Here is a 288,358-nt window from a genome sequence, read left to right as displayed (position 1 = left end):
TTATAGTTTTGAACATCAGCTTATAAAGGCTGTATCATAATTCTTAACCTGTTCTGATATTCATGTTGATTTGTCAAGTCCAACATTCATTTTGGAACTGGTTATGTTTATTGCTGTATCTATTCCTAAATTCCCTTAAATTCAGTTTTCAGATTTCAGATGGGTTAAAACAAACCATCAGTGCTTTGGTGCTCAGGTTGGACTTTATTTTGTTGTTTTATTTGAACACGTTGAGACGATAGGAATTACCTTTTTAGAATTCCCCAGAAAAATGTCAAAATCTAAATGTTTAACTCTAAAATGAATTAGGTTGGCTGCCAGATCCTTTCACATATTCAAATTATTTTTAAAATGGCAACATATTTGACTAAGATTAAAAGAATATACTGTCAGAATGTCATAACGTCGTCTGAAACTTGATCTGAAAAGTTAACTTTGTGCATAAGTGCTGATGCACTAAAGTATTGTTAATTTGAGACTTCGGCAGAAAATATTGTATCACATAACTTAAAAGGATCAAATTTAATATAAAATTCATGTTTTAAACAATACATTTCCTAATTTGATCTTTAATTCAATTTGTATTGTATACAGAGATTGTTTAATTCTCATGTACTTTTGAAACCTCTTCAGACTGTTATACCCTCTTGCGGTCTATCCGTTGGCTCTGTTAAAATTTTATGACTCAGAAAACTATCTGTGCTTTGATTATTTACACCAGGTATGCTGCATTTATAAATTTAACCTCTCTCAATTCACATACTGTTCCGGACACGAATTATACAATGGTGTTTGGAAGAATGGACTGGCTTGCTGTTGCACTGTACTGTAGGCTAAATAAGCTCTGGCCCACCAAGAGGGCCGAAGCAGTGGCGGTCCTGCTGGCCTTCCCACACTCCCTTTAGGACTTGATCCACAGCTCAGCACAGCAGCCTAGATTAGCCCCACACACCTTTGTGGAGGGAAAGATTATCCAGACCTCCCTGCATTCACTGACAGGGTTTAAGTCATTCTAGCGTGCCAGCAGCCACCCGTCACCTAATCACACTCTCCAACTCATTTTTTTGTAATTAAGCAGCTTTTCTCTGCTGCTCAGTGTTAGATGTTTATGCTGTGGTCTAGTCAGAGAAATGTTTATAGTTATTTATCAAATTTGGAATTTTTCTTAAACTTCAGGGTGACTTTCATCAATGCAGCTCTTCAGAAAAAAAGTTTATGCTTAACAACTGAAGTAAAACTATAAACGTGCCATACAGTGAAATATTTTCTTACAACCCCGGTTTAGCTCAGTTCTCTGTATGATCATCTGGACTGCCACAGAAATGCGATGTCTACTGATGATTTAGAACCTCACGGCTGTGGCTGTTGAAAGGTGTGCGCATATCTATTGACAGTGAATATTCTGGCAGTTAGGCCAGTTGAGCTCCCCACCACCCCACCTCCACCCCCCCCCCCCCCCCCCCCCCCCCCCGCTGTCCCCCTGCTGAGTGCCCAAAGGGCCTTTCTCCCTCTCTCTCTCCCTCCTGTCATGTGGAGCTCTGTGCCCACTCAGCAAGTGCAGGCATATCCCACTTCCATCTGCCTATGACCTCACAGCCCCAGTTTGTTTAACCCCCTCTCCAAAAACTAACCTAATTATAGCCCTGTAAAACATGGATTCAGCAGATCCCCAGTGGATTTTGCCACTGTGTGTCTATGCGCACCTACCGGTCTGCCCGGCATATGTGAGACTCTTGACTTGACAGCAGCAGTTCCATAGGCCATGTTTCTGTCAGTCCCGTTTTTCTGATGTCTCTCCCTATATTATGTCAGAACATGCCCTACCAGTTGCACGTCTTATAAAAGTATATAAATGAGTAATGTGGTAAAATCAATAGGAGTGTGCTTTACCCGTTTCTTTTTACGTCAGTGTGATGAGTGGAAAATCTGTTTGTGACATCATTAAGTTTCTTGTTTGACTGGCTGGGCAACTTCCAACAGGAACACACCTTCTGAGCACGCTCTCAAATCTTTACATAATCTCAGACTCAAATCTGAAGCCTCCTCTGATACGCAGATCAGACATCACCTAAGAATGCAGACTGAATGTAATGGATGAATGGATGAGTGCTATCCCCTGTACTATCCATGCATTTGCACCTATGACAGATTTGGACTGTATTGATTTGCTGTGGTTAGGCTTTCCAGTAGGGCCTTTTGATCTGAGCCTGAAGGGGTCTAGGGTGGCCTGTCCAGCTTGGGGAGGCCTGTCCGGAGTGGTGGGGACCTGTGTGAGGTAATGAGATTGACAGCAAAGTGGTGTGTGTAGAGGTGAAGGGGGTTGGGGATGGGGGTTAATCTCCCTGAACTGGGGCAGATGTTGTTAACGAGCTCCTCTCAGGTCGACTCCCTGCGTGGGAAAATGGCATCAAATCCTCCTGGGGTCAGGGCTTCTGGGTTGACCCACAGAGAGGCATCCCTCTCCACTGCACCGTCCTCTCCATTCGCTCACCCACTCAACTCGCACATTTGACTGCTCTTCACAGACACACTAGAAAGTCACATTTGACCATTTTTACCCCGCTCCTCTTTTTTTATGTAAGTTTGGGTCCTGACCTAAACCTATGTGAACACTGACAGACTAGTTGCGTGAGTGATGCAAATGTCACATTAATGATAGCTGTAGTTGGATCATCATGCATTACACAACCACAAGGAATGCTGAGTGGGAAATGCTTCAAAGACAAGCATGCCGCCACTCAAGAAACTGGACCCACCCGGCAGGGAGTTACCTGCGTTAAAGTCAGAGAAAGTATATTAGTACAATTAAGTACTTTATAGACTTTCAGGCACCAATGCTTCTATGTAGGTATGCAGATAAATATATACATCTAATAGTGTTTTCTAAACCTGTTTTGCTTTTATAGATTTCTAGAAACACCTGCGTAAAAAAGAATCTCGAAACACACACAAGTAAGTTTCTTTTTAGATAGTTTTGTTTATTGGTTGATTCCTTGAAAGTATAATCTTTTTCACATAACTGCAGTTAGGGAGAAGCGAAACTGCAAAGCCATGTTTTCATGATTGACCTATGTACAGACTGAATGCCCTGTAAACAAGTTAGCTGTGATGTGGCTGCTGCTCATCAGTCATCTCCAGAATGGGCATGTCTCTGTACAATATCATGTCAACATGCCTGCTTTAGGGTTTATCCGGACTTAGGTTTTAATGTGAGGGTCATCCATTAAGGTGTCTGACTCTGAAGGTGTGTTTACTTTGTCCCAGCAGGTGTGTGTGAATATGAAACTTGTCAAATATAATGCAGGATTACCGCCGCTTTTGTCCCAAACAAAACAAATACAAATCACGTGAACAGCTGAAATGGGAGGACTGTTTTTTGGTGGGGTTTTTTTTGTATGTTTGGACAGTTTTTCTGATGAGGACCCTTTGATATTTTGTTCAGCAAAGCACTACTGAGCTTTACTTGAACTTGTTTTTGCTTGTAATTGTGGTTGGATGAAAATGTGCAAAACCGCACACACACAAAGCACACAACCCAGAATGAAACAGGATTAAGAGGCTTCTTCCTGAATAACTTGTAATGACAATTACATACAAACGGCTGGTTCTAATGTGTGTTCAGGAAAGCTCAGGAAACCAAGAGAGTCACTGTAGTGTAAAAGTGTATCAGCTGCAGATGGTCTCTTTCTATAGGATGCTTTACTTTGTCTATGAACACTGGAGCATGTGGTGTTGCTTCTAATTTGCCAAACTGGAATCTGACCCCACTTGTGACCTGTCTTGGAAGAAGCCTGGAAAAATCGGGCCAAGTGTATGTGAGCTGCTGATGAATATAGTATGCCTAAGGACAGCAAAGTGAGTATGGGACTGTTGCAAGACAATACAGACTCAGGGGGATAAGGACTTCAGGGGGTGCAATATTAGGCTGCTCATCTAGGCCACCGATATTGATTAGTGTTTCTTGAGGACAGTGAGATGAAACACAGATTGACAGACACACAATAGTGATGTGGTGTCTCTGCTCCATCAGAAGCTCTCTGATCATATCACTAATGTCAGGAACTATGTTCACTCAGTAACCTGTACCCAGACATGCCCTCCACCAACATATGCAGGCATGGACAAAAACAAAACACCCCTGAGTGCTAAGGAAGTAATACACCCATAACACATGAAAACCTTTAGTTTCCTGGGAGAACTGACCAGGTTGTGAGCACTTTGTCTTTTAGTGTATGTGTGTGTGTGCGCGTGTGTGTGCGTGGTTTATGGGGGTATAAGCCTGGGAACTTGGGGGAGGTGGAACACACTCGGCTACGGGTCAGTCCTGACTGACTCTGTCACTTATTGATTAGTTGCCATGGAGAGTTAGTCAGGCCATCTCTCTTGGAGGTGTGTCCCTGAGGGCCAGTAGCAGTAGCACTGCCCAGATGAGCCTGTGAAGGCTTTGTCTGCAGGGGTTTTGGTGTGTGTGTGTGCGTGCGCGTACACATGCACATCTTGTGTACTCTGTGTCAGAACTTGTGACTTGCTAACTCTCACTCATATGTCCTTCATCTTCGCCCCTCCTCTTTTTGACCCCCTGTAGGCACTTTTACTTACACTTTTTTTCTCCACAGTGGACCAGCTCCCAACTAATATGCAAACCCTCTGAGAAACTGTATCACTATTTACATACACCTCCTCCCAAGGGACCTGCTAGAAAGGGAATTGTAAACAAATCGTTCAAACATACTGAGCTTTGAAATTCCCTTCTTATATGATCCCATAAATCTGTTTTTTGTGTTGTCATTTTTCCTATCAAAGGATAGGAAGGAAGAGTAATTGGAGTGAGTGCAGAAGAGAGATGGAGGGTCAGGACTTGGTGGTGCCAGAAGTGGCAAACGACTCCAGTAAACACCCAGCAGGGGACAGTGATCGTGCTGGACTTCACACGTCTTTGGAAATTATTGGTAGATTCAGGACTAAAGGAAGAGAGGAGGAAAACAATAGTAGAAGCAAAGTGGACGATGAGAGATAAAGAGGCACAAATATAAAACAACTACTTTACAGTATGATGAGTTCTACTATATGTTCTGCACCAGCTCTCATCATTCTAAAGGTGTTTTCACCAGCAGAAAGCAAATTAATGATGAAGTTGAATCAGACGTTTCAATGGTCTTCAGCCTGCAACTCCCTACTGAAATGTCTACAACCTAAACTACACTGAAGTAGTGAGAATGTGTCTGAGGCTGACTATATTCTGTTGTATGTTACATCTTATGTATGTTCATCATGAGTAAATTTGTGTGCAAAAATGGCATGAGATTAATTTTATCAAAAACAGTCAGTCTTAACCTTCAACAGCCCAAGTAAGGCCGACTATGACCCCATTCATGTAATTATAATATAAAGTTTTGACCATAAAATTTTCAGCTTCTCCTACATCTTCTCAGAGGGTTTTCTTTTAAACAGGAATAAACCCATTAGTGTAGCAAACATAATGGAAAGATTTCCAGTGTCATAAATAAAATATATGTATGTTTTTAAAATTATACACTTACATTTTATTATACATTTCCATTTCTAATCACTTTTTGTAGTGAACCATGTCTAGTGAACCTAGAGTTGCAAGATTTGCAGCTGTGGAAACCTTGATTTTGAGCGTTTTAATGATTAAACATCTGTTTTTTGTTTTTTTTTTATCAGAAGATGTATGTAAAGCACCCTGACTATGATGACTTTATTGTAATTTGCTGCTGATCAAAGAATTACAGAGTAGCCATCTGTATTTTTGGTGTTTAAATTATACTTGCATAACGTGATGCATAATTAACGTAATTATTCTTCAAGTTTTAAAATGAATTTTTCAGAAGTAGAACAAGGATTATGAGTAAGTAATTTTGTCCAAATATTTTAAAATATTTGTCATACAAGGGTTAGGGTTAGCCTAACTGTATACAAGGAAACAGTGCAACTATGATAAACACAGAGCTATTAATTATTATCTTCCTGTATAAAATATAATGGGATCCTATTGAACCCACTTGGATCTTTTAATTAATGTCCTTGCTTTGGACATTTTATTTTTGCTAATAGTTATAAAATTGTATTCACCTATGTAATTGCTGAGATTGGAAATTACTGAAATGTGTAGTTAAAGCGTCAAACAATCATACAAGTTCTGCAACTTTTAGCTACCCCAAACTTTTTCCAAACTTATTTCAAATGAAAGACAAAAATAAATAATAGCACCAAAAATTCCTAAATTTTAACTACACTTTTAACATTATTCCCTGCACATGCAAACCTTTTTTTTTTTTTTTTTAAAGTTTTTGGAGGCAATCTTGGTGACGTTTGTGATTAAATTTCTCTCTGAATAGTAAGACTGTTGGTTTATTTACAGCTTGTCTACTATGTAAGTCAGACTACAGAGTCTTAGTATTTACTTTTGTGAGTGCAGTCTTATCTATCATATATGATGAGAATGATTGCCACAAACTGAAAATAAAATTTAAATGATTCAAAACTGGTTTTATCAGTTAATCCTTGACGTTTCCAGGCCAGCTTTTGAAAAGAAAAGGTGATCTGTAAACTTGTCTTTTTAAGGATATGCGCACAAACTTCCCAGCATGAAACTTGACAACGGGCCTTGACTATTCCTGCCTAATATCACACCTTGGATGCATAAACATGCCTGTGCTCCACACATCACCCCACACCAGGGGGTTTGCATGGCTTTAGTGCAGCACTGTGACACCAATCAGGGGAGATGGCGGGCTCCTTTGTCATGCAAACACCACTTGCTTCTTGTCTTATTCAAATGTCTGCCCTCTCTCTTTCTCTTCTCCCTCAGTTTCTCTCAACCCCTAGCCTGCTTCGCCCCCTATCTGCACCCCTCTTCCCCTCCACCCCCGACTTCAGCCCTCTCTCTGTCTCTCGCTCCTTCTCAAGTCCAAGTAAATCCATGCTGAGAGAAGAGGGAGCCTCCAGGCCCGTAGCTTCTGAGGCAGGCCTCTCTCCTGGGGGTCAGCCTGTGTCTCAGCGCATGGAGCTGTTTCCACGCCCAACCAAGTCCATTTCATATTCAAATGTTACAATCAGGCCTCTGACCCACAGGGGGCTCTTTATGGTTGCGGCCCCAGGTCGCAGGGTCAAGATGGTGATTTAATAGCTCAGGCAGAGGAAAAGAGTGGGGGAGCAAAGTGATTTAGGGGATGAATGAGTAATAAAAAAGCATTTTTGCTAAGTTGTCATGTAAATTTCAATCCTTATTCAATACGAGGCTCCCTTCAAACTAGAGATCTTCGTCAATGGCTTTCTAGTGGACTTTGGCCATTCAAAATTAAGAAAGTCCATTTTCTGCTTTTACTCTTGACTTGTGGTTGGTGTAAACAGTAGCGGATGGTGAGCCAGCTGAGGCTTAGGGATGAAGATAAGGAGACGTTAAAGAGTCCTCACGCTTGTATGGTGCCACTGTGTCTCCAATGTCCTCGTGCTCTGGAGTGGCCTGTTATTCCTGTCCCTGAGGGTGTGTTCCCAGCACAGCGACTCCTGTAACATAGGCAGTTTGGAGTGCTTATATGTATGAATATGTGATAAAGATCAAGCTAGAGTGAATGTGGGCTTGTATATTATATGTGTAGAGAGTAATTCATATAGATTTCTGTCAAACTAAGCTGGGCTTGTAGATGATTTCATTCATTATCACTTGGATTTTCTTTACTGGCACCAGACCAATTTTTCTGTTACTCATGTGGCGTGTCCTGTTCAGTCTTCCCATTGAACTGACTCATTAAACCACAAACAAGATGTCAAAGTCTGCTTGACAATGAAGTTGGTTTTTATTTTTTTTAATTGTTTTTCTTGCAGCATTTTTATTTGACTCTACCACTACTGTTTATATTATTCGTGTCACATTAAAGGAATGCTGGGCAAATACATTTCACTGCATTGTACTGTGTAGAACTGTGCATGTGACAAATAAACCTTATCTTATCTGGATATTTATTTTAAAATAAACAGGTCTATAGGATACGGATTTAATAAAAGGAGATAAGTCAGTTGAAGTACCTAGTAGTGAGTTGATATCTACTCTAATAAGTCAACTTTTGCTAGTAGTCTTAAAACAGAAAAATGTAAGGATTGTGTTTTTGTCTGGATGGGCAAAATTTTAAACTGTTGGAAATGATGACACTCCCAGACAGGGTCTTACAAAGTCCTCCTTCGCACTAGCTTTTCCTGGCAGTGAATAAAGGTGACTTTGAGATTACTTACCACAAGCAGATGTTTCACCAAAAGTTCCACCCAGTCATTGATTTAGTTTAAAAAAAAAGAAGGAAAAAAAAAGCCTTTGGCCTGTTTATTGTCTCAGTGTGTCATGTTATATGTTGGTAAAGATGGAGATTATTTCTGAAAATGTGCTAAAGTGTTTGCTTAGGAGTTCATTTTTATTTTCAAAACACTATTTTAAAATGACTGTAATCTGAATCGGAGAAATGAGCAAACTGAATGAGTGAATGAATCCAATCTGTTGTTTTGTTTTACCAAATAGATCACACGTCCTCTAAGGATTATAAAACACCATCCGGTTAACAGTGACAGTAATGAGCATGTGGCTACACGCAGGCTCAATAAAGAGAATTTGAAATTGCTGCGGGTGACGTAAAAAAAAGAGCCTATAAGTATAGAAATATTAGGCCTTAACTGATTTCCACAGTGTTTTATGTTACCAGTTACCAGTTGTGCTAAAAAGAAAAATATACCAGCTGAAATAATACCATGGACTCCTCGAAAAATGTAACTGGAAATATATAAACAATCCAGTGGTAAGTCAAACACATGCCCTTTAAATATTCCATTATCTCAATAAATGTGTTTTCTTTAAGTATTTATGCTATTGCGTTTGTTTTGGGTTTCATCTCATTCATCACTAACCCATGGATAGGATTACCTGAGCTCCCTTTTAAGTGATGTGGCACAGCATTTTTATTTCTTGTCCGTCTGTCCCACATCTTGAGACAATGTCCTACATTTTGACAGGCTCTGCACTTTTTAAAATCTGGCTTTTACCCAGTGCATGTGAAGGAAAGGCTTTTTAATATAGTCAAATGAGGGAAGCTACAAGTAAACAAAAAGTCACAAGCTTAAAATTTGCTAAAATTGTGAAATATGGCTCAAAAAAAAAAATGCCAGTCTATGGATGCATCCCTACTGAAACCCAGAGACTGTTATTTCAGACAGAACAGCAGCTGAAATAACAGAGAATACAGGAGTATATAAAGACTATCGCATGAGACCATAAGAACTTCAGTTTCCTTTTATTCTTATTGTATTTAATTAGCAAGAGAGTCAGAAAAATTACATTCAAATATAATATATTTGACTACCTTCTAGCACTGTCAGCTTGTCCCAGCTTGTCCCACACAAACACTGCTTGTTGGGATCTGGTCACCATACCCGTGGGACATAGACCAGAGTTTAGCTCCTCTGAAAAATTCATTGGCGCGTACTTTGACATTTTAACTTTCACCAGCATCAGCAGTCACTGAGGGACCACTGCAGGACAAGGTAAGTCGAGCCTCAGTAGGCACAGCTGTAGCCCATAGCCATTACTGCTCCTCTGCTGGTTTAGAAGAAAAGGGCCGCTCCCACCACATGGCCAGTCTGCCACGCCTGCCCCCTGTCCCCTGTCCCCTGCCGCACATACCCAGGAAGGCCTGGTAGCGCCAGGCGGCACCACTCACAGTTTGCACTCTTCTCACGTGCGGCAAGGCAGCGGACCAAAACTGAGAGGTGTTGCAGGGTAGAAGGCCCACTAGGATGGAAGCAGGGGTGAAGGAAAAGATGTGTGGTTTTAGAGGTTAAACCAGGGTAGGGGGTTCTGTTCCTTTTCCTCTTATCTCCCGACTGACCATTCTCTTTCCCATCCCATCCCATCCCATCCCTCCCTCCACCCTTGCACCCCCCCCCCCCCCCCCCCCCCCCCCCCTTCTTCCTTTTGTGGCCTGTGCACCTGCAGCCCTTGAGTCTGGGCAATAAAGCTGAAGGATTTGTCTGCTGGAGGTTGGAGGAAAAGTGGGGGGATCATTAGACAGCATGGAACTAACAAAAGCCACAGGTCCAAACTGCATTTTTTTTTTTTTTTGGATATGGTGCTATGCCATATACCAGAGTGATGGGATTGATGTAATGCAGTTTGACATAGAAAGAGCGAGTTTAATCAGATTTGAGTCAGAGTTATACCCTGTTTGGGTTAGTGTCATTATGAATCAGTTTGATCATGATCAGCTTTCAGCACTGGGCCCTTCCATTCAGGAGCCTCGTGTATGCAAATGAACAAGAAGTAGATGGAACTTCTCAACTCACAAAGAGACACCTGATTGTTTGGCACATCTAAAAAAGAAAAAGAAGAATCAATCACTGATTTTGAGTTGTACCTTTTGTTAAAAACATTTAAAGTTAAGAGCAGTCACAACTAAGTACAAATATTCAGGCCTTATTTTGCATGTAAAAATATTTGTCCATAATCTGTTCACAAAATCTCAATAAGGCTTTTGTTTTTTCTTGAATCTATCACTCTCACACACAAGAAAAGCAGCATTTGTATTTTGTACTAATTGCAAATTATAAACTCAAGGTCTGGCCTGCTTTCATTGAAACCTTTGTTCACGTTTTCTGTTGCATCTCCCTGGGTTTCAATTTCTTAGACATTTCTGACTTTTTGCCACCCAAAACCCTTATCTCTCTCTTAACTGTTCAATAAAGTTTTTTTTTTTTTTTTAAACTTTTACTTCAGGAGTTCAGCAGCCATACCGGAGCACATGCAGGTAAACAAAAACAAAATGGGCATTGTGTGCATTTGAGCAACAACTGGGAACCCTGGTTTAACCTCTAAACCCACACATCTTTCCCCTCACCCCTGCTTCCATCCTAGTGGGCCTTCTACCATGCAACACCTCTCACGCATGCACAGAAAGCTCCTGATATTCTCTCTCATTTCTCTTACTGCCAACAAATCAACAATGTGCCACAAGCAAAACAGGAAAGGCAGAAAAGGATGTTTGGATTAGATTTTTTTCAGACAATAAGAAAAAATATCACTATTTATTCCTTAAGCAGTACCTCTTAATGCCTACTTTAATTATATGTAAATTAATCCAATTAATAAATTAATCCAAATAAATTAATCACTTGTTTTATTGTACTTTAATGTACTTTATTGTACTTTAATGTACTAGTGTAAAGATTCATAAAAAGCTGGTTATATAACCACAAACACACATGAAAGTAAATGCCCCCCCCCCCCCAAAAAAAAGTTAGACCAAACTGAAATAGTAGTTCAATTTAATAAGGTAAAGGTGAAGATAAAATTGTTCTCAGTCATGTTCTGCAGAGTCTCTGTTCAATTCCCCACCTGTTGTAATGTTATGTTCAGTCATGTAGAACTTTTCTCTCACCAGTTGCATGCCAGACCCCCCACATTGTAAATCGTCGCGAAGGGAAAAAGATTCAGCTCTTTCAGAAAGCGACCATGAAGGCAGAGGAAATCACTCTAAACGGTCTTAATTCTGCCATTAGATGAGAGGGAGCACTGTGGGGATTGGCTGGCCTTATGCTCCATATTCACAGAAGCAGGATGAGGCTTGGGAAGCCCGCTGAGAAAATGGTGTCGTAATCAGGAGCCAGCAGTTCTGCCTGATCAGGTACACTAGCCCCCTCTTCTCGTTCCCTCCTCCTCACCCCCTCCCCTCATTTCTCTTCCCTTCCTCTGCACCGTAAGGAGATCCTAATAAGAGTTTGGACGTACTGAGCTCCTCTTATGTGAAGACCTGGCAGGAGGGAACAGAGATGAGGCCTGAGGTGGGGGTTGAAGCTGGAGGTATGGAGTTGTGGCGGTGGGATGGTGGGGGGGCTTGTTTTTTTGTTCCCACATTTGATTATTCAGGTTGGCTGAACTAAATTCTAAACCCATAAAATTCGTATCCCCTCTGGGGGACCATTTGCATATATTTCAGTGCCCCCTCCCTCACATCCCAATTCCCCTTTTTTCTCAGAAAGTGAAAGAGAGGGCGAAGCAACCAGGCCTGTCTAGGCTTTAAGATGTCACCGTGGTGTGAAATATGGGCGAACAAGCAGGGTCTTTGAAACTCAAACTAACCCCCCACCAGCCTCTGAGCTTCTGCCACACACACACACACAGGACCAGTCCACTGGTTGCTTTCCTTAAACAGGAATTACATTTCAAGCCAGTGGGTAGATGCTCTGCAACTTTATTCTCAGCTCTGTGCACCTGAGATACTTTCAGGTGACATGAATACAGCAATCTGTGAGAGTTTGAGAGAGGAGAGTCATATCTGTACAGATTACAAAAGAAACTGCTGTTGTTACACTAGAGCTTCTTAATGTTCATATATTTGGAGATTATTACTTCCAGTCACACACAGATATGTTGGGTTATCTGTTTGTGATGTGCCTTTATGCAGGCATTTAAAAAAAAATGGCACAAGACAAACTCTGCCATTCTATCTATGGGCAAACTACTGGGGACCAAGAAGACTTCCAAAACTTTGATAAACATGTCAAAGCAGTAAAGCCTGGACTTGTAATTGTGCCAATTTTACCCTTACCATTGTCGGTGTAGGGGATTAATTTTCAGACAAAAATGTTCTGAAGGTCTTAAAATTCCGTTTAGGATGTGTGCCCAGCAGTGTAGAAAGATGAAGGGAACACAGGGCAAGCGCATGAAGGCAGGGCTCCATATCGCCAGTCAGCCATAAGAGACACCTGTTCGTTTGTTTGGCTTGTGGGGCTGAGGTTTTGTTTTTCAGGGTGCCAACCAGGCACACTGGCACTAATTTTACTGCCCATCTGCATGGATGGGTGAAGTTAGACGATGGTCTTTGGAGAAGAAAAAAAAAGGAAAGGGGGGTGGAGGGTGGGATGAGGGGGATACTTGATGGCATTTTGGTCACATGGGGCGAGTTGCTGTCATCCCTTTACCCTCCCCCGGAGCCCTTTCCCTCCCCCGTCCATGCCCACTCCCTGGTGCACAGGCAGAATGCAGTGTCAGGAGGGTGAGCACTGAGCGCCCATTGTGTGTGCTAACCAAAGCGGAATGCCCGGGTGACAAAAGGGGGAGGAGTGGGCTCAGGGCACACAAAGCCAGGGGGAGGAGAAGGGTGGCAGAGGAGGAGGGGAGGGAAGGAGAGGGGGCAATCGGCTGGGGGCTAAATAGATCCACTGAGTCCCCAAAACTCTAGGCACCCAAGAAAAAAACTAAAAACTTCTCTCACCTCCCCCCTTTGCCTTTTCACCCGCACCAGGCCCCCCTCTCTCAGCTCTGGGGTGTACAGTGCACAGAATACTGGAAGTTTATAATTTGTTCCCAGGAACATGAAAGAAGAGAAGCTACAACAACATTCAAACTATTAACAGTTGGTTTTGGTGTAATGAGTCATGCCCCTAAGGTCTAAAACAGGATGTATTTGCCAACCGTAGTCATGGTTTCCAGGCTTGTCATCAGAGCTGTCCTGTAAGCCCGATGTATCACTGTTAGATATTTACAAAACAGGTTGGGAAATCTTTGCTACCAGCCCTCCACATAAAACTCACATGCAAAGACTTCAGGAAAAATTACACCAAGTATGATGAACATTTTTCTCTGCTCATATCAAATTTCCACCTGCTGTAGCTGCTAACAACGTGCCAGATCACCATATGACCTGTTACGTTGTACCTGTGTTTGTGTCTAAGTGTGTGCATGGGGGGCACTTGTGCATGTAGTCACCTGCCTATTCTAGAAGCTGAGAGCGATCTTGTCTGTGCAGTATCGCACGGCAGATCCAACTTCTCAACTCCCACGCAGGACCTGGGGCAAGAGTGCGGCCACTTTAAAACACACAAGACAAATCCTGAATTAACTCCTTCTTAATGCCCTTACCTGCTCCACATACAAGTGGGAGCAGATCCATTTTAACAAGTACCTTGCATCGCAGGATTATGATACTTTTAATGACAGTCCTGTTTGTGTTAGTCAGAACTGTGCATAAATCTCTTTTTAAAACAGTGGAAGTATTTGCATCGATGATGTTCCAGTGAATGACCAAACACTGAATGGGATAGCATTATATTTACATAATAAGCAATCAGTTGTGTTTCAGCTTCAATTCCAGGCTTTAACTTTGACTTTAAAAGAGTCATTTATATTCAAATTTTTTAGTTAAGAATGTACTTGTATCGATTGATCAGTTAAATTAAATTTGCTATCATTTTTTTCCACTTCGGAAAGACCTTTTATCCTTTGTCTTTCCTCTTTTCTGAAATGATGACCAAGCAGATCAAAGGAGATGCTCCAAAGAAAACTTTATGGTGACCCCCCCCGACCCCTTCCAAATCCCTGCCCCTATCTCTCCCTCTCCCCCATACACACTTAACATCTGAACTAACTCCTTCTTTTATTCAACTCCTTTTCCATTGTATTTACATATTCCACTGCAGGGCAATGGCAGCTTCTCATTTTATCTGTGCTGGGGTCCTAGGAAGTAGCTTGCTGAGTTGTTTTGGCTTGTGTGTTGTTAAAAATGCAGAGGGTCAAATGCGAGCCTCAGGGCCAGGCTCAGGTCACAGAGTAAACCCTGCAAGGTCGATCCCCGCTACCTCTGTGACTACCAGTGTGAACGTTTTAAAGGCTGCATTGATGTGTGCGTATGTGTGTGTGTGTGCGCGCACCTTGCACATGTGCTCATGCATGTATGCACATGAGCGTATGAATGTCAGGTGAGTTTGAACTGTCTGCTGGTACAGTCAGCGCCTCTCCATCAGTGCTGACCCAGGCAGCCATCATTGTTCTCGAGCTGTAAATCACCCTGCCGCAATCAGGGCCCTGATCTAGGCTTCTCTGAGCCCTCTCCACTCCAGATGATTCCCCTCCTGATTGGCCTAACTGGACTCCTGTCTGTGGTGGCAGATTAGCATGGATTGTTTTTTCTCTGTGGCATACAGATTGAGCCACGTTAGCATTCACACCTCCCAGCGTCCCATGGCTCGCTATTGACTCCAAAATGCAGTGGAAAACCTTCTCTCATAGCATTTATAACTTTCAGGAGAGGAGAAGAAGCACAGGTGGTGGACAGAATAATAGGGACACTGGTCAAAATAATAAATTCCTATAACACACAAGCAAGAACCTTGATATTGAGAGAAATATAGAGAGGTATGGATATAACTAAATTGTTAATAATATTGCCCTTGGACATTAAGATATTTCCTTTAACTTGGTCACATCATATGAAAATATATTTAGATTTGAGTGGGTATACTGAATGCTTAAGGAATATGCTACTGCTTTTTGAGACAGTAGTGTCTTTAAAAGTGTGAAATCATTTAACATCATTTCTAACTGAGGGTTGTAGTTGCAGAGTAATTTGCTTTATTTCACCAGGATAATCCACTATCATACTTGCTTTACATTGAGTCCTGGGTGTATCATGTGCTGCAGCAGCCTGGGTTATGTTCTGCAAAGGACTCCCTGTCTGTCTCTTGTAAGCTGTGTCTACAACAACAACAACAAAGGCAAAACAGCTCAAAATAAACCCTTAAAAGAGGACAATCAAAATACAATCAAGGAATCCTTCATTGGACAGTTTGCATTGACACTCTCAGTGCGTTTGATATAATTTTCCCCCAAAGATTCAATTCTACTTCATGGTCCCATTCCTCTAAAAATGTATAGGGCTCACTTTTTAATTTTTTTTTTTTTAACTTGCTCAGTTCTCCCCTTTCACAATAATACCAGCACATTCATGAACTTATCAGGTAAGATTTCATGTACATGACCACCCACTGCAATTTATGTAGTTTCAACTCATGGGGTCTTTTGTTCTCCCAGTGGGGGACCATTAGCCTGATCACCTTGTCAACAGTAATCAGGGAGTGACCAACGACTGGGGAGGCCAGAGGTGTTGCCTCCCATGAAGCCAGACTTGATAATCTATTAGCACCTATGCAGTCGCTATGGGGAGGCCGGTGGTCTGTGGTATGACACCTTGTGTAGCGTGGATGTATGGTCATGGAGAAGATCTCAGTTTTACGTCAGTACAAAGTAAACTTTCTTTTTGCAGGTCAGGGTTTTGGGGTCTCTATTTTTGTCTTACATACAGCTGTGTATTTATCACTTTTCAAGACATTACATTGATTGAAGGTCTCAGAAAGCATTTTCAAAGGTCAGATGCTTTTTTGGGGAAGTTACTTTGAACATTATCAAAAAAAACTATAATTTCAGTGGTAACTGGGACATAAAAACTGATTATAAAGCCAAACCTGATGGGGGAAAAAACTCCCAGTGCCTAAAGTTTGCTGTCTTTATCCCCCTAGAAGTTATACAACAGATATTATACATAAAGGAGACATTGTGCTCAAAGAATCCTGAATTAAAATCTATGGGAGAATTTCACAAAGCATTCTGATATAAATCAGATGTGAATGCTGATTTTATCCACGCAGTTTTAACTGAAATTAAAGTTGATTTAAGGTACTGGTTCAAAAACAACTATTCAAACCAAGATGGCTGCTGAGTGGCCACTCTTGCTTCTAGAAGGACTTGTAGTGGTACTTCTATGGCTGTCTTTGCTGTTCTGGAATTCTCCAATAAATAATGCAAATGCAAAAACATTCTAACCCATAGCTGGCTATGAGTTAGGCATGTTGTCATGGAGAAGGTTATTGTGTGGGCCTCGTGGAATTCTGATGACATCACAGTGATTCCAGGCTGTGTGTGTTCAGGGTGCTTGTGTTCACAAGGCCTGAAGTCTGGCACCTTGCCCAGGCCGGTAGTAGCTATACGTGCAGTGGGTCACTCATCTCTTGAAACACTCATTCAAGTTTACCCACTGCCCACTTTGTCTTCTAGTTGTGGTCAAGAAACCAACAAATTCTCATTCCAAGGGCATCAAATATCATCACATCAAGACAAGTCACTTTATTCATATATCACATTTAACACAACAGGTGCTGACCAAAGTGCTACACAGCAAGTAAAACTACCAACAAACAAAACAATAAAACACACACATAGAACAATAAAAATTGTATAATTAAACAATGACAATAAAAGAAACACCAGGGAAATGACAGCAAGTTTAAACTAGTCTGAGGCTGAAAAACCTTTTGATATGTTTTCAAATGGGATTTGAGTGCTGTTAGGGAGGTAGATGACCAAATCTGAAGATGGAGATGATACCAGAGTCTTTGAGATGTAACTGAGAATGTCCGGTCAACTGTAAAAGCAAGTCGAGAATCTGGTATAACTAAAAGCTCAACGGGCCTAAGAGAGCAGCTTCGTACCTAGGATTGTAAAAGATGTGATAAATAACCTGGAGCAAGCCCATATAAGCAGTTATACACGAGCAACAATATTTCAGAACTGATCCAATATGTTACAGGAAGCCAGTGTAACGATTTAAGAATAGGTGAAACATTATCAAGCTTCCATGCACCGGTCAGGAGTCTAGCAGCAGCATTTTGAACCAAGTGCAGTTGTGATATTATTGTTTTGTTCATCCACTCTGGGTGTGATTTAAAAAAAAAAACATGAATAACCTTGTCAGCGAAATTAATATAAAGAAACTGTTTAACTTCAGATAAAAATCTTGAAATCTTGAAAAATGCTGGCTCACAGACGACTTCCTGCCCCTGGTGGAGGAGTTTAAGTATCTTGGGGTCTTGTTCGGGAGTGACGGGAGAAGGGAACAGGAGATCAATAGACGGATCGGGGCTGCGTCAGCAGTGATGCGGATGCTGCACTGGTCTGTCGTGGTGAAGAGGGAGCTGAGTGTAAAAACAAAGCTGTTGATTTACTCGTCGGTCTACGTCCCTACCCTCACCTTTGGTCATGAGCTTTGGGTAGTGACCAAAAGAATAACATCATGAATACAAGCGGAAGAAATGAGCTTCCTCTGAAGTGTGGCCTCTCCCTTAGAGCCAGTTGAGGTGGCTCGGGCATCTGACTAGGATGCCTCCTGGGGGCCTCTTGTGTAAGGTGTTCCATGCATGTCCTACCGGGAGGAGGCCCCAGGGCAGACCCAGGACACGCTGGAGAGATTATATCTGTCAGCTGCCCTGGGAATGCCTTGGGGTCCCTCTGGATGAGTTGGTGGAGGTGGCTGAGGAGAGGGAAATCTGGGCTTCTCTGCTTAGGATGCTGCCCCTGCGACCCGCCCGGGAGAAGATGGATGGATGGATGGAAAAAAGCTGGCTTTAACAACTGATTTGATTTGGAAAGCAAATTTAATAAAGGAATAAAAAACAATCAAGTTTCTTTACCTGAGGTTTAACATATGGTGCCAGAGAACCACTGCCTGCTGATTAGTGGAATGTATTACTAATATTTCAGTTTTATTTTAATTTAGGTTAGACAGTTGTGTGAGAGCCACAATTTAACCTCAGGTAAACACGTTAAGGAATTTGCAAAGGAGCTGGTGTCTGGTTTAAGTGGCATATAAGTCTGGGTATCATCAGTAAATAGGTGGTTTGATCTTTTGTCTTATGGCATCTGTGCTATGACAAGTCAGCTGCAGCACTAGTCAGACTTGTCTGTCCCATCAGATCACACAAGAACTGTTTTTCAGGACCACTTGATTTAAATACACTGCATTCATAAGTATGCAGGCTTTATGTTTTGAAGGAGCACATTTTAGCCAAAGTTACAAACTTTTCCTAAAGCTAGCCAAATAATTTTTGTGACTGCTCCAAATCATGTAGCCAGTTAAAATGAAAGTAAAGAGCAAATGAAAGCATACTCAGACAAAATGCAAACATTAATGCTCACAAATGCTACCCAGACCTCTTTTCTGACAAGCTATTGAACTCTCAGCAATGAATATTCCCACTGCACAGACATCATCAAAAACCTTGTGCATATGTCTGTACCACCAGCTGCTTTTCACAAAACAGCAGTATTTTACACCCTCTGATGAATAGAAACTGAAGAAACACAGAGTTCTGATATGTAGTAGAACCTTCTGCTACACTGCTGGCTTGTGCATGGTCTAATAGGGAATAATCACGCAAACACATAATCTGTTCTAACTCTTCTGTGCCATGGAACAAATGATGTTTTTCGGGTTTGTTTAACTTGAGTTAAATTTCAGCTATTTCACCTATTGTGTACAGAAAAGTGATCTTATAGAAGAGTTAGAGCCAGGATTAGGCCTTGAGCTGGAAACTCAAATTACTTAACCTACTTCTCAAACCTATGAGGCCAAATTAATACAGCAAGTTAAAACTAGACCTGCCCTTTGCAGTGGAATGTCTACGAAGTGACAGAGTCACAGAGAAAGAAAAAGTTTTGAATTGTGTATGTGTGTGAATAATATTCTGAAGTACAGCAGCAGTAGTAGTAGAGTTTCTTGCACAAACTCACCTCCTGAAAGGCAGTGGCACAATGAAAATACACTATATTGCCAAAAGTATTTACTCACCAATCTAAATCATTGAATTCAGTTGTTCCAATCACTTCCATGGCCACAGGTGTATAAAATCACGCACCTAGGCATGCAGACTGCTTCTACAAACATGTTTGTAAGAATGGGCCAGTCTCAGGAGCTCAGTAAATTCCAACCTGGTACCATGATAGGATGTCACCTGCAACAAGTCCAGTCATGAAATTTCTTAACTACTAAATATTCCACAGTTAATTGTTAGTATTATAACAAAGTGGAAGCGATTGGGAATGACAGCAACTCAGTCACGAATCGGTAGTCCATGTAAAATCACAGAGAATGGCTCAGGGAATGCGCATTGTAAACAGAGGTCATGAACGTTCTGCAGTCAATCACTACAGACCTCCAAACTCCAAACAAAGTGGAGTGACAAATCATGCTTCTCAATCTGGAAATTTGGTGGACAAGTCTGGGTTTGGTGGTTGCCAGGAGAACAGTGCTTGTCTGACTGTAAAGTTTGGTGGAGGGGGGATTATGGTGTGGGGTTGCCTTTCAGGAGTTTGGGCTCTGCCCCTTAACTCCAGTGAAAGGAACTCTTAATATTTCAGTATACCAAGACATTTTGGACAACTCCATGCCCCCAACTTTGTGGGAACAGTTTGGGGATTGCCCTTTCCTGTTCCAACATGACTGTGCACCATTGCACAAAGCAAGGTCCATAAAGACATGGATGAGGGAGTTTGGTGTGGAAGAACTTGGCTGGCCTGCTTTGAGTCCTGACCTCAACCCAGTAGAACCTTTGGGATGAATTAGAGCGGAGACTATGAACCAGGCCTTCTCATCCAACATCAGTGTCTCACTTCACAAATATGCTTGTGGAAGAATGGTCAAAAATTCCCATAAACACACTCCTAAACCTTATGGCAAGCCTTCGCAGAAATGTTGAAGCTGTTATGGCTGCAAAGGGTGGGCCAACATCATTAAGAATGGGATGCCACTCAAGTTCATATGCGTGTGAAGGCAGACGAGCACATACTTTTGGTGAGATAGTGTATGATAACCCTATTAGCATGAACAACTGACAGCTGTCAGGCTGATAAGTTTTAATTTGTCAACCCTGATGAAGACATCATGCATAAATAATGGTAAGAGGCTGTGATGGTATCATATATGACAAGGTGTTGCAAGTGTGGTACAGTGCACAAATGACACACTGGAATAGATAATATGGTTTTCTTTTTACTATATCTTAATTTTTGGATCTTTTTTTAAATACTGTTCTTTTATTTTAAACCTATTAAAGATATAAGCATAGAGAAATTAAAATAATAGTAGTAAGAAATAGGTCCTTCCTAGCTGAATACAAATTGAAGATGGTGCATTATTCTTAACACCTTAACCCTTGGGTCACATGGTGAGCTCCTTAAGATCTGCTAAACATTAGCCAAGAGCATTATTTACACAGTTTTTAAGGAAATAAAATGTCTTATATGACTTGTATGTTTCATTTTTTCAGCTTTATGTCTGTACTAAACTCTTACAAACAAAACCTTTCCATGAACTACACCACTTGGTCTCTCTCAGTCCACATAGAAAAAACAAAACAAATGCAGTTTTCATACTTGCACTGAACCCTCTTTGGTTGCGTGTGTCATGTGAGAAAGAACAACTTCAGACATGTAAAATTGGCTTGAGTCGTTAACGATGTTAACAGCTTTACTTAGCTACCCATTATGTTCTCCAGTGAAAATTCATGCATTCACCAAAATCATACAGTCATCTTTTAGGTATCATATCTCCACAAAACTGAATGTCTGTCTAGTCCAGTAGCTGTCAAAATAAACATTATGGACAAAAGTATCAGGCCACACCTTTTAATCTTTGATTTCAGGTGTTTTCAGTCCCATTGTCATAGGTGTATAAAAATCAAGCACCTAGCCAGGCAGTCTGCCTTTACAAACATTTGTTTGTGGTGTGGTACTGTAATAGGATGCCACCATTGCAACAACAGTTCATGAAATTTCTTCACTTCTAGATATTCCACAGTTAACTGTAAGTATCATTGCAAAACAGAAGCCATTAGGAATCACACCAATTCATGAAGTGGCAGACCACGAAAGGTTACAGAGTGAGGTCGCCAAGTGATGAGGCACATAGTGCATAAAAGTTGCCAACGTTCTGCTGACTCAATAACTGCAGAGCTCCAAACCTCCTCTGGCATCAACATCAGCACCTAAACTGTGCACTGGTAGCATCCATGGCAAGCAGCTCCTGTAGGTGTAATGGTTAGATAACCCAGTACATATAGTGTTTTTTCATTGAAGCCAGAAATGTCAGCCTGCTAGTGAAGGAGGAAAAGACGGGTAATCTCTAAAGTCACTCGGGCTCATCTTGTGTTGAACATGCCTATTGCAGCCACTCGCATGACCAAATCTCCATCATCAGAATCAGAAGGTTTTATTGCCATATGGGTGAACAGGTTCACAGCATTAGGAAATTGCTGCGGAACTCAATCATGCTAATTGAGTTCTCATAGCATTATTTTCTTAAATCATACAGGTCATGCCATATGTTATTTTAGTGCTAACTAAAGGTTTAGGCTTCTGAAAGCTTCTTGAAAGTACTTTTAAGAATCTGTTGAAGCTGGGCTGTAAAACTTTACATGTACATTATAGTATATATAAAGTATAGAATGTAAAATAGCGGTAGCAGGAAAGGAACTTGAACACAGATGTCACCTAACAGGAAAATGACAGAGGGTGCTGAAAAGTAACATTTCACTGACTAAGATTCAGACAAAGATCCTCCTGAAGAATTGTACAGGAGGGAAAAGACAGGGAGGAAAGGAAATTGCCTCTGGTGTACATATCCTGATGTCTGATAATACCGCCTCCTATGTCTAAGCTAGACTTTCTTGACATGGGCGTAATGGTAATTATGGTGATTTACAACTCGTTCCTCTGGTTGCAGCTTGTGTTTTTTTATTTTTTCAAGGCAAGGCACTTAGAGTATCATTGTGTGATTTAAAAAAAAGGATCATTTATACTTTATTTGTCCACTTGCTTGGAGTAGTTTTGCATGCGTTGCTTTAGATTCTGATTGCACAGTGAAGTCGGGTCTCAGGCTCACTGTTTGCCTAATTCGCTCATGTGTGTTGACTGATGATATATGTGTTGCATGTATGTGTTTACCTTTGTAAGGTGGAGTGAGGGGTTCAAGGTAGATAGGGTAGGTGGGGTGGGGGTGGCCTCATCTCCTCATGGTATTCCAGAAACCTGAGCTCCAGCCTGTAAAGACAATGAGGGGGAACACGTGAGGCGCTGGCACATGGTGACTAGGGTTACCTACTCGCTTTGCCTCGTTCTGAACTTTTGGCCCCGGGAGCTAAACCTCTCCACCCTGATGACTCTTGTACTGCTCCACCTGCCTACCTGCTCTCTGCCCTCTCGTTACGGTCCCTCCCTCTTTCTTGCATGCTTCCGTGCATCTTTCTAGAATTGCTTGTTTCTCGCAGGTTTGTATTCTTTACGTTTCAACAGCTCAGTATTTAATTGCTTATATCATTGTGTCTCTTTCCTCAATCTTTCAATATGCTACAGGCCATTATGACTAATGATATTTTGAGTTTCTCTATTTCACTGTGTTTGCTGTCTGTCTCTCTAGACAAAAGGCTGGCTGGGTCCTTGCCATCAGACCTCCATCCATCTGCAGTCCACAGGTGAACTCCTTCCACCAGCCGGGCAAACCTGACTTTCAAGTCTCCCACCCACACCTATTGGACTGCAGTCCTCTCACCTGTGCAAATATGAAAGCGAGAGAGAGATGTAGAGAGGGAGGGTGGAGAAGAGCTTTACCAGCCTTGGGTTACTGGGTGGGGCACAGAAAAGAATACCGCACAGCTGAGCAAACCTCCATAGCCATGGGACTTCACCTGTACACTATCCACTTTTCTACTCTCTGTTGTCTCTCTTAATCCATTCTCTCTTTCTGTAACCGGCCCCACAGTGATAGTTGGTTAAGGTTTTCTTTTATGGCCACTGAAAAGAGATTTCCTTTGAGGTTATGGAGTTGATACACTCTCTAACGTCACTTTTGTGCTGTGGTCACAATGTACAGTGATTTACTGACTGCCGTAGGGGACATATACTCTCTTTAGAAGTGTTCTTATGTAGGTGGAGGTATTATCTGGATATTATTCAGGAAATCCTTTTATCTAACGATATCCGAAGGAGAGTTTTTACTTAATTCAAAATGGAACCTTTAATCCTGATCACTCTGTGCTAAAAACCAAGTTGACGATTGAGGAACTTGACACCCAGATTCGTGGCACTTACATGAAACTGAATCTCAAGAGGCTGAAATTAAAATAAAAGCTAAGCTTTATGAAAAACTATAGGGGAACCTAACTAGAAGAGCACCGCAAATAGATTTTGAACACATTCCTGAAATGCGTGGCTACCGAAATACAATACATTAATCAACACCCTTACGCCTGGCTGCAATCTCAAAGCAAAACAAGGATGCCCCACATGCCTGCTTATTGCTTGTGGGTTAAAAACAAATCTTGATTTAAATAAAAACCCAAACAAAGAGAAGAAAAGAAAATCACGTGTGTCAAGTTGAGACTGTTACCACCCCAGTTAGACGCAAACAACAGGTAGATAAGTACAGGTCAATGACTTTTGAGTATGTGGTTGTAAATAAATTCAATGCTTTTTTTGCTTCCCTGCTCTTCAGTCCACTAATGACTGAATCCCACTTTGTAAACAGGACACAGTATTAGGCTAACCTGCCAGGTCACAGTGCCAGGAGGTTTTAATGATGGTGAGGAATAAGTGAAGCATATCACATGAAAACAGGCAGACTCTCACACCTATTTGCTTTCGGCCTCCCTTCTCTTGCTCTCTCTCTCTGTCTCTCTCCTCTGCAGGTTTGGGCCTGAAAGACGTGCCAGACCTGCTGCCAAAGCATCGGCCTCCACCTCACCCTGCAGACATGGCTGAACACACACGCATGCATACAGACACACTTGCACACACACGCGCACGCACACACACACACACACACACACACACACACACACACACACACACACACACACACACACACACACACACGCACACACACACACACACACACGCACGCACGCACACGCACGCACACACACATATTCACCCTAAAAAATCTCTCATATCTTTTAATTGCATTTCCACACGTGTAAGAATACTTTACTTCCTCATATTTCCACGGAACTGCCTCTTTATATGCCTTTAGCCTTTTCTGTATCCTCATGCAAAAAAATATACATTCTTACCCCTGTCTGCCTTTGATGATGGAGTCTTTGCATCACATGTCAGACTTAGACAAGATCGAGCTCCATTCACACGGTCTAACTCGACACAAACATAAACACACGCATGAGCTAGATTTGTCAGTTGTCTCTCAGGTATTCCCTATTTTTAAAACTGTAAGCACACCTACACACATTCTCCCATGCTCGGGCACACCTACTGCAGCCCATGTCATGCAGCTAGTCTGTCCACATATCGCAGGAGGCCCTACACGGTTGTAAGAGAAATTTACTTGGGCAAAGTGAGTCTTGACACCTGACACTGGTGGCCTGTCTTTAAGTTGTTTTCACCACCGCCCCCATACTTAATGGTACAGCACCTACTGATTATTGCATGCTCTGAGCTACTCTGGTAATTACACAGTACATACCTGTATAGGGTGTAAGCCCATCCGCTGAACATGGGGCCCCTCTGTTAGATGTCTCACTATATTGTCGTAACTGAGAGAAGAAGCCTCTCATCTGTCATTCAGTATCAGCCACTGCTGGACTGCATACCCACTCTGTGATGCATGTGTCAATACATAGAGAGGTGGTGGTTACCATGTATACAGATGTGTCGAGGTTTATGAGAGGTCTGTGTCAAATAACCAGTAACACTAGTTATAGTTGACACCGAGCAGGAGAATTACCCCTTCAAAACTTTAGTCATGATGGTTTTCAGCAGTCATTTGGCATGTGAGTAAGCATGCAGCTCTTAATCCTGTGGTTGTTTTCATGACATTTGAATGAGTCAGACTCTGTATGCATTTGTTTGTTTGATGTTCAACTATGTGGTAGTACATTATCTAGTCTGTAACCACAAAAGTATTGCCAATACGGTATAGGAGCATTATTTGTTGTTACTGGTTTGTTTTGTCCCCATGAAATTTTATCAATAGCTCATTTTGGCTCCTTCTGTTCATCAAACTGCTATACACAAACAATTCTTACATTATACAACACATGCTTGTGTAGTTGACAACTTTTTAGATTTGGACTTTTATATACCTATTATATTTTTACTAAGAAGCTTTTAGCTAGTCTGGTTGACCGTGAATTTACCTTAATGAGGAAGTGTAAAGAAAGGAGAATCATTTATCAGTATTGCTGGAGAACTGGCTATGAACGGATAAGAAAGTAGAAGTAGCTGAAAACCCACAGAGATTAAGCTGTCTAACATGGCGAAAACTGGAATGAGGAGTGGCCAAAGAATTCACAACAACACTTTTACAGATACTGAGTGCGCTTAAGGTAAATTCAGCAAATGAGGGTTTGGAAAGTGCAGTCTATTAAAATGCAGGTTCATTTAATTAGCCTGTTATTATCCTAGTGTATTCATTTAGCTTTTTTAATTTCTATTTGGTGCCCATTTGTTTTTTCAATTTCACGGCTCTTGGAACAAGCAGGAAACTAAGGAAAGATCACACAGAAATGTTTTGTTTTTTTTTATAAACTTCATATCTTCCCCTCTTTTATTCTTATCTGGTGAAAGAAAAAAAGTTTTTTTCTTTGCTTGAATGATTTTTGAATTGAGTTTCTAGTTTTAGTTTTTCTCACTTGCATTTGAAAAAGAAAAAAAAAATTCACAGTGGCACAGTAACTTGGAAGTAGTAACGAAAATGTGCAGTGATAGTCACAGTCACATATTGACCAGTTTTTGTTTTTTTTTTAGTGATGGTGCATTAGTGTCATCTGTGGAAACTAGAGGTGATACACCTGTACGGTAAAAAATAGTCCAGGCTCACACATGTGCTTTTAATAGACCGCTGAGAGGTTTGCGTGTATGACAGACTGACACATTAAGATTGATTTAAAGCTGCTTTTTACATGAGTAGCATTTCCACTAACCCCTCTTTTACAAATCTTCTCTTAGTTGTGAGATGTTGATGCGTTGGCTGGATGGTGACTGTTGTTGTTATTGATAGCCAGAGGACTGTGGCTCTTACAGGGTGACACTAACGGGAGTTAAGACCTCCTTCCTACCCTCTAATCCCTCATTGCCTCACGGCAGGTTGTCTCAGGAGAGCTTTAGTTGGCCTGCAGGGCTGCATCAGTACAGAAGAGTGCTTTTCCGAGTATGTGTTAACCTATGTGGTGAGTGTTGGACCACAGGGAAGGACTCTGGCTTTAGGGCAGGTGCATGACCACTGACCACAAGCATGTAACGCCATATGGAGTTTCCATCCTTGGCTGGTTGTGTGTGGTTTCGTGCTCCAGGTGGAAACATGCTGCACTCTAACTTTTTTTGACAATCTAAAATTAATTTAACTTAATGGTTAAATATCTTTTAATCTCACTTCTCTACTCACTTCTGTCACCGCTCAGTCGTTCATGGCAAGTGTCAGTTTTTATCCACTCTGTTTATTCTGGCGAAATGTTTACAGACTAATGAAAGGACTGGATTTTCTCATCCACTCAGTGCAGTTCTCAGCCTACAACAGTGTAACCTAACACTGAGCCTCTTCAGACTCATCTGTTTAACTACCTGGCTGTTTGTGTCTTAACCTGTGTCTTTAAACAATCCTATAAAATCACTGCTGCTTCCCAACACTGTTCAAACATGCACTTTTTTTCTGAGACAGAGCCTACAGGGGATCCTTAGAACTGCGTGTCACCTGTTTACTAGCTCCCACTAGTGGTAAAAAAGTTGTACCATCACAGTTAAGCTCAATGGTGAGTAGCATTGAGTTAAAGCATTTAATATTAAATAAGAGAGATTTCTCTGTTACTGGGATTAGTTCAAGTAGACACAAGCAAGTTATTTTTAGCAACATAAACCAGAATTACCCGTTTGACTTCTACAAAGCAATTAATAAGATTATCTCAAGACACATTTACAATATTATTTCAGCATAAACTACATTCCCTACCTTGTATTATGCAGGAAGAATGCACTGGAAGTGGGTGTAATGACTTTTTCAATTCTTCACAACTTTGCAAATGCATGTTGTTGTGGTGGCATTGTGTCTCCTGCTATAGTGTTTACTGATAATTGAGTAATTACCTGTAAAAGATAGCACTCCTGTTGTTCTGTTCAGCTGTAATCTTCCCATCTGTGTCCACTGCAGATCAAGTTTTAACTTGGAGAGAAGCTAAATACAACAGTTTAGCAATACACTGTGTCTAAATATGTATGTGTGTGTGTGTGTGTGTGTGTATTGCATATTGTGTAGGCTTCACATATTCATGCTTATGATATCTCTAAACGGGTCTCAGTAATCACAGGAACACGAAAGTGTTTTTAAAAAAAATCTTTACCAACTCTGACAAGATGATGGTTGGTCATTCAAAATTGCACAAAATCACAGGACGATAATTTGGCTTTCCTTTGTGAGTTTCACAATCCCACTATGAATGCAAAGTTGTAACAGGCACTTTAAGCGTACACTAGTGGCCTCACCCACAATGGCATTTGAAAGACAAACAACAGTGCGTGCTGCTGGCCAGAGCTCCACAGCAGTGAAAGTGTTCATTCTTTTTTGACTTACGGCAGCCAAAGTTCAGCATAATGCCCGTGTCATTACAGTGTAAAGAAACCTTTGTAAGTCAGCCCTGTCCATTTCCTGGTTTTCCTGGGTGATTCTTTTTGTCTTACAGTTTTTGAACTCTCTTCTCTTCTCTTCTCTTCTCTTCTCTTCTCTTCTCTTCTCTTCTCTTCTCTTCTCTTCTCTTCTCTTCTCTTCTCTTCTCATCTATCTTTCTTGCTTTCTTTCATTTCATTTCACAGTTTTTTTAACATTTTTTTTTACTTTTTAAAAAGGACACTGTAACTTTAGACTTTAACATCTGTCTACCTCAGACTGCTAAGGTCTGATTGTTTCAGATAGCATTTTTTAGTACACATCTCAGTGGAATGCAGACTGTAGCTTTTGTCCTAAATCACAGTGGAAGCGCATCAGCAACTGATTTTTTTTCATAGCATAGCACAACCGGGAGGGAGGATTACAGCAGTCACAACTGTTTCAGTGTTCACAGAGACACCTGCCTGTTTTACGATATGCTCTAAGCTGCTCATCATACTCTTTTCACTTCTAGTATGAGGTGCCAGCACCACAGGAAACCTTACATATTCTGTTTTTTTACATGCACACGCACACGCGCGCACACACACACACACACACACACACATGCAATCTACTTTCTTTTTCTCAGTCTTCAGTTTTTTTTTGTACGACGACTACCAGCTCCAAACTGGGCCTCAAACCAGAAATGAGTGGTACAGGCTGGAATATTCAGTTACGGATGCATTTCCATTTGATTGTCCTAAAAGGGGACAAGAAGAAGTAAGCGATATCACTTAAGGGGATCATATTAATGTAACACACACACACAATAGTCCCGTGGGACTTCCTTTCCATTCCCATTAGAAACCACACCCAGGACGACAGGTAACACGAGAACACCTTTCACAGGGTCAGATTGGAAGAGGTGGGAAAAACAGGCAAGGTTACTATCTAATTATTTATAGGATTAAATCGCTTTGTTTGTTTTTTTTCTTCATATTTATCTTTGCCACTCTCAACCAGGCAAGTTTCTGATCAGTTTTATCAGTGGTAATGATTAATAATTTGAAGTGGCACATCAGTTTGCTATATATGCAAACTGATCAGCCAGTCACTTTTTCCCCCTCTGGCGTTTGCATGAGGGTTGGTGCTCTCAAAAAGACGGTAATATGCTCTGATGTAATATGTGAGATAGGGATCTTTTGTGGGTTTGTTATAAATTGTACCATAATGTGGGTGTGCAGAGAACTGGGTTGGGGTAGGAGTGGAGGGTACTGAGAGGAGGGGCGGGTGGATCAAGCAGTGTCACTGGAATCCACAGTGTTGTGAGAGCCCCATACCTTTCAGCTTCATTAAACCAATTTCACGCCGAGGTGAGCTAAGAGAGGAAGCTCTGAATCTCAGCAGCGGCAACAATGGTGCATTGAAGGGATGAGGCGAAAATAAATTAGGTACCACTTCACAGACAGCAAATTAAAATCTGAAAGTTGGATAGGAAAAGTTGAGGGTAGATGATTATGTCTTTATTGTGCCCTCTCTCCTCAATCTAGAAAACCCTCCCTTCCTTTTAGCAACCACCTTTGCCCCCCTCTACATCCCCACAACGCAATCCTCAAAGAAAAAATAATGATCTATTTCTTGTCTGGTAATTGGTTTCTAAGATGCTACCACTCAAAGACCTGATCTCAAATACCAAGCTGCTTATGGCCCTCCTTTCAGTCACTTAATTTGCTTGAACTTATCAGTAAGATTTCATATCTAGAAAAATCATATAAATTAAACATTAATGTAGGGCTTATTTCTGTGCAATCACTGACCTCCAATAGCCATTGAGCTGCTTTATCAGGCTTGGGACTTGGTGTTTGTCAGTCAACCTGATATGAAGCCTTCAGCACAGACTGCAGCCTAACATTTGAGAAGCACTGCCTAAGATATTATTGGATATACGGTATGCTGTTAAACAAGCCACGATATCCCTTGTCTTTAGACTTTTGCTCTTTTAGATAACATTATTCAGTGATTTCAAAAGAAGAATAAGCTTTAATTCCTACTTTTGTCCTCAGCTCAGAGTCACAGATTCTTTAGCAATGTACTGCAACTATGAAGTGGTTGTATGAAATTTAAATTCACAATGTAAAATAGATAATGCAACATTTAAATCCCCCCAAAAGTACACAATCCTTCACTCACTTCATTTATTCATTTTATTCACTGATACACACATCACTAAAACATATAAAAGCCTGAAAGCACTCACATTGTTGCTGTATGCTGTATTATAGAATTATTTTGTCACAAGTGATGCCTTTTAACATATAAGCAGCATATTAATGTTTTAGCTGATCAAGGTGAAGTGTAATTAAATTCTTTATATGTACCAGTTTATGAGATGATTACGCAACATGTCAAACTTTTATCTAAATTCATAAAGTGTCTTGGTGTGAAAGGGCGGCTATTACCCTGGAAATGTGCTGATGTAAAAGTCTAAACTGGCATGTCCAGAAGATTGTTCATGTGCAGCTATCTGAAATCTGAACTAAGTATTGCATATTTAGGAGTACACTGTAAGCATGTGCGTCATTTGCGGTGGGCACTAAAATGAGCTCTGCCTGCGACTGGTGGGGTCACTCTGGGAGCCATGGGGGGCCCCACACAATGCCCTAGCAGCAGTGTGGCTTTTACTAGGCTGCGAGCTGCTGGCTTTACGAGAGCCAGACAGACGGATCCCCTTCATGCCATAAAGCCATCAACAAGTGAACAAAGAGGGCAGGTGTTGAGGGCTGCATTGAGAGCTCACCTGCACCCAGCAGGAGAACATACTGTGTCCAGCCAAGCCAAGAGGCCCTCCACATTCACATCCCCACTCACCAGGCACTAACGGGCTCGCTGGGTTTGCCAGAGATAAATAATTTCTCTTTCCAATCCTCACTTCATCGCCTAAATGATAACAGTACGCGTGTATGCTGCGGAAATGATTTTGTTCAGTGAATGCTAGCTTCTGTAAGACTCAAAACAGGCTAGAACAGGTTGCTGCTAGACTGTGTAGCTGTCAGCATTTGACTGGTAGTGAGATTGAGGGCTTTGGGAGCCAGCCAATTAGGACTGGCATCCCAAATTTTTTTATTTTTATTTTTTCTAAGAGGTAATTTAACAGGAGGATATGACATATCAGGTGTGCGCATTAGTGTGGATTCACACTATAAGACAAGTGAAATAGAAGGATCAAATTTAAGGTAAGGAATTAGAGCATTGGTTCTGTGGAGCGCTATGGAGGGTTCACAGAAGGTTCATTGGTGGGGAATAGAGCCACTGAGGGTGGGGTGTGTGATGACCAGCTGGGGTGAAACTAACTTGATGAAAACTGTGAAAAAAAAAAAAAATAAGATGACATCGTAGCACTGGAGAAAAGGCAGATTCCACCTTACATTGTGTCATATTTGTCAGTACCTATTCCTTTTTGTTTTCTTTTTAATAATTGATAAAACTCACAGAATGTGGTTCTAGAGTTTTTTTGCCTTTTGACATGACGAATGGTAGGAAAAGCTTAAGATCCACTGACTTAGGGGAACTTGTAGGGATTCAGGCAGAAGAGGCATATGGTAATCCTCAGCAGCAGACCAGACCCCAGCCACAGGTAGGCATGGCATCAGGCAGGCTGGCCGGCAGGCAGGAAGGCAGGAAGGCAGGCAGTCAGCGGGGGCAGACTATGAGCTGCCGCCCCAGTTTGAAGTGACAGATGTGTAGTGAATCTTTAACTTTGCTTATTCCCCCACTGTCACTGCATCTGTCCCTGCTCTTCGCAAGTTTGGCTCAGCCCCCTCCTGTGTGAATGAGAAGACTAAAAAGAGAGCCATCACTGGACTTATTGATTAGTCCAGGCTGCCCTGGCTGGCTTCATTTAATGACCTCTGGGAGTCATTATTGAAAAGCTATTGTCTTTGTGATTACTTCACACTTTCCCCCACCATATGGGAATCCTCCTGTTGCAACTGCAATGGTGAAATTTGTCAGAGTAGAACAAAAGTGTGCTTGTTGACTAATTGAAAATAAATCCAAGCACATATGATTTTTGCTTGTCTATATTCAGTATAATCTTTTTTTTTAATGAGGTCACAATGAGACAATGTTTGGTAACAACAAAAAATAAGAGGCCAGTGTATGGTCTCAACTGAAACAACTCCTTTTATTGTCTCCTTTTAAATCCTGCTATAGAAAAACATATCACTGACAGTATAAATGATACATCCCACTTTATTCTCATTTACGCATTCTGTCTAATCTCCTCAGAGGGCCCAAGTGGCAGGGACAGTGTCCCTCTCTTTCCCTACTCAGCCATGGCACTGGCAAAAGATGGTTTATTTTAATTGAAAATTAGCAAAACAAAACAAGGGCAAGAGGATCCCTGAATGGGGCCCCTTTCTCCGGGAGCTCCTGTGCCGTTGAATAATGCATATGGGAGAAAGTAAACAGCAGCCGCGGGCCTTGCTGGGTGAACAATAGGCCGCACACAGCCCAACCAGGGCGCCTATTTTATTACTGGCCTGTCAATCCCCCCAGCCTGGGAACTGTGGGACCTAGGCCAGGCAGCAGCTGCTGACCGCTCTACACTGACCCAACACTCCCAACAACCTGCAGGATAAAACCTTCACACCTCTGCATACCTCCACTGATTGCACTGTCCACTCCTAAGCTGTCCATCCACTCTCTCAGCATGTGGGAAGTGAATCAGTTTCCTGTTGGACTGTGTTATCCAATCAGTTTTGTTTATCTGAATTCAACTTCAGTTCACTTTAAAGAAAAAAAAAAAAACTGATGTGGAAAATTGTGGACAGATAACATTTAACTCTACCTGTGCTCTGAAATTGAATTGGCAGTTTTTTTTATTAAGATAGAATTTTTCAGCACAAAATACAATTTTGATTTGACATGTTGGGTTTTAGATCAACTCCATCCCATCTCCAAGGCACTGGTCTGGGGTCACTGTGGCCACTTTTAAACTTTTTCCTTCCACTAGAACATCCTTTGTGTGTGTGTTCCCTCTGGGCATTGAGATTCTGGTCTTGCTTCTGGCTTCAGCCAAGTCCCGGTTGCCATGCCGACTGGCAACTGGTCTCCCAGGATGAGTAATGATGTGATGTGGCTGTGCTCTAAAGTCCCAACAAAGACCTTATTACCGCTGCTGCACCTCATAACACGCTATTGTTGTCAAGTGCTCCTGATATTAACCTGCCTGCACCGGGGCTTCCTCCCTTCACACATGAGATGTGTGTGTAACTGAGTGTGTGTGTGTGTGAGTGCAATCGTGTAAGCATTTTGAGGGCTAGTACTGATGAAAGTTGGCCAGAAAGGGCCACATTAAAAATTGTATTCTAGTTGAAGTTTATAAGTTTTATGTAGTGACAAAAGGCAGAAATATAATTTTTTTTTGCCAGTTTTTGCAACTCAGGTTTAAAGTCATACTTTTTCTGAGTCAGAGGCTTTGTTAAGGACTTTGTGTTCCTATGTGGCTACTTATTTTTTATCATGAAACCTATCTATCTAGAAAAGCTGAAAAAAAAAGAACAGCAACCAAACTGGCATAATTTTAAAATAAAATATCCTCCTCTGGCAGGTATCTCTGTTGTAAGACACTTCAGTATCTTGCTGCTCAACAGCCATCATGTGAACACCTCAGTGACACCTCAACGTTAATTTAAATGTATGTATAGAATAAAAAAGAAACTTTAAAAAAGTTTTGATGACTTTGACAAAAAATAAGGTTTAAAAACATTTTTCTCTGGGATCTATATTTCTGTGCAATTACGTGACACAACAGCCTTATTAATGGCTCGTTTTTCCTTCCCACTGTCACCAAGTGCTTGCTCATAGGGCGTCGTTTTGACTGTTGGATTTTCCCTGTAATCACTGTATGGTCTTTACTTTACAATATAAGGCCCCTGAGGTGCCCGTTTGTTGTGATTTGGTGCTCTATGAATTGAATTGAATTGAATTGACCTTCTACTGCACACCTGCAACAGTGTAAGAACTTGACTGGTTAATATGTTTCCCATTTAGGCTGTTGATTGGGTCTTTGGTGGCAGGGACAACTGGCATCTCTCCCCTGCCATGCCTTTAATATTGTCCTATAATGCACCAGACACAGATGAGTATATACATGTGCTTCATATTTAAAAATTAAATCTGTGATACATTCTGGCATTGGGCAGGATTCAAACCTCTGCTCACCCAGGTTTTGCTCTGTTTTGTTCTGCTCACCTAATCTGGTCCTAAAATAGTCTTGTGACAGCCAAGTGTCCCATCATGAGCTAGACTTTCTAAATATTAAAAAAGAAATCCCAGAGGAGATGAAGAATTATAACTCTTGCTCATTTGGTTGTCCAATGACATATGAAAGCTTTTTTTTTTTTTCTTTTCAATTTAGGCTTATATAATTATGACTGTCCGATATTTTGTATCTTCCAAAAGAAATCTGGCATCCCTTCACCTAAGCAGACAGTATCACAGGGCCTGTGAACCATCCACATGGACGAGGCCCCAGACAAGTGCGAATTGCCATCAAAGAGGGGTGTGTAAATGTGTGCTTGTGTGAGATGCCACAGGATGTTTGAGTGTTTGACCTGGTTTAACAACATCCTCTGACAGAGACACCACAGGCTCCAGATGAAGCAAGAGATAAAAAGCAACTGTGTTCCAGGCCTTCACCCCGGCCATTGTTACTGCTTATCTCTAATGTAGCGCTTCTGCTAATAATGAGGAGGACAGAGGAGGAGATAAATGGAGGCGCTGTCACTGATAAGGAACAAAAACACAATTTATTGTTAATTAAGGTGTAGTTTAAGAAATGTCACCTACCTATAATGTGTACTACAGTTCTATACCAGCAGGAAATTTACACAACTTGACAACCTTCTCAGAAACATTCATTTGGTTGCATCAATATATGCACATTTATACACATGAATAAATATTCATTATCATCATCATCACAGTCACAAAGCTCCAAAGTTTGTTATTTTGATGACTGCAGATGGCCTCAGAATGGATTCTTCTTTGTTTCAGCTTCATGAAGCATACGCTCAGGTGCGTCACAGTGAATGACTTGTCCTCTTTAGTTTCCGTCACCCCAGCCAACACTTTGTGCACCAAGGAGGTTATCGGCACAAAATCACCACTCCAGCTCCGGCCTTAGCTGGTGGGGGAGGGGCTTATAGCCCTGCATACATCACTGTCACTGTGGGAAACCGCATCCATCAAATAAAGTCAAGCATTTACCTGTGTGGCTCAGGTGACGGTGGAGAAGGAGTGGGGGATTGGGAGAGATGGAGGTTGCCCAGGGGTGTGAGAATAACCCTGACCCTGTGGTGGTAGTGGAGCAGTGGTTTTCTTAGACTAAGAGGGCCAGGCTGGCAGTGCCCTATGCCCTGGAGGCAGACAGGAGAAGGCCAGGCCATCCCTGGTCTCTTGTGATAGAATCAACCTTCATATTCCCAGCAATGCCAGCACTATGAGTGGTATATCAACCTGCACCTATGCTTGTATGCATATTTACTTATGTCTATTCATTGGTGCAGTAGTGTATGAACATACATATGTGTCATCAGTAAAATGAGCAGGGTGTGGCATTTGCTTCACCATTATGACTGGCTATGTCATAATTCATAGAAAAGCTCCTATTTCAAAATTCTTAAGGAAGTAATTAAATATAAATCACCACCCACACATTTATTAGAAAATCTGTTATAGATACAGTTGAAGAATTAATTACACTCCAAAGTCATTAAAAGTAGACTCCATTTTAATTACAATCATTCTTTAATGCGATCACTTTGAAAGTTCATCAAATTTCTCATACTCTAATGAAGCCAACTTCCATCACAAATACAGCTATTCCTTTGACATGTGACATAGTATTTAATTCAGTCCCCCCCGCCTCCTCAACAAAATAAATCACTCCTGTGACAATGCAAAACAGAGCTGAAGACACCTTGGTTGATAAGAGGGATATTTGGTTACACCTGGTGATATGTAGATAAGATTAAATTTGAGACAGAGGGATGAGGGGATGGGGGAAGAGTTGGGGTGGAGGGCTAAAGGTTTTCCTCACCCGTGCATGAAGAACATCATCTAAGGAGGTTGAGGCATGGGTTAAAGGGTTGTCAGAAGACCTGGTCTGACCACAGTGCTAAATGCAGTTTTTAGGCTCTGAGCCTGGAGTTGAGGTAGAGGTAATCCTTGGATTAAGACTGAGACAGGCTCCAGGACAGGGACATCGGCTACTGACAGTGGGGGCAGAGTGGATGTTCCAGAGGTCGAAAGGTCGTGTTTACCTGCAGCAGGTATTTCCTCTGGGAACTGATAAGACTTAGGGAGGGGAAGTGCTCTGTTCCAGGTGAGTGCAGAGGGGCCCGCAAAATGACACCATGCACAGGCCTTAGCTAAACCCTCTTCCCTTACAGGCTCCGCCCGTACATACACAAACAGGCGACCTTTTATGCCTCATACACTGACCTGCTTTTTTGTTTGTTTTTAAATAACGTGGCCACTGAAGGCATATGATTTATTTTAAACATCCCAGATGCATTTCTTTTTTTCACATCTGATGGCTGCTTATTACTCTGACTTTTCTGGTTACTGCCTTTACCTCATTGGACATCATGTGCTGCTTTTATGATGCCCCCCACCCCCCTTTTTAAAAATCTGAATAAAATATATTTTGATTGAATATAGCTAGAACATGGGCTCAAAGTTTCTTCATTGGAGCAGGCAGCTGTGATATAACTAAGGTGTCAACTTGTTTGTTTTCCTTTCTTCTTCTTCCTCACCTGGCTCAGCTCTCAGTCCCTAGCCTCAGGTGCTGAGAGGAGTCAGTGAGCTAGAACATGTTAACAAGAACAGCCTTAACCACTGCACTGAAAGACACCTGATGCACACGGTACTGGGTGGTAACTGGGTGGAGTGGGAAAAGCTCAATAGTGGTATGCAGTCAAATTTTTTTCTAATAAAAATATAGTTTACACAAAGTTTGAGTATGTGTTTGTGAGACCTTGACATTTTTATTAACTTTTTGTGGGTTTTGTGCAGGATTTGAAATATGTATCTTGCCAAAATTATCCCCTTTTGCCTACCTATTTTCATTGTATTCAAAAAACGCATAAAACATGTACAAAAATTGTTTATAGTCACATCGGTCACCCCCAACAAAAGCTTAAACAGCTACAGAAAGCAGGTCCTTTGGTAGTTGTGTGAGTCTTGACACCTGTTTGTGTCTGCATGTGTGTTCTCTGTGTATTGTAGAAGATCCTTGGTGTGTGTCTTCAAGAGCTAGCCTAGCTGTCATCAGCAGAGGAGGTGAGAGTGGTGTGTGAGGTAGGTGTGTAGTGGTGTACTCCTACTCTCTTCTCCTCATGCCCTCTTCTCTTCTCTTCCATCTCTGCAGAAAGCCTCATTAGTACCAAGGAGCTGCTGAGGTAGCACACGGCTGCCATTGTGGCCAATCCAAACATCAGGTCCTCTCCATCGAAGCCCCCCACTTCAGAACCCCCGACCAAATCCCATTTTCAGGCTCTGCAGCTGCCCTGCTCTGCCAGAGCACTTAGCCGTGTCATTCTATCCGGCTCTCCAGGCCTCTGAGGAAACAGGCCTGTTTTGTGCTTGGCCGTCTCTGATATGACTCCAGAAATGGAAATGAAGCCATGGATCTTCATTAGGAGAGGCAGGTGTCCAGAGAGATTCAGCCCAGGTGAAGGAGCCGGGAGGGGGTAGCTAGTGAGGGTGAAGCTGGGTGAGGGGAAATTGGATTGGTAGGGGCTTCAATCCTTAAAACCCAAATGATGGGCCTGTTACCATCCACACACACACACACACACACACACACACACACACACACACACACACACACACACACACACACACACACACACACACTTCTTTGCCATCACCCCCTTACCCCATCCCGCTCCTCTACCCCAGCACTTAATTGCCCATGTAATGAGCTGCAGTGAATGGGATTACTTGTGTGGAGGTACTTGAGGACCCTGTGCATCGGGGGCACCTCCTGCAGGCCCTCATCTCCAGGGAATACATTTAGGATGATGTTTTCTATGAAACACAGGGGCAAAAACCTCAGCTCTCCTCACTGCATCTGGTCTAGTTACATTAAGCCCTCCACAGCTCACCCCTCCTTCCCTACTCTCACCCCCTCTGGGCCTTTTGTTTCCCTAATTATTCATTACAGAGAGGTGGCCTTCGCTTTGAAACCTGTGGAGGTGGATGAGGCTTGGAGCAGACCATGAAGCATCAGAGCATCCTGGAGCCTGAGATGTCTTTGTGACAGGACACCTGTTATTTCTCCATCCTCTATCAACTTTGCCCCCTCTCCTCTTACCACACATTAATGAATCAGAGGGGAAAATAATACTTGCACATCTATGTTAATCTATACCAACAGTTCATTTTATTTGACACATAGTAGGATGTTTTGTTTTCATTTAAGTGAAGGAACAATGAGATGAATTTTAATGTTAACTTTTTAATGCGGTCTAAAGTAGTGGAGACAAGCAGAGCAGTGTGATCAATATCATGTAAATCAGTGACATGCTCAGAAAGCGTCTACTTTGGAGGCTATGCAAATGTTATTTTGTTAGTTCCATTAAGCAAAACAGACTGTACATTCCTCTTAATCTGTGTGTAAAGTGTGAAGGAGCACTCCCCATGGTGCCCTGAGCTGCTTCTCTTCTCACGCTGTTTTCAGTAAAATATTAGCCCCCACAGCCCTGTGCTGGGCGGCTGACAAATAGAGGGCTGTCGTCCCCCTTCTCTCACAGGGCTGAGGGTTAATGATCCCAGTTTCAGGGGTTAAAGCTTGCCAGTAGGCCTTTCTCCTGCACCCCAACAGATGTTGCTAGGACTTTAATGTGGTTATCAAATCAGAGTGCCCTCTAAGCCCCAGGAGCTCATTGTGTGTTGGTGCATTCCAGGCCCTTGCCGTGGTGACAAGGCATCCTGGGGGCCAAGCTGGGCTCCCGCTGAGCCTTCCAGCAGCCCCTGAGAGCTGACAGCTTGGGCAGCCCCTCTCCCCATACCACCTCCGCCTCCACCAAGCCGTCTCTGTTCCTGCCTCCGATCCTATGCCCTCTGTGTCATAAAGTCATCCTCCGTTTCCCCCTCTGTCCCACAGTGGCCCTCTCTGCTGTGCTGCTCACACAAATAGGCCCACTCACCCACTTTCACTAGCCCACTCACATTCTTGGTCACACACATTCATCCAGCTTAGACACGCATATGCCCACCATGGTGGCATTTATTTAAATATGTGTGCAAAACTGGGGAAAAAAACAAAACAAAAAAAAAAAAACCTGCAGATGTGTGTGAATCCTCAGTATATTTAGGTACATTATAAGTCAGTTTGGCAAACTCAGTCTGTGCAACTAAACACTGAACTCAAAGAATTCTCATTTAAACTCAAAATCACATCTTCCAAAGACATAAATGTGATGCTGAATTTCTGTGAAATGGATAAACAATGATGCACAGTGCATCCACAGTATTTCTAGTTGACACAGTGTTAGCTTAGAAAACATGGAGTTAGACTATTTCATGGTGTGTAAACATAACTTTAAAGGGCTGGAACAAGCTGAATGAAAAATATTACTTATGTTGGCTGCTAAATGGGAAAGGTTTGTTCCCATCTTTAAAGGTATCTAAGAATAAAAGTGATAAAGGTTTTATGTTTAGGGTTTTAAGAAGGAGCAGCAGATTACAGTGGTTATATGACTGTAACATATTTCTTAAAGAAGTGCCAAATTACACTTATGTGAACAGAATACTTTGGGCAACACTTAAAAAGAAAAAAAAAACCTGAAAACTTCTTTTTCTAGCCTACATTTCTATATTCCATTACAGTTCTGTTTCCTGCAGCAGAAAGATGGCGATTGTGGTTTATGGATGGGTTAAAAATATCCCCATAGTGTGGTGTGGTTCTGTTTAGAACAGGACATTCGGGATGAACTGTAAAGAAGTGATACTTTAGAAATAAAGATGCAATTTAAAAATGAATCATCCTTTAGTAGGCACATAATAATTTCTGTTGCTACCATTTTCCATGATGATGTAACGTTTAAACAATGCTGTATATATCCACAAATACCAGGCACTATGATAGACTGTGCATGGCAACTCATTTGAAATTGTAAACAGGCTGAGTTTTCATAGGTGTCACAAATGGCTCCTAAATAAATAGATTATGGCGATAGTAGAGACCTGGGGTCAATCTGTGCCTTTTTGCATGTACAGTATCAATGGCAGCAGCTGTGAGACTGTTTGTACACAGATGCAGGGGTGCTTGATGATAATTGCCTTGCAGCTGCACTCCGGGGATTGAATTGGGTGGTTTTTTTTTTTACCCTCGGTGGCTCATATTGTGTGTGTAAACCATTAAGAGCAGGAATGTGGGAAACAGTTGTAATTAAAGTATTCTGTAACTCAATTAAGGACTCTTCCCCCACAGTTTCCCCCTGAGCCTTTACTGCCATCCTACACCTATTCCCTTTTACAGGGGATCAAAGTGTGTTTATAGGCTGTGGCCTCTGCATCGTCACTCACCTGGCCTAGAGCCTTAACTGTTTAACTAATCTCTGCGCTGGTTCCATTGAGAAAGAGGAATTTGCTAAGTGAAAAATTGAAGGCAAGATGGTATATGAGGTGGAGTTAAGACAGTGAAGTGGAATAAATGGGGAATTGGTGTTTCGTGGAGGGCTGTGAACTTGGTCACCACTGAAAGGTGAGGCATTCATTACAGCCATGACTCATTTTTCATAAGCTGTTATCAACTCACTGTGCACAGAAGATGGATGGATGACAATTACACTGATGGAAACCTCACATACGCTTTTTTGGCAGGAATGGAGCACTTAACAGATCATCCTATCATTATTTTTGCATAAATTTTTTTTTAAAACAAAAAGAATTTGTGAGACCAATAATGATCCTTTTTTTTCTTCTTTGAAATGCATTTTTTAAATTTGCATTTATTATTACTTTTATGTATACCGTATAGGTTTTATTGCAACAAAATTAAATCCTTTTGTTCTAATTCCCCCCAAACTGACGCAGGCTGGTTGCTCAGTAATGTATCCAAGTACTCTGAGCAATGACAGGCAACAATCAAGGTGCTCAATTAACTGTATAACGATTAAGACATCAATTACCAATTTGATTGATGAGGCCAAATGATCCGATTCATTTTCTTCATCCAGCGTAAAAAACTGGAAGCAGCAGTATGAGAAAATTTGTTGATTAATGGTATGCATGTACAGAAAGCCCATCTCTGTGATAATATGTGCAATTTGATATTATGGAAACTCACAGTAAACACTGAAAATATCTTTTGCTTCTGATATCATTAATAGGATTATAACCTATAATAGGAATTACACATTACAGAGAGAACAAACAGACTTGTGCTTAGAAGTTATTAAAAAAAGATAGAAAGAGCAGCCATAAATATATATTTTAATTTTTCCTCAGTTAATCTTTAAGTGTTTAATGTATCAGATGAATGCATTTCTTTTCTCTGTTGCTATTGATGCCGATGATGTTCCTCTACCCCTCTAACAAAGGGCAAAACAATGTTTGAAGAGCGCCTTGAGACCAGCTTGGACTAAGGCTTTAGTTTTTATTCTGTTCATGTTGTCAATGTGTAGAGGGATAATTGAGGCGATCTTTGACTATGGGATCTATTTATACAGGGCATAATTCCCTCCGTATTCAGGCATTATCATGGTGTCAGAACATGCACAATGGCACAATAAGGTCAATATAATGAAACTCCAAAACAATATGGTGTCATTCGTATAATAAAATGTGAGCCACTCTTGGTTTGTTTAGTATTGCAACAGTGATTGTCTTGTACTGAACTTATTGTAAAATTATAATTTGCAAATAAAAATATTTTTTGTGGCAACCTCTGACTAATAAATATATATACTAATAATATATATAATAAATATGACTAAGGGTTTTAAGTTATTATGAAATTTAATTATTTTAAAAAATAAAGTGAGTAAAAGGGGGAAAATGAATTTTTATAACTTTTATATTTGATAAAAAAAATTTTTAGATTCTTTATTATATTCTAAAAAAATTTAATATTTACTATTGTGCAATAGTAATAGTATTAGTCCTTTTTATTGTATTATCTTAAATCGATTTAAATGACTGTTTTATTACCCGTTGTAAACAATATTTGTGCCGCTAAGACTTTATTTCTATTTTTTCAGTATTCTGTTATACTTAATAGCATTTGGACCCAAAATTACATCAGTTATCCACTTTCTCGCATTAGCAATTTGACAAATACTCCCTTTATAACAGCCCCATATCATTCTGCTTGACTTTCCCCTGAGTCTGAATTCAGTTATTGATTGCCTGTTCAGTTTCACTTGGAAAAGGTTGATAAAAGGAGGTTTTCACTTTCTCAATTCAATGTGACAGCTCCCTAACAAGAATAATGGAAAGCGCCCATTCACAGGCAATCAAGCTAATCCAGCGTGCCCCTCCAGTCTCAATGGAGAAGTCACAGTCCTTCCCGGCCCATTCCATCACAAGCCTCTCTCTTCAGAAACCTTCAAAGTTAGCCCAACTCCTCCAAAAGACAACATCGCTCTTTGTATACCCCTCTCACTCAACATCAAATGGATAAATCGGTCAATAAATGTATACAAAGTCAGAGGGAAACAAAACTGAAGCATATAATTTGTTTTGTTTTATGTGTAATCTGATTTTACTGAATCTCACTCTCCATTTTGTTTGCTCCCATGGGCTGATGGATAGATATTATAAGAACTGTTGGTGTAAAGGCACATTACTAAATGTGGCCTCTACATTAATAAAACAGATTTTAAAGGCAAGGCACTAACAATATTTCTATCACTTATACTGAGTATTTTGGTGTGGTTACAGCAGTATGTCTCTGGTAAATTCCTCTCCTGCAGTTTAGGGAGTTAGAGTTAGAAATGAAGTACCAAGCAAAGGCTCAGTCATAAAGATTGAGTAAGCATGTGCAACATATGACTTATGCGGGTATGTGCTTTCATAAATATTGGTAGTGTCTCTGATGCAACACAAACACTGAAAGGTGCAAGTAGCATTTATATCATCCAGAGCACTTCACTTCTTAGGTTTATTGATAACATGCAACACATCTAACAGCAAACTCGGTGTAAACGTTTGTGGTGCACTTATTTACATTTTTAAAGAATGTTTCTGTTTTGGGTCAAGAGATTACAGATGTCTGATTCGCATTTGACTGAGAATGACTTTGTAAGACTTTAGTTAGACCATTAAAGTGCCACAGGTTCACTGCCATTCTGCTTTTAGATGAGAGAAAAGGGAGATTAACATGATTTTGCTTTATCCACCACATACAAGCCTCAAAACCATAAACACAACCCAAAGGCATCCCCGTCTTGCGGTGAATGTGCACTTGTTACTGCTCTCAATTCGGCTTTCAGACCCTCTAAAGAGACAAGGCCCAATCACAATATTGTCAAGGCTCTGTTGGTTTTCTGGTTCAAATCCTTGTTCACGCTGTTTGCTGAGTACTCATCTGCTTGTGACAGCCTTCAGACAAACAGTGAGTCCTGAAAGAGGTCTCCCACAACCAGATCTTTCCTGCTGGGCAGCGGCTGAAACGCTCCTTTCTCTCTCCATCAAGTGGAACCCAGGCTATTGAGTTGGCCCCTGGGATCCCTCCATTGAGGTGGGCTATGGGCCAGTGCTTCGCCCCTCCTCGCCCCGGGCCACCCCTCATTCTCCCAGGACACCTGTACCCTAAACCCCATCGTTGGGAACCTTCTTGCTGCCTCTGCCCACCTGAGCTGCTTACTGTGCCAGCTGGGCACATCTGACAACACCATTGGGAGCAAAAGCATACAGAGACCAAAGAGAGTCACAGCGTGCCAACTTGATTGAGCTCTTAGAACTTTTTACTGGCAAACTGTTGTTCTCTTTGAAGGCAGAAAGATTAAGGAATCTCCACAGAACTTATGAATCAAACTTGTGTCAGTTTGTGATCTATAGCGACCATTTAAGATTTGCATATCTGAAAAATACACTCACAAAAACACATTTCCAGTCTCAGATCGCAGCCCTCCCGGCTTACACATAACCTCCCTCATGCCCCCTACCCTCTAAATCTCCATGGCACACTGCAAAAAAATGGCATCAATTAATCAACATTCATGAACCGTTTACTTGAGCTCTCTTTTGTGTGCTGCAGGCCTAATCCAGACAGAGACCAGGGCTGTTCTGCAGCAGTGCAGAATGCGTCACTCCACCCTTTGTGGAGAAACCCATCAACTGGTGTTTCAGGAAATGTCTCCCCCCACTGCGAGCCTAACCTTCCCCCTCTCTCCCCTTCTTCCTCTTGTGCCTCTTACTCAGTACTCAGGGCAGGAGCTCATCTCTTAGACGACGAGGCCATCCATCTTATCCTCCCTCTTCCAATCCAATTCACAGCCGCTCGACATGTATGAAGACATCTGTCCATATTATGATCAGATATTCCATTTTGCTGCAAAATGATCTCACCCTCCATCCCCACCCATGAAGGAGGCATCTATTTAGATCTGCTGATACTTTCCGGCATTAATAACCTGCCAATTCTTGCCTTGCAGAAGAAGCAAGTTAATTGCGGCCGTGCATTAGAGCTCTTCTACAATTACACAATTACAGCGGAGATGCATTTCTGCACGTTGTGATGTTTGCCCCAATTTACTGCACTTTTCATACAGTTTAACTCTGGTTCTCTTTTCAGAGGATGCAAATTGGCTCATTTGGCTTCAAATGAAGCATAATTGCTCATATTGAAATCCACACCTTTCTAGAAGAGGTTCCTGCCAGTAGTTCTCATTAACCTAAGGAGAACAAAAATTCCGCACACATTCAGCACACATGCCATCTGTATCATCTTGTGTTAAAAGCAAGGAAATTGGAGACAAAATGGATGCTGAGTGCATGGATGGAAAACTTAAAAATCAGTTTGTTCAAGTTAGTCAGTGCAGAATAGCCCCCCCCCCCCCACGTGATGCCTGTTTTCTAAATTTCCCCCCAAGTAGTGTGAATTAGAAATTTAGCAGGGATGTTTTAATGGAAAAAAAAACTGAGGGACATGGCTGATTGAAATTAAAGCTATTTTCATTGTTTTCAAATACAGAATGTGTTTGCTGTATGCAGTCTGAAAAAGCATTCAATTAAGTGCCGTCTAATTAGGTTGAATGGCATGTATGACTGGCCTCTCTACATTCAAAAAAGCAGAATGGTGTGTCAGCCTCAACATGTGATCACCATCAAACTGTTTTCCGCTCCTTCCCCTTCTTTTATATAACTGTCTTAAAAGTTATAGAGGAAAAAAACACCTCTTTTTTTTCTAAAAGGCTCTCTGATTCTGAAGTGGTGGCCCGAGCCCACTCCAAACAATACCTTACTAGATACTGTTTAAATTCATATCCGCTCGTCCTTTCTTACAGGGGACAACACAACAAAACCGCTGACCCAGTGATACACAATTAGAAGTGATGCGGCAGTTAAGGCTACAAGCAACTTTGTTTAACAGTCTGTCTTTGACCCTCTACCACTGAATAAATATAATGCCTCCAATGAGAGTAAGACACTGAAATAGAGTGAAAAGGGAGCTGGGGAAGATTTTAAGCCACAGATAAGTAGTTAAAGACCTTTATAGAGTATAACGCCATTATCCCTGCTGAATAAAATAGGATTTAGTGTTTTTTCCACTTAATTTAAATCAAAGAGTCCCCACCTTACATATTGCACTGGTAATGTAATGGAGAGAGACCCACAAAAAAGGCTTTGTGGCTCTGACACCTCCTATAGTGGGACTGTGTTGTCCTGTGAGCAAAAGGGAGAGAAAGGTTTTTCTTCCCTGCATTGCTATCTCCTAACACATTCTAATTGATGCTACTGCATTCCTCCACTGGATGCATTCAGTGAATAACGAGCCTTGGACTGAATACCCATGAATTGGTCCCCACCAAGCAAAGCAGTAAAGCCTTTGGCCCCCCATCTCTTAGCCTCCCCACACCGCCACCATCGCAACCACTACCGAGCACCACCTCCCTTCGAAACCTTCCCCAAAGTTCTACTCTAGCTTTACCGCCCATTAAAGCACGACCATTGTGCAGAGATGCAGTCCACAAAAGCTGTCAATCTCTCTGGGTCCTCCAAAGCTTGGACTCACACAGACTAGAGTGACAGACCTCCCCCTTCACCCCAACCCACCCCTGTTCCCCCTAAAATCCTCTCCCTGAAAACTTCTCAGCTAACTATCCCCCCCCCCCCACTCCCTTCTCTCTAACTCTCTCTCTCTCTTGCGCTCTCTCTAACTCTCTCACTCTCTCCAGCCTCAGTGCACAAAGCATCAATCTGTCTTCAGCCCCAGCACCCTTGGCCCTTTGTCCCATCTGCAGGTGCCTCTGAAAGCACCCACGGTCGCCCCAGCCTCTGCGCACGCCACGCCTAGTCCAGGGACAGGAACTGCTGACAAAGACCCAGTGTGGGAATGAGGGATGTGTGGAGGGAGGGAAGGGGGTGTGGAAGGGGGGATGCTCTAAGACAGATGGCTAGGGAAGTCTCCCGACTCCTCTAAAGGGGCTGTCAGTTTAAATTCAGAGCTACGAATGAGACACACAGGGGCAGAACCACTACAGGAATGCCCACTTTATTCAGCAGATACTGTACACTTCATACAGGATCAGAACGCAGAACCAGCAGCACTCTCTAGATATCAAATAAAGTTGCATTATATAACTGATCATTTAACAAGGCTTTTACTTCACAAACATTTAACATGATGTAAAAAATAGAAACTATGTACGGAATGCTTCAATAAATATTTAAATAGTCAGACCAAAACAACTTACTACAAAAAAACTATATATTTTTCATGTTATCCTTTGAACTTTCACTTTGAGATAAAATGTTCTTGCAGATGCATCAACACATAGCTGGTTGTATCTCAGATGCTTTCTTCATATAGCACATTCATGATTTTCTTTTCTTTCTTTTTTTTTTTTTTTTTTAGCGTTCCGGAATCAGTGTTTATCACATGGTGCTTTCTGGTTTTCTCACTTCCTGCAGGCACTTGAGAGTAGAAATGCTTATGCCTTGCAAAACACAACCAATGAAACACCTTCAGATATACTTACACGTATGTAGACGTTTGCAGTGTTAAAATAATACTAACGGTTAAGTAGTCCTGTTGGAAAAACACGTCAAAATTTTTATAACGATGAACTTTAAGCAGCAGCTATGATCTTTCCGTGAAGCAACAGGTTTGTAACAGCCTATTAATGTTACTGGGCTGCCACCATGTGGACATGCATTGTATTGCAGCAACAAACGTTTGCTCCACTGATGTGCATGTCAAATCAAAGAGTAGCAATAAATAAATAAAAAGTATACACACACACACAAACACGCAGACAAGGTTTTCGTTTTTTTTATAATACAACCCTTGACTCTATCCTTTTCAGCTTCCTGTTGCTACAGTGTTGTGACCCTGTAGCCACTTCAAGGTTACAGTCGTTTTATTGGTGGACTCTGCACAGTAACGAGTAAAAATCTTTATTTATCCTTCTGGTTTCTATTCCTCTAAGGCAGTGGTGGGGAACATTTCTTTTCAGAGGGCCATAATGACTATGATAACATAAGTGAGGAGCCATATATTGGACAGCTGAATTATGCTAAACTGTGAATTTTGTTAGACATAACAGGCAGACCTGGGTCCTTCTTTCAAAACGCAAGAATTGTTATGCGAGAAAATGTTGACTTTTATTGTTCTTTTGTGGCTTCAGTTTATCTTTTAGGAAACAGAGGGCCCAACTGAGATGGTCCACTAGCCCAATCTGGCCGTTGGGCCACATTCTGTGATCTCTGAGCCCAGAGGCCAACTTTGTTCTGATTGCTAGCACATATGCTGACTTCATTATTTAGAACTTTGACTGCATGAACATCCAACACTGCAACACTAAATACACAATAGAAAATAGGTAAAAGCATAACAGATCCAAGTTTAAAACAGTTGTTTAATTTTGTGATCTGTAGTTTCACAGGTATGAATCCAATCCCTCTGACAAAGGTAACAGCTTCACTTAGTCCTTGAGACATCTTGCCAAGTCACAACTAATTTAATATTCAAAAAACAAAACAGAAAAGCATCAACAAAGACATACAGTTGCACCACAATGCCCATTTAGTATCAGCTTTTGAGCATTCACTTGCATCAAGCAATCTTCCTCTGTAAGGTAGTAGACAAAAGCTGTCAAAGAGCATCTTGTAACTGCATCTAAAGCTCCAGATCAGGTATTAAAATTGTGATAGCAGTTAAATGATTTCAGCATCTTTAATTTTCTTACACTCAAGAAAGTTTTAGTCTGCCACTTTTTAACAAACTCATTGAATTTGGTTGCGTTTTAAGTGATAATGAGGCTGCAGTTTGTAATTTGTCCTGAGTCACTGTTTTAGATTTCCTACCTCAAATGAACTCAAGTCGTCAGAAAGGAAAAGAAGACGGGAATTCTCAAGATTCAACATACAGTATAGGATAGAAGAAAATATAATCAGCCATTTCTTAATTTTGCCACATGGTGGAGATAGAGCCCAACTTACAGTTCTGTAGCTGTTCATTAGAAAAGAAGTGATGTGACACATCACAGACCTACACTTCCCCCTTACACAGTTGCTGAAACTGCATTTTGTTGGCTTTTGAATGCGCTTAATAAGTTTAAGACAAAAACAAACAAACAAAACAACAACAAGAAGAGACTTTAATAATGAAGTGACTTCTGATTTGAAAGTTTGGTTATCTCTTATAATATGTAATCTCATTTAAGATATGATCACTCTGACAGGAATCTGCTTTCAGCAGGTTCTTAGACAGAAACCAAGCTTATTACTGCCTCATGGCTATGTTAAAGTAAGTAGAGTAGTATTCAAGTTTTGCATGTCTTGATTTGATATCTCTATGCATTAAATAACAGCTAATACCAGACACTAATACTAAAAAAAGAAAAAAAACAGTCCTTCAAATGTTGAGCAAAAAATCTAAAGAGTTGCCCTTTGTGGCTTCACTTGTAGCTTAAATAAGCCTGTGTTTATCACTGTCAAGGCTAGCGCCTTCCACAGTCTGCATGCACCATGTGACCACCACAGTGTCAGTGGTTTATGTTTTCGATCACTTTTTCACAACCACACTCACGCACATTTCTCGGAGTGAGCTCCTGTCCTGATTCAGACAACATGTGAACAATTTAAAAAAAAAATTCAATTCATCTGTTTTCGCACTGGAACCCCAGCTCCCTTTTCAATATAACCACATTTCATTTAAAGTAGGGGAGTGACCAAAGCAAAAATGCAAATATTATGCCATATGCAAAAAAAAAAAAACTGCTGAGTCCACTCACGCTATGACTAACACAAATACAAGCTTGTGACTATAAGAGGATAGCTTGTGACTGATACCCTACAGCATCTAGCTCGAACATGATGAGTGTATGGCTTTTGAGGTTAAAGATTCAGACACAATCGTTTTATGGAAGGATTTTTTTTTCCCCTCGTGTTTTCAGAATGCAACTGAACAGTACTGGTTTCCTAACGCTGAACACCGTGGCACAGCATTCCCACAGTAACACAATAACAGATGGCTTCCTCTTATTTTGTAAAAACAAAGTGATTAGATAACTAACCACTGATTCCGAAAGCAGTTAAGAAACCCTGAGCATGTAATTTTTGGCCGGCTAAAACGGGATCTGATGGGACATTTGATTGTAAAGATCATGAATCTGGATGATGCTTTTGCTCTTTCTGAAATATCTCATATGCATAAATTACAAAATATGTTCAGCACTGTTTTTAAGATTAACTTCTATGCAGATGGACTGCTGGCCTTATGGTTTATTTTTTGTGTGTAATTTCAAGTATAATTTTCAGATTCCCCTATTTCCAAATTTGAAAGATCATCCAGCTCATGTAGTCATGCCAAGAGATGCTTCGAAAACAAGATGCATAAAAAGGATTTCTGCAAAGGAAACTTTAAAACAGATTTGCTAGTTTCTTGCTAAGTAATAATACTCCCACAGGGTTGCCTCATTTAGGCACGCCCTGTTGGACAGTCAAATTAGTTCTGACTTGTTGGGGAATGGAGGCGGGACCTCCAGGGGAGTCCTGTGCTCTCTGGCATTGGGACTTTAGGAATAAACTCCCTGGGACCTGTAGGTTGTGGACTAGGGTCTGCATTGCCAGAGCTTGTTCCAGCATGTCTGGGGAGCTAGTATGCTGAGTGGTGTCCCTGGCTTTTGAGTATCTAGAGCTGAAGAGCTACAGGTGTTTTAAGGTGCACTGTTGAGGAGTGCCATTGCCATGGCTGCGTGGTCTGCAGCAACGTTCAGGTAGATGCTGTTTAAAATAAAATGGACAAGAATGCAGGACCCAAAGCTTCCTACTTCACCTGCCAGTATAGGGTCATCATTTATGTGATGACTGCACAGCATTTATAGGCTATCTCAGAACAGCGACTGATGTCATAGTTACTGGAATAGAAAGAGAACAGATGAGGGTAAGAAGACTATAGAGCAAAACCATAAAGATTTGGCCTACTTAGTGAGGGAATTAGGTGTCTGATTGATGCTGAACCTGTAACTTGTATAGTTTGTGTTTATTTGTTAGGCCACATATCTCACCTTTTAGGATTGGTGCTTGTTTTATCTGGTCATCCTGCCTGTCAGTGCCTTTAATGTTGCTGTACATTAACTAAGATGATTTTATTGCTTGTGGCCCAATGTGCTTTACATTTAAGTTATCTGGTGTATAAAATATTGCCTAATGCATACATTTATGGAAACATACACATGATGGTTGAGCTGAGATAAATGTGTAAAATTAATCTAAAGCACATTAGTTATCCTTAGAAACTCGTCAGCGACGGCTATCTAGGGACGGGCTTAACTCGATACCCCTGACCTTTGGTGCCATGCTCTCCCCCCCCTAGAACGCCAATTCAGACCACATTACCCATAATGCAATGCAAGCCGCACCTTCGCCGGGTGGAGCTTGAGAACGTGAGAACGTTAGTGGGCTGCCGCTGTTGCTGCTGGAGTGAAAATTGTTTGACAGGGAGGTGAGGCGACCTGTGCACGAGCACTCGTAGGAGAAGTTAGTTTTTACCGTGGTGGTAGCCAGTTTTTTTGAGTCAGCGGGAAGGCGAGACTTGAGCGCGACAAATGGTTCGGTCGAGTGTAAGCAACAGGGCACAGAGCGAAATGTCAGGGACTGTTTCAGCCTTGAGCAGCGGGAAGCGCGACTAGTACACCGCAACGCGGAAAATATTCAGAGGGGAGAGAGAATGCGAATGGTGCGAAGATACCGAAATCAAAGAAAATGGAAACGATGTAGCGTCGCTGCGGCATTTCATATAGCTAGAACTAACGTTAGAGTAGAGAATAGATAGCTAAGGAGCTAGCACGTTAACTAACATACATGTAAAGTTATTCCCCGAAGAAACTGAAGCAGAGCCCGGAGGCGTCTGTTGAATCTGAAGAGTTCATCAGCATTGTGAAATAAAAAGAAAAAAAAAATGCTACGGAGAAGACTGAACCGTTGGGTATGTGTTCCTGGCATCCACACCACACACACACACCCACACATTGTTAGCTTATGACATCCAGCTGCCAGTGCTAACGTTTAACTGCTGTGGTCCCCCTACCTCCCCGACACCACCAAAAAAAAAAAAAAAAAAAAAATTGAAGCGCTGAGCGGGCACTTGTGTGATCTAATTCCTCTATGCTGTCTTCTCTGTAATTGCGTTTCAAACCACACACATTACAACAAACTGCTTTCCTCATACTGCCAGATAACACGAACCAGCTGTTGTCTCACTTCATGGCTCTCGTTAGTCGGTAAGCTGGCTGTTAGGTAAGTTCTTACCAGCCAGGAAGTCACGACAGATGCAAGTTGGCATTAACGCACTTTTAGATCACATTGTGGGAGTTTTATGCTGATGCAGGGAGTACAGTTATTACAGGCTGCTCTTAACATCATTATCATAAACAATAATGTTAATGAATAATATATTAATAATAATGTAAATATTTTACGAAGTACTAAAATTATGACAAAAATGCAAAATTAAAAAGTGGAACATAAATAATAATGATAAATAATAGCAGTAATAACACTAAAAGCAATAAAAATAAAACCAAAAACACCTGGCAACTACAGCTCAAGATGATACCTACCTGTGTCCAGAGAAATCGGTTACTATTCCCTGGGCTCCAGAATGCTAAAAATGTGCACTCACTTATAAGTCATAAAGAAATTCATCAAACCAGGTGTGCTTTCTCATCTTGCTAAGTATGCCACTTGATCCAGGTTCTTACATAGCCTTTTAAATAGAAAATAAGTGATTTTACACATGCAGTAGACAGTTTATAATGGTAGTTTTGTTGTAAGTTAAACAACTCATCTATTAGTTGAAATCAAATGAACCAATACTGATGATAATCGTTATTTGTTCCTCCTCAGGTTTTTAACTGCACCACAGTCCCTGGTATGTGGTTGTCCACTAGAATCTTTTCAGTAGTGGAAGTTGGTGTTTTGCCAACGTCAATCGCTTAGGCATCATATTTCACAATTGGTCAATTTAATGCTTACCCCTTTAAAGTTCATCCACTGGTTTCATTGCCCTTCTCATAGGTTCATCATGAGTGGGCTAGCTAGAAAGTGGAGTATCTGCATTTATAAACGTGAAACTGCCTTTACTGCCTCTTTATCCACTTCTTATGCACCAATAACCTGTTGTCACCACTGAGCCGAATCCCCCACACGCTGTGTGAGCAGTATAGATACCGAGAGTGAATAGGGAGAAGCAATATAATAATTATAGTTCCTGACCCTCCTCCTGGCCTCTCTCTCTAAGTGTTGCCAGGTCAGCTGGTTTTCCTGCTTGAGGAGAGGATTGCTGCTGTTAATTTCTCTTCAGTGTGAGCGGTAAATAATATTTTGTGCAGGGCAGCCAGCCACACTATCATTGATGCACGCAGTGCTGGTATCTGAGGCTCTGGCGCTCTGCCTCCTGATTTTTCTCTGCCACCCTCCCCTTGCCCACGGGAGGTACACGTGCATCATGGAGAGGAAGAAAGATGGAGAGGAGGAGAGAGTGACTGTTCATACCAAAAAGGCACAGTGGAAGCCTACTGTGTTACTTGACTCTCACACTATCATGCTCTGTGCCACTAAACCCTGAGTGTTTAGAAAATCATTAAAGATGGCTGTGGGAACGAGGGGGCTTTTCATGAGGAGGGAAGCTCCAGAGGTTGTAATGCTCTTGACAGGAATGCAAAATCACACAGTTGCCTTTGATGTTCGTTCAAGCCCTTGAAGGCAGCAGTGTGATCTGTGTGAGGTGGAGCCTGGCAGAAATGTGATAGTATTATTGTGGAAGCCCTGCCTTGTGTGCAACGAGAACAGTGCAGGCACATGAAAACACCATCACCCATACAGCATCTCAGATTCTTTTTTTTCTTCTTTTTTTTTTTTTTTTGGCACCATGGTAACTACTGAATCTCTTCCTACTCAGTAGCGCAGTTAAAAACCACATATGTGAAGTTTCAGCCTTATATTTGGACTCTGTTACAGTGCTGTAGCAAATATTCCTTCTGCTCAGTGGAGAAGTACACTGAGGCCCATGTGACATAGTCACCAGTTAAGGGAATGGAAGCTGTGCTATGCACAAAGGCAGGAAGTAACCACATGGACAAAAACAAGGCTGACTTGTTTTTGGATTCCATGATCAGACACCTTGTGCGAAAAATAATTTTCCATTTAATTAAATAAAAAAAATACCAAACAAACGTTTAAGTCAGCTGTTTAAATCCTATTTTAGGAAAAATACAATACATTCTCCAGTTCCAGCTTGCTGCTTTTGTCTTTGGACTTCATTTCTGTATACAAATTGATAAGGGAAGAAAAGATTAATTGACAATAAAATTTCCATCAGATTCTGAGAGGGAGGTTTTCAGGAGCTTTCTAAAGCAGCAATGGTCATGCGATATTTACATGATTTAAAGTCGTGGTCAGAAGTTTACATACACTCATCATGGACATGAGTGTCAGGGTAATTTGGAGCTTTTAATGATTTCTTTACATAAGCACAAGTTATACGTATGTGTCACTACTTTCCCCAGTTCTGGAAGAAGACCCAGACTGTCACCCTCAGATGAAAGGAAATTGTGGAAAATTAGACTAAAGATGTTTCTGAACAATTCAGAAACCACCAAGGCTAAAATCTGTCTGGAAACTGCTGGAACACCAGTGTCACTGTCCACAGTGATGTGAATTTTACATCACCATGGACTGAGATGGTACCTTCTTAAAGCCTCAACCTCAACCATATTGAAAATTTGTGGTCTAAGCTTTAAAGCCAGCTCTATTCCAAGAAACCAACCAATTTAAATGAACTCTACCTATTCTGTCAAGAAGAGTATTCAGATATCCAGCCAGAATTATGGCAGAAGGTTCTTGATGGCCATCAGATGTGTCTGGTTGAGGTGCAACTTGGACATTTAACCAAATACTAGTGGTAGTGTATGCATATATCTGAGCCTGTATGTGTATTTTTGACCCTGTGTATATTTTTTGGCCCTGTGTGGATCAGAGAAAATCAAACTTGTGCACCCAATTCTTGTTTTTATAAAGTCATTAAAAGACATTCTGTACAATTATTCCACCCTTGACAAAGAACAATTCAAAGAAATCATTAAAGTAGACATGAAACACTACATGTGTTAAGGCTAATTTACACCACGGGGTCATGATTTAAAAAACTTGCACAGATTTAACAGTGTCTGTGAAGCTGGATTTAAGAAACAAGTGTTTAAAAAAATTACAGTTTTTAGAGCATTTGTAGTTGCCATCTTGTGCAAGTATAGAATGTGATGTCACTAGGTTGGTTGCTGCTAATAGACTTACTGAACATTAGTTTATGTTAGCCAACTAGAGTCAGACCCAATAACTCAGTGGAAAACAATAAAATTGAAACTGAAAAAGCAGTCTAAGCGGGTCACTTTTGTACTGCCCCTGACTTTATCAATGAGTCTTATGTTAAAACCAAGGGTATACTTTCTCTTTCACTCTGTGCATCTTAAGCAGAAAGTGGTTTTTCATTGTTGGCTAGCTACACTGTAATGGGAAAATCCACCTGCTAGCCATAAATCCTCGGGTTTGTAGAGCACTTTATAAATTAGGACTGTGTTGAGGACAGCCTGTTTGAGTCAGGTGCACTGGTGGTTCACCGGACCGACAAGCTGAAGTCGGTGCTGTCCCCTCCGAGTTTGATTTTTCCATGTTGGGTTGGGTGTACTGACGGAGGGGCACAATCAGCTAGTAGAGCAGATGTGCACAAGATGTGATCAGTACCATTTTACGCTATAAAATTGTTTTTTTTTTTCCCAAGCACATCCAACCAGTACATCATAACAGGTTGCTACATGTTCAGCACACCACAAACATAACTAAGTTTCTCACTGAAGATATCCATTGTTATGTCTATAGGGAAAATGGATTGATGTATGTGATAGACCAGACCAAAAACAAAACAAAACACAGGAGCCTCAGAGGAAGAGATCTCATTCTTTTTATAAACCTTATTTCCTTGTTTTGGTTTAGAAATTCTTGTTTCACATTATTTCAATGAGTTTTGATTACTCCATACTAGAAATGAGGAAAAGCAAAGCCCAAATGTAATTAGACTAGAGTGTAACCTGGAATTTTTTGTTTCCCCTTCAGACATGCTGATTGATAATAGAATTCCTCAAATTTAAACTTAGTTATGGTTGTGGTATGATGCACATGTAGTAACCTCTTATGCTGTAAACTGGTCGGATGTGGACAGCCTCAGGTTTGAAGGTTTACATGTCAAATGCTTTGGAAATTCCCACATTTCTGCAAACCTGTTTTTCAAGTCACTCAGAAGCATTGGCAGGTTTGAAATGTACACAGATCTTTCACTAAAAATATAAACATGCACACCTATGACACATATCTGCACTGTTAGGAATTTTTTTTTAATTGAAACATTACTGCTGACACTCAAGTGTAGAGTTGCCATGATACTAGAATTTCAAACTCAATACCAATAGCCATAGTCGATACCATGGGGGAAAAATTACAAAATGAAGAGTTAAAAAAGAAAAATAGAGAGACTGATCTGTGCAAATGGGTTCACTTGCTGTACTGTTTATTTCTTGCATTTTTGCTAACTTGGCGCTTTGTTTCTTGGCTCATCAGCTGGTAAGATAGCCTGCCACTGTTTCTGTGTAGTTGCTGGTAATAGTTTTTCTGTTTCAGTACAATACTACTTAGAATTATGTTATCTTGTTAAATTAACAATGTCTATTAATGTTACAGACAGGCAGGACTGATAACGTTAATGTTATCGTTTTATTGCCTTAATACCTTAATGATAACTTAACAGACAGCTAATGTGGCTGTAAGGTAATTGCTGATAGTTCCATGGATAACGATAACGTGTGCACCGGACGGGTTAACATTTCTGATAACTGTACTTAGATGCTGTTGAAATGGTGGCAATGCTTATTAAGATGCATTGCCACATTTGTTTTGCTGCTGTTTGAGTGGTCAGCTGTTAATGTGTGTGTAAAGTTGTATGTCGACTGGAGGAGGTGAAAATCGCACTTTTTGTGTTAATACTGTTGCAAATGATACTAATCCATAGTAAGTTTTACTATTAAGTAATACGATCAGTATATTATTATATATATTCTTTTATTTTTCTCTTTTTGACAACCCTACTTAGTACATGAGCTGCCTATGGTACCAAGGGTACTTAAAAAAACAAAACAAAGTATTGAGGTGTTTTCAGAATTTTGGTATCAAAAGGCTCTGGTGAACTATATTATAAACTTTTCAGACTTTATATAATGTATCCCCTTTTCTCAGTGGAAACTGTTTTTTTTTTTTTTTTTGTTTTTTTTTTCCAGCAGTAAAAGGAAATGTTTTTGCTTGCTGCTGTGCAATGAGCAAAAATAGTATTTGCTTATGATCTGCAAGTATTTAGGTGTACTCTTAATATGCAGCATTACAAGCACTGAGCAATGCCAAGTCATTACAGTATTTTGGTTTGCTGCATTATTTGGTCTTCAGTATGCTTTAAATGTGTTTTTGTATACTGATCTTTGCTTTGACATGCTGACATCTGCTAGCAGCTAGTAGCACCTGTTTGAAACATATTAAGGGCTTTCAGTAACTGATGGGATGCAGGAATTCCCAGTGCATCTGAGGGCCCCAGACCATACAAGGCATGTAGAGTCATCTGATTTATTAGGCCTGTTTTGATTAGGGGAGATGCGTATTGATTATGTGTGCCACCATTAGTCTCTGCGCTACGTGAACTGGCTGTTGTACAGAATTGCTTACTCTGATTTCTCTTATGCTTCCTTCTCTCCGTCTGGCCTCTTGTACTTTGCCCAGTAATAGAAACACAGCCAAAGGAGCTCATCTGCAACACACAGCGGGATAATAAATATATTTAGTGTGGGGAGAGAGGTAGGGTGAAGGAATAAACAGCCCACTGTGAGATAGTGGGCTGATGAAATATAGTGGTGGAGACCGGAAAGACCTGCGTGACTCAAACCTGAGAAGCTGTAGTGAATCCGGGGGTTAGCCTCTTTGCACCTTTCCGTTTCCTTCCGAAAGGATAGATTTTTTTTTTTTTTTTTTTTTTGAGCCTTCCTGTAGTGGAGTGGGCGGTTTAGGCTCAATGCAAGGGGACCATGGTTGGCTTTTTGTGGCAATTTTCCACTTCCTTTTAAAACCTAGATTGAATTCTCAGTTTGTACCTCTAAATAATTCAGGTTGCTTCATTTATTTTGAATTCTCCTCACACTGCTCCTCCCGTTCCTGATCCCCACCTATCCTCGCCAGGCTAGTGGCACTCAAAATGCATCCTCATCATCCATATATGTATAAAGGCTCATCCGGAGATTTTCCATGCTATGCCTCAGTGCTAGCATTACTCAGAGAGCGTTTGCAGTGAGATGTGAAGAGAATGCTTAGATGTGTGTGTTCTGGGTGTGTTTGTGTTTTTTTTTTTTTTTGGTCCATGTCTATATCTCCTTCTGTGTGTCTGCGCATGGAGGAAGGGGGGTAGACGTCAGCATCTGTGCTGTTTCATCATCCCAGTTTTTCATCGTCACCCAAAATGATAGGGTACTCGCTGACACAGAGAAAGAGGAACAGCATGGGGATTTAACGAGTGCTGGAAGAAAGATGAACATGTCCCCTCCTACACGCTCAACACTTAGGTAAAGCAACAGCCTACAGTGATTATCTTCACGGCAAACTCCTGGCTAGGAAGGAAGCAATGCTCATTCATAGGGAGAAAGATTTGTCTTTTTAATGTGGCCACAGTTCAGAGGGAAGAAATGCTTAGTGGCAAAGCAGACTCTACCATGCCATCTAAGCAGTGGAAGCAGGGGAAGGAAAGGGCCATCATTGATTTTTGTCATTAGTCTTGTTGCTCTCCTATGCAATGTCTTAGGATAATTAACTGAATAGTAATTACAGCCTGTGAACCTTGGTGCATTATTAAAGATAATGTCATCAATGGGGCTGAAGCTGAGATTGAGTATTTTTTTTTTTTTTTTTTAAAGCTGGTCAGCATTAGGATGTACTGTAAATGCCCTTTTTGTTGGTGTTGCATGGCTCTCTGCCAGTGTTGTGTGGGGGAGATACCATTGTAGTGTTGTGCAGTTGAGCTAGGCAAAAACCCATGCTCTGCATGGAGAAAAAGCAGCTGCATCAAGAACTTTTGTCTAAGTACCTGAATCTAGTGATTTGTCACGCATACAAACAGTACAGAGAGTGTGCACTTAGCTGGAAAAACCATACCCCACTTAAGGCTAAACTACTATATAATTAAAGAGAAATTTAAGTGTGACTAGTTTAAAATGTGTTCATTTTTGCAGGCTTTAAAATGTGAACTGTGGAAGTTGGCTCCCTGAGAACCCTGGAAAATAATTCACTTTTCTCATTCTCCACACCACTTTGAGTTAACTGAGAGGAAAGTGGCTAGGTGAACAAAGTTCACACCCCCAATGGTGAAGTTACATCTTAAAAGTTATGTTAGTAAATGAATGCTTAAAGACTATAAATCAGTTAAAAAATAACTTGCTGACTGAGTGTAGCACCTGTTGAGTGAGTATAACAAAACACTTCAGTTTTATTTTGAGATGAATAGGCTACACTCGTGTCTTCTGTGTCTTCAGTCCTTTGTCAGCAGTGTGACACTTCACATGCATTTCCTGTTTTAATATTATTGGCCACTTGTTGTGTTCCTTAAAAGTCTTAAAAGATCGTTTTTGCTGGTGTTACATTTTGCCCTGGCAGAAAATATTTCTCCAGCTTGGGGAAAACCTTTAAAATCCTCTCATGAGTTACCTACTCACAATGACTTTTAGACGTTTTACAAGTTGATACTATACCATAAGAACTGCAGTATGCGTCTGTGGTTTTGAGGTGACCAAAATGTTTGAGGAAGTTGTTCCCGGTGCAAGGTCATGATGAGTTTCCCTCCTCCTTGTTGTCGAGGGATGAAAGTGTAATATAGGCCAGTACCAGCCAATGGTACACTACACTCTGTGTCTAGTACAGCTGCAGGCATGCTAGTGGAACAATGAGCCTTTGCCTGTCCACAACAGCTCCTTAGGATCAGCCCTCAGTTCAAGTTGGGCTGCTATTACTCTGTAGGCTATTCATCACTATATGCAAACAGTGGACAGAGGAGAGAGTACCCTCTGATGTGGGGCCTTAATTCAATGCCATAGGCCAAGTGTTGGTGAATCCATAATGGAGGTAACTCCTGTTATAGTATTATTATGGAGTAATGTCTCCACTTTTCATTGATTTTGTAAGCTTCTGTCTGAAACTGTTGTTTGCTGTTATTAATGTGCTTTTTGTTTGCTTGGAGAGAGAGAGAGCTTTATTAACTAAATTGCAGTAAATTCAGGTCTGTTGCATTGTGTCCAAATCTGCTCAAGTGTTGCTTAAGAGACAAATGCTCTTTTAAGCTTTTTTGAAACTTTGTGTGATTGCTTTATTATGTTCTGAACCACCTTGAACCACTTTTGTATGACAGTAATGGTGCTATACAAAGACAAATTGATTTGATGTAACACAGTACAGGAACTGAAGCAATAGTAAAGTAATTCAGTCTTGTAAGGAGTAAACTTCCATTAAACTTTTAACTTGGTTTCATCTGATCTTGGCCAAAAACAGCAAAATTATTTTTGGTCTAGTTGTTCCAAGAATGAGTCTTTGAATGCTAATAGAAAACAAATACAATAAGTCTACAAACTAGGGTTTATCTGTTCATTTTTTCCCCCAAACAGCCAGCATCAGCCAAAAAAAATAAAAATAAATAAAAAATAAATAAGTAAATAATAGTTATAAAAAACAGTGATTGCCAATATATGTGTAGATTTTTACAATTATTTTTCTTTTAAAACTGGACAAAGCTGGTCAGCCTAAATGGACCTAAATGAAAATGCACAGTACCTTGCAGCCTTTGAATGATCAAACAGGTGACAAATACATATGCTATTAAGTAATCTGTATGTGCATTCTGTAATGTCTGGTGGTGTCTGAAAAATTATCAACATGTTTCTAGTTTACCTAGCATAGACTGTGGAATAGCTCAAAAGGCCTTTGGGAGCAGGAAAGGCGATTTCAACTCCGGAAGTCTCTTTGTATTTAAAGTATTGAATGTCAGTTGCACTTAAAAATAATTTTAGGACTTTATGCTGAAATTAGACTAGCTAGCCCACAAAAGAGAGCTTGATTTAGAACTTGTTTGCAGCACAGAAAACAACAAAGAGGTGAGTACTTCTCAAAGTCATTGCAGTAATAAAGCTTTCGTTTTGCATCTTTGTGCTATATTTTCCTCAAAGGAAAATGTAGCCACTCTAAATTCTCTTGGTATGGGCAATGAGCACTTGGATATGTAATCAAAATTGAGAGTTACAATTAGTGAGACAGAGTGAGCGTGCTGGAATAGGACAGGCAAGTGGGCTGACAAGAAAAAGTGAGAGAATGAAATTGAAGAATGTGCCAGAGAGAGAGCGCTGCGGGGATGAACAGCACTAACTCAGCCCATGCATCTTTCCTCTTCCATTCAGTCATCACTCAGCTTTTTTTTTTTTTTTTTTTGAGCCTGTCATATTTACAACTTCAAGTTTCTGTTGGACCATTTTTCACTGTTGTCATTAACAGTTTTTAAAACTGCTTACTAGAAGTGAGGCATTTGTTTCTGGCAATCATTCCACTTCCATCAGAATACTTTTGGTGTTTAGGTATATATTTGTGTCATAGATTCTGTCTCATTCATACTTTGTCCTTTATGCGGGGAAAATGGAAAACAAAAATCGAGTTCAGTGACATTCTCAGTGTTGTGCAAACTGTACACATGCAGCATGAACAAGTACAAACATTAGTCCCTAGTGCTCTCTCTTCTTTGCACAGCTCTCTCACACACCTCATTAAATGTATTTAAGTAGCTTTTCTGAGTGCATTTTTTGAAGCTTAATGGCACAGCTCCTGCATTCTGTACTGGAAGAGCTTAGTGTTTTTGTCCCCTCTACACAAGGTTATAAAACCACCAAAGCAGACTGTACAGAACAAAGCTGAACCTACTGTATTCTTTTGGGCTTACATTTTCAAATTGCTTCGGCAGTTTTGTCAGAAAGTTACAGTATTGATTTTGTTTGACCACAAAATCTATTTGTGCACGGAAAAATAACACTTGCTGTACCATTGTCACACTTTCTATCAGTACATTTTTTTTTTTTTCTCTGTACAGCACTGTGCTATCTTTACTCCTTATTGCGAGGCATGCACATGTAAGCTGCTGGAGACACAGTTCAGTTAAACCTTGACAGAAAGCTTAACAGCTATAGATCATAAAACATGTTACTGTCCAGAGCAGCTGTGAGAACCAAAACCACTTCTGTTATTCTCTGCAACAGACTTGCTGGCCATAAATGGTAACACATTTGTGTCAGCGAAGCACTGTATCAAAGAACTGGATTTCTTCTCTCATTCTTGTGTCATTTATACCTGAGGGTCATCTGAGGATTTTGCATTTCCACCATGGGAGAAGTTTCTTTTAAAAGTGCGTTTAAACTTTGTTTTGAAGGAGAAAAAAGGAAAAAAAAAAAGCTTTGCAGATGAGTAGTTCAGTTTGAAATCTGCCATTTTCTCAAAGCCTATGCATTTATTTTGACGACAGAAATCATTTGCAGAAAGAACGTACACGAGCGCAGCCACACAGTAATCAGTGTATGTTAATTGTGTGGTACAACTTTACTTTTGATTTGTTCATGTACAGTTGTGGTCAGAAGTTTACATAGAAAAGAATTAATCATTCACACACTGCAGAACTCCAGTTTCCATATTTATTGCATCTAGTAGTGTATGACATTTCAAGCACACCCGCTCTTCATCAGACAGTGAAACACAGGGCAGCACCATCTTAAACCAAAAGGACAATGATCCCAAACACATCACAACTGGTTCTGGAATGGCTAAAACAGGCTAACATTAAGCTTCTGGAATGACCTTTCCAGAGCCCCGACCTAAACCCTATTGAAATTTTTTTGGACGAAGCTTAAAAGCTGGGACTGTGCCAGGAAACCAACCAATTTAAATGAACTGTATCAATTGTGCCAAGAAGAGTGGCCAAATATCCGGCCAGAATTATACTAGAATCTTGTTGATGGCGATCAAAAGCATCTGGTCTAGATACAACTTGCTAAGGGACATTTAATTAAATATTAGTGGGAGTATGTATATATATTTGAGTCTGTATGTATACTTTTCACAATGTGTGGATTAGAGAAAATCCAAAATTCTCATGACATTCTTACTAATGGGTATGTAAACTTTACAACTGTAAATGTTTAAACCACCCCTCTGCAACCAAGCTTGTTGATTCTGATTGAGATGTTTGTACAGAGCATTTTTAATCTGCATGGGTTTTTAAACTGATATAATAGATATATACTGATGTAATATTGAGGACAGCATGGTGGTGTGGTGGCTAACGCCATTACCTCAAGATGGTTAGCCCCATCACGTCACAGCAAGAAGGTCCTGGGTTTGAATCTACTGTCCTACTGGGGTCTTTCTGTGTGGAGTTTATATGTTCCCATGTCTGGGTACACTGGCTTACTCCCAGAGTCTAAAGCAGGGGTAGGGAACTCCAGGCCTCGAGAGCCGGTGTCCTGCAGGTTTTAGATGTGTCCCTGATCCAGCACACCGGACTCAAATGACTGAATTACCTCCTCAGTCTGCAGTCAAGTTCTCCAGAGTCCTGCTAATGACTTCTATATGTGATTCAGGTGTGCTGGATCAGGGACACATCTAAAACCTGCAGGACACCGGCTCTCGAGGCCTGGAGTTCCCTACCCCTGGTCTAAAGACATGAGTGTTAGGTTAATTGGTGATTCTAAATTGGTTGAACTGTGAATATAAGTGTGAAGGACTGTCCGACTGTGTTAGCCCTGTGGTAGATTGGCTACCTTTCCAGGGTGTACCCTGTTTATCTGTGCCAGTTGGGATAAATTCCAGCTCAACCACAAGCCTAAATTGGATAAGTGGAAGAAGATGGATGGATGTAATATTGAGAATATTAAGCGCTATGTCTATGTAGCCATAGTCATCTTCCTTTTTCAGTAGAATTCTAACATGCTCTATGTATGTTAATTAGTATTTGTGAATATCAGTTGATACATCTATCCTATATAAGATTTTTATTCTCCCGTAAAACTGGTCAACATCTGCCTTTGAAATCCAGTATTAGGTGCTACTGTGAATGTGAGTGGTTGTCAACATTGTCTTAAGTTAGTGATCTGTCAAGGGTCTACCTTGGACAGGATTTGTTGGCTGGTTTTTTGCGTGTTTTGTGTCGTACGACATGAATAATGTAAGTATTGCTCACAGGAAACACAGCATGTTCTCTTACGGAGCCACATCTGACCTACTTTTGACTTGGTTGTATCATTTTTCAAGCAGAAATAATTATTAGATACATCAAGTTAGTTGGAGTTTAGGTTTATATATATATATATATATATATATATATATATATATATATATATATATATATATATATATATATATATATATATAAATATATATATTAATATAATGCAGTCAGATACAATACTGCAGACTGCTGCACAAGAAAAATGACCAGAGTGGTATCAACATCTCAATGATGCAGTGCCAAAGGCATTAAAAATACATAAAATAATTCGAAAAGCTGTGCTGTCAGAGAGTTATGGTTGTGATGGATTGTAATACAACAAACAGGCCTTGTAATTTTCTGGGTACTCAGTTCTGCTTACAACATGCAGATTGTGACAAAACAAGATAGTCACTGAATTGTGAGATGGTGTGACAGGGCGCAGTGTCATCAGACCAGTCATCATTGGTGTTTGGCACTAGCTGAATGCAGTCTTACATTCCCCCCCCCTGCTCTCAGTGGAGCACCTACCCCCCCAAACCCACGTTCCACCCTGTGCTCATTTCACAATGTGTGCATGATTTAATTTAGGGCATATTTTAATGTAAAGTTTAATCCCCACTCAATTCTCTAATGCACCATTTATTTTTGACTGAGCAGTTACATCTCAGCTTGATTGAGCATTGGATGTTTGCTTTATTGATTTCCGTTCACTTTTGGTAGCTGGTGCTTTATCATCAAGGATGAATACAGTTTCATATTGGCATACTGGCACTTGACTCTGCTTTACTTACTAAGATCACTGGCATCAGATGCTTTGTTTGACCTTTGACAGTGAGGCAAAGATAATGCAATAAGTTCTATTTTTTTCCCTTACATTAGCATTTCTTCTATGGCTTTTAGCTCACTTTTTGGGAGATGAGCATTGCAATCACGTACTGCTCAAAAATGAAGTGGCCCCCACAGTCTGACCCTCATTATATTTTACAGTGACTCCACCACTAAATCAATGGCCATTCAATAGTTCTTTTCTTATCTTTAGTACCCTAGGGCATGGACTGTTTCCTCATTTAATACAGAATAATTTTTCTAATTTCGCCACGAGTTATGTTTCTGTAGGTGCCATCTCTTTTTGAGAACCCTCATTGAGGAGACAGGGCTTACTTGTGTGTTTTGATTTACAGCTTTTGAGCACCATTGTTGGCTTCATCTGGATTACAGCTAGCATGTGTTTCTGACTGATCTGTGACCTTAAAACTACGGGAAAGCCAGTAATCTACTATTGTTGGTTGTCTGATATATAAACCTGTAAAGTAAAAGCCAGAGCCCTTGAATACTTTGACTTATAGGCTATTTTAGTTGTAGAAGGTGTATTTACTTTTATATTTTGGTAGACCAGCCCTTTGTAAATGTTTGCATTTTACTGGTGTTCTGTTATTAACTACTCATTACATTTGCTGTTACAGTTTTTTGAGTGCGCAGATTAAGGATAAATTTCACAGTTACTGCTTCTGAACAAACACTGGCAGTGGAGATATCCTTGGCTTACTGCTCCTGGGGGCAGGATGTTGTTTTGATATAGGGGAAAAAAGTGGATATGCATCAATTCTTGGATCTTAGTGTGCTTCCTTCCTCTCACACTCTTCTTCCCCCCACGGTTCTGTCCCGTCCTGATGGAGTGTCACTGTGTGCTCATCAGGTAGGGGATGGTAAATTCGACTTCCACACTGAGGTGTGAATGTAGCTGCTCATGCATAAGGGAGCGTTATGTAAACCCATTGGCTTCCTTTTCTAATCTGGACTGCAGGAAAGACGCGGTATTTGAGATTAACATTAAAAATTTGGCCTTTAGTTTTTTTTACCATTAATGACAAGCAAATGGCTGCATAAACTCATTATGAATGCCTTTTTTTCTTCTTCTTCTTTTTTTTTTTTTTGTCCCTACATGCATGAATTAGGCTTCTAAGTGTTTAAGGTTTTTCTTTGATCTAACCTCTGTCTGAAACAGACTTTGGGAAGCTTGCTATCCAGGTGGCCATAATTCACGTGTTCCCCGGCACTTGTCCAAGATCAGATGTTCATGGTAATTTGTCCCCTCAGCCCATGTTACTGGCCTTTATATTAGAAAAAAGCAGCTCCCCTGTCAGCACAACCTTAATAATTTACAGTCACAGTAATAGCAGACTTATGCTTAAGCTTGAAGAGAAAACATAGCTATATGTTATGAAATGTGCCTAGTTGGATAATGAGATAAAATGACTACAAGCTTATTTTCTTACGCACTGTGTGTGTGTCTTCTTTGTATCAGTGTCTGATCTTATTTACGTATTCAATCACCATTTGAAATTAGGCATTCATTGTTATTTTTTTTGTTTTAAAATAAAATGTCTTGAGAAGATTCATAATATACATAAATATAGAAATTAAGTACTTGTTCACAATATCAGGAGCTTGTGATTAATTCCAGAGATGGATGTATGTATGTATGTATGTGTGTGTGTGTGTGTATATATATATATATATATATATATATATATATATATATATATATATATATATATATATATATATATATATATATATATATATATATATATATTAATATATATATATATATAACTTCTTAATTTTATGCATGAATTTTATACATGAATTGTTTTTGTCCTGTGACAATAGAATATATTTATGACTCTGCATTATTTTATCTATATTATAATTCAATTCAATAATAACCCTACAATAATTACAATCAATCCAGTCCTTTTTGGCTGCTCTTTATAGAACTGTAATGTTATATTTGTTGCAATTTTTGCAGCTCTCTTTGACAGATCTCTTGGGGGAAAAAAAGACATTTTTAATGTCAATTATATTTTTTTACCCTCATTAATAAAGAATATATAAAAGTCACTTTGTCAAGAAGTGATTGCAGCTTCTACCTTGTGACAGGAGTGTTGTTTCTTGCTCAAAATGATGTAATATCATTCACGAAAGTTATGTTTGACATGTTTTACAGAGTTTAGGCCAAAAATTAATCTACAGCAATTTAAATACACCCAATCTTTTTTTTTTTTCTTCCAAATACTGGAAATCACTTTTTTGGCAGACGATCGCTTTTTGGCACAACACTGGCATATCTCCAAAAGTCCCTGATAACACCGGAAAAAGTCGCAAAATTTGTGGCTAGTCAATTTTTGGGGAACAAAAAGTCCTAGCGCTAAAGTTGTTAAGTTGGCAACACTGGCCGCCGGTGTTGCCAAAAACTGATTGCAGGTTCTACCATATGACAGGAATGTTCTTTGTGACTCAAAATGAATTGATATCATTCATGAGAGATAATGTTTGAGAGATGCTTGATTGATTATAGGTCCACAAGTAATTTACAACAATATAAATACCAGCAATAATTTTTTTTGGCAAATACCAGAAATCACTTTTTGGCACAAGACCAGCTGTTCAGATGACAAATTGCTCCATTGCCACTGTGTACAGTGTGGCGGCATATACATTTTGCGTACATGCAGTGCAATACAATGTTTTAATATAGGAAAGACTATATTTGATACCAAGATTTCCAGAATTTTTCAACACCAGGATGTGTTTTTAATACTTCCTATTACATTAAAATACCAAAGAACCAGGTGAAATTAAATGCCATGAAAAAAGATCAACATTTTCTTTGTATACTTTTGGAGAGGGGGAGGGGGGTCTGAGTGTACTCTTTGTACACTTTGGAAAATGTTGATAATTATGAATGACCCCTTAATGTGCTGGAAAACCTTGAAAATGGACATTGGAAGTGCTTAAAAAGTACTTGAATTTGATTCTGGAAAAGATGTACGAACCCTTTAATTAACTAATAACTGCCTGGGGGTGTTTCCAAGATGGTTTCTGACATGTTCTGCTAGAAGAATTTTGATCAACTCACTTTTGGACCCAGTCTCAACTGGCCATTTGAAAAAAATTAAGTTAAATAAAGTGAAAGCTACTCTGCTTTCACTTTATTTTTAAAGCCCTTGAGGTTTGCTGCTTGGTCTGTTTTGGAATGTTCCTTTTTTTTTTTTTTTTTAAATGTATTTTTTTCTACTACTCATTAGGGCTGCAACTAACGACTATTTGATAGTCGATTAGTCATCGACTATTGAAACGATTAGTCGACTAGTCGGATTATGAATTGCATAATTATGAAATGGCACTTATTTAGCTATCAGCTTTTACATTTAGCATTAGGTTATTTAAAATGTGGTAGTAACACATACTTCATTCAAAACCTTTAATCAGGTTTGCTGCTGATATGACTAACGGTCCATTTTTCCAACCATAAAAAAAATATAAAGTACTTTTTTGTCCCTGTAAAACAAAGTTTGCACAGTTTTACCAGTACCCCCCATCACTAAACGTGCGGCTGAATGCTATCCGATCTTTAACTCTGATGTCGTTTTTGGGTCCAAATGATTCTAAATAAACAGCAACGGTATAACCCAGGGGTCGGCAACCTGCGACTCCGGAGCCGTATGCGGCTCATCCAGACTTAATGTGCGGCTCTGCGGGTCGTGGAAGTAAATTATCAGTATCCAGTTGAAGTGCATTTTGTTTTTCTCAGTTCGGTTTTTGTTGTAGTTTTAAATTGGAACATTAGTGTGATCTTGAAATATTAAAATAAAATCATTTTACTTATTTATTTTAGTTTTTCAATATATGCGTCACTCGCGTAACCTATACCGGCTTCCGGTAGCGGCTACCGGCTTCCGCTATTATTTGCGGCTTTTCCGTGTAAACCGGGTTCAAATGGCTCTTTCCGGATTACGGGTTGCCGACCCCTGGTATAACCAATGACTGGTCACTATTAAAGATGATTCTAACATACCTTATCAACTGCAGCTATTTCCGCTTCTCTTTTATCATCAGTAAAATCACACCTGAGTGTGTTTTTTTCGAGTTATAGCAACCAGGGACACAGCATTGCGGCAACTTGATCACATGACAGTTTGGACCAGGAAATGGAATTCTACGTCATCACTTAACAGCCGGATTGCGCATGTGTGAAGCTTGCCAGAGAAAGACGGACAGGAAGATGTCTCACTACGTAAAAAAAAAAAATCACCAGTAATAATAAACGACTATTGTCGACAATTAAATTCGTCGTCGACTATTTTTTGTCGACTATGTCGACTAATCGTTGCAGCCCTACTACTCATGAAAGACGATGTGAGACAGACAAAATTAAGTTGTAGTCTTCACACTATTTTGGCCCTTTGACCCTTATCAAATTTTTATTTGGCCCTTCTGCAAATTACTGTCCAGTGCTCACCAGAGCGCTTTTCAAGTCTTAATTTTCTGCAGTTGAAACTATAATCTCCTAATTATATGGGTGCGATTTAGACATAATCAGACTGGACATTTATTTTATGGCTGCAACTCATTCTAAGATTTTTAGATTTGCACATGAAATAACAAGGCATCTCTTTTGTTCTTATTGATGAATCTGCACCCTCAGTGCATCAATTTAAAATTTTGGCTTTTTTTTTTTTTCTTCTTCAAGTAATTGTTGTTTCATGTATAGTGCACAGTTGGCTTTGTTAGAAATGCCTGAGTTTGTTCAGTGTCTAGCATCTATTTAAATGAAAAGAAGAACCTCAGCTTACTAACGTCCTCTCCCGACCCCTCTTCTCTAGCTTGGTGGAGATGACAGAAGAGTAGACAGTAGGACTATCTATGTTGGCCATCGGCCGTGTCCTGCCAATGAGGTTTTCATCCCACCCAAGTTCTGCGATAACAGGATTGTGTCCTCCAAGGTAAGAATCAAATTCCCATGGTTTTGCCAAGGCTCTAGTCTGGCAGTGCACCAAGATGTTTGTTTGTTACTCTGTGTGTTATGTTTCACCTTCATACAGGTAGTTCTAGTTTCTTATTTAGCACTTGCAAAATGAACTCTTGAACTGTCCTCAGCATTCCAGTATCTGTATTTCTTTATTTCCCCTCCTACTGTCTCTCCTCATACTTGTCTTGGCTCCCAATGGAAGGCGATTATTTGTCTGCCAGTGGAGCACAGACTGTGGCAAAGAAATACATGGCTGCTATTAATGTACTGGAACGGTGGGCAATTCGGTTGTTTCCCCTGGGCTCTGACTGCAGCCCCCCCACCACCAACTAAGTCTTATTTTACCCATTAGTCCTGTGTCAACAGCAAGCTCGGGCAAGTACTGACTGGCTGGCTTGTGGATCTGTAAGGTGAAAGTGATCAGGGGAAGCAAGTGAGGTGATAGTAAAATGGCTCCGGGATTTATAATGGTGCAGAGCATCCCTGCAAGGAAGGGTCAATCTATTAGTTTCTGTCAGTTTGTCAGGGTAAGGAATCTTTAATTACCCCATCTGTAGTGTTTATTCTCCCTCATGCCTCTGTTCTTCCTGTTGCTTCCCTGCAGTGTCCAACCCCCACCTCTCCTCTCTTGTTCTCATTGTTCCTGCACTCCCCACCCTTTCTTTCTTGCTACTTTCACACTTTTTCTCTTTAGCAAAATAAGATGGGCCACTCTCCTGCTGCGGCATTTCAACACTATCCCCATGCATTTCATAACCAGGGCTTCATTGTTGTTTCTGTGCAAGATTCTGCAGATGTGAGTTTGTATTTGTGTGTGCGTGTGTTTTTTTTGGGAGTTTATTTTGGTGCTTTGTTATTTGGCGTAAGGTTACCAGCAGAGTATTGTTAAGATGTGTCTCTGGGAGTTTGGTAGACATGTGTTGCTTCGGACCCGATGGTATCAGCAGTCATGGCCACTTAAAAAAAATAAAGCACACATAAACAGTCTACCACTTCATAAATTCATAGGCTCTACATTCAAGGATAGCCAAATAAAGGAGATAAACCTCTAATCTGAATCAGTGGAATACCTGTGATCCCCCAAGGGCTGTCTTCCTAGTTGGTGCAAAGTACAGAGACTCTCAGCTATTGAAGTTGCCTTCCTATTTTCTTTCCCCAGCACAAACATAATACACAAATGCAAGACTGTGAATATTGAATGTCTCTAATCTCTCTTCCCTTGCCAAGCCTTTGTTTAACCTCCCTAAGTTTGATTGCAAAACATCATGGTAAAATGGGAAAGTCAGAGAGCACAGAGCAACAAAGACAAGTCCACATGCAGTAATTTCTATTTTATTTCCCTTTGTCATGTATGTTTCTTCTTTTCTCTCCTACAGTATACAGTATGGAACTTTCTACCAAAGAACCTGTTTGAACAGTTTAGAAGAATTGCCAATTTCTACTTCCTTATCATCTTCCTGGTGCAGGTAAGAACAAGCTCTGTCTGCATGCTAACTGAAACAGTGATAAGTTTGTTTATCATTTTTAAATAATGACTTTGTGGGTGCCTGTTGTTTATGTGACTGTCTTAATTTGTAGTCAGGTCCTGTGTTTGAAGGTCTGGTTTCAGGCAGATTATGAAGTAGATGCAATGTTGTTTTTATTAAGCCTGAATGGGTCAATGTACCAGTGTATACAGTCTACGCGAACTACATACTGGCTGTGTTGCCTGCATAAAAAGGGGCGTGAGAACGTGTGTCCATGTGCATGCAGCCATAGCAGATGTGCAACAGTAACAGGAAAAGTGTGTGTGCAGTTATATCAGGCGTGAAACTGCTCTACTGCATTTCCTTACTGGGCCTACTTATCTGGGCCTTGTTTTTAACTGAACTACAGAAGGTCATAAAGCTCTATTTGAAGCAAGGTAGAATTAAAGATAGGCTTTTATTTCTGATTTCCTCAGTTTGATCAGTATAATTGGTCATGTTTAAATGCCTTGCTTCTATCTGCTCTCATTTGCCCTGCTCAGGTTACTTCATTATGCAGAGTCCAGCATTTAATCTTGTTTACAACTGTTTCAAAGAACTGAAAAATTCAGCGTCACACCAAATCTTCAGCAGGTTAATTCAGCTAACACATTGATCCACATACTGAGAACAGGATCTCATCTCTTCCATTGTTTTAGAGTAATACTGAAAGAGAACCAACATCTAGGAATAAAGTCAGTGAAAAAAGTGAATCAAATGAAAATTAAATAAATATAAATAAATAAATATATGGCCCCCAACTTGGTTCAAGTTGAAAATATTTTTTTTGTGTAATTTTATAAATTTGAGTTACAGTAAGGAGTTACATAGCTAATCTATAAGCATCTGTTTTGAGGGTTCAAGAAAGCTCTGTACATTCTAATCTTTGTCTCTCTTGCTCCAGTGTTAGTTCGTAAATTATTGGCTGTTTCATGGGGCATTGCAACCATGATTATGTGTGGAAAGAATTGATCTTTTTTTTTTTTTTTTTTTTTTTTTTAAATCATAACAGTATAGAATTAAAATACAAGGTTCAACCTGTAAATCTGTATTTTTTTTTTATCTTCCTTTAATTCTTGAAATTGTGAAACATGTCTAGAATTGCAGATCATTTCTATAGTAACTGCTTCTGACTTTGTCTGAAAGTCCCATTTTAACAGATTTGTTAGTCTCATGGCAATCTCAGATTTTCTTTTTGTGTCACTGCCTTGGCTTGCTTTGCCTGTGCTGCCTTGGCTTTATTACTGGAAACTGTATTGGGTGAGAATGCTGACTAAAAGACATTGACTGGCAACCCTATTTTTGTACACTTAAGTGACTCCTCTCCTCTCCTCTCCTCTCCTCTCCTCTCCTCTCCTCTCCTCTCCTCTCCTCTCCTCTCCTCTCCTCTCCCTCCTCTCCTCTCCTCTCCTCTCCTCTCCTCTCCTCTCCTCTCCTCTCCTCTCCTCTCCTCTCCTCTCCTATGATTTGTTTATACATCTGCTTTTCCTCTTCCATCACCTTTTCCTAACTATCTCTTTTTGTGTTCTATGGAAATGGAAACTAACTGGTCTCCTTTTAGCGATAACCTAAACTATCTCAGCAAAGAGCCCTCTAGTGTAAACAGGTGCTGGCTTTAGAACCTGTCAAGAGGGATGTGCTTTCTCTAGTCACTTACTCACTCTGAGCTTCTGTTCCCAGAAACCCTGTGTTTCGGTGTCACAAATTATATTAATCTCAAACAATTTCATATCAGCTGCAGTGTTTCTAAGTTGCCTGGCTTAATTCTAGTGCTAATGTGTATAAATGCTGGAATTTTAATTTGCTAATTTATGAAAATGTATGAAATTATCATGAGGAAAATGTAGTACATGTATGTGGACGTAAACCACAAATCATTCTTGCATCACTCATACAAACTGCATCTTGTCGTATGTGAATGCAAGGAATTTCTACCTGTCGTGTGATTTTTGTGTGTGTGTGTGTGCACACGCGCTTGCGCATGTTATGTATGAGTCAGTGGGTGTCCTGGGTGTTTACCCGAGCTGCAGTATGGTTGGCATTTCTCCACTAATCCAGCTTCTCTTGAGGGGGCTCCTTATCCTAACCACTCAGTCTTTCCCATGCAGCTTGCTATTATATTAGAGTGTGAGAAACAGGTACACAGATGTGCACTCATTTTGCACTTGCATCTTATAGATAGAAATAAATCTTCTCATTCCCCAGAGAGGCTTGATGGAAATTCTCCACCAACAACCAAATGTCATTCATTCCCAAAGTCTATTCTACCCTCCTTTTGTCTCGCATTGTCATTTGGTGTCTTTCTTTCTGTCTCACATAACCTCCAATTCGCTGCAGCGCTGCACTGTTGACGTCAGCAGCCAGGAAGCCCTCTGTACATCTAAGTGCCACAAATAGACACAGGCTGATAAAAAAGCACCACTCTCCTATAAATAGCTCTGTATGTCTTTGCTTGAATTTGATTGAATGGGAATAGAGCACTATGAGAGAATGAGAAAAACGGCGTTGAGAAGGCGAGAGAAAAGGAACGACAGAGGAAAAAAAATGAGAGGGCGAAGGGGTAGGAGGATGCGAGGACCCACTGTGCTGCTCTGGGACCCTGGGGACCAGCTGCCTGTCGCTCACTCTGACACACTTCCCGGCTCAGATGAAGGGCTTTGTGCTGCCCCGTTCTGCTGCTGTGATATCACACCAGCACATCAGCAGCAGTACATTAGTTCACGCTTGCTGCTGTGATTTCTTTTGGTTTTGCATTTGGTGCAATGAAGGAAAGGTATTTATTTTTCCCCATCATGTGGAAGTTTGGTGGTGATTGTTAATCAGTGCAGTGGAACACAAACTCTTAGATTAGTTTGTTGTTTAGAAGAAGCAGAGAACATCAAGGTTTTGTGTAGGTTTTAGTATCCTTAGGAGTTTGATGTTGCAGTGTGTGAATAGTGATGATCTGCTGTACTTAAATTACCACTGAACCATTGCTATTGTAAAAGTGTAGGCACATGTACTTTCTAAAAGTGTTCTAATAATTTGTCCATGATGTTCCTGGAAATGCTGAGCAAGCTCAAACTGCATGCATGATCACAAAAGACCTGGGGCTACACAACTGCAAGCCATCTAAACACAGAAGCACCAGTTGGTAGTTCGTGGATTAAACGGAATAGTATTTTTAATTATGACTAAATAACTGAAATAGTTTCAGTAGGTATAGAGTCAATATGTTAAATTTCAGTGACAACTCTTCTGTTCCAAAAATGGAGGCTGTCCTAGATACAGCCATGTCTTTGAAGTCTGTCAAGTGATTTTAAATTGTATTATAGTGTGGGATTAAGGTTGTTTTGTGTGGGTTTTGATGATGAACAGATAAAATGCCACCATCAGCACTTTCTTTTTTTAGTCCTCTATTGAACAGTAGCTAAGGATAAATCAAAATCAAACTCTTAGGCTGAAAGTTGGCTTTGTAAAGCATTTTCTTTGTACTGTGGTAAACTGTAGTTGGGTTTTGCCATCTGGCTGCAGCATCAGAGAAATGCTAGTTGCTGTTATACTTTCTGTGATTACACAAATCTAAATCTAGTTATGTGAACAAGAGGTGTTGGAAATTAAAGGGGACCTAACTCTGTATTTTTAATATTGCTCTCTACTAGAATAGCTTTGCATGATTCACGGTTTAAAATAACCAGTTTTTATCTTACTGGGCATTGGTGCAAATCCTTGTGTAATCCACTGTGTCACACAAGCTGATTAAGCTCATTTGCCTTTAGGGGGCACCTTTTCTTTAGTCCAGCTTCCTTCTCATTGGATGCTCCTCACAGTTGCTGAGCAGCTCCCTGCTCACAGCCAGTGCTCTTTGAGATGACCATGTTAACAATATTCTGTCTATATCATATCAAAATCTATCTATCTATTTCTCTAGCTCTCTCTGCTCAGAAAATTAAAGAAACACTTTGAAAACACATCAGATCTCAATGGGGAAAAAGTAAGCTCAGAATGGTACTCAGTAGTTTGTATGCATGCTTGACGATGTTGGGGTGTTTCCTAATAAGACGATGGATGGTGTCCTGGGGGATTTCCACTCAGATCTGAACCAGAGCATCACTGAGCTCCTGGACAGCCTGAGAGACGGACAACCATTCACTCACATTCACACCTACAAGCAATTTAAAATCACCAATTAACCTAACCGCACTAACTGCATGTCTTTGGATTGTGGGAGGAAGCCGGAGTACCTGGAGAGAACCCACGCAGACATAGGGAGAACATGCAGACTCCACAAAGAAATGACCCGGCCACATGGTGGATTCAAACCTGCTTGCTATGAAGCAACAGTGCTAACTACTCTGCTACCACGCATCCCTCCATGGAGATGTAGGGATGCAAAATCTCATCTTGATATCTTTCTGCATTGAGATTGCCTCCAATGATGACAAGCCTGATTGTCATCACCTGAGGTACTAGAAGCTCAAAACAAGACTCAGTAGCAACTGTCAGTCTGTTATCACAGTGGTTTTATCAGTGTTTAGGAAAGGGATCTTCTTGGTTGTGCCATCAGTGGATTGCTAACATGAACAGGGCAAACCTAGCTTTCATCAAGAGGCTGCTTCATACAGCAGTAGATACATAGCCTAAGATCTAAAGAATCTTTAACATATACCCCCAAATACTCTTGAATGCTCACTGCTCCTTTAAACCATTGAGCACTCTCATCTTATAACACATCAGGCTACTGCGGCAATATTAATACTTTGGTTTTTGTGTTACTGGAAGAGCTACAAATATAATACAGACTCATACAATACAGACTCATATAATACAGACTCATACAAACTACAAGAAGCAACTACAAGAAAAAAGTTGTTTGCTGCCTGCAACAACTTGAAAAGGAAAAAGCCATTGACCGCCCCACTTACTACCGCCTGTACCCTGGAGAAGCCACTCCATGCATTTATGGACTCCCAAAGATCCACAAAGAAGGAGTCCCACTTCGACCCATTATCAGCAGTATAAACTCGGTCACCTACAACATTTCCAAACACCTCGCCACCATCTTATCACCGCTTGTTGGCATCACACCCCACCACATTGAAAACTCTACAGTATTTACTAACAAGGTCCAGAATCTTGTACTGGATCCAGATGAAACCATGGTGTCCTTTGATGTGGTTTCACTTTTCACTTGCATACCCACAACTGAGGCAGTGGAGACCGTCAGAAGACGACTACAGGAAGACGACTCCTTACAGAACAGAACCAGCTTCACCCCAGATCAGATTTGTGCACTTTTAGACCTCTGCCTTACCACAACATATTTTAAATACAATGATGGATTCTACAGACAGAAGCATGGATGTGCCATGGGCTCCCCAGTGTCTCCCATTGTAGCCAACCTTTACATGGAGGAAGTGGAAAGTAAAGCTCTTGGTTCTTTCAAAGGGATGGCACCTAGCCACTGGTACAGATATGTAGATGACACCTGGGTCAAAATCAAAACCCAAGAAGTAGAAGCCTTCACTCGTCACATTAACTCAGTGGATAAATACATACGTTTTACCAGGGAGGACACCAGAGATAACAAGTTACCATTCCTGGACTGTGCGGTGCTTATCGAGGAAGATGGAAGCCTCAACATTGAAGTTTACCGGAAGCCCACACACACAGACCAGTATCTCCTCTTTGACTCCCACCACCCTCTGGAACACAAACTTGGGGTGATCAGGACCCTACAACACCGTGCGGAAAGTGTTCCCTCTAAGGCAGAAGGGAAGCATAAGGAACACACACACATTAAGAAAGCCCTCAAAACATGCGGTTACCCCAACTGGGCCTTCATCAAATCAGCTAAGATGCACAGGAATGAAGGCCAAACACAAACTACAGAGAATAGGAAGGACAAGAGGAACAACATTGTCATCCCATATGTGTCAGGCTTGTCAGAGAAACTCAGAAGAATTTTCTCCAAGCATGACATCTCAGTATACTTCAAACCAAGTCACACCCTAAGACAAAAACTGGTTCATCCCAAGGACAAACCCGCCAAACACAAGATCAGTGATGTAGTGTATGCTGTTCAGTGCAGTGAAGAGTGCTCGGACCTCTACATTGGTGAAACCAAACAGCCTCTTCACAAACGAATGGCACAACATAGAAGAGCCACCTCGACAGGACAAGATTCAGCAGTACATCTGCATCTGAAGGAAAAAGGGCACTCTTTTGAGGATGCCAATGTCCATTTTGGACAGGGAAAACAGATGGTTTGAAAGAGGAGTGAAAGAAGCCATCTATGTCCACTGTGAACAACCATCATTGAACAGAGGAGGTGGATTACGTCACCAACTTTCCCCCGCTTACAGTGCTGTCCTGAGCTCCCTTCCCAGATGTCTCAACCCCCATTCACACCTTTGTTCCAGTGACCTCAATAGGCCACAGGAAACAATGGAGCGGAGTCCTAAATTGGTTTCAACTGAAACCACTGATTAAATATGACCCACGCCCCCTTCACACCTGGGCACATGTGTTCACACACATGATCAATAGAGGGTCATAACCACCTCCAGGGGACTACGCCCACAGGGGTTTAAATACCTGGGTCTCTCCACCATTTGGTTGAGAACTGAAGAAGCCTTTCGGATGAGAGGTGAAACGTCTTCAAGAAACAAAAAGAAGTCCAGTCGCCTTTTTCAAGCTCCAGAGAATAATACAGACTCCACTCTTATCCTCCAAATAGTAGAGGTGTACTAGTCCGTCTCTGCTTTGTAATTGATTTGTCCTTAATTTAACTGTAATCACACTAAAGTTTTGACTTCTAGTACAGTGCCCTTGTACTTTCATGAGTGTTTGTTTTGAATGGGTTAAGTGTGTGGATCTGTGCTTGTGTCTGACTGTTCTTACGAAGTTTGCTGTCATTTTATTTCATTTTCAGTTCAAGCACAGGTGAGGAAAACACTGGAGACTGCATCAAAACATATCCTAGTTGAGCTGATGTCTATCTGACACTTTGCAATGCTCCTGGTCAGAATTTCAATGAGCTGGATGTGGTGTGTCTGTGCGTGCTGTAATATTCTCCTCTGGCTCTTGGGGGAGCCCAACCTGCATTCTGCATGATCAGAAATGCAAGGGTAAATTCTTATGATGGTTCTAGGTGACCACAAAGACAATGGAGTGTTTGTGTACTGTGATTTTTAGCTGGGAGCCATGTGAGGTGCTGCTCTTAAGCTGGATGTTTACCTGATCCTTGCATTCTTATTACATACATGACTGAAAATGCAAACTCCAACACTATTAATACTCTTCATTAAGATTTCCCCACACAACCTCAGGCAGGTAGGTGAGTTGTCAAAGCTTTCTGCTGGCCCTCTTCCATGGCCTTGGCAGAGAGACAGCAGTGTTGGAATGCCTGCAGATTAAGCACTCTGTCCCTGGCTCACTTGATTAAAAGTTCTGTGGTCCAGAACCTCCTTCTCTCCCCTCCAAAAGGTAAATGTCTCCCTTGTGTTCCCTACTGATGAACAAATATGGGAAGTAGTAGAAAGGGACTACACCCGGCATTTAGAGGGCCAGCCCCATCTTGTGATCCGTTACCATGCATTTCTTCTGCAACCACAGCAGCCAACATGCTGCAGGAGTACTCTGTAGTGAAGAATTCTTGAATGTCATATGTTTGTTACTGAGTCTTAATGTTCCATTGTTTGTTCCATTAGGTGATAGTGGATACCCCCACCAGCCCAGTCACCAGTGGCCTACCCTTATTTTTTGTGATTATCAGTAACTGCTATCAAGCAGGTAAGAAAGTCCCTAATGGCGCGGAGTGTGTGTGTTGGGATGGCACGCACACGCACGCGCACACACAACAAGCCGAAACGCACAGAACACACACACACACAACATATTATATATATATATATATATATATATATTATATATATATTATATATATATATATAGATATAATATATATTTATTTTGCAATGTCCTTATTCTCACATATTGTCTTTCATCACACGAAATGCTTTCTACTTTCTCTATATAACATAGGCCCCTCACCCCTTCCCCCCGAAAATCTTCATACACTGCCTGGCGTGTGATTTTTGTATAAAGTAAGTGGCTAATGCTCTCTTGGGTTTTGTATTTAATGTTGCTCTGCTGGTGAATCTGATTGGGGTGAAGACGAAATAGCCTCTTAGGGGAGTGTTAGCAAATGAAGAGAGAGAGTCTATTTCAGAGATACAATTATCAAGGGGAGTATCTGTTTTCCTTGACTATTGCTTCCATGTCCCAGCTTTAGATGTATTGTTTTCGGAGTGGCTTTGTAAGTTAGTCTACTGCTGGGACTTTGAAATGTACAACATGGGTGGATTTCCTTACGATAATATAGGGATCCTCTGATAACATGTGTCCACTTTCATCCATGCTGATGCCGTAGTATTTTTTTTTTTCCCACCCTGGTTAGACGGGATCTGAGTTCTGTGAACAAGGCTGAGACAGTTCCTCTCACACACAGATCCTGTTAATACAAATTATTGATATGTTGACTGTTTTTAAGAGCAGTGGCAGCAAAAAGTGACAATACACTTTACCTGAAATATAAGAGGTAGCCGGTTAAGGAGTAAATGACTCTATAACCCATGTAAAAAGTTGAGAGTGAAATTTTTGTTAACAAGGCCAAGATCCATGTTTTGGTTGTGTAAGGTTATTTTTTCATAACAAATGTTTCATATTCTTGTGTTCGTGACTGAATATAATATGGATAAGAATAATTATAAAAAAAAAATTATTTCTGCATCACTGAACCAGACTTTGTCCTCCTATCAGCCTATAATCCCGCTTTTTGGCTCAAAACTCAGCCTGGCACACATTCTGGTTTACCCCTCTATCCTCATCTCCTCCATCTCCATTACTATCTTAGAGTCTTTATAAAGTCCACACTTGGTTTGTGGCTTGTGCTGCTGCAGCCCTGGAAATTATCTTCTACCTGACTCAGTATTATTTCATTTTATACTGTTACTGTGCACTGCTGAACAATCACCATCTCATTCTGCTGCTGCGTGCACTTCTCCAAGTAATGATGAAATACCGAATGTGGATATTTAATTGTATGCACGGACATTCATGGGAATTTATACTCTTCCTTGGGATTGACAGCTCCTGCTTATCCTTTACTGAAACTTCTATCATTAAGAAGCCATAAAACATTCAGAGCACACCCCTCAGTTTGACAGCTACTGCTGTACTGTGTGTCATTTGTACTGACCATCAGTTATAAACTGTCAGTGTCCCCATAGGTACAGATGCCACAGAAAAGGTTTCTACTTTTTGTTGTACTAAGCAATGCTATTCTGATTTTGATATATTGCCACAGGGATATGAGGACTGGCTACGGCACAAGGCTGACAATGAGGTGAATAAGTACCGAGTGACAGTGCTAGAAGACGGCCGGAGGATACGGAAAGAGAGTGAGAAGATCAAAGTACGTTACAAAACAGACGCATCTTAACTGAAATCAAATGGAATAAATACATCCTTCAATATCTGACCAGAGAAAAGCTGCTGGCAGCTAGAAATGACTGGGAAATATGCACAAGGGAGAACATACTAGTCTGCTGAGCTAATTAATGGTCAGATGTGTGTGAGGGCAACTTATTTATCCAATGTGTTCTGTTTTTAAAGACTTATAGTAGCCTGGCTCACTTTAGTTTTCAGGATTTAAAAGGAAAAAAATTTGTATTTTGGTCATCTTTATTTATTTCTTTGACAGCTGGATGCTGAGTGGTGTCAGCTGTATTACTGACACCACTCAGCATCCAGCTGTCAAAAAACCAAAGCTTTGTGTTGTTTATGCATTGCATAAAACAGCTGTTCCTGCACAGGAACCATATAAGTTACTGTAAGCTACCTCCTTTTGCTAAAATAACATTCAAAATCCAGGCAGGATTTTGTCACTACTTGGCAGACCAAACTAGAGATTAAAGATGATTATGGATTGTTCCTGTTCCTCTTTTAGTATCCAAGTGTTTACACACTAATCACAACAACTTTAAGAGGGATCTGACAGTCGTATTTATTTGGAGTCCTCTTAGTGATTAAAGTGACTCAATGTGTTTCAACTTCTGCTGCTCATCCTCTGCTGGGTTCTTTGGAAAAGAGGGAGAAAGCATACTCTGTCTTCACAATGTTTTTGGTTATGTTTCTCCAGGTGGGAGATGTTTTGGAGGTGGAGAAAACGAGACCTTTCCCTGTGATTTAATACTGCTGCAGTCTAGCCGAGATGATGGCACATGTTTTGTTACCACAGCAAGTCTGGATGGAGAGTCTAGACCATAAAGTAAGATTGGTGGACTACTTTTCTACTTTTTTTTTTTTGCTCAGAAAATTTAACTTAAAAGTAGCTTCCATTTAAAACAGGTGAAGTTTATAGTTAATGTGCATTAGTTAATTAGTTAATAAGAGAAGAGTAGTGGATGTAGAAAAACATTAGTCTTTTCAATATTAAGGCATTTTCTAAAATGGCACTTACACACTACTTGTGTAGTTATAATTTATAGGAATCATAATTTTTTTCTTTGATTGCTGGCCTTGCTTTAAAGAGGTGTCTCTCGTGTGTAGTTACTCAGAAATATGTGTTCATGCCTGTTTGTGCTCAAGTGTGTTGGTATCTTTTTCTTAATTTTTCCGTATTTGTTTGTGTGAGTATGTGAGAAGCAGTGGAAGCTAAAGTGATCACTTGACCTAAGTTGGTCACAGCTCTTTCTCTCCTCTCTCTCCTCCTCTCTCCCCCCCCCCACTTGTCCCAGACACACTACACAGTGCCAGACACGGAGAGTGATGTGGAATCTCTCAACGCCACCATTGAGTGTGAACAGCCACAGCCTGACCTTTACAAGTAGGCAATCATCATGTGGTCCCAGTGGATTTACACTACAAGCATGTGGTGACTGTGGTCTGTTTGAGGGAATGGAAATATCTGTAATGGCTCTGATATTAACATGCAGGTTGTTAAAAGAAGTTTTGGCAAGTCATAATGCATTTATGGGACAACGAAAGTGATCCTGCTTTGATCTTTGCACCACAAGCTTCATTCTCATTTACTTGTAGCAATTTCAGCATTGACGATAGATGGGTCCTCCTTGGGGCAAGTAAGTGAGACTATTATAATTTAGGTCAGATATCAGATGAGGGTGAGCGTGTGAATATTCAGTCAGTAAAAAATGGCAGCATTTTGATGGCTAACCACCAATAATAAGCAGGCCTCTAAACTTTTTGATTTTAGGTCAGTGGGTAGTCAGTTTTGAATAATTAATAAACTCTGAAACGATCTGGATACCTTGAGTTCAAATCCCTTCTAGTATTAACACATAACATTTACTCACAAATGAGTTACAAGCTGTATGAGCGTATGCTATTTTGTTCCAGGTTTGTTGGTCGTATGCACATCTACAAATACAATGAAGAGCCTGTGCTGAGGTGAGAGGATTCGTGCCCAACCAACTCGGCACACGTTATAAGTGAAAGCAAATCAAACCACAGTTTGTGCATTGTTTCCCTTTACATCACTAACAAATCATTATTTCATTGATCCTTTATAGCAGACAAGCATTAAAATAAAAACAGACCTGGCAGGGCTTAGCCACTGCTTCCAAAGCACTCCCACAGGAATTTATCATTGACTGCTTTGTAATGACCATATAAACAAATGCCAGTGTCCTTCTCAAGAACACTGGAACTGGTGTGAGCCCAGACTGCAGGCATACTGTGTACTGTCACTGCGTATATTAGAGTAGATGCCAGCTTGCCTGCCAGATTTCCATTTAGAGGATAGAGGAGTGTGGATTGCACAGCAACTATATGACTAAACAGGTTGATATACTGATGTGATTGTGCAGGTCTCTGGGCCCAGAAAACCTCCTGCTGAAAGGAGCAACTTTAAAGAACACTCAAAGGATCTGTGGTACGTCAGTATTGGCTTTCTTCTAACAATAGCATATTGGAGATGGCTCGATGTCTAAAAGACTGATGTTTTTTTCTTATTTTCTTTCTTAAGGTGTTGCAGTTTACACCGGTATGGAGACAAAGATGGCCCTTAACTACCAAGGAAAATCTCAGAAACGCTCTGTTGTGGAAAAGTAAGTTTAGAGGAATAAAGTTTTAACAAGTCTAACAACCTACCTTTGGTACTCATTAATTTGAGTTCTTGTGTCTTCAGGTCTATCAATGCCTTCCTTCTGGTTTACCTTTGCATACTTGGTGAGCAAAGCCTTAGTGTGTACTGCACTTAAGTATGTATGGCAGAGCAAGCCCGGACAGGATGAGCCGTGGTACAACGAAAAAAACTAAAAAAGAAAAGGAAACTAATCTGGTGAGTTCACATTTTAGAAAACTAATGAAACCAAACCTGAATTAAAAAAAAAAAAAAAATATGGCTAATATGGCTTGTTAGAAGAGTGAGTATATGGTGTTATTGTGTACTACATAGCAGAGGCCTCTGTTAATACAATACGTACTTATAGTTATCCTTAGAGGATTGTAGTTAATGCTGTTGAGGGAATTACATCCATAGTGTTAAAGCATTTTACAAGCTCTTATAAAACTAGCAAAAATGGCCACTGTGGACCTTCGTTGTGACACGGTCCGTTTCATGTTAGCTGTAAACCTCTGCTCTAGCCCTTATTGAACTGTGAACCTTGTGGCTGCCACATTTTGTTCCAAGCATAAACCCATGACTAAGACTACAGCGTGGTTGCTTATAACTGCCATGATTTATTTATTTTTTTAAATAATTGGCCTGCATCCTTTTTAACCAACAGTACCTTAACATGTTCACACGACTTCCTGTCCTTCATGGTGCTCTTCAACTTCATCATTCCAGTGTCCATGTATGTGACGGTTGAAATGCAAAAGTTTTTGGGATCCTTTTTCATCTCATGGGATAAAGATTTCTTTGACTCTGAAATTAAGGAGGGGGGCACTGGTCAACACTTCGGACCTCAATGAGGAGCTGGGACAGGTCAGATGGTCCAAATTTAATGTAACAATGAAGTGGCAAGAAATATCTGTGACTTATGCTTAGCTTTCTGTAAACTCTGCAAAAACAGCTTAACTAGCTAAACTAAATTGCTCTAGTATTATTAAATTTATTTATTAAAATTATAGTCATCTCTGAACATTTCATGTACGTGCCTACAGATAATGTCCATATCTATGTATAGAACAATCACCAGCACTATGGAAAATTCAGTGTGAAATAACAGAAAAGCATCTGTTTGTTTCAAAATGTATGTAATTTTCCATCCATTCATAAAACAAGTTTGTTTTATTATGAAACTAACAAAAAAAAACCCCCAAAACAAAAACTTGTGAGACCAACCTAAGTGCTGCTGTAAAATGAATTCTCCTTGCTTCATTTTTATAATTGCACTTCTGACTTAAACTGTGCTGCCATAGATCAGTCACACTTGGTTTTCCAGATGATTATTTGAGTTAAAGGTGATGCTCCGTTAAACTGATTAATGCAGTGCAATTTCCTCCTGGAAGTAATTGCCTAATATTATTGTTCAAGGCTTTTAAACGAGAAGCTGAATTTTTTATGGTTTTGGAAGTGTGTGTCATTTTTATTTTCATATTGCCTGTAGGTGGAGTATGTCTTCACGGACAAGACGGGCACCCTAACTCAGAATAACATGGAGTTCATAGAGTGCTGCATTGATGGCCATCAGTACAAGTACAGGATGCGAGCTCGGAAGTGGACGGATTCTGCGTTACAGATGGACCTGTGAACAGACTACAGCAGAAAGCTGGCAGGGTGGGTGTTGTGGTCTCCTGCCATCTGTTGTAAAAGTCATACAAGGATTAACATATGGCCATTACATAGCTCGTTGCCCAGAAAGACCCTTCGTTGTTCATCCTCATACATTCTCCTTGACGTGTCAACATATGCAGTTAACATAGTGGGGGGAAGTGGCTGCATGTTCCTGACATGAGTACTTGATAAGACTTTACAGACTGTTGCGCTTAATTATGTGTGCTGGTAAGAGGGTCAATTTGGTTGAAATTCTGGGCTTTATCCAAAGTTCAGCTACTGTATATGGCTCCACGTGTGGCTGTTAATTAAGTAGAAGTTTATTTAGGATTGTCTACAAATAAATTTCTACTTATAAGCACTTCGTGTTGCTTATTTACCATAATAAGACATTTTTATGTTGTCTTCACAGGAAAGGGAAGAGCTATTTCTGCGTGCCCTGTGCCTGTGCCACACAGTCCAGGTGAAGGAATCTACAGAGCAGGGTCAAAGTCAAGAGGATGGACAGATAGACCAGGTGGATGGATTAATGGTAGATGGAGAGGTGGTCCCTCCACCGGAGGAGCAGAGAGGCTTTATAGCCTCCTCACCTGATGAGATTGCTTTGGTCAAGGGTGCAATGAGGTAAGAGATGGGCTGTTATGACTCAGTGAGTTCAACTGGCATTTTGACAAGCACACAGTTGGAATTATGCATCTCACGGCATGTAATTAATATGTACCTGGTATAATTTCTTTATAATATTTATTGAGCACTTAAATAGCATTTGCGTGGTGATTGTCTCCAACTCCAGGTATGGCTTCACATTTCTTGGTCTCGAAAGTAAGACTATGAAACTTCTCACAGGAACAATGATGTTGAAATGTAAGTCAGTAATTATGTAGACAAACCCTTTTGTTGTTAGTTACATTTTTTATTTGCATTTTCACTACATGTTATATTTCCACTTTGCACTTCCTATAGATATGAATTGCTTCATGTGTTGAACTTTGACCCAGTGAGAAGGCGAATGAGTGTAATAGTCAGATCCAAATCAGGTGAGCTTGAGATTACTGTCAACTTTATTGCAATGCTTGTGATGTAGTGTTGGCCCTCACCTGTCACCTTGCAGGGTCTCTGTATAATGGTGTGTTTTTTGTGCATAGGTGACACCCTGCTTTTCTGTAAGGGAGCTGACTCTTCCATCTTCCCCCGAGTCAGACAAGAGGAAGTTGAAAGGATACGCATGCATGTGGAGCGTAATGCAAAAGTGTGTTTCAGAAAGCATCTCGTCTTCCCAAATTTCCAATTCATTTTAATGATTTCACAACATAATATTTTGGTTTTTATAACATCAGTTGCTACTTTACTGTTTAGGAGGGCTACCGAACACTCTGTGTGGCCTACAAATATCTAGCGAAGAGGAATATGTCCAGGTAGATTCAGGATGAGGGAAGCTAGACTGGCTCTGCAGGACAGAGAGCAGAAGCTTATGGCTGTTTACAACCAAGTGGAGACTGGAATGAATCTAATTGGAGCTACTGCTGTAGAAGATCGGTGGGTACTCACACAAAATAACTGTACAGCTCTGTACACCAGTGAAACTGGTGATGTTGAAAGCTGCTGAATGTGATCCTTACATCTACATGCATCTGCTGTCCTTCCCCCTCAACAAACATCGGTGCCCAAAAGTTTAGTGAAATCCTCAACATAGAGAAATCTCGGAATACACACAAAATGAATATGGAGGGCAAAAGAGTGCAGAAGTCCTGTAATAAATATGCCACAAAGTTCTTATCTTGACTTGCTCTTTTTCATAAATTGGCATCATCCCTATTTATAGATTTCTACTTTGTTGTGTTGCTGTAAGGAATTAATTCCTCCTTCTGCAGATGTTTAGGTGTTAACTAAATGTCACCTTTTTGTCACATGACTTTACTTTTCTATTTTCATCTGACTAGTTGGACTCAACCAAAAGTCCCTTTTCAGAGCTTTTAATGTAAGCTTACACTGCCATCTTGTGGTTAAATTGTGTTTTACAGTCGAAGATTGGGGGTTCAATCATGACTTTTCAACAGTTTAAATTCTAAAATACATATAGTGAATATAGCAATAAAGCAAGTAAACACATTACTGAATCACCATGCACCAATGCATTAAATCTGAAATATGTAATAAAATTTACACAAGTGGTTGTTTATTTAATGTACCAGGACTCGTATATAATTTTAGGTTGTTTTTGTAGGTGTTCTTTGTGATAATAGTAATAATGAGAATTAGTAATGTTTAGATTCTTTTCTTTTATCCACAGTCTTCAAGAGGAGGCGGCTGCGACTATGGAAGCTCTTCAGGGAGCAGGCATGAAGATTTGGGTCTTAACGGGGGACAAGATGGAGACAGCCAAGTCCACCTGCCTATGCTTGCAGATTGTTCCAGAGGAACACAGAGCTGTTGGAGCTAACAGTGCGCACTCTAGAGTTTATAGGGAAGAGGCGTGAGGACCAACTGCATGACCTCTTGCTGGAGTACCACAAGAAAGCTGTACAGGATGCACCACCAGCAAAGGCTCGTGTCAACAGGTTGGTACCTTTAAATTATACAATCCTAGTCTGTGTGCTGACAGTATTCTGTTATTTTCAATACTAGTCTTTTATTGATGGGAGATATTTTAATCAAATTAATGTTAGTGATGAATAAACTTAGACCAATTTGTCTTCTCTGTATTGTAGGAGTTGGTCCACCCAGGATTATGGTTTTAAATCGTAGATGGAGCCACTCTTTCAATGGTACTCAATTCATCACAGAAAAACAACACAAATAACTATAAGAACCTGTTCCTGCAGATTTGTCAAAACTGCACAACTGTGCTTTGCTGCCCGCATGGCTCCCCTACAAAAGGCACAGGTCAGAACAATCATTTGAAAAATGGAAACTTAAAATAGCTGAACCGATTTCTTTCACAGTGAAAGCTTCACAGTGGACCTCTGTATTCATCTATCTATAGATAGTTAAAATGGTGAAGAACTCTAAAGGCAGCCCGATCACCCTTTCTGTTGGAGATGGAGCCAATGATGTCAGAATGATTTTGGAAGCTCATGTTGGCATTGGTAAGAATGTCATGCTGAAGCTGATTTAGGGATCTTTAATTATGCTTCTATCTATAGTGGACTGCAGTAGTGTGTAATATTTTTGGCCTTGGTGTTTCAGGCATTAAGGGGAAAGAGGGTCGGCAGGCAGTTAGGAACAGTGATTATGCCATCCCCAAACTCAAGCACCTCAAGAGACTTTTGTTGGCACATGGGCATCTCTACTATGTTCGCATTGCACACCTGGTGCAGTATTTCTTTTATAAGGTAAGTAGACATTCATTCTGTGTTAAGGCAACCAGAAGTACCCACCAGTCTGATGATATATCAGTGGACTGATATTATTTGCGGATATATTGATTTTAGCATTTCAAATGGCTTATCAATGAAATTTTAAAAAGTAATTATAGATAGATTATAGATAGTAATTATAGATAGGAATCACCCTCCAACTATGCTATGAGTGTTGATGTTGTGTAGTTTGTGTACCAGTTGCATTCTGCAATTTTGCCGTTGGGAGCACATGTCTTTGGAACGCTACAAACTCGACAATCAGGGTACAAGACAACAAGCTTAGTTTTAAACTGCATTGCTATACTGTCTTAGTAAGGACTCATAAATAATTACAGATAACACAAGTTTGGGAAATCTGTTGACATTGTTGAAGGTCCTGGGTTCAAATCCACAGACCGGCTAGAGCCTTTGTGTCTGGAGTTTGCATGTTCGCCTCCAAGTTTGCGTGGCTTCCTCCCACAGTTTAAAGACATTCATGGATTAGGTTAATTAGTGATTCTAAATTGGCAGTAGGTGTAAATATGAGCATGAGTGGTTGTCTCTCTCTGTGTTAGCTTTGTGATAGATTGGCGATCTCACCCTATGACAGCTGGGATAGGTTTCCATAAGCAGAGGAAAATGGATGGATGGACATACAGTATATGAGAGAGATTTGGCAGAATTAATCTTAACAGGTTAGGCAGATTTTTGAGTTGAACTCAGTGTGAACCTATTTTCTTTCTCTGTTTGCCTGCAGAATCTTTGCTTCATCTTACCACAGTTTTTGTACCAGTTCTTCTGTGGCTATTCCCAGCAAGTAAGTATATCTAATTGAGCTTCAAAGATATTCTGAACATGAAAGGAAGTAGTGTTCCCTAAAACCATACCTCTGTGCGCTCCTGAATGCCCAGCTCTTTTCCTCAAAATCCCTTTCCTCACTGTCCCTGGGATGTATGAGCTTTTCTGCCTTTATTCAGTAAAGTAGGCAAATAACTCACACTGGCCATATTCTGCCACCACGATACAATATGGATATTATGTAATCCTGTTGGCATGTGTTTTGTTGTCCCACTCTTATGAAACATTATTTAAAAATACATGAAAATATTATGGAAATAATTTAGAGCACATTAATTCATTTAATTATTTAAAAATTTGATCTCTCTATCTCTCACTATATATATATCTAGAGATGTATCATCCTTTAAGATCATTGAGTAATGTTTTTGTATGCCTGTTTGTTAACGGTGAGGGTGAATTTTGTCCCCCCATCATACCACTGGTCCCTAATATAGATCTTTCAAAACCACATGAAAGATGTAATTAAGCTTGCTCAGGTTATGGTGGTGTGTATGAGTTTTGTCCTCTCCGTGATATTAACCCCTCCTCCTCCTTACCAACCCATCTCCCGTCAAACCATTCCTCCTGCTCCCATCCTCCCAGCCCCTGTATGATGCGGCCTATCTGACGATGTACAACATCTGCTTCACCTCTATGCCCATCCTGGCTTACAGCCTGCTCGAGCAGCACATTTCCATTGAGATTCTCCTGGACAATGCTACCCTCTACAGGTAAACCTGGGGAATCGGTGGACTGTAGCAGTAGATCCGTTATGTTCTGTCCTTTTATCTTTCCTTTTATCAGAAAGGGCCCACATTAATAGAAACTAGGATGATATTATTTTTTTTTTTAATGTTTTAGATCTAGTCTTGGATCACTGTTTTGAGAAGCAGTAACACTGTCAGGAGACCAATATGTTTACTTAAAATTTAGCTAAAAGTGGACTTGGACTGTTACTAAATAAAGTCCTGATTCATGGTGAGGCATATTTTATTACTTTCTGGCTATAGATTATTACAATAAAAATAAACACTTAATGAACAGATTACAAAGTCCCTCTGTTGAAGTTTATTTGACTCATTCTGATTCTCAAAAATGAAATCAGTGGGATGTTGCGTGGCCGCTAATTTGATAGTATTTGCACAATAACTTTTTTGGCCACTGTTAACATGATGTGGAGTGTTGTTGTCGTCTTGTGCAATAAACAGGAAATTATGTACAAAGAAACATGAAATCAAAATTTTTTTCATCTTCTTTCATAACCTTTCTTCAGAGAGATTGGTAAGAATGCCATGTTACGGTGGGGACCATTCCTCTACTGGACATTACTGGGAGTTTTCCATGGCTTGGTCTTCTTCTTTGGTGTTTGGTTTTTGTTCAGTAACCCAGCTCTACAGGATAATGGCCAGGTTTGATTTAAATCCCCTTCTAAATAGGTTTCATATCTACTGACGTCATTAAGGACAGTCTCCTAAATACAACTGCTAACTTTTGTTTTCTGATTCCAGGTATTTGGGAACTGGTCATATGGAACGATTGTATTCACCATCCTTGTTTTCACTGTAACGCTAAAGGTAAGCTCCTCCCCTGTTTATTTATTTTATAAAAGTTATATCATTAGAGCAGATAGGTGAGTTTGAATACATTTTATAAAAGTGCTTTCTCTTTGTTTTCTCTAACATTCTAGCTGGCTCTGGATACACGGCATTGGACATGGATCAACCACTTTGTAATCTGGGGTTCCCTGGCTTTCTATGTGTTTTTCAGCTTCTTCTGGGGAGGAGTAATATGGTTAGAACTCAACAGAGGATTTAAAAATAATAATAATAATAATAATAAAAGCTTATTGTAGTCATTTCAGTTGACCTTATTTTTCATTTTTATTCAAACCACGTAGCTCCTCCAGACAATATAACCTGAAGTGGCGTCTCTTCTCCAGGCCTTTCATGAGTCAGCAGCGCTTATACTTTGTGTTTGCCAACATGCTGAGTTCGGTGTCAGCCTGGCTGGTCATCATCATGCTCATCCTGCTCAGCCTATTGCCAGAGATCCTGTATGTGGTGCTCCGCAAGCCCCGTGCTCCTCACGCTCGACAGGTAGAGCTATAACACACACACACAACACACACACACACACACACACACACACACACACACACACACTCTCACTCTCTCTCTCTCTCTCTCTCTCTCTCTCCTAATGTTATGCTGAATACATTTATTTTTGTTAATGGGAGCATATCTTTAATATATTTGAGATTAGACTGCTAAGCTTGATGAAGTACTGTTCTGAGAAGGATTTAAATCAGAATTTTAATGTGATTGGCTAATTGTAACATTTGCATGGCTTTGCTAACATAGAGCGATTCAGATCTGTACAGAGCTGTTTACATCTCTTCACACCTCCCTCGCTGTGGTCTAGGCAGAGGATGGGGAGAATAAATTACACCTCACATTATTCACAAATGGAAAAAAGGCTTTTGACAGCTAACACTCAAGCACAAATATCTGATCATTACAGCTCTCTACTGGCTACTCTAAAACATGATGTAACATGATGCAGATTTATATAATGTTTAGGTTAGCTTCATGTACATTACCACAAGCTGAGAGTTTGAAGAGAGAAGAAAGGGAATCAAAAAGGAACCTCAAAAACAAACAAAAAATCCCTCCGTATTTGGTGTACCAAGAGATAATCAAACACAGAATTAACATTTATTTTTGTTTTCTTAATTTGTTTCTTCAAAATGATTTCTGTTGTTTAACTGTATCATTTCAGTTGGGTGGTTTTATTTAACTTCCACCACAAGTCTTTCAAAGGCATATTTATGATTTCAGTGGGCTTTCTGATGTGTTTGCAAGCAGCTGGAAATGTTTGGTGGTATTCATGTTTTTTGAGTGTATACCACTATGTTTTTCTTATTGTGTCCACACTTGATTTTTTTTTTTGCGGATTGGTGAAGTAATAAACTAAACCAAAAGTTTTATTCATATTGAGTAGAGCCACATAGCTTGCAGATTAAAAAAAAAAAAAAAAAAAAAAAAAAAAAAAAAAAAAAAAATATATATATATATATATATATATATATATATATATATATATATATATATATATATATATATATATTAGGGCTGCATAAAACGATTATTTTAGTAATCGAGTATTCTATCGATTATTCCAGCGATTAATCGAGTAATCGGATAAGAAATACTTTTTTTATTAACAGTTTATCTGCATATTTTAACTTCCGTAATGCAGTTTCTCGCCATGTGAAGAAACAGCGGTGAATGGAGCAGCTACAAAGTTCTCTTTTCTTCACCTTAACACTTGCTGATCAGGTGCTTGATGAAGGACCTCCAGCTGTTTCACAGATTTAATGATTGTTACTAAAAGAAAAAGCTGCTGTTTTGGACGCTGGAAAAACGTTTCCTTTTCACTACTTGAGCTCACCGTCACAGCTTCGCCTCTTTGCGCTTGAGCAGTTAAAACCGCTGCCTGCTAGGAGTTTTTGAAAACTAGTGGCTGCGGGAGCCATGGCGCATGTGTGAGTAATGGTGTAATGCTTTGTATTCACAAGCATTCTCGAAAATACGTTTCTACTGCAGGTCTATATTTAGTCACTGATAAGGGATTAAAGTATAAAAAATATTTTGAAGGAGCCCCTCGGTCCTGGGGGGCGGGCCTTCCGGTACCGAACCATCGCTAGTGCTAATGGCCCGCGCTCGCTAGCAAACTAGTTCTGGTAGCTACAGCTGAAGTAAAGACAAAAATAGCAGCTGAAATTCTCAGCGAGCACAACACACACAGACACAACAGAGAGCAGTGGAGGCGTGGAAATGCATGTCAGCGACAGTTGCCACCCGTCCCGTAAAGTACGGAACACGGCATGTTACGGAGCCGTATTCCACGGAGTCCCGTAACATACGGGGTTCTGTATTTACGAGACAGGTGGCAACTCTAGTGATGATCCACTCTGTGTTAAATGAAATCCATCGCAGCGACGGAGAGCTTTTTAGAATGTGTGCTTGTGTATACGTGAGTGATTCACACTCCAGTCCAGTAGGTGGCGGTAATACAGTTCTATGTTGGTTTGCCAGCCCCCAATAAACCCACAAAAAAACGTCAGCACTAATGCTGCTAATGCTAGTGAGGAGCGCCGCTTACACCGAGACAGCTGAGCGCTGCAGAGTTTAAACGAAGCATCGACACAGTAAATTTGTGTCGATAAATTTTTAGAATCGATTTAATCGAGTTAATCGATGAATCGTTGCAGCCCTAATATATATATATATATATATATATATATATATATATATATATATATATATATATATTATATATATATATATATATATATATATATATATATATATATATGCTCATTTTCCACCTTTACTGCTGGTGCTAATGCTTTGCACTATAACGCATTCTCTATCTTACCCTCTTATTTTCTTCTCTCTTCCTTCTCTGGACTGTCATCAATCTGGGAAGATGAAAACATCGCCTTCCTTCCTCGGGGACATCCACTATCTTCATGTTGTCACAGACCGCTAGCACTCACAGCTTCTCATGGAGTGACTGAGGTCTCTTTTTTCTTTCTGTCAGCCTTTATACCAAAGTCTCTTGCTTCAGAATTTCTGTGTCAACCACACTTGCCTGTTTTCTACTTTTGTGTCCTTCCTCTCCCACTGTTAGACTCCTTCCTTAACTTATAAAGTAACTCGTGCTGCTGTTTTATAGATTTTCATAGTCCTATTTGCTTGAACAGATTAGGTCAGACATTTCAAATTTCTGACGAACTATTATATCAGGAATGCTATCCTTGGAAGGCCTCATTTTAAACCTTGACTTGAATGATTTTTCTTTTTATGAAACTGGGAAGAATGGCGTGTGGCCACCTCTTCCAGCAGTGTGGAGTAGGACAGGTTGTCCATGCTGAAAGCGTGCAATTAGTCTGCCATACTTGTCTGCTCAGTTGTACCAGTCAGTGTCTCCTCCCAGCTTCCTTTGCTGCTCCAATGCTTGCTGCCCTCGCATGTCCAGTCAGGTGGCTGCAGCACGTCACAGCACCCAAACTTACCTGCATGAGGCTCAAGTTCACGACCTCATCTTGGATCCTCAAACCTGTGTGTGTGTGTGTGTTTGTGTATGTTTTAAGTCATACTTATTTTTACTTAAATTTGCAAGGATAGTAACCCTGTATTATCTGGACCTATTAAAAAGTCAACTAAAAGGCTTCTAAAATGTATTATTGCTAGAAGAGTTGTCTAAAAAGGCGCCTGGATTGATTTCATTGTCCACCTGTCTACCTTTGAAATCTTTCTGAATGTATTTAATTGTTCTTTGTGTATATATATTTATTTATGTCTGTGTGCAAGAGAGAGCACAAGATGGTGAGAGAGACAAGAATGTATGTGATTGTCAGCGTAGTGTTGTCACCGGTGTCTCTTGCCTCACCCTTCTAGAAGAAGCTGGTTCAGTCAAGCGCAGGGGGCCTCCAGTCTCCTCGGTCTTCAGCCAGGCCCCTGCTCATGAGAACCTTTTCAGATGAGTCCAATACTGTCATTTAAACAGGTACCAGCCCCTTTGTCAGGGCATTTAAGCCAATCAATGATTTGCTCCCCGAGTCAACCTGTCCAGCAGTTCTCGTCTATTACTTTGAGTTTTAACAAGGAAATCAAATAGCATAAAGGCCACATTTAATAAGACCCTTTGTGTTCTTGTGTTGTGTTGAGCTTATATTGGCTGGCTGAAGAGATGCAGTTTGTCCACATCACATTTTTTAAACTGGTCAAATGTGTATTCACTTAATATGTGAAAGCATCCCTTGGCCACATGTTTCAAACCTAAAAAAAAAAAAAAAGTTTTTGTAGAGACTCATGCTCCTTTCAGCCTTCCTTTGGATGCCCAGCTTGTATTACCTTCTGCATGTGCAGATGTGCTTTTGAATCCAAATTTCTATTTTCAGCCTTTCTCATTTTTGGATTTTGGATGAGTGTCTGAGAGTGAGTGGTCTGTGGTATTTTCTTACCTGACAGTGTGAAACAATAGGGCTGGTCTACTGTTTTGGCTCTCTTTTCTGAAATACTACTGTTTATAACAATGTGGTTTGATCGTTTGTCATGGTCACTGTCTTCTGTGTCTATAACCAAACCCTAGTTGGTTGTTGCTGTCTGCTTACTGATTTATTTGTGAGTGCATTGCATGACTCAGTGCATGATATGATCTTGGCATAAGCTCAGTCCAAATGCTACTTCATAACAGGGGATAGACAAAAAAAAAAAAAAATGAATGCAAATAAATTTAAACACCAACCCAAAGTATTTAGAAAATGTTTAGCCTTTGAATATGGTAAAATCAGCTATTAAATCACGGTGGACTAAATACAAGCTACACAAGGTAAGATATGTGGATCATGAATTACAACCCAGTTCTGAAAATGTTGGGATGCTCTATAAAATGTAAAGTAAAAACAGAATGCAATGATTTTCAAATCTCATAAACCCATATGTTATTCATAGAACATAAAAAAAACCCATAAATGTTTAAACTGAGGCCCCTAAGATTATATAGTATTGATTATATTGATTTAAAAAAACATTTTTTTTCTCTTCAGCCTTGTCTCTTACGCACAGAGATTCCTACAGATTCCCAGATTGATGATGAGATATTCAAAGTCTTCAGTTTTTCATTGAGGAACATTATTCTAAAATTGTTCCACATACAGTTGTTTGCGGAACCTCTGCACATCAAACTCTGCTTCTATAAGATGCCGACCTGTTGCCAGTTAACCTCATTTGTTCCAAATTGTTCCTCCAGACGTTTTTTTAGTACCTCTTACATTTGCAGGCTTTTGTTGCTCGTTCTCAACTTTTTAGAGTCATGTTGCTGCCATCAAATTCAAAATGAGCACATTTTTTTTTTCAAATGGTACATTTTCTCAGTTTAAAACATTTGATATATATTTGCTCTGTTCTATTGTGAATAAAATATGGATTTATGAGATTTGCAAATCATTGCATTCTGTTTTTATTTACATTTTACGCAGCATCCCAACATTTTCAGAACTGGGTTTGTATAGATTTAGAAATATTGCAATAAATAAAAATATTTCAATGATACGAACTCCACTGATAACATGTGGTGTTGGGTACAACAAACCCCGTCCTTAGACATTTGAGCTGATTTGTCCTTCATTATCCATGTTACAAACATGTCACTCTTCAAATATTGAATCACCAAGATAACGCAGGTTCTATTTTCCATGCTCATAATTTTCCAGGGTTTAAGAAGTTGAACTAAAATAACTTTCATTGTATAAATGTAAATGGATTTTACAAGTAGCCTGCAAATCCAGAATTTGGATTGGGTCGGTTTCACTTTTAAACTAAATTTAAACATGAAGAGATGCTTTCAATGACTGAACCAAAAAAAACAAAAAAAAACAGGTGCATCCCACCCTGAAGTCTTTTATTAAGTAACGTGACATATTAATGCCCTATCTCTGCATGTCACAAGTAACTGACCTCTTAAGACATATTCAGTGAAACGAAGAACTGGGCAGCTTCGCTCCACAGGCTTTGCATCTCTTTTCACCTACTTGCTAGAAAGAGTGAAGCAAGGAGATATCTTAGCATAATGAGAAGCAACCATTGTGTTGTGTTGTTGTGTTGAGGTGTTTAAATTCATTATTTTTTTGTCCACCCCCTGGAAGTAGGACTGAATGTCGCACCTGTCCATCATTATTGACCAGGGTCACCGATTGCCCAACTCTAACAAGAAACTTTACGACAGCTTGCAAAGGTTAACTCACATTTCTATTCTTCCTGTAGCCGTCATTGGAAGGCCTCCTACAAACATCCAGGTAAACAAAGAGTCAGCCCTAACCTTCTGTATTTGTTAAATGTCTGCTGTGCTTCAACAATTCAGTGGACTTGGATGAAATCAGGATCATTTCCTTCATTAATTTCTGTTTTAATCTGGTGGAGGGAAGGGTGATATTATAGTGACTTTCATGTGACTAATCACTGCTTATACTGCTTATAATTTAGATTTGGGGTGATTTCAAGGTGTCTGATCATCCTCTTGTTGGTACAAGGTCATGATGAAAACATTAGGTAACACCTGTGTGCTTGTGCCTTTTCAGATTCCAGCCGTCACGCCACTGTCCTACAAGCATCTAAAGGAGCACGAGTAAAAGGCGTTAAGGACTCACAACAGTGGCATGGGCCTCAGTCAGGGTCCTGTTCTGGTAAAGGTCATCTGAAAGGAGGTGCAGAAGATGAGGAAAAAAAAATCAGAAACACGTGCTGTCTGGGGGCGGGTGAAAAGTTATTTAAGTCTTTTGACTTGTGTGTCTCTTCTCCGTCCTTCTCTATCCGACCTCAAAAAAACGCCCACCTCCCACGCATGTTTGCAGAGCAGTGCTCTGCATTATTTTATACAATGTCTACTTAGATTCCAGGCATGAGTTTTCCTTTTTCTTTTTTAAATCTTACTATAGAAATGAATGCATACATGGCTGCCTTGTCAGTAGCTCTATTCAGCTGCTGTTTCAACAAGCAGCTGTAATATCCACTCCAAGAATGCTACATGTGCATGAAAGAAAGCTCAAAAGAACACACAACTCCACCACTGTTCAGTTAGTGCATTCTGCAAGCTTTTTACTATATTCAGAGCAGTTTCAGAGGTTATTCTACTTTATTATTACACTTTTAAACAGTTATTTAAATTGTTAATGCACATGTTTAAAGAAAATACACTCATCTATAGATCCAAATCATTTGGGATAGAAAAGTTACTGAATATGATTTCAGCTCAGCTCAGATCATCAAAAAGACTGTTAGAAGAGTTTTCTGGTTTGTAGATGTTTATTTGTTTCTAGTAATAAAGTTTATATTGAATACTAAGATATAAGGGGTTGGTGGAGGTCATATCAACCCTCAGTCCAAAAAGTGTGTGCGTTTGTGTAAAACTGAGTAATAGATTAGAGAGATTAAGCGTATTTTGGCAATGAGAGAGCTTGGAGCATGTCCTCCAATCTTCCAACCTCAGAGGTAATTTAAGAGTCAAATTTGAATGAGAAAATTAATACATGTGCAATTCTGTACATAGTTTGGAGATATATTGTTAGCATCTGCTTCAAGCCAAAAACATGAATGCAATGTGATCAGATTCTGTCCGCACTCACGTGCCCTAAAAGTGACGTTTTGGTTTATGTGTGTTACACAACTGCAGGGCAAATGCACTGGATGAGAATAGCCACAAATGCCTGTGTGTAATGGAAACCAGGATTACTTGAACCTTATTGATGTAGTTCTGTTAGACATTTTCTGCACTATTAAGGAAACTGGTTTCTGCATTGTGTAGATGAACACCAAGGTACATGAATATATGTCTGAGCTCACTCACGCACATATCAGAAAAGAACATTACACGAACAATAACAATGTCACATATAGTCACATGTGTACTAGAGCCTAAATGAGGTATTTTTATTCTTACCCATTCTCAAGTTTGCATATTTTATCTCAGTCAGGCTGAAGTTGGGGTTCTAAGAGAACCAGCTCCAGGTCTGCGGAATCTGAATAGTTAATGCCACTGTGAGACTCTACTCTCCGGAGTGGACTGTTTGGTCCTTTGTTCCTTCCTTTAACTTCTTGTGTGTAGTGCTTCATACATTCCATGTAAACATGATTTCAAACACTTTTGATATGGCTTTAGTCTGTTTCTTTTTCTTTCTTTTTTTTTTCTCTTTTCCACAAATGTATATTGTGTACTTTGCATATTTATTAAGTAAATGTAATTTGACTCACAAATATATTTTTATTACTTTGTTTTAAATTGTGGAGCGTGTTCTGCTTTGTGTCACTTCAGTTAGCCTGTTTTACTAGAGCTCTTTCAGGAGCCTGTGCAAGCTTCATTTAATAGTTCATTTTATCTACACAAAGACAGGCAGCCCCCAATGAAGATACTCAACATCCCCAAATTAGCCTCTGAATCAATGGCACTACTTGGTCTGATGGTTTTACTTGTGGTTGAAGTTGAAACTGATCAGCGCCTGTCACTGATGATTCATGTTTAGATGCCAATCTGTGTAGAATCTCTCTTCATGGTTTTTATGGTGATTTTTTTTTTTTTAATTAAATTTTTTTTTTAATTTAAATACTACTTCAGTGATCCCTGCTCTAACACACTGTGTATTAAACCCCCCCGACTGTAAAGTGACACAGCTGCTAGTGTATCTGCAGAACAGTAAATGCAGCTGCAAGGCCTAATGAGCTTTAATGGTTTATATGGAAAGCAGGATTTTTGTTTTGTTTGGTCACCTAAAGACTGCTGTGCCAGAGATAACTGGATGTAAGATGATCCACAGAGGGGCTGCCTGCTTTGTTACCAGATATAAACCTTTAAGTTACATATGAAATGCTATTTTCTGAGCTTAAAATATGTTTGAATCTAATTTTGCCTGTTTAAATGAAAAGTTAAAAAGAATGGATTGTATTTTTAATGCAACCTTTTTCCAGCCACTTTTTTAAAAAGAAAAACTAAATGTTCCAAAAAAAGGAAAAAAAAAAAAAAAAAAAGCACGACAGAGGCTTTGTGGTTGCGGACCCTGTCTGTGAGGGGTGGAGGTGGACACATTCAGCAGTTGTGCGTTACACAGCAGGGACATCTTGCCACCTCCAGCCTTTTGGGTCTCCAGCTTCAACACTCTAAACCTCCAAGCTGAATGTACCTCTTTGGGAAAAAAAATTATATTAAAAATCAGAAGTTGTTCTTTAATAAAGCAGAATGTTTTGAAGATATACAAACTGCCTCGTGCTTTGTTGCACCATGTGTTGTGTCAGCAGATTTGGTCTGATGGAAGATACGTGTGGGTGTGTGTGTGTGGGGGGGGGTGCTGGAGTGGGTGTGTCTGTGTGCCTTTAACCACACTGAGTAGACGCTGTGCAGTAATGACATGACTGGGAAGCTAAGCTGGATCAGCTGAGTGGCTGCTCTCCCACTGCCCCATGCGTGGTCTGAGATAAAAAAAAAATCAGATGCTGAGAGTCACTGTATAATTTTACAGTGATTTACATACATTCATATTTACATGTTTTCTCCACTTTGCAGTTGATCTATTCAGAGGAGTTGTGGGCTGAGGAGAGAGAGACTGAGCAGCAGTATGTACACAATGCCACTCTTTCATATTTGTTCTTCGGTTTGAATGTGATTGTTGTGTATTAAAGGCTGTTTCACAGGGGTCAAACTTGTTGGCTGAGGGTGTGGTAGATTTTAATTCATCAATGGCGCTATTCTCCTCAGCGTGTGCGCCTATAATATAGTGACACTGGAGAAACGGGGGATATGAACATGATAGGCAGGCAGCCTAACAGTTCAGTGTACTGTTGCACAGTCAGTGACATACTGAAGAATGATTACAAAAAAGGCTTAGTGTGTGAAGTGAGCGGAAAAGTTGGGAGGGAGTTGGCACTGTGTCAGGACCAGACTCTTGAGCCCTGCGATGCAGAGCTGACGCATTAATGTTCAGAGAGTGGAGGGGAGAGGGAGGCAGCAGCGTCCAGATGGAGCTCTGTTTGTTTTGAAGTAGCGGACTGCTGCTGAGAGCAGGACAGGGTGGGGGAAAACATTGCACTCGCTCGGGGCGACAACTAGAAAACATACTACTGTTTTGTTTGCCTGTGTGGACAGTTCTTCTGTTGTAGCTGTGCTACTCAGTGTGGAGGCACTCTATGAAGCTCAAGGTCAGGAACAGCAAGCGGCAGCCTCGGGGAATTGTCCCATCTGGGTCTTGGGACCCGCAGAGGCAGGTGGGCAAACTTTCCGTGTTCTCGCTTCTTATATAAATAAATGGCGATGGAGGGCTATTGGACTGTGAAGAGGATGTGAGGCCCGGGCCACTGTCACTACCTCCCAAAGCAGCGTCAGTTCTCCCTGGCTGATCTTGTGTCCGAGACGAAGGGAAATGGGCCCAGCCTCACTGCAGGAGGACAGAGAGCTGAGGAAAGAGTCCAAGGAGGAGATGGAGAGCTACCGCTGCCTTCTGCAGGCAGGCTCCCAGCTAGAGAGCACACTGCAGCGTGAGTACACGTGATGCTGATAGCCCAGTTTAAAGTTATGGTAGCCACTATGAGGCTTTTGAATGTAATCGTGTATCTGCTCGAAACTAAATTCCTATAATTGCATTTCATATTGGTGCTTTCTGACCACTGCAACGAGCTAAAGGGTATGTTTGGTTTGATTTACAGTGTTCATTTGTAACTTTTGAGAACCGTGAAGGGAGGTAATTGGAGATCTGCACTCTCTTGGGTTAGTCAGTATTATCGATGTGCCATTTCCTGTAGCTCCTCTCTCAACAGTGGGCTAGCAGGGATTATGCTTGCTATTTTAAGCCATCACAGATGGATATTCTTCCATAGTAATGATTGTAGCCTCAATATGTGAGGACTGTGGGTTTTAGATCAGTGTAGGACAGTGCTGCAAGCAAAAACAAGCTATTACTGTCAACTAAATCAAACATGACATTAATGGATTGCTTGCAAAGTACATAATGCAGCTTGTAGTATTTCGTGGATGTTTTGTTATATATTGAACTGCCCCTTAGTGTGGATATAAAATATGTTGCAGTCTTAACTCAATTTTAATAGCTACATCTGGTGTAGGAAAATGCTATGATTTTCATTTTAATACAAAAATGAATGAAGATTGTTTGTTTTTTATTAAAAAAAAAAAAAATCTCCAAAACAATGTTATCCTAATGTATTTGCCAGTCATCATTTTGAAGTTGCTTTGCAGATGTCAACTGACAAAAGCAGGTAAAATGAACATAAATGGCACCTGATGTGACCGGAGCAGCATTCTCCAGAGGATCCTGTGATTATTTTGGGATCTTGGCAGTCTTGAGTTATATGCTTAATTGATGGGCCTTTGCCTCCTTATGTCTGCTGTGGGTTAAATGAACCTTTTCTGGACTGTGGAAATAATAGGTGGCATAGAAAAAACTATTCCAAGTTCTGTTTAAGTCAAGCGAAAATGGGTTTCTCTTACATAAAACCTAAATTTTGCTCTCTGGGATTATGCTAATCTTAGTACAGACATATACAACAGGTACACAGTTCTTAAATAGTACTTGATAAAGTTCATTTTCCTTTATTATTTCCCCGTGCATTCCATAAGTGGGTTTGTCTTGCAGCCCTTCATCTTCCACGATACTCTTGACACCAAACTTCATGACTCTGGTGCCCCCCCCCCCCCCCCCCCCCCCCCCCCAAACAAACAAACAAACAAACAAAAAAACCAAGTCTGCACTCCCCTGGCAATACAATCTAAAATTTTTGTTTCTGAAATTTTAAACATTCACCATCTTGTGCTCTTCCACTGAATGTTTAGAGGCTTTTAGTGCTTAAGTACTGACTGACATTTCTGACGTTTTGCTTCAATTTCAGCGAACACTCAACACTTTTTTATGGTTTCAACTTCAACTGACACTTGAGCTGGTTTAAGTGCCTCGATTTGGACTGTCTCTCCCACACAACGTCACGCATACATTTATAATCTTATGGCATTTGTACCTGCAGAGTCAGATTTGCCTGTGTCGTAGATGCCACAGATTAATAAAATATGTAAGGATGACTCAGGATAACTAAACACCACAAAGTCCAACTGCACATAGCACAGGATAAGCAAATATATTTATGCATTCACAGCATGCAGAAAATAGTTCATATAACACACACTACTTTATGAACAAGATGGAAATAAATACAGTTACAGTATAACAGATTTTATTAATAAAATCCTTGAAGGTATTTGTTGCAGGTCACAGATTCTGAGAAGTGAATATTAAAAGAACTGGGACTTCCTATCCAAAGCCTTGCACTGTGATTGTACAGGGTTTACAATTCAGGTCTTTCTAGTTTAAAACCAATCTAGTTTGCTTGTATCCCAGTGGGTAATTTTCTTCTACCCTTTTCTATCAGAATGCAGTCACCCACCAGTCTAATCCCCTTAGCATTTAAAGCTTCATTTAGCAAAATATCTCATGACCTAAAAGCAGTATGAGGCCGGGCCTCTGTGTGCTGTGAAGCTGTTTGCATGTTTAAGAGGGGATTTCTTGCTCTGAAAGGGATTACATGTGTCTGCATTTTGGGACTCTATAGTATCAGACTACAATATCATCCATGGGGAGCGTACATTCTGCGTTTAACTAGCCTTTTTATAGGTCACTAAGAATTGATGTTCTGTGTGAGTAAGGTGTGGTTCCATATCATTAACTGGGCGATATGGGCAGTTATTTTGCTTTTGACCTAAGGAACTTATGAAAACACCAGTGGTACATTTTTTTTTCTATACAGAACACTTTAGTAAGTCTCTAAACAGCTTCAGATTTAGTATTTTGTCAACATATTGAAGGGTGTGTTCTTTACGCACCCCTCAGTTTGTAGAAATTTGTTTTCATTCTGACATTTTCTTCTAATAATCATTGCCTAAAAATGTGTGATTCACCATTATAAAAGAATAAAACATGGAAAAAAACAGTGGTGGTGACTGCTTCATTTAGGAGCATTGATGGGTATCATCTGTTTAGACAATAGAAATAAGCTCCCCAACTTCATCTCAGTAAGCAGACTCAGAGGATTGGTTTGAGTTTAGATCTCTTGACTGGCAGCAAATCTCTGTTTCCCTGCACACTGGCAAACATTCCCCTTTCTCTGTGGCTAAGAACAGAAGAGCAAACAGAGGGTATTTGACTTTCACCCGAATGTCACCTGCAAAGGTCATGACGCAAGCTGAAAGAGAACCAGTGTTTCTTTAGAAAAACTGCATTTGACACAAGCACACAGGGGTTTACCTATTCATGCAATTTCAGTATTGTAATATGCATGTGAAGTTGTTATACTACATGCTAATTAGTGCTGTATATTTTCCATATTTTCTTAAGTGGTGTGCAGTGAGGCATGAGGAGTGATTGAAGGACTGCAGGGCATTTTATTTGGCAGTGTTCTTAAATGGTTTCAGTCACGAGACAGGCTGGTAATCTTGCAGGGTGAAGGGGGAGTGCAGTGTTTCCACAGTCTGGAAAGTTTATTAAACACACTGCAGTTTGCTGCCCAGGCTACATCTCCTTCGATCAAATACAGCTTAGGTCTTACCCTAACAGCTTAGGTCTGCGGTGTGTGCAGTTCTATACTTTGGATGTAGAGTGACAATGAAATTGCTTATAGTTTGCTAATTTATAATTGCTTACATTATACTTTTTTACACATTTGCATCATTTAACCCAACAAATCATGCACTGCTCCACATTTTTCCTGCTCACACAGTTTTATATCCCATACACTGCAGTTAACCTGGTGGAAAATGTGCTTTATCATGACTCTACATTACATCTGTTCATTTAAGACCTATCCTAACCTCCAGAATGTGGTGTAGCATTGTGTATAGGTGATTATATAACTATTGCAGTGTGACAGTAATTTTATCCCGAATCTATGTATGCACAGTCCAATTGCTGGTCTTGCTGGGGCCAGCTTGGCTCAGCTCTTCTCTGTTACAGATACACATCAAATATTCAGCAGGTACCAGTAGAGCTCATTACTTGCTCCCTGACAGCCTGACGGGCACTATTACTGCAGTCGACTCATGGAAAATAACACCTTCTTTACTCTTCCTCTCTTTGGTTTGCCTTCTTTCATCTTTTTCTGGATGGATTTTTCTCACTCTCTGCTTCAATTAATTTTTAATGTCTCTGTCCACTGTAGATGAGGACACAGTGACCTTTAGTTTTGCTTTAATAAATGCTACCTTCTTTAGTGTGTGTAATATTGCTAGATACTCTTTTGTTATGGCTTGGAGTGAAAGCTAGGATACTTTCCCATTAAGCTTCACTTTAAATGAGATCATTCACTACATACATTGGCTTTACTGTAAAGGAAAAGTGATGTTAGCAGTCACAACACAACAGTGACTCAATGCCTGTGTGTCTGTGTGCTGCACATATGGCTGACTAGGACACTAATGGCACTAAGCATCAAATATGCAGGCAGTCTTAAAAGTACCCCAACATCACTTCCCTGCTGTACAGTAACTGAGTCAATCCTTTTTAATAGTGAAATTTCACCTCATGAGACAGCACCAGATACAGGCTTTACATCTAATGCAGCTATTAAAAGATCAAGACCATGGATTGTATGCACGGATGTTTAATAATACAACAGCAATGAAAATCCTAAATAGACTCATGCTGGTGAAGTTTCAATGAGCGATTTTCTTTTCTTTGAGGTAAAGGTGATTGTGTTAGTTACTGCCTCTAAAGGTGAATATTTATTTCTTTTTTATCTAAAATAAAATGATTCCTGTTGCTGCTGTGATTAGGTCCATAATTTGTTGGACAAAGACAGAATTTTTGTAATTTTGCCTCATTATTATTATTATTATTATTATTAGCCTTTATTTTTTTTGCAATGCTACTGAAGTAAGCTTCTATACTACACCGCCACAGTGGAGTTTAAATCAAACAGCCCACATGTGATTGAAGTGCAAGCTTTAAGCTTTAATTCAAGGAGTTTTTACAAAAACATTACATGGCATGACATTGATGGCTGCAGCCGCAGACACTTATCTCCCCTGTTTGTTTTGATTTGTCTGTCCTCTTGGATGAGTGTTCTGGAATGTAATCTCATTGTATGTCTTGATGTATAATGACAATAAATTCTTTTGATTGATTGATTGATTACAAATTGAAACCATCTGTATATGCAGCCCTCCTTTTTCAGAAGTGCAAAAGTAATTGGACAAAGTTACATGGCAAGTTGAGTTTCCTCATTATTTTATGACAAATGAAGCAAACATAATATATGAGCCTGATTCAGTGTATTGAGTTTGTATTTTGTAGCTTTTCACTGGAATATTAAACATGAGGCCAAAGAGACGTCAGTGCTTGCATGATGACAGAATTATTTCCATGGTTAAGAAAAATAACTTCACAACATCTAACCAAGTCAAGAACACTCTTGAGAAGGCAGGCATATCATTACCAAAGTCTACAATCGAGAGACACTTTCATGAATGGAAATGCAGAAAGTTTGTAACAAGGTGTGGAACTAAGCCCACTACCATTTACTGATGATGTGTATAGGGCTATACTCTGCTCAGATTTAGCCAAATACTGAAATACTGTTTGGACAGTGCTTCAGAGTGCAAATGAATAATGGCCCAAAGCACACTGCAAGAGCAATCCCAAAGTTTCTTAAGGTAAAGAAATGGGGTATTCTTCAATGGTGAGGTCAGTCACCTGATCTCAGCCCTACAGATTAAGTACAAAACTGAAGGTAGAGACCCACAATCAATCATCAATGCAAGGTGGCTGCAGTAAAGGCATAGCAGAGCATCTCAAGGGAAGAAACACAGCATTTGTGATGTCCATTGGTTCTAGACTTCAGGCAGTCATTGACTGCAAAGGAATTTTATCCTAGTATTAAAAACAATCCTTATATTTAAAATTGTTAGTTTGTCCAGTTAATTTTGAGCCTTAACTTCATACAAATGTTTTGTAATACTTTAATTAAAGCCAAAAGTCTGCATGCCACTCACATCTGGATTGTTTGACTGAAAAGGGACTGTTCTGCTGTACAGAGACAAACATACAAAACAGGTACACAGTTCTTAAAAAGCAACAAAAATCTAACAAACAAACAAAAAAAGGACCCCCCCCCCCCTCAAGACATTTATATTTAAATACATGGATTTTATTTACATTACTCATATTGTTTATACTACTTTCCTTCCAGAGGTGACTGTCCCCGTGAGCATGAAGGAAGTGGGAGGCTATATAGAGAAACAGGTGGCATACTTGTCAGGTGAGAATTTTTCTTGTTTTGTTTCTAGCCATTTCCTCACTGTTATGCACCTTCTGTTTTTGATAGCTAGTGATTGCTTATATGCATTTTCTCAGGGGGCCGCGGGGAAGACTCCAGCGTCATCATCACGCTCCCAGAATGCTCAGCTTTCAGTGACATTCCAGAGGAAGCTCTAGCCAAAGTTTTTAACTACCTCACTCTCATCCCTCGGTGTGTCCTCCATCATGTTTTTTTTTTTTTTTTGGTCTTTCTGACTCTCCCTCACTGCAGTGCACCAAAAGCTCAGTTGCTTGTATTCTGAGCACAGCTAAACTGGCCTTCTGTGCTCCTCATCCCAGGGTCAAATGCCCTCCTGATGCCCTCTATCCAAGCCTCATTCTCTCAAGAGATTAGGGAAGTTTAAATCGGATTATTGGTCTTTCCCCCCACACATGATGAATTTATATTGGTGTAAAATACTTATAAATAATATGGAGTTATAAAACCAATTATGTGTTTGTTTATAGTTGCTCATTTTGTGTCTATATCCTTTGAATCAATAAATCCACAATCACTGCACAAACTTAATAGAAATGCCTATTATTGTTTGCAGAACGAGGCAACCTGGAGTCAAATTTATCGTTATTTTAGACCGAAGGTTGGACACCTGGGCCTCTATCAAAACGGCACTTGCCAGGATAGCAGTAAGTTCTGTATATCTTTTTCATAAAGACTGTTTCTAATTGAATCAATGTTGTATGTGAAGGACAAATACATTATTTATCATCGCTTTTAAGCTGCAGCGTATCTGTGCCCAGAGGCCACTGTTTAATTCATGAGTTGCTGTCCATGGTGCTGAAAACCTGAACAATACCTGAAGAGCACAATTGTTTCATAATATTTAAGTTTTTTTCCCCGACTTATGACGTGGTTGCAAATGGTGCACAGTTTGCAGAGGACCCCAAACGTCCTGTCTGTATCGAGTGCCCCGTCGCATTGTGCTGCAAATCTATGAGTAAGCAAAAAGTGAGTGATGACGCGGGATCCTAAGGGGAAGAAAGGATAAGGAAGACGCGCGGGAGGGGAAACATTGCAGTGTGCTGCCACCCTCTGCTGTCTGAGGCAGCAGCAGCAGCAGCGCTGCGGCTGTGGTCAGACAGCCGGAGGGAGCGGCATACCTCAGCTTGGCACAGATTGTCATTGGTCGGGCGGAAATTTGTATTTTGCCGTGATGGCTTCTAACACCATGGCTGATTGCTTGTACCGGCGACGAATGCCGAAGATCCGGAGGAGCCCGGTAATGAACTATTGGTTTGTTTAATCCGTCGTGTGAAGAGTTATGGTGAAGTTATTGAGCGGGCAGGGCGAATGCAGCAGGGGCATCGGCGCTGGATCCTGGCGAGTGTAGCCCTGTGGTGCAGAGCGCGCTTGTGCTTAGTCATGCGGTTGTTTGTGTGCGACACCCGAGCGACCCCTGTGTAGTTTTGGTGACTTTTTTAATGCATGTATCCTGAAGGTAGGAGGTCGATCCAGTAAATGTCACAGTAAAATGCAAACAATAAAAGGAATAGGAGGGGGGTGTGATCTATGCTTAATAAATCCTGCTGCAGATCTGGATTTTGCACCACTTGGACCTGCATGATCTTAATGATGTAAAGTGCTTTCCAACTTTACATCATTTGCAAATATAAACATAACTATTTATTTATATGCCCTTTGGGTTACAATACAATATGCTTTAGTTACTTGCCGTTTTCAGCACAGCTTAAATTAGGCTTGACTAGAGATGCAATATGCTGTTGAAATGCAACCCTTAGGTCTGAGGAATAATGCAGATGCTGTGCAGAAATTCTGTCTGGCAATGACCTCAAACAGCCTGATGATGAAATCCAGATGTGTGTGAATAGTAGGCTTGACTGACTGAACCTGAAATCCATCAGTAATCGCTTGAGTGTGTCACTCAAGTGATTGCGTCTGCCTTTTCTCTCCTTCCTCTGCCTGTATGCATACACAAGTTAGGTTTATGTTGCACTGTGTTAACATGCAGATGCTAGAATAGCTGATATGTTTGCTTTTATACACCACAGTGAGGTTAGATATGCCCTGCCATTAATTATACACTAAGCCTGTCTTTTCCCTCATCTAGGCTTCCTTTCCTGGGAACCTCCACCTGGTCTTGGTACTCCGACCCACCAGCTTCTTCCACCGTACTGTTACTGATATAGGCTTCCGCTTCAGCCAGGAGGACTTCATGCTCAAAATGCCAGTAAGGCAGCTCCTCCTCAGTTACCAAACATGTGTCCCATCAAAACGAGGTACACCTCATTCTTGTTACAACCTTGAGATCCATAAATCAAATGTTTTTTGGTGAACACGACCAAAAACCGAGAACCGATTTCATTTTGAACTTCTGAAGAAATTATTATTAAATGGCAAAGTATCTGTAATATTTTAATTTGAAAATTTCAGTGTTAACAATTGACTGTTCAGTCTCCAGAGAGCTACCTCTTGTGCATGATTCTAATGACCCCGTTATTCAGATGACAGATTGGTCAGTAGTTGATCATACCACCAGTATTGCACAGACTTGCGTGCACATTTTCTTTTCACTTATAAAAATAAATAATCTATGATGTCTTGTAAATATAGGTAATGATCTACAAAGTAAGTGTCTGTCAGGTCTCAGTTTCTGTCTGTACATTTAGGTGGTGATGCTGAGTTCTGTCACAGACCTGCTGCGCTACATTGATGAGAACCAGCTGACATCAGAGTTTGGAGGCACTCTGGACTACTGTCACAGTGACTGGATTGTTTTACGGACAGTAAGCTGCAGATTCTATAACACACTGCAGTCAAACGACAAAATGTATCATCCTTCATTCCCTCCCGGTTATTTTATTTCTATAACAGAGCTGACATTTTAAAATAATTTTACTAAAGGTGGCACTAGCTATTCAGAATGCATTATTTCACCTATTCTTCCAAAGGTATTCTTGAGTTTTCAAGCCTATCCGGAGTGGCATTAACATGCTCTCAGAGTGGTTGTGTTGTGTCTCACTCCTTTTCATATGTCACATCATGGCGCTTTTTTACTTTCAGGACTCTGTATATTAAGGATAATGAGCCAAAGATTCACAACAAATAAGCTCTTTGCTGCAGTCTAAAAAATTGTTTATGCACTTGTATTACATTGTTTCCACATTTGTATTTTTGTGTGCTTTTACTTTCAACACAGGCCATTGAAAGTTTCGCTGTAACAGTCAAAGACATTGCACAGATGCTACAGGGCTTTGGGACTGAGCTAGCAGAGACGGAGCTGCCTGATGAGGCAAAAGCCATTGAGTGTCTTCTTGAATTGCACACTGACAAGTACAGAAAACTCAAAGTGAGGTCACTTGTGTTTTCAATTAAGATGCATTTAGTAATATTACAACTCTGACATTAATCTGTCATTATACACTGCAATTTTTCCGTTGTTTTTAAAGGATGCAATCAGGTCGGTATCAAAGGAGGGTCGTCATCTTCTCTCCAGCCTGGAGACTACTGTGAAGGAGGATGACTCCCAGTGGGACGTGAAACTGGACTGGGAGACAGTGCAAAGGTAAACTATCTTCAAGTAGCATTTTCTGTCTTGTAATTCTTTTAAATATAGTTCTTAAAAAGTGTGTTTGAAAGTAAAATTTTACTCTGCACTGCCTTTCTTATAGTCGAAGTGTAAAACTCTTAATGCTTACTGAGCAGTAGGTTTATAGGGGAAACAAATGAAATCAAAGGGAATGCTCGTCTTGTTTTAAGGCTTCTCGCTCAGCTCAGAGACATGGAGTCTGCCTTTGATGGCTTTTTTGAGAAGCATCATCTAAAACTTCACCAGTACTTCCAGTTGCTCAGATATGAGCAAAGCTTTCAGGAGGTAAGGATGTCATCTACCTGTCATGCAGATGTTCAGTTTGTGCTTTTGCACATAATGCCTCTGGAAGCTACCAGAGGGCTGCTTTACAGTTAGTCTTTTCTTTTCTGTTTAGATGGAGTTATGTCTAGAGCATCTTACAGCTCAGGAGAGGGAACTGTCCATATCTGTGAACACTCTGGGTGAAACAGAACAGGCTCTCAAAAGGCTGGACGGTCTGGAATCCAATGCACGGGTCAGTGTTTCTCCAACAGATGTTAAAATGTGCCTTTTGTCAACTTGAGATGGGACTGTTACTATTTAATTTCATTAGGTATTTTTAGTGTGTATTTACAATGGCAAAGTTTAACTCAAATTTTCTTAAAATAATTAAACTGTATAATATGTGCATAGGTACCAAATCTTTGCATACATCTGTATATATGTATAGTAGGGGTCAAAGGGTTTCAACTTTGATAATATGCCCAGTAAAACTGACTCCTTCCTTCCCTGTTGATCAGGAGGTGACTGCTCGTGCCCAGATAATCATTCTTCACGGACACCAGCTATCGGCCGGTCACCATTATGCCATGGCTCTCATTATGCAACGCTGCAATGAGCTTCGTCACTACTGTGATACACTCACTGCTGCTCTCAAGACCAAACGCTCTCTTCTTCTGCAATCACACCAGCTGCTGCTAAGTCTTGGGCAGGTAATTAGAGATGCACATATATTAACAAACATGCAAGGACACTCATACCTCCTGTATGACACTCATGTGCCCGCTGTCTTCAGGCCCAAACGTGGTGTGATGATGCAGCATATCTATTGGCCAATCAGCTAGTAGATAAGTTTCAGTCTAAGGAGGGGGCCCAGGCTGCTCTGAGGGAAATTGAGAAGCTCTTGGAGGGGGCTCCGTCTATACTGAACTCAGGACTTGACATTGTAACCACTGAATACAAGGGTGTTATTACACATCAGCTTCAGGTAAACTATCATGCCCTAATATTTGAAAAGAACGTTTTGTGATTTTTCAAACTTGTGATTTTAAAGAAATTATGATATAATTTAAGTGAGCAGCAGTAATAGCATTGGATTTTACATTAAAATTCAAGCTCCTTGCCTTACATCTCTTCTTTTTCTCCCTTTATTTTTGGCTCCCTGTTAGGCCCAGATTGTGAAAATGTTTGAGAAGCATGCAGCAGTACAGCAGATGATCCAGAACCGACAGGCTTGTCTAAGGAAGCTGGCTGATAAACACGTACGACCGGTCCAACTGGTGGCCCCCAGGCCTGAAAACCCACCACGCTCCAAGTCCCCGCTCTTCTCTCCAAAGCATGGTACAGTAAAGGCACACAGATTTAAACTAGCCTATTTCAAAGGAAGAATCATTGTTGAAATACAGAATTTATCACCTAATTTATAAACACAATTGAATGTTGTTTTTGTTTTTTTTACACTGGATAAAATAGCACTTCTCCTCCATTAGATACCCAGATTTGCAGTGTATGGTGCAAACTCACCCTCCTCTTTTTTCTAGAGGACACTGTTCCCTCTCCTCCTTATATCTTTCTCTTAGACACCATGGTTTATTGAACGCATCATGTGTAACATTATCAGATACACTCACTGTCTAGTAACAAGGTTTTCCTCAATGGCCTTCAGGTTTAGCACGCCTCTGTTACAAATGAGCTAGACCAGGGGCAGAAGGTATAATCAGTCCAATGGGAAAAGCCTGACTTGCTATTAGTCATGATAGTTGCTATACAACCATATGTGTTTCATATACATTAAAGAACTTTTCATCTCCCTCTATGTCTTAAGGGAGGCTGCACAAAGCTAACAATATGCAGCAGTATCCAATTATTATAGCATGCGCTATCTGGTGTGTGTGTGTTTGTCTGTGTTTACACACACTGATTTCTAAGAATATGTAACTGTAAAGAGATTATTCGCCATTCATGCCTTTAAGGTTTTCTTGTCCATAGCAGGAAGCCATACTAATGAGAGAAAGAGTGGGAGTGATTATGAGCCCCCTAGAGGCTTTTTTGAGACTTTGGTACAACCGGTCATTTATGAAAAGAGATAAAAGGGGACGAGGGATTTGATTTGATCTGGTACAAGCTTACTTACACACATTTCATCCGCATGCATGCATATACCCACACGACTCATGATAACACTCAGCTGAGCTTAGACTATCATGGAAGGATTCTGCCTCAGCTAGGATCAGACGTACACCGACAGGCCTGCCAAACACTGCTTTAGATCTGTGCATTCTGCTTTCACATCACACCTCCAGAGAAAGCGGTCATAGGTGGATCACAAATCACTTGTGTATGATTTAGCGTTGGCTCTTTAATTAGTCATTTCCTCTGAGCATATGGAAATAGAGCATGTTTGAATCCCCCTCCTTGATGAGCTGCTACTGATCTTGTGTTCATAGGTGATGGTTTGAAGTTCACATTCGACCTTTCTCTGCCTGGGAAAAGAGCGTCTCGAAAGAACCCCAACCCTAGAAAAGTAAGTGATAAAAATTTTAAAGTATTTATTTTTGCTTATAGTTATAATTCTATTTTGACCTCTTCTCCAAACTTCACAAATATGTAAATACTTGTCATTTTGTTATGTACCTTTTTCTATTTGGCCCAACAAATTGTTGAGTGCATGTACATTTACTCTAAAGCCAAATGGAAGAGTCAGTGCTGTCCATCTGTGATGTGTTCAGATAGAGGTGATGCATGACTACCAGGAGAGCCGGAGCTGCGTGTCGTACAGTCTGGATGGAGACGACAGCCCAGAGCTCTTGAAGCGGTGAGGAGGAAGCATCCGTCCACCCATCTGTCTGTCTGCCAGTGCTGCTGTTTACTTAGTGATTCTCTTTGTTCAGTGCTAATGATGGTCTCTGGCTCTGTCGCTTTCTACTTTTGCATGCTTGTATGTGTTTGTGTCACAGTCATGTGATGAAGGAACTCATAGAAACTGAAAGAATCTATGTGGAAGAGCTGCTGTCAGTGTTACTGGTAAGAAAACATTCTTTTAATAATTTTTATATGTGACTGGAAGAGAATGAATGGATGGACAAAAGGAAATGTAAAGTGTTTATTGTTAAATATGACTAAATATGCATTTATTGTCATTAAAATTTTTGCTGAGTGTTTCCATCTAATTAATAAGTAATTCCGTTTTTATGAACCATATATTTCCTCTACTCTGTTCCTATAAATAATGCAGGGTTACAGGGCTGAAATGGACAACCCAGCTCTGTCGGGGCTTCTGCCACCAATACTTCGCAGTAAGAGAGACGTTCTTTTTGGGAACTTGCCAGAGATCTACAATTTTCATAGCAGGCAAGTAATTAATGACTCCTGTCATATTTAGACTTGGTAAAACATAAAAAAAAAATAAAGAAATGTAATATTTAATAGTGAGGTCCACACCTATTTTTGTTTATTTTGCAAGCCAAATAAATTATCCTAGCAATCTGTTAGTCAATCTGTTGTAAGTTAGTTATAACTACACTGCAGTGTGATCTCATGTTCCAGTTATTGTATAAAGGCTGATGTATAGGGGGGTGGGGTATGGGTTAAGATGTTGTTTCTTCAAGCACTTTGTTTGGCCTTTGACTTTTATGGGAATTCAGGGTTTTCCTTCAGGACCTGGAAGCATGCCTGGAGGCTCCTGAAGGTGTGGGGGTGTGTTTTCTGGAGCGGGTGAGATGACGAGTCTTTGTATTGTGTAGCTTCTTTATATGCTGATCATTTGTGCACCATTTATAGCCATATTTTAGAACAGGTTCTTTTTTCCTATCTCTCCAGAAAGAAACCTTCCAAATGTATGAAAGCTACTGTCAGAACAAGCCACGCTCCGAGGCACTGTGGAGACAGTTCTCAGACTGCGGTTTCTTTCTGGTCAGTTCACTTTACATCAGCAAATTTGTCTGGTTCTTACATTATTTTGATGGCATGAAAAATTGCTTTAAATGGGCATTTTAAAAAATATTTTCATACAAGCATGCAATTTAGACCTCTACAGTTCTAAACAGTTCTAAATGGCACGATGTGTCACTGACAAACATTGCGCTTATTTATGTCGTTTGTTATCCTTTTGAAGGAGTGTCAAAAAAAGCTGGAGCACAAACTGGGCCTGGATTCCTACCTGTTGAAACCTATTCAGCGCCTCACAAAATACCAGCTGCTGCTGAAGGTTAGAACACTAAGTTATATTACGCACATACACAGAATGTTACTATATATATGTTTCAGAGTTATTTAGAAGTCATTCTGCACCTGAGATGGTATATTTTATTTTCCATGAGACTGGTCTTAAATGTGTTCTTCAGATGACCCAACTTTATGTCAGCTGACGCAGACCTGGCATGGAGGATTATCTTAAACGTGCACTTCTATAGCCCAGCATGGAAATGCATCAAACAGCATCTTAAGAGTACTCCTTATAATTCATTTTCTGTTTTGGTATTTGTATAAAAAAATATCAGACAAAATACTAGCTGCCCCAAATGTGCCAATTTGCTGGCATACATTAAGTCTGAGCACAGAATCTGTTGAATAGGCTCTGGCCCAACACCACTGACAGTCTTTACCACCCAAATTCACAGTTGGAGCTGCCATATTTGTGTGTGGGTCTGCGTGCATTTGTGTGTATATGTATTTACCTACATGTGCTGTGTTTATGTATTTTCAGGAACTGATAAAATACAGTACAGACTGTGAGGGCACCTCTGAACTGCAGGGGGCACTAACAGCCATGCTGGACCTGCTCAAATCAGTCAATGACTCCATGCACCAGATTGCCATCACAGGATATGAGGTGAACTACATTTGACTAATAAGTGCCAAAATCTATGAATCCTACAATGTAATTAATTTGTGATAAAGTACTGTAACATAAACAGAATATATTTGCAACAAAGGCTTCTGCATACATTCCTCCTTCTTCTATACGCAGGGTGACATTTCTGAGCTGGGCCGAGTGCTCATGCAGGGATCCTTCAGTGTGTGGATCAGCCACAAGAAGGGCCCCACTCGCATGAAGGAGATGGCTCGCTTCAAGCCAATGCAGAGACACCTCTTCTTGTATGAGAGAGCTTTGCTTTTATGCAAGCGAAGGGAGGAGCATGGAGACGGCTGCGACAAGACCCCTTCATACAGCTTCAAACATTGTCTCAAGGTTTGCCTTTTTTTTGTTTGTTTTTTTAAAAGCAATCTGAGTAACCACTATTTCTGAAGGTCTTTCAAAAGTATTTCTTTGGACATTGGCTGCTTTTTCACTCATTTTCGATCACCATCTTCAAAGGAATGTTTTTTGTTTAAGCTACCTAACGCTGACCTATGAATCCTTCAAGCACAAAAAAAGGCACCTAAGTCAAGGAACCAGTGCTATGTTTTCACATAGCAGACAACTTTAATTTGTATCTTTAGGCACTTTTGTTACTAGCAGCCTGTCACAAAAAACACAATTTGTTCCCATTTCTTTAGTTGAATCTACAAAAAAGCCAAAGATACCACAGTTTGACAGACATAATGTAGCATTTTTTCACAAAAATGATTCCCAAAGAACTCGGTATATCTTGGCGTGGTGTGTGGTGGATAAGTGGAGGACAAAAGAATTGTCAGGCCTAAAAAACTATCAGCAGCAAATTAACAGTGTATGAAAGTCAAACAGGAAAAATGCAGCAAAGACCTGACACAGTAACTGAGAGATTCATCTGACCCTTCAGTTGATCCATTTACTGTTCACTGAAGCCATCAGAAAAGGTCTCAGTGGAGGGAAAGTTGTCAAGAAACCATTCTTAAGTAAGGGAAACAGGGAGAGAGGGCTTACTGTAGGCATGACAAATTACACAGGAACTGGACTGAAAATCAGTGGCAACAGGTCTGATGGAGTGATGAAGCCAAATCCAAATATATAGAGAGAAGGTTAGGACAGAATTTCAATTCGTCTGACCACAGAACAGTTTTCCACTTTGCCTCAGTCCATCTACTAAAAATCTCGGACGAGGTAGAATCTCGGAGACCTTGACCTGAAAGCAAAGGTCAGAGGTCAAGTTTTCTGAAAATCTTGTGAACGCAGTAACTCGAGAACGATCTCACCCAGAACGTTCAAATTCACACCATAGATGCAAACTGTTCAAGCTAGACCCACCAAACTTCACACACTTGTTCACTGACTCTGTTAAAGCAGCACTTTGATGCTCCTTTTATACCCAATCATGCCTGTTAACCAGTTAACCTGATTAGCTGCAAAATGTTCCTCCAGCTGTTTCTTTTTAGTATCACTTAATTTTCAACCCTTTTGTTGCCCTCTTCCAGCATTTTTTGAGACATGTTGCTTCCATCAAATTCAAAATGAGCTAATATTTTTCATAAAATGGTACATGTTCTCATTTAAAAAAATTGACATATTTTCTAGTTTCTATTGTGAATAAAATATGGGCTCATGAGAATTGCAAATTGTTGCATTCTGTTTTTATTTAATTTTACACAGATTCCCAAATTTTACACAGATTCCTAAATTTCTCCAAATTAGAGTTGATGCTGTCGTCTGTATTGTGATCTTCCAACACGTGGCGCTCACAGAACGTGTGTATTACAATAACACTTCTGTTTTGTGTGTTGATTTGCCGAGGCTGTCGCAGTTGGTGTCACACCAACAGCTGCAGCTCTTGATTTATTATTGAGGGTGTGGGAAGGAAGAAGTCACACAGCGGAGGGGTGTGTGTGGCTGTTTGTGTTACGATGGGACAGATGTGTTGACATGATGTAACGCTGATGTACGACGTGCTGCCAGTCCTAACGCCGGTGTAAACGGTGTATGTCTCTTGGCAGATGACTGCTGTGGGGATCACAGAAAATGTCAAGGGAGATGTGAAGAAGTTTGAGATCTGGTACAGTGGCAGGGAGGAAGTGTATGTGGTTCAGGTAAGGAGACTAAGAAAGGTAGCATTTTTAGTAAGTAAAAAATAAATGCTTTGAGTGTATTATTTGTGTTGAGTGTATTATTTTTTAAAGCATTTCAACTAATATTGTAATAGAATATTTGTCGCTAGAGAGAAACACTTTCAGAATTTTATAATCCTAAAACATCTTGTTTAATGTTTCTGTTGTTCCTCAGGCTCCTACAGTGGAGGTGAAGATGGCCTGGCTCAATGAGCTCCGTAGAATCCTGACTAACCAGCAGAAGCTGCTTAGAGGTCTGAGAGCAACTTAAGTTAATATGAAGAAAAAAAAAATTCTGAGCACAAAAGTCCCCTTCAACCTTCAGAGCTTTGAACTGATTCTCATAGCCTTCAGAGAGCAAGAGTTCAGATTCAGAGCTCCACAGCTGGTGTGTTAGCCTTTGTGCTCAGAGTTTCTTCACTCTGTACATTTCTTAAAAGAAAGAAATTGAGTTAATATTCAACTCAGACTCAGCTCGTCTCTCCTTATATGCCTATAGATAATGCCTTCTCTTTGCAGATGAAGCATATCAACACGGCCACATGGTTGAACACATGCAGCTTTCTCCTCCACTCTCTGAGAGGTCAGTGCCTACAGCTGATTACAGACAGTATTTACAGTGTGTTTGGTGCATGACTGTAGGCAGTAGTTGCACAAACACGCAAACCTATGCAAAACACATACATATGTAGTCTGTGCTAAAACATTTGCGTTTGCTGAGTTTTCATAAGTGGTCAAAGCTTGAGTGAATTGGAGTATGATTTCACATGGCCCTGGTATGAGGCTTTGTGTGTTGCGGTGTGTGAAAATGGGCACAGGCCCCACTGTGTTCACTGCTGTCTAGTTGCCTATCCCCACTCCTCCCGTCCCATACCTGCAGGGGCATGCGGCCGTCCAGAGGGGTTCCCAGGGGCTGTCTGCCGGGGCTGGACTTTGTATCGCTGTCAGCTGACGTGTTTCTGTGCCTGAGGTCCCGGAGCCCCCGTCCCCGAAGCCCCCGGCAACGCCCCCGGCCACGCCCCCGTCACTACCCCCAGCGCCACTGACCTGCTGTAACCCTCAGTGGTAAACAGCCTGGCCCAGCCTGGCTCAACTCACCCTGGCATGACCCATCTGGCCCAGCTTAGGGAATAAAAAAAAACCCAGGCTGCTGTGTTTGTGAACTAATTGTCAGCTGAACCCACTTTTTATAACCCTCATTCCAGTTCATAATTGATGCCCATGCTCCCCTGCTGTGTTGTGGGAGGCCAGTGTCTTGGCAACTCCATCATGGCTTTTTAACATGGCTCAAAAAGAATTATTCTTATTTCTTGCACCTCAGATTTTCTATTTTGCATGTAATCCTAAGGACAAACAAAAAGAAGAGTTTAAGTTTCATTCCATTAATTTCTTAATTTCCTCATGACAGCTTCTTAAGATGGGCCTCGTTTTTTGAGATCTGATCAAGCATCAGGGAAATTTGCTCTGCAGAAACCTTCTTATTCAGCATCTAATAATAAAGTGACTAAATCTCTACATTTGGATCTTAATAAATCGAGACCAGATCTTCCCTTGTGTTGACACATGCAAAACCCGAGTGAACATTGTGTCAGTGGTCTGTAAGTGCCCACCCTTTACAAAGAGGCTTGTAAATGGCTGCTGTTTTCTGTGTTGTCTGGCCGGTGCCTAAGTGGTCATTGCCGTGTGAGAAACAACAGGAAAGAGTTGTTCTTGACGCTCATCTGGGGCCACATTTACTCTTTCCGCATATGAGTCATATTCTGGAAGCTGACCCCAGAGTGCATGGTTGAGGATAACGCCTGTCCTGAGTGTTTCTGACTCTGCACCATTTAGTCTCATGTTGTTTTGTGTTATTTTCCCAGCAAACAGCAGAGGGCATCAGTGAGTTCAGAGGAGACAGAGTCAGGGAGGAGCAGCCCAGACCCCCAGCCCCACTCTCCAAAACACCAGCACAATCGTAGGAGTGAGTAAAATATAATCTCTACACAGTTATGTTATAATCAAGTAGATACTTAGTAACTAAATTAGTACAAAAATTAAGGGGATCAGTGCAAATTATAGCTGCATTGCACACTGCTGCGTCGCTGTTGCTGACTTTCTTAAAAATCGTAAAACTAATATAGATATTTGACCCCCCTCAGCAGTTCAGGTCTTCTATGACCTGAAGAACCAGGTACATCAAGGATTACGGGGGAAAAAGGTCCATCTAGCTTTTGATTCTACCTTCCTGTTAATTTCCCAGTAAGTGACAAAGGGGTCATTATGATGTTAACATAGTTACTAAGTATCTACAAGGCGCCTTTTAAGGTGTAGTGTTTTGAAGAATGTGTTTACTGACATTTTTAACAGAAAAAAATTCATGTATGTGCCTCAGGTTGGCCAGGAGCTCATCACTCAGTAGACATCTGCGAGGGTCTGGAGGAGTGGCCTGGAGGTCGGGATGCCTTCCACCCATCTGACACAGAGGAGGAGGTTTTAGTGCAGCTGGTGAGACCGAGTGCAATCACATCAGATGCATTAAACAGAAACATTCTCCCAGCTTTTGTCTAATAACTCAGTATTAAGCTGTATTATTATTTCCTCTTTTATATTTTCTTCTTCATTGTGCCTTTTTAAGTCACACGTTGCAACATTTGCTGTATAAATAAATCTGGTTGACAGTTCCCTTCCCTGTTAGTCTCCAGGCAGGTACAAGGTTTTGGCTGACTGTCTCCAAAATGGACCAGACAGCATCATCATCAAACAAGGAGACATCATCCATCTACAGTGTAAAGACAACAGGGGGCGCTGGTGAGTTTTCAGCCACGTGATTTTCAGCAAACCCTATCAAGGGGGCTTAGTGATCAGCCGAACTATCCACGTGTGAATGGATGCAGTAATTTTCCTTCCCTCCTGTAAACACTTTCCTCACAATTCTTCATCCTGGTGGAAAGGCTGGTGAAAAATCTGACTCTGCAACAAGAGGGCTTCATATCAGCTGCCTCCCTGCAGCTGATTATAGGAGGCAGTGGCCGAGAAAGCTCCTCCAGACTAGGGGGTAAAGACAAGACCTAGACTTCCATCACACAATAATGTTGAACATTTCTTAAATTTGATTCTCTTTTTAAAAAATCTTTGTATTTTCTTGTAGACCCAGGAAAACTGAAGGTGCGAAAGCTCAGCTCCCCGTAGAGAAGAAAGCACAGAATGTGATAATATTTACCTTTGGGTGATAATGAACATGACAGAAAACACACTGAGCCATATCTGTCTCCTAACTGATCCTCCAATGCCGTCTTCTTTCATCAAGTTCAGTCATCGAAAAGACAAACATGGAAATATACAAAACAGTCCCCCCCCCCCCCCCCCCCCCCCCATGGCTTTAACTGACAATCTCCTGAACCGGTGTTTTCTGTCAGTGAAGAAGTGCAGAGGTACCAGCACAAAGGCACTGGAGCTGTTTAAACCACTATGGACAATCAACAAGCTTCCCCTGGATCCTGTTTGGTCTTCCTCTTTTCTGATTGGTGTTAAATATCTTGTCCCTCTGGTACTCACTTTGCAGCACATGCAATCAGGATGCGAGTTTGCCTGTTCAGCAGTGGGTCATTTCACAATCTGTGGACTCTTCAATCCTAATACTTGAGGTTACAGTATCTTTGTGGGTTTGTTTGTGTGTGTGTGTGTGCGCGCTCCTGTCTCAGTGTATGAAGGATGGATGCTAACCCAGGATTTGCCTGAAACCTTTCTTAAAACATGTACATGCCACCGCATGTGGTGTCATTTTTAACATTTACTGTATGTCAACGTTTCATCTTGTCATTGCAGTTTTCTTAGATTTTGCTCCTTAAGGCACCCTCTTCTGTACAGTATGGGAGTTAAAATGCCAAATTGTGCCATGCCATAATGCCTTTTTTATTCTTGCTCTTTTAGAGTCTCTTGTATACTGTTAGCAAAATCAAATCTGTCCTTGCTTTAAACTGACCTCACAAATATTCAATGGGCACTTTAATATGGTGGAAGAACAACAGAAACTAAAAATCCACCGATTGTTTACTGAATGTGTTCGTTGCTTGCTGCTTTACCTCTCTTACTGTGCATTTCCTATTATTCTAGATCTTATTTTCTTTGTTTATTCTTCTATGATGTATGATGAATGTATGATGTGTGAGGGAGGCAGGGGAGACATGCCTCCTGCATGCAGGCAGCGGTTGACATGCGGTTGATAGTAATGTAAGGCACAAGCAAATATGATGAAGATTGATGGCAGTGTATTCCTCTGTGTGTGCCGAAGACAAGTGGGAGGCACATGCCACAGAGCCCTCAAATACTGTCATTTTCATCAGGATCTGTTGGGAGCCGTCTGTCAGTCACAGCAAAGAAAAAGAAGGAATGAGGCAGAATGAGAGAGAATGATATGCTCTGTGTACTCGGCCATCACAGAGGCAAATTGTTTCTACGCCAGCATTACAGCTCAGTTAATCTTGGTTTCCCCATTAAAAGAGATCATACAGCCAACATGAAATATACCCTCTGTATTGAACACTTAATTAAATATTGATTGCAGACTTATATGAATTTACCACATCAAATCGAGCCCCCAGTCGGAGGGCTGGCTTTGATACACTGCATTTGATATGGAAATGAATCTAGAAAGCAGCATGGGCCACTGCGCAACATTTCCTATGTTGTTAATTTATTTATTTTACTGTCAAGTCCCAAATAAAACTACATCTCCATATTTTTACAGGAGCTATGCTTGATTCTAGTACAACAGACCCTTTATTTCCTCTGTTAGCTTATACAAGAAAATAATTTCTTTTTTTTTTGTCATTTCAATCCAAAATGCTGCAGAATTTGCACAGATTTCCAGCTTGGAAAGTAAAAATAATGCTTGAGATATTACGTCTTTTGATGAGCCATATACCCTATGCTTGTTGCTACACATTTCTTTTGATAAAAATGCATGGCAACCAAAAAATGAGCTGGTTTGTATTATTAGTCACTGCTCTACACTGGCATCTTTTGTACAGCTTTGCTTCTGTAAAGATAGCCAAATGCAAAGGTATTTACTGCAATAATATGTTTTTTTAAAGTGATAAAATATGATGATATTGACATGGCTATATGGTGGAATAATTAAGCCTAGTCTTTGTCATACACCCTGATTTAATCTATTATTTCTCTCTCGTTTCAGTAGGAGCTGGCTTAAATAATAAAAGTGCAGAATTTTCTGTTTTTGTTGAGCTTTTGGTCAAATTTAATTACATGTTTTGCTTTGCAAATGTTCTTTCTTTTTAATGTTTTTCTTATCAACTACATTAACATAACGTACAAGTCATGTTCTGATGTAATTGTGCAGGCAGTGCATTGTATCTATGACCTAAATCTGGTATTTTCTTATTTATATTTACATAGCAATATGAAAGGGCATAGTAAATCACAAATCTCAACACTATTTAAACATACCGATATATCCTCCTTTTATGCATGCATCTTTACAGCATATCTTGTTTCTGTTAACTTTGACACCCTAATTTTTGTAGTCTAATATTTTTCACCTTTTTTAAACATATGTCTTCACAACATCATCTACAAAAGCTGTACTCATATTCATGCCAAATTCTTACTGTTGAAAAGCAGTTTTTCAACATGAACCGTGTGTGATATTCAATGCATTTTTTTTCTTTATGGGTCAGGGTTTTCGTAATCAGACGCTATCCTGTGTTTCGTTATCCCCATAACATGATTTATCCAGCTGTAATAAAGAGACACCCGGGTGTACACACCAAATTTCCCTTGTTTTGCACATTCTTCCCCCCAACTTACAATACCTGTCAGGAACCATGTGTCATGAATAATGTTTGTGTGAGGGCCTCCACTGTCACCCTGACAGGCATCTTTGGCCTCATTATAGTATCCTGCGCAAAACATGACAGAAGTGATCTTTTGATTGCTGCTCTGCTTACACGCTGTGCGATCTGTGAAAGGAACATTGATTTTTTGCAGCGTGTTAGCCGTGGCTCCAAGGAAGCGTGTTCTGCCCCAGCCGCTGACTGTAGCCGGGGAGGAGTCCTTCACTAAGGCCTCAGTGAAAGTCATGGGCCCTATGCAGATGGGTCGCACTGCCGTGGACAAGGTGATGGAGCTTTTGAGATGGAGCAGGGCAATGTCATGATTGTATAAGCTTAGAGTGGCATTGTAGCGTGGGTGTATGTATTTCTCCTCCACATCATGATCCTGCTCTGTGCCTTCCTTGATGTAGATGTTATGCTCCCCTGTAATAAAGATATGTCACAGAATAACTTTATGAATTTACTCCACAAAATGTATGACATTGAAGTTCAAAATACATGAACTTCCTTTTCCAGTGTAAGAACTTAAGTTCTTTCAGAGATACACCATGGCTGCCATAATTATGTTCTATTATATATGTAGACAGCAATTTAGATAATAAGGTAATGTTCTGACCATCAGTCTAAAATTCAAAGTTGTTCAGGCTGCTATTACAAAAGACAAAGGATAAAATCTTGTAACTTTGCAACTAGAAACAGAGTGCTCATTATCAAGTTTTCTAGTAGCTGATAGTGGATTAAATGCTGTAATACTCTACTGTAAATAGAGCTACTTAATTGTATGTCAGTCTTACCCACTCTGACGAAAAAGGAGCTTTGTGCCTCTATCAGGCAATGGGCAGCAGTGATGACCCAGCGTACGCTGAGAATGGATCCCCCGCAGAATAAATGACCACTGGGACGTGCTACCAAGGCTGCCTGAATAAGAGAGGAGTAACGAGCTGAGAATAGCTTCAGAAAGTAAAACCCCTTACAGCTGTTTCTTTTCCCTCATGCACTCCGTGTATTTCTGCTTCCTTACACTACCTGCCATGGGATCTCTCCTCGAGTGACCGCTTCACCACCAACAATACGTTTAAATGGCCTATGTGGCTTCTGAGTGGGGGCCTCTGTGTCATTGTATACCCACAGGGGCAGTTTCTTTCGAGTGTTAGTTCTGGCCGACAAAGACACTGTGGCAGAGTCTGGAGTTGAGGGAGGGTATGCAGTAGTGGTCACGTTGGTCAGTGAAGTGGTGCTTGCATTTTCATAGTGGAACAGATATCTTTTATATGCACTTCCTCCAGTCAGGGCAGTTTTGCCACATGGGAATTCAACTGGTGACGTGAGAAAAGAGGATTCACATTAAGAGTCATTAATATGATATTGAATATAGTGGGAATAAGTTGATACCTTCTGCTTCGCAGCTGACACCATCCCGCATCAGTCTGTATCCTATCGCACAGGAGCATTTTGCTCCGAAGCTTCCCAGTGAGTCACAGAAGTGCATACAGTGCCCATTGTTCACGTCACATCTTTTTGCTACAACTGAGGAGGAAAAAAAATTAATTCAAACCTATCCTCTCAGTGAATATAAAAATAAGCTGCTGCATGTTTTGTATCACAATAATAGGCCAATGTAAAAACAGAAACACGTTTTGTATGTTGTTTTCATTCCACTTAATACTAAATTTTAAAGAATCGCTTTCTAAATGTGCCACATTCTGCGCAGATATGTGTTTAAAGCAGAAATGAAGATTCAGGTTTCTGATTACAGGCTTTTTAGTTTAATAAATATTCCCCCTGAGTTAAGTTTTGACTCATGGTGGAGGGATTATAGGCATCTGGACATTCACTGTATTTTTTCTTCAGAAACATCTTAGAATGTATTTTAATACAGACCAGATAAGTATTCAAAGAGCCGCATGGCTATTTTAAGACAAACTTAAAAAATGTGAACCCATCTGTTAAGGACAAATACAATAAAATTCAGATAAATGCAGCACTGTTCACAGAGAGGACATTTGAGCTGCTGTTTTTAGAATATCTAAAATAAACGATCTAATTTTAAAACCAGAGTGATGCTGAATATGAGACACTGATTTAATTTAGAACCAAGAAGAAACATAAAATGCATCTGGTATCATTTGAGACTTTGATCTGTTCACTGCTGTTATCAAATTCTCATGGAATTTTGGTAATATGACAAAAAGAAATCTGATTTTATTTGATCACGGTTTTTGATCCATTCACATGTCCCTCACCGATCTCACAGTTCCTCCCAGTGAAGCCAGATGTACATGTGCAGGTGTAGTAGTCGAGGTGGTCTTTGCATGACCCCTGGTTCAGACACGGGCTTGACTTACACTGATTACCATCTGAGGAAATCCAAACACAGAACTTGAACTTACATTCATCTGATAACTTTGTAAAGTACATTTTAAAGAGACAATTGAATGGTGATAATACCAAGAAAAGAGATTCACAATGCTGTGAAAAAGTATTTGCTCTCCCAAACCTTCTAAAAGGTTCAACTTTTGTCTCTTTTCCAAAAAGTCTTTGGGATCATCAAGATGTTTTGTGGCAGACGAGTCTTTGTGTTCTTTTTGGTCAGCAGTGGTTTTCTCCTTGGAACTCTCCCATGAATGCTATTCTTGCCCAGTCTCTTTCTTGTTGTTGAATCATGAACACTGACCTTAAGTGAGGCAAATGAGGCCTGCAGTTTAGATGCATTTAGATGTTGTTCTGGGTTCTTTTGTGACCTCCTGGATGAGCTGTTGATGAACTCTTAGAGTAATTCTGGCAGGCCAGCCACTCCTGGGAAGGTTCATTACCGTTCCAAGTTTTCCTGTTTGTGGATAATGGCCCTCACTGTACATCACCAGAGTCACAAAGCCTTAGAAATGGCTTTGCAACCCTTTCCAGATTGATTGATGTCAGTGACCTTGTTTCTCAGCTGTTTCTTTAGACTGTGATGCTCTGCTTTTTGAGATCTTTTAGCCTACTTTGCTTTGCCAGACAGGTTCTATTTAAGGAATTTCTTTATTCAGCAGCTCTGGCAGTAATCTGGCCTTGAATCTGGCTAATGAAATTGGCATGACTAGTGAAACAGTATATTATAATATTGTTTGATCACCTGAAACATCTAAATGGGACAAATACTTTCTCACGGCACTGTATTCACACAAAAGCATACCTGAAGAAATACATGGTAATATTACAAGATGAAGGCAAAATCTTAACTACTTAAATTTTAATGGGTAATAATTAGTAATATAATAGCACAAAAAGGTTCAAAAGTCATCAAACACAGTCTTACCTATATATCCAACCCAAAATTCCATCTGCAATACAGAGCAAAGTCAGTCAGTGATTTGTGCAGCCAGCAAAGACAAATTAAAACCAAAATAATCAGATACTCACTGTCCTTTCATCATCCTCAAATATCTCTCTAGCCTCTTCCATATTGCATACTTCCTCCATACACTCTCTCTCCTGGTTTCCCTGTAAAAACTCCTCAAACATACCGGTGTTATAACGTTTGTGTCTGCTCAAAATGCTGTCAGCTGACTGGCCAGAGAGAAACACTGCACCCGCAGGTGGAGCAGGTGCTGGAGTAAACACAGGAACAGAAAAGAGAGTCTGTGTTTAAGCCACTAGTTCATTTCATAGGTCAAAAACAACAGCTTAATGAAGTTTAGGAATACTGTTTTTCTCCACCTGTCACAATGCTGCTAAGATGTCTGCAAAGCTAAAATGTATCTGAACTTAGTGAGCAACTATTTATGAGCAGCACTAAAAATATTACAATACCTCCAGAGCCCAGCGGAATATTCAAAAGCAGAAAATACAACAGAGGCACAGAAATGAGTGCCATTCCAAATTTCTCAGACATCCTGACAGACGCACTCTGGGCCATCACTCCAAAGTACAATCTGTGTTTGCACATGTGTACCAACAATTAGTTGTGTGTTTGTTTACAGAAAAACATTCAGGCTGTTTGGAAAAACTGGAGTGTCAACGTCCACTGGCACTAAAAGACTGGGAGTTCCTCCTGATTACAAGAACACTCATTTGTAAATGAACAAATGGTGGGAAATGTAACTGAGGCTTTTAGCGATTAGACAGACCTGTGAAAATGAAGGAAACAAGAGTTCTGAAAACAGTACACGTAAACCAATCAGTAACGATGACTTATACCCTGCTTTTTAACCTTTGGTCCAAGGACAATTTTCCGGCTCCACCTCTGCCTGAGTTAATATTACCTTTGGACAAAGCCATTACACGGTGTTGTATGATAATTATGGCATCATCGTTGATTTGCTCATCAGTCCATTTAAATGTGATGTAATTTAAATTTATTAAATTTTAAAACATGTCTTATTAATACGTACATTAATATATTGTTGTACATTTAATACAATACTCAACAACATTAAAAAGGGATGTTAATACACTGAGCTAATTAAGCATTCAGCTTGATATTTGTCCCATTAAGTAACGATTCTGATTAGTTTGTTCACTGTTTTTCTTTTTTTTTCCACCTTTTTGACATGAAAGTTTGTTCCAGTTGGCTGTATCATTTAAACTGGCAGTCCTCTTCATTACGAATCAGTGTGGTTTGTGCCTTAATCTCAGGTCTGTCTTTATAGTAATGCATAAACACTTATTTAATTTAATTAACAGAAATGAACTAATATTAGTCTAATTCAGTCTCTCGTGGACTTGATGGAGCCAGACGGAAGAAATTAATTTACTAAATGTACTTAAGATTTTGCGCCACAAGATGGCGTACATATACCTCAATACAAGAGACAGTAGAGGAGGTAAGTGACAGGATTCTGATTATGTTTGATTGCAGAAGAGAGAAAAGCCTGGGACCTAAGAAATAACACAATTCTACACACACCCACACACACACACACACACACTTTGTTGAGCATATATAATGTTAGACTATGTTTTCTCATCCACGTGCACACTAGGAAACGTAAAGGCATGGCATTGCTATAGCAATGAAATCATGATATGACACTTTAATATCATGAAAAAATTTAGACCAGTTTAATTGTGACGATATTGATATTCACGCAATACAGTTTGGGAAGCACCTGATTGGCAACGGCTTCATTTGTGCTTCATGATCGCAAATACACTGCCCCAGAGCGCAACATTATTGAAGCAGTGTGGGATCATGTCGACAAAGAATGACACAAAAGGCAGACAAACATCCAAAGAAGGGCTTGGAGAACTATTCCTGAAGACTACTTAACGAAATCAGAAGAAAGCTGCCTAAGAAAGTTCAGGCTGTGTTGAAGCATAAAGGTGGTCATATCAAATATTGATGTTCAAACTCATTAGAACTGTACAAACTTTATTTGGGCCTTATGTACTGTGTTTCCATATATGTTTGTACATGTTTCAATGAATTGTTGGACCTCTTTCCCATTTTCCTAGCAAAATGCAAAGAAATTAGGTGGCTCAAGATTTTTGCACAGTACTGAGCATATACAACTCCCACTTGGAGAGTAGTCGGGAAAGCTGTTTTAGTGAAAACTCTGTAAATCTATGGATAATAACAGTCAAAACAAACAAACTCTTTATTCTGTTACTTTGGATTTCATCATGTTTCTAATGATCAAAAACATTTCCATTTTGTTTTTACTGTCTCACCTATGTGTTTACATTTCCTGCATGTTCAAATATAATAATTAAAATTACACGGTTTTATGATTTTTCAGCTTCAAATACTCAAAATCATGATTAATTTCAGATTATGAGGTTTCACTCACAGGTATAAAAATTGATGTCTTATCTTTGTGATCTATTTTCATCTTCAGTTGTTGCTGTCTGTTTGCGCCTCTTAGTTTACAATGGAATATATACTGAATGTATTCCAGGTGCATTTCAATATTTTAATTTTTTTTAAATGAGGTGGAACAGGTGAACCAACAGCGATGCAAGAAAGTCAAAGGGAATCTGAATATTTGATCAGAAATGAATACAATGTAGAATATATCTGATTCAGGAGGGGCCGGTGCCACCCCATGAACCCCTATGGACATGCCTCTTGTACACAGCTCAGAAAAAAACTCCTCCAGGATGGCACATCAATGCCTGCCATTGCCAGAAGGTTTGCTGTGTCTCCCAGCACAGTCTCAAGAACATGAAGGAGATTCCAGGAGACAGGCAGTTACTCTAGGAGAGCTGGACAGGGCTTTAGAAGTTCCTTAACCCATCAGCAGGACCGGAATCTGCTCCTTCTTGCAAGGAAGAACAGGATAAGCACTGACAGACCCTATAAAATGACCTCCAGCAGGCCACTGGTGTGAATGTCACTGACCAAACAATCAGAAACAGACTTCATGAAGGTGGCCTGAGGGCCTGACGTCCTCTAGCAGGCCCTGTGCTCACTGCCCAGCACCATGTAGTCCAACTGGCTTTTGCCATAGAATGCCAGAATTGGCAGGTCCACCACTGGTACCCTGTGCTTTTCACAGATGAGAGTAGGTTCAACACTGCCAGGTTGCACCTCAGACTGTCCAGGAGCTCAGTGTTGTACAGTCAGATTCCAGTATTAAAGTCTGCTAAAACATAAATGAGTGAAAAATGTGGCCACAATCTGGTGTTAACTTCTTCCACTGCTTTTTCTGTGTTAATATGCAAAACTGTGACACATTCATATCTCTTGCTGTATTTCAGTAATTGGCAACCTTTTCTATCATGGGAGCCATTTTGAGCAATATTTGAAAAAAACAGACCAACTTAAAAAAAAAAAAAATCTGTTAGATCCATAAAATACACAAAACATATTTAAACCTTATAATGAAGGTAGCACAGCCTATTTAGTATAAATGAGCCTGTCAGCATTACTAATGAGGTTACATAATTAAAATCTTCACATATCTGCAGAAGGATGTAGTTGCATTTTATCACAATAATAGCATTGAATCTATGAAATTGTTGAACTAATAAAACTGTTTATTTTATTCATTAGCAACAGAAATGAACAAGAAAAGTATCTATTAGCCTGATTAAGGCCAGTTTGAGTCCTGTTCATGTTTGTGCAAATGAATAAAATTAAAAGCAGCCTTTGATAATAAATTAGACATAGCAGCCTAACAATAGTAGTAACAATAATAAGCCAGTCACTAAAGTTCATCCGCAGATCAGCCTGCTGAAAACAAAAATCGTTCCATGCGCTAATGAAATGATGAACAAAAATATGTACCCCCCCCCCCCCCCCCCCCCCCCCCCCAAAAAAAAAGACCATTGTTTTTCACCATGTTACATATTCATCTAGTTTTTTTTTTTTTAAAGCCCCACTGAGCTGCATACAGCTCCGGAAGTGTAGATTCAAGACCCCCTGATCTAGCGGATAAAAACGGAGGATCTGCTCTTTAAATACCTGCTACTACTGATGGTTAATTTTAGTATTTGAACTTGAATCAGTGATGATTTTTTCAAATCCCCAAATATGCACTCAACTCAAAGAGAACACGCACGTTCTGGAAAATCACTCAAAGTGTCCTATTTCAGTGTTAGTCAAAAGTTTGTTTGTTTTCTCGGTTAGGCTCCTCACATAAGAACTGATAAAATGAAATATTTTGTTCCGTTTAATGACTATTTTCTTTTATACACTTTTGCTTGTGTAATGTCTATGGATCCTATCGTTGTTTTATATTGGAAAGAGAGACAGACAAAAAGCATACTGAACATTTAAAAAAATAACAACAGGTTGAAAATCTAGTTTAGATTATTTAACACTTGCACTCATACCTTTCAGAATTATTATTATTATTATTTTCTTTTTTTTTTTTTAAGATATTTTTTGGCCTTAGATAGTTCACAGTGAAGAGAGACAGGAAAGTTGAGAGAGATATTGGGAAAGGCATGCAAAAAGGGTCACAGGTGAGACACAAACTTGGGCCGCCTTCACCAGAGACACGTGGCATACATGGGCGCCTGCTCGTCCACCGTGCCACCCTGTCACCCCTGAATTATTCAGTATTTTCAATGAATAATCAAGATAATGTAGTCAGTGGCATGCAGTCAAGGGTGCTGATTCAACGTGCCAGCAGAAGTTTTAACTCTAGTGTCATTTTGTGGTCTGGCATAAAAGATTCAAACTATCACTGGCACTGGAATCCCCCCCATAGGGAGTCCACAGTCTTCTCAAGTGTTTGCAACTATTGACTGAGAGCATTTATATTTCACAGAATCGTTGAGCGGATGAATAATTGATGCTTGAGTAATTAACACTGTCTGCTCAATACAAGAGCTTCTCGTTTTTTTCACGAGGAGGGTTATGTGAGTAAAGTGCTTCAATCATAACATCTACTCCAGTCTTTGACCGCTTGGAGTAACAGTCACCAGAGTTTTCCTGAGTGAATGTTCCGGATAGGTATTCCAACTTCAGTCCAAAAACATCATCAACCTGAAATTCCCCCACTGAGTCACGCGTCTAAATGGGAGCCTGTTGCTGAGCTTTGTGAACAGTCTGTGGGCATGATATCCCCAATGGCATTCTTTCCACATAGTGTCTCAGTCTAGTGCAATAGCAGAACAGATACAGACAATTGACAAGGCTTACTATAGTATGAGAAGGAGAAAATAGAAACAATGGTTTTAACTGTTATAACTGAGGTGATGACTTGTGAGTAGAGCAGGCTAACAAGACTGTTTTTAGATGGACGTAGTGGATGTCTGAATGGATAGGAGTAAATAAAATTGTCTGTGACTGACTATTGATTTATGAAGATCTTCCTGACATCTCTGTCTTCTCTTATGCTTTGGCAGCACCACACAGCTGGGGGAGTCTGTGTCGGCTCCAATTAGATTAGTCACTATGGTGGGGGATCGAGTCAGGGCCTCGCAGATAATAAAAACTCTGATGCTTGCTCAGTGCTATTGATTGTTTCTGTACTATATCTCCTGGGCTGCACAGGAGCTCAGGCAGCTTAGACCGCAGTCTTTCACCAGGGAGAGGCTGTCATTTGCTGAGGGCTTATGTTTTGCTTTGGTAAAACCTTCCTCTGTTGTTGTGAACCTGAATGTTTGTGCGGTTCAAACAAAAGCAGCAGGATTTTGGAAGATCTGTACGATAAATATGCAGTGGTGACTGAATCAGTTTTTTGAATATAAATCAAAAGGATAACCACATTACCAAAAGATTTTTGAAAAATCCAACCTAAACTTTTTGAACAGTACTTTTTAATACTTTACTTTTTATAATGTAAAAATAAAAACTGACATTGTGTGGGCATTTTGGATGATGACTGTATGAAAACCTCCCAAAAAGGTGGGTTTCTTCATCAACATACTGACTGTGTTAATCAGGCCTTACTGTTTCTGCAGAAACTCACCCTCCCCGTGACCTTGCTTCTACTCATTAGACTGTTTTTTACTGGTTGCTGTTGGTGAAACATTATGTGCAAAATTAAATTGTTGGTACAGCGTGACATTTAAGTGATGCAATGTTAATGAGATCAAAATTCCTTGGGGCACAACAGAAGGAGTTATGTTTTATTTAAATCGCTCATTTCTTCCAGTTGTTACAGTGAGGCAACATGAGCTCAGGGCTTCTTCAGGACACCATATGAATGTTAAAGTTATTCTCATGTGAGCTTATATTTAAAAGAAATTTAAAAAAAATCCCACTTCAAATTCATTCCAATAGCAAATTAAATGCTTATGTTTTACATAAGACTTACTGAACATTTCTTATCTTATATCTCTTACAGCCCTGCCTTTCACCCTATGACAGCTGGGATGGTAAGACACCCCCCCCCCCCCCCCCCCCCCCCAACCCTGAACAGGATAAGTGGAAGAGAATGGATGAATGGATGGATATCACTTACGATGGTTTACTCATGAAAATGGTCCCTAATTATGTTGCACGAGAAACCAATGTTGGATATATCCAACAATGGCTTCTCATGCAACATAATTTTCATGAGTAAACCATCTATCTATCTATCTATCTATCTATCTATCTATCTATCTATCTATCTATCTATCTATCTATCTATAGATAGATATATATCTATATCTATATCTATATACCTATATATCTATATATATATATATATATATATATATACATAAAAGATGTGAGGAAGAAGGGTGGGTCTGACTGTGAAACTGCATGCTCATTGGCTGATGACTTATGACTGACAGCTCGTTAGCCATTGTAATCCTCGATTTTGAAACATGGTGAGACCAAGATTTACAAAACAATATGACCCAAAACAAGTGACTGAGAACATAAACTCAACAGAAAAGTGTTTTCAGAGGTCAAGTCAGAAAGCCATTTTCCCATGTACTTTGCAACTACAGCTATCGCCATCTGGTGGTCTTCATATAGAATGCATGTTTTTAGGCACTTCTGTTTTGGCTTTATTTGACCAGCCTGAAAGCTACATCCATGCTTCATACTCTTCAAAATTTTAAAGCAGCTCCGGATCATTTATCTGCTTCATTTGTTATGTCAGCTGACCACTAACCAGCTCGTCATTCTATGTCCAATTACTTCTGAGACTGAAAATGTGGTGCATATATAAAAATGGCGGTAATTTCTAGATAGTTCATGTAAAATATTTATAAACCCCCTTGAATTGAAGCTGAAAGTCTGCACTTTAATCAGATGTTGACTGTTTGATTAAAAATTCACAGTGGTGGTGTACAGAGGCAAAACTATAGAACTGTGCCATTCTCCAAATATTTAAGGAACTAAATGCTTCAACAATTTTCAGAAAGCAGACAAAATTTCTTCTTGGTGATTTCTGATATGATGACTTATTACGGATAATGCTGAATCTTTGGAGCTGTATTGTCCTGTTAGAGATACATTTAACACATACGTCATGAAATGCTCAAGGACTGAAAGGAGAATTTTGTTACAGGGCATTTCACACAGCGCTCCAATCTTGTTAGTGTTTACAGTAACATCAACAGGGAACTGTACAAAGAAGCCCAGTGGCCCTCAAAGCACAATCCCCCCACCCCATAAACCCCTCCTCTTGATTAACTCATTGACATTATTGTGATATTTCAGAGTGCCTCGCTCTGTTAATCATTTCTGTAATTTAAAAGCCTAATGTTTCATAGCCATTATCCCATGTGCCTGCATGCATAGGACTACTACCCACCAAACCAAACACACTGACATTTTAACTGGTTTTTTATTCACAGGGTTTACAGGCTTATAACACCACTCTCAGTGTAACACCACTCGCAGTGTAGTCTTAAACTGTTGGAAGGCTTTCAGATGAAATCTTCCCCAGTAAAATACAAAATACATACATAAAAACTAGGAGTGCACTCAATTTTCTATGTGCCAATCTATTGAAGAATAGATACTACCCAAAGTTGTCATTGGTGTTGTCATCCTCAATCATAAATAATTTTCAGCATTCAGGATCATTAGATCATGAACAAAGTCTGTTATATGACAGAACTTATGGTCGTATTGCACCCTAATTCTTTTTAGAGGATTCTGACTCATCCTCATAAGATTAGATGTAAATATGCGATTATTGTCCCTATCTCACAATGGTAAAGAATCATTTTACAAAATCCTGTACTGGGATTATTTACCATCAAATTTAAACAATTGTTCCTTGTCCCACCCTCAATAACTCTGGAAACTTTCATCGAAATCTGCTCATAATTGTCTGAGTAATCCTCAAATATGTGAATATTGTCCCTATCTCACAATCAATTACTCCTTGTACAACCACCAACAACTCCAGAAAATGTTACCAAAATACATTCATAATTCTTCAAGTTAACAGACACACAGACAGACAAACGCGACTGAAAACATACCTACAGCTCTACCAAAGGTTGCCATGAGAACATTTATTCAACCACAGATCATTCTTGCCAGCAGTGGCCCAGAAACACTCTACTATTGTGAGTTCCTCAGAAATTAGAACTCAAATCTACTGCTGCGATGCAGCCAAGCTGACAAACGCTCCTGGCTCAGGGATGTTCAGCCGCTGTTACTAAAAGTGAAGCGCCCATCCCTCCCGGTCAGAAAGCGCCCATGAAGATGATGGCTTTCCTGATGAATGTCAAGAAAAGAATTTGCAAAAAGCTAAACTGCACTGAGCCAATGAGGCAGAAGTGGGTCAAACTGAGACTAGATTGCATCAGTTATTCATTTGTTGTCTGTTTTTAATAGCAAAATAAGATTCAAGGGATAATTAGTCACCTGCAAATACAGACATGAAGACTCTATGTGTGTCAGCTGCACCAATTCCATGTAGGTCACATGTCCAACAGCTAAAATATACTGTGACTCTGTGACATGGGAGATATACTAGAAAAATGTAATCTGGGGCGTGTCTAAGTCAATTATGTAGTGTGTAATGTGGAAAATGTAAAAGAAATATGACATTATTTCTCTTTTTTTTTTTGATTCTGACTGTTTTGATTTTGAAATAACTTGCTCACCCCATCCTGACCTTTGAACTGAGGTCAGTGTGCTTCAGCTCTTTGAGAGTCAGAGATAAATGAGCATGTGCAACAGTCCTATAATGAAATCCATCACTTTTATGTGCAAACCTTATGGCCACATACACACAAATGGACAAGCACTATTATCACCTTTATTTTCATTTTCAGTCCTTGAGGTTTATTATCCCACATTTGCTTCTGTGCTGCATTACTATTCATTGAAAATCAAAATATGAGCACTAAACTTGTTTTCCTTGATGCACAAATGACACTGACCTCTGCTGCACTGCACGGTCTGTTCTAGTAAATGAAATCTCTTTTTAGAACTCCCCTGTCCCCTTAAATTAACTACCTGCAATTCTCTGATATCTGAGTACATATAACAAGGTGTACAGATCTGTGTAAGTTTGGCCATATTTGGACTGTTAGAACTTAGTTTTTGATAAATCCCATTTATATTACACAACACTGTCACCAGCACCCCTGTTACAGCACCAGCCTGATTACCTTATCAGCCACACTCAGCTTGAATCAGGCTAACACCTACAATCAGGAGAAGATGACTAACCCAGCTGCACAATACTGGAGCATTAATCACCCTACACCTCACTGCCTGTCCCAAAGAATGATCTTTTGGGACTGATCCTTATAACACCTGCACTGACTCCTCCACAAATATAACCTTGGGTGATGTTAAGTATAGGTGAGCAGCAAATCAAGCAGCTCATTCACTGTTGGTTGGGGATGGAGCTGATTTATAAGCCAGCTCAGAGTCCAGATGGGTTGTTTGGCTGTACCATGTAATTGGAAATTGATTTTGCTTGCCATGACTAACACACACATTGAGCAAAGAACTGGACTGTGTCTCCCAAAACCTTAAAAGTAAAATATGTAATAATGAGCAATTGCATCAGAGATGCAAGATACAATACAAGACAAGAAATGCAGGTAGCAGTAGTAGTAGTATGATACCAGCCTCGTTTATAACCTCACACTCATTAATCTTGGTCACTGGTCATTAGCAAAGTCCTACTGTTACATCCTTATATTAGTTTGCAAGAGAATCGAGTACTATGTCTACGCTACACCAAAGTGCCAAAGTCTTGAGTCAACCCTCATTTCTTTATATTTTGCTTCCAAAGGGCCAGACTTTATTAAAGTGGTCTTCAGCAATAGTTCTCCAGGCTTTCTGGAGGTGTTTCCAAGTTTTTCTTTGGACATTGGAAGCTTTTACTTATTTTCAGCAGATGAACAGTATCTGAATGTAATGTCCTTAAGAAACAGGAAATCATCCAACAAAGACCTGACACCTGACAGCATCTGGCCCATCAGTTGATCCATCTACTGTTCGCTGAAACCTCATCAGAAATGGCCCCAGTGGAAGGGCGGCTGTCCAGAAGCCATTCGTGAGGAAGGCAAACATGCTGAGGTATGCCAAATTACTGAATTGAAAATCAGTTTGGCAACAGGTCTTATGGAGAGATGAATCCAAATGAGAAATATTTGGTTTAAATCATCACTATGTATGGAGAAGGTCACGAGAAAGGTACAACAGTGAGTGTCTGCAGTCATCTGTGAAGCTCTGTTATAGTTTGGGGCTGAATTTCAGCCAGTGGTGTTGGAGATCTTATCAGAACTGCTGGAATTAAAAAAGCAGAAAAGTACAGTCATATTTTGATCCATCTGGAAATTATATGATTGGCAACGGCTTCATTTTTCAGCATCACAATAATCCCAAACACACTGCCAATGCAGTAAAAGCATGCCTGGATAGAAAAAACACACAATGGAACCTCATCAGTCATGGACTGAGCTCCCCAGAGCCCCATCCTCAACATTATCAAAGCGATGTCAGATCATCCTGACAGAGAACAGAACAAAAAGCCGCCAAACATCTGAAGAAGAGCTTTGAATGTCCTTCAAGAAGCCTGGAGAACTATTCCTGAAGACTGCTTAAAGAAATTAGAAGAAAGCTGCCTAAAAGTGTTCAGGCTGTGTTGAATAAAAATGGTCACACTAAATATTGACTTTCAAGTTCATTAGAACTGTACAAATGCTGACTTGCCTTGTGTACTGTGTTTCATGTAGGTTTGCACGTTTCAATATATTGCTGCACCCATTTCCCATTATCTTAATAAAATATAAAGAAATGAGGGATTTCTCAAGACTTTTATGCAGCACTGTATCACCTCACTGCTAGCATAAGAAATCAAACTAGTTGCTGTAAAAAAAAAAAAAAAAAAATCCCCCTATCACAAATCTAAGTGATACCCCAAATGTTGTATTCCACAAATATTGGAAGAAGTCACCTTAAGGAAGCACAGTCAAACTAAAGCAGAACATACAATCTCTTCACCAAAACCCATTGTGCTGCTTTGAATGATTTGTTGTTCCCTGGAATACCAAGTCATCTTATTAGCTTACATAACATTTATAGAAATAACAATTAACCCACCTAATATCACAAGAGTAGCTACACACAATCCAGCCCACACTAAGCCTTCCTCTGCTGAATAATCTGCACTGGCATACTGCAGTATACTGTAGTCCTGTGGGCAAAGAGGATAAGGATCGAGTTGGTGTGTGTCTGTGTTACTTGTGTTAAGTTTTAGGAACAATAACTGTTTTCCTTTTACTTGCAAAGTAAATTTCATGCAAATTAGCAATCACCAGATACAGATGTGACAAATTAAAGAAAACAGCTTTGTAATTGAGTGGAGAACCAGAATGATTGTAGTAGCTTCCGCAGATGCCCTCCATGGTACAACTAAGCAGTTAAAGTGCAATTATGCCCTGTGCCAAGCATAAAAATGCTGAGCAGGCTGATTTGATTTGGATTTCGCATTAGGATGGCAAGAGAAAAAGACTTACTCTTTCACTTGAAAGAGGGTTTATTGTTGGGACATAGATAGCAGGAGCTTCAGTCACAACTACTGCTCAAATGGCTACCATTTTAATAAAAACTCTGATTGAAGTGACGAGGGTTTTGATCAGAGAGACTTCAAGAAACAGAGTGAAAAACTGTGACAGACAGCTCATGTTTGAAGATGGTGATGCTTATGTGTTAGTCTGGCATGTAAAGTAAAAGAAAAGAGCAAGTCTTCCTCAGATTACTGAGTGTCAGTGCAGGGTGTGAACAGACCGCAACAGCAGAAAAATCTGTCAAAAATGACATAGGAATAGATATTGAAGTAAGGTTGCAATGCATAAGCCACTCATTACAAAGAAAATACAGTTGTGTTCAGTCATGCAAAGTCATGCATGTGTGGTATAGAGCAAAAGTCCTTACACTAAAGGGATCCAGTGGTTCTTATGTTGTGGGGAGAAATTTGCTTGTGTTTCCCTTTGGGTGAGTGATCACCTTTATCCCTTGATCAAACCTTTCTATTCATGTAGGGGAGCTCTCCAGGATGACGATCCTGATTGAGACCCCTCCACCCAGGATCCCGGGGATAGTTCAATCTTTCAAAGCATTACCGCTAATTTAATATTTTAAAACTGCAGTATTGCTACTTTTACTTTTAAATGAAAGATCTCAAGACATCCCCAGTGACTGAAATCAATCAGCTTGCTGAATGTTCATGCGTGAGTGTGACGTCAGAGGTTACAGAGAGTGAGTCAGGAGTTTGTTCGCACCATATTGAACGGACTCCCTGGCTTTGCTTTAAACAGACTGGGGATGAACGGAGTACTACAGTGTAACGCCCTGCTGGAAAGGTCAAAGGGGGCCACAGGCCATGGACACAGTGGGAACACAAGCCACTGACATTTATACTCTCTCTAACTATCACTCTCTATACCCCACTACTGTGTCCAGCTGGTGAGTCAGTGCTCTAACTTCTACCCTTTCCTTTGTAACATTTTCAATACTTTGGTATATTACTCTACAAACCAACATTCAGTTACTCACCTTCCAGTACTGTTCCATCATGACATTAATAAATGACTGAATGACTTGTGGTAAATCTTTTGAATTAACCTTTTGAAACAATGTTAATTAACAGATGCATTATGCAAATCATCCAAATTTTACATTGCCAAAGCAGAGTCACATTCATCAGTGACTCTGCTTTGGCAGACATTATTTTTATATAAAATTCTACAAATGAGCTTCTTAAATGAGCTCACTGCTCATTTAATGCTTGTCAGGCATTTATGACTTGTGTGTTTGTCATGTGAAAAAATACTAGTTTTTAGTAGGTTTAGTGAGTGATCATTTTAGATGAAGACCCCTCCCCTCTCCCAGTATATTCCTCCTGGCCCCTCAGTTTCTGAATGTAGAGCTCCTATTGATTTACTTATTCTTCATTCTGAGACAGCTGATATAATAAATAACATTTTCATTGCCAATACATGTAACTGAACAGTTACATTTGATTTGAGAAAAATTAATATTTATATTTTCCCATAACTTCATAGGCAAGGATTCCGCAGCCTCTATCAAGAAATTATAGAAATAGTTACGGATAATATTAAAGACAATCTAAAAGAAATAGTTGTGAACAGTTACAAAAATGGCCACAGATAAAAATGAAAACAACAGGGGAAGACTGTCAGTTGTCAGTGCAATCCAAAGATATAAAAGCAGAATAAAGACACTTATTTGATAACAGTTAGGTCCACGGATTTTTGGACAATGGCACAGTTTTTGTAGTTTTGCCTCCGGATAGTGTCACAGTGATTTTAAATCAATCAAGATGGGATTGAAGTGCAGACTTTCAGCTTTAATTTGAGGGTTTTTAATAAAAGGTTTGCTTTATTCTTTAGGCTTTACAGCCATGTTTATGCAAAGTCCCCCAATTTCAGAGGCTCAAAAGTAATTGGACAATTGACTGATAAACCATTTTATAGCTAGGTGAGATTATTCAATGACAAATTACAAAAACAACAACAACAAAAAAATCAGAAAGTCATTAAAAACATTGAGACATCAGTGAAATTATTATTATTATTTTTTTTACCATTCAATGTTCTACTGAGAAACTTTGGGTTCTGCAAACAAGCTTCAAAAACTGCTCTGGAACAGCTCAAAGGAGACAACAAAGAGATTAATGCACTAGCCTAGTCTCCAACCCCCCCCCCCCCCAGTCTAATTGATCAATTGATCTAATTGAAATTCATTGGTTACAAATGCATGGAGGCCCCATCCCATAATCCACAAGAATCAAAAGGATCCACAGCCAGTGCTAGACACCACAGGACACCCCCAACATCCTGTGCCCATATCCTGACAGGTCAGAGCTGTTTTTGCAGCACAAGGTGAACCTACACAACATGTTGTGGCTGACTAATCCATATTATGTTTTAATAACCCTCCTATGTCCTAAAAGTGTTAAAAAAAAAAAAGACTGGTGTGTTTATGATGTAGCTTAACAGGAGTTCAGTTTCCTCAAACCCTGGGTAACAAATATAACTGAACTCAACTCAGTGTAAATTCACTTCTAAAAACTGCAGTTTGACTGTTTGAGGCAAAGCCATTCACTGAAACAGGTCCAGGTTTGTCTTAAATGTCTCAGCAAGATTTGGGAATGTGAAGAAAGTTGGAAAGGGGTCCAGTTTCTTCTAAAAATAGCAACCATATAGATCTTGTAACCCTCAACCCCTCAGGTCTTTTCCATCTACTGCCACTGCACGCTACAGCGCTGCATGACCAGGAGCTGTGACATAAAGCCTGAAAAAGCGGAGAGACTTTCTGAACAGAGGCTAAAATATAGAACTCCTAACTAAAAATATTGTAGTGTCCTTAAAAATAGATTAAGAGGTCTGAAATCAATGTGGATTTTTGCTGTTGATGTGGCTCAGTTGAAACTGGACAGTTTAATGTGAGTTCAAGTGAAGCTTTTAAGCTTCATCTTTACAGGTTTGACAAGGTAAGGACACTTACATAACATATTACTTCAGAATGACTTTATTCATTAGTCTGATTGTCTGTGGGCACTTATAAAATAGTTATTATAGCTAAATCTTTATTGCATATATTTTACTGTGGGTGCACTGAAATTCAGGTACTCTTCACTCACACACAATCAATTTTTCATGACGCCCAGGGAATGACATCACACTCAATCACGTTAGTCATGTTTGCTATTTGTTTAATCCACATTTACACTCTACTGCATGTTTCTTTCTTCTTTTTTTATTTGTAAATTTGTAAACATTTCTCAAATCATTCTCGTTTGTTTTTTTCAGGATCAGTTAGCTTGTAAAAACCAGTGGGGAATGGGGACTAAAACATATTTTAAAAAATGGTGGGAACATCACATTAGCTGATCAGAATGCTGTTCAGAAGTGGAAAAGACTTAATGTGGTTGTTGCTGTCTGAATCCTGCTGTAGAACCTTTAAAAACTTTCAAGGACCTGAAAAGTGTTCATAAAACTAAGAGAAACTGAGTTGTTGTTGTTTATTTTCTCAGTTATGAGTCTGATCTATCGGAGCTTGTTTTACATAACAACAGTGGCATTAGTCATATGCAATAAATATCTTATTAACTAATGAGGTTATGTAAACTGTAAAATGAGAAAGCTATAAAAAAGCCTCATAGGAATTAGGCTACGGTTTTTATTTTTAATTAAGTCAAAGGAAACACCTCCGATTATATATTTAGAAAATGCGCATCCTGGATGTGAATGGGATAAGGCATAGCTCTGCAAAGGCAACTGAATGAGAGCAACAGCAAGATGGTGCGCGCCATGCAGCACAACCTCCTGCTTTAATTCTTCAGCGCATCGACAGCACAGTTCACATACTGACTGCATTCATGGATGGAGAAGCTCGTTTTCATCACAGCCGTCACACGGAGGTCAAAAAACAATTGTCCACTGTGTGAACAGGCGCCGTAACGGGTAGCGCGCTCTCACGTTGTGTATCCTGTTGATTCTATCTGCCGAGCGTTTAGAGGAGCAGAGCTCGTCCGTAAAAGCCTCAGACAAGAAAACCTGGTCGCAAAAGCCACACTGGATGGGATTACTCTCGGGGTTTGTTAGATACTACAGCTCAGTGTGTTCACTTCAATTTTTTTTTGACTGAAGACCTTTAGGGAGCAAAACTGCGCTCCATTTCGCAGCTTTTTGCTCTTTTCCCTTTTCACAATAGAGTAGGTCGTCATTTTTCGTATGCAACATAAGGGGATTCATGGTGGGGACGTTTCCTTTCATCAATGTGCATTGATGTAGCAGAAAACGTGGAGGAGATAAGGTAGGTTAAAGCGCGGACTTGAATCACTGGAAAGACTGTGCAAAGATAGGCATGCACATGGCTGGTTCTTTGTGTTTATTAACTACCTGAGGTCTTTGTCGTGTGTCGCGTGAGTGTGTCTATCAATAGTTGAATGTTTTCATTGATACCTAATTGAGAAACACCTTGCAGCACGAGTAGCTCCCATGGTCCATTGTTACGTTCTTTGGCCCTGCTGTAATACCAGATGCAGCTGTTTGTGTTATGAAAGAAAATGCAATTTTGATGAATATTTCTCCTTACAGAACCCTTATCTCAGCACTTGGAATCTCCGGTCAGGATTTCATTGAGGACTGTCAGCAATTAAGGGGATTTCGATTTTTATCTAAATCGGGAATTACACATCCAAACTGGGATCTATGAGTGGAAAAGTGGCGAAGCCTAAAGAAGACAAGGATGCTTCCAAGGGTAAGAGGAGAGCCTTGCCTTGCACAGATTGCTTTATCCCAAATCACAGGGTTTTAACGCGACCACGCGCCCATTCATTCCCTGCATGGTGCTCAAATCACCCCTTTGAGGTTTGACTGAAAACAATAGCAACCACTGGATGGCTCACCATTCCCAGCACGATGCATGTGGATATTGCTGTTTGGAATTTGCTACTGTAGGCCTATATGCTGCACGATGTGTTGGTTTGAGATCACATGCATTTCTTGCATTGGCTTGGTGATCGCCAAAAACGCAGATGATTTAGCAAAGGCAATATGTTACAGACTAGGTGTCACAGGGTGTTAATAAGGTAACCAGTATAACCAGTGAAATGATAGTGGTGGGATCCTATTGTGTCACTGACATCCTGTTGAAAGGTTCCTTTGTGTTTCTCGCTCGCACACTTAGCGAGAAACACACTCTCATCACATCTGCACTGCCTTGAAGCGCGGCGCCTTCTCGGTCTCGTAGCCTGAGTTTATGACCCGTGGCGTAACAAAGAGGTCCCGTATCTCTGGGAAAAAAAGAAGTAAACTGCCTTGGCATTGCCATGGAGACAGAACGGAGACAGGGTAGCCAAAGAAACCTAGCGGGACTAATCTCAAACGTTCCATTCTGATGTGCGCGGCACCTTACGCACCGTCACACACGTTGCTGCGTCTTTGTCCTCGCGCTTGGTTTTCTATCAAACAACTGGAAAATAAATAAACACACCGTATAGGAAAGCAGTTTTATTGCGTCATTAAATTTCTCCTTTAATTAGACCCTTCATTAGAAACAGGATTAGTGGCTCTTTCCCAGGTTAAGTGAAGGAATAAACGCGGTTTCCTGAGTGTAATATAACAACCAGCACTCACACGATGGCAGCGTGCCCGTAACAGCCCTCTTGTTTACTTACAGTGTAGAAATGCAACTGAATCTACCTATTACCATGTCCCGACTCTGCTTGAGGTGCTTAAAACAAATCAATGAGCTTATTGGCTTATTTTGGCAGCACTGCTGCAAGTGATGACCTCGCTTTTGGTGTTGCTCTATATTGTACATATGTATCCTAATGAGGATCCAGCGGACACCTACAGTACACTAAGATAACCTGTGTGCACAAAGTTTTTTTTTTTTTTTTTTAATTTTATTTCTCTTAACATTTAATTACTGGCTATTGAGCTATTGAGCATGTTTTACCTCATAACAAGCTGCTCTCCTGGACTACAAACTTGCACTCATCAGAGCGCAGAATGAAATTTTTGCAGTTTTGTGATGTATTTTGTTGTTAAAGCATTCTGCTACTCCATCTCTGTGATTAATTTCTCAACGGATTATAACAGCTTTGATAAAAAAAGAAAAAATACTGATTAATAGATATTCTTTTGAATACATATAGCAGAGCTTAATTTGATGTTCAGATTACATAACAGGCTTCAATATTATATGCATATATTTGTTTTTGATAGATGGTTTTGAAGATGTATACATTGCGCATTGCCAACTGTGATCAGAAAATGCTTTTCTAAAATTAATTCCTCTAGGAATGAAGCACTGGTGGTTAAATGAGGTACAGAGCTTCTATTTTCAGTATATGAGTTTAATGTTTAAGACACTTGACAACTAACTTCTGCAACTAAAACAAAACACCAGTCAGAGGAGCTTATGTTTTGCTGACAATGCAGTGAGTAAAACATAGTTAAAGAAATTGATTTCAAGATTAACCTCCATGGGAGCATTTGTTCTCATCTCCCACTGGAAATCAATGCCACGCTCCATGGGAGGACCATTGCCAAAACTCCCAGATCAGAGTCAGACACCTTCGGCTTAACTAGTATTCAGCAAGGATTGTCTAGTTTATAAATTCACAGCTACATGCCACAATGTGATGTAGCTCACGTGCTTTCCTATTTGAGGAAAAAAGAATAAGGGGGAAAAAAATACCCCCCCCCCCAAAATCAGTAGCCTTTCAGAATCGCCTAGAGGGTCATTTGGTGCCAGCTGCCCTCCATCAGAGACTTGAATTGCACAAGAGCCGAGAACCACATGGGGAAAATCACTACTGACCCTGCCAATGTTGGCAACCACCTGTCCCACAAATTATTTCAGGGGAACAGTCCATTAAAGCCGGAACCACCTGCCATCTCCACAGCTACCCCCCCCCCCCCCCCCCCCCCCCACAAGCTGTTGGACTGCAGAAGCTTCTCGCTGCCTACTTTTTCTGAACAGAGTGATACCCCCTTTTCCTTTTATCTTGCAAAAAATGTTCTCACTTGCCAGGCTGCTTAAATTACCTATGACGGTGTATTTTCATCTTTTTTTAGTATTGTGTCAACTTTTGCAGTTGTAGTGCTCTGAACATTTTCAAAGACTGAAGCTGATTAACCACTATTCAGCTGTAGTAGAAGGATCGGGGATGAGCTCCTCATTTTGCCTGTACAGACAGATTTACATCCTGAAAAGGACAAGCAAAATATAAACTGGAAAAAACTCAGTTTTTCTTTCCCTCCAACCAAAAACAGTATTGAAGTAATGCATTTTCTCTGTGGTGGTCCTAGTAGTAATCATATCACAAAGACATGCCATTCAAACTGTCACTCAGTGACAAAGTCTCTTTTTGTTAAAGGGTATTTTCTTGGTGACTCAGTTTTGTAACAGAATGCTGTTTGCTCTCTCTGACTCCCTCAGAGAGTTATTTTGTAGCAATGCATGTGAAAACAGGACGCATGCAGAGACAGAAAGAGAGAAACATGGTTGGGTAGAAGGAGGTTCTGTGTATCAGAGCTCCAATATCAACACCAGTGAATCATGCTGTGTTAGTTTCCCCCTGTCCTTGTGAAGCTTAGTTGTGTGGACAAAGTGATGTGTCAAAGCATGACGTATACACTCTCTCAGCTTTATAACTTTCCAGGGCTTGAAGCCTCTCTTAGATAACTCTCGTATGTATGCATTAACAGAGGTGCAATGAGGAACTCTACATCAATTATGCAAACATTTAAAGTTCAATTTATTGTCTAGTCTTCTGATGACCTTTTATTTATTATCATTTTGCTGATTTGTTACAGTCAGTTAATACATTACATATTTCTAAAGAACTCTGCACTTCTGTTATTTTCCCTAGACTTCATCCTAGTGCAGTGCATTGATAGACTCCACTCTTGGGCTGTGAGTGTCAGACAGTCGATTCATGTCTGCCTCAGACTGCACGACTAAGTGCAGAAGAAGACATAAGTCTTGCATATTTGCAGGCAGATTAATTCAGCTCAAGGCCAGCCATGGAAATGAATCAATAGATATGCAGAGAGGAGTTTGGAGCTGTTTCATTAATCTACAATGCAGGCAGCTCTTTCCTCCACAACACTGACACCTGGTCTGTACTCATCAGCAAAACCAAATACTGTCTACAGTGTCATGAACATCATTTAATCTAATGCTCCTTCAAGAATCTCCTTTGAACAATCTGTGGCGAATGGAGGATCCACCAAGACTATTAAATACTGTCAGTACTGTTGTAAACTCTCACAAGATATTTTAACAAATAGAAGGTACAGCATGCATTGACAGGACCGGTGTGTGTGTTTGTGTGTGAGATCAACTGGTAGCGAAAGAGTTCATGATGCAGAGGTCCTCAAAACATCATGCCAGAGTGAAAAATCACTCCAAATAAATTTTCAAAATTGTAAAGTCGCAGGATTTTCTCACATTTGTCAGGCTCAGCTTCGTATAGATTTTTGAGCATACTGTCCCAACACAAAATTTGTACTTCCCCTAATTTATGTCCTTAGTGAATGTACAACCAAAATGGGGAACTTTACACAGTGCAACATCCCCTTGATTCTGAAATGTTCAGATATACTAATCTTGTCACAGTATGTCAGGATTTCTATTAGGAATGGTAACATAAATTAAAAGATGATATACTGTCTCTCCTTTTTAAGCCAATCAAAACAATTCTTCATTGCACTGCAAATTAGCACTATATTCCCTTCATAGTTCATGTAAACTTTGAATTTAGTGACAACATTTTAATGTGTGAAATATTTGCAGTGGGTGGTTCTTCTCTGTCAGGTGCTTTGCCTGCACTGACGCAGATCCGGCTACAGTGCCTGGAGGAAACTGGCTCACCTGCTGAGTGGAGTCTAATGCCACTCAGATCTTTGAGTGGCATCAGTGATCTGCCACTTTCCATTGCTGACTTGTGTGCTGATTGCTGTTTGAGAATGTTGAAGGCCCGTCTCTTCAGTTCCTCTGTAAGCTTGGGTTTCTGAGTGACTCATGGTGCCCTGTGATTGGTGCACTGGATTCGGGTGTGTGATTTATTAAAGTTTCTAGGAATATAACTTTTTTTTCCCACATGAAAGGTGTGTTTTGGTTCAGCATTGTTAGAAGTGATTATTGATCCATTAGCAGTGAAATACATCTGAATGTACATGTTCAGGAAGAAGACATTTTAATCTTATTAATTTTTCAACTTTGAAATGGAAACATGCTATGTTTTACGTCATCGCTGCCAGAAATATTCTGGCCCTAAAATCTCTAAATGCTTTGCTGTGGGTGCATTAGTCTGCTTGCTGCTGGTAATCCCCAGAGATGCATGTCTTCTGAGGTGAGGCTTTGTGAGAGGCTGTCCTCCCTCAGAAAACAAACTCACAGGTCGTTTGTGCAAGCTGTGTAAGCTGACCTAGTGCTACATTTTAAAGTTAAGTGACCACTACCAGCCGCGGGAATGAGCTCATGTGAATAAGGTCATGTAAAAAGCTTGCGGGGTGGAACATAGTATCTGAAATAATATTTGTTTTTATACAATGAGTGAAAAATGGTCCCAGATGAGAATTACACTGCCTCCTGTTCTGTCTGCCTCTTATTTTGGACCTTTAGCCATTTCAGAAAAGCTCACATTAAGTATTTTCAGACTAGGAACAAATGACCAGCTACCCCAATAGCAAAATGCCTGGTTGTTAATTTACAGATGTCATTTGGCTTCCTCCCCAAATATTGTCAGTCAGAGGGACTAAAGACATTTAATCCTTATTATTTAAAAAAAAAAAAAAGACCATGAACGTTAAAACACTTAGCTCTTTCTAGCTCTATCAGTGCCATTTAACAAGCATGCAATAATGTGTTAATCTAGCCTAAAAAAATAAAACAATAAAAATATTTTTCTTGTGTTTTAGTGACATTTTATTTGTAAGGGACAAGTGAGCGTTTTGACGTGCACATTCAGACCAACACAAAACTTTTCTATCTTGATGGCTGAACAGTCAGAATCCTTTATTGTTTTCATATTAAAACAAGAATCCCAAATTTGAAAATGAAAAGTCTATTGTGTGTTATTTGTTAATATAGCCAAATAATAAAAAAAGACCACTTATTATTATTTTAGATTGTATACTCAAGTAATAAATAGGAAAAGAAAAACAAGGGCCCTGGACTAAATTAGATTTTAACTTGATCTGTTGAATTTGTGTGACCGAGAAGCTAATGACTTCTTTGTGTATTGCACTCCAATGGCAGTATACTCCACTGCAACTCAACTCCACTCCAACAATGCTTCTGTGAGCAGTAAAGTGGGCCTTGTTTCTTTCTTCTTTTTTTTTTATCAATTACAATAATAAAAATTTTGGAAAATTCTGCTTTCTGAATCAGCTTCCTATTTGTGCTGCTAAAATCTACTGTACATAATCTTGCAATTAAAATTGTCCCATATTCAGGATCAGAAGTAAGCACGTGTCCATATCTCCAAATTCAGTCTGTTTACTTACAACCAAACCATGGAAAGATACGGGATGGAAAACAAGGCTCACTATGCAGTGCACAGTCTAGCTTATGGTATGCATGTATAGGTAGATGAAATGGCATGCTTAAGAATCTGTATAAGAAGCCTGGTTTTTAAGGTTTCTAATAATGCTCAAGGTAATGTTTATTACCATAAACCAGGAAATGCCATTGCACCAACACATTTGCTGAAACTTTACCAAATGCATCACACAAAAACTAATCATTGCCTTCCTTGTTGCATAAATCGGACAGATTAAATATCAAAATCCTATCCTATTCTTGACTTGAGCACATTCTTCTCCAAGACCCACTTCAGTTTTGATTGTGGCTTGCTAATGTTAAATATGGCTTGTGATAGTAATCTAATTGCTACACTTGAATCATTTCATCAAAATAATCGCGTGGACCAAAAGTCTGACAAATAGGTATGGATTATCCACTACCTGTGGATTTTGGATTACTGCAGTTTTACTTTCAGAAATGCACTCTGTGCTACAGTAGTTAATCTCATCTAAAGATAATCCTCCATAATTGTGGTTATGTGTGTCAAACTGGCTGATAACAAAAAAAATAATCTCTCTCAACAAGGAGAGAACAGTAATATTTCAGAGTGGGGTTGCTGTGTTTTGAATACTTAAACGTATGACATAAACCACTTTACATCAGTGTCAGCTACAGATTATGGGACCTACTTACCATTTCCTAAAACTGCTAATGTCACTAAGCCAAGTTGAGGTTAGACATCTTCGTGTTGACTCAGGGATTTAATGAGGGAAGAAGTGGAGGACATGACATTTTTCCCAGTGGTCTTTTATCTGCTAAATTTAACAAAGATGACATCAGCAGAAAATGGCTCTAAAGAAAGCACGTTTAAATGGCATTGTGCAGTTTCCTTTTTTATACTCATCATATGGAGATGACAAATGGCAAATAGAATCACATAATACTGTTGCCAGGTGTGTGAAAATCCAGCTCTGATTGTTAATTGACTCAATGCAGATCTAGTGCTTTTAGCCCAGCTGAGATGAGGTTCATCTGTTCAACTGAGCATGTGGCAGCAGTGACTCATTTATCTGGAAAATCTTCATGCCACCTTGGGCTCACTTACAGATTGTGTACAGTATGCAACACGTGCAGTTCTGCAGAAGCTAAAACCCACAGATGTCCCTTTCAATTATCTCCAAACATAAAGAACCAAGTGGATTTATTTGCTGAACTATGTGTGATTCTAAGTATAGATCGTGTTAAGTCCATCAAGTACATTTTAAAATACTGTACTCACTACTACAGACAATGAATGACACTGTGAGGAGCTATTGGAGGTTTTGAGGGCATGAAGAGGTCACAGAAGTAATTACAGCATTCCAAGGTTACCATAGAAGCCATGTGTCGTCGTCATCATCCACAAAGCCTAGCGGGACGGGAACAGTGTCACATAAAATTATTGTGAGATAAAGATTGAAAAGGGGGCATTTTCTGTTCAGAGTGACAGCAGCGCAATATTTCTGTTACTGTCTTAACATCATGTCGTGTTCAAAGGTTTCATGGCCTTCTTTTGGTTTCTTTATTTGAAATGATGCTCTGGATTAATAGTTGCTCTGGACATTTACTAATTAAACTTGGTGATAATTATAAAGGGGATTAAGTCGAGGTAAGAAAGGTAAGGCTGCACCAGTGGTAATAAACAGGATTTACAGGCTGAGCAGGTCTGGGAAACAGCATCTAACTGGCGCGCAGTGCTGATGGTAAGGGCAAATGATTGCCTCAGGTTTGATCAGAATGCAGATCAGTGACTGACAGTTTCTTATTGCTCGACAAGGCTGTTGTCTCTGTAGAGTAAATTCACCAGGAAGACTCCAGAGCAGCAGACCACCATCTCCTCTGCAAACGTGTAGAGAATAGTTAAAAGGATTACCAGCTTCTTGCTCTCCTCCAATCCTGCAGCTGTTTCACTAGCAAGTTACAGGCAGGGCCACACTTCAGCTTGCATCAGTGATCTACATTAGCAGTTCACTGCCTATGAGAAGACAGGAAAAAAAAGCATCAGTGTTGGGAACAGAAGGGAAATACTTAACTGACCTGATGGATTGTTAGATTGGGAGAGATAAAAGTATTTTTTTTACAAGGATTTGAAGGATGGTCAAAACTGTTGTGTTTTCTACTTCAAGATCATGCCTGTTTTTAATGTAGTGCCGCTTAAGGGCTTGAAGAAAGTCATGTGGGCCATGTTTAAGCTGAGCAAAACACTTATATTTGTTTTTCTTGGGCTGGAATATGACCCTTTGAGGTTGGGACATGACAGTAATGATATATGGCAGAGGAAGGAAGGATAATACATTCTGAGGAAACTATTCAACAGAAAGAAGTTTCAAGCATTTAGAAACACAACATGTTAAGCCTTGAAGTAGCAGTCACAACTGAAATCTGGTAATGTGCCTTTTTGTGCATTTCTAGTAATATTTTAGTACTCACTGTGTGAAAAAGATGACACAAGTGTTAAATGTGAGTGGGCCTTCTTTTTCAAAGATGTGAGAAAGAATGAAGAAAAAAGACATTGTTAAGATGACTGCTAAATATAGCAGTGCTCCTTCACTGGTCCCTGAAGCCAATTTTACACAGTCTGGAGCAGTGCGCATCACGGCTGCGCCTGCCTCCTTTTCATCAGGGAGACATCATTTACATAATGAGACGCTGCCACGGCAACAAAGCCCCAATAAGCATGGAAGTCGTCAGTCATGGATGGAGGATACCAAGGTGGCTTGCTTACATGTACTGAATGCAGTACTGCTAACAGCATAATACGTTCTGATATATTGCATGATCTGAGCCAGTCAAAGAAAAAAATGTGTGATGATACACAGCTTGTTATAAAATGAAGGGGCACAGAAAACAGTAAATGAGTGAACCCCTCTTACTTAAGTATTTCTAATTTGGACAACATTTTATTTGTACTTCTAACAATTCAAAAATACATATCAGACTTTCCTCAACTACATGTATGTCTAACGTTTAGCTCCCTTCTTCTTCACAGACGTCATTGCTCAGGAATATATAGTAAAAAATATTTACAACTAGCCCAACTCTGACCAAGTAGAGCAGTAAAATACCCTCTTCATATCATTATAATAACCTAATAACATCATATAGCATAAGTGGGAAAACTGTACAGTTTAATGGGCATGTTTTACTTTTGATTGTGAATCACAACATTTTCACCAGTACTTAGCAGAAAAAAGTGACCTGAATGTGAAGCCACAGCAACATCTTCTAATAAACCGCCCTCCAGTTAGCCTGGCCATTGAGACAAAAATGCAAAATATTTTGCATCATCTTAGTTAAGTTGCAATTCCCCAGGGGGGTTTATAAAAGGCACAGCACACAATTCCTCTGGATGCTATTGGAAAGACCTACTACTAATCAGAGCAATGAAAATGATGTCATGTTGTACCACTGAGTAACAGAAGAATGACAGCCGTCTGCAGCATGCAGAGATGTTAGTCGTCATATCAAACCACAGAAAAGGCAGGATGGAAATTTGAAAGGGAGGGTTACCATATCCATTCTGTAAGAGAGCCATGAGCTCTGACTACTGGGCTACCTGGAGGTTCTAGTTTTAACACAAGGTCTGAGCAATAAACATCTTCATATTCATTTCCAGACGTGCCTGATACAAACTATAGGACTTAAAATATTAGCCTGCTGGAAAAATTTGTACAGCTGCATTAGGAATAAATACTTGATATTGGAGAAATGGTTAAAGCTGCTTGAAAGCAAACACTGTGATGCTACAGTTTCACCACCCTTAACCTCACAGTCAATAGACATTTAGCCAGGCTGCAGTGTGATTCAGTTTCCTACCTTAAAACTTTTTTCTTTGTTTTGCCAGATGTCATTAGAGATTCTCTGTACTGAATGATCACATCATTTTCAATGTAATTAGAGGAGACAAGTCTCTGCCTACACTGCAGCACTGAGATAGAGGAAGACAAAAGAGATGGAGAGTTAAGGGATACAGAGAGAGACAGAGGGAGAGAGGGAGAGAGATGGCAGTCAGTGATCTAACAGTAATACATAACAGCAGAACTGGCCACCATAAAGAAGATGAACAGTGCTGTAGGCGAGATGAAAAGGTTACATGCAATAAAGCCAAAATATTTCAGCTTTGCTTAAAGGTTACAGTGGAAATTTAGGACAAAGACAATGTTAAATTGCTTCAATTCCATCAGTTGCTGTGCATCCTCGTCCAATAGCTTATAGTAGCAGTATCACCTCTGATTCCAGTTTAATTTTATTTTTCTAATCAATAATAGGCATCTATTATTTCAGAAAAGCAGATGATAACACCAAGAGGTACTGCACAATACTCAGCAGTTGTGTACACACTCCATGTGTTCCTGACCTTTATGTCACGTCCCAGTGTTTGCTGTGCTGTGTAATCAAGTGGTCACTTGTTCTCACCGGTCTTATAGAACAAAGACCTTACTCTCACACCAACATTTAGAATATGTCTGACAGAGCAGGAAATAAACTGAAATCCCCAAGCAGCAGAGTCAGAAATAGCTTTTGTTTTCACATGGTACAAGTGTGTGCGTGCATGTGTGTGTGTGTGTGTCAGTGTTCATGCTTTATATGTGTAGTTTGCCACAGTTATCTTAGGATTTTGTAGGGCTTTCTGTTTGGCTATACTCTGTAAATCAAAATTGACAGCATCTGGCATTGGTTTATGGTGTAGATTTGATTTTCTTTTCCTTCATGTTTGTATTGTGATAGTCTTCTGTGTATTGTATTGTGCACACACAGATCAATATACAGCCTGTGTAGAAGACTGTTGGGTTTTCAGGAATATTTGAGGAAGTATACACTTTAAAACGCTACCTGAAAAAGCAACGCAAAATTGATCACAATTTCAATAAGAGAAAAGGCAATTTTCATGGTAAAGTAAGAGAGTAAGAGTCTTATTTAAATCCGCTGTTGAATTGTGTGGTTTCATCATGTCAAGATCTAAGCAGCTCCCCAAGGTCTTCAGAAAAAGGTGGTAGATGCCAGTGAGTCTGAGAAGGAATCTTTTAAAGATTATTTGAAATCAAAATTTTCTAAGAAACAATCATCGACTAGTGTTTCAAATGACAGACATTTTGATGCAAAAAAGAAGTCTCCCAAACTCAAAAATTTCATCACAGAGTCTGCAGGCAGTTGTCACAACTGAAGGTGTCAAATGGCATGCATGTCTAATTATAAAGAGGTTGCACAAGCTCAACATGAAAAAGCCTTCAGAACAGATGAATCAGTGATAGTGTTGTTTTGTAACAGTAACAGTGACATATTTGTTTCTGACCAAAGACAGAAGAATCTAACTGTAAAGCACTGTGATAGAAATATTAGTGTTCAGAGTTGCTTTGCTGACTTGGGGACTGGGCAACTTCGTGCGATTTAACGATGAATTTCACATCATTAAAAAATGCTTAAACTGTAAGTAAACCTTTGATCTCAAGCCCACTCGTGAATCCACCAAGGGACGGCTCAAGAAGGAGAAATGAAGAGTTATGGAATGAGTTGTCAAAGATCTGAATCCTGTTAAAATGTCGGAGATTTGAAAGGGAGCAGCAGAAACATACAGCTTTGATGATCTTGCAACTGAAATCATTTTGCAAGGAAGGAAGGAGGTGCAAACATTTTCAAAAAGACCATATCAGGTGGACTCTTACTGTACACAAATACCAGCTAGAAGTTATTCCTGCCAGACAGGGGCTACACTGGCTTCTGAAGCCAAGCTTCCAAAACCTACTGTCACTTATGCTGAATAAATGTGCATTTAAAAAAAAAAAAAAAGAACATTAGCTTCTCAATCACCAATAAAAAATAATAAATAAAATCCATTCCAGACCATGAAAATGCCCATATTCTCTTTGGCCACTTCATTAGATATACCTATTAAACCGCACATTAACACAAGTGACTTTAAACTGACTGAATGGGACATTACACGACTGCTTGGGCATGGTTGTTGGTGCCAGATGGGCTGCTCTGAGTATCTCAAACTGCTGATCTACTGGGAATTTCCCACGCAACCATCTCTAGGGAGAATTGTCCAAAAAAGAGAAAATATCCAGTGAGCTGCAATTCTCTAGGCAAAAATGCCTTGTTGATGTCAGAGATCAAAGAAGAATGGCCAGACTGCTTCACAATTTATAGGCAACAGCAACCCAAATAACCACTGGTTACAACAACCTGGTGTCCAGAAGAGCATCTCTAATGTGCAACATGGTGAACATCAGTTCAATTCAATTAATTCGCAAATCAACTGAAATACAAGTTCAAATAATAATACATTAAAGATATTTGTGAAATGGACTCCTCTTGGGATTTGTTGGGAGATTATCAGATGATTATCTCCTAACATACAATATCCTACTTACCTAGATCAATAAAATATCCTAAAATTACCCTAAGGAGCCTAGCATATAAATCAAATACATCTAGAGGGTGGCACATGATGATAGGAGTATGATTTTTTTTAAAGTATGAACTTCAAATACAATGCTGTTGCAGTTTTTGAAAGATGGTTACCATGCAGGATTCAGAATCAAAATATTTTTGTATCAACTGTTCTATTAAACTCAGTTTAAAGACAGAAAAAGTTGTTAACATTTTTATAGTGCTTTCAAGCTAATTCCAGATCTGTGGACTGCTACAGGTCACACTAAAACAGCTACATTATGTTTATGTTTCTTTCCCCTCAGAAAATGGTTTTTCCTCATATTGTGTGTGTGTGAGAGGAAGAGTATATTGGATATGCTGACAAAGTCTGTCGCTGACTCTGGATACTATATTATACACACCACAGGCACTATGAAAAATGTTACATTCAGTTAACGTCAGAAGTTTGTAAGCATGAAAACTATGCCTCGTTTAACTTTCTTTTGTGAAATCTGCAAACTCTCAAGATAAATGGAATAAGTATTGCACCATATAACATTACATAATTTAAGTGACGCTCAGACAGAGATTGGTACAAGGTAAGTCAAACTTTGTGTGGGAGGAAATGTCTCACCTTAAAGAATAAATCAAAGTATTTAGATAATTTCTTCATTAATTTGTCACTATGCTGCTTAAAATTCATCAAAGCCTCCCAAATTTTGTAAACCCGAATCCATCCTGCCTTATATCAATGGTTCATGCTTGTAGTGGTGGTGTAATGGTGTGGGTGGGTTTCTTGGCACACTTTGGACCCTTTAGTACCAACTATTGTTGAGTATGGTTGCAGTCACTAGATCTCAATCCAGTAGAGCTTTAATATGTCATATAACAGGAGATTGACATAATGGATGTACAGCAGACAAATCTGCAGCCACTGCATGATGATATCATGTCAACGTGGACCAACATCTCTGAGGAATGTTTTCAGCACCTCGTTGAATCTATGCAGTGAAGAATTAAAGCAGTAGTGAAGGCAAAAGGGGGTCCCACCTGGTAGTAGGAAGGTGTACCAGCTGAAATGTCTAGTGAGTGTATACAGTATAGTGTTTGTAATGGCATATAGTATAGCCAGTGGACTTCTCCTACAGAAACTTCTCCCCTGTTACTTCTTCCTGTCTGTCAGAGTTAAACTTTCATTGACCAGAAAGAACTGAGCTGGAAGGACGCCATACACTTGGTTTTCTGCAGAGTATTCTATGTGTATACATCAAAAAAACCCCAAAAAACAAAAACAACCCCCCACATGTAACACTTTCAAGGTCTACCATGGATGATTTAGGAAACACGCAAGTTCTACACAATGACATCTTAAGCTCGTGTCACTGGTAAAAACAAGCACATTAATATTTCATTCTGCTTCTTGAACCGCTTCGATGAGAACAATAAATATGATTGTCTCCCATGCTTCTGATTTGATGTATTGTGTATATTCTTGTGTCTGTTCAGAGACTGTACTTGAACCCCGTGGGCTTATATGGTAGGAGGAACAGAATGTGTTGTTAACACTGTGTGGAGGCAGTCCTCACACTTTCTCTAAAATCATCACACCCATTAAAAAAAGCACTTGCATGGCTCCTTAGCTGTGAGACACTGGAAAGCAAAAAAGAATACAAAAGTAATATTTTTGTCTGTCAGGTCACTAAACATTATTGTCTGTTTTCTTGCTTTCGTCTTTAATGTTAAAAACAAACAAACTAACAAAAAAAACCCTTAAGTATTGGCAGTTATATTTGAATGAGATCTTTCCATTTCATCATGAACATTCCCCTCCCACCTAGGTATTTTCTGTCAATGCACTGCAATGTTTTTTGGTACAGATGTATAGGGCTGTAATGCATCAACAAAGTGAATGTTTAACTTCAGTAGCAGGCCGTAAGAGCGGTTTTCAAATGAATCCATTCATTCTTTTGTTTATTCATCGGTCTTAAGCTGTGATTTCGTTCAAAGAGAGAATTATAACCAACTCTCACGAATGGGGAAGTGTTTAAGCATGATGCATGCAATATGCTTTACAAATGCACAATTTCTGTCAGAGGAATGTGTTGTGTAATTTGGCATAGTATAGATATGTATAGATTATGAATGTGCTTGTGTGAGTGGGTGGGATAGTGCTCAACACGCCACGCTGTAAAGGTCGGAGGCACAGATGGCTGCTCAGTCTCGTGAGTTGCTCTACCGCTCTCGTCTTTGGCTCTGGGTTGCCATCCTGTCTTGGCCTTGGCATCACAATAGTACCCACCCACCCACCCACCCACACACACACACACACACACACACACACACACACACATTTGGTATGTGGGTTTTACCCTGCAGGCTAATCAAGCTGCCTACTCTGTAATAACCATTAACCCTGCTGCATCAAGTGACCTGACCCGTGCCAGAGTCCAATCCAACATGCTAATCGCTGTGACAGGCAACTTAGGTCAGCATTTTCTTTTTTCATTAAACTGGATAGAACCATGTTGTTTTGTAAAGTTGTGTACAGTATACAGCCATAACTGCATGTAAACAACAGTAAAAGAGGTTTAATTTGAAATTGTCCATGACACAAGTTACCTCCATAATACAAGTTGCATTAAACAATTACAGCAGGGAAACTTCAGGTTTTTTTTTCTTGGAATAAATATGATTTTATCAGATGTTTATTTGTTTGCTTTTGAACTATAACTTTTATAAAGGCTTTTGAACCTTTGTAATCTTTGTTATTTCTCTTCTCAGTTTGCTGTTCTAGGATAAATTCACACAACTGAACTGCAATGTTGGAAGGCAGTCTCAGTCCCTTATTGAGTAATTAGCCATTACCTTAATAATCAGGCACTAATTACCCGCAGATTGCAAGTGCAAATTGAATGAAAGAAGCAGTGCAAATTTGCCCTGCCAAAACCTAGCCCTAGTGATCCACAGTTTACAGTGTAGAGAGAGTTGAATGATGAATTTATCATTGTGCATTTGATGACTGCTGCTCCGGCACGTCTCATCCTGCTCTGAATAAGACTAAAAACTCTAGTGGGATGCGTATATATTTGCAAGTGCGAGCAGGTGTGTAGTGGTGCAGAAGTGTTTTATTTAATCATCTCTCTATTTGCTCTCCTTTGTTGCGCATTTTTAGAGAGATAAAAAGCTGAGAGTATACAGAAGGCAAAGCACAATTCTTTCAATGCTCCTTACAGATGGAACGTGAACACACACAGAAGTACACGTGCATGCATATCCTACACAGTGGCCTGACATGCAACAACTGATAGGTCCACTTTGTAGTATTGTGCAGTGTGAATACAATATATATTATTAATTAACCCAAGGCTAATGTCTCTATAATGGGCTGCAATTGTATTTAGTTTGCTGATAATGCTAATGCAATAGCAAGTGTTCTTCCAATGTAGAGTATGTTGTTTTCTCATTTTCCTGCTCCGGACAATCTGTGCATAGACTCAGTCTGTTCTAAATTCTCTTTTTCCTGAATTTCAGTTGTTCATTATTTATTAACTGAAATTCCAACAGTTCAGTTTCACTCTTGATGGCAGAGCAATGCAGACAAACCAGCACACAAGTATAATGCAGTGCAAACAATAGCATTGACCACTACGTTTTAGGATTTCGTGCTGCACATTCACAATGCACCTATCACAAGGTATGTTGATAGGTTCCTTAACATACAAAGGTTTTTTTCTGTGTACATGCCCAGAGAGATGACTGTCACATAACTTAAAGCTCACTAACACTGAGTTCTTATAATATTCACATTTGTCGACTTCACATTCAGGAGAATACCAACAATCCAGTGAAAGCTCCAGAAACACAGTAATTGTGACCACCCCTATAAATTGGGAATCAAAATCTAGCACAGACATAATTACAGTGCTGGTTTCTCACCAGTTTTTCCAAACTATTTTGAGCTGAACTTATTAAAGCTGTGCTGCCACTAATTAAGTTGTTTGTCTTCGCAAAATGATCTCCGCCTGCCCACTGCTGCTTACTAATAAGTAGTTGTGTCATGGCACCCTGTCTACTGATTGAAGGGGCGATGAAAACAGAAAAGTGGAAGAAAAATGACCCGATGGCGGCACGCATTCTGTATTGCACGTGGCGCTGAGTGTATCAAGTTTGGGCTTGTGTTATGGGTGCTCTGAAGGTTCTTGTGTCGGTTACAGTATGTAGAGCAGAGACTTCTTTCACATAAAAAGCATTGAGGTTTTAGGAGAAACTAAGATATGTAGTTTCACGTCATCTGTATCCAGATGTGCCTTACAAGATTAAAATAGTTTAGACTGTTTTCACTGCACTGCGGAAATTTTTCTTGTCATGTTTTTATTTTTCACTTTTAACTACTGTAACAAAGGAATTTTTCAAATAATAAACAAAGTTGATCTTTTATCTTTTATCCCTCATCCTAAAAGGATCAGAACAATATGAGAGGTTAATTAAATTGCTCATAACAATCTTGCATAATTTCTTTACTGTCCATTTACATAGTGAGTTTTTTCAGAAATGGTGACGGTTAGTTAAGCAATATCACACAAGTGAATGTATTTCTAACCTTTTCATAACATACTGTGCACAAAGGTGGACAGTGGAAAAGTATATTTTGCTACATAAATTATTTTAATATACTTTGTCATATATTTTTACACCTTTAAACTCCAGTGCGAACTTTGAATGTAATAAACTGAATCCTTGCCAACTACATCTGCAGTTTTTCATAAAGGAGAAACAACATGCAGCCCAATTTTTCAAGTCTACAGGGAGCTGATCATGGCCAGATATATTTAATTTTTGTCTGTTTTTGTTATATCTTATTGGCTTGTGTGCATGCCACTTTTGTGTCCTATATTTGGGGATTTAAACCTGATGAGGAGTGGAAACACTTACCTAAAGACTTATGGGATTGTAAGCAAAAAGGCATCTTACGCCTGTTGTCCACATGTGGTGAGTCTGACAAGTGAAAACTGAGGTTCTAGCTTTTATTTTGAAGGCTTAGACACTTTACTTCAGAGTAGGTAAAAACAAACTCTTAGAGGCAGGGGTTGTGTAAGCTAGTATACAAATAACTTCTCCATCTGCTGTGTATAAGCAGTGTTGAGGCTTTTGAGGGGTCTTGTGCTCTTTCATGTCATCTAATACACAACTTGGAGCAAGACAAGGAATTTAAGCTGGGTCTGCAGATATTAAAGGATATGATGCATGACAGTGTGCATGTCAGAGTCCATAATCATATGAAGAGATTCTGTCTGTGTCTGTATGCATATTATATAAATGCATGTTATATAGTGTGAATATTTTAGCATCAATTAAGTGACAGTGTGTAAACATGCAAAATAATCTAGGCACAGCATAATTTCTCAATTTCCCATGAATGAAAGCTGACAGTGGAATACAGAATTTCCAAGTTGAATAATGCATAGTATCAGTAATTTATAGATTCCATATTCAAATATGTTGTCACACCCAATACTAATCAAATTACTTAAAGGCAGTAAATCATAAACAAAGCTATAAAATAATGCAGATGAAAACCAACATAAGGCAGGTATTTTTTCCTGCAAGATAAAATGAAGAAATGTTTGCATCTGAGAAACACCATATGGTGCTTTACCCTTCAGTACAAGCTGTGTGATTGCTAATATAAATATGTTCAAAGTTTGCATGATAGAGGGACATGCATGCGGTCTTGTGAGGTTACTTCATGTGACTCCTCTGGCTGGAGGGTTCTGTCTCTCCTGCTTTGAAGCATGCTGTGGTGTAGGATGCTGTCTGCACCAGCAGCAGTCTGAATGCTGATGAATGTCTGGACAGATAATCTGTGACTGATCTTGCCATCTATCTGCCCTCCAATTTAACCCTTTGTAGCCAGGCAAGTTAACAAAAAAAGGAAATGCATTTTTACTTATAACATTCACAGGCTGATCAGGATTAGCAGCAAAAGCATGTCTTTTTTTGAGTTTTGAGTAGGGGTCTTGCCTTATTTACTTGTACTCTAATGATAGTCTTCTGATTTATCACTTATGTCGGGCTCTCAAAGAAGATCACATTAAAATTAGACATTGTAACTAAAAAGAGGTAATTAGAAACTGACCTGTTACTTTCTGCAGTTGAGGTAAAAAAAAAAAAAGGCATCAGCCACTAAAGCGATGCACTTGTGCATTGCTTTGTAGCTGATGGCGTATCCTTAAAATCACATGTAAGTCAACCTCCAATATGTATATATACAATCTGTTTAATGTAAAAAAGAATAAGTCATTTATACTAAGACTACATTTGCTTGATCTACATATTAATCAGAAGGATATTTATCAGTGTATTTTTCTGATGAACACTCTAGTAAGAAGCCCTCTTCTGGAACCCTAAAAAACTCTTGACTTTTTGTACTCATCACACCACTTCTTTTTCATCACTCCAAACTACTTCTAGTAGCATGTGAGTGCTCCCTTTTGCAGAAATAGTTCTAATCCTTTTGCCTGTCTCTTTTCCCTTCTGTCACTAACACTCCAACTTACTCTGTTAACACTGGACTCTGTATAACATTCTGTTTAACTCCTCTTCCTTCCTCGGCAACACTTACACCGCATGCCATCAAATTTTATGTCACTCTCCTGGCCAATGAGCTTGTAATATCCTGGGCCAGAAGTTTAATGGTGACCTGTCTGTGCCGTTTGCATTAGAGCTGCATGTTTGAATGCAGGGTGAGCAATAATAGCTGCGGAGGACTGTGCCAGGCATGTAGGCATTATGCCTGCTGTTAAAATATCAGCTTGCATTATGAAGCAGGACTGTACTGACAGTTCACGGCCTGAACCCTGTTAACCTATTATCTCCACTCTGCATAGCACATTGGATATTAAAAAGATTTGCAGATCCTTTTTCCCCAAACAAGAACAAAGCTGCTGTATAAAACTCATCAAGAGAACTTCCATACAAATAAAATCACTGTTAAACTAATCTCTATTGTGGAGTTATTACTAGTCAAAATAAACCATGTCAGGACGATGTAAACTTGTGTATTTTCTATGGATGTTTGTTCTGTTTTGTCAAAATTTGTTTTGACATTTTTCCCAACATAAGAAAATAAATCTTGCACATAAGATTACCTGATCTTATCAGTCAGACTAAGGCACCAATGAACATCCAATAAGAAATTTTCATTAATAAGATAAAATAAATTGATTAAAATAAATAATTCACAGTAAACACTGGACATCTGCTGGGATTTCATGGGAAAAAAACCCCTCCTTAATCACAGATAATCTGAGCTCTCGTTCATTGATAAGTTCTGTTTGATACCCATGTCTGCCATCCTCAAACTTTGCTAACTTGTTCTTATGTTTTCCATAATGACTGGTCTCCCAACATGTTTCTCTGTGACATCATTCTTTATCATTTTTAACAGGATTTTTCCCTGTGTAACTGTTAGGACTTGAATGGTTTCTGCTTGGGAATGCAACACAGTGCCTCTTCACATACACGCAATGCTTGTGGAGCAACAGTAAGAGTAGCAACACAAGAGTGTAGATCCCAGGGTGCATTGGGAGTGCTTGAGGAAATGTAAGCAGCTTAAGCAGTCCATGATGTTGTCATCTCTTCTCAGCTGAGCTCCCAAAATAACAGGCCCTCTGGGTACAGACTGGCAGAGCTGAGCAGGGGACAGTCAACAGACAGACCCAGAACAACCCGGCCCAGATTACACCAGATCAGACCATCCCAGCTACTCAGGCCATTTAAGCTCACACTGGTCATTTTAACTTTACAAAGAAAAAGTTATTCCAGAGGACTTTGCCTTTACATTTTATGACAGTTATCACCCCCTCTGCTTAGAAATTTGCACAGCTCAGCCCATTTCATAAAAAAGCTGAGTGTAGCAGGCACTTTCCTGTGAAGTCCTTCATTTTGTCAAATCACCGGTTCACGTGTTAGGCAGTTAACTTTAATGAATATGTTTTTGGCCTGTGCCTTGTTTGACTGGTAAGGTAATCTTGATGCCGGTGACAGCTGAAGAGGGATTAACATACCTCTCTCTGACACCCAGATAATCAAACTAATTTTAATATTAGACAGAGTTCAAGTGCTCTTGAGTTTCATGGTACGAACTAATGGCCGGACGTTCTCCTTAAGGATTGTCTGGTACAGAACAGAATTCATGATTCTGACAATTATGACAAGTCATCGAGGTCCTGAATCAGCAAAACAGCCCCCACCACCGTGTTTGACTGTTGGTATGATGTTCTTTTAACAAAAAACTTTTTATTGTCACATACACGTAATGACATTCAGTCTCTGCATTTAACTCATCACAACATGCACAGCAGGGGGCAGCTGGAAAGCGCCCAGGGAGCTACTGGGGGGTGGTTAAGGGCCTTGTAACAGGATGCAACTCTTGTCTCTTCCCAAAAGTCTTTGGGATCATCAAGATGTCTCACATTTGCCAAAAAACATCTTGATGATCCCAAAGACTTTTGGGATCATCAAGATGTTTTTTGGCAAATGTGAGACAAGTCTTTGTCTTCTTTTTGGTCAGCAGTGGTTTTTGCCTTGGAACTCTCCCGTGAATGCCATTCTGCAATTCTTTAGATATTGTTCTGGGTTCTTTTGTGACTTCTTGAATGAGTTGCCAGCACAATCTTGGAGTGATTTTGGTAGTTGGCCACTCCTGGGAAGGTTCACCACGGTTCCAAGTTTTCTCCATTTGTGGGTAATGACTCTCAACATGGTTCACTGAAGTTTCGTTAGATTGCGACACAATGAGTTGCTTTTTGAGATCTTTTAGTCTGCATACCTGCTTCACTTTGTCAAACAGACTCATTTAAGTGATTTCTTGATTCAACAAGTCTGGTAGTAATCATGCCTGGGTGTGGCTAATGAAATTGAACTCAGCTTTCCAAAAAAATTTGATTAATTCATGATTTAACAAGGGGGACAACGGCTTTTTCACACAGGGCCAGGTAGGTCTGGATATCTTTTTTCCAATAAAAAAATGAAATCATCAAAAAAAAAACTGTGTTTTGCATTTACTCTGGTTATCTTTGTCTAATATTAAAATTTGTATGCTGATCTGAAAGATATAATGTGTGACAAATATGGAAAAAAAGAAGAAATCACAAAGGGGTAAAAAGGGGACACTGCACCTACAGTACTAGGCCCCATTATGTGTCTAAGTGTGTCGGAGAAGAAGAATTCTACACTTCCACTGAGACAGCAGACAGAGAAAAGTGTTTAAGTCTTCTTGCTGCCCCTCTTTCTCCCATCTAGGTCACAATATAGGCTATAGGCTCCTCTAAGTATGGTAACACAACATACTTGTCTGTAAATAGGTGATCGGCATCGAGTGGGCCACTCTCTCTGTGTCACACACGTACAGTATGTGATGCAGCGCATGTGCTCTCATTCACACCAGTAAATACTTTGCTCTATTTTTCATACATGACAGCATTATACTATGGGACCAGTCTCAAAACAAACTGGGCCATTCCCAAATGCATTCCCCTGATCTTTTTAGCCCATGGGGCTGTGTGCGTTCATTGGTTACAGTTGTTACCAAAGACAGAGAAAAGTAATATTTTAATTACCCCAAAAGTTGGGAAATTACTGAAAAATCAACACTTATATCTACTGCTACATTACAGTAAGTTTAAAAATGTTAATTAATTTTTTAATAGTTTGCAATAACTAAAATTAAAAATATTTATTTTATTAATGGCTTATTTATTTTATTAATGGCTTTTAGGACCCCAGGTGGTACGGCAGTGAAAACTCTCACTCTGCTGAGTTATTTTGGCCAGGCATTTGCAGTTGTTAGTGTCTGCAGATAGGAATCTACTGATGGATGAACAAATCCATCTTATTTGTTATACTTATTTGTTTCTTTCTGTAAGCACGAAGTACCGCAGCAATTTCCTAATGCTGTGAACCTGTTCACCCATATGGCAATAAAAACCTTCTGATTCTGATTCTGATTCTGATATTTGCCCATATATGTCACAAGACACACCCTACACTGATATTCCCAAGTATTTACAAACAGTGATTAAAATACAATTAAGTTTGAAAGTATCATGTCTTGTTGCAACTTTACCTTCAGCACCCTGCACAGAATATTATAGATTATCTTTTCTTCATTAGCATTTTCCCAAGCTCAGAATTCTAACTGCAACAATGCCATCAGTCCACCATGTGCTTTAGTTGTCAAACTGAAGGTTGTGATCAGTTGCTGCACTGAAAAAACTGGAGTTATTTTTAAAGCACTGACTGGTTGCTAAGCTGTTGTCATGCTTTCAACTTTTGAGTGCCATGTTCACAGCTTTGCTCCTACAGCCTGTCACCACACCTGTTTATGGCACAGGTCAGGGGGCAGATCACTGAGTAGGTTGAAGGCATGCCGAGGATGAAGAGAATGATTGTGGATGCAAGGATATGGTGCTGATTACTGCTGAAGTAGTTTAAGTATAAGAATTTGTGACTGAGCACCAAAGGTGCTGATATGTGACAGGTACTGGGGTATAGAAGCGGGTTTTATAAACTATCAAGAAAGTAGTTAATTCACTGAGTTCACAAAATCTGCTATTCTCTATATATATTTTTTATATTTCCAAAGGTTGCTTTAAGAAACTTCAAAATTTTAAGTAGGCTCTTCGAATCTGAATCTACTGTTGATATTTAGATTGAAAAATAATACTGTAAGGTAAATATGGTACATGCGATCAAACTACATTTTTTTTCTCCAAGAGAGCGATGTCTATTTGTCTTTTTATAGTTTTTATACATCTTACCATGTAGTGCCTATTCTACTGTAGGTCTCGCTGTCTCTTCCAATCCAGAATGCCTCTATCCTGAAAGACGCCTTCCATCATCTCTTGACTCTTTTACACACAATCCTCTGTGGACAGTGAAAAGCAAGGCTAGCAACAGGAAAAAGCACTGCTGCTTACTTTGGTGGTTAGAATTCCTAACAATTATTAAATTTTGCTGCTAAGTTTACTCTGCTTTACATGTTATACATATAATTTTAGTTCAAATTAAATTTAGTTCTTTTTTTTTATTTAAAGAAAAAGTGCTTACAAGACAGAATGAGAACTATACTAAAAGCTCAGTATGTGCAAAGGCTATTTGACCCTAATGGCTTTTTGACGTGTCAAGGTAATGAGAGTAACATGGAAAAGTTCAATTAAGGGAATTGTGGTGGAGCAAAGGTGCTTTATGTACTGAACTATGGTCCCTCTTGGTTTTATGGTGTCAGGCCATAATGGATTGTTTGTGGTTAGGTCATATGAAGGACAAAGGCTTATCCAGTCCGCATTAGATTTAAACCTGATAGACCGTGGGGAAAGCATCAGTTGTAAGTCTGTGAGAATGATGTGTATAGTTGTAAGCTCCTCCGTACTGATGCCAGCAGTAGCATGTTCATGTTTGCTGGATTAGGTCTGCTGCTCTGACATTAATAAGGGCTGTGACTTTATGTCACAGCCCTTATTAATGTCAGAGAGGAAACAGCAGGATACAGCAGTTTAACAACAACCTGTACTTAAAAGAATCTGATGGATCTATGACCCCAGATTGCTTGCAGACACCTATTGTATTAAAAAGTGTCATCTGGTCTTTTTTCTCTTATTAAAAAATTCTATTGTTAAGTTGTGAAATCTAAAAATAAATAAATAAATAAAGTGATGTTCTGCTGAGCTGTGACTGTGTGTGTAACACACTTTACTGCCAAAAGTATTTGCTTAATCTGCCTTCACACGCATATGAACTTGAGTGACATCCCATTCTTACTCCATAGGATTTAATATGATGTCGGCCCACCCTTTGCAGCTATAACAGCTTCAGCTCTTCTGGAAATGCTTTCCAAAAGGTTTATGAGTGTGTTTATGGGAATTTTTGATCATTCTTCCAGAAGCGCATTTGTGAGGTCAGACACTGATGTTGGACGTAAAGGCCTGCCTCACAGTCTCCGCTCTAATTCATCCCAAAGGTGTACTTTCGGGTTGAGATCAGGACTCGGGTTGAGATCAGGCCAGTCAAGTTATTCCACACCAAACTTGCTCATTCATGTCTTTATGGTCCTTGCTCTGTGCTCTGGTGTGCAGCCATGTTTGAACAGGAAGGGGCCATCCCCAAACTGTTCCCACAAAGTTGAGAGCATGAAGTTGTGTCTTGGTATGTGAAGCATTACAAGTTCCTTTCACTGGAACTAAGGGCCGAACCCAACTCCTGATAAACAACCCCACACCATAATCCCCCTCCACCAAACTTTACACTTGGCACAATGCAGTCAGACATGTACTGTTCTCCTGGCAGCCGTCAAACTCATACTAATCATCATATTAATGTAGAGTACAACATGCCATGTCTTCCTGTGTCTTAGCAAGAGTTTTAAAACTCCAAATATTTAATTTAGTAGTATATAAAATCAGAATTGTATACCTGAGAACAAAAAATATACCTCTATCATCGCAGCTACATTGGAAATACAATATATGATCATTGCAAAGCCTCATTAAGTATATTTCAGCTAAATGAGGTGTGACTGGCACTTTTTCAGTTTTTATCAAAAGAATCACAATTACTTTCTCACAATACATAATTTACATCATTTGGTTACTGCTTTTAAGATCAGGCTTCTTAACAATTATAAAGCATAATAAAAGAAATCAAAATCTTTTATTTCACAATACCCTTTTATGCTATCATGAAGTCTGAGCCGGAAGTTTTTAGAAAGACAGGCAAAGAATAATAATGCAGGAGCTGGAATTGATAATGACTTTCACTGATCTGCACAATGTATCATGGATGAGGTCAAATTTTGGGTGTGATTCAAAACAAGATCTGTGGCTTTACTGATCGCTTTACTGATCACCGTGATAGTGAGCTGTGCTGCATGATTTTTCGAATCCTGCACTCCTGATGTGCTTTTTTTTGCACGCTGTAAAATTAAGAAGCACTGAGCATATTGGGTTTATTCTTAGTATCTCTTCATCTCAGCTGAATAGGACATCTGGCCCTGTAGCAATACAACTATAATAACATGAGGGAATGGATGCTGTATCAAGAATCCTTCTCAGTGCCATTTTCATTGGTCTAGTGAAGCACTGTGGCATTTGTTTCTAGTGTTTTACTTGGCTTTCCGTTACAACTTAATGGCAGCACTGTTAGTACAAATTGACCTATCAAACTGTTGAGGATGCTCATTATTGCCATCACATGACCAGATATGTGATTTCATAGAAAATGCATTTCTTTATGACAGGGCAGCAGTTCCCAGTATTTTTAAACAGGAAAGCAGTTTATCTAGACAACACTTTAGGAACAAGTTTACTTAAAATTAAATTTAAATAATTTAAATCAAAAATATAGTATGTTGTAACTAAAATAAGAAACTGAATCAAAGGATACCATGACTGATGCAAAACAGCCTTGGCTGTAGAAATATAACAATCACATACTTATTATTGCACTGTAATTGGTAAAGATTTCTACATCTCAGGCAAATCTCAAGTTAACAGTATAGACAAGAGCATATGCACTTTGCTCCTGTCAACAGTATTTGATTACAGTTTAATGATATGTGACAACATTTTGAAAAGAATCAACGATGTCATTAATTGGCAGATGAATCTCACTAACAAACTACCCAAGTATGTAGTCATAAGAGTGGATAGCTATAATGGAGCAATTACTGCCTAATTGATACAACAGTTCCTGATTAAACAAGTATTGACCATAATGTAGCCCATATCCCATGGGAATAAACTGCTTCATTTGATCGATTTATATAACAGTGCAAACATTTGCAGTGTTTCTATTCCAGCCGCTCTTTGGCTTTTCCACTGTAAAACTGTGGATGTTGTCATAGCAATTATCTGCAACACTGTGAGCAGGTTTACTGTTTTGTGGCCTTGGTGTCTGCTCATCAGTGCTGGCTGCTTAAATACACAAATATTCAAACAGCTGTGGGACTGTTAATGAGGGAAGAACACAGTAATCTCCCTTTACAGGAGGAAGAGGATGCAAGCATGGGCCAGGTACTTTATTTGATTCATTTCAGCAATCCATTCAGGCAACAGTAATCTATCAATGGGTGAATATCTGAATGAAATGAATGGAGGCATATAAAAAATGAAGCTGGAGCATTTTGCTCTGGCTCACCGGTTACTCCTCAAGCCCTGCAGTGTAGAATGTTCTGGAAAAGCGTGGCAGGGTAACAAGTGGTTTTCAGTTACAGAAGCACTTTCACATGGCGATCATCAACAACTGGTGCTTTCTTTCCCCTCCCTGGAGCTGACATTCAGTATCACATGATATCACTGAATATTTTGGCAGCTTTTGTGCTGTGTTAAAAATAGTTGCTGGATAACTGCTATGATTTCGTTTTTCATTCTGTCAGACTGGAGAAAAACTTCCTCAATTTTGAGGCAGATCAGAGTAAAACTGGTGTGTTTGATTTTCTGGAGAGTTGTTGAGCTGAACCACATTTATTAGAAACAAAACTATCACATTTTAAATGGATCAACAGAAAGTTCTTTAATCTTTAGGCTGAATTGATGTATTTTAGAAAATGGTATTTAGGTAGGCTACATGGCCTTCAATCATTTAATGAGAAAGGTTAAGATAGAGCTTACCTTATCCAACCCAGGTAGCTTCTGCACAGTCATTGTGATGATTCAGCTTAGGCTACTTCTGTGTTCACTTACAATACCAAGAAATCAAGGAAATTATCCCACTTTTCCAGAACATTCTACACTGCAGGGCTTGGTTTTGCGCTACTGTACAATACTAGTACAGTAGTGCAAAACCATTTACGGTGGAAAACATCTGATCACCTTGTTTGTGGTCTCTCTTAACATAAATAAAAGAAAGAAACAGCTATCGCATGGCAGATGCAGAACCATAAAATCAAACCCTCAGGGTTTGGGTCCCCTTAGCTCGCTGTATAACTATGCAGTATTCAGTTATATACTGTATATGCATAATGGATGTTTTTGTTATATTGCTTTGTCATGCCACTATTAGTGCCTAAAGTTGAACATTTACAGGAAATTGTAATAGGGCAATATGACATACAGTATTTTCAGATGCTGTTTGATTTGCCTGTTGCTGGAAATGTCTGGATGACAGTAATCCCTGGAGAAATGTAGTCAATAAATCTACCAGCACCCCGGATACTCACCTGTTGCTTTTTAAAGTGCTTGTAAATACCAGGAAGGGTGCACATTTCCATTTACCACTTGTGTGTGTTGTTAGGTGTCAGTGTATGGTGAGTGTGGGTGGTTTGATGCCACTGAGTAAAGCAGCTGTCTTAAGCAGTTCCTGTGTAATTCTAATCCCTCTGATCGGGCTCTCTAACTGTTAACACCAGATAGTAAACCTAGCCTGGAGCTTGACTCAGCATTGAGCTTTCACTTACACTTACTACTACTGCTAGTACAAATACACCTGGACTTAAAGAATAAAAATAAAGAAAACTGGCCATTTACAGTGTTTCTGATTGGTCACTATCCGCAGGACTCAGCACGATGATCTCCTCATCTGAAATTTGCACATGTGGTGCCATTTGCCCTATTTATGCTTATGACTGAATGCAATTCCTGTAAAATGCTTTCTTCGGATCAAACTGCGAGAGTGGGAGAACTCTACTCAAGTGGTCCCCAACATTTTTTGAGCCACGGACCGGCCTTTAAGGTGTGGCAGATAAATACGTCAAAATAAATTATATGACCATAATCAAAAGTGTGATAATAATAAACGTGAATCCACTGTGTATTTGTATGCAACTATTAGCAGTGTCCTCCTAACATCGTGCCACAGCATGAATAACATCCTCTGCCCACGACGCTCTCTGGCCGCCACAGTAACGTTTAAACATACCTTCAAAATAAGATACGCAAATACAGTAGAAATCGCCTCAGTCGGATTCAAATGGCCCATGGAATTTCATCTGACTTGTAAAAAATCCGTCTCACGTGTAATTCAGATAAAATTCTTAAAAATACCAGACAGTTTGGGGACTAATATTCAATGTTGCTGCAATTGCTATTGCAATTGCTCATTTTTGCTAGTTTGTGAGTTGGTTGGGTTCAGCCTCACTAAAGCCGCATTTCCATACGGGACGAGTCAGCACGGGTCGCCTCGACTCGCAGCGGTTTAACGGCATTTCCATTAGTAACTGGTACAAGTTTGCCGGTCCTTTTTCGTACCCACTCACCCAAGGTTCTGAGCGATACGAGGCGATACAAAAATGTGATGCGGAGGACAGCATGCCACTGATTGGCCAGGGAGTGTCGTCACTATCTGAGGCATGAGAGCACTCCTTCACCACAATCAAGCGTGCCATTTTTAAAACCGACAGCAAGAAACTGGAGGCACGCAAAGCACCGGTTGAATCCCCAGACCGACAGTTTGCAGCAGTAGTTTTGCAACATGAGAGCCATCTGAAATGCTCACACAGCATACATATTATAACCCTATACTGCTAGGCAAAGAGCCTGAGGCGGCTGATCAAAGACCATTTGTCCTATCGAAAAAATTCAAACAGTTTATGAAAGCTGAGATACTGCACTTCACAACCAATATAGGGTATTACTGTGGTGTTATTACAGTAATTGTTGCCTTAAGTCCGCGAATGGCGGCTCTTTTGAAGTACAATGATCCGATTATGTTCGGGGATATAGGGTTATACTTAACAATGATAACCTTCATCCATTAACACATTGTACGGGGACTTATGCATGATGATTATATTAAACTGGCATTAGCTGTTAGCTTGCCTCTATCTCATCTATTGTTGTGTTGTGTTTTGAGCTGCGCACGAGTCACGTCATGAGACTACTGCCCGCGCTGCTATATCAACTCCACCCACACTGCGGTGGTCCTCAGTTGCAATGGAAACACAACACGACCGTACCGAGTTGTGTTGACCGAGTCGACCCGCGCCGAGTCGTCCGGTATGGAAATGTGGCATAAGTATCAGCCGGCACACACCAATACAAGCTTTGATTTCACATGGAGTGTGGCTGCAGAGCCTGGAGAGTGTCATCTTGACTTGGCTGGGTCCGCCTCACTGCTGTCCCTGGTGTTGCTAAATATAGATGGTAAATGGACTAGTTCTTATATAGTGCTTTTCTACTCCTGTTCATCACTCAAATATTTAAACGACGTTATGTAGGTCACCCAACCTATTTCGTTAGACAGACATGGGAACCAGTGAAGCTTGTGGGTTTAATTTTAGCGGTGACGTATCACGTGGAGACAAGCGTCTTGACACATCAAAAGGGAGTCATAGACGGATGTAATGGAGCCGCCTATTTTTCAAAATAAAACATCGTTCGGCCTCAGATAAATAAAACGGAAATAATGGAAGTTGTTTATTCTTTAAGTGCGGCTCAGTACCAAATGACCTGCGGCCCGGGGGGTTGGAGACCTCTGCTCTTAAATCCTTCAAGTGCAGTGGCCACATATGATGGATGGAATGATTTTTTTTTCCTGCACTGTTCTAAGATGATAGCTTTTCTCAGAGGTTGTGTCAAAAGTTACTGCTGACCCCCCCCAATTTTACATCTTCCACTCTCTGTTTCTGGCTTAACGTGTGGCACTGAGTGGTGAGAGGAAATGTTAGCTAAACTTGCTTTGCCTCTGTAAGGCATTCATAAAAGATACACAACTACAAGTCTGGATGGCCCGAATGCATAATTTATGTCTTGGTGTGAAGCTAAATCCTACATTCATCCCTCTTTCTCTTTTTCTCTTTGCTGTACTCTTCAACTTTGTAATGGCTTCTGTGTAGTCATAAAATGCTGGTACTCTTGCGTCACCTAATGCCCATCCTATCCTTTCCAAACATGCTCACACACGCACAAACACAGACTCCAACCTGGTAAGAAGTCAGAACCAGAACTGCACTCAACTGCAGCACTTTGTCGACATACTTTATTTATCACACTCTTTCATTCCAAACATTTGCTTGCTTTTTAAGGTTTTAGATTCAACCATCCTCCTTGTAAATCAAGACATTCTGATAAATTAGAGGGACATTGTCATACTTGCTTGGAAGCCAAAAAAACCTAAAAGTTCTGTCTACAGTTGAACTGGCAATCTATAAACATATTTAGGTTTAGGGTAAGCATTATTTAGGTTTGTGGAAAACAGGGTTTTCAAGCTGTTCGATAAAGTTAACTTGATGCGCCAGGTAGCCTGTTTTACAGAACATCTTGGAAGTTGCCTTGGAAACTGAAAAGAAGACAGGCACTTTTAAAAAACCTGTGACTGTATGAAACATTTGTCTATTATCATCTAATATGCGACAACTTCAAATGACAGGATCAACCAACCACGTAGAGAGTGCCAAAGAGAAAGAACAACTTGCAGTCTGGGGAGCCTTCAAAGCAAGCTGGTTGTTAAACGTCACATGAAAGGCCCTAGCAGCCACAGAAAGTCACTTTCAAAAAATACTTTGCGGGGTGAATGGATGAACTGCATACCCAACCAGAACAGCAACCTTACTGGCCAGCAGTTCTTCATTGGAATGATTTGTATGAATCAAGTGTGGTTTAGCTTCAAGCGCATAGCATTGCAAAGCAAATAAACAAACAAACAAACAAAAACAGTCTATGATACACCAAATCTCTGTCCATGTGTTTGTTTCTTTATCCGTGAACTCCTTCTACATCATCAGGATTTGAGCAACCAAAAAAACCTGCATTTTTGAGCAAATGCACATACATCTTAGACCCCTGAAGGTTCTTATCTAGCCAACACCTAGCAATGGGCTAAAAATGACTTGTTTATGGCAATTGCATTAGCAATGGCAATTTTATTTAAACTTGATGTGTTTAACACAAAAGATTAAAAAAATATAGGTCTGCCTTAAGGCATTGTATACCAATAAGAACAGGCCAAATAATACTGTAACATGGGCATGTATTAGTTAGTTAATATATTTATATTTGAATAACTTTGTTGGCATAATGCATTCCCTAGCCTCCTAACCATCACAACGAAATATCAGAGGTCTTTACCCCTTTACTCTAACCCTTACCTGCCTTACCTAACTCTGTATTCATTCTCAAATGGGCTTTTGATGGTCCAAACTTAGGAATAGCAGAATTGTCCTCACTTCCCATAACTGTCCTCACTCATCAAGGTAAAACATAGATAAAGAATACACACACATGCCCCTAGGCCCCTTTGGCAGATGGACTTCCCAGATAATTCCTCCTGTGCAAACTGCAGTGGAGGCTTTTTCAATGCACACAGTCACATGTGCATTTGAGTCAGTCTGTTGTGAGAAACACGAAAGGCAAGATGAGACCATGAGGCAATGAGCTCAGTATAAACAGAGGGAATGAAATCGTCAGCGCTGTCGTGCTGTGACGTGGGTGTTACGTGCTACAGCTCCAGTTTGATTTGTGACAGAAGTGACAGAACTCACAGAGCAGGTAGTTTTTTTTTTTCCATTGTACTGGCAGACTGTCTTCAGAGGTTGTGTAGGATTTGGACAGGATGACAAAGTGAGGCAGTCACAGTCTTATTGACATCTTCTACTGGGGACTAAAAGACCTGGTATAGAACAGCTGAACAGAAATAAAAATTGGTGGATTTGTGTTTTACTTTAAACATTTACTTAACGAGTTAAAACAACAAACAAAAACTAAGATTATGGTGATTCTGCTACTCAGGGGATTGTTACAAACTGCCAGAAAAGAGAAATGCTTTTTCTGTGATGAATATGGCTTTTACTCTTTGTCTCTTGTAATGCATTCTCATCTAGGTTGGTGCTGAGCATCACATGAATTATCTTGCCAATACTATGACGGATGACCACTACCAGCACCTCCATTATGTCCTATTTTGTACTGGTTGACCTTTTCAGTATGTAGCTGGGTGTAGCTGGGTGTGTTTGGGAGAGTATGTTGAGCACATGATAGTTTAGCAGCTGTGATGTTGGCTGATGTAGTAGGAAATGTTGAGGGTGTGTAACAGCTGCGAGTGAACAGGATCTGCCCATTGTCACAACAACTGTAATATGTTGTTCAATTCATATTCTAATACTATAATGAGAAATTGATGGATTGAGACAAAGGAATTCTCCAAATACATGATCTAGTTTCTATTTAGGACTAACTTCCTAAAGTGGTGCCATATTACAGAAAATTACATTTTGAAAAATGTATGCAGAATTAACATCTTCATTTATGAAAACATTCTTTTGCATAGCAGTGTGCGGGGTAATACAATTTAAAATGTGTGAAAATTATCGAATCATTGAGTAAATACACATGCAAGGAATGGAAGCCAGTGGATAAAGTTTGTCTGATTGTTGAGGTCTCCTGTCACTGCCACCTCCACCAATGAGTAGTGTTCTGGAATAACCCAATTTGTTCCAGTTCAGCTCATCAGACAGTTGAGATGGAAGGACAGAATTTCATCTGTGCTTCTTTTCTTTTTTTTTTGAACAGTCTCCTGCTTTAGTTCCCATCATAAAGCATAACGAATATCTCTATTTTCTTTCTTTCTTTTTTTCAAATATGACAAATTAAACAACTAAGAAATCTCTCAAAACACACCATGAGAAAACTGAGCCACCAAACATCAATCACATATATTTCATGATTCAGATTTTGGGATTAGCTGTTCCTCAATCTCTTCTCTCTGAATGCCTGGATTTGGATCCTTTATGTAATACTACATCAAGGCCAAGCTTGCTCGGACTCTTGGGTCAGTTTAGAATTGACAGTGTGCTAATCACTTGTTAGTGTAGCAGAAGGGTTAGCTGCATTACCTGATATTGTACTGCAAGAAGCTATTAATTGATCCCCTTGGTTTTGCTTTTATTTTATTTTGGGCTAGTTGTCTTGCTTCCCATCTTTTCCAAATTTTACCCAGTTTTATTTACCCTTCATACTGACATGTATGATATGTTTACTTATAAATCTATAATATTATGCATACATAATTAAAGCTTCTGCAAAGAATAATTTCAAACATAAATTTAAAAAGTATGGGTTGCAGTATAACTCCAGATCTCACCAGAGGCTCATAACTTTTTGAGTTTTGTTTCCTCATAAACTCCCTCTCAGTACCCACACATTATTAACACACACTGCAGTATTTTTATAGAACATATTAATTGAAGAAGCCATATGGAACAGTGTTTACTGTAACTCTTAACAACACAGTCATAACACAATAAGGTTAACAAAAACACATTTTCTACAATTTCACTAAACTAAAACAAGTGAGTTTCACAGCATTTCAACATTTAGTTCTGTAGCGAATGATTTCTAAGATGTTTGTTAATTATTTAAAGTGTTTAGGAGCCACAGTTGTGATAATTTGACAGTCAGTGCTTTATTTATAATTTAGTAAACAGTAAAAAATAAATAAATAAAAATGCACGCTTCACCAAGAGAAGATTGTTTTACAAAAAATGGTAATTCCTATACAGTATTCAGTAGTTTCATTCTATTCAAAATCAATAATTCATATTATTAACATAAAAAGAAAAATCACAGTAAAGGAACCAGATCAGTCTTTGCAAATTAGCAGCTAAGCTAATATGCTATGGATGGGAAACATTTCTCATTTCCTTCCCTGGTGCTGTTTTTTTGTAGAATACTGATCTGTCATTAAAGACTTGAAGACTTTAAAGCATTTGTGTTTGCTGCAGAAATTCAGTAAATACTCACACTAATAAGGTCACTCTGATGTTCTCTTCTCCACCTCGTACTCCTGTTCTTTAATACTGGGCAAATGCCTCCACTCCTCCACTTTCCTTCTCCACCCCCTCTCCCTCTGCTACCTTTCTTCCTGTAACAACAGGAAAGGCTGTAAATGTGCATTAATAAACTAAAGTACGAGTGGTTTTGATGCCCATCTGGGATCTGATCTGGTTGGCAGAAGGCACAGGAAGATGCTGCCCTCCATATCTGCTCTGCCAGAGACTGTGTTCTTGGCGGAAAGGCTTGGATCAAGGACTATTTCGGTGAAGTAATTAATAAAGAGTCTTGTCGCAACCTGTGAAGGCTTAGTGGTGATATGATTATATGGTACTCGCATCCAATTACGCAACTTCTCAAAAAATTTGCTTTCATTTTAGTGATGTAGTGTTTGGAAGTGCTCAGGCTTTTGTCTGCTTTGCTCTTTACCTCTGTTTAGTATGAGGGCATCAGTCTCTTTTTTTAATGATACCTGGAAGTAGACAATGCAAAGAGAAAAGCCTCATGGTAAATGTTTAAAGTAAAAATAGATCATTCCAGTTTTTACTGTCTAACAGAACAGTGTTTACTAAACAGTGACCCAAGACCTGATGACCCCATCCTAAGTTATAGTAATAGATGGATATGAAATGGATATCTGTACTTAGTCAGCCATGCACGCAGACATCAGTTAGTGCACTGACAGTTTTTTTTTTTTTTTGAAAGAACACAGTTATGGAATAATGAATGCTGTTCCTGCTATATAGAAGGCAAGTGCACTGCATGCCATTATATAATACTATTGGACTAGAAGAAATGACACATTTAGTGGGTTAAAATAATCAATTATGTCAAATACTGATGCTAGTTCATAGCTTGTGGATTTTAGAAATGATTGCTTTCTTGTCAGATTAAATTGACTGACTATAGAAGATTTATAACTAATATGCTGCAGACAGTGATGCTTGGCTTCAGGAGCCAGCAGCACGGACTTGCCGTTTCTCTTGCTCTCAGCTGCAGGTCTCACACTGAGATTACCTCCTGTTACGCAACTCACTAGACGACAGTGCTCTGTTGGCAAGCATTTTCTCCCTTTTTTGCGTGTGTGTGTATTGAGCATCTGAGGTCACAAATACACTAGACCTCTAAAGGACTCATTTGTGGCTTTTGCGAACTTTAAAGTGGTTCACACACTACTTTAATGAAAGTTATTTTTCTTTTCCTTTGCTCTCTGTATGCCATATGGTCCAGTCTGCTTTTGTAAAGGTATTGCCCAGTTTAATTAAGTACATAGATCCCTTAATATGAGTAGTATCATTCTACTCTAATACTGTTTCCAAAATTCATCCATTTGTTTTACTCTACATCGCCTAATAGTTTTATTAAAGTCTACAGCTTATTGCTGTGCATATAACTTTTTTTTCCCAGCAAAAAGTAACAAACGTTCTACTTGGAGCCAAGAGCAGTCAAACAGCTGCTACAGACTTCTGCAGACCTTTAATGCACTTATCATGTGATATGAAACCAACTGTTTGACTTTCTTTTTTCTTCTTTTTAGGCTTATGGAATCCACAACTGTTTATGTCAAAGGAGAGGAAATTCTTTTTTTGTTTATTGAAATGATAAGGTTGAAAACTGCCAATGAATTATATGTCAATTAAAAACATCATAGGCAGCTAATCAAAAATGTCACAAAAATACCTTTTTTTTAAATTGTCCAAAATCTTGACACATGATTAATATTATATTTAAAAATAACCAGAATCTTTTTTTTTGGAATTGATTATAAAGATTTTGTGAATATTATTAATATCCACTCTTACTGTGTCAAAGCTTTGTTAATCTTCGCAAATGCAAGGGCATTTGGAGGAGATAGTCGACCCTGTGCTAATCGTCTTATGCTTAAAAGACAGATGTTTCTGATTAAAATCCTTGACGGAAGAAAAACGTGCATCAAAAAATATGCTTTTAAACACAGGCAAGTTGTATAGCATGATGGACAAGCTACACGTTTTTCTGTCATTGTAACTTTATTTGTAATGTTCTACAGCGAGCATAGAGTTGACATGAAAAGAAAGTATAAATCACATGTGACTTTGAAGCGGATTTCACATAAGATATATCATAAGCTACTTGGTGTCACTTACTGCTCAAGCTTTGCTGATCCTATTACACTTCAGCCACCTCCCACAATGTTTCAGTCATCTCAAAGTCAAAGACCTAATGATCAGCAGGAAGTGGTATGTGCTTTACAAGCCTATTTGCTCTTGTCAGCTGTTAATTGTGGTGAAATGGATCTTTAACATTAATCTCCCTCAGCATGAGTGCATTTGAATGCATGATGGGGAGGGAGATGGTGTGCCAAAGAATGTTATAGGTTCATTTGTGCGTGTGCATACATGCTCACTTGGTATTGTCCTTTATCAGCATTTAATTCTGCCACTGAAGCCATCTATTGACTAAAGAAATGTTCATGGATATTTTTTTACCTGTGCAATATTTGAGAAGTCTCAAAGCATGTCTTTCACTGTGTCATGTTTTTTCTCCATTCTGCAGAGGCTGCCATGCTGCTATTAAGACTCAAAATATCATATTAAAGCCAAAGGTCAGAAAAAAGTGAAATCCTATGCGTGTGGGTGCCAAATAATTCTTCCAGTTCACTTCAGTTTTATATATTAGTCCAAAATTAGATCATCTCAGAAAGTCATCTCAGGCAGTGTTTGATCATTAGATAAAGAATTAGCAAACGCTTATGATAACATTGATTTTTCTAGACTTGTCACAAACATCTATTATTTTATTTTTTGTTTTTTTTGGGTTTTTTTGGAGAAAAAAACACTTCTTTTTCTGAATATTCAGGTGGAGATCACAGAATTATTCATAGTAAATTATTTTATCTGTGTTAGTGTTTCACATCCGAATACAAAACACAACAGATGTAATGTTTTTAAGATATCAATTTGAAGACAGATACAAACAGTGCCTTTTATTAATATTGCAGTAGACTTGTCTCAGTGTCAGTTATTTACTATAAAATAATTTACAATAAATATATCATTGCAATTGTGTATTGTGTCTTTTTTGGCCAGTGGGATTAAAGTTGACCTCTAACACTGCAGGGTTAACTTGTTTTAAATGTGGATAGAGTGTCTTACACTCAGCTGTCATTTCGTCTGATGTTATTTTGAACAGCAGTAGTGGTCACATGCTTTTGAACTAAAGGGCTAGTTAGCTAGCTACTTATTCTTCCTTGTTCAATTTTATGGCAGGTGGTAATATAGTAGGTGCAGTACTGCCACCTACAACGTTTGAGTGCCAGCCAGATAACTGCTGGTGCTACTGGTGCTGGTGCTATTACATATATTATACTGTACATAAGTGTAGTATCACAGACACCAGTACTTTAATTTTTAAATACAACTGTTATGATCTACAGTATACCTGTTTTTATGACATCCCTATATTAGAAGTCTGCTACACAGAACATTATCTTTTCTGTGTCACATTATTCTGAACTGCACCTTTATTTCACCTGTCTGAAAGCAGAAAAGTCTTAGAAATTTTAATACTGCTCTACCACAGTAAGTCCTAACCTGCTGAGATACCTCAACGGGGTCACAACAAGTGCTCTAAGACCATTGATGCAATTCTGGAAGATGAGAAAATGTTCTGCATGTTCTTACAGCATGTTAAAAAAGTTTTTTTTATTTTTTTTATTAACCTCTTAAAGTCGGCAAAAGTACATCAGAAGCTAAACGTTTAGATGGTAGGTCTACTCTGTGAGATAAGTTGAATAGATACTAAAACATTTTGCCAGGTCACATATTGAAAAGTTAGAAACCATTAATATTACACAATGTGCTCTGTTCTTGTACAGATCATATCATCTTTTTGAAGATGTTAAGTGACCATTGTGCTAAGTGGACTATGTGCAACCTTGTAGTGTTTTGACCCCCTTACAATTCATGACTGAGGAAAACCCTTCCTCTCTAGCCTTCCTCTCTGAAAACACAGAATAACTTGATTTTTTTTTTATGGAGAGATAGTCCATTGGTGTTTAAAGTGTTACATTCCAGATTATAATATTTTCATCCCTGACCCACCCACCACCACTCAAATATGGTCATAAAGCAACAGATGGTATAAAACATTTAATTGATCCAGGAGACTTGCATGTGAGTGAACGTGGGCTACTTACCCTGAGGCTAAGGAAGCTATAAGAAAGTAGCAATATTGGCTCTCTTGCAAGGCCACTCTGATTCTAGATTAGTATTTCTCCAGATGAATGCTTTATATGTGTCCATCATTGAGCCTTCAAAAAACAGTCATATTTTCCATATTTTCTCTCTCTCACGATGAAGTTAGAAACTCCTTGTTCTGTTCTGTTGTGTCTTAGTTCAGTGGACCAATGTTGCCTATGTTTCACATTGTCTTGAAGCTCACTGGGTGAGAGAAGACAATATTTCCACACCTATTTCATTTCTAGATAACTAAATAGACTGTGATGGATGTCTCCCCTGTGAGGCAGATTCATAGCTTTAGCTGAGGGAGCACGACTGGAGCTATGGCCATATCGTGTTGCATTTGAGTAATTGCTCTGTGCTCCTTTATGGGTCATGCCTTCTTTATACTAATGGAATTGGATTCTCACATAAGTTTTAATATACTGTAATACTATTGGAGCATGAAAAATTATTTGAAAACATACATAATATTTGATATTTCTCTACATTTTAAAGCCACTATTTTATAGTGTAATACAACTATAAAATACAACAGCAACTAAACATAATAAATACTAAACAATACTGAAACATTGACTAGGGTATATTAATTTAAATTCTCAGCACTCTAGTTATCTATCAGTTGATCTTATGTTATTTACCCCAGACTATCATGTCACACTATAAAGCACTTGGTTGTACCAAAATGCAAAAGAAAAATAACACAAAAAGGGAAAGAGAAAGAAAGAGTGACTGTGAGAATAAGTTAAGATGGTTGATAGAGCAGGAATAAAAATGCAAGCTCATTCCGCGTTTCAAAGAAAACCTCCAGTTCAACTCGAACTACTTTCTCTACTGCCTGCAAGGTGACTTACAACCAAAATAAAACTATTCTTTCTTGAGATTGAGCCACACTGAACCAAAGGCATCCCAGAAGACAATGTGCTAGATTCTGCTTCTTGTAAAACTACATTGAGGCCAGGCTATTTTTGAAACGCAAACCTCAGGCTACAGACCAGTTTCTGTGCTTAATTTTGATTCTAATTTAGTGAGTATGCTATTTGTAAAGCCATGATGGATGGGCTTCACCTTCTTGATAGATATAAACTATGACTTGAGTAACTGGTCAAATTGCCATTGCACGTATGGAAGTCTGATCCATCTCTCTAGACCTGACAGTGCATCAGTTGATTGTCCTTGAACCCCACATGGCAGATGACATTTTGAGCATGGGTTCATATTAAGTCTCCTCCTTTGTCTCATAGACACATCTACATATGAACACGAGTGCAGCATAGTCATTATAGCTCACTTATTCTACATACTGTAAATATACTGCAAAGACAGCACATCTACCTTAGTGTGAACATGACCTATTCCTAAGAGGTGTTAAATGGATGAGCAACTAACAAACGTAAGATATATCCTACACGCCCCTGCACCTTATTTGTAGCCATTTCTCCTTACTATTAGATTTATTCCTTTCAGAGGGGCAGGAATATCTATTGCAGTTTGCTGAAGGTCCAGTGTGGCAGCACTGGTGTCTATAGATCACAGAATATCACATACCTGACTGACATTTCACTCTGTCTGTGAGTGGCTTTCCTGATAGGGAATGAGACCCTGCTGTATCATCCATCATGCTTCCTTCATTCCCAAATATGTGTTCTTCATCAAGGCCAGGGAGAGGATGAAAGCTGTAAAACATAGTGCCCACCCCCTCCTCTGTGGTCGTCCTCTTAGCCCCGCTGTCACTCCTTTTTATTACCTCTAATGAGCCAACAGTTAGCTGGCTCATTAATAAATGCTGGCTGTAATTAGACATTTGTTGAGAGCCTTTTCCCCCTATCTTTTAAACCTGTTCACATTTTCTATGTCAGCTATGACCTCAGGAAGATACATAGGAACAGATGAGATAGTACAAATTATATGAATCAAGTAATAAGTAGTAAGTGGTTTAAAGCTTGACCTTTGCCAAATAACCTGTGAGTGTTTTATTATCCAGCTTTGGAAAAATTTTGATGATGCTACAAAAAAAAAAAAATCTTTGTTTATTTTGCTTGTAAAGAATACAAGGTGAACAGGGAACAGGGGAACAGTTAGGACATCACTGGTTTTAAAAGGGTAGTTTGGATTTCCTACTTTGTAATATGCAGTTTAAAGAAATTACGGATAGCTGAATGTCTTTCATTCAAATTCAGTAATCAAACTCTGTGCATCAGGAACAAAGAATGGAGTCAAAGACCTGTAATCAAACCTCAGCATTTGGGCATTGAATTTTTTCTAAAGGCTTGTTTCCAAAAAAAAAGTTGAGCCTTTGTGCAACTGAAAATAGCACAAAAGCAACATATAAAATGCTGAAACTCAGAAACTGTATGTGTATATGTATTTTGAATTTGATGCAGGCAACAGGTTTTTAAAAAGTTGGAATGGGGTAACAAAAAACTGGAGAACTTGTGTATTAAAGATGGGAAGAAGTTAAGTAGTCTATGAAAGTCTGCAAGGGCAAATTTAACAATGTAAGAATAATGTGAGTGGTAAAAGGGGAGGGATTACACTAGCTGGGAAAGTGCCGTAATCCTGGATGTGATACAGTGAAGGAGTTTCTGTGGTCTCACTATGCATCTGCCAGCTGTTGAATGTGTACATTATGCTTGCATAGGGAATTTTGTCTGTCATTGCTGTTTGAATTAATTTGAATCAACACATTCTTTGGATTCCTCCATCAGCTGACACAGAGGTCTTCCTGGACCACCCTCTGCATTATATTCCTGGAGAGTCAGTGGAACACTTTGTCTAACATCTGTTTCAACTCTGTTTTACTTCCAAAACATCCCAAATTTTGAGCTGAAAAGTATATCTTCCCTTATGACATTTCTCAATATAGAAGCTGATGTTTTCACCATCTGCAACCCATAATATATTTACAATTATAAAGTATTCAGTTTCTATAGTGGAAATCACTTCCCAGGAACACTTCAAAAAATCACAGTGAACACTGTTCATTGCTGGATCCATAAATGAAATGGAGTGAAGTAAAGTGAAATGGGAAACTAGCCTGTGGTCCAACAACTTAAAAAATTAAAATTGCTTTAGAAACTCAGGTTTTTAATTGTGATTTAAAAGTGATTAAAAAGCAGAAAAAGTGTAAAAGAAAAAAGAAAAAGTGTAAATGCATTTATACTTGCATTCCTGAACAGAAAAAAAAAAATTAAACAAGTTTTTGACAGATTTCTAAAATAATTGTGTTTCCTTGTTTTTATGTAACACTTTTTATTTATTTTTGAATATTTTCTTGATTGACTTTAATTTATTTTCAAAATTATTATGTATTAATGTTTATTTTTGGTGGTTTGTCTTGCCATTTGAATCACTCTGAGCTTCATGTTTATATGGAAAATGATACATAAATATATATGTCCTGAGTTGAACTAGTATAGAAGAGCCTTAAAGAAACACAAACACACTGATGGCACCTACTGTGCCGCGATAGAGCTGCCCTGTAGACTTCTACTTTTTTTTTCTTTTGTAGACATACTAACTTTCCACTTTGTGGTCATTGTTCAGGACTCTGGTCCTGCTAAAGAATTGTTTATATAGTCCAGCAAGCCTTGAATTCAAAGTATTGGTCCTTGGGGCTTGAATTTTCACTATGAAATTGAAGTTTGGGTGTAAGTAGTACCAAATCAAATTCCTCTATTAAAATGATGTTTTTCATGTTCAAGTGTCTCTGTGCCAGTTATAAACAGTGTTAATAATAATAACATTCCCTGGGTTGGGTTTGGAAACTCAAAGCAGACACTGACTGCCTTACTGATAGATACTGATAGACATATTGCTTGCTATAAATTTAGAATACATCAATGACAATAAATGTCAGGTATTAACTTAAGTAGTAAAAACAAGACTACAAGATGTGTTTTAAGATGTGTGTGCATGTGTGTGTCTGTACCTTGATCTGTAAAAGTACAGCACATCAACATCAGTGTGTGTTAAGGGTCTATGCACGTGTGTATGCAATATGTGAGTTTTAGTAGTTAGGTATTCATCTGGAAGTACAAACTGAAGCATTACTGTAATCCGTTCATGTTTCAGCCCTCTGGATGAAGCTGACTGAAGCTTATCTACAGTAGAAGATTTAATATCAGGTCATCAGTTGAATGTGAGGAAAAATGAGTCATGAGTTACATGTAAAATTTTAACATTATTCATAATGCTATTTTTCTGCTGAACTGAAAATGGAAGATAATTATGTTGGTCACACATGTCATAGATGAACGGGTTATTACTTATTATTGTGGTTCAGTGGAGGCAGATGATTAATGGCCTTCTCTTTTGTCAATTTCATTTAGTAATAAGTGTGTCAGAGAGAGGCATGACACTGAAATCCATTAGGATAAAAAGACACAATTTATTTGGGCTGATTCGCTTGTAGCTAATCCATCAACACAGTGAAAATAGGTCAGTGATTGAAGCCCATGGATCGTGCCTGAAAGAGAACGGATGCAATAGGTCCAGTCCAGACACAATCAGAAACACAGGGATCTTCATATGTGGTGTGAAGTTATAGAAACTCTCCTTAATGTCACTTACTCTAAGCATGATTTCATGAAAGCAAAAGTGGCCACCCAGTGTAGGGGCCTGTGCATGCCCTTGCCTTTGCTTGCCTACTCATAAAGTAAATGGGGTGGATATGTTGTCGGCAAGGGGCCATAAGATTCTGGGATGCTTGCTTGATATATAATGTAGCAGACTGCACGCTTGCCTGCCTTGGCTTGCCCACAGCTTTATATTCTTCTACCAACCCTACAATCACCTCATTTAAATGCAGCAGCTCCTGGTTCAGTGCCTGCTAAAAGCCTGCCATAAAACTGATTTTGAACATTGAACTGTTCTTGCTCCCCTTATCTTTTCTTTGTGTTATTTTACCATTTTTCCTTTTCAGAGACAAAGGATATATTTAACACAGTCCCCATTGTTGTTTATTTGTCTGTCTCTTATTTCAGTTATTTTTGTTATTTTAGTGTTCTTTATCTGAGCCTAGCTATTTCTTTCTGACTCTTTTATCCTCCTGTCCTCTCTGTTCCAGCTCTGTCTGTCAATATGTGTTTAGTACTGTTATTTGATGCTGTTGCTAAAGCTTTTTTAGTTGCTTGTGTTTTTGCTGTTGCTGTTTTTTTGTTTTTTATTTTTTATGTGGTGAGCTTTCTAACCCCAGTTCATTCTGTTATGGCACACCGCAGTCCAGGATGACGCTGCCCCAGGTACCCAGGAGTACATTATGTTACGGCAGGATTCCATCCACTCTGCGGATATAAGGAGTAAAGGGTCCCCCTTTCGTGCTAAGTGTCACGAAATCTTCTGCTGCCCACTGAAGCAAGTCGTCCACAAAGAGAGCACAGAACCCGAAGGTTTGTTTGCAACCCTCCTTGTTTTGATTTGCTGATGCTCCTCACGTCCTTTGCCCATTTTCATCTTGCGCCCCCCCCCCCCCCCCCCCCCCCCCACCTCCCCAATATTCTGCCAGAACTGATAGCTGTCTGTCCCTCCAAACTAAGTTCTTTTCCATTTCTGTCCCATTTTTAGAGAGCATCTGGTGTGCTTCTGCATGTGTGTTTGTGCACAAGCGCGTGCTTGTGTGCAAGTGTGAGTGTTGGGCATATTAGACGACCCAGTGCTTAGGGGATATTTGCTTGCAGAGAACTTGTAGGACGGCGTCTCTCCCTGGGCCTCGTCCAGTTCAGTGTGTGTTTGTGTGAGTGTGTGTCTGCCTGCATACCCGTTATGTTGGGCTGAGGAGCATAGCATCTGTAGCTCCTGCCCACCCCTCCCTACCCCAAACCATTAACTCGGTCATTGCCACCCTGAGGCGCATGCACAGACCAAAACAAAGTGCAAAAAGAAAAGGGGTTATAGATGGAGGCAGCTGCTGCCCTAATGAGTTCAATGACTAGACAATTTCAGTATGTGCTTCCACTTCAACTGGCCCAATAAAAAAAAAAAAAAAAAAAAGGTTGTGAAGATTATGTTTCATATTCATGACTAAAGAGTGATCTAGTCATCCACAGACTGCAAGTCAGCAAACCCCTCCTCCCTCTCCTTCTTCCTCATGTTTCCTATGCTTCAAGCCTATGGCTCTATGGTCTTGGTTGCTGCAACCTACCTAGCTATTGCTTCCTTCCTTCCTGCTCTCCCTACCTAACATTATTTTCTTTTGCATTTTCTCCCATGTTTCATTTTCCTGCTTCAATACTTGCTGTATGCAGCTATGAGAATAATATACCTGCATACAGTATATGTAAGTAGGCTTTGTTAGGATAAGGATATTTAAAAAACAAAACAAAAAAACCTTTGTGCTACAAGCATGTTACTGTGTCTTGCTCTGTCTGGCATTCAGGCTCTTTGACTACCTCATTTATCAATTAACCATCTGTAGAGTGTTAAGATTGTAGAAATCCCTTTCCTTTGCAGACTTCGTGATGGGTAAGAGATGAACTCTCACACACATTTTGTTTTCTACAGTGTGCTGATCTGTATTCTGCTGTATTTAAATGTCATGTTTGGTACAGAGTTTCTGTACCTGTCATGTTAGTTGACCTGTTGATAGCGTTCTGTTTCCCCACTGAAGGGCTCAAGCACATGTACCTTGTGAGGAAAGAGACTGAGGGTGAGAGAGAGATTAAGTAGTGGTATACTAACAGAGGTCTGGCTGGAAAATTACAGATGTATTATTCAGTTTGTCTGCAGCTCCAGTTGGACGTGACTGAATTTACAAAGGAAGGAGGGGAGACTACAACTCTTACGTAAGCTGCTCATGAGGACGTCATTTATGCTGATGCATGATGTGGTTGGAAACTGTGTATTCTGTGGAACAGGCTATATAGACACACACACACAGACACACACATATAGATAATTAAGAATGTGCAATTGTCACCTTATAATCTTTACAAAAGCAAAAAAACAAAACAAAACGCACATTAAAAACAAAAATATTTGATTTTTGTGATGGATGGCGACACATTAGCTATTACATTTGTTGAAAAAGTGGTATTTGTTGCAAGTTTGTGCATTCTAAGTAATCTGAGCAAGAAAGTCAGCCGTGTCACACTGTTACCATGGCAACAACATTCCAACTGCTTTGTGTTGCTTATTAATGATTTTTATGGATTGTAGAATATGTAGCTCTGTGTCTAACAGAGTTTGGAAATCACAGTGGAATGCAGCACAGACTGTTACATTTTTCCCTATATGGTTAAAGTACATCAATGACAGCAAACAGCAGCTATTACACTAAGTAGTAAAAACACGGCTTATTTGTGCCATTGAGAAACTGGAGTAGATCTGCTGTTTTTGAGCTGTTGAAGTGACACTTGTTCTGAGAAGCTTTGACAAACTCAATCCAGCTCTTGTGACGCATGGATTGACTACACTGAAGTGGCTGAAGTGGGACCAACATATTGGCTTCACATGTCCACAGACATGCTTGACATCCTCAGGCCTGTGTGCCCAACCTGCTGTTAAAGAGTTTGGACTTTGTATTATCCAAACTCTCCTTGGCTTAGTCTGTGTCACTGTCTTTCTGTCTTTAGTCTCAAATCATTGTTTTCTGCTTCTGTTTTTCTCTTTAGCTCTGTTCTGTGTCTCCACAGTAGAAACAAAAGATGGTGCCTGAGGAGTAGATCTGTGTAAATATCCATCCATAATTTAAAGTACTGTAAGACTTTGTGTTTATAGTTCCAGGCTATATAATATATACACAGACAGATAACTATCCAATGCAATCTGGGAAGTATAGTGTTTAAATGATTTGTGTAGTATTTGTGTGTGAGATACTTAATAAGGAATGGGAGTATTTCCAGTTGAATTATGCAGTTTTGTCATATGATGATTCAAAAGTTGAATTGGAAGAGTTGTTGTGATTACAAACATTTTCACTTCATCAGAACCGATAAGTAGACTTTCCTGTCCATTTCAGTCACAAAAGGGATTTTGTGTCATATTGGCTGACTTTAGACTGCAGGACTTTTAAAATGCAAACTGACGTAGAAATATGACTGTGTTGCACAGAACTTGTTGCTGTCACTTTTGAGTTGCACAAATGCCCATTTCACAAACTTATCATATACATCTCTGTCTTTTGTTCTCCTTTTCTGTCTCTCACACACAGAGACACCCTAGGTCTCACACACATTCATATTCAAGCATCCATGAAGATTGCATAAGTTATGTTGCATGTTATAATGGACAGAGAGTGACACAGGAAGTATGGCTGCCACTGGTGTCATTCTGTACCAGTGGCAGCCATACTAGACACAAAGAGTAACCACCTTTGTTTGAAAAATTGACAAGGTCACAGATTTCCATCACTTTAGGCCTTTTATTTCTATTCTTTTCAAAATAGCTTGATAACTTGAGCCAGAGGGAATGCCAGAGGAGTAAGTAGCAGCACTATTTATTTCCCACTTATGCCTGGTGGTGAATCACCACAAAGTTGCAATTACATTTCACGGGGTTAGTTTTGCTGCTGATAAAAGAGCATTCTGTTGAGGTATCTCACTGAGGCCTGCACATTACTGCAATGTTGAAGCGACCAAACATACAACAACTGGATGCACTCACTCCACAGCAGCAGCTTGTCTAATTTTCTTTCTGTCCTTTGCGGTCTATCTTTCCGCATGAAAGCAATAATTTTAAGTTGATGCATAAATAGACTATGCATGAATAAATCATGCATATGATAATGTGATTTCGTACCTGGAGAGAGCAGCCTAACAGAAAAGCATCATTGTCACATCAGCACTGTATGTTCTGCTGTGTTTACCTAACCACTATATAAGAGCATAAATTATATTTTGAATTTTATGAAAGTTCTACCATGTGCATTTAGTTTTGTCCCGATGGACAGTAAGTGCACCTGCTATACAAACTTGAACTTCTTGGTCATTTTTGTTAAATGACAATAAGAAAGTAAATAAAGCCACTGAAGAGGAAGCCTTCTACCTGTAGGACATGCCTAAAACACCTCACCTCTGAAATATACATCCTAGTAAGATGCCCGAACAACCTTAACTTTCTAACTTTCAGATTGGAGAAGCAGTGGCTCTACTCTAAGCTCTGCTGAGCTCCTCTAATGGGGCTTAATGGGCTCTGCTTGTGCCATCAGCCAACAGACATCACCACAGCCCTATCATGAATTATAATGGTGCAGAGGGCACACCAGAGTCATTATAGTATTCTCCTGAATGACAGGTGTTGCCAGTAAGACAAAACCTCTGCATCAGCCCAGCCACCTGTATGTGCCCATTATGCCCTCCTGTGTTGCATGCAAATAATGACGTTCCCACAGTTCCGTACCATTATTACTAGTGCTGAGGGCATGACTACTCGCTGCAGTATTTTCCTGAACGATAGGTTTTGTGACTCAGATAAAACTTCCACAGCAGCAATGGTATAGGAGGAGAAGAAGTCAAAACCAGAAGCAGAGAAACTGTGAACTTTTACCAGAAAGTAAGTCTGCTTTAAAAAATTGAGAAGTGCACGACGGACCTAAACAACACCAAAGTGCACCTTGTGCCAGTGGATATTATGTCACTTTTGCTTTGTGCGGCCATTTACAAAGGAGACAATGACCAGTATAACGGGCCCTTTAGGTGGTAGCTCATTTTTGCCACTTGCATCTATGATCTCAATCTTTCAGTCACTACTCAGAGCTTATGACTTTAGGTGAGGTTCAAAATGTCCCAGCAAAGTTTCAATGCTGAATTAATTATTAGCTGGTGGTCTTTTCTCAAAATCTAGTCATGGTTGAAAAATAGTTTCAAAGTGAAGGTTGAACTGATGTTGCAGACCATACTACGATGTTGGTTTGAGGTATGACTTCAATGTCACCTAGACATTGCTGTTAAATGTTCTAGTAAGAGGAAGTTTGTGCTTAAGAATTATTTTCTACTATCTCTTAAATAAATACATTTCAATCTGTCTTTGCAATACTCTGATGTATATTTCTCACTTTATGAGAGATTGACAACTTTTAGTCTATGTCGAAACAACATCGATGTCCATTTCTGCTGGTGTATTATGATCAGCTTTGAACAGGGAGATGATGTTGGGGTTTCAACCATGTTTGCTGGGGTAGCTCGACTGGTAAAATCGACTGCTTTCATGCTCAGCTCTCTTCACCATAGCAGACTGGTACTGTGTCTGCATCACTGCTAACGTCACACCAATCCCTCTGTCAACTTGCCATTCTACTCACCCCTCGCTTGTGAGCAAGACCCCAAGATACTTAAATTCCTCCACTTGGGGCAGCAATTCGTCTCTGACCCATAGTGGGCACTCCACGATTTTCTAGCTGAGAACCATGGCCTTAGATTTTGAGGTTATAATACTTCTGCAAGCTGCCTTAGTGCAAGCTGGAGGTCATCACCTGATGAAGCCAAAAGTCTTCTTGATTTGTACTTAATTATTGTAATTATCTAAAAAGGCAAAAGTGGCCACTTTCATCAGGAAATTATTGTGTGAGACATGTAAATCTTATAGACATACAAATGTACATTATATAACAAAGAAATTACCACAGGTTTTATTTTTACTCTCCACATGGGGTTCAAAGCCATATAAATGTCATGGATAACTTGTTAAATAGCAGCATGTCTTGTTTTTTCATACTTCAATCATCCAATCCAATAAAAGACTCCAAACAAGAGTCAATAGCAGAATAAGCTATCTGCCATTGGCAGCGAAGATATGGCAAGTTTTTCGTCAGGGCAACCCACATACTCAACCCTGCTGCTCAACCCACAAATGCACTATTTATGAGGAAATAAACAGGATTTCCAATGGTATAAGACTTATTGCCAAGACGCATTGTTACAGCAAAAAAAAAAAAAATCAACCAAATTTTCTTTTTTTTTTCTAAGTTTCCATAAAAGCAGCACATATTTTCATGCAGATGTTTCTTTGATTTTGGCAGAAATGTTGATTCAGCATTAATTTCTGGCACCTTGAAACTTAAACTAAAAGCATAACCAATCAGCAGGAGCGGGTGTTCATTGCAACATTAACAAGAAATTACTCTGGAGACCAATGGAGAAATGAAGCAAAGTCAAGTTGCCAGGCTTATTACATTCCATCATTGTCTATTTAATTAACATTTCTCTCTCCCCAGCACACCTCAGTTTCTCTCCTCATGGCAATATACACGCAGAGTGAAATAAAAGAGCAAACGACTGGGACCATTCTGTTTAGAGATGCAGTAAATTGCTTTGATATGAATGGATGTAGAGTTCAGTGCACAGTTTATGTATGCATCATGTCATTCTAGTTACCTAAAATTTGCACTGTGCATGCGCTGGGCGGAGACAGGTTGTGGATGACATTGATTGTTTCTCTCACATATTTGAAAAAAGAACAAAACTCTTAAATTAATCAGAATTGTAAGAGGCCAGCCCTAAATCTAAGAGAGCATGTGATAAGTATAGGGGATGCAGCAATTGGTCTTCCTTATCACACATTTTTACATCATTAGCATATGCAGCATATCAGCAAAGCTGCTCCCTGTTAATTGCAGAGAATTCCAACAGAGACTAGAAGAAAGAATGGATAGGCGCAAAATGCTTTTGTGAGTAAATGCTTTATTTCAACAGTCCATATTTGTTGAATTAAACAATATATTTTGATATTGTATGCATTAAGGCTAGCATTGATAAATAACAATTGCTAAATCTTAATTTACTGGGAAATACTAGTTATTTATTTCATGCCAGGTTATAAAATATGCCTCTACAAAACAGCAGTAATAGTCTGTATTAACTTCTCATGTCTGTTTATCCCCCAGGTCCACATTAGTAGGTCTAATGATGTCAATAGTCCCCATCTCTGCCTGACTTCCTCACCCAGCTTGACACTAAAATCCCAGCTTATGTCATTAATGGACTTTGTTTTATTCACTAAAGTTCATGTTTAAGTACAGTCTGGCTCTAAATCCAATCTAAACAGTAGCAATCAGTAGAGCAGTCACATTAAAATAACTGTGACACAAGCAGTGTGTACATTTTCCCCAGAGTAAACAAGCATTAAGCTATTTAATTGGGGCAATGAGGCACGCTGCTGAGTCAGCACCACATTAATGAGAAGCGAGCAAATTGGCTTCTGACAGCTGCCAGGATGGAGTTTACAGATATACACAAATTAGTGTCACTTATTGGGGAGAAGGAAAAGATGTTCAGTAGATGTAATATATCAAATGTTTAAAAACACCGCATCCTGTTTCTAAGTAGCATAACATGACCTTATCTGCAACATTTGCCCTGTGTTGAAAAAGTGCGCCTATGTACAACACAAGTTAATTCTTTTCCTCCAAAATGCTTATATTAATACACTTCACACTTTAAAGAATTAACAGACCTCTGCTTCTTCAATTTACAAAATCACACTATCTTAGCAATATGTTAATAAACTCCCAGTTGGTAGTTTGCAAATCGAGTGTTAGAGTATGGCCTACTATGCCAAAACAAACAGTGTAGGGGCTGATTTTTAAAAAAATATGTCTTAAATTATTTTACTTCTTTTTTTTAGTAATAGAAAAATATAAGAAAATAAGCTAGACTACTTCAAAAGCACTGCAACTTCTAAAGCTTTGTTGGTATTGATATCTGCTGAGACAAAATTTAAACCTACATTTTTTTTTCTACCACTACACCAGAACCTCACACAATACCAGTCAAAATCAATACGCTGCACACTCTACTGTATTTGGTCCTCTGCCAACACTGCAGCATGCCACTGCTAGTTATTCAACAGCTTGTTCCCCTCCCCAAGTCATAACACAGACCTTCACTGGTAGAGACTGCCCATTCTTCCTTCTTCCTTTTTGTTCTTAGTGTTTACTCTTGAAGCTAAAACAAAAGTTATATTAACTGTATCCACTTAATTGTAAGACAAAAAGCAGGACATCAGTGCTTCCCTGATGTCTCCTTTTTCCTACTGTATATACAGTTGTAGTTGAAACTTCTTGCACTGACAGTATAAGGGCTGAAACCATATTAACTGGACACAAAATTAATATACTTCAGTTTGTTTTGTAAGGCATTTCACAAAAACATAATTCAGCAACACAACATATAGATTCAATATCTGATTCAAAAACTCTAAAATAAATAGGGACACTACATATAAGATTTAAATTTCCAGTTTATAAAATTGCACTTGCTGAAAATAATCTCTCACTTCCTCTCCTGTCCTGCCTTTCTTACATCTTTTAATGTACAGAGCTAGCAGACAGTATGTGACAAACCGCAGAAAGAGTTTGAGTGTTTGGCGATATTGGTTTGTAAAGTTGTATTTGAAACTGCCTCGCCACTTAAAGAAATGCTCACTCCTCTTTTGTAGCACTAGCTAGATGCTGAGTACTGCAATCCCAACTTTATTAACATTTGTATCATGAACGCACTATAGGGATGAGAAGAAAAAGGGGATGTGTTAAGGGTCTAACCAGGTCATGGGATGCCATTATTTTCTTATTACTGGCCAAATATCTCCATGCCATCACTGGAAGAAATGCCAGGCTGCAGCATGTTAAAAATGAACTAATTTAACATGCATTAACCTACCTATTGAATTCAACTGCTCATTAACTGAAGGTGCCAGAATGCCATTCCAGATTGTTCCAGCCCACTTTAACCCCAGGTTACAATGTCTGATGACCAATTTAATGAGTCCTTTTCAATCACATTATTTAACATTTGTCGTGGGCCTGAGTTGTTTGGCCAGTGTTTTGGGTTTTTGTGGTTGTGATGTTCGGTTATTGTTCAAGGTCTCAGTTTGTTTCCTAGACATTTGTGGTTAGTTTATTTGCTCTCATGATCACTGGTTCATTTTGCATTTTATTGTTTCATGTATCCTTACGTTCCCAGTAGCTTTAGAGTTTAGTTCTCCCTGTGTCTTCCTTTAGTGTTTCTCCCTTTTTGCATAGAGCGGCGGTTTTCAAAGTGTGAGGCGCGCCTCCCCTAGGGGGCGCCAGAGCACTTTAGGGGAGGCACGTGCGAGGGAAAAAATAAACCGGGAAAAGAAGCTATCTGCTTGCTGTCTACTGATGTGAGAGAAAGAATGGACAAATTTTTAGTAAAGAAAAAGGCAGGGGAGACGAGCTCTGGCGTAAGTAGAAAAAAGAGGAAGTATGGCCACGACTACTTAAAGTTTGGATTTTGTGATGAGTTTGGGTTTGTTCTTATCATTAGAAAAATGAAAAAAGGGCGTATTTGCCATACAAAGGCCCTGATAAAATAATTAAAATGGGAGGAAATGTTTTAAAATGTTCATGCGTTAAATTTCATTCAGATAAAGTGTCATTTTAAAAGATGAGATGGTTCTAAAATAAAAGCAATTAGAAGGTGTTTTGTAGTGGCATTTGTTTGTGTGTGGGTTGATTATTGGGGGGGGGGGCGCAGCAGGCATTGTGCTCCTTGGAGGGGGGCTCACCCTTTCATACTTTGAAAACCCCTGGCATAGAGTGTCTTATGTCTGTTTTCCTCAGTGTGTCTGCCTTCTCGTGTTATGTCAAGTCTGCGTTTGTGTCTTGGTTGGTGACTTCCTGTTTTATTTTGACAGTCCCTTGTCCTGTGTGCTTTGTGTTTAGTTTTGCTTCCACTTGTCTCGTGTCTGTAATATGTTCAGCTGTGCTCCTCATCTGCTGCCTGTTCCCTGATTGTCTCTCTGTGTACATATTGTCTGCATTTCCCGTTGTTCCTTGTTGCATCATTGTTTGCTTTTGCTGCTGTGTGCCTTTATGTCCAGGTTCATGTTTATGCCTCAAGTCCATGTTTATATGTAGCCAAGCCAAGTTTAAGTGGCTTTTGAGTTATGTGCTGCTGGCTCCTGGCCAGCTCTGTTTACGTTCTGCGTTTTGGCTAATAAAGCTGGAAGTATAAAATTAGCTCTCGCCTTCGAGTCCTGCATTGAGGTCCTCTGCCTGCCGACCACAGCAGCAACACTAACAACATTATTTCTACATGCTTAAGAAAATAAGCATTAATATAGGTGGCTAAAAGGTCAAGTATCAATATTTACAAAGTATTGAGTGAGCTGAAATTTAAATTAGATTTATCAAAAAAATTGAGTTGTTTCACATTGATGATGTCAAAATATTTTTGTAATAATACAATGACCATTTAAGACATTAAAAGCTCCTTAGACCTCCTAGAACTGTCTTAGCGCTGCAATAGCCGAGACTGAAAGAACAATAGGCAAGTTTGGCTGTGACAAGTAGAGACAGCTGGAAGGTCATCTTGGGAGCTGGCAGGGTTATGTAAAACCCTTGAGTGTTTACTCTCAGGGGTACCAAGTAATATGCCAGCTTGCCATCCAAGGCTATTGTTGGGTAAGATTCATACAGACACCCAATTGTTCCCATCATGTCGCCTGCCAGCCCCCAAGATGACTTGGCAATTCCGTTGAGCCAGATGAAACCCAGATTAAGGACTGGAAAAGTTTTGCTGTCCTCCACATACAGCGGGGTGTACTCTGTATAGTGATATTGTCAAAAGTTGCAGAAAAGTTGGTAAGCTGACATTTAAGAACATTTTATCAAGAAGGGATTAAAATGTATTGAAACTTAATTGTTTAATGCTAGCCCCATTTCTTTTGTTGTTTTTTTGGGTGCTGCACAAATTTGAGACAGGTTGTTTGTTTACCTCCTTTTCAGCGGGGTTTATGTCTGGAAAGTGTTTAGATCATTCCACAGTTGACATTTTAATACCAAGGCAGCACAGTTTCAACATGACTATCTCCTCCACAACTTTGCAGAACCAGCTACAGTTAAGAAAAACAAAACAAAACAGAAGACTAAAACTGAAAAATCATACATTTAATCATGGCTCTGTGTCATATTGGCTGTTTATATTGGTATCCTAGACTTTATATATCTATAGCTGTATTTAATTGAGGGAATGCATGCTGCTTCCACCCTTCATCGTCCTGAAGAGTCTAGTGCTCCTGTGTCATACAGCCTTGCTTTTTTCCCCTCGTCGTTCCTCTTATACATAAAAACACACACCCTCTGTCAGATGTCTTACATCAGTACACTGTGAAGTCATTATTGAAGCCTGAAATCTAATTTTCCAGTAGGCATGCAAGGAACCAAGAGGGACAGGTCAGTGCATTGGACTGAATAAACAACAGCATAGAGATGTTGAATCTCTTTGGCTGTGCTTAACCTCAGCTGTCAAATACTGGTCGGATAATGCAGTATACAGATGCACATGCAAATACATATATGCAGACAGTGAAGACAGACTAGTCAACCATGCATTGTCTTGCTGAGGCAACCCAGTGGACCTCTCTGCCAAATGTCCTACCAACACCTCCTCCAAGCCATAGTGCATTCTGTTGTTGCTTCACTGACCTGTCAGTTACTTTTTTCCTTTCTTTTTTTTTTTTTTCAAAACCAAATACAGTATATCAAGTACCTCCCAGGGTTTCTACAAGTGTTTTGCAAGCCACGATTCCCACAAGTTGAACCCTCCCATCCACATATAGTTCAAACAGCTTAAACTGTTAGGACTACAAAAAAGAAAAAAAAGGTAAATGTTCTTAATATCGTTTTACCTTCAGTTGTTCAACTAGTATCCATCCACTTATGTTCACTATTTACAGCAAGCTTAGTCATTCATTGTATGTGAATGAGGTTAATAAAGATTCAGTGCTCTCGGACTAATAATAGCTTACGTTACTTTTTGTTGATGCAGGAAGTGGGACATGACCTCCCCACTCTCTCTCTCTCTCTCTCTCTCTCTCCCCTATGTCTGAACAGAAGAAGTAGCAAAACCTGCAACTATTTGTCTTTCAGTACTGCACTTTGGTAGTGCATTGATAAATATCCTGTGTGGTAATTCTTTTGTTCAAAGGTGGGTACTATTTGCAGTGAAATCAACTGAGAGGCACTGCTTGTGCATTGTAATAACATGAGTGCTTCTCCAGTGTATGATGAGTAGTAGGTAATATGAGTGTACTCTTGGCTCATCTCTGTTGATATGTGTGAGTAGGATGACACAGGCCACAGAATGATGTAATGGGTAGCAATCACATTGACAGTGAGGCAGTCCATCAGCGGTAGTGAAGATCACACATAAACCATCACCACATCAGGCCAGTGCAACAAAGCCTCCCTTCCCTAATCTGCGCTCCCGACTGCCAAAGCATTGGTTAATATGTTATAATCTCCTGATGTTATCTCCTCAGCTGCAAACACACACACTGACTCTGGATGATGGTGCATATCGCAGGTCATGCTGAGTTTTTCCAGTGGCCTTTTCCCCATGGTCTATGCAACAAATATGATCCAGCAGTACTAAGAGACTTCTTATAATATGTGCATGTAGGGCAGACATGTCCTCTCTACAATGGTTCCCAAGCAAAATATATCCATATTAACAGAAAAACACATATATATACACAGTCATGTACTCTGTGGCAAGTAGTCTACTGTGCTGCTTTTGGTTTATCTTCATCCCTTTTGATGGGTTCATTAAAACCCTAGGATTGAAGAGTATATAAATGTTTCACACATTTCAATCATATTTAGCAGTTTCATGGCCAAAATCAAAGAGAAAAATAAATATAACATGCTGCACTTCTTTTGTGAATAGTTAGTTTTCTGATTTACGGAATCATATGGATGCAGTGGGATGTAGAAACCTTGAAACATTTACATTTGTAGCTGGTTTTATATCTATATTTGCAATGTTTATAGACCTGATGCAATACTGCTCAGCAGCTGACTCTTTACTATCAAGTATCAGTGTCTCAGAGAGTTTTATCTGCACTTAGACGTCACATAAGGAAACTTTAAAATTAGAGATGCACCAATTGACTGGCCAGGGATTGGAATCAGCTGATTTCCAGCATGCTTGGCCTCCAATGGTGACCGATTATGAGCCAGTCCGTTTAATGCATGTGCAACATGTGCACAGTGGCACAAGGAAATAACTCACAGTCGTACACTAACATGCTGTTATTGTGGAAGCTCCTCACTGTGAGTGAGTTCATGCAAAGTTCGTGAAAGAAAACCTTGTGGGGACCACTAAAAAAGATTTGAAACAAAAAACCCAGTCGGATTCTTAAATCACCTTCACCCAGCTGAACACGGACATTTTAAAGAAGCTAATACAGGCAAAGTGACTGAAGCTCAGAGCTCAGCTGTATGTGATGTAAACAAAGATGTTGACTGAAAACTTAATTATGATTTTCCAAGTCTAATTATATTTTCTAATATATGCCCACTACAGACATAGAGAATCATTGCTGCTCTAGTGTTATGATTTGGTCCATCTTCTCCTACCTTTGTAGGGTTCTCTAACAGCTGAGCACAGCTCCTCCCGCCTATATTTGTCAAACACTAGTCCACTGACATTCATTTTCATTATGCTTTCATTGATTTCTCTATGTGCTAACTTCACTAACAGGAATGGGGTATGAAACTGAAAACTGGGATACTCTGTGTTGGGTAGAGAACATGACCTATTTACCCACCCACTTCCATCAGTTGACTCATGTCTCATGTCATGTCATTTTCAGCTTAGTCAGTCTGTTCCTCCTAACGCTTTTAAGTAAACCAAAAAAAAATCCATCCTAATCTGAAACCATGCAGTCACACTGGCATGTTTATATCTATCCTATGTCTATGAACTGTAATGAGGCTTCATGACACACCATTGCACCGTACCTTCCGCCCAGAGAAATGAAAAACCTTTCTCGAGGACATGTATCAGGTGCATTAGAAACCCAGAGTGTGTGGACAGACTAAATTGAGCTTCATATTGTTCACATCCAGATCGCTGCACTGCACATTTGACCTCATTGCATAATACTCAGTTATTCTGGGGGGGGGGGTTCTAAGGACAGAGTCCTGATTAATGGCAAAGATCTACTTGCAGGACACCATGGAGGCAAACTGGCAGATAGCGAAGTAAAAAAGTTTCTTAATAATTTCTGGAAAGCATAATTTAAGGTGCAAAGAAGGTGGTAGCATACATCAAAATAGGTACACAGTGTTACATAAACAGAGCTGTGAAGGAAACAAAAAAAGAGCGAAGCATAAACACCAGGTACAGTTAAGAAATTCTTTCAAAATAAAACAGAAAAAGAATACACAAAACTCAAGCTCATAAAAACAGACATGCCACAAAATGACAAAGATCTAGACAATTGTCAGTGTTTTTCCCATCCAAAAAAAGACAAGCAAGACATTAATTTAAAACAAGACTTCATCCTTTAATTTTTAAATCAAGACACAATATTAACTATAGTTTTAGTTTGATAAATAGAAGTGTTTTTGCTTTCATCATCCTTTTCAGAAAGAGCCCTTGCCTCAAGAAGATCAATGTGTCTAAAGTTAGCAACTCTTAAATAAAGGAAGCTCTACCAGCCTCAGAACCTTCCTTTGTGTCTCCACCAGTAAGCAGACAGTTTAAGCCAGCCGGTGTCTGAGATGATGCTTTTAATCATACTACATCTTCTTCCTTGGTGCGTCATACTGGAAGAAATATGTAGGACAACATCACTTCACTTACTGTTTTCTGGGAATAAGACTGCTTTTGCTTGATGGGGTATAATTAGCATGAAGCTATTTATACAAACTTTCAGAAACTCTGCAACATACATCCTGGAGTTCTTTTTATCCCCTTTCAGACAGCCACTACTTTCTATTAATCTGCCACTCAATGTGTTGGTTTCATGTCTCAATGAGCACCATGTTCACTTTTCCATAGAAGCTGCGTTATTTTTGTATACATGGCACAAGTTGTGAATGAACACTCATGTCCGTCCAACATGTTGTAGTATGAAAGCTCTGACCTCATGCTAGATGTACTCTGCAGTCTCACCTGTATGGCAAAGCTCATGTATGCGCTGTGGCTCGCCCATCACTTAAGTAGATGGGTGAAGCCACTAATGTTGCATATCCCATGTTTGATTGAGACGTCCCTCTTCACTTTGACAGGAGCCCATTTTCAGGGTACTGAAAAAAGAGATTTGCTGAAAGAAAGTCAAAGTGTTTTAGTCTTTTTTTTAATTTTTTTTTTTTTTTTTTTTGTCTTTTTGTAGCTGTCCTACCATGATGGATATTGCCCAAGGGCTTCCACTGACATATCTCACTATGATTCACCCATGTGACTGTTCAGCCATCCGTTTTGGCAATGGAGCATCTCCTGCACTTGATTTCCTCCTCCAGCTAACTCCTGTTGTGATGCTGGCAAGAACAGACATTGGATTTTGTTCTGATAACAGCATTTAGAGACTCCTATTAGTTTTGGCCAGCTGGAGTATACACAAGTTGATGTGCATCTACATCATGGTGTATAATCTTATCTTCCAGGCACTCTGCCTTAAATGGCCAATTTAAGAGCAATGTGGAGTCATGGAGTAGCTAAACTAGAAAACAAAAGCACCACAAAGGCAAACTGAAGAGTATAGTATGGTATTTAGTATTTTGTATTAATCTAAGCCTGTGAATTGCTTTGTTCCTCTGAGCTAAACTTTTTTCCATATAACCTGAAGTGAATCCTGTTTATTAAATCATTATTGTATTATGGCTCTAGTTTTGTAAGAGCATCTGTTAACATGTTAACATATTTGCACTGCTTAGGACTCTGTACACAGCAATTTGTCACAGAAGTTTTTAACAACTTCCCTTTTGCCTACAGCAATGCTAGTTATGATTCAGCCACAATTCTGAAAACTGCAGGGCCATGCAAGGCAGACTCATCCACATACACTACTCAAATACGTGACATCCATGTACAAACATGGATGTCACGTTACCATATTTCTATTTTTCATGACCAAATGCAAGTATTAATGAAACAATCTATTTTTTTTCACACCTGCTTTTAGCACCTGAGGATCATTTAAGACATGCCAAAACCAGTTAATGAGTTTTTTTAATCAGTATGATTCAACTCTGAGATCTTCAATCTGTGACTAGGAGATTTTTTAGCAAAACATCACCAATCATCCTCGTCTTTGAAGTCTGAAAAGGAATAAATGTTAGCCAATAGGTTCATGTTTTTATATGTTCTGAATAATGATAATCCAGAGCAGGATTCATTCTCAACTGCCTGTTTCATACAGAGATTTTTCCACATCATTGCAGCCACACACACACACACACACACACACACACACACACACACACACACACACACACACACACACACACACACACACACACACACACACACACAGACAGAGAGAGAGACGTGTGCTCACATTTTGAGACACAAAGGAAGCAGAGGTCATAGGATATGAAAGTCCAAAGTATGCTCCTAGCAAAATGATGTAGTTTACATTTAGATAAATTAACAAGAGACAACTAGAGTCAGAGCTGTGCAAACACATTCAGCAGTGTAGAGTCATTGTTTTATTCTGTGATTTAAGTATAACAAGCATCTACAAGGGACAAGTAATGTTAAAAAAAAAAAACATGCAAACTGTTATTATTTGAATGGCAGTACAGACTGAAGTGGATTTTTATTCAGCATGTACTCAAAGTGAGTCATTTTCTTTTCATAAACTTAAAGCACTACACCCGTCCTATTTTGAATGCCACACGGCTTCTTGTCGCTAAAAACTGAATATTTCTTCCCTGCAAATAGAATAACTAAATGAGTTAATCACTCAGTAAAAAGTACAAAGATGGCCAAATCTCTGTGCCATTTGTACTGTCACTACAGCAGAACCCACTGTATTGAGTATTTAATATATTTAGCTACTAAAGTGAATAACTGCACAAATATAAATGCCATGTTGTTGGAGAGTTATAACATTGGTGTAATTTTATCACTCGCATTTAGCTGTGAATGTTTAGATTGCAAATAAATATCTAACAGATGACAATTACTCAGGAGTAAACCTCCACATCTATTTGTACTGTTTTCAAACAAACAGACAAAGTGTCTGGCAGATGCTCAGGTCCTGTGTCTCACTGCCATATTTAGCTTTTATTGATATATGAATTAGAATTATTTTCCTGTCACTTGGGTAACAAAAAGACTTTGCAGTCATTTGCTCTGTGAGAGAAAATATGGCAGCGCTAATCAGCGGATAAAGACTTTGAAGACTGTTGTTGTACAAAAGGGGAGAGGTTAGATGACAAATGCCAGGCATTCCGTCTGTTCCTAATTAGTGTTAGCATTTAAAAGAGAGATGGAGATGGAACTGGTGATTTAATGAGGAGCAGACTTGGATACAACTCAGAGATGATCTCATTAATGCATTTTAGATGTTTAAAAATATAGGTTTTATCTTATTTTCCCTACAACTAGAAACAAATATGCCTGGTCAATTAATGTAAATTACTTAAAGACATTAAAAAAAATACAGTTAGGTGCATAAATATTTGCACTGTGACACAATTTGTCACAATGTGTCTGAGTGCAGTGCAGACTTTGAGTTTTAATTCACAGGGTTTAACAAAGTATTGCATTAGCTGTTTAGAAATTACAAACATTATGGAAAAGGTTTAACATATAAAGTTGTGAAACCATGGTGGTTATTGGCTCACATTGTGGGAATCTGGAGATTATCATGAATCACCCACAGGAAGAAAGAATAGACTGTCCTCCAGTTTCAGTCTACTGACTCCCTTGTTTCATGCACTGAGCACAGCCTGGTTCAGAAAGAGTTGGAGAGATCATGTGATTATTGCCATGGGTCTGCCATTCACCCATGACTGTGCTGTAGCCGCATGCTCTGCTGAAACATTGAGTGAATGATAGTTTCTAGTTCTGTAATACCCAACCCCCTTTCTCTCTCTCACTGTCTCTCTTTCACACACGTACCCTGTTACGTATGTGCGGTCTCCATGGCAATGCGTGGTATCATTATGGCACTGGTGGCCTAGCATGCTGCAAGCTGCTGTTGGAGTGGAGTGACTGTTACCCACACTCACACAAAGAGCAGAAAGCCAGGAGACTTTTGCCAAAGAGCTGAATGATTTGAGCAGCAACCCTCTGAGCTTATAAGACTATTCCTTCTCCCCTATGATGCTTCACTTGATCCCATCACTCTGTACAAAAATAGCTGTGCTGTACAGCTGTACTGCACTGCCATTGCCATTTGAAATGGTGTGTGAACATAATAATTTACTTTGACATTAAATATCTAGACATAGTCAGTAGCACATTGCAACATTGCCCTCTATTAAACACCACAAGCAAGGTTAACCACTGCATTTATTCAGTGTTTGCCCTTGGAGGCCAATTTTCTTTCAGAGTTTGAAAAATGATTAAACACTAGGTATTATCATGACAGCCTTGGATTATTAAACGAAAGAGGTAGCTTTAATTGTTGGGTGATATTTAATAATACAAAGGTTAACACAACGCTCAACCTTGGCAGCACACAGGCTATCTCCTACTTTTCCTCCAATGCTCAGCTCTCCTGTTGTCAGAGATAATAGAACAGTAGGGTAACCCTTTGGCTTTCTTTCGTGGTCATTGGATGTTGGATATGTGTACAGGCTGAACATTGTTTGTTTTTTGTTTTTTTGTTCTATGTTTCAGCAGATCAGACAAAGACTCAGAAAATTGTATATTTTTAAATAAGCCAGCCATTTTTATATTCTAGCATGTGAATGTGTCTGTATCATATGTAAAGCTAAACTAATGTTAATGTAAACATTTAAATATGTTGCAAACAATTAAAAAAAAGCAGGAAAGGTATGCTGTATGTTGCTGGTTCTAAGATTGTGGTACAGGCAGACTTTACTATAAACACTGCATTACTACAGTTGCATTATGATGGATATTATCAAAGTTGTATGTTTTTAGCTATTTTAAGCTACAACTTTGTTAGTGCCAAAAGTATTCACTCACCCATTCAAATCATTGAATTCAGGTGTTCCAATTTTTATGGCCATAGGTGTATAAAATCAAGGTATACAGACTGCTTCTACAAACATTTGAGAAAGAATGGGTCGCTCTCAGGAACTCAGTCAATTCCAGTGTGATGCCACCTGTGCAACAAGTCCAGTCATGAAATTTCCTCTCTACTAAATATTCCACAGTCAACTGTTAGTGGTATTAGCTGTTACTGTAGTTAGTATTATAACAAAGTGGAAGTGATTGGGAATGACAGCAACTCAGCCATGAAGTGGTAGGCCATGTAAAATCACAGAGTGAGGTCAGCAGATTCTGAGGCACATAGTGCGCAGAGGTTGCCAACTTTCTGCAGAGATAATTGCTACAGACCTCCAAACTTCATGTGGCCTTCAGATTAGCTCAAGAACAGTGCACAGAGAACTTCATGGAGTGGGCTTCCATGGCTGAGCAGCTGCATCCAAGCCTTACATCACCAAGTGCAATGCAAAATGTCGGATGCAGTGGTGTAAAACCAGACTCTACAGCAGAGGGCATGTGTTGTCTGGAGTGATGAATTATGCTTCTCCATCTGGCAGTCTGATGGTTTGGCGGTTGCCAGGAGAAGGGTGCTTGTCTGACTGCATTGCGCCAAGTGCAAAGTTTGGTGGAGGGGGATTACGGTGTGAGGTTGTTTTTCAGGAGTTGGGCTTGGCCCCTTAGTTTCAGTGAAAGATACTCTTAAAGCTTCTGCATACCAAGACATTTTGGTCAATTTCATGCTCCCAACTTTATGGGAACAGTTTGGAGATGGCCCCTTCCTGTTCCAACGTGACTGTGCACCAGTGCACAAAGCAAGGTCCATAAAGACATGGATGAGCGAGTTTGGTGTGGAAGAACTTAAATGGCCTGTACAGAGTTCTGACCACAACCTGACAGAACACCTTTGGGATGAATTAGAGTGGAGACTGTGAGCCAGGCCTTCTTGTCTAACATCAGTGTGTGACCTCACAACTGCACTTCTGGAAGAATGGTCAAAAATTCCCATAAACACACTCCTAAACCTTATGGAAAAACTTCTCAGAAGAGCTGAAGCTGTTATAGCTGCAGAGGGTGGGCCAACATCATATTAAATCCTATGGAGTAAGAATGTCACTCAAGTTCATATGCGTGTGAAGGCAGACAAGCAAATACTTTTGGCAATATAGTGTATTTTCTCACTTTTCCACTGTGTACGTATACATGTGTGTGAGCACAGCAGAGGCAAGGTGCCCCAGGGAGGTTACAGTAGACTGGCATTCTGGGGCACTACAGTAATTAATGTGCCCATGGCACACAGCTACACAAGCAACCAAACACACACACAGGCAGCTTCTGTGTTTGTGTGTGTCCTTGTGTTTTACTGACTTGCCTTATTTACTTTGTCTATGGGTGCTGGTTGCAGAGGTCACTCTATTTGTTTCTGTTGGTGAGAAAGAGGCAAATTTTGCATTTGGATAAAATCCAGAGATTGCTGCATTATCTCCTATCTGTTAGTTTGATTTTCTGACAGCATAATTCATGAGAGCAAGTCTTCAAATGAGTGCAGTACAGCTATACAAAAAAACAAAAAAAAAAACCAACAAAAAAAAAAGAAGAGGAATATAAAACAAACAACAATGGTGGAATTAAGATTTAAAAAGGCATATTACTTATAGAATTTTATTTTATGTTTAGCAATTTCATTTTTGGCACTTTTCCCCCTTCCTTCCTAGAAGGGCTGCTACAAAGAAAAACAGCATAGCAGGACTTACTTTTTTGTGTGCACTTTATGTTGTGTGCTTGTGCAGTGTAGCCAACTCTCAACACCTCTCTCTGTTTTCCTAACTTTCAGTGATAAATCCAATCATCTCCAGAAGTGCCATGCTGTTTGCTTGGGTGATGGTGAAGTTTTATCAATAGTCGGAGAACTGATGCAAAACCTGAGATTATTGGAGAAAGCTGCTGGTTTGTGTTTGCTCATGGCAGCATTGAAGGTATTGGACAGCTTCAGATAGAGTTACTGTATGCAGCAGTGTATAAATGAGATTGAATAAAGTTTTTATATTCCCCTTTCCCACTGTTACTGAGTTCTTGTTATGGCACATACAGTATTGCACATATTCAGTATTTCTTCTTTTAAAACATAAAAGTATGTTACAAACTACCCCTATTTAACCTGCAAGAGTCACAGATCATGCAAGTTCAATCAACTGAAGTAGTTACTTGATTGTTTAGTTAGTCCAGTCTCATTTTTAACATTTCAACATTCTGTATTACAAGTGCCACCTTGGTACAGTACCTTAATACACATATGCACATGTTCCACAATAAATATTAACTGAAATATTTCTTATGTCTGTCATTATCGTGTTTAAAAAGCTAGGCCTTTCAAGTGAACTGCAAGAGGAGATTAAAGGAAATGTAAAAACTGTGCAGTATTGATTACAACAGCCAATATTTGGCTTTGCATTGTAATATTAATTACAGTAAAAATGGCCCCTACAGCTAGCATGCATTATGGTGAAAGTTACGTTAGATATAATGACTCTCTAAAGTACATTTTAACACTGAAAACAACCTTTGGCAGTTCTATACTGTTAGAATGTGATAGGTTAAAGGTTAGTCTCTTCTGGTACAGGTCACTCCCTCTAAAACCATTATACAGAGCCAGCTATGGAGAACATCAAGGATAGTGAATGGAAAAACAAATGTTTTCAACTCTCATGCCCATCTCTTTAAGCCCATCTCTACCAACAACAAACCTACCTGCTTAATATATTGTGTAAGATTTTCATCTTTTCATCAGTTGTTAACCAATGTGGCATGGACACAGGACCTCTGTAGATTTACAGTAGTTTTGCGGACTGGGGCACACTCTTTGGGCTTTCTGGGTTGCAAGGTGGGGCCCCTGTGAATCAGTCTTATTCAGAAACTTCTCAACTGAATTGGGATCTGGGGAGTTTGGAGGCTGGATCAATTCCTCAAGTCACCCAGGAGCTATTTTTGCAGTGTGATGGCACATTTTCCAGCTGGGGGAGGCTGCTCCTGTCTGGGAGTACTTTGATCATGGTGCGTGTGCTTAGTGTGCAGGAATATGCTAGTGGGTGGAATGTCTCAAACTAACTAATGTCCACATGTGGTGTCCAAGCTTTCCCAGCAGAGCATTGCAATGTGACTAAATTATAATTGTTTTCATCTCACCTGTCAGTGAATATCTATGATTCAGTGATTCAGAGAAAATCAAAACCCCTGAAATAAATTAAACTTTCATTAGGGAAGGCTTATTCTGCATTGTTGACTGATCAGCACATTATCATTTAATTTCTGAATTATTTATTTATTTATTTGCTCCCTCAATCTTATTGATTTGTTGTTTAGGGGTTAGGTATTTTATTTATCTAATTTATTTATCTAAATAAACAACAGTACCTAAAGGTGGAATTTTTCAATATTGCACAGCTATCTGTGTCTGTTGTTTGTACATAATTATACAAGAAAGTTTTACTTTGTTGATTATAAATGTATCTATAACTTAAGCTAAAAAAAATCTGTGATTATAATTTTATCTAGAGACAAGTACTGAACCTATGGCAATAATACTTATTTTACTGAAATATGAGGGCATGTCTGCTAGAATTCTACATCAAACACAGCAGCAAAGACAAAGTCAATCAATGATTCACTTTAAACAGAGAAACTTGAGAAAACTTTTATTACATCATGAATGTAAGTTTAGACTGGAGCTTTGCGTGTTTGTCTAATACTGTATGCTAAATTTAAAATTACTTACAAAAGTAGGTTTTCCCTTTAGGGTGCATTGATTGCTCTACAGCCTGGCCACTTGCTCCATCTAGCGTTAAAACTGCGCATATGGTCAGCCAAGGTACACTGTCCCTGAGCTCATTACCCAGGTAGCTCTCGTCAGTAAATCTGCTTTCACTTTAAGGCCCATTTTTGATCAGGTCATTATACACTACCCCAAACATAATTGTATTCCATACATAACTTGTATTAAATGGTATAATCAAACCAAGAGACCGCACTTTATAGATTGCACTGAGATAATTTATGCTGTGATGTTGAATAGTAATCACATCATATATTTGGCCAGTTTCGGTAACACCTGGGTGATTTGAGAAAACTGGCAGTTTCAAAAGAACAGTGTAAAAAAAGAAGAAGAGGGGGAAAAAACACTTTGTCTAATGCGTTCTGTTGTCTCTGTTGATTGCTCATCGATATTTTTCCGTCGAAAGTGGACAGGCCTGTATAACCGGTTTATCCAATGCATTATCGGATCATTTTACATATTTTTTGTAATACGAGAACAGTCTTCACTGCCCCAAGAAGGAAGTAGAAGCGCAGCCTGCACTTTTCTTCAGTTGTCTTCAATCTGCCCCCGACCCGACTCCCCCTCCGCGAGCACAGTAATACTTTGATACGCGTCCGTGTTTGGCGCACAAAAAAGACCTCTAAATGAATGTTTAATGAGCATTTTAGAAGTCATAATGGTTTGTCGCTAATGTCCTATAATGATCTTCCTGTTGATGGCCACGCCTCGATGCTTTCTCTTCCACTACGCCTCTGACAGTTGTCTGACAATGGTTTGAACTTTGCTGAATATATTGTGTACTCGCCTTCACTTCACCACCCAACGACTGCAAGTATCCAAGTCACTGCTTTGGCTTCGCTGTTGAGAAAATATGACTTTTCCCTTGAGAAAATCAGTTTCAGGTAGGCTGCTTATACTGTTTTAGAATTTATGCTGCACATGTAATGCTTTTTGTTAAAATGATCTTTAAGTATTGAGACTAAGCTTACCTAGGTATTTTTAGTAAAATTGTTTTTTTGTGTGTTTCTAGTAAAGTCACTCGTAGCATATTGTTGTATTGATAAGTGGTCCATTTATTTAACTACAGCAAATAAGTTGCTGTCCATGGTGCTGAAGTGGAGATCACTCCATAAAGAGTCTGAGGAGCTCATCTTCACTTATTTGCGTGGGAGATTTTATCTAGTTTAATCAGAGCTTTTTCCAGTTATTTTCAGAATAATAATTGTAAAAGGGTGTCATACTTTGTAGAGTTTAACTCTAGATGTCTTTCAGTGGATTTTACTGCACTGCTTCCTCCCCAGATTTTACAATTAACTATGCACAAATTTATATTTATTCAACGCTAGTCATAAGCTTGTCGTGCTTTACTCGTCTCATTTATGAAGCTGTATAAATATATAAACTAATTTAAATAATTATGACAATTTTTGCTTTGAGTTTTGACAGTTTTGGTTGAGAACTCTAGATGGCACCATTGGTTAGCCTGTTAAATGTTCTCGGTAGGATGGGAGTTATGAAGTTGGAAGTCAGCCTTGGAAAAACAGAAAGCGAGGTAAATGCTTTGCTTGCCAGACCAACGGTTTTGTTCTGACAATAAATTCCTTTTTTTTTTCATAAAGGAAATTGGTAATTCACGTGTAGCGTTCTTTGATAAATCAAATGAAGACGGATGTCATAATGGTGGAAAGGGATTAACATTAGGGTGTATTTCAATTTGTGTACTGAAATACACCCAAAGGTTTAATGTTAAATGAGAATTTATGGCATTGTAAGGATGCATGGTGGTTAATCCACTATGACTGGATTGTTTGGACCTTACATTTTACATTAACTTCACAGTTGAAGTCTGCGAATGTGGTTTTGTTCCTTACAGTCATCTGCGTTTTTAAGCCGGCAACTGGATATAACAGATTTTTAAAATTACTGTAGCTTTAAAAGGCATATAATTCACGTAGTCTGTGGCCGAGAGTTTGTTCTTACCCAAGTTTAAAATCTGAGAGTTATTTTCCCCATAGTTTATTCCCATATTTCCATAGGGAAATTGAGTTATATTTGTAGTTCTTAGTTTTTGAGTAACTTTATGTCCAATCAGAAAGGTCTGTACTGTTCTCTCTCTCTCCATCTATCATCCCCTCTCTCTCTGGACATTCCGCCACGCACACCGTCTACATCCCTTTCCCCTAATATGAATTATCTAATTCTGTATGTCAACATGTGTGTGCATCTTTTTTTTTTTTTTTCTGACTGTGCACACTGACTTGGTTTGTGTCTCACCAGTAGACTCCCCGTCCGCTCCCTCCTCCCCACTGCTCATTCTCTTGGTTGTAGGTGGGATGCTCTCGGCAGAACAGCTGAGTTTGTGTTTGCGTTGTCTCGGATACCGACCCAGAATGAGGGAGCTCCTGCTGTTACCTTGCGTTTCTTCGCTTCAAGAAAAGACAGAAAAACAATGGAATCTATGTTGTGATTCGTTTACATTCTCTGCGTTGCAGTTTTAAAAGGCGTTGTGAATCTTTTTTTTTTCCCCTCTTCCCTACAGTAGCAGCTTCAGTAACAGATTAGGGAAATCTGATAAAGAGCATTGCACACTCCCCAGGCGTCTGCAAACAGGTGTTTCCATCCTATGGCTGCGCGCTGAGCTTCATTCACGACTACCTCACTACCCGATTACCATGTGTGCGACCACGTAGTTTAGCGGGATAATGCAAAACGGTTCACAAAGCTGTGTTTGAGTATTTGTTGTGATACCGACAAAATGATAGACTTGGAAGAAGATACAATGTGCTGTGACCAAAGTCTTTCTACAGCTTCGGGTGGAACGTGTGCTTTTTTCTTTTCATTACGTTTCACTTTTTTTCTCACCTTCCTCGGGGCTACAACGGAGAGTTACTGAAAAACGTCTAAATTAACGAAAAAAATGATCCATTTGGACATTGTCTAGCCATCTTCGCTGCACCCCTGGGACTATACCATTTCACAATAGTGCACTTTGAACGCTCTACAATATATTTAACACATCGTTGTTGTTGCATCGGATTTTGGACGTTTCCCATCAGAATCCAATCTTCTGGATTCAAAGGGGGTAATATAATTCACGTTTCTCTGGAAGTTTTTTTTTCCAGAGCGCTGCCAAACTGGCTATGGCGGCAGCGATTGCCAGCTCCCTCATAAGGCAGAAAAGGCAGGCGAGGGAGCGGGAGAAGTCTAATGCCTGCCGCTGCGTTAGCAGCCCCAGTAAAACCAAAGGAAGCTGTGAAAAACCAAGTCGACTGAACGTTTTTTCACGGGTCAAACTCTTTGGTTCCAAGAAAAGGCGAAGGAGACGACCAGGTCTGTTGTGCAGTTTCATCAGACTTTTACATTTTTGATCACTGTGATCATCACCTTTTCATGAGTGCCATTTTTTTTTTCAGTAATGTTAAACAGAAAATGGTTATGTCATTTACAATGTACAGCTCATTTTCTATGAAAGATGGATGACAAAGTTGGGGTGAGATTGAGGGGGCAGCTTATCAAGTGTATCACCACAGAAGTCACTTTTTGCATCTGAAATAATATTGAGGGATAAATCAAACTAATCATTCATTGTCTGCCCATTCACTGAAGTAGATCTAAAAAGGCTTAGTTAATTAATCACTTAAGACTTAACTGTCACAAACTAATTTAATAAGACTCATTGTTCTAATTAATCTGGATAATCACTTCATCAAAGTAATATAAATTCGACTCTTACTAGTTTCCAAAATCTCTATACACTACTAATACTTGGCTTCCTGGATGGCAGAACTTAAATACAGTTTAATATTCAACCTCAGACACAAACACAGCTTTGCCACACTCATTGTAATAAGCAGACTCCAAAGTTTTATTTATAATTTTAAGCAAACCACACAATTAGCTCCAAATAATATTTTGTGTATGAAATTGCCAAATGCTTTATTGTTGAAAGTTATCCAGGATGAAAAAAGCATTGGCAGGTTGTTGTTTATTGTTCAGGATTGTCAGAATAAAATTCTAGCTATGTCCCCCACTTTTATTCTGTTCAATTCACTTCATTCGTTTCCAAGTTGTTTTATATTCTGTATATAATTCACTTGGAAGTTAGGATATGTGTTTATATAACAGTGCAACTATTCTGCAGATTTTCCATCCTTCTAACATCCAATTTCCAGTTATCCTGTGGTGAGGCTATAGGCGTTGTGTTTGTGGTTGGTATATGGTACCTCATCTTTAAGGAATTACACTGTATGTATATGCAGCTGTAGGTCTAATATTTTTAGGCTCATTTTTGTCTATGTGTCTTAACTTTCAAATGAAGTGGGCAACGTTTTATACCAGAATTATCACAATATCCCAAGTGTCTAGACCTTAGTGCAGTAAAAGTAACCGTAGTAAGGGTAGTAATTGCAGTACTGAAAAATGGATGAGATGAAAGGACAACTGAAAAGTGTGGTTAACAACAGGAAAGGACCCTCCACTAGGGACAGTAACCAGAGAATGAAGAGCACTTAGCTCTTATCAGGCACTAATGTAACCCAGACAGGCAAAACAGATTTAACACTTAAAATTATTGTCTTTCTGTTGCTGAACACAGTAGTGTAGGTTTTGGCCATTTTGTAAAACTATCTTTTTAAATCTATTTAATCTTTTTTCCAAGTCTTTCAGCAGATATTTGAGAAGTCTAGCTCTTTCCTTACTATGCAAAATTAGATGGAAATATTTTATTTGCAGCTAAATTTCCATGCTACTTGTCTTTTACAATGTGACTCAAACATTTTGTGTGCATTTAGTATGCCAGATTTCCTTGAAGTTTAGATTTTTATTAAGATTCCTTTTTACTTTTGTAATCGTACATCTGTTGGGCAGGTCAGATACAGCAGAGACTGACAGGAAGTATGGCGAGAGAAATACACATGCACGAAATATTTCCAGCCATGTTAGATCACTTCATGCCCCCACAGCCAATTTCTTATTTTGATACTGCTGTTACTCTTGTCCATCTTTAGTCTCATCTGTCGGTTGTCAATCTATTGGCCCTTCATTTTTATACAGAAACAGTTTGCCAGTGCTTTTAAATTGTGGATGTAACAGAATTTTATGTAACTATAGCTCTTACTAGTTTGCCATTTAACTACTTGTGATTGAATGGTCAAGTGAACGTGAAAGTGTCTTGTGTTTTTTGTCTAGAAAGACATGTTTACATTAAAATGCAGCTAATTCTTTCCCACGAGAAGGTCAGATCAAAGTAAGTGAATGTATTTGTTCTGGCATGTTTTCGGTGACTTTGGTTGCATTTGTATGACTGACAGGTGTCTCAGGATATCATCTGTTGCTATTGCTCCTTTTTTGCCTCCCGTCACGTGTTCCACTTAGCCTCATTAATTACCCTTTGATTCAACCTGTTTTTTGTGGCTTCGTTCGACTTAAAAGCTGATGGAACACAATAAACCCCAAGCGCCAGCATGTCCCATTAGAAGCCTACAAATGACTTCACCTTGCACTTTGTGCTCTGTGGTTTCATTCTTGTGTCCTTTTGTTTTGCTCTCTGCTTCCACAGAGCCCCAGCTAAAGGGGATCGTGACGAAGCTGTATAGTCGACAAGGTTTTCACCTGCAGCTGCAGGCAGATGGAACCATTGATGGAACAAAGGAGGAGGACAATGGTTACAGTAAGTTTCACTCCACTGTACTGCTGTATTGGTTCCATACATTTTTCAGTCATGCACCCACTGACATGCTTTATTTATCATCAGCAGTTTTCATCTGTAAATGCCAGTTCCATGTATTATAATTGGGGCTACATTAGCTATATTCATCTTACAGTGTGTCAAGATTATTTTAGGTTTGACATCAAGTCCGTGAATTTCATTTCTTACTTTTAAACTGTTCAAAATGGTGCTTGGTTTTTTGTGGTTAAATAGTTCATAGTACAGAGAAAAATACAGCGTTTGTATATGTGTTTGTATTTAAGTGGCGAAGTAGTGAATACCTGTTCAATTTGATCTAATCAAAGTCATCCTTTTCCAACCTGAACACAGATCTGGCTTTTCACTCCTACACACTGCCTCTGTCATGAGAGCCAGTATTGTCTCACACTATGTACAGATATATCCCTTTCATGGCCATACACCCACTAGCTCTTTGTTTTCCAATTGATTAAAGAGGAGATCAATGTAAGTGTAACAGCACAACCACTTGTCAAGTAACAATACAGCAGACACTGACCAACTTGTAATTAGACAGTGCAATGAATACTACTACACCTCCTCCAAAGATTAAAATGATTAAATAGTTGCTGAACTGGGTGAAAATAACATTGTATAGTAATGTGGATAAAAGTGAGCGCAGTATGCTGAAACAGCTTTGATTCAGTGCTTACTGTGTAATCTCACTACTAAGCGGATGTAAACACTACTGGAGCCTCTGAATTAGTACTTCTGTATTCATTTAGTCCCTTGGTGGAGCTGGTGTGTCTCCTACATATAAATAGCAGCTCTGTGCATGTGGGATGTTGTCTAACCAGAACAACACCTTATAATTTTCTGTGACATTTGTTTCTTAGACATAAGAATACCATATTCCATAGTACACATAGCACACACGTACAGGAGTAGAAGCAAGAAACTGGATACTAACATCTTACACAACTCAAACAACATTACAGTTCACTTCCTACGCAGACCACCCCACCCTTAATGTTTGGATGGTCTCATTTTTATTGACTTACATAGCAACTGGCCTGCATTATAGCGCCGAAATAGTTTTTGAGGAGAAAATTAAAGATTGCTGCTGAATAAGAAAAGGAGAAAGAGTGAAGCTCTTTGCACTGCTCCAAAAATAGCATTGTTAGGCGCTGGGTGCACTTGTCTCCATGGTGACGGAGAGCACAGTCCTCTTGGAGCTACTGGTGTCTTGTAATGGTGGGAGAGGACCTTCTTAAATGTGTACACACACACACATATATATAGAAAAAACAAAACAAACAAACAAACAACAACAACAACAAAAAAAACACCAAACAAATATTTGAGCTTTGGTACTTCTACTTGGTTAGAAGACCAACTTTGGCCATTTGGGTGTGGTAATATAGAAGTTCAATATTTTTGTGACATTAGGAGTTAAAGCAATGGCAGAAATAAGAAATACAAGTTTCATAAAATCCTAGGGACTTTTCCTCCCATATTTTACAGTATCAGGTATTTTCTTGTGTTGCATCACAATTGGGGAAACCTACTGGGAAAAATAAACAGAACTATGAGACAACTGCTTTTTTTTGTTGTTTTTTTTGAAAAAGGAGGGCACATTTCACTGTTCAAAATGCACACTATTCTCATTTTGTCTTAGCAGTAATGCATTCATACCTCATTTTTGTAAATACGTTCAGCTAGTTGGATCAGTAATTGCAGATACTGTCCCAATCCCAAAAGGCAAACTAATTGGCAAGTCTTCTAATATGTAACACTTCAGTTATATCGTATTCTGTCAAATCACATCATGTTTTTGCAGCTGAATACAAGAATCTTATTTATTATTTATCTAATTCAACCTTGTATTTTTTTACGTAACCCATTTTCCTTAACCAATGAGTCACAAGTTCAACACTAATCACACCACAGAAGTGCCTTATACTGTTGTTACCACAGCTTCCTTTTAAGCTTCAATACTTTGTCATATTGTCATATTCAGGCTGCTCTAATTGCTGTCATGTTGCTCCCAGAACAAGTAAAAGAAATGACAAGTATTTAAAATTTCACTATTCCGTGACTTTGTGGCTGTTAGTACGCGGAACTTAGACAGCCTGCAAGCAATTGCGAAAACTGTCCCTCAAGCCTCCTCGCACTTCTAACTCCATGTGCGTCTCTGCAGCAGGAAAGGTCTGTGGGTGGGTGGTAGCCTATCATCCTCTCCTGTGTGCTCAGGTGTTTCTAGGAGCCAGGAAGTAATTGAGTTTCACCTCTCGAAAATCCCCATCCGTAAACCAGCTGGTAATCCTTCTGAAATGAAGTAGAGTGCAGATGTGTATGTGCGCATCATGGTGGAAGTATCGAGGCAGAAAACTCAGTTGAGTGATGCAGTGAGAAGGGTGCAATTACAAAGACAAGAGCAGCAAGATGTTTCAGAGAGAGGAAGCCATCAAATCAAGTCAAAATGATGTACAAGGAAAAATAGATACAAAATTTAATTACACAGATCCCAAAGCTTTTCATTTATACTTGCATAAATCTGAAATGAAAAATCCAAACCAACCAACCAAACAAACAAAAAAACAAAACAAAAAAGCACTTAATCCTTAAATGCATAAGCTAGTGTACACCTGAAAATAGGTCCTGTGGTTGAGATACACAATACATTTTACTGCAGGTGTCAACTGTGCAGAGAGGCATCAACATGCACCAGACTGTAATTGTTAAATGTTGAAGATAGAGTATTGTGCCTTTCTGTGCCATATTTTAGAAAGCTTCAGTAATAACGCCGTTCTTCATCTATGTGTTTGAGAGGTGGTACATTTTTAGTGTGACAAGTTAATTAACAATTTGACTCAACTATGCTACACCTAAGAATCTCATTGAGAATTGTGGATGCATGAAAGAAAACCCAACATAAAAAAAAATCATTCAGTAGCTGTAAGCAGGAGTTAGTGTTAGAATAAGCAGGGGGTCTGATTATATAATGAATAAATTAGAAAAATTATTAAAAAAAAAAAAAAAAAAGGTTTAACTTTTTTGTCGTTTATGAGAGGTGCTTTAGAAATAATGCAATTAGCCAAGTCACCACCTAATTCATGTCATTCTAAATTGCTAGAAAATACACTCACGGGATAGACAATTTGAAACACGTCAGGAAGGATATTAGAATAGACAAGTATGTAAGCAGGTTCAACAGTGAAAAAAATTATGCATAATTCAGTTGTTTGCCTAACAATCTCCCCTGTTCGTCTGCCACCACCACACTGCTTCTTTGATTGACAAGTTGGCTGGATGTGCATCCAGAGGGCTTGCATGGACACGTTCATTGTTGACAGATTGCCTTCATAATAAAATTACTAAAGATTGTTCTGTATGGTAAAGGTCTCCTGAGTAATGGCTGAAAACTCAGAAACAACAAACCTAATGATCTTGTGACTTCTTACTATGCAGCTGACTCAACTATACTGCACCTAAGAATCTCACCGAGAATTGTGAGCGCATGAAAGATCATCCACCCTGCAAAAACAGAATTCAGCAAGAATTAGATGCGATAGATTATTTGAAACATGTCAATAAGAATATTAGAACAGACAAGAGTATATTTAAGGAAGGATATTTGACATGGTAACTGACGACAGAAACAAAAATAAAGTTTGAAAGAAAAGAGAAAACTCCGCTGTGAATCGCCACCTGGGTGCTCGAGGGTGCATTGACAGGGAGACCTGCAGGGGCATGATTGGGGGAAATGACCTGCCTGATCTGAACTTCCATCAACCACCCATTCTCTTCCTCTTATCCTGTTCAGGGTGACTGGGGTGGGGGGGGCTGGAGCCTATCTCAGCTGTCATAGGGCAAGGGGCAGGGTACACCCTGTACAGGTCACCAGCCTGTCGCAGGGCCAACACAGTGGAAGCAGAGTTTGGGGACAAGGGGGACAACTTACCCATCACTGGAGGTGAGGTCAGTGAGGTCGGTAAACTACTTGTTTCCAGGGTCCCTTGCGTGAATGAAATTTGCCCTCAGTTCCTGACAGCTCTGGATGTTGTAGGGCTGTCTTGGTTGACACGCCTCTCCAACATTGCGTGGAGATCTGGAGCGGTGCCATTGGATTGGCAGACTGGGGAGGTGGACCCATCTTTAAGAAGGGGGATTGGAGGGTGTGTTCCCACTGTTGGGGGATCACACTCCTTAGCCTCCTCCTCCACACTCTTCAGGGAAGGTCCATGCCAGGATGCTGGAAAGGAGGGTCAAACAATGTGGTTTTCATCCTGGTTGCGGTTAATCCTCTTGAGGATATTTGAGTGTGCGTGTGAGTTTGTCCTTCCAGTCTACATATATTTTGTGGACTTGGAGAAAGCTTTCAAACACATCCCTGTGTGGGGTTCTGTGGGAGTATAGGGTGTCTGGCTCATTGTTGCAGGCAATTCAGTCCCTGTACTGACTGCAGCAAAAGCATGGTCTGCATTGCCGGCAATAAGTCAGACTCTTTTCCTGTGGGTGTTGGACTCCGCCAGGGCTTCCCTTTGTCACCAATTCTGTTCATAATTATTATGGACAGAATTTCTAGGTGTAGCCAAGTGGCAGAAGGCTTCCACCTTGGTGGCCTCAGAATCTCATCTCTGCTTTTTGTGGATGATTTGGTCCTGTTGGCTTCATCAGGTGGTGTCCTCCAACTCGCAGTGGAACGGTTTGTAGCTGAGTGTGAAGCGGCTGATATGAGAATTAGCAGTTACAAGTCTGAGGCCAATGTTCTTAGCTGGAAAAGGGTGGAATGCCCACTCCAGCTCAGGAACGAGTTGCTGCCCCAAGTGGAGGAGTTTAAGCAACTCAGGGTCTTCTTCGTGAGATTGACAGATTGATTGGGGCTGCATTTGCAGTGATGCGGACACTGCACCGGTCCACCGTGGTGAAGAGAGAGCTGACTGTGAAAGCGAAGCTGCTGATTTACCAGTCAGTCTATGATCCTACCCTCACCTATGGTCATGAGCTTTGGGTAATGACCAAAAGAACAAAATCATGGATACAAGCAGCGGAAATGAGCTTCTTCCAAAGGGTGACTGGCCTCTCTCTTAGATGTAGGGTGAGGAGTGCAGTCATTCAGGAGGGGCTCAGAGTAGAGCCGCTACTCCACATTGAAAGGAGCCAGTTGAGGTGGTTTGGGTATCTGACTAGGATGCCTCTTCAGTGAGGTATTCCAGGCATGTCCTACCGGGAGGAGGCCCTGGGGCAGACCTAGGACATGCTGGACAGATTATATCTCTCGGGTGGCCTGGGAATGCCTCAGTGTCCCCTCGGGTGAGCCGGAGGAGGTGGCTGGGGAGATAGAGGCCTGGGCTTCCCTGCAAGCTGGCCCCAGATAAGTGGAAGAAAATGGATGGATGGAAAGAGGAAGGATATAGACAATAAAGACACAGAACTAGAGAGTGAGTGGTTCTGGGACTTGAATGCCTTTTCACAGAACCAGGATTGAACTGGAAATGCTGTACAAAGTAAATATTTTATGTGTTGTGTATCAGTAGTTTAGATTCGGTAGAATCAGTAGTTTTTCTTTTAAGAGCAAAAGAAATAGCCAGTCATAAAGCCCCTATAGTGTGCTTTGTTCAAAGGATGGGGATCTACTAAGTGGCTGACAAGAGGATCTATAGTAAGGGAGCACACTGACTCACAGCTCAACTGACATACAGAAGTTTCTACTTTCATGTGTCTAAATCTGAACGTTCCTATAAGGTGATAACATTAAATCTTTATTTTCAAAAGGGGGAATTTTAGAGAAATGGTCTTTTGTGGACTTTATTTTGTACCATCAAATGGTACAACAAAAACCCACAGCAGTCGCAGTGGCAGTGGAATTTGGGAGGATGTCCAACAATAGTCAGTACAATAGGCGAGAAGTTTCCTTTTTTGGGAATAGAAGCAAGCATGGAGACTCTCAGGTGGACGTTCATGTGCTTTCCTCTAGTCAGCCTGTGGTGTTCAGTGCCAGCAACTTATGAAATCTACACACGTGCATGTGCAACACACACACACACACACACACACACACACACACACACACACACACACACACACACACACACACACACACACACAGCGCAGCACAGCACAGCACAGGCTAACACTAATTAGGTGGAGATGTACTACACTCAGCAGCTCGGCTGCCGCTGGCTCTCTCAGCCTCAAAACTTGTTTTTAGTCCTCAGGTCACAGATACGTTTACATGTGTATGTGTGTGTGAATGTGTGTTCACATGAGGTCTATGCATGCAGAGTTATGCAAGTGCTTTTTTTCCTATATGAATGTAGACTCAGCAATACAACAGCTAAAACAATAAACACATCGTGGCTTTGTTAGTTACCAGTTCCAGTGAATTCTTAAATTATTCTCATTGATGCCATTTAGCTGTACTGGCTGTATTTTGACTACAGTAACTAATAACAGCACAAAATCTCCTCATGCACTTGTGTCCATAGTAACTATGTTTACTGTTAGATGACATTAATATAATCAGTGAAGCAGTAAAAGTATAAAACAGTGTTGTTATTGTAATAGATCATTTAGATGCTAATTTTTTCATGTTTGTTTTAGGTTTAACTATATTGATACCCCTTTATGGTAACTAACTGTGCAGAGTTTACTGCACTACAATTCATGAAAGTTGCATAAATTTATTTTTTTTCAATTACCATTTTATTTTGATAAAACATATGTAAATGTACTGTGTGGAGAATAAAGTGTTTTTCATTTGTTTCTGCTCTCCAATCTCTTTCTAGCCATGTTCAACCTTATTCCAGTGGGGCTACGAGTTGTGGCCATCCAGGGGGTGCAGACCAAACTCTATCTGGCTATGAACAGTGAGGGCTACCTGTACACATCGGTGAGTGTTTCACTTTCATACTGGCTTCTATCCTAAAGCCCTTGCAGACACATCAAACTTAGCATGATAATTTAAAAAAAAGGTCTAATTTAATGTTACTAAAAAGTTCAAGGAGTATGTATGTACATTCAGCAGTGAAAGAGATATGTATAATTCAATTGCTTGTCTAAAAATCCCCGTTTGTCTTTTTCCACACTGCTTCTTAGTGGCAGGCATCACTGAGAAGACTGACAGGCTGGTTGGATGTGTACCCAGAGGGCTTGCATGTACACATTCATTCATTGTTGACAGAATGGCTTTATAATCAAATTACTAAAGATCGTTCTGTATGGTAAAGGTCTCCTGATTAATGGCTTCAAGCTCAGAAACAACAAACCTAAATGTGATGTTGTGACTTTGACTCTGCAGTTGCTCCTTAGAATTCTTTTCGATTTTTTCTATTACACATTTAGGCATTACTGTCATGAAGAAAGAAGATGATCAGGCCTCCTGGCCACTCTGTCTCTGGCCTGAATTTACTTTTTTAAAGACATAGAAATACAACTTAATAAATAGGGTTATATGGAGCCAAGGATGAAAGGATAGAGTGCAAATTTAACAAGTAATGCTTGCTATCTTGGTTAGCAAGTTGCATTCATAAACTCTATGGGTACAATACACATACTGTATTTTTCGGACTATAAGTCGCTCCGGAGTATAGGTCGCACCAGCCAAAAAATGCATAATAAAGAAGAAAAAAACATATATAAGTCGCACTTTTTTGGGGAAGGGGGGGGGGGGGTTATTTGATAGAATCCGAGACCCAGAGCAGAAATTCCATCTTGAAAGGCAATTTAAAATAATAATGGATTAAAGAACAGGGCGAACACGGTTACGCCTACGTTATGCTAACGTAACACATTCAGCTACATGACGCACAACGAACAGAGTATGTGTTTGGTATGTTAACGTAACATTAACAGTTATTCAGATAACCATAGCATAAAGAACATGCTAACAAGTTAACCAAACCATCAATCCATTGAATTCTTCATCCTCGGTGTCACTTCTAAACAACTCCGTACACTCCGTAGGTAGAAGAAGCGCTGCTTCCTCTTCTGTGTTGCTTTCGTCAGACTCGTCGTCAGCTGCAGTTCCAATTATTCCAGCCTTTCTGAATCCCAACAGGATGGTTTGGTTGTCACTGAAGCCCATGTTTTCTTGATCCATCCAATGACTTCCAGTAAAGTTGGGTGGCGCATTCTCCCAGTTGCCGTTAAGCTGTGCTCTCCATCCATCATCCACTGCGCCCACAGGTTACGCAAGACTGCCTTAAAGCTCCGGTTCACGGAGATGTCAAGTGGCTGAAGTATTTTGGTTCATGTGTTATAAATTTCACATATAAGTCGCTCCAGATTATAGGTCGCACCCCCAGCCAAACTATGAAAAAAAGTGCAACTTATACTCCGGAAAATACGGTACATACCTACCACCTAATTAGTGCTAATTTCACTCACCAAAATTAAAACACAAACTTCTTGGATGTCTGTACCACAAAGCAATCCATAACACTAGTCAGATAATCCAATAAAAGGATCCAAAAGTCACCAACAGCACACAAATAGTGAAGACGTCTGGTTTAATGACTAGTGGATGAGGCCTAGCAGACAGCAATCGGCTCAACCTGCCTGTCTTGTCAGTAGACTTGGCCATGCCCCTAACTCAACTGAATGAGAAAAAAAATCACCCTGTGAAAGAGGAAACTATCCATCAAGACAAAGATGTACCAGGCTGTAAATATGCTTTTTAATGCTGTTAAGTTAGACATTTTAACATGAGAATCTGTGGAGATGATTCATATTTGGATTCAGCCTCAAGTAACACCTAGAGAAAGTGCAGGTTATTCCACTTCTGTGTTGGCTTCATTTTTCAGTTCTGGAGTTTTCCCCTTGGTTATGAACAAAGATTCACTGGTGCTGAGGAAAGTTTCAAGCATTTGATGGCATTTTGGTATGAAGGTTAATTGTTGATGGGAGGGACTAAAGAAAGTTTGACAATCTAGAGATAGTTTGCATACTGTGTCCTATATACTGAGATATTCTTCTTAAGTTGATATCAGCCTTAAGCCTTTGGCTCCCTGACAAGGCAAATGCTGCCATGTATTCATGTGGAACTTCCAAGCTGCAAGTATTGCTGTTTGTCGTTACAGCTTTTCCCCCTCATATAAAAAGGAACAAGTTTACTTGACACTTAAACATGCACATTTGATGGAAGTCCACTTGAACATGAACTAACATTAAATAAATTGTGGTTACTAATTAATCCATAGTAAATGGCAGATAAGGCTTTGATCTTCTGCTTTCTTTTTCTCCATAAGTTTGAGAGACCAGTATTACTGCTGCTGTACAATGTCTTATAAACAGACCAGCAGGTTGAACATCCAGTACAGCAGAATTTGGTATGTTGACATAGTTACATGAGCAGCAGACTGAGCGAGCAAGCAATAATGCTGTTAGGCTAATACAAAGTAAACATTAACCAAGTCAATTTCTGTGTATAAAACCACAATGATTAGGTCAAACATTTATATTCAAACTAATGGCAGCTATAGCAAAGACTTAAACTTATTTGAGATGATCTGGGTGTGACTGCTTGAAAAAGCTACAGTCAAGTGAGACAGTTTCAACAGCCTTTTAGTCTTTACAGAAAGTCGCTGAGAGACTCACTTTGTTTATTAAAATATTTTCATACTATTCTATCAGTTTGTAGGCATGAATATATCCATGTTTTGGGCAGACAGCAGGACAGGAAGAGTGACAATCTCTCTGAATTATGCAAATTTTATGCAGATTATATGGAAATTGTGCTCTGGCTGTCCCCTTCTATCAACACCTCTCCTACATGCCAAAACACTGACAGAAGTTGAAGATAAAAAAAAAACCCAAACAAAAAAACAAAAACTCCCCCAAAACACCCCATCATCGCTGAGAAGAAAGAAACTGTCAGCCCCAAGAAATGGACAATTTAATTATGTGTAAATAAAATAATAATAATAAAAAAAAAGATTACAAATTGAGGTTTGACCAACAAGCCATCCATTTCTGTCCATTCAGGGATGTAGGGGGAGAGGCTAGAGCCTATTGATGAACAATTATTGAAAATTAATCCCCTTTAAAGTTTGTATTTTTTGTGCAAGTATTTGTTTTTTCTTTTGAAATGCCAATATTTCAATTTTTTGCTTAAAGTAAAATTGGTATTGTAAATTAAAAAGCAAAATTTAAGTTAGTGTTCGATTGTGATTTAGTGAAAGATACCATATATTTTCTTTGTGGAACTTTAAGGATGCCTAAACAAAACAAAACAAAAAAGACACTGCATAATGTTTTGGTTCCTATACAATAAATAAATACATAAAGATTAGCTCTTATGACAAAAATATAAGGTTAACATACAAAAAGTTTCTTTTAAAAAAAATGTCATGGTCATGTTTAACCTAAACACTTGACTCTTTGGAATATAATGCTAAACATGACTTTGCCATGAAAATGTAAACTGTTAATAAACTGGGAATAGGTGTGATACCGAACAAACCCTGCCCCTGTTAGACAGTTTAGTTGATTTGTACTTTGTCAGTCTCACAGACATGTCACTCTCCAAACATTGAATCACTGAGATAACACATAGGCCCTATTGTCCATGCCCATCATTTTCCTTTGACCTTTACTTTGAGGTCAAGGTTGTTGAGATTTGAAATCATCCAAGATTTTTAGTAGATGTGTCTATGGTGTGAATTTGAACATCGTAGGAGATGTCATTCTTGAGTTACCATATTCACATTTTCAGAAAACTTCATAAAAAATGAATCATATATATATATTAGGGCTGGGACTCCATTAAAAAAAATTAATCTAATTAATTAGAAGCTTTGTAATTAATTAATCGAAATTAATCACATTTTAATCGCATTTCAGTATTTAACATGAGAAATATTGATTTAAGTTTGGTTGATGAATGATTGAATATACATAAGCTTACATTTCAAAATCTTGTTTATTTTCCCACCAGTCTGCTACACAGACCAACGAAGGGTGGAAGTGCTCCTGTGAAAAGCAAACTCAGCATTTTTTTTTGTACTTCCATCTGGAAGTTTCTTGTATTTAAATTTCCCATCCACCAGCGTAGTCTCTTCCATCATCTCCATAGCTGTGTCCAAATTCAGGGGAGGCATCCTTCAAAGGACCCAGCCCACATTGACTGCAAAGGCCGGTTGTGTAACTTCCACTCAGCGGCGAAAACCAGCGGGAGGTTGAAAATGATGTGACAGCAGTCGGGCGTTCTCTCCGGCTAAAGCAAACCTCGGTAGTCCGGTCAGCTGACAGCTAGCGAGGCGAGCTGCTGGTAGAGCAGCGGCAACGGACACCTCCGAAAACAGCGGAGCACTTTTTGCAAATAAGCGATATGAATTTGCACACAGCTCATCACGCTTATCACATTGTGCGTCGATATAATCTGTATGCCTGGACTCCTGCAGTGAGAAACGTTCCACGGTGCAAAGTGCGATTAAAATGCATTATATTTTTTAATTCGTTATTTTCCCCGTAATTAATTAATCGTCCGTCATTAATATATATATATATATATATATATATATATATATATATATATATATATATATATATATATATATATATATATATATATATATATATATATATGAATAAATGAATTATAATTCAAGGTCTAGGTAATCACATTTAGAACTTTCCACTGGAAGACATCTGTATTCATAATGAATGTTACAGTATATGGTCTATGAGGTCTTTTTTTTTTATCCCTTTTTACTCATCCTGGTGAGATTCTGGATGTTTCTGGCTGAATGATCACTGCTGTGAGTGAAAAGGTTGCTGTGGAATGATACAAGTTTGTATATATTTCTAAAAAAAAAAATATACAAATCTCAAAATTGTAAACACAGTTCCTATTAAATAAGGGAATGCCAGGCTACAGCTCTTGTCTGTGCTGTTTTATGTAAGAGACCTCATGTGGAATAGAGTAGTTTTTTAAATTGCAAGAACGCAGATGGGGGATAGGGTTGTTGAGTTTTCTATTTCAGCTAAATTAGAGAGGGAACTGAAGTAAATGTAAAGCTGGCTATCTAATAGTGCTTGTGTTGCTGGGATTGCTGCTATGGTAAAGTGTTGCCTCCGAGCCACACATTAAACCAGCCAATAACAGGCAGGTGTCACGGGAAGAATCCCAATCGACAGTTGAGTAACAACAGATGACGTGTTCTGGGTGGGGAATGGCGTGCTGCTGTTAGGATATAGATTTCTTCCATCAGTATACAGACTGTACGTGTAGGTATGCACATGGATGAGTGTTGAATTATTATTTTTTTTGTAAAATAATAAATGGGATTCATGCAATTCATATACAGACAATTTACATTTTTGACACTCATTTTATATTGTATTTAATTATAAATGTATGTGCATTTTTAGATCAAACTATTGCTTCGTATTTACTTTGGTCCATTAATTGAATGCCTTTTAGGCACTGTGTTACCTCACATATGTCCATTTGATCACACATAACTGTGTGTTCTGTACATTTAAGAACAGAAGACACACACCAAGAAAAAGGTAGTGTGAGAGAAAGGAAAGTGAGAAAAAGAATACACGTGTGGGTGAGCCAGAATGCACCAGTGAAAATATATTCATCTATCATTGTCAACGTGTGGGAGAGGAAGATCCAATTAATATGTATTTTACTTTACTATCCTCTATTTTCCTGTTTACTTCTATACTTTGTCAAAATTAATGAAGCCTGTTTTGCATTAGAATTTGACTTCTATAATAAATAAGAAATTACTGTTGTCAGTATAATCTAAAAGAATCAGCAAAAATATGCAGTTACTAACGCACTGCTTTGTTAATTTGGAAAAAAAAAATCTAGCTTTTGATATGGTTTTAGAGCTGCGAGTATGATTTTAGACCCTGAACTAAGGGGTGTGCACATACCTCACGAGGTGCCTTTGAAGTGGTGTTATTAATTTCCTAGTGGGTCATATTTGAATTAGTGTGAGTCACTGTGGCTCCAGTTGAGTCTCGTCTAGACTGCTCTGTGTGAGTGTGTGCATAAAATGGAGAAGTTCAGGGCTCTTGGGGTGGAGATATTTATCAGGCAACTACTGAAGCTTGCAGGCTAAAATACACTGACAGTTAAATCTTTACAATAGTCATACATGCTCTGAGGTCCTGCATAAGACATTAAACATGCTCATTTAAATGTCATTCTGGATATTAAGTGGCAAATAATTGTAAAAGTTGGAAGACAGATCATCAGAATAATGAATGGGAAAAGAGAAAAGAACACTTATTAATTTAAAAAAGGTCACTTAAAGCATTTCCCTGCTATTTTAGTCTATGTTTAGATATGCATTATAACTATAGTGTTTTCCATCAGATGTCATTAAAGAGCATGTTTAATTTTTTCAGATATAACCATAACACATTATTTGTTGTGTTAGTAGTAGAAACATTTTTTCTCACTTTTCTTGACAATCTACTTCCTCTACAGTATGTGTTAGCTTTCAGAAATAACATCTGTCAACCTGAGACATTTAAGAGACGTTTGTAAATTGTAACTACCGAAAATATCCAGCAGCAAATAAAATTAGTCAGAAAGGCATCAGAAAAGTGTATTATGTGCTTGTACATTATGTATTTGTGTTTTAGTTCACTCCTGTTTGATATGTGTTTGGCTCTCGCCTTTTCAGCTATTTAGCGAGCACAATGCCTTTGGTAAATAACCACTGCTGTATGGTTTCACTCCACTGAGCTGTGTCATTAACTACTTTGTGTTGTGTGTATGTGCTTGTGGATTGAATATGTACCCTGTGTGGGTGTGCCTATTTGTGTTTGCAAGGGTCTTTTCCACTAGATTAAAACTCTCAATTTATCCCCAAACAACTGAGCACCAACAGCAGCATGTTCTTCATATTTTGCTAAAGAAAAAGATGCCAGTTAGTCCAGTTTCACTGGCACTGAAAAACTGTTTTTGTAAGATTTGCCTTCACTGCCCAGTCAGTCACCGTGAATTAATGTGTCTGCTAGGAATCTAGAACAACAGTCAGTCCTGAATGCATTGGCATGATTGGTGTCAGTTTAGTTTTGGTATGGCAGATGAATTTGCACACAGCATTGATTTGGCTCTTCTTGTCTCGTCGAAAATCTAGCCAGTATATTTACAGAGATCAGTTCCATTATGCTAGTATTTCTCCTCCAGCTGACTGGATCAGGAAAACATTAGTGGGCTGCAATTACTCCCCTGAAGCAAACAATTTAAGAGTGCATCATAACTGACAGTGTTTTCTTGACATGATTGCCTTGCTAATGGAATATTCATTTAACAGTTACCCATACCGCTTTTGATTTGTTTAACTTTGTTAAAGTGGCAAGGAAACATCCTTCAGCACAGTATGCTTAACACTTCATCAGCCTTTAAATGTCTCCCTCCTATAGGCAGTTACTAGACTGTAAAGTGCTCAGGCAATACTGCCATAGCTTCAGCTGTTGTAAAACATGAGATGGCTCTCTGTATGTAAATAGAATGTGTATACAACATTTCTCTCCAGATATTATTTGATAGTAAAAACCTTTGTTAAGAATACTACATCTAGATAAGCTTGTTTACACTGAGATGACTGTGCTAAAATGAGAGTTGAATTTTGTTTTGATGCATCTCACATTTTTTTTTATTAAAGCTCTTTGGGAAATATTTTCATAATACAAATTTCAATAAAAGTATGAATGTCATGAATATAGTTTTAATTATTATAAAAACTACACAAAAATAACATTGCTACCTACTGGCTAGATTTGTAAAAACACAGTATACAGAAAGGCAACCTGTGAACAACAAATTGTGCAATTCAATGTGTAATTAATGGATAGGAGAATGCTGGCAAAAAAGTGTGAATAAAAGTGCTCTTATATAATAAATCATGAAAAGATAACCTTTAATTATCTATCTCTGTTTTGCCTACCAGGCATGTCAAAGAGCATGCTAAGGCAGAGAGGGTCTATAAAGTTAAATGAAAGCATCCCTTACAAAGCTTCTTTAGAAGGAATATGTGAATAGAGATGGATTTTTAACATTTTTTTATTCCATTTGTATAAAATGCAGAAAATGTATTAACAGCTCTCGGCTTCATTTCTAGGAACAAGATAATGGACTAGCACAGCAGGGGTAATTACCCAGGATATATCTTTACTGTACCAAACACACAGGAGATTTTAATCAGATTCACTTCAACCATTTCTGTGATCTTTAACAAAACAGCTTTTCTGGACTTTTTTTTGCAAGTAAGGTTGCCAGCTGTGCAGCATTAGGAAAAGGACTTTTCATAGTTGCATATTTCAAAGAAAAGGCAGTGACATTAAAAGTTCATTTAACCAATCCACCACAGAGAATAGGTTTAAGTGAGATGACGAGCCTGATATTAATTCTCTGCTGATAGTGTCCTGCTTTCTATTTTAAAAGTGATTTCCCCCCCACTTTGTCTGGTAGTGGAGTCATGACTAAAGTGATGCATGGTTTTTTTTTTCTTTTTTCACTGGGAGATTGGTTTTAGTGAACAACTGACATGCTATTGACTGTAGAAGATGCTACTGGAGCCAACTCAAAAGAGTCTGAATGTTTCTGTCTATCACAGTCCTGTTAGAATAGAAATGGGGATCCCCTGCCATTTGGCCCCTCCTTGCGTCAGTCTAAACTAGGCTTCTGTCCAGAGACCAGCTCCAATACAGTTGTAATGGCCAGGAACCTCTCCTCCATCCTGGCTCTAACTGTGCATTTATCTGTATGTGTCTTTTATCAAGACTCCGACTTATTCTTCTCCAGGAGGAGAGTAACAAGCCAAATTCACATGGGCTCATTATTAAAGGTAGAACAGAACTCTTGGCTTCAGAGTAGCTTGTTGTTTTAGTTCCAATTGATGCTCATGCATAACCGAGATGGTTGCTGCCTGTTTTTTCTACATCAATCAGCCATGACATTAAAACCTCCTGCATAATATTATGCATGTATTATGTGTATGTCCCTTGTGCCCCTGCAAGTGGATCTCTGGCTCAGGCTTGTTCTTCCTCAACCCATAGATCCTTGGGCTCTTTTCTGTGTTCCTTGGCTCATGTCTAAGTAGATTTTGCAGTGCATTGAGTGTACTGTCCTGCTGAAGGAGGCTGCTGCCATCGAGAAGTGCCAGCCTGTTCTCTATCTCAGGGGCTCAGATACTGCTGATTTGTCAAAGCTTCTGGTGTCTCAGTATTACGTACAGGCCTTTGGTCCTTTGGCATCTGAGTTCTGACACATCGGCCTTGAGTAGTGAGAGGGCAAGAGGTCTCTTGTTCCCTTTATATTAACTTAAAGTAGTTTTCAATGCAAAACTAAGTTGCAAAAATTATAAACAAGCAGTGAAAATCAGCAAACTAGAAAAATCAGGAAGCATACTGCAGTTTCTGGGCTGAAAAACCTGTGACTTGCTCAGTAACTCCCCCTCCAACCTTCTAATGTGGATTTTCTAGGTATTTAATAGAAGGAGCTATCATCTTTTGGTATATAGTATTTTCACAGCCAGCAGAACGATGGCATTTGGTGCTCTGAGATGAGAACACATTGGGAGAACCACTTACATAACTGCTTAAAGAGGCCTTATAGGCCCACCTACAGCTGCATAGTTATGACTGCACATCTTACACTCTGCTTTTTTTTTTTTTTTAACCTAGGTGATTGGGATAATACTAAACAGAGGGAACAGCCCTTAATATTTTTCATGCATTTGAAAACATGATTACATGTCGCTCTGGATAGTTAGATAAAACATTGAACAAAGAGACACACATACACACAAACTTTGTAAAGCCTAAAGCAGAGGAGTGAAGAAAAAACAGTTTTACTGCAAATGATAGAAGATGTGCAGAGAAGAGCCTCACATAGCAAAGCATACTGTCTCTCTTATGGCAATGGCTGTCGAAAAATTGATTTGAGAGACCAGTTCCTTACTGAACCATACCAGTGTAAGCTCCCACTTGGTTCTCCAGCTTACTTATTGGGCTTATTAATTCCAGTGGAATTTCTGGTACTTGCGATGTAGAAGCTGGGAACTAGGGGTGAGCCAACTGGATACATCCTATTAAGGTGGTATGTCATCAGGTTCTTTTCGTTTCAGCTCTGCTTCGTTCGAAGATTTTTGATGTGTGGTCTGTGAAGGCTAAATCAGTGAGGGGGATGATAAATAAGCTTGGTTGTCAATTTTTGTAATATTGTGTTATAGTGTTTATACTTATTTGTTGTTATGTAAGCACCAAATACCGCAGCAATTTCCTAATGTTGTGTACCTGTTCACCCATATGGCAATAAAACCTTCTGAAGCTGAATCTGAATCTGAATTGTTGAAGCTAGGTGGAGATTTTATGTCTTGAGGAGGTTCTGAGGCTTTGTGTGACAAAAAGCTCAATATGATGGGGTAGAGTTCTTTTAATGTCAACAAATACCAGTGTTTTGTGTGCTTTAACTGCCTTGTATACAAAGGCTTCAAACCAAATCATCACACATGACATTCAGCATTTTGAAGTCCTGTTACTGCGCACAAGAGTGACACCGTTGAACTGTTAAAAAAAAAAAGAAAAATGTTAAGCTGTTACAGATGACTCTCTGCCTGTTAGTGACGTGTTGTTTGTCATGCTCTCACAGTGGGTCTCTGGCCCTAGGGACAAGTCATCACTTTCACCTGCCATGTTTTTAAATTGGGTTAAGACTGAGACTAACTAGAACTACTCTTGTCTGAAAAAGGCATCCTTATTATTATTTGGTTATTCTATCTGTGTCTAACTGTGCATATGCTGGTGTTTACATATACTTTATGTACTTTCACTTTCAAAGTGTCCAAAGAAGAAAAACTAAAGCAAGAACAATTCACTTCTGACTTGTCCTACTTGCCTTATGCACAGTCTTACACACACTGTCCCTTGCTCTCTCTCAGGGGAAATTGTCTTCTAGCACTAACAGATTAGACTCTGTTTTCTGTTGTGCTTACCATACAAGCAGCTCCACAAATTGTACAAACACACACACTCAACACCCCCCCCCCCCCCCCCCCCCACACACACACACACACACAAGCACACCCCTCAGGGGAAATAATCCTCAGCGAATCTTGTTGTAGCAGTAATGACAAAAACCCATAGAAGTGCTGGATGCTAAACCTAACTGAAAGGGCATATGAACTCTTGCGCAGTATGGAGTCCAGAAGATGAACCTCAAAATTGCAGTGTCATAAGAAGTCTTCTCACAACCAATACATTAGTGAAAGAGAAAAGGAAGTAGCCAGACAACCTTAAAAGATGCGTGCACAACGAGAAACAAGTTTAAAACTTTTAGTAGATAGTAGCTAAATACAAAATATTAGAAGCCAAATGGCAGTAATAAATAGTCTTGTCCAAACATATCTCAACTATAACAGACAAACTCGGAGAGATAATGAACTTCTCATACATAATTAACAGCTAGGACCAAATAAGAATATACCATTCATCCTGCCTGGATGTTTTATTAATACTCTTCTGTATCAGTCATATCACTGTTATCTATGCTATAAAGTGCTGCATTACTCACTACTGTAAATGGAATGAATAGATTATAGAAGATTATCATGACACATTAAAGTAGACGCTTGAGACTTGAGATAGAGTTCTTGTTGGACGTGCAGCACATGTACCTTTATTAAGTTTCACTCTCAAGGAATTAACTCTTGTATTTCATCTGCTTCCATTTACAACAGGATTTCAAAGTCTCTTTAGATCTTGTAAACTACGGTCCAATTACTATTATATCTGACTGTCCTCCTCTTCTGACAGGAACACTTTACACCCGAGTGCAAATTCAAGGAGTCGGTGTTCGAGAACTATTATGTGACATACTCCTCCATGATATACCGGCAGCAGCAGTCGGGCAGGGGCTGGTACCTCGGTCTGAACAAGGAAGGAGAAATCATGAAGGGGAATCATGTCAAGAAGAACAAGCCAGCAGCCCACTTTCTTCCCAAACCTCTAAAAGGTAGGCCTTTCCAGATCTTTTCCATTTTACTGTTCAATACTAAGGTTCAGATTATACATGTTCTTATAATTGGAATTAGTTTGTGGAATGTATTATCCAGCAGTGTTTTCATTACTGTTATAATTGGCTACACTTATGGCTGTCCTAGAGAGGGGGGAGATATAATATCAGTGAAATTGGGGTAATAGTACACATCACTAGTGCAGTCTTCCCTGGAAGGCATGAATGCTGACAAGTAACAGAGACCATTAACTTTTGTCAAGAAAAGGGATGTAGAGATGGAAATCTGTAAGCTTAAAATGATATTGGAAAGTTATATGTTTTGATGTGTTGCTGCTTCAAAAACTGTTCAGTAATTAATCCATCATTCAGTTGTATCAGACAATAATGGCTTCTGTTCAAGTATTTACAAAACACTAGTTAGCAAAAGGGTTGCTTTTCACAAAGGTGCTGTTTTTTTTTTTCCTGATTAAATTTGCCCATTTTCATTTCACTTTGTTTATATTTTAGGTCTCTGTAGACATTCTGTTGCTAAAGACTAAATGGGCTACTTTCTACATGACTCCCTGACACTTAGCATTTTCCTCAGAGACACTTGCATTAACCTGTTCAAGCTGGTCACACTCCATTTCAGACACAGTGGAGACCAAGGCTGATGCTTTCACTAGCAGTCCCCATGCATGACTTTTTTTTATTACTGTAAATTCACAAAGAACCCCACCCATAAAGGCTATGTGTGTGTTACTGTGGCTGTGAGGAACAAAGGAAACAGACAGTTCTTTCATCTTCGACAAGACACAGACTTACCTGTCAGAGAGAAGTGAGAGAGAGAGAGCCTGTTTCCTTTTCAGTGGGACAAAAGAAAAACACTCTGGGTCTTGCTTTTCTGTGTCAGTAAGAAATAAAGGGTTTGCAGTGCAAAATACTCAAAACAATGTAGAAAAGAGAACAGCATCTTTATATTGTTGACTGTTAAGTACAGTTGAGATCTCGCCATCTGCCTCTCTGTATAGCCACTATATTATTTTTTGAGCTTTCGCATTACCAATCCTAAAACTTAAGACTTAAAACTTAACAAATCGTAATAAAACATATATATTAGAACAATAATAAATGACCAAGTTTTAAGTAAAGATACTTTGGTAAAACTTTATTAGGGGTGTGTCAAAACTATGTCATGAGACCTGTCTTGAGTGTCAGGCAGACTCTCGGAATGCTCTTGTCGTTGCATCACTGGTACAGTCATGTATTTTTAATGCAAAGCTGCAGTTGTTGGAGATATTATGACAGCTTGACATTAATCTTGCCAACCTAACCCATCATAAAACTGTCATAAACATGGCAGCATCTCATACTTGAGATACTATTTAGCTTTATATGTTAAGTATTATATAACATTACATTAAACTGTCATATGCAGTTGCTTTTGAAACTGGCTGTCTTGAAACAATTCAAATTTTGTAACAAAGATTTTCCTTTTCCTGTACAGTTCTAGAACTTGAACTAATCATTAAACCAGTGGTGGGGAAGCTTTTTCCTGTTAAGGGGCATTTCTATTTTTGTAACAGAGCCAAATATTCCACATATATTGTATATGGCTGGATCAGCTTTTCTTTGGGGAAGTGTCTGAAGTCTGATGGTAGTACTGATGATGCTACTTGTAGCTGATTTCCCAAGGTTGGATCAGAACCAAGAATTTAACCAGGTCTCCTCAAAACAGGAAAATTCTTCAAAATGACATATTTTATAGAACTAGAGAAGAGGTAGGCTGTTGTGTTTAGCCTTGATCTCATCTTTGCTTTGCTGATGAAATTTCATGTTCGAGATTGTGGCACATCAGATGGTTCCACATGGAACAGTAAAACTAGCATATTCAGACATGATCGCAGGCCTTTGTTCCTGCAAAGCAGAAATTTTCACAGTTCAGCTGATTTCACATTTGAAAGCAATAAACTAAGAAGCTGGTTGGAATGTTGAAAGTTGATGGTGACTGGAATTTTCTTGTGCCATTTTTGAGCATCTTTCTGTGTTTTCAGTTTAATCAGCATTCTGCTCTGTGACTTTCTTTCTAAGAAAACCTGACACTTTGCAGAAATGTTTCTTTGTCCATTGCTGATTGACAGCAACAGAAACAAGGCACTCCATTTCAGATTCTCCTTTTTCACCTGCTAAACATCGTCTCTGTCAGAATACTATCTTGTGAAAATTTATTAGGCACCCAAGCTCTGCTTAACTTTTCAAGTGCAGATGTTCTCCACCGAACCATCCAAGGTATACTCTCAGTGGTGGGGGAACAATATAAGAACAGCACCCCCTCCAAGGCTGGAGATGGAGCAGTACTAGAAGAGCATATGGGAGAGGGATGCAAAAATGCCAGATCATTAAGAAGGCTGGCTACAGATACCAACTACGGAATGGAGCAAACATGAGCCACCTCCTCTACATGGATGGCATCAAGCTGTATGCCAGGAGTGAACGAGACATGGATTCACTGATCCACACCACTAGGATATACAGCAATGACATTGGAATGTCATTCGGACTGGAGAAGTGTAGTTAGATGGCAACAAATAGAGGGAACGTAGTCAGAACTGAGGGGATTGCACTGCCAGAAGGCAACATTGCAGACATTAAGGATAGCTACAAGTACCTTGGAATTCCACAGCCAAATGGGAACCAAGAGGCCACTAGGAAAGCTGCAATTGCCAAGTAAGAGAGAGTAAGGCAAGTCCTGAGGAGTCAGCTGAATGGAAAGGACAAGATCCTGGCAATCAACACCTATGCCCTGCCAGTTAGTGAATACCTCAGGCAGCAGAAACTTGAGAAAGAACAGGAACCATCATGGAAGGACAGGCTCCTGCATGACATGTGCCACTGGCAGATAGAAGAAGTAGCTGATATCAAAAAATCATACCAGTGGCTGGACAAAAGAAAGAGGTATTAATCATGGCAGCACAGGAACAAGCTAGATAGTGGCTGGGGTCTACCACATCAGGCAAGAGCCCAGGTGCAAACTATGCAGAGATGCCCCTGAGACAATCCAGTACATAACAGCAGGGTTGAAGATTCTTGCAGGCAGAGCATACATGGAACATCATAACCAGCTGGCTAGAAAAGTATACAGGAACATCTGTGTTGAGTATGCCCTGGAAGTCCCAAGGTCAAAATGGGATACACACCCATGGGTGTTTGAGAATGACCGAACTAAGATCCTGTGGGACTTCCAGATACAGACAGACAAACTGGTGATGGCTAACCAATATGACATAGTAGTGGGGGACAAGCAGAGGAAGAAATCTGTAGTGACAGATGTAGCAATACTAAGTGCTGGCAACATCAAGAATATGAGAAGCTTAATAAATACCAAGGGCTGAGAGAAGAGCTAGGGAGGATGTGGAAGGTGAAGGCAATAGTGGACTCAAACTTGGAGGACAAAGGCTGCCTGCAGTGGAGTGCTGAATAATCCAGTTTACAGTTACATTTTTTCTATTTGCTGAAGTGATGGTGCCCCTTCCTTTGTCTTTAGGGGAACTTCTTCAGCCAGCATCTTATTAATAACCCATATCTGCCCTCTGAGATCAAGATAATAGCTTTTCACCTTCATTGAACAGGCCATCCAGGGGGTCTCAGAAACACTTAAGAGAACTAGCTGGTGAATGATTGGCTTGCTTTATGCTGAGAGAGAAATACAGAGAAAGAGAAGAATTGAATAACAAGGATAGATAGAGGCTAGGCAATACAGTGATTGTAACAAATACAAAAACTGTGGTTGCATTTTAACTGAGAGGGGAAATATAATGATTTTTTAATTTAGTTTTAGTCAAATAGCAAATAAAAATTGAGAAAATATTGTCATAATCCCCCTTTTGCACAATATCCAGTATTGCACAATATTTACTAAATCTTTTAGGTCATTTGTAGCTAGTGGTTTGGAAATAACTTTGCACAGGAGAATTTATTCCAACAGCTCATTCAGAGGCAAATATGTCACAGGGCACCAATTAAAAATCTGTCTCAACACTGGTGATGGCATCTCTTTCAGACATTACTCACTGCACTTCTGGTTCCACTCTGTGTGCCTCAGCCCACAGCCTCTCATTCTGTGTTCCTCTGGATGTAGCAAGTTTAGCTTATGTCATTTCAAGCCCAAGTGGAAAATCCTCTTAAAGTTCTCCCAAAAAGTCCTGATCCAAGAGACAAACAACTGCCTTTATCTACAGAGTGTGACATGGCATCTACCAGGGAAGCACAGCCAGATTTCTGGAAACCTACACAGAAATGCAAAAAAAAAACTACAGAATGCTGAGTTGTTGTTGCTGTTTAAAAATATAAAATAGCAGTGGTGGTGAGGAGATACTATAATACTGAGGTCAGTCACTTATCATTGTAATGACAGAATAGCCTACTGTCACAAAAAAAGACTGGAACCAATCAGCAGTTTCCAGACCGAACCCTGCTAATGGTTTATGTTTATATACAAGGATGGTCTCTGGATTGCAGCTGAAACAAAAAATGCTGGGCTAAGTGAAGTGTCTGAAGGACTGGGTTTGCTGTTTCAGCCACAGACTCCCTGAGGAACGAACATCAAATAGCATGCTAGGCAGAAGGATGTTGACAACGTCCTGAAACCAAAGACTGTGAACCTCAGATTACTGATATTTCTTCTGAAAAAGGGGCTGCTGAGATGCAGATTGGACCAGTGCTGCACACACAGCAAAGCTAAAGCACTAGCAACTCTTGAATTTATAATGTCATGCTGTGAATATAGGATTTTTTCTTTTTACTTCAGCATCAACGTAGTCTACTTGATTCAGCAGTTTGAAGGGGAATATACAGTGGTGCCAAAAAGTGCTTGGACAGATAAACTACGAGCAATCTTCAATGAGCTTCATAAGGTTACAGAATATTAGGTGAACTGGTATTTAAGACAGAGAAAAATGAAAACAAATAAATACATAGTTTTGTCGCTTTAGAAAACACCAACATATCTATAAATGGCAAGAAAAAGTAGATTTATGCGTATACACAAGGATAGTCTCTTAGTGATATTTAGTGGAAAATTCTGAACTACATAAGAGTGGATGCACTGTAAATCATTTTGTTAAACTAAAAAGCAAGAAGTGTGAGCTCCTCCATGTAAAAAGGAGTTGATTGCACTTATTTTTGCATTACCTGTGTTGTTTTTATTATTTTATGTTTCCTGTCTTAGCTGTCATTTTATTTTATATTTTATGTTATTTGATTATTTTAGATGTACAGCACTTTGGTTAACTGCTGTTGTTTTAAATATGCTATAGAAATAAACTTGACTTGACTATTTTGAACAATCATTCAACTGTCTTAAGTTTTAAAAGTATTTTTTTAAATTCAGTGAGTTCTATTATTATTCAAGTAAATTTAAAAAACAAAACAAACAAACTCAGACTTAGAAATTTTCATATTATGGGTGCTAAAATGATGCAAAACAACTGTCAGTCATAACAAGAACAAGTGAAGTGAGATCACATAAAAAACAAAAACAAAAAACTTTCATAACTTCCTGTTATACTGGGTTATACTGTACATGACGATACTTGTGTGTGTGTGTGTGTGTGTGTGTGTGTGCGTGTGTGTGTGTGTGTGTGTGTGTGTGTGTGTGTGTGTGTGTGTGTGTGTGTGTGTGTGTGTGTGTGTGTGTGTTTTAAAGAAAACTTAAAATTACTGCTGCTGATAAGAGTAATTATAGCTAATGACATGATCAATTAGCTGACGAAACAAATCTGTTATTCTACTTACCAGGCTAATTGCCATAATGGATCATGTAATCCAGCAAGGTGGCAAGTGAGATTACATCTCCTAAAATCAGTATGGTCAGCAGTAATTTGATTTGGAAATACAATGATTGTATGCAGGCTTCATCAAAAAAAAACTGACATTTAACCAGTAGACCAGAACATTTGTTGCTACTGTGGGCACTAACACTGACAGATGCAGTTTAATAAAGTATCCTCTTTAGTCATAAATTTTTTTGAGGCAAATGGTATACAAAGGATCATCCATGTTGGCTGGATCAGCTTTATGAACAAGACTAAACCAAGAGGCTGCTAAAGAGTTTACTACTTTTACTGCTCATTGTTGCCATCTTCACAGCTTACTGAGCTCAGCAGCCCGTTAAGGTGTTTTTGTGTCGTGTGCTACAATTCGTGACCTCAGTGAAGCCTCCCTATTGATTTGGTAAAAAGAGGTGCAACTCTTTCTTAATATCTGAGTATACTGCAGTGCCATGACACCACCCAAGCCCACTACAGCCAAGTGATAAAAGAAATTAAACACAAACCATACTTAAGCATAAAGAATAAGATAGCTAGGCACCATGCACAGAAAGACAGCCTTTGGACTGTTTAAAATTTTTGTTTATGTGCATGTCTGTAGATCAAAATTCCTATTTTCTATTACTTGTCTAATGTTTTCTTTTTAAAAAAATGTCAGTTTGCCTGATTTGCATTTGTCTTGTGTGTTCACAGTTGCAATGTACAGAGAGCCATCTCTCCACGACTTGACAGAGTTCTCCCGCTCTGGCAGTGGCACACCCACCAAGAGTCGGAGTGCCTCAGCAGTCCTCAACGGAGGGAAAGCTGTGAGCCAGAATGAGTCAACGTAGCCTGATAGCCCAACCCAGGCCTGGGGCCGAACCATGAAACCTTACCTCTAGCAGAGCATGAATCCAAGCAGACTTGTTTCTCCGATCAGCGGTTCAGGACTAGCTAGGACAACAAACCACACATAAACCAGACACCATCGATAAAAAGCACCTGCCATCTTGGTCAATCATCATCAAAACAGTATCAACAGTAGGAAACATAACAGCACATAGATCATTCTGGACTTAAGGAACTGATTAAAAGTTTATTTTTGGGCTTGAGGTTTATTTATGACCTTAGACACTCTATTTTTGTGATGATTGCATACCAGTTAGCTCATTTTTATCTTGTTTTGTTAATTAATTTACTGTGCACAATAAGTTTTCTTCATGCAGACACCAAGCCCGCGTGCATCTGTCAGACAGGGACAGGAAGTTAGACATGCAAGTGTTCAGGGCAGCCAGTAATGGTGCTGGTCTACAAGGCTGCAGTGGTACCGTACAAGCCCTGATCTCTGTCTAATCCATGCTTCTGTGAATACAAAGCCTATAAACTCCCTGGTATGGTACAGCCTAGTGCTACTGAGACTGTGGCCAGCCAGATGGTAGCTCTCCTGCGTCCTAGTGCACACGCTCAGAGACTGAGCTCTCTAGCATGGGAAAATGAAGCCTATGTACAACTGACCTGCGATATAAAGGGACAGTGTGGCTCTCTTGCAGTTTTAGCTTTTCCTTTATTTTCCTTAATTTTTTTTTTTTTTTTTTTAATTTGGAGATGCCACAGCTGCACCTTAGTTTTTGCTAATTTTCTGAATTAGCTGAGAGATTTGATTTAATAACTGATTTTGTTCCTTCTTGTTCTCTTCCCTTGCCATTGTTAAGCATTTGCATCTATGTTCATTAATGAAAAGGGTTCCAGCAAACCAAAGACAGAAAAAGAGTGTCCCTTTAAGCCGCTGAAAGCCAAGTCAGTATAAAAGCAAAGCTGGATTTTTTTTTTCATTGTACATTTTTGATGAAAAAAGCAAAGGTTTGTGGGGGGAAGAACAATGGACAAAGGAAGTGATTTTAAACACTTTGGAGTTGGCAGCGTGCTTGACGTTGTGCTCGATGACTGAGGTATGAAACGACTATTCTGTGTCCCCATTCCCTTCTGTTACCACACTGTCACAATGTCTCTAGCTCTTGTCCTCGTAATCTGTTTCTCCCTCTGTGCTTGTGTCTTACTTCGAAACCCCAGCCATCCTTTTTTGTCGACTTCTATTGACTGATACATTTCACCAGGATGGTGAATGGCCCTTCCCAGGATGCTTGTTATGTGTTTGAGTAACTTACTGTGGTGACAATATTTTCTATATTAAAAAAAAAAATACTGTGGACTTTTAGGTGGCTTAACATTTTATAGGATGCGTCATATTTGTAAAAGTGAAAAAAAGATAAAATTATACAAAAATGAACATCTTCCCTTTCTTGCACTGGGCATGTACAAACATATGTACAAAAAGGACCCTTTTGTGGGCTATGTACTCTTCCCTTCAGCTACATAACTTCCTTCTGGTACATGCTTCTGGGAGACTTTCTTTTCTTGGTTTCCTCTGGAGGTGGTCTGTATTAGGTGAACCTATCTGTTGCATGGGAGAAGGCAGGGAAATTCTGGTCTAGAGCTGCATGATGTAGGCTATCTGTATTAACCCATGTTGGATCATGTGTTCCAAACTACCAGACTGATACTCTGATAAAACAACATATACAGGCAGACACTGTGGCTGTCTGATAACTTCCAGTTGTTTATTATTTGTTGTATACACAAAAATGCACTGAATAAAATGTTTATATTAAGATATACTTTTAAAATGTGTCAGCCCTCTTTTTTGTTCATTCATTTGCCTTATTTAGTATGCTGATCTGCTATTGCAGTCATACAGAACACTAGATTGTTCAAATTAAGGTGACATAATCTGGAATGACTAGTCCTGTAGACTTGGAACTGCTGTACTGCAGCCTGAAATGCTTTCCCCTTGAGGAACTCTTGAACATAAACTAATTCCCAGCATCTTTCTTGTCTGTGAAGTGCAATGTGTCGTACATAGCTGGAAAAAGCCTTTAATTGCCTCTGAGTGTTACACAGTCCTAAAGGGCTTATTCTATCAAATGAATCAATATCTCTTTTGAATGCAGTAGAAGACTTGATATCTGGAAATTGCTTCACAGCTGTGGCCTTTCCCATTGCCTGAATAAGTGCTAGTTTAGCTGAGTAAAATTATTAGGTAAGTAAGATTGCATTTACCTTTTTCCAAAGTGCTAAATATGATTTTGGTCATAGTAAAAATTATTAAAAGCTTCTTATTTTTTTCTTTAAAAAAAAAAAAAACAGCCATGTTTGAGCCATCACACATCAAAACCCGTCAGCCTTGGGTACCTCCTTAGTGAGGAGGACTACAAAGGGTACAAGGTCAAGCCTTCACATAATTAAGTTTAAAAAAAAAACAATTCTGCTTGCTGAACAAAATTAGAACCCTTCAGTGCTGAAGTCTATATGTGCAGAAAAGATGACAAAACAGTAATTATCTGGTATGGCTGTTAGAAAAATAAGCTAGAAAGGAATACTCTGAATGATGGCACAACACTGTGTTAACCTGCTACGGCTTTTTTAATAAGATAAAACTTATTATTATGAGAAAAAGCACCTTGCTTAACATGGGATTACATTTACCTGATTGCAACATTGCATGTCAAGAACAAAAAGGTAAAAACATTTTAAAAAGACTTTAAAATCAAAGGGTTGGAACAGTAGTGCAATAGATAACATAAGGTTTCATAAATTAATTCATGGTATCATGATACTGGTTAGTAGGTTTTTTAAATTAAACAAATTCTGATATATATATTTTTCAAATTAATACATTTGTCACCCAAACCATTGTTGCATAGTGCCATCCAAGCATCCATCCACTTAATTATTTATCCAGTTTAGGTTCACAGGAGGGACTGAACCTTCTCACAGCTGACACTGGGCAAAGAGCAGGGAACATAGTCATGTTTTTTTCATAGTTTCTGGACAGCAATGAAGCTTCACAGCACAGAGGCGTAAACTAAAAGTTTTGGACAACACAGACAACACAAAACAATTTTGTTATTTTGACAGTATTTCCTAGAAACTATATATATGTAAGAACAAAACAAAACAAAACAAATACATTTCTGCATTGCAGTAGACAAAGGATGAGGTTTTTTTTTTCAAAGTCCAAATGGTCAAATTGCAAAAAGAGCCTAAAAATGAACTTAAAGAAATCCTTGTCACTATACAACAGCCATGGAGCAAAAGAGGTTTTTGCTGGTTATTACAGCCTATTGTTCATCTTCATAATAAGCGCTCTCTTCATCCTTGGAGTGTGAGTGTTAGAGCAGGGATCAATCTGGTCTTTGGACACTACCTCATTACGCCCATTGCCGTCAGAGACAGGAGGACTAATAGGCTTCTGTAATATGGGCCCTGATATGAGCGACTTCATCGTTCATGTAGTTTGACATCCCCCTACTCCCTTCATTTCCTTTGCCCATCTCTAGACTCCATTCATTAGTACGGGACAGTCCAATTCATTAATGGAGGCTTGCAGCTTTGTTCAGAGACGGTGATGTGAAGAGAAGTCACTTTCTGTCTGTGGTGTCTCGATCTCCCATTCCCTCCATCACTGACCAGTTACTTTTACTTGAATAAACGTAAAAAGTCTGCACAGAGCTCCCCCCCCCCCCCAAAAAACAGCAATGCATGTGTTTAATTCAAACACAGCTACACACACACATACACCTCAAGCAAAGCCATTGCCACTTCAGTGTGTAATCATTTGAGATTGCAAGTGAGATCAGGCTGAAATATTCTGTCACGAATCAGCCAGAGCTGATGGAGCTGTGATATATGTGATCACTGTGTACCTGTGAATGCTATAACTCATTACCCTTTATCACTGCCACTGCAGGCTGACTGGCTTCCTTTCTCTCACCCAGTTTCTCTTTTCTGTTGGTCTTTGTCATTTCCATCACAAAGTGTGCTGTTGCTTGGTTTTAATTTTCCGTCAGACATTTGTACCCAAACAGAAATTACATGAATGTCACTATAATGTGCTTCATGAAAACTAAAGAGCCAAGGGCACATTGTGAGTTTTTCTTTTGATGTTATTTGTTATTAATGAGCATATTCCTGGTTATTAAACTACTCTGTAGTTGTTAAAAAATAGTCATGAATATAAAGTTGAAGGTTATAATGCTGTAAACCCCATGTAACATGTAGAGGTTATGTATCAATCTTTAGAGTTGTCAGTCTAATCCATCAGGATTCAGGATTAGATATGTTCTTTTGTAACCAAGGCGTTTTGTTAAACACACACACACACACACACACACACACACACACACACACACACACACACACACACACACACACACACACACACACACACACACACACACACGCGCGCGCGCAAAACAACTTTTCCAGCCCTCGGGAAGCCACTGCATGAAATTACTCTCATTATCAAAGTTGGAATTATTTGCTCCTTACATTTTGTGCACAATTTTATTTACAGCACACTGAGTTAAGTGCAGCACAGACAAATAAATAAATTTAATTGACTGGCTGGTTGAGAAACCTCCCACGGGGGACAGCTGCAGCTCTCTTTTATTTTTCCATTGCTGTTTCTCTCTCTTGACAATTTAGGAATCATTTACTCAATATAATGGCTGATTATTTGCAGATGAAATGGGTAAATGGAAGTTATGCTTTGTTGATAAGTGGTCTATTTGAACATTAAGCTTTATTTTTATTTTTTACAGGCTGAAATCCCTGAAAACAGACAATAACAAAACAAAGTAGGAAACTGAAGATAACACACTTAAATAATGCTAAGCTATATGACTCTAAACCCTGGAGACATTTAAGATTAAAGAGGCTGGAGTGAGAAAAAGGAAATGTTATAGAAAAATAAATAAATAGGCTTAACAATAAGATAAATAAATAAGTCTGCTAGTATTGGGCAACAAAATTGTGCAGAAGACCTCTTGAAATGAGCAAAACTTGATTTTATTCATTGTAAAAATAGTACACAGTCCTGGAATACATGCCTGAGCTTTCACATGAAAAGCAAAACAAAGCACACAAAAGTGTTTATCAGGTAGAAGCAGTCAGAGACATAAGCTGACTAACATTCTGCAGGTCGTCAGCTCATACAGTAAAAAAGTGTCAGTTCAAGAAACTAAACTGAATGAAACGCACTGTTGCTAGTTCTCAGTGTGCCAAGCTCACCAGTCCCTCAACACCCCAGTGCCCTCTGAGACCAGAGAATCCAAATAGAGTTGGTTGCAATTTTGTCCCTCTAAAAACCTCTCTTCCGTGTACCCCTGGTAGGCTCAGGAAAAGCAACAGCTTCATTCTCACCAGATTACCCTTAGCAGAAAGTGTCTCGCACCTCAGCTTATCAGTGGCACCAGCATATCAGAGTGCCAGGGACAGACAGAAAAGATAGAAAAGACACTGCCCAGAGAATGTACACTGAGAACATCCACCACAAATAGCATCAGACACCACCATTAGAGATACAGTATTGCTACTATGTAGCATGCTCTTTTTAATTTGATTTAATACTGGATTTTTTTTTCCCACAGGAGCTCAAACCACTTGTGATACTAGAAAATAAACTAAAAGGAAATTGGCTGGAACACTGAATATGGATGCACTGCTCACCCCCAACCGGTCAAGGCAGATGGCTGCAGGTTTCTTCCTGTTAAAAGGAAGTTTTTCCTTCCCACCATTCCCAATTGCTTGCCCATAGGGGGTGGTGTGATTGTTGTTTTTTTTCTTCTACTTCATTTTTTTGTCTAATATTGTAGTTTGTAGTCCACAGTACAAAGCAACTTGAGGTGAAAGTTGTTGTGAATTGAAACTATAAAATAAAATTGAATTGCTTTGTTGTGCTTGCACTGTACACCAAAATAGTACAATCAATGACTACACAGTTATAGTGGTGACTTAAAGCATCAAATTTACAGGATTTATATTGAACACCAAATATCCATATACATATACATTATTTTGCAAAATCTTCAGAATTTTATTCAAACATTCAAAACCTTAGGCTGACTGTTTTGAGTCAATCTTGGATTGCATGAATAGAAAATAAATGGGATGTCTTTATTTACCTGAGCAACTGTGACAACTTCTCAAGGAACCTTGGAACTAACCAAACCTGCCAAATACTTTGAAAAACCAGATATGTTTGGAATTGATGCCATTTTGAAGGCTGGCTAGAGTGGGAGATTGCATCATCATCATCATCATCAAAGCTTTTAGTTACAGCATAATGCATTTTTCAGAATTAGATAACAGATCTAGACCACACAGTATCAGAAATTACACAAAAGCTGATGGAAAATGCATTTTTAAAGCCCTTTGTCCATTGTCAGCAATGTTTGTAAAATCCAGTAATGGTGTATTAATTTGCACATCTGTCTGCTGTACATAATGACCTTCTGGATATTTTACCTGGGATCATATGCACTGCGTTTATTTTTTGCACACAGTCCATCTGTATGTCAAAGATTATATAATACATTATGAGTAATTAGACTGAAGAGAGGAAAATAACTTGTCAGTGAAGCATCACAAAAGCCTGAAAGGGATTTGACCCACCAACAAGAATTACATATTTCAGTCTCAGACAGGAAAGTCAGATTAACATTACTATAATCCAGACAAAGGGCACAATCCATTATTTTAATGAATAATCTCCAGTTACTAATGTAGAAGAGCAGCTTTGGAATTAGGAATTAGGGACAATGCAAGCAGAAACAGTTGTTTTCCTTGGCTTAGAATGACAACTACCCTCATTATATTATTTATTATGTATCCATACAATACCATAAATATCGAGTCCTGGCCAGGCCCTCCATGCTACCCATTATCCTGGCTGGAGCCTATCCCAGCTGTCACAGGGCAAGAGGCAAGGTACACCCTGTACAGGTCGCCAGCCTGTCACAGGGCTAACGCAGACACCCATTCATACTCACTTTCACACTGCATGCCTTCGGACTGCAGGAGGAAACCCACACAGACATGGGGAGAACATGCAAACATGCATAGGCCTGGGCCAAGGTGGAAGTGAACCAAGGACCTTCTTGCTGTGAGGCAACAGAATAATTTGTATACTACCTGTGTTCCTGGAGCTTTAAACTCTTTAAATGTGGAGCTACGTAAATGTTCCAAGCTTTGGGATATTATAAGAAAACTCTTTAACTTCAAATTTCTAAATCACTTCAAAGTGCAAAAAGTGGAAATGGAACAAACAAAAGGGGACAGGCAACCCATATAAGGTCAACAAGGCAACTCTAGTTCAGCAATTGAGCCATGTGATCTCCTCACTGTTGCGTGTGATAAATATGTGATCAGTAAATGCCTGGAGCTATTTTTATACAAAACAAACAAAATTAAAATAAATTACAATATTTCCTCATGGCTGTTTTGTCTTTTAGTCTATTGAGGTTAAAGAGAGAATTTCTATCTCCAGCTCATTAAAAATGCATTTCTCCCTGAAGAATAATTAAATGTCAGTGGAAAATGTTATCTGACAAGAAGCTCTTCCTCTAAACTGAGGAACTGACACCACAGCCTGATGTTTCTTGTCAAATATTTTAGATCATCTTTTTTGTGCAGCTAATTAACATAGCACTCAGCCTGTTTTTTATATACAATACATTATATACCAATGAAATTAAAATAATTTAAAGAAGAAGCTCCAAAAATATACATCTTTTAAATCATGCACAATAGTGAACAATTAGGCTTTGTTCCTGAAACATATTGCTGATAATATTAAATTATATCACAATAGCGGGTGTAATAGATAAAAGCCCAGCAACATTTTCTTCTTTTTATACCTGATTTTCTCTATGTGTGCAACATGTAACATGACTTTACTGTCATGTTACATGTGGAAAACGACACATATAAGTTGCCTGAGAATGTATGGCAGCACGTGTTACTGTATGTCTGAGAAGAGGATCAGAAACAGTTCATCCGCTTTGATATTGCAGGTTCAAATAGCAACGGACTGTCTGAGGTCATAACCTCACTCTCTTTTGTCTTTTCAAGCACTCTTCTCCACACCAAGCAAAAGAAGAAAGATCTTAGATAATTGTTTTTTGTTTGTTTGTTTTAAACGTGTAAGCATTTCATTTAATATGACACATACTGAGACAGGTTTTTGAGAGATCCATGTGAACATAGGATGCCTGTTGGGTCTAAAACTCTTTTTGTTTTAGACCCAACAGACATTGGTGCCTTCGGTGCTCTGTGTCAGTTTTCTGGAAACTAAAACCTTGCAACCACATTTCTATATAAATTAATTTTATCCATTCTTACATCATCAATTATTTTCCTACCTTAATGTTTTTTTGCTTGTTTAATTGGATTCATTCAATAGCTGTCCAAATAACCGGCATGGGGTGTTATGCAACTGCGGGACATTTGAAAAAAATATCTTCCAATTTTTGGGGGGGGCACTTCTTCTTTACCTGTTCCATCTGGATTTGCTTCAGTACAATCAAACACACCTCGTTCACACCTCAGTCCTACAAAGCCAGGTCAGTCCCTCAGGATGTCCCACCCATGACTAACTACTCACTTTGTCATCTCCATCACTGTGAATCACCTCTTTTTATTTCTGAGTTGCTGTAGTCTGTCACTCATACTGAACAAAAGATATCAAGTGTCCATCAGAGTTAAGAATCTAATATTATTCATCTCTTGTCGCTGTTGTTTTATTTAAGGGAATACATTTAGTATCATAGCATTTAATCTGCAGTATGAAGGGTTTTGAGCGTGCCTTTGTGTTTCTATTCTCCTTGTATCGATGACCACCCATTTTTTCTTTATGCAGCATGTTTTTTCCCCCTTCCTTCTCTCTGTCTCACTCCTTTCTCCCCACTGCTTGTTTCCATATGCAGGAGGGAATCCCAGCTCTTGCCTCACTGCAGTGGATGAGGTCAGGTGTTATGTAACTGGGAGTGAGCGAGTCAGTTAACCAGCACTCACCTCTTTTATAATGCAGCCCAGCAATAAGACACTGAGAAGCAGCGTGCAGGCAGCGGCCGCATCCAATATGTATGAAGCCTCTGCAGCATAAATGCATTTTTCTTCTATTCTGCTGCATTATAGAACAGCATTTGGTAAACAGCTGTGTGGTCTTTCATTACCCCCCCCCCCCCCCCCCCCCCCCCCCACCTTCTCCCCAAATAAGTAGGTGGCAGATATTTACAAAATGATTTAAGACATAAGGAGAAAAAAAACAAAACAAAAGCAAATATTAATGACAACTAAGCCGTCTAACCAAAGGATGCCTGATCAGACAGATGTGATTGGATATTTTCAGAACATCTCACAAAAATCACTAAGTGAGAACAAATGTGTCACAGTGTTTTAATATTACACTGAACATTTATTAGTTGTAAACAACAAGGCTAAAACAGAATACCAGAAAGATGCTGAAGATGCCATCTATGATGTCTGTGCCTGTCAAAAAAAACAAGAGTGCAGCTTTAATATCCTGCAGGACTGACTTCCACAAGATGAGGTCAGGGAATTAATCAATACTGCTGCACTTATCATGTTGGCGGGGTGCTTTGCAGTTTGTAAAATCTATTTCCTTTTCTGCATATAATATCCTTGCAAATAAATAGCTTTAACATAAAATATGTGACAGAAGCACGGTGTAAGGATTTAAAGGCATAAAAGGGAACATGAGAGAGTGAACGAAAAAGATTTACACTGAAAAACAGGCAAATATCAAGGTGCATCCGAGGTGATCCTCTTTTTGATCATGGGCTGCCAACCGTAATCAAAGAGTTCTGTAAAGCAAGCAAAGATTTCTGTGTAGCCACCCAATACAGGAAAAAAAAATCTATTGTATCTGTGTCATCTTAATCCCTGCACTGGTATTAAATGTTTCCATCCAAAAGATTAAGAACATCAAGAAAGAGAAAACAGATATCAGCATCTCATGCCATCTATATATAAAGATATAAAGGAGGAGAATACTAGCTCCTTATGATTTTTCTCATTACAGTTATGACCTTTCAAGACTCTGAAAGAGTTGTTTTCAGCCCTTAAATAGTGCCTTCTTAATTAATAATGTGTTCATTATTTTCATCAACAGATTTTACCACTGAATTCTCCCTTTTTTCTCCTTACATGGGCAATAATCACTTAAAATTGCATATCCTTAATGTCTTCAGTTCAATTGTGGTTAGACTTAGTAAATCAAAACATAATCTAAAAGAAAACAAAACTAAACAATGTAATGATGGGGAATGACTGCAACTGAATGCAACAGTTAAGCTTTTTAACAAAAGATCGCACAATGTATTATTACCATAGTCAGTAATAACTAGCCCATACTTAGTTAAGCTTGGTGCAATCAGTCATGATGCCTGGATTATTAGTAGTATTGATACAAAAAATCACAATGAGTGCCTCTCCAACTCTTTTATCTTGAACTCGCTCGTCCCTCAATATTACACACTGTTTTCTTCCCTCTTTCACACGATCACAATGCCGTCTCATCTTCACTTGTGGCTCGCTTTTGCTGTCTTCTGCTCTTATCTCTTATGCATAATCACTTTATCTCTCCTTCCAGCTTCAGCTTTGTTCTGCTTTGTGTATCGCATCTTTCTTTTCAATCACTGAATGATTGTCTCTCCTACATACAGGTGGTGTACTATTGGTGAAATTGTTTTCACACCATCACTCCCGCTAATAATTTTGTTTTGATTCCTCTTGTCAACAGTGGGACTTGCGGTTAGTACAAATGATGTACTTGCATGGTGAATAGTTAAGCATCTGAGCTCAAATGGATGAAGATTTCAATAATATGTCCAATTTTCTATTCACTCCAAGTCCAGTGGGAACCAGAAGCCTCTGGAGACATATTACAATTTTTTTTTTCTAAATGGCTTACACACTTACACTGAAATGTCCAAAACCTGGAACTTACAAACCTTATCTTAACAATGTTGCACAAGGACAAACATTTTCATGCTCCTCATTGTTTCAAAAAAGTCACAACAGAAAAGTCTGCTTCCACAATTTGTTGCCAATGATTTTTTTTTTAACAAATATAGTAGTTTAGAGTGCACAAGATTCACTGAGATACCAAAAAAAAACTTGAAAAAGTGGCAGTCACCTGTAGAGGAGGTGGAAGAGGAAGAAGTTGAAAAGAAGGTGCTTGGTTTTATACACGTGGCCATGGAAGTTATTGAAACACCTGAATTCAATGATTTGGACAAGTGAGTGAATGCTTTTGGCAATATAGTGTACACAGTGAAATAGTTTAAAAATTGGGTTTTGAGTTCATGGTTCTGAGAAAAAAGGTGGAAGGCTTTAAGAAATGCGTGTTACAGTCTTGAAAGCTTTAGAGAGGCTAAAGGGGAGCTCTCCCCAGGTTGTTCTACTACACAACTGGTTCACGAACTACCCACATTCTGCTGTATTTCACTCAACAGCATATTTGCCATTTCTCAAATCTTTTGAGGAATGTTTTCAGCATGCTGCTAGAAAGAATATGAACAATCCCCCATGAGTGCATACCCCTCCTACAAGCAATGAAGACACACGAGGGGATATAACTACTGAAGCATACCGGGGCTGGATTTGTTACACCAGGCAATACTTTCATCACTGCTTGACCAGGAAAAAAATTACCTGCGATGCAGGGGGGGGTGTTCTATGGTCACATAGAAATAACACACTGTGATGCAATTTTTCAAGCATTTCAGTTATCTCACTCAATAACACTTTACATAACCAATTTTCTTCTGAAATCTTTTGGAATAAATAAAAAATTTCTATCCTTGTGTTCGTGTGTTTTACATTTGAATATGAAGCAACAGTTTACCACAGGCATTAAGATGTTAAAGCCCTGCTGATGAGGTTAGCACAGTTTTCTTCTAATAATAGTATCTTCCATTAACAACACTAATGTTCTCAGGCATATCTACTCATGTGTTTTCATTTGGACACAATTTTCATCTTGAGAGAGATAACGTGGTTTTTAATTCAGTGTTTGCTTTTCAAAGAGATTTATGAAGTACTGGGTTTTGTGCAGTTAGTTACTGTACTTAGCTCATTATAATTGTATTAAAATACAGTGGATCTATTTTTTTGCAGCATTTTAGAATTAAGACACACACACACACACACACTTTGTCGAAATACATAACCAAACTGCATGGCTGTCAGACTACAAATAGCTTTTGTTATTTGTTTTTTTTTATTTTTTACTGTTTTCTTTCATCCACATGCTTGTATGCATGTCCAATCACTTCAGGGCATGCTCCTAATGAGACGACGGATGGTGTCCTGGGGGATGTCCTCCCAGATCTGGACCAGGGTATCACTGAGCTCCTGGACAGATTGAGGTGTAACCCAGTGGCATTGGATGGGCTGAATAATATCCCAGAGGTGTTCCATTGGATTTAGGTCAGGCGAGTGTGGGGGCCAGTCAGTGGTATCAAGTCCTTCATCCTCCAGGAACTGCCTGCACACTCGTGCCACGTGAGACCAGGCATTATTGCGCACCAGGAGGAACCCAGGAGCCACTGCATCAGCGTAGGGACTGACAAGGATTTCATCCCAATACCTAATGGCAATCAAGGTGTTATTGCCTAGCCTGTCAAGGTCTATGCATCCCTCCATGGATATGCTTCCTCAGACCATCGCTGACACACCACCAAACCAGTCATGCTGAACAATGTTACAGGCAGCACAATGTTCTTCACTACTGCTCCAGGTCCTTTCATATCTGTTACATGTGCTCAGGGTGAACCTGCTCTCACCTGTGAACCACAGGACACCAGTGGTGGACCTGGCAGTTCTGGTATTCTGCGCCAAATGCCAATCGGACTCCATAATGCAGTAGTGAGCACAGGGCCCACTAGAGGATGTTAGGCCCTCAGGGGTCTGAAATCTGTTTTTGATTGTTTTGTCAGAGATATTCACACCAGTGGCCTGCTGGTGGTCATTTTGTAGAGTTCTGGCAGTGCTCATCCTGTTCCTCCTTGCACAAAGGAGTAGATATTGGTCCTGCCGACTTCAGTTAATTTGCCACAGTCTGGACTCTGTTTGGTTGAGCTAAGGTTCCAAGGACCAAAATTCACTGCATAAACCCATTTTAGGAAAAGTCATAAAGAATTTTAAAATGCCAAATGGAGTCAAAATGACCCTTTCTGTGATTTTGGTGTAATGCATTTTACCAGATGCCAATGAGAAGCAAAGTCAAACCTGACTGACAAAGTTGGTGCTTGAAATTGATGTATTTGAACCAGAAAAAATGGGTTCAGTGTGAAGTGGTCAGTACAAAAACAGTAAAAAAATTGGTTAAAGAAGGACAACTGAAAGGGACATGGGAACCCATACTCACTGATGCATGCAGAGAGCGAATACTGGTACAAGTGTATTTGTGAAGCAGCAGTCTGGTAAGAGTACTCTCTCCCTGTCATGTTCTGAAAATGCATACAAATGATACATGAGCGTCAACAATGGACTACGGACCAGGTCTGTATCATGTTTTCCTTGACATCATGCTCACTGCTGCATGCATTTATCTGTGGAAGAGATGTAGCAAAATGCACTATGGGAAGAAAACAAGTCACCCGAGATAGCATGACTATGGATGATGTTCTGCTAGAAACCCCTGATTCATCCTTTCATGGAAATACTACTTTGACATATTCCTGGAACACTGCTGCAGATCCCATACAAACCCATGTGTCGCACTGGTGTCCCCCAATGACAGCGGGCTCTTTAAGCAGGATAATGCTCTCTGATGCACAGCAAAAATTATTCAAGATTGGTTTGAGAACATGACCAAGAGTTCGAAGTGATGATTTGGCCTCCAAATTCCTCAGATTACTTTCAGGACTTGCTCCTGCTTGGATTTGCTACTAATGTCGTCTCGTTATGCTCGAGCCCATAACTCACTCAGTCAGTACCATTTTGGTGGCACAATCTTAGGCACAAGGTACCTGCATGATGATTATCAAGCAAAATCATTTATGTGAATGTATGCTGAACTTATTTTTTGTGATGAGATTTTTATTAAGAAACATTTGAAATCTGTGTTCACATAAATTCTTCAGTATTTTGATTAAAAAATTGAATTGTTTTCAGCTTAAATACTAACCACTGACTTCGTATGTTCAAGTGGATGGCATTTTATTTAAACAGTTTTAATCAATATGATGTAATTTACAGAAAATACAAGAATCATATTAAAATTGGCCCTCTAACAATCCTTATACAGCAGTGACCTTAGTACAATGATTACAGCTTAATACAACTGAGCAAGACTGTTTTTCATGGAGGATATGTACATAGAATATGTTTTTAGTGAAACGTCTGATCTTGTATTTGCATAATGCCATTCAGTGTTTACATTGGGAAGCAGAGTTTAGCTTGTTTCACCAAGAGGCAGTTCCGTCTGCCAGTATCACTGGGTGAGCTGGCAAGAAGAAGGCATCTCCGTCGCCCGCTGTTAATCAGCATCACATATGTATGTTTGTGCACAAAGATTTGCAAATACAGGCCCACACAAAAACACAAGACTTTCCAACATTGCCATTTAGTAAAACCCTTTCATAATATGAGAGTACAGAATAAATACAGAAAGCACAAATACATGTATATACACAAACACAAAGCTATATGGTATATACTGTAGTGAAAATATACAGTGTTTAAAGCAAAAACCAAAACATTAGCAGAACCTACTTATTTCAAACTTTTGTCACTGTGGATTCAGAACCTCTGCTCTGCTGATAAGGTTTCTTTTGTTCTCTTGGCGTGTTAAAGAAAGCAATTCAAAACTTCGTCACATATGGCTGAAAAGCTCTGTGCTATGGTTTTAAAAATTAGACATATTGCAATTATACTTACATCCTAATCAGTGAATAACAGCAGATGTTTGGCCAGCGACAGCTGTTCACTTGTTCAAGTGTTATCAAATAATTCTGCCCTCTTTTTGGTATATTTATTGGTGACAGCATGTGCCACCATCACCACAGTGCACTTTCTAAATGTTCTGTTTATTTTTCAGAAATAAACCAGACCTGTGCATCTATACATGGCAAGCATACAAAAAAAGAATGCCTAATACTGTAGCTTTGTATTGTTAGTGATCTGTCTGACAACAGGCACTCCTGTCCCCTCTAATCAGAGCAAAACAGTTTTAATGACCATTAGTCATTACATCATTAGCAGACTAATTTTGTCTATTGTCTTGTCACATAACAAGATAAAAATGTTTTTGAAAATGGGCTTCTTGGTTGGAGATTGTGTTAGTGCACCTTTATCATTATAAATGTGTGTGTGTGTGTGTGTGTGTGTGTCTGTTTGTGTCAACTAGGAACTGCAATTACTTAAAATCCTTAATGATTAGCTCATCCGAAATGAATATAAATAAATTTAAATCTGGAATCAGAAATCAATAACAATGCACTTTTTCAAAAAAAAATAATAAAAATTCTATAACCAAGTTTGCAATTCTACTTCTTCAACATTTAAAGCATGATCATGTCTATGAAAATAATGGAAATCTCTGGGGACCTGAACAGGTACTCTCTGATTATGAATTGTTCAGTATTTTGCGCATATGGGTGTGTGTATTTTCCTGTTCTAGGCATTTCAGTCTTTTCAGGACTATTAAGTAAAATAGGTAATATAAAGTGTCTGATGATGATGGCGAGAACAGTGATGCTGAGCATGGGAGGTGCCTGAAGCTGTGAGTGCTGATAATCAATCTCTCAACAGGAGATTGAGAAAGGCCCTTAGTAATTGGAAGAAATCTTTTATTTTGTTGTGTTTCCTCCAGGCCAAAGAAAAGAGAATGATAGTTTGTTTCAAAGTTAATGTTCCTGTGTATATGTGGGTGTGTCATGTGGGTGCACTTGGTTGCGGTAGGTTCAGTCCCAGTGCCACTGTATATAAACAGCACATGGATTTTATTGGAGTACAGCACAATGCATGTAACAGCATTGCTTTGCATTTCTCAACATCTGAAGAGCACATTTTGAACAAGAGGAGCATGAGGAGTTCACAAATCATTTTAGAAATTAAAGACCCTTGACATTATTTGCAAAAAGAGGATGAGAAGAGGGTGGGGGGTGGGGGGTAGGGGAGAGAAGGGTCATCCTGGGCAGCACACAGAAGGGAGTTGGTTGCCATGGTTTCAGAGTAGCTGTGGCTGGTGCTGCTGGACCGATGGGAGGCAGGCAGCTGGTTGCCTAACAGCAGCAGATGGAGCAAAGCACGTTTCCAGGAACACACAGGCACTGTCCCTCGCCTACATGTGTCATATCTTCCCCGTCATCGTTATCCTATCCACACATAGACACACGTGTGCACATTTACACACATCACACTACTCCATGGGGGCTTTTGATTGATTTTAGAAGACTCTTAGCCTTTTATGTGACAGCATCTTCGTCACCAAAGCACCATGACGCTATATATGTGCAAGTGGAGATTTTGATCACATGCAGGAAATGCAGAGCAAAAAAAAAACCAAAATCAAAACAATTTTCACTAGGGAACAAATGCAAGTTTGAAATGCATTTAGGCTGTAGTCGCTAATGATCATCTGTATTAAGTATTTTAGATGCTGATCTTAACTGGTAATTTTAGGATCATAAATGTTTTAGGATCAGTTTATATTTGCTCAACCATTAAATCTCTCGTATGAACATAAACTGTGTGCATCATGTTATTTTAGTTGAGAAAGTTAAGAGAGGCACATAAGCAGAGGTGGAAGCTGAAAACAATAACCAGAGGATCACTGAACCCACGACTCTGAACTTTAATAACTTCACAGTCCTGTGCTCTCTTCCTGGGAAAGATAAGTCTAAACATAGTGAGGCAGCGTGAGGTATGAAATCCAAAAAAGTACTTACCATCCGCTTACTGCTTTAATTCTTTGTAACCTCACAAGATATAACAGTATGTTAGCAGAAAAGCACTCTTGTGCACTCTTTATATATATTTTTTCCTTCACTGCTACAGTAGAAATCCTTTTTTTGTGCTGTTTCTATGGAAACCACAATTAGAGTCCAGCATGGTAGCACTGTTTCCAATTAGAATATGGCTCTGTACCAAACTGAGCAATGCCAACTGGTTGCTGGGTTTTATTATATCTCACGGACAGCACATTCGTCAAAGTTGGGTGCCGAAAAGCTGAGCTATTCTAAACCAAAACACTGGCAGGAAAGAGAGCGGAGAAAAAGAGACACAGACAGCTATACAGAGAAAGAGATGGACAGCACACAGATTGGCTTGGAGAGGGTGATAGTGGAAATGGAGCAGTCATCACAATAAACAAACAGAATTCTTTATATTTGGGCAGCACTGCCTCGACTGACCTCCCCCAGATGAATGAACAATCAAAACATTGTGTGGTGTGAGGGGAGTTTGTAAATCCATCCATCCACTAATAAATATATATTTATTTATTCATTAATCAAAGTGGACATAGTACTTCATCTACTACTCACCTACTTATTTTTCTATCTTTCTGTCATATACTCTGTTAAAATGAATGCTCATGTTTAACATAGCAGTAGTTTCAAATAGTTATCCAAAAATTTTCCCACCCCAGTACAATATGGATACCTTGGCTTTGGATATCTTCTTATAGTAGGAGAATGTCCAGCCATCAGTTTGTGCCCTGGAGCTCAAGCGCATTTGGGTAATTGCCGCAGGACAATGATTCGAAGCATACCAGCAAGTCCACATCTGAATGGTTAAAAAAACAGCAAAAAAAAAAGGTTTTGGAGTGGCCTAGTCAAAGTCTGTACTTAAATCAGATTCAGATGCTTTAACATGACCTTAAACAGGTCAAAACCCTCCAATGTGCCTGAATTAAAACAATTCTGCAAAGAAGAGTAGGCCAAAATTCCTGCACAGCAACATGAAACACTCGTTGTCAGTTATTGCAAATGCGTTCTTTCTGGTTGTGCCACATAGTGCCAGCTAGATTTGAAATCATCATTTAAAAATTGCATTTTGTATTTACTTGGGTTGTCTTTGTCTAATATTAAAATTTCTTTGATGATCTGAAACATGTAAGTGTGACAAATCGCACTGCGAAAGATACTTTTTCACAGCACTGCACACTCACGCTAGATTTTCCTTTTTCTGCTCCCACTGTGACTACATCTCACACGCATCGAGCGTGGAGTGGAGCGAACAGAGGGCAGGTTAAACGGAGTAGTAATAATAATAAAGTTGATGTTACGGTAAGAGCAATAAAACATCCCAACAATTGTTAAACTGAACATAAGATGAACAGAACCAGTGAGCGAGAGAAACCACAGTGATAGCAGACGTTTTTCAGTCTTGTCAACACATTTGGCAAGAGTTTGTGGTTAAGTAAAAACTTAGAGCAAACATACAATGAAAAGCCATTGGCACTGCAGGTGTGAAACACCTTCAAGTTGACCCTTTGCTATCTGTCTTTGTCTATGTTATGTTAGCTCTCCAGCTAGCAACCATTACACTGATGCTGAGAGATGGTGAAGTAAATTTAGAACAAAATAGAATTGAATTGAAGAGATAGGCCCCACAGATCAGCACAATGCCACTGACATCCACGCTAGGACCCAGCTCTTTGAGCCCAATAAATATATGAAGCCACAAATGAGAAAAGGTCCCCTTTAGATTGGTCTCTACCCTGAACATTGCATGTCTTACTGCACCTGATAAAACCCAGATGAAATACATGCTTGTGAGAAAGCAGTTTCTTGCAGATCTCACACACACACACAGTTCACTCAGCTTAAGAACATTTAATAGCTGTATCCATGTCACTGTTCCACTCAATCACACATCTCATCTATCTTGTCCACATGCAAAGCAGGGGGAACTGAAGTGACAGTGGAATTACACCCATTAGAATAATTCATTTCCCATGGCGGGCCAAATGAGAATGTATCAGTGTTATTAATAATGTGGTAGCCAGGGCCAAAAAAAGCCCTCTGATGACAGAGATGGAGAAGGCCAGCGAAATTAAGCTAAGAAACTCACCACAGGCTTAAGGCTGCTGCTAGGCTAAGCTGAACTGCACTTTACCAGTGAGCAGGAATGAGAGTATATGAAGAAGAGTTGGTATATGCAAAACTTAATCACTTCTACTGACTATGTGTAGCACACTACAACATCAGTCCATGAACTCAATGTATTGATTCATTTCCAAGGATGCAGCAGGCAATTCATCATTTCTATCGAGTGCTAACATTTCCCAAATGGTTATAAATCATGGTCTCTAATTGTCAACACAGAACTTGTTGTGTCACCCAGAATATCAGCTAACAGACTATGTTTATATGTATTGATTTGAGTTACTGTCTGCATGATAGAGACAAAATTCACATGATTTCCTTCCACAGGTTTCTAATTAACACTCCCACTCCAACAGCCCTGTTGTTGTTGTTGTAATCATTTATTTTAGTAAATCTATAATATGCTTTTTGTTACATTTTTCTGCTTTTACCTGGACTTAATAAACAGTCATGCTTCAAGTGATTTACAAAGATTTGACAGAATAAAAGAAAACAAAATGACACAGGCGGCATGTCAGACACAAGGATCAGATTCTCATATATCCAAAATCTGCATCACAAGGCAATTGCAGAGCACCAACTAAGTGCAAATTAGGCATGTAGGCATGGCCTGCTGAAGTTCAAACTGAGCATTAGAATGGGGAGGAAAGGTGATTTAAGTGATTTGAAATCTGGCATGGTTCTTGGTGCCAAACGGCACTGTTGATCTACTAAGATCTTCCCATGCAATCATCTCTAGAGTTTACAGAGAACAGTCCAATGAGCAGCAGTTCTCTGGGTGAAAATGTCTTGCTGATATCAGAGGTCAGAGGAGAATGCCTAGATTACTTCGAGCTGATAGGAAGGCAACAGTAACTCAAATAAGCAGTTGTTACTACCAAGCTATGCAAAAAAGCATCTCTGGATATCCAACATATTGAACTTTGAAGCAGATGGGCTAAGGCTGCAGAACACCACACCAGGTGCAGGAACAGGAACAGGAAATTGAGGGTGTAGTTCACATGGACTCACAAAAATCTGACAACAGAAGATTGCAAAAATGTTATCTGTTCTGATCAGTCTTATCATTTCTGCTATGAGACTCAGATGGTTGTGTCAGAATTTTTCATGAACAACATGAAAGCACTGATCCATCACCAGTTCAGGCTGCTGCTGGTGGTGTCATGGTGTGGGGGGGTGTTTCCTGTCATGGCTTGTGCTGGTGTGTTCTTTGTGTTTCTTTGTGTTTGGGAGGGCTGGGTCAGTTCTCCTCCCCTTGGGGCGGAGCCTTGTTACTATTCAGCAGTCTGGCACACCTGTGCTCCATCAGCCTCATCAAGTACCTGAATTTGAGGGCTTGTGAAAACTTTCACCCCTTGCTAGAGAGTCAACTACCATTCAGTGGTAACTAGGCCTGCTTGTAACTCCCCCAGTGTTGATTGTGCCCTTTGCCTTTCTCAGTGAACAGCCTCCTGGCTGAAGGACAGATTAACTTTTGTTTTACTTACCTCTTTACTTACCTCTTCTCAAGAAACGGATCTCTTCGCCACCACCAGCATTCACGTGCCTGCCCTCCTAAAAGCCCAGCTCACCTCTAACCAGCTCTCTGCCTCTTTTCCTTCCTCTGGACGGACACTCACACTCCTCCAGGTAAGCATTCACCCCTTTTCAGTAACTGCTTGGATTTCCCTAACTGTACCATACACTTTAACTCACCTCTCCTTCTCCATAGCATCTGCCCGGTGACCCTGCCTGTACCTGCAACGTCCAGAAGAGAGTCAGTCCCCATCCCTCCTATTCCAGTGCTTCTAAGGAATTCACTTGAGATTTCTGTTCAGACCTTCCATTCAAGTTTCAAAGATTAATTGTTATATTTTGATATCAGTGTTTTTGTGTGACTATGATTGAGTTTGTAAATAAAGTTCCTTTATTTTTGAAGAAGCTGTCTTCTCCATTTTGGCAACTGAGTTCTTCTAAGTGTGACTTGAAGCCTCATAACATCTTGGCACACTTTGGGCCCCTTAGTACCAACAGAGCATCCTTTAAACATTACAACCTGCCTTAGTGTTGTTGCTGACCATGTCCATCCCTTCATAGCCACAGTGTATCCATCTTCTGAGGGCTGCTTCCAACAGGATTAAAGCAGCCCATAATTTTGCTCATCTGATTTGTTGAACATGGCAATCAGTTCACTGTACTCACTGTAACTTATTTATGTGCCACGAGGAATTAGGAAGCTCTAAAGGCAAAAGGGGGACCAACCTGGGACTAGCAAGGTGCACCTAACGAAGTGTCCAATAAGTATTCATAAGCGTGTACAAGCACATTCATGGATGCATTTGTCTGTTCCTGAATTCAAAAGTGTGCATGACTAAAGAAAAATAGGAATGGATATGTAAGAGAGGAGGAGAGAGTGAAGTGTTATTCTACTATGAGAGAGTTGATATTAAAGTTTCTAGCCATGGTCCTTAAAAAGTAATAGGATGCTGATGTGGCCAATCCACTGTACCTTAACATTTGAATAGCTGCAGGTTTTAATAATTGATGAATTTTGCAGAGGCACTTTTTGTTTGCTTTTGCTCGTAAAAACCTCAGTGCATGAGTTGTGCACAGTTGCTAGCAAACAAAACCCCGAGGAGAGCCAAACTGAAGAACAATCTGAAAACATAACAGGACAGGAAGGTACAAGTACATCCAAGGCTTTTTCCACAGGAAGGGTGAAAAATCACACCAACAAAAATGGTTAACTAATAGTTCCAGAAAGATTACACAAAGCATCCCATTTTTAAAAAAAATGTTTTTTTTGCTCAGCAGATTCTAGGAAACAAGGAGAAACACAAAGAGAGATCTGTTTACCAGCTGACACTAAAATGTGTGGATCATCATTCTCTACACTGACTGCAATAAAGACTAACCACAGGGCAAGTTCGCATGTGGAAAAACAACATTATGGTCCACCTGTCAACGCTCACTTTAAATACTGAGAAACTCTTTTATTTAAGGTAAGCTATCTTAGTTCAAATGGAAAGAAAGTTGAATTTGTGCAGAACATATGTTAGCTGTTTTGAAAGGGATAGTTTACCAATTGAGATGTGTTTCATAATAGTTTGTATATTCTATTTGTACTGAGCTTGGTGTAATAGTTTGAAGGGAGTCCTTTGGGTCAACATCTTGATAAGGTTTCACAGTGCCTCTGCTAGATGACCCTACTCTCATCTTTCCTCACCTTTGTGGTCCAATGTTGTGTTCCAAAGACATGTAGCCCACAATATGTAGTATGAATGTAATCTGTTATAAATCAAATGTAATGTGAATCAAATAAAAAATAAAATCATGTATGAACAGGTGAGGCAATACAGGCAAATCAGGAAATGCATGAGTGGTGCAGAAAAATGCAGTGAAAGGCTTTTGAAACTTAAAGCAATAATATTTTAATTAGAAACACAACCTTACATCCTTTTGTTATGTTTTCTGCACCTTTAGTCTTGATGGATCTCAAAAACATTACTGAAGGGAATGATTTACTTCAGGCCTATATTCAATGTTTACCTCACATATGTTTTACATAAATATCCAATGTCAAAGCCTTTTGACCAGCAGATATAGCTGGATTGCACTGGATATCTAGTTGCTGGAAGACAAATCTATCATAAACAAAGCACCTGGACAGCTTAAAATTTGTGGGGAAGTATATATATAGCTTTTTTTTTTGTCTTCCATTACATAAAAACACCAACACCATATGGATATATCACTTCATGTTACATCATAAAACTTCATGACAGTCACAAGTAGGTTCATAAATAAATCTGCAGGAATGCCAGAATATAACATAAACCTTCCCACTGTCAAGATTCACTGGATTTTTCAAAAACAGGTTCTAACAACATTCAGCTGTGTGACAGAAGCCTTGACTGATAACAGCTGTCCACCTACAGTATAGGTTACCTCTTCTGGCAATAGTTTCAAATTTCCAGGGTGGCCTGGGAGCTTGAAGGTCCTGCACAGATTCTAAGCTGTTCCCAGGACTGCGCTCTTCTGGACAGAGATCTCAGAAGTTGTTCCTGGAATCTGCTGAAGCCACTCTCCCAGTCTGGGAATCACTGCTCCAAGTGTTTCAGTTACCACAAGGACCACTGTTGCCTTTACCTTCCACATCCTCTCCAGCTCCTCTCTCAGCCTTTAGTGTTTATCAAGCTTTTCGTGTTCCTTCTTCTTGATGTTATTGTTGCTTGGTAGTGGTACGTCTATCACTACGGCCTTCCTCCTCTGCTTGTCTACCTCTGTCCGGCTGGTTAGCCATCACCAGTGTGTCTGTCTGTATCTGGAATATATATATAAAAGACTTGCATTTACCATTTGTAGAGCTTCAGTAGGAGAGCCCATGTGCCACTCTTGTGGCTTTATAGGTCATTCTAATAGTCATAGGTCCAGTTTGCTTTTCCTTTTATGTTAAAATCTTACTGGTCCTTCCCCAAATATTTCTGAGACGTGTGCTGATAACCCATTCCCATTAGCAGCATATACCAAACACCTAACATCCACTGGGTAACAGGTTCTCAGTGAAACACTTTTGACAGTTTGAAAAATTTCACAGGTCCTCAAACAAATATTCCTGCATTTGAAGATGTGTTCAGAATGGTGAGACTCTAAATAAATAAATAAGCAAAGCGAAATGTTAATTTGTTCTGCATTAAGCGCATGAAACCTTAGTGATTATGTTCATTTCTGGTTTTTCTCTTTTACAGTCAAAAGGAAAAGCAATGGTCATTTTATGGAAACAGTGATTGATCGCAGGTAATTTGGATCTGAAAAATAACTTGTGTTCTAACAGCTCTGTTAATCAGATAGTGTATATTGAATTGTCCATCCATCCATCCATCCATCCATCCATCCATCCATCCATCCATCCATCCATAAGGAATTGTTTCTAATAATATCATTGTTATTTTATATGCTATTTTACACTAATTGAAATCCTCAGCAGATTTAAACTGTCTAGAATATGTCATCACATCTTGGAAGCTGTCCTCTTTTTCTGTGCCTACCCATTACTCTGACATGATGTCAACAATGTAATAACAGACCAGTGGAAGTATATAAAGTGAAACTAAGTTGAATGAATATGATTTCACTGTTGCTAACCTTTTTTTTTTTTAAACTGAAACATAGAATTCAAGTCCCTATGTTATTGTTAATGATAGATAAAAATTGTGGGTTGTGTATGAACAGTAGTGAGTTAGTGAGTGATAATTGTGACAAATGTGTCTAGTAAAAGACACTGGCTTCAGCATGCCAGTGGTATCATAGGTTTTTTGTTTGTTTTTAAGAACGATTGAGAGGATATATACCTTATGCTTATCTCAGTGATCGTAGTTGAGAGATCACATCCTGATGCTTTGTATAAGAAATACAAGGTCTTTAACAGCAGTGTTAGCCGTACAAATATCTGAACTATAAATTTTTAAAGGCTGTGAAAACTGAAACTTGCTGCATAAACATATTACAGACTAAGCTACATGCAAAGATTTCAAGGGTGTAAAAACTTGCAGATATAGCTGTACAAAGCACAATACCAAGACTCGCATGAAATGCAATGCTTGACAGTTTGAATGTATTTTATTGCATGTTTGGAATTGATTTAAATCACCCCCCACCTCCACTACATCCTGATGGCTACAAATTTTTACTATGTCAGAACTTGAAAAACATAATTCTGCTCTACCAAATAAATGCCATGACTACAGAGATGGTCTGAAAAGACAATGTGCTGATGACCTCAGATGTCATATACCCTTTTAAATTTGTCTCTTCAACCCTCCAAATTTTCTCTTTGCTCCTGGTATGGTTTCTTATTTAAATACCTGAGGAAAGCAGCACAATATACATCTTCAGATTTTTGTGTTTCACTAGATCTTATCAGGACAACTAGAGCTGTGGATGACGCATTCAGTTTTCTACACAATTAAACTATCATACACCTGAGATCTCATTACTGGCTTCAATTCAGAGTTTAACAGAAGTGTTCACTTTGAGTGCTGTCCATCCAATTATAGGTTGTTGTTTACCATTTCTTCTACATGCAAAAGTTCTAATTAGTAAGGAACTAAGTGGAAATACATATTTGTAATCCAGTATGTTCCATCAGGAAGAAAATACAGCTGCATTAAATATAACAGTGGTCAGAACAAACTTGCTTTAGACTACAAACACTTAATTCAACACTTTTTATAAATTTTATTCAAACATCCATTTCTCAGACTCTCACAAAGTGGATTGGTTCTCAAAGGGAACCAAAACAGAACTGTCTCTGCACCCGTACTTGCACTGCGTTAGTGGAAAAGAGGTATAAAATATTTTACCACAGAATGTCAAGTAACTCAGCATAGACTGAAATCCAATCCTTTCCTCTACAGTTTTAATTTAATCTATAGATTTGGAGTAGATATAATCCACCATCCACCCCCTTAGACCAGTCTTAACAAATAATAATGAATTGTTTAGTATGATTAGCATTTTATGGTTTGTTTTTATAACTATTGCAACTGTCACAGAAAGAGATCTCGTGCTGCTTTGAAATTTTCTGGGTTATCTTTGATTTTATTGTGATGAGTGCTTTTTTTTTTCCCTTTTATAAATCTCCATTAACATGGGGAACATGGCAGTAAAATACTGAACCTGAATGGAGCATGAATAAATAAGTCTCCCTGTGAATAAATAGGTCATTGAGTGATTATGCTTTGAGAGAGTGAACAAATAAAAATGAAAGATTATTCTGCAATTAAAGCTCTTAACAGTTGACAGTGATGTTAAATAAACGATACTTTGCCTTTGCCGTCTTGGGACATTTGCATGCTTACAGTACATGTGTAGGTCTTGAATGCTTGTGTATTTGTATGTGAGTGTGTGCGTATTTGTATATCAGGCTGTCAGGGCTGTCCTCCACTCCTAATGGTTTAATGGGCACCCTGTGGTGCCTCTCAAGCCCCCTGGAGTGGGGCACACTCAGAGAGTGGGGGAGCACAAAAGCACAGCCATGTCTCTGGAGAGGAGTGCCTTTGTGGCAAGGGGCCACTGCTGTGCTGACTGTTGCTGGCCTCATGGTGATTACCCTTCCCAGGGGGTCTGCATTGTGGACCATGAGACCTACTACTCCACCTTTACACACTCTCCTGCTGTGCCTCAGCGGGGGTCTGAAACGTACCCCTGTCGATCATCTGACTTCGGTAGAATAGCCTGTTTGGCCAGAAATCTTTCCTGAATTTTCCATTTAAAGAGTAATTTCATTACAGTGTTTCACAACCATAGTTGTCCTGCAGTTGTTGTATGCTTATCTAAAGGGAGTGCAGGCCACCTTGACATTTAAAATTGCTAAATAATAGTTAAAGCAGAAAATTGGACATAAATATACATGTACAATTATTGTCATATATACAACAATTTTGTCCTGGCAAGCTTTGACGTCTGTATCTGAACAGAGCAGCATTAAAAAAAATATGTTCCCACATACATTCATGCACACACCCACATAGTACATGCGTGCAGCAAATACATCAGCAAGCCCATCAAATCTTCATTTCATGACCTACTTACAACTAATGCATGTTTTATATGTCAAGCGTCTTTAACCACATCATGCTCATGCACAGAAAGCCAAGTACAGTATGCAGATCCAGTCCCACACATTCTTCCCACTGGCTCCTGCAGTCCACACCAAACACTATGCAAGTAGCTATAATTGTGTGTTGACTCTGTTGCTTATTAAAGCATCTTAAGACTTAATATGCCTTTGTGAAAGCTGTAGCCCAGAGCAGGAGTGCGGGCATTCCGATAGCCTGGTTTCAGGTCAGGGCAACGGAGGCGAGTTACTCAGTTCCTTGAATTCCTCTGATCAGGGTCACAGCGCGGGGGCCAGTCCCTGGAGAATAGTTTGACGCCCACCTTCAGATTTTGCTGTCATGGAGACTGCAGTTGACTCCTCACATGTTTTCAGTCTTGATATACAGTATCTTGATGATGTTGTTGATGTCTTAAAGTGTTAATGTTACATGGAAAATGTAATTTGCACAGTGTGCAAAGCATTTGACTCTTATAAATAAATTTAACTTTCTTTAAGTTATGTATAATGAATGTGGGAAGATGTATTGAATGAAGGGCTGCAACACCTGTGACAATCTTCTCACATTATACGGCTTCAAAAGAAAAACAAGCTTCGTGAAGTGGGTGCAGTCATATGTGGTGTGGAGTACAGAGTGGAGCTGTCAAAATTGTGCTGTACTGTAACTGTCATATACAGAGATAAACAAGAATGTTCTCAAAATTAGCATAAATCATAGGAAAGCATCACTGCAAGGAGAACAGATTCAGTAAATAATCAACAAATTACCCATGAAGAAAACGTCCGCATGGTGCAATTAATTGCAAACTATAACATGGATGGATGGCTATAACCAGAGGTGGCAAAAGTACTGACATTCTGTACTTAAGTAGAAGTACAAGTACTTATGTTAAAAAATACTTTAGTAAAAGTCGAAGTACTGGTTCAACTTCTCTACTTAAGTAAAAGTAAAAAAGTACAGGCTCTGAAATGTACTCAAAGTAAGAAAGTAAAAGTAGTTCTTTGGAGGATGTTTCTACCTGCTATTTTTGTGTAAAACTAACCGAACCTCATTATATATTATTGTAATAATATAAAATAATATTACATGAGAATACAAACGTTATTCCAATCTAAATTTTAATCCTAATGAATGCACTCAGCTTGAATCTGTTATGTAGGACACAAACTGTGAAAGGGAATTTAAACACAGCTCTATTCTCTGTGTCCTCCATAGTAGAGGGTGACTGTGCCTCCACCTAAACACCAACATGAGGATACTCAGGGGTTACAGTGGGATTCAGAAGGTGGAGGAACCCTAAGATCAGCTGTAGTGGCTCTGCATGGAGAGAAGAATCACAACTTTCTATTGTAGCTGCAGTAAATGATGTTGTGTGCAGGCTGTGATCAGCTGACCTGCTGCTGCTGCTCTGAGGTTTACTGCTCTGTGAGGATGAACTGAACTCACAAAGATGTAACCCAGTATTTCACAGCTATCTGAGCTGATCTCCATCCCCTACACTGACAGCATACAGGCTGAATACATGTTGGATTCAGTGAATGAATCTCAGCATCAGCAGCTTTGATTCAAACTCATCTCTGCTGCACTGATGTAACCTGTAACTCTGACCATGAACACAAACACTGCGCTCCAGTCCAACACAGAGCTTTACTGTAAATACAGTACAACAAGCTAACCTAAACTGCAGTATTTTCATAGAATCTTTGAATTACACAAAGTCAGCATACTTCAGTTTATTTTCCAGTCCTTACCTTTAAATCTAGCCTCTCTTCTTCCTCTCCTGTCCTCTTTCTCCATCTCTGAGTGAACTTCTCTCTCTTTGCTCTCCCTGAAATACAGCAGCTCTTCTTTTAGCTAGCAGACACACTGTGTGACAAACTGCACACACTTTGTGTGTTTGCTGATATTTATTGAGCATTTAGAAACGTTGCATTTATCTGCCACACGTTACTCCCTTCGTGCTCGCTCCTCTTCAGTAGCGCTAGCTAAGCTGTTTATGTCCCGCAGCGCAACTTACGGACTCGGTCCGGCCCGATTATAGCACTATAAATGATACATTAATTATATGGGTTTGCGTATTTAATCCCTTTGTACGAGATAAGCCCCGATGATGGAGGATACGCAGTACGATTGTCTCTAATGTGTTATTATTCCTCCGTTTAGGCTCAGATCATTTGATGTTTGACTGCGAACTGACAGGAAATGCAAACTTCTCCCTGACGTGTTAAAAAGTAACGAGTCTGTTTTGAAAATGTAAGAAGTAGAAAGTACAGATACTTGTATAAAAATGTAGGGAGTAAAAGTAAAAAGTAGTCAGAAAAATAAATACTTAAGTAAAGTACAGATACCTGAAAAATCTACTTAAGTACAGTAACGAAGTATTTGTACTTCGTTACTTCCCACCTCTGGCTATAACATGGCAGCGTGTTGGCTGCTGGTGATTTTCCAGAGTACTGTGAGTTTGGGCAGGCTGTGCTTATGCTGCATCTTCCAGCTTGACATGAACAGTGAATTTGTGATATGGAGTGGTGGCCTAGGGGAGAAGAAGAGGGTTCGTCACTAAGAGGACCCTAGTTCAAATCCTCGGGCTGGCATCACTGTGGGTCCCTGAGCAAGCCCACCCCCCCAGGTTGCTCCCCGGGCGCCCTTTGGCTGCCCCCTGCTCCATGCTGTGCTGTGTGTACTACATACTCCATGTGTGTGATGGGTTAAATGCAGAGAATGAATTTCACTGCATGTAAATGTATGTGACAAATAAAGCTCTTTCTTCTCTTCTTCTTCTTCTTTTTCACAGTCTCCAATCATCTGTCTTTTATGCAGAAATACTGCAGTCTGCTTTCCACAGAAAGGAATAATTCACCTTATGTAGCAAGGTAAAGGTGAAGGCCAGCCTCTCGTATCTTTTTCTCTCCTATTTTGCTCTACAAAAAAATTGTTTATCCCTCTTTAAACTCGAACTAGATACCCAGGTCTTGTAAGGACATGTTGAATTCTTATATTGGTGAGTGAGGATGCATCTGTGGTGTCTGGCTATCCACCACAATCGATAAGCTCTCTGAGCAATGTCTGGGAGCAATGTTATTTTAAAGGTCTCCTTAATCGGGATCAGCCAATGACTAGTCTGTTTCAAGGAAAATGTTCAGAAATGGTAAATTTCTTTTTAACCTGTTCTTTTTAATTGAAAGCATGGAGTTTTCAGGCCAAATGGATTTATATATATGTTCCCTCCAATATGTTTTGGATTTGACCTACTGACTCCTCCCAGTTAAGAATACTAGGCTTCTCATCTTTGCTTTATGATGGGTTTACCAACCACCTGAAAAAAAACTTATTTTTGTAACTTGCATTCTGTTGATAACAACTTGTGGTCACAAATGAGAGCTGGTACATAGATTAGCTGGTAAATAGAGCGCTTCAGACTTAGCTCGATGTACAACAGGTACCAGAGGTATAAATGTCCTTCCTTCATCAATCTAGTCCTGTGACACAAGGGAGACAATCTGCAGAGCATCATTGCATTGATTTAAAGTTCCTGACTCTAATTACAACCACTCCTAGCAGCGACTAAAGGTCATAGTTTGGTAAAGGCTGAAGATGTACATCTTGGTGATTAGTCACTTTAAATCAAATTTGCTTGCCTTGCAGTCATTTCACATTACTTTGCTCCTTTCCTGAACAGTCCTATTAGCTGTTTATGACCATTCAGTGTTGGCAGAAATAATGAAAGGGAGAAGCAGTGAGACATGACAGAGGCAACGTTTCACTGCAACCCTCTTCTTCCCAAAAGCCCTCCTCTTTTCAAATTCAGCTGTGATTCAGCTCCACAATAAGCACTGAGGCAAACACTGAAAGGCACCTCCCCTAATGATGTCTAAATAAGGGCTTGTTTAATGGAAATATTTAGACAGGGGATTTAGGGTCACATGCTGCCTAGTTGTGTTCCTGCTAAGCCTCCGTTTTAGTTCCCTGCTTCATTCAAGGTTTGTTCTCTTTTACAATATACAGTCTATATCTCCTGCTAATCAGCTTAGATTCCATAATGTCTTTCCAGCAGGCAGAAAGATGAAATTTACTCTGAAGTGGGCACTTAAGCTGTGATCATATGCAAATATCTTTTTCACAAATCAGGATTATTGGTTAGATAAATCCATCCAATCCTCTTTTACAAACATGCACAAACAGGCATGTGTGTTTTTGTGTTTCAGACAGCAAATGGTAAAACCTGCCAGGAAGAAAAAAACCCATCTAATTACTCTTGGACTGAAATGAAAGGAAAGTACAGCACAATTTATGCAATAATGTATGTGTGTATAGATGTATGTATAAGCAAACATTTTTTATTGTGTATATGCTGAAAGCATTTGTGCATTCAAGACTAAAAGAACCCTAATTTAATTTAATGTGAGCACCATCGTGTTCCAGCATACTGGCAAACAAAACGTACTACTGGAGCATTATGTAATTTTGGAGGAGTTCCCACTGTAAAGCTAAGCAGTAATTCAGAAGCTTCAAGGTATGCTGCTGCCTACAGGAAACCTGCTATGAACTATTCATGGCACTTCCATTACAGCAACTGTGTTTCTTCTTGCATTTCACTACCTTTTAACAGCTGTGCAAACTTGCCATCATTGCAGAGGTCAGAAGTGATTAGGATCATTTTTGGCACTGATGTGTACCAGTGTGTGTACATTAAGGCTGTAGCTTCTGGATTTAGTTCACCCAGGGTTGGAAACTCTATCGGTGATACATCTGGGAATAAATTTGAGGGTGTGTGTGTTATCATGAATCACCTGGTGTTTGAAAAGGCTTTCTAACAAAAGCCTAAAAGAGGTGAGTGTCTATTTACAGTCTTTGTGTGGCTTTCCAGAAAATGCATAATGAGATGCAGGTGCAGAGGACACTCATGGTATTCAGGCATTCCTGCAGTGTTGAGGCAGGTCCTTTTCTATTAGCAATCATTTACTACAGCCTTCTAAGTGCCTACCTCTGTAAAAGCAAATTAACATATCCCTGCAGTTTTGACTTGATTTTAGTTTTGCTTGGTCTCTCAAGAAAACCTATGAAAATTGAAAATTTTCAACAACAACAATGAAATTAGGCTATGCCTTTCCGTGTTGCAGTGCCTTACTAGCCACATTTTGTGCTCATATCTAAAATTTTCTCTGCACATATCATGGATCAATATGGTTAGATGCCCATTGCAGTAGGTGTTGTGTGGAGTGATAAAAAACACTGGTAATAAGTACGGAAGGTGAAAAGGGTCACCCATGGAAGGTACTCTGTGTCAAAAGTCAAAAACTGTGTGGATTTGCAGCAGACATACCTGAATTATGTAATGGTCTGTGAAGCCACTGCCATCATTAATTCATGTCACCCAGGACAACATGCACAGCAGCTGAGGAGCCACAGTGGAAGACACCTAGAAAGAGACTGACCCTGTGGGAGAATCAGGAAGGTTGGGAAATAGACTGTGAGATTGAGGCCTGGATGCAATCAGACAAAAAAAAAAATGCAACAACAGTCTAATAGCCAGATGGACACAAATACGCTTAGAAAACTGGGCAAGAAAGTGTCATGCTGAAAGTTATAATAGCTAAATATGACTGTGGCATTTTAGATGATTAGTGTTCTACCCTTTCTGGATTAGTCACACTGTTAAAGCCAGCCCATGTGACAGAATAATATGACATCATGTGGATGAGCTAAAACCTTTTGTTCTTTTTTTATTGCAGGGTGCTAAATCTCTACCAAAATGTCTGATGTTCTATGACAAACTGTAGAAGTACTCTGCTTTTTGCTCTGAAATTAATCAGTGATGTCCCAAAGAAAGATGTTTTTGACTTCAGTGGAATTGTTTGTCTTGTTAATAGAAACTTGATAAAAGCTAAAAAATTTGTACTTTTTGAGCAGACATTAATTGCATTTTTTAAAACTGCTGATAAAACCAAAAACAAGTATATGTATGGTGTGATAAGGTTGCCTTGCTTTGTTTTGCCTTCTTGTGCTTGTGCAAAATATGGATTTTTATTTAGGTTCCTGATGGTTACAGTTGGCTGATGCAGTGAAAACTTGAAAAATTAACTAATTTGATAACTTTGATCAGACAGCCGCCTCTCATTTAAGAAATATTTAATTAAAACTTTAACTCAATTCAATTTTATTTATATATCACCAATTCAAAACAACAGTCACCTCAAGATGCTTTATATTGTAAGAAAAGACCCTATAATATTAGAAAGAAACTCCAACAATCACACGACCCCCTAAAACAAGAAAAGAAAAACACCCTTTAAACAGGAAGAAACCTCTGGCAGAACCAGGCTCAGAGAGGGGCAGCCATGTGGTGTAACCAGTTGGGGGTGAGGGGGAAAGAGAAGAGAGCAGAGAGATGAGACAAAGCACACACTATAGGAGAAAGGGACAGAGTTTTATAATTACTAATGACTAAAGACAGCAGTGGTGTATAAACTTACAGGAAGTGAAAAGAGATGAGTGAAGAAAAAATGTTCAGTGCACCATGGGAAGCACCCCCAGCAGCCTAGATCTATTACAGCATAACTAACAGAGGGTTCAGGGTCACCTGATCCAGCCCTAGCTCAAGGCTTTGTCAAAAAGAAAAGTTATCTTAAAAAGAGAGAGAATGTCTGTCTCCGAATCCAAACTGGGAGCTGGTTCCATTGTAGAGGAGCCTGAAAGCTGAAGCTTCTGCCTCTCATTCCACATTCCACAAAGCTCTAGAAACTACAAGTAAGCCTGCAGTCTAAGAGCGAAGTGCTCTGTTAGGATAATAAGGTACTGTGAGGTCTTTATTGGTGGACATTCATTTTGCTGTATTGTATGAGGAAGTATTTAGAGTCTGTAGCAAGTCATGTCCACTCTTTAGTGACACAAGGAGGGCAACACCTCTTTTCTCCTCTTCCATCTGGCCGACTAATCTGTTCTAGCACCAATAAGCCTTTGGAGTTTCAGATGTATCATAGGGGACATAAAATGCTTAACTTCCTTCCAAACAGACTGATATTCACTTTCTCTTCGCCTCATTTCCTCCTTCATGTGATTTACAAGTCTAGTCATGTTGCCCATAGCCTTAACCCTAACGTAACCCCTGACGGCACTTAACCCTAACTTCACCACTCCCAGGAGAACACAACATCATAATCAGACCTATAAATACAAAACATGATGGAGCAAATGTGTCTTAAACTCTGTGTAAAAGTTAAAAGGCAGGAAGTTTATCCTTTCTCAGCTAAAGAATGGAGATAACTTAGTTTAAGTGTTGTAGTCACATTTGTTCACACTGTATAAACATTTGGCATTTCCACAAATAACAAAGAGAAATTCTCTCCCACAACAACATCACAAGCTCATTTTTACTTCAGCCAGATGGCAGGTGGCTAAGCTAGATGGGAAAGTTATTGTCATCAATCAATAGAGAGTAAACAAAAATGCACCGTTGTACCTCAAAGAAATGAGAAAACTCAGGCCAGAAAATCAATAGAGCACATCCGTCTTTTTTTTATTTTATTTTATTTATTTATTTTAAGTCCACATTGCTGAGTTTGGTAATATGTCTTCATCAAGATAGGTATTCCTCTCTGATGTCTAGGTCACATCTCAGCTTAGTCTTTGCTTTATTAAACTGCAAATGTGTGAATTTTAATTGACACAGAAATGAAGACTCTCCTTATCTTTGTAATGTAATTTAAATTATCTGCCCACTGCTTTATTAAGGACATATTACTTATTAACTGATGTGAAGTCAGATTACAGAACATGATCGCAACATTTAATTAGCTATTATTTAAAAGATATTAAATACTACAGCAATGCTACTCTGTATTGGCAGAGGCTATTTTAGTGTAAATGCCATCCACGAGAGAGATAATAGCTAATCGCTCTTCAAATAATCCAAAGAAATCTGAATTTGAAGTTTGTGTCTTTGATCTACTGTACAGTCAGTACTATCAGGATGTTACAGCATTGGGATGGAGATAATTATCATCAGTACAGTATGTCTGATTCTTCCTGTCTTCTCTCCCATATTCAGATGCTGGTTATGTAATAACAGCATGCCTGGTCTGTGGAGGCTGACAGCGTTGGATGTCAGGCTGCAGATAGAGATCTCTTTTATAAACCTCAAAGCCTCTGTGAGCTATTGAGAGCAGTTTACATCTTCTAAATAAGGTTGGTCATTTGGATAAACTACGAGTCTTTCTGAGGTTGCAGGTGTGTAAAGGGTAGGGTATATACCATATCTTGATCAAAAACTTGTTTATGACAACTCAGTAATAGAAGACTAATCCTATCTGAAGACCACGGATGCCTGATAGCTGTGGAAGAAAAGTAAGTGGGCCAAGGCAGGCATAATATGTCAAGAAAACTTTGAGCAGGAGAGAAGCAGCATGGCCTTCCTTAACTTAACAGTGTGAAAAATTGTGTAAGAGAAGGTACAAGATCAGAGTTGTGTAAGGATTTTGTGGAAACATGCATTTTTAAACATAGTGTCATACAAATGTCTGACTGGCAGTGGTGGGTACTGGAGCTTTAGAGGGGCACTGTGCTACAAGGCTACAGCAAATGCTTTTCATCTTTCTCAAGGGTAAAATGAATACTAATACATGAGAAATGAAGATGTGTGTGTGTGGATAGAAGATGCCAAATCTTTTCTTGCTTGCAGCTGATTGTTAACAGACTATTCATATTGCCAGCAACAAGCAATGTTGAGCTTATCATCCTCCCTCCCCAGAACACACACACGCACACACACACACACACACACTTAATAGTAATTTTGAAATGCTATAAGCTCACAAAAGATTTTGCCAGATTTATGCAAAACACAAATGGATTGGCAAGCTACAATTGTTTTTTCATACCCTAAAAAACAGGACCATATAAGTAACTTTAATATTTTTCTTATTACTTACCAACTGGACATGTCTGTTGAATACTGCTAAACAGTGTGTGCATTTTATTACCGCACACCTTGTGTCTTGTGATGTTTTCAAGACTTAACTCTGATAAATGAGCTATTTGCGCTAGAGACTCCACTGTTAATGCCCCCTACAGTCCAGCTAATTTCACTTTACACAGTTCTTAGCAATGGGGAAAATGCACCCGGGGTCTCTTAGGAGCTCCACATCTCCTCCACTGTCTCAGTGCAGTAGTCATACACCCCTCCCTCTTCCTCAGTCATATCACATCATCTCATTTTTTTGCACCAACGTCCTGATTTGGCTTGGCTTCTATTTCCTTTTTGGTGCATTAAGAATCCACAGACAGCCAGCCACAAACTGTATTAGTGCTTACAAAAAGTGACTCTAGAGGTTAGCACTCACAAGTGGAAATGTTCCCTGTAAAGCCACGGCCTGTCAAGCTGATTCATTTTACTCTGAACAGTCATTAACCACCCCATGATAAGATACGAGAGCAAGTAAAGGCTCTTTAGGACTAAGTGGCCTTATGGCTCCACGCTGAAGATACAAGCCTCAAGTAACTCTAACAGCTCGTCTCAAGTGAAAAGATGATAAGGGAAAGAACAGCTTACTTACAGTATACACACTACAAACTATTTTGTTGTTTTCTTTGCAGCATGGTACCTGAAACATATCTGTACTTAAAAAAAGAAATAAAAGAAAGAAAAAAGAAACATTTTTTCATAATATTTTTTCATTATGGAACTCAGCTTGTCTATTTATTGCCATTGATCAGACAGATATTTCTGCAGAGAAATGATAAGGGGACAGAGGTGCACATCATAACAGTCCCAGGAGACTCTTGTCAAAACATGCTCTCATGCATTCTGTCACTGTTATGTGAGCATTAAAAAAAAAACACCTGGCAGCAAGAAAAGAGCCTGCTCCTCATAAGAACGAAAATGTTGTGGATATAAATACATCAAGGAAAGAGACGGAATAAATTATGGCCGCTGTGAGATGTTGCTGAATTCTGTCATGCATTCCTGAGCTGCATTTTCTGTCCAATGCTGCCACCTGGTGAAAAAAGAACAAACTGATTCAAACAAAACAAAAGGGAACGTTTGTGAATCAGAAAAATGGAAACTTGTTTGTCTTACTGTTAAAGTATAGACCTTAATGTTTATTTTTAACATGATATATTAGAGGTCGCACCAATTTGCCACAACATTAAAACCACTCACGGGTTAAATCAACATCACCTTGCAATGTTCTGCTTGGAAACCTTGGGCCCTGTCACTGACATACACCGCCCACACCTAAACATCCTTACAAACCAAACACAAAGCACAATGTTACATACCAACACCAGCAGCTTCCCTCCTCAAAACTGTTTTAGGAATGGCATGACAAACTCCCCAGATTGCATTCCCGTTAGATGCAAGCTTAATCTATGGAGGCCCCACCCTACAAGCCACGGGACCTAATGGATTGGAGACCTAGACAGTGTGATGCAGGTGGTTTTAATACTGCATATTTGCATGATACCGTGTCTTACCATGCAAATACTGTGTGTATTTGCATGGTAAGACACGGGATCAGCACAGTATTAGCACCTGAAAGGCGCGTTCCTTACTCATGCCACACGACTGTCATATCGCTCCTGGATCAAAAGAAGTGGGGAGACAGGTTTGTCCTTCAACTTTTCCACTTAGGTTGGGTAAAAGCTTTCATAGTGCAGTAAAGTTTCTATTTGAGGAATGTTAAGCGCCAAGTGAAGTTTGAAATGTTTAATTACAGCACCTCAGAGGCTAACTTTGAACAGTGTAAGCTAAAAATAAGCAAATATGGAGTCACCTCGCGCCTCATTTCTACTTCTCTCCTCTCCTCTCGTCTCTTCCTCTCGTCTCTACCTTCTTACTTACTCTAACCATAGGAAGGGGGACCAACCTTATTTTTTCATGCTTCCTGGTGAGAACTAATCTCCACACCAGATAGCTTTGCTATGGTGTAAGCACTGAGAATGCAAGGTTCTTTGATGTAGCAAATGCAATCCAGCAAAGGGCAGTGAGACACACCCCACTGGCCACACTGAGGTCCACGTTATTTTCTTGCATCACGCAGACCTTGAGGCTCTGCAAACCTATAAACAGGCCATCTAATCCACCAGCTTCCAAATGGCAATCTTTTGGGGCAAACAGAATGAAAGGTTAATGGATTCACAAGATGATGTTGTTTTCAGACACTGAACAGTTTGCAAGCAGGCGGGACAAAGAGTTTTACCAAGATTAGTCATGTCTTAGACAGCATCCTCTTTTCTGGCTTGGCTGGGTTTTCAATAGGATACTGAGGAAGGGGGCAAGAAAGATCAGCTTAACTGTCCGGCCTCTTATCTTCTCTTACTAACCTACATTAAATTAAATGAGCACAGTGACTGCTCTTGATATGTGTGAAGACCCTGGGAGATTACACAGTGGCAATTAATAGGAGTAGGTGAGCTTACAAAATGGTTGTATCTGTGTGTGTGTGTGTGTGTGTGTGTGTGTGTGTGTGTGTGTGTGTGTGTGTGTGTGTGTGTGTGTGTGTGTGTGTGTGTGTGTGTGTGTGTGTGTGTGCGTGTGTGTATGTGTGTGTATCACCCCCCAAGTGCACAGGAGGTCTCCAGCCAGACATACCCCCCAATGAGCATACCTCCCACTGGGAAATGTCTTGCCGAAGTCCCTATTTGAGAGGTTTTCTGCTATTATCTTTGCCCCTTCAGCCAAATTAACACAATGTCACCTTTGTAAGCTACCCTAATATAAATGGTGGAATTAAATACCATCCAAAGACAAGTGTTTTGCTTTCAGAACAATTTTTTCCTGTTTGAAATGAACTGAGTGGCTTAAAGCTTAAGTAGATAATCTGTTATGCTCTTCATAAAGTGTTGTGTTCTTTCATCTTGCATTTCGGGACATGTGTTGTAAGGGAACTTTCAACATAACAGGAGTAAGGTTTATAACTGAAACATGAGGTAACTGGTGACAGTCTAAGTCTAGATGTATTGATCTTGACAGGAAATGCTTTACATCATTTCAGCTCATACATTCTCACCATATGAGTAATTAGGGGATTTATTATACAATAAAGCCAATTTAAATATGCAAGCAGACTTGCACATGCTTGAAAAAGCTATTGCAATAACGCAGGAAGCCACATAATGAATACTACTTAATTCTGTCTGAATCCAGATGTAATGGATGTGCTCACAGATCTTAGGGGAGGAAGGCAGGGAGTGAACAGTAAGATGTCAACACTTTCATGTCATCCCTTTCTCACTGTGGTTCAACATTTCATCAGCTGTGCCCTCAAAACACTGTTTTCACCTCAGATCCCCTCTACACCTCTCAGCTAGTCAGTGTATGTACGGGAGGCGATCAGAGTTGAATGGGAGCGGTTACTGTTACACCAGATCGCCCTCTAGTGGACATAAATAAGTTACTGCAACGAGGTGTTACGACAACAGATTCACTTCCTTAAAGGTACAGTATTTACTGTGTGGGATACGAAGTAATTTTTTAAATGAAAATTGAATGAATGTTTTAGATGTCTCATTCTTAAAACAAGAAAAAAACTTTGCAACAACAGCCTCTGTAGGTACATTACCATTTTTAAGGCCGTGTCATAGTAAAAAGAAAAAAATATGTATCAAAGTAGGTAGCAGTCCTGTATGATGGATGAAATTACTCTTATTTTAAATGACTTTTGTTATGTATTTTGAGTACATTCTTGGCACATGATTATATCTGGCTAGATGTGAGATACCAGCAGTGTGACAAATAAATAAATAAATAAAAGCTGGATTTCCCAGTTTGTGTTTTTTGTTTTTTTGGGGGGAGTTTTTTTCCTTGAGGAATTAAACCAGATTCTTACTATCTGAAGAAGGCAAGACTGGCCCTCTCTGCTCATTTTACCCCAACCTTAATTACATAATGGGATGAATTAATTGACTCCATTAATCCAGGTGACCATCTGTTGGCCAGTCTCAGCCCAGACAGTGTCCTATGATGGTGTAAGCCAGGGCTCACCCACCTTTCGTGCCAAGCATCATGGCCAATCTATTACAGTGTAGTACCATTGTGTCAGAAAGTCCTTTAAATCACATAGTGAGCCATTTGACATGCTTTAATTTCTCTCGCTTGGTTGATTTGAAGGGAATGGAATGGGTAAAAATATGTTTTGCAAGGGTTTATTTTGACATGGATGTCAGAAAGAGAGTGGCTGAGTGTACATACGTACTCCCCCAACTGAAATTCTTATTGCAGCTCAGCTGTCACACCGTAAAAAGCGAGGAACAAAGCAGAAACTTTGTGTCATGTCATTACTGAATAGAAAAAAGTAGTGAGTTTCTTTGAGAAAAAGTCTTTATTTCTCTGTCTTATTCACCCCGTTCTCTCTCTTCTCCCCCTCTTACTCCAGGCATCTCAATCTGCTGTAACCTTCAATACACAGTGTTCAGCGTGCAGCTTAGAGCTCCGCACACACACTCATCAAGCTGGGAACAAAGACCTACCTCCACCCTCTCTCCAGTCTTTCAACTTGAAATCAGCCACCTTATCACTTACCAACAAAGGCACACTGGATTTTAATGAAGTGACATTTCTTTTTCCTCAGTGTATCGGTCCAAATAATAGCAATAGTCGATATATTGCTTTTAGAAAAAGTTAAATGTCCACTGGTGTTAAGGAAAGGCACTTGCCAAGAACACTTTCATGCACGTCGCTAATGATACCAGTCCGCACAGAAAGGATTAGTGAGGTCTTGGTGTAAATATAACACATGTCCTGTTTACTCTGAGCAGAAGATACTTGAGCCTGTCTCAGGTTTTGAAATGTCTTAAAATAGATGCAAAATACATGACACAAAGGTACTGTCCATGTATCTGAAACTGGCTTTCTAAAACCTTTACAAACAGACCAATGCTGTAAAGTAGAGGTTCCCGGTACAACTTCACCTACTTTGCAGCTACACCTCTGTCACCTACTAAGAGTGAAGCTCCAGCAACACTTGCAATATGAAGCACAACTTTATTGCTTGACCAATGCCTCCATCAAGGTCAAGCAATAATGTTCTTCATACTACAAATGTTGCAGGCTAATGTGCCATTGCCTTTTTGCTAATTATTCTTTTTGTGACATTCTCTTAAATTATACATCAATCACTCAAATATCAATTATAGATAAAAAACAAACAAACAAAAAAAAAAAACCTGTAATGTCTACATTAAAATCCAATGAATAACCCAAACTGATTCGCTGTGAAGTGAAACTACAGCAACCTGTTTTATATCTTGTCCAGCAGAGGGCAACACACTGCCTTTTTGACAGCCCTTGTGATAAAAGTGGCCTCAGCTGGAAGACTGTTTTCAGTTTAAGACAATAATAGTATTAATTAAAATATCAGGCCATTTACCCAAGAGTTAAAAAAAAATGTGAGGACTGTTTACATCTCTAGACCACATGCAATTTCTATTTCTTTCTCAAATGCCCTTCTCCTTCTTATTATGTGCTTCCATAAAGAATAAGGATAAGGTTACAGAAGCCAGTTATGAAAACTGGTGATTTTGTGGTTTTTACTGTCACTTCTGTGGCAGTTAAGTTATTACACTATAGTCAAACCACTATGCATGCCAATACTGTGCTCACCCCCCCCCACCCACCCACCTCCACCCCCCCTCCCCCACCCACTAAATAAATCCCTTTCTTTAAAAGAAAAGGACCATAATGAGCAGGAGGCATATAAAAACTCTAAAGAGGAAAGAGGAAAGAGAAAAGAGATGCAATGAGATGAGATGGGAAAAGCAAAGGGAGAAAAGAGAGACTTCATGGTTTGTGCCAGATCTGTGGTACAGGCAGAGGGAAAGAGGGAATGAGAGCTCCTCTAGTCTTAGCCCCATTTGAAACAGATGCTGTTTATAACCCAAAACCTTAATGGGGAGCTCTCTGGTCTGGTGCTGGCCTATGATCACGTTCCAGCCTAGCTCCAGTGCCCATCTTTTTTTCTTATATGGGGAAAAAAAAAAATGCCACAGGAAAAAAATATATCTACTCTCCGCCTCCTGTACCAGGGGCAGCTCTTCTGTGAAGCCCTAGATTTATCCAATCAAACCAAGCTCTCTGTGTACACTTCAAATAGCCACCCCCCTGAATTTAGCCCAGTACTAACAGGAGCCCTCATCTTTCCTCTGACCACACAGCAATATGACCAAAGACATGCTTATTATTTTATAGACTGTGATCTCTGGGCGCATGTTAAAGCATAACCTAAAAGTGTAGATTTTCAAGTTGCATGTGATCCCTTAATGCATCTGCAGCAGGCTGGCTGGCAGTGCATTTTAAATGAGGACATCAGAAATGTACCAGGTTATATGAGCATGAGATGGATGTTGGTGTTGCTACTATGTATAAGCGTCCCTGATGTTTTGCATAAAGCACTTTTTTTTTTTTTTTTAATTTTAGCACTTCACTAAAAACCAATTCGAGATTTATTTTGATTTCATGAACCTTTTAATCTGCCTCTTCCTAGTGAGTGCACAAGATCAAAGGAGGAGCCGACCACATCTCATCACGCAAGAAATAGCATAATATCTATTCCATTACAGAAAGAAACATTGCTAAGATTATGACAGATGATTACTCATCTATATGCCATCTCAAGCAGAGAATTAACTGGTATTTAGTTTTTGGCCACTGGTCTCGGTGACAAAGTGGAATTTCAATTTTGGAATGCACATGTGAAGGGCACCCAGAAAAAGTGCACATATTAGCATTTCTCTAAACATTAGGTGTGTATCTTAGGTATCTTTTCAAGATCTCATTTTGCTTTTTGCATTCTTTAATGAAACATTTGCAAAACAGTTCACAATATCATCCATGTAATATGAGATACTTTTTCAAAATGGCATGAAAAATTTGGTTTATGCCTCACTACATAGTGATAAAACTACAGGCATGAATTGTTCGTTGTTAGAGGGCCAGACCAGGCCGGTCAGAAGTGTGTAAAGGTCAGCAGACTGTTTTAAGGTTATTATTTGTGACTTGCAGAACGGGGCTGCAGACATAGATTGAGCAGGCAGACACACAAATGCTCTCCTCTCAACTGAAACGCACTTGCATCCAGAGTGGCAGCTAACAACAGATGAAAATGGGACACTGAAGGAATCATAGATATATTCCTTGGCTTGAAGATGAAACCACTTCTCATTCAAATAAAGAGTAAACTTTAATACAAGTGTTAGTTTGCAGGCAATGAAGTCTTTGTTGGGAGTTCTGCAGAGTATTGAATTCTTGTGGGGCTCTGTTAAAAAAAAGGGGGGTGGGGAGCATACACTATTGTGCATTTACTCAGCTGGAATTGGGAAATAAAAGGAATAAACAACATCTAATTGTTTAGCGTATTTTTTTTCGAGAGAGAAAAAGAGTCACATATTGAAGTGACATTGATGTAAACTTTGCTCTTTATTGTTTCTGAAAGACTTCTTCTGTCATTGTCATGTGGTGTGTGAGTTTAAAAGGTACTTTAAGTTGATGCCATTTTTTCATGTTTGTGTTGAACAGCGCTGCATTGTTGCACAAATTGTTCATTACGCTGCTATGATTAAATGTCATTGCTGATAAATCTCATCTTCCGAATGCTCACTGGTCCAACCTGTTTGTTTTCAAAATCTTTTACGATCCAGAGATTTTTTTATAACCTATAAAAAATAAAAACAGGAAAAAAAAGCTGCATCGTTCAAACGTTTTGATACCCCTCTCCCCGTAATTTACAATATAATTGACTGTTTTTGCCCATGCATTAGCCTGGGATCACAAGCCCCAGAGGTTCAGACATCTCTTTTCTCAGCACAGATCAAATGGAGCCAACTAACCAACACATTGAATTCCCTCACAAGGAAAATTGGGCTGCATAAATATGGATTTTAATGACTGCCCAGTATTTATCTTTCTTCTCCACTCATCTTTTGATGTTGCCATATTTTCAGGCTAAAATATGAGTAACATCTTAATCAGGCTATGACAGGAAAATCACTGTATTTCTAGTATTTCCTATAATTGTTGTTTTGCTGGAATAGAGATCCACATCTTTAATTAGTTATGTAAACATTGAGTATCTTGGCTTAGGCTTAATACTGGGGAACTAACTGCCAGAGGGACAGGAAAAGCAAGAATCTTCACCCAAGTGTCTGTGATTGACTTTTCTCATGGACTCAGAGCATAGACAAAGACTCAAAAGGGGGTCCAAGTGAGGAAAGGCCTAAAAAATGTGCCCAGCAAGCTCCTTCAGTATTTTCCAGCCGTCTTTTGTGGCCACTGCCACATTTCTTGAATTGTCAGTGACTCTCCGGCACCATCTATACACATCAGTAACAGGGGCTGTCTTATTTATTTTATCTGTTGTTCCCCCTCTTTCTCTTTGTTTTTGTTTCTTTTCTTACTGTCAGGTATTTAAGCAGCTTGCCAGTTTTATAGTGCCTGTTGAATGGTCTTGATGGACCGGAGACTCAATGGACAGCATGTGACCCATCTGACCAAAGCTCCTTTATGTACCGCCTCTCTTTGTTGTTTTGTTTTTGTTTGTCTGTGAGAAAAGAGAGAAACGACCTCTTCATTGGGTAGGAGGTTACCGACTTGCTTTATTAAGGCATTGGGGATTTCATTAGCCGCAGTCAAACAAGGCAATAAATAATAACTTGTGACCTTTGAAGTATACAGACTGAGAAGTGGGAAGAATGAGCTTCATTTCAGCAAGTCTGAATAAAAGTTGACATAGATGCTCCTCCAGCCTGTTGAAACAGTTTGCTGGGCAAAGGGCAAATCTGTTACTCTTATTGTTTTATCATATTGTCCCTCTGTCTGTTTTTTTTTCTTCCACCGATTGCGGAAGATCACAGAAGAGCAATCTCTAATTTGGCTGTGCTGGCCAGTGCGGTAAAGAATAGCAGTGGAGTAAAACAAGATTCATTATGAAGTGTGCGAGAAATGGGGCTTTCACGCTTCAGTACACATGTTTGCTCAGGGGTGATTAACTGCTTCTTGAAGAGGAAATGCTGTATTACTTTAGCTACTGTGTCTCTAGGAATAGGAGGGTTATGCTGACTGGGGTTATCAAATAAGGGTCAACCTGAATCTGGTGAGTTTTGTTCAAAACCCCAGAAATTTCAGTGTTGCTCAAGCTATGGTAGTACCGACCATTCAAAGAAGACCACAGGTTCATTTTTTGTTTGGTTGCTTGTTTTTGCTTCAATTCTGCTGAGACAAAGCATGACTGTTGTTTAATTAAAGAATAAAGAAAGCACTACCCCCATCAGATCTGCAATTTATTGGTTCCTAAATTTGCGTGACCTGGCCAAGATGAGGCTTTTGCTGAGTTGCTCCATACAATGGCCTCTGGGAATTCACAGCCTCTGTGCCCCAATTGCGTTCCCCCACTCCCACCCTCAAAGTCCTGAGGTCCCCTGCAACTCTGCACCACTTCCTGTAATCATCCCCACATGTGGTGGTGGCATTTAGCCTCTTCTACCATGGCACACGTCATTAGGCCAAGCTTTAAGCAGATCTACCTTGCTCCAGGCCAAAGGAGAAACTTTCTTTATGCAGGTGGGGGGCAGATAGGGTGGTCGGAGGTGGGGGTTAATGAACCACTGACTGAATCATACCACCTAGAGAGGTTTTGACATGCTGAGGTAGCAGTGGCAGCCTACACGTCAGCCAGCAGTAGCTCTTGTCCAGCTTCGAGGCTGAATTCATGTGAAGGGAGTGTCTGTAGGAGTGTTGGGTGGCAAAGGTCAAGCCAGTGAAAGCTGTAAATCCCAGAAGGGGACCAGCCTAAAGGTCAGTCAGTCATGGTGATTAGAGGAGCCATCTACGAGATGTGAGAGAATCGGGGGTAGCACAAAAAAAAAGTCCCCCATTCGAGGACAGACGCTATTGTTTTCCAAAAAGCCTCTTTGACAACACGTGTGTTTTATATTTCAGTATAATAGAGAAAACTTCCTCAAAAGACAAAGGAACACTTAAGCAAACGTGAATAAATGCAACAGTGTCTGTGCTGCGACCTAAAGGTCTGGGGCCTCATTTATAAAACAAACGTAGGATTGATTTTGGTCCAGATTTAAGCTGAAAACCACATATAAGTTTTAGTTATTTATAAAACCATACTTTGACGCAGAAATGAGGCCCAGCTTGATTTTCCCATAGGTTTTGTGAGACTATTACACTTCACTCTATTTAGTCTGCCAGATATTAAAAGTTGCCTGGCTTTAGACTCCTTGGTCACTGCTGATGCCTCATCTTCCATAAAAGTTTGCTTTTCTCTTTTGGTCCACAGCTACTCCTGACTAATCCTCATTTGAGCTGGCATTATATAATGGGAAATCGCAAACCTGAGACCATGAATTTAATTCAAGATTTATACCTCGCACGTGTGTAAGTTACAAATAGGAAGCTTTTGTAATGCTCAGCATCTTTTGCGAATTGAATGTAAGAGGAATGACAGAAATGATGGCAAGATTAAGCTCAAGCATACATATATAATTGAGGTCCCTGGAGTCTTTGACTATTGCATATATGCTGGATACTGTCTTTTAATATGTTTGTCCTCCACCATTCATTGTTCATTTGTCAAGTGCTGCCTGAAAAACTGAAGTAAAGCATGTCATGTTAGCAGAACAAGCTTCTTCAATTGGGAATGACTGATATAATAAAAAAATCTTAACCTATATAAGCAAAAATTACTTGTGTGTTTATTAATGCTTCATTTCATAGCTTCAGAAAGAGAAATGTGAAAATTTAGATAAGCAGGGCAAAAATGTTTAATAAAAAAAATAATGTTGACTCAAATAAAATGTAGTCAGCTGTTAACAAACTAACTAAAATACTTTTTTCCCTTTTTTAAAAAAAAAATGTGTGAGTCCATAGTTATTATTTTTAGGTTCAAACTACACAGCTTTTATACTGCTGTATATATTTTTTGCTGGTGCATGCATAGCTGGTCAATACAACAGAGTCTTTTCCCTCAGCAGCCACTTAAAGACTCATCTCTTTCATTTATGCTGAGCTGTATTTTGGGTATTTCAGTGTACCCCAGAGACTCAGTGGTGTGGTGGTGCACACAATATCTATCAAACTAACTCTTAGGTCTCTTATTGTTATTCCACATCCATTAATGCTTACTGCTTCTTCTAACTTGGAATATTCAATCCTTGTTATTTTCAGCATAGGCCTTCTAGTTTGTGCCATTCTCCCAAACAATATGATGAAACATTTTGTAACAAGTTT

General features: G+C 39.5%; 4 protein-coding genes across 7 annotated transcripts; 3 read left to right on the top strand and 1 right to left on the bottom strand.

Moving 5' to 3' along the window:
• The first annotated feature begins 51,355 nt into the window (after positions 1–51,355).
• On the top strand, positions 51,356–100,226 carry atp11c (ATPase phospholipid transporting 11C (ATP11C blood group)). Its single transcript, XM_030739039.1, is given in 43 exon segments — positions 51,356–51,921; positions 70,029–70,148; positions 71,551–71,640; positions 79,371–79,430; positions 79,432–79,452; positions 81,029–81,136; positions 81,863–81,881; positions 81,884–81,981; positions 81,983–81,991; positions 82,461–82,549; positions 83,080–83,130; positions 83,550–83,614; positions 83,708–83,789; positions 83,870–83,906; positions 83,908–83,991; positions 83,993–84,022; positions 84,471–84,488; positions 84,490–84,624; positions 84,626–84,670; positions 85,296–85,386; positions 85,389–85,465; positions 85,875–86,086; positions 86,256–86,302; positions 86,305–86,326; positions 86,426–86,499; positions 86,608–86,711; positions 86,819–86,889; positions 86,891–86,998; positions 87,753–87,855; positions 87,857–88,020; positions 88,171–88,198; positions 88,201–88,317; positions 88,319–88,345; positions 88,446–88,548; positions 88,649–88,794; positions 89,558–89,617; positions 90,244–90,371; positions 90,914–91,049; positions 91,149–91,214; positions 91,328–91,431; positions 91,580–91,736; positions 97,473–97,504; positions 97,787–100,226. Coding segments are annotated over 43 exon segments (3,402 nt in total). The 5' UTR covers positions 51,356–51,894; the 3' UTR covers positions 97,824–100,226.
• A 1,101-nt stretch (positions 100,227–101,327) lies between these two features.
• On the top strand, positions 101,328–121,676 carry mcf2a (MCF.2 cell line derived transforming sequence a). Its single transcript, XM_030739251.1, has 30 exons — positions 101,328–101,726; positions 107,436–107,504; positions 107,600–107,714; positions 108,097–108,187; positions 109,630–109,749; positions 110,189–110,305; positions 110,719–110,868; positions 110,969–111,084; positions 111,279–111,393; positions 111,506–111,625; positions 111,891–112,082; positions 112,166–112,357; positions 112,539–112,710; positions 113,817–113,893; positions 114,099–114,184; positions 114,327–114,393; positions 114,605–114,720; positions 115,014–115,083; positions 115,189–115,281; positions 115,484–115,576; positions 116,075–116,200; positions 116,339–116,560; positions 118,219–118,311; positions 118,505–118,583; positions 118,849–118,912; positions 120,192–120,292; positions 120,704–120,816; positions 121,007–121,119; positions 121,263–121,366; positions 121,460–121,676. The coding sequence occupies exons 1-30, from the start codon at positions 101,612–101,614 to the stop codon at positions 121,498–121,500; spliced, it is 3,342 nt and encodes a 1,113-aa protein (XP_030595111.1). The 5' UTR covers positions 101,328–101,611; the 3' UTR covers positions 121,501–121,676.
• A 1,109-nt stretch (positions 121,677–122,785) lies between these two features.
• f9a (coagulation factor IXa) lies at positions 122,786–128,091 on the bottom strand. Its single transcript, XM_030739250.1, has 8 exons — positions 127,956–128,091; positions 127,566–127,753; positions 127,462–127,486; positions 126,407–126,520; positions 125,556–125,690; positions 125,190–125,479; positions 124,958–125,081; positions 122,786–124,586 (listed from the first exon to the last, which is right to left on the bottom strand). The coding sequence occupies exons 1-8, from the start codon at positions 128,089–128,091 to the stop codon at positions 123,997–123,999; spliced, it is 1,602 nt and encodes a 533-aa protein (XP_030595110.1). The 3' UTR covers positions 122,786–123,996.
• A 14,267-nt stretch (positions 128,092–142,358) lies between these two features.
• On the top strand, positions 142,359–243,232 carry fgf13a (fibroblast growth factor 13a). Of its 4 annotated transcripts, none has more exons than XM_030739573.1 (7): positions 142,359–142,474; positions 144,084–144,246; positions 187,648–187,815; positions 215,664–215,774; positions 222,563–222,666; positions 234,561–234,759; positions 241,263–243,232. In XM_030739573.1, the coding sequence occupies exons 2-7, from the start codon at positions 144,198–144,200 to the stop codon at positions 241,397–241,399; spliced, it is 768 nt and encodes a 255-aa protein (XP_030595433.1). In that variant the 5' UTR covers positions 142,359–142,474; positions 144,084–144,197; the 3' UTR covers positions 241,400–243,232. The 4 variants fall into 4 exon arrangements, with proteins under 4 accessions (XP_030595433.1, XP_030595432.1, XP_030595436.1 ...); XM_030739572.1 differs by lacking the exon at positions 142,359–142,474 and adding an exon at positions 143,290–143,799; XM_030739576.1 differs by lacking the exons at positions 142,359–142,474; positions 144,084–144,246; positions 187,648–187,815 and adding an exon at positions 210,963–211,008.
• Positions 243,233–288,358: the final 45,126 nt, after the last annotated feature.

Source organism: Archocentrus centrarchus, chromosome 10 (assembly GCF_007364275.1).
Source record: "Archocentrus centrarchus isolate MPI-CPG fArcCen1 chromosome 10, fArcCen1, whole genome shotgun sequence".
NCBI lineage: Eukaryota > Metazoa > Chordata > Actinopteri > Cichliformes > Cichlidae > Archocentrus > Archocentrus centrarchus.
Note: the sequence above shows the minus strand (reverse complement) of the source record. Positions and strands in the feature narration are given on the sequence as shown.

Coding starts and splice junctions, on each gene's coding strand:
- fgf13a (XM_030739573.1), top strand. CDS start 144,198: ATGAGTGGAAAAGTGGCGAAGCCTAAAGAAGACAAGGATGCTTCCAAG. Junction 215,775..222,562: donor GGAGGAGGACAATGGTTACA/GTAAGTTTCACT, acceptor ATCTCTTTCTAG/CCATGTTCAACCTTATTCCA. Junction 234,760..241,262: donor TCTTCCCAAACCTCTAAAAG/GTAGGCCTTTCC, acceptor GTGTGTTCACAG/TTGCAATGTACAGAGAGCCA.
- f9a (XM_030739250.1), bottom strand. CDS start 128,091: ATGTGCAAACACAGATTGTACTTTGGAGTGATGGCCCAGAGTGCGTCT. Junction 126,521..127,461: donor ATTTTGGGTTGGATATATAG/GTAAGACTGTGT, acceptor GGATTTCCTCAG/ATGGTAATCAGTGTAAGTCA. Junction 125,480..125,555: donor TGTCAGCTGCGAAGCAGAAG/GTATCAACTTAT, acceptor TCACGTCACCAG/TTGAATTCCCATGTGGCAAA.
- mcf2a (XM_030739251.1), top strand. CDS start 101,612: ATGGGCCCAGCCTCACTGCAGGAGGACAGAGAGCTGAGGAAAGAGTCC. Junction 111,085..111,278: donor GACTGGGAGACAGTGCAAAG/GTAAACTATCTT, acceptor TCTTGTTTTAAG/GCTTCTCGCTCAGCTCAGAG. Junction 115,577..116,074: donor AATACCAGCTGCTGCTGAAG/GTTAGAACACTA, acceptor ATGTATTTTCAG/GAACTGATAAAATACAGTAC.